This window comes from Lepidochelys kempii, chromosome 2 (assembly GCF_965140285.1).
Source record: "Lepidochelys kempii isolate rLepKem1 chromosome 2, rLepKem1.hap1, whole genome shotgun sequence".
Lineage (NCBI taxonomy): Eukaryota > Metazoa > Chordata > Testudines > Cheloniidae > Lepidochelys > Lepidochelys kempii.
The window spans coordinates 651254-937014 of NC_136381.1; the positions used below are offsets into that span (position 1 = coordinate 651254).

At 51.4% G+C, this 285761-nt stretch overlaps 3 protein-coding genes and 1 pseudogene across 17 annotated transcripts; all 4 read right to left on the reverse strand.

Annotated features, from left to right (window-relative positions):
- Nucleotides 1-24114: 24114 nt before the first annotated feature.
- PUF60 (poly(U) binding splicing factor 60) lies at nucleotides 24115-78951 on the reverse strand. 6 transcript variants are annotated; one of them, XM_073329751.2, is made up of 13 exons: nucleotides 78853-78942; nucleotides 67877-67982; nucleotides 41441-41536; nucleotides 40460-40544; nucleotides 39603-39692; nucleotides 38519-38569; nucleotides 33093-33254; nucleotides 32399-32491; nucleotides 31117-31330; nucleotides 30445-30635; nucleotides 29516-29651; nucleotides 28430-28665; nucleotides 24115-24549 (listed from the first exon to the last, which is right to left on the reverse strand). In XM_073329751.2, the coding sequence occupies exons 3-13, from the start codon at nucleotides 41509-41511 to the stop codon at nucleotides 24250-24252; spliced, it is 1629 nt and encodes a 542-aa protein (XP_073185852.1). In that variant the 5' UTR covers nucleotides 41512-41536; nucleotides 67877-67982; nucleotides 78853-78942; the 3' UTR covers nucleotides 24115-24249. The 6 variants fall into 6 exon arrangements, with proteins under 6 accessions (XP_073185852.1, XP_073185851.1, XP_073185853.1 ...); XM_073329750.2 differs by lacking the exon at nucleotides 67877-67982 and having other exon boundaries at nucleotides 78853-78951; XM_073329752.2 differs by lacking the exons at nucleotides 40460-40544; nucleotides 67877-67982 and having other exon boundaries at nucleotides 78853-78951.
- LOC140906221 (large ribosomal subunit protein uL2m pseudogene) lies at nucleotides 46605-52038 on the reverse strand (annotated as a pseudogene).
- Nucleotides 78952-82702: 3751 nt separating the features above from the next.
- Nucleotides 82703-146970, reverse strand: NRBP2 (nuclear receptor binding protein 2). Of its 10 annotated transcripts, none has more exons than XM_073329757.2 (18): nucleotides 146516-146969; nucleotides 119702-119824; nucleotides 119146-119247; nucleotides 118798-118887; nucleotides 117663-117703; nucleotides 117475-117569; nucleotides 114526-114549; nucleotides 101630-101713; nucleotides 101300-101355; nucleotides 98233-98328; nucleotides 92793-92925; nucleotides 92452-92554; nucleotides 92200-92250; nucleotides 91498-91633; nucleotides 87157-87210; nucleotides 86430-86493; nucleotides 85351-85406; nucleotides 82703-83988 (listed from the first exon to the last, which is right to left on the reverse strand). In XM_073329757.2, exons 1-18 carry the CDS (start codon nucleotides 146624-146626, stop codon nucleotides 83920-83922), a joined length of 1488 nt encoding a protein of 495 aa, XP_073185858.1. In that variant the 5' UTR covers nucleotides 146627-146969; the 3' UTR covers nucleotides 82703-83919. The 10 variants fall into 10 exon arrangements, with proteins under 10 accessions (XP_073185858.1, XP_073185857.1, XP_073185859.1 ...); XM_073329756.2 differs by having other exon boundaries at nucleotides 85351-85424; XM_073329759.2 differs by lacking the exon at nucleotides 82703-83988 and adding an exon at nucleotides 84066-84197 and having other exon boundaries at nucleotides 85351-85424; nucleotides 146516-146970.
- Nucleotides 146971-242950: 95980 nt separating this feature from the next.
- EPPK1 (epiplakin 1) lies at nucleotides 242951-254980 on the reverse strand. The gene has a single exon (XM_078851918.1). The coding sequence runs from the start codon at nucleotides 254978-254980 to the stop codon at nucleotides 243782-243784; it is 11199 nt and encodes a 3732-aa protein (XP_078708044.1). The 3' UTR covers nucleotides 242951-243781.
- Between the last annotated feature and the right edge of the window lie 30781 nt (nucleotides 254981-285761).

Genomic DNA, 285761 nt, shown 5'->3' on the forward strand with positions numbered 1-285761 from the left:
CTGCCTCCCAGGTTCCCATCCACTTTTGCTTCCCCTACTAATTCTTCCCGGTTTGTGAGCAGCAGGTCAAGAAGAGCTCTGCCCCTAGTTGGTTCCTCCAGTACTTGCACCAGGAAATTGTCCCCTACATTTTCCAAAAACTTCCTGGATTGTCTGTGCACCGCTGTATTGCTCTCCCAGCAGATATCTGGGTGATTGAAGTCGCTCATGAGAACCAGGGCGTGTGATCTAGTAACTTCTGCGAGTTGCCGGAAGAAAGCCTCGTCCACCTCATCCCCCTGGTCCGGTGGTCTATAGTAGACTCCCACCACGACATCACCCTTGTCGCTCACGCTTCTAAACTTAATCCAGAGACTCTCAGGTTTTTCTGCAGTTTCATACTTGAGCTCTGAGCAGTCATACTGCTCTCTTACATACAGTGCAACTCCCCCACCTTTTCTGCCCTGCCTGTCCTTCCTGAACAGCTTATATCCATCCATGACAGTGCTCCAGTCATGTGAGTTATCCCACCAAGTGTCTGTTATTCCAATCGCATCATAATTCCTTGACTTTGCCAGGACTTCCAGTTCTCCCTGCTTGTTTCCCAGGCTTCGTGCATTTGTGTATAGGCACTTAAGATAACCCGCTGATCGCCCCTCTTTCTCAGTATGAGGCAGGAGCCCTCCCCTCTCATGCACTCCTGCTCATGCTTCCTCCCGGTATCCCACTTCCCCACTTACCTCAGGGCTTTGGTCTCCTTCCCCCGGTGAACCTAGTTTAAAGCCCTCCTCACTAGGTTAGCCAGCCTGCTTGCGAAGATGCTCTTCCCTCTCTTCGTTAGGTGGAGCCCGTCTCTGCCTAGCACTCCTTCTTCAAACGTGAGTGTGCATGCATGCATGCCATGTGCCAGAGATGGACGGTTTTCCCTATCAGCATCCACTGACCCACACGTGTTCCCTCGTGCTCACAGCCAAGGGTATAATAGGCCTTGCAGGTCAGTGCCTCTCCAGTGACCCTCTTTCTGCTGAGTAGACATAAGAACGGCCATTGGGGGGATCAGACCAATGGTCCATCTAACCAGTGTCCTGTCTTCCGATGGTGGCCAATGCCAGGTACCTCGGAGGGAATGAACAGAACAGGGAATCATCAAGTGATCCATCCCCTGTCGCTCATTCCCAGCTTCTGGCAAACAGAGGCTAGGGATGCTTCAGAGCATAGGCGTCAATTTTTACTTGTCCCCAAGGGAGTGCTTCACCCCCGCTCCACCCCAAGGCCCTGCCCCCCTCTACTCCTTCCCCCAAGGCCCCACCTTTGCTCCGCCTCTTCCAGCCCCTGCTCTGCCCCCTCTCTCAGGCTCCACCGTTGCTTCACCGCCTTCTCCAAGACCCCGCCCTCGCTCCACCTATTCCCGCCCCAAGGCCCCCACCCACCACTTGCTTATCTCCGCCCTCCCCCAAGCCACCAAACAGCTGATCAGCTGTGCTGCTGAGCAGCTGTCACTGGTGGGTGCTGAGCACCCACTGTTTTTTCCCAGGGGTGTTCCAGCCCCGGAGCACCCACCGAGTCAGCGCCTATGCTTCAGAGCATGGTTTTTCATCCCTGCCCATCCTGGCTAATAGCCACTGATGGACCTGTCCTCCATAATTTACCAAGTTCTTTTCTGAACCCAGTTGTACTTTTGACCTTCACAGGTTGACTGCGTGTTGTGTGAAGCACACTACTTCTTCGAGCATATACGCCGGGTGCCTCCTCATCCTGGGGGGACACAATCTAACAGGGAGAACAAGTGACCGCCCCACGCGTCTCTTCCCCTAGCCCAGGACTGCTATGGTCTCCCTGCCCCCACCCCACCCCACGTTACCTGTGGGCCAGGGGCTCTGTCCTTCTCCTGCTGCGCCAGCTCCCTGCCAGCACATTGGGCTGCTCTCCTGGCAGCCAGGCCCGGGCGGGGAACAGGACGGAACCGCTCCTGGCCACTGTTCTGCGCGGCATGGCAGCTACCTGCAAGAGAGCCTGGCTGGGGAGGGGCAGTGGCTGGGATGCTGCTCTGTGAAGCGGCGGCAGCAGGCTGACCCCTGCCCAGGCTCAGCTTCTGGGGACAGGGGCTGCGCATACCGGGGGGGGGCAGCCCATACTGGCTCGCTCGGCCCCTGTCCCTGGAAGCCGAGCCTGGGTGGGGGTCACCCTGCTGCCGCCGCAGCCAGACTCTCTCGCAGGAAACTGCAGAGCTGCAGCGGCTTCACAGAGCAGCGTCCCAGCAGCCAGCGTGAGAAGAGGCTCGGGTCTCGCCCCTTCCGCTCCCTGCCCGGGCTGGCTGCTGGGGGGCGCTTGACCCCACATGTCCCCCCTCCATATCGCCTCTGTCTTTGGGTGATGGTCTCTAAATGTATTCCAAACATGGGTGCGCCATGTGCTGGAACCGGAAGGTTTTCCCTAGCAGTGGCTGCTATCTCACTGTTGCATCGTGTCCCCTCATGCTTGCAGCTGAGGGTATAATAGACTGGGTGGGTCAACACCTCTCCAGTTCCCTCTAAACGCCGCATGGCCTGAGTTGGAACCCCTCTTCCTTCGCAAAGTGGTTTTGTCCATTGTGAATAATTCGTACAGTCATTTCTCAGTGTAGATCGTTTAACCTTAGTAGTAAGTTAGTGGTAAGTTTAGTAAGTTACTTAGTTCTCCGCATCCAGGGACTGCCACCCCCACTTCACCCCAGGGACTGTGTCCCACGTCCCGAGCTTCAAGACCTGGGTATCCTGCCCCTGCTCCCTCTCTGTGAGCGACGAGCACCAGAGGGGTCTCTTGCCTCAGAGAGACTCATATCATGGCACATTGCTTGACTTGCAAGTCGTTCCCTCCTCAGACCCAGGAAGCTCGAGTGCTCTGCCTCTGCAAGTTCTTCACGGAGGAAGTAATGGGGCTGTGTAAGCAGTCAGATCCGGGACTATCGGAACCATCACTGGTACCGAGCACTCCTCTGACCACTTCCCATGCCCTGGATCTGGCCATTAAGGACAAGCCCCAACCTGAGAGCAAGAAGCACTCTCACAGGCACAAAAGCGGTCTCCAGAGTGGACTGCTAGTAAGCTCATTTCCTCCCCGAGCCATGCCAGGTCAGGTGAGATGTCGTGCACGGAGGGTAGGGATAGGATACAGAGGGACCTAAACAAATTAGAGGATTGGGCCAAAAGAAATCTGATGAGGTTCAACAAGGACAAATGCAGAGTCCTGCACTTAGGACGGAAGAATCCCATGCACCGCAACAGACTAGGGACCAAATGGCTCGGCAGCAGTTCTGCAGAAAAGGACCTAGGGGTTACAGTGGACGAGAAGCTGGATATGAGTCAGCAGTGTGCCCTTGTTGCCAAGAAGGCCAATGGCATTTTGGGATGTATAAGTAGGGGCATTGCCAGCAGATCGAGGGACGTGATCGTTCCCCTCTATTAGACATTGGTGAGGCCTCATCTGGAGTATTGTGTCCAGTTTTGGGCCCCACACTACAAGAAGGATGTGGAAAAATTGGAAAGAGTCCAGCGGAGGGCAACAAAAATGATTAGGGGACTGGAACACATGATTTATGAGGAGAGGCTGAGGGAACTGGGATTGTTTAGTCTGCGGAAGAGAAGAATGAGGGGGGATTTGATAGTTGCTTTCAACTACCTGAAGGGGGGGTTCCAAAGACGATGGATCTAGACTGTTCTCAGTGGTAGCGGATGACAGAACAAGGCGTAATGGTCTCAAGTTGAAGTGGGAGAGGTTTAGGTTGGATATTTGGAAAAACTTTTTCACTAGGAGGGTGGTGAAACACTGGAATGAGTTCCCTAGGGAGGTGGTGGAATCTCCTTCCTTAGAAGTTTTTAAGGTCAGGCTTGACAAAGCCCTGGCTGGGATGATTTAGTTGGGGATTGGTCCTGCTTTGAGCAGGGGGTTGGACTAGATGACCTCCTGAGGTCCCTTCCAACCCTGATATTCTATGACTCTATGTCTGCACCGGTGCCCAAGCTTCCCCAGGTTAAGGGGAAGGTTAAATATAAGAAGGATCTGGCAGTATCAGCGACCACCTCAGTACCCGCCCTCGCCATCTGTAGCGCCCTGTTGACGCTGCCTGTACCCTTGGGTGTTTCCACAGGCATCTTTCAGAGTCCTGGACATTTGGATCATCTTCTCTCTGCAGCAGAATTGCATAGAGAATAGGTCCATCAGTGGCTATTAGCCAAGATGGTCTGAGGGACAACCCCATGGTCTGGGTGTCCCTAAACCTCTGACTGCCAGAAGCTGGGACTGGATGACAGGGGATGGATCACTTGATCATTGTGCTGTTCTGTTCATTCTCTCTGAAGCATCTGGCACCAGCCACTGTCAGAAGACAGGACTCTGGGCTAGATGGAGCATTGGTCTAACCCATTCTGGCTCTAATTTGCCAAGCATCACAAAGGAACTCCATGGCAGAAGCAGGGATAGACTCCAGTTCTTCAGGGCAGTATTGAACTGCTTCAAATCACCCTCTCTTCCTGCAAATCCCAATCTCACTCACCACACACATTTCAACTTCTGCAATAAATGAGGCTGGCATCCTACCAACAACAGTCTCCTTCACGATGCAACACTTTCATTTCCAGAGCACCATCCATTCTGGGCACTGAATGAGGCAGGAAGTTTTTAAAAACAAATTGAAAAAAAATTCCATCATGTAGAATCATATTGACACCCACATGGTTCATCAGCAGAGCTGGAACCATTAGATACACAGTACAGGCCTCCAGCACTGGTGGTAACTGTGCAACCAATAACAGTAGTAGGTTGTCGTGTTATAGATCCAGAGCCCAGAAGGATCCCTTGTGGATTATCTGGCCTGTCGTCTTGTAAAACATGGATCACAGAACGTCCCCAAACTAATTCCTAGAGCAGATATTTCAGAAAAAACATCCAATCTTGATTTAAAAATGGTCAGTGATGGAGAATCCACCACCATCCTTGGTCAATTGTTCCAATGATTACTTACACTCACCATTAAAAATGTACACCTTATTTCCAGTCTGAATTTGTCTAGCTTCAAATTCTAGCCACTGGATCATGTTAGACCTTCCTCTGCTAGAGTGAACAGTCCATTGTTAAATATTTGTTCCCCATGTAGGTACTTACAGACTGATCAAGTCACCCCTTAACCTTCTCTTTGATAAGCAAAATAAATTGAGCTCTTTGAGACTCTCGCTATAAGGCAGGTTTTCTAATCCGTTAACAATGCTCATGGCTCTTCTCTGAATCCTCCCCAATATATCAACACAATTTGAATTGTGGGCACCAGAACTGGACACAGGATTCCAGCAGCACTCGCACCAGTGCCAAATAAAGAGGTAAAATAACCTCTCTACTCCTGCTCAGGATTCCCATTTATGCACCCCAGGATCGCATTAGCTCCTTTGGCCACAGCGTCACATTAGGAGCTCATGTTCAGCTAATTATCCACCAGAACCCCCAATTCTTTTTCAGTCACTGCTTCCCAGGCTAGAGTCCCCCCTCTGTAAGTAGGGCCTGCATTCTTTGTTCCTAGAGGTATACATTTACATTTAGCTGTATTCAAACACCACATTCTTTTGCTTGCTTCCAGTTTACTAAGCAGTCTAAATTGCTCTGAATTATTAACCTGTCCTTTTTATTAATTTCACTCCCCCAATTTGTGTGTCATCTGCAAGTTTTATCAGTGATAATTTTATGGTTTTTTTTCTAGATCATTGATAAAGATGTTAAATAGCATAGGGCCAAGAACCAATCCCCCCCGGGACCCCACTGGAAACAGACCCGCTCTGACAATTTCACATTTAGAGTTACATTTTGAGATCTAGTATTCAGCCCATTTTTAATCCACATAATGTGTGTCATGTTAATTTTACATCATTGTTTTTTTTATCAAAACATTGTGCCATAACTAGTCAAACCCCTTACAGAAGTATGTTACATCAACACTATTACCTTTATCAACCAAACCTGTGATCTCATTTAAAAAAAAGATCAAGTTAGTTTGACAGGATTGATTTTCTGTAAATGCATATTGATTTATATTAATTACATTATCTTCCTTTATTTCTTATTAATCAAGTCCCGTATTGGCCCTCCATTATCTTGCCTGAGATTGATGTTAGGCTGACAGGCCTGTAATTATCTGCATCATCCCATTTAACCTTTTTAAAAATTAGCACAACTTCAGGTTTTTTCCAGTCTTCTGGAATTTCTCCAAGACTTATTGAAAATCAACAATAACAGTCCAGCAAGCTCCTCGGTCAGCTTTTTTAAAACTCTTGGATGCAAGTTATCTGGGTCTGATTTTAAAATGTCTGATTTTGGTAACTTCTGTTTATCATCATCCAGAGATACTAGAATGGAAAATGTGTTATCACTATATGATGAGCCTGCATCACCTGTTCCTCTCCCCCTCGCCCCAAATAAAGAACAGAAATATTTATTGAACACTTCAGCCTTTTCTGCATTATTATTGATAATTCTACCATTTCCATCTAGTAATGGACCAATACCATTATCAGGATTTACTTTGTGCCTAGTTTATTTTTAAAAACTCCTTCTTATTGTCCTTAACTCTGCTGGCTTTAGATTTCTCCTTGTACCCTTGGCTCTCCTTATCAATGTTCTACAATTCCTAACTTCTGATTTATAATAATTACTTACCCTTTCTTCCACTTATGGGTGTGTGTGTGTATGTATATATATATATATATACACACACACACACTCCTTTTAACAGCTACTTTTGCTTTCTCTCTAAACCAGTATTTTTTTTCAAACCAAACAAAAAGTCCAAGTTGATACAACTCAAGGACTATGTTAAAATCATGCTTGGTAAAAACAGAAGATGTGGAACCAGAAATTAATGACCCAAAATGTTTGGATTGGCTATTAGGCCTAATTGGTGGACAAAATAATAAAGGGATGGGCTATCCACCCATCACTCCCTTTTTGGGTCTTAAAGAGATGGGGGAGGGGGGAAATGGGGACAGAGAAAGAGGAAAAACAGATGGAGGCTACTGAAGCAACTTCACCATCATTGCTGTCAGTGTCAACAGTTCCTTGCACTCCAGATCTTCCTTGTCCTAATCCTAGGAGATGATCTGACCAGACTGGGCCAGAGAGCGGGACCCAGATAACATCGCCACCTCTACTGGCTCCAGCTAACCCCAGCCACCACCTGTGACGAAATGGGATCGGACTTTAACAGCAGCAGCTATAACAAGAGCGCCTGCTCATCTCAACTCACGTCTCGTCTTTTCCCCAAAAGGACAGTTACCCTCTTTAATGACATCTAAGAGCCTGTAAAACAGGGTAGGGGTGGGGGTGTTCCCTTCTAAAATCTCTCTCCAGCTCAAGAGAAAGGCAACAGGAAATGTTAAAATGAAGGCCTTACTTAATACTTTACATTTCAAAGCCTTTAATTGCTTTTCCTTCTTTTCTGTATCTTCATGAAAATGTTAGCCTTTTATTAGTGTGCTAAGCAAGTTGTGGTGTCTGTATACCAAACCCCAAACCTTGTTGTAACAGTTTAATGTTGGACAGGGACTGGGTTAACACCTTTGGCCCATTTATTCCATGTAAATTAATACAACACCCCTTCCGCCTTTGCCACTTCCAGCTTGATCCTGTGCCAACCTTGTCTCCCCCCTACACTTCTCATTCTGTCTTCCCTTTCCCCCGGATCTTCTTCCCAATCTCCACCCCCTTCATCCTATTTCCAGTCTCCTTTGAGCCTCTCAGTCTCCCTTCTGCGATTACCATCTGCGTCCTAGCCAGTCTTAATACCTCCCCAGCTTCCAAACGGTCTTCCCCTCCCACCCAGGTTTCTTATCCCAGTCTTTCCCCCCAGTTCAGCTCTTGTCCACTCTGCATTTCAGTGTTCTTCCTCCTCCATGCTGCCTGGGCACAGCAGCGGGTACACTGAGGGCACAGAAGAGTTTCCCTGCTTTCAGTTCTCATGCCCAGTGGCTGCTGGAACCTGGAGCAGCAATTGCAGAAAAGTCCTTATCAGCCCCGCTATCTCTGTTGGAGCAAAATCTTCAGAGAATTTAGCTGCAAAACTCTAACAAGACTATTGGGCATATGCAAACTCAGATTTTTTTCATAGGCTTGGCCAAATGTGGGCTGTTTTTCCCACAGGGAAGGAAAAGGCACATCCCTATCTCTAAGGCAAACCCTCCCTCAAATTTCAAGTTCCTGCTTCAAAACATGGAGGTGCTAGAGCTTCCCAACAAATCAACTACAAGGATTTGTTGTAACATGGACAAAACAGCAATTTTTTCCTCCTGAGAAATGTGTGAACCACTTTTGCCATAATTTTCCAGTAAAATTTAGCTGAGGCAGACACCTGGCATGGAGAAATTCAGCCGAAATGGTTAACATTTGGCAAAGTTAGAAGCAACAGAAAACAAGATCTTATAATAGGAAGTATGCTGGGCAACCTTAACTCTAGGCATCACCATCAGCTCTGCCTAAAATGTATTCTAAAACAACAAGAGTCAGCACCTCTGCATCTGTGCATCCATCGACGCCAGCCTGTGACAACATAGCCATTATAAGAACAGTGAGAGATAGCACTACGTGCCCCATAGGTACGTAGACACTTACATGGAGTGCCGTTGTAGCACAAGGGCTCGTTTCAGCCTACACGTGTCTCTTGTGAGGTTCTGTGATCTAGAGAATGTTACAGCATCAATCACTGTATTCATTACTTCTCATTAGCCATAGCAACAGCTGATCCGTGTCTGAAATCAGATAAACTCTTGGCCTTTGTATCCAGTGGCAGTGAGTTCCACAGACTGACATAAGAAAAAACATTTCCTCTTACTAGTCTTAAATTGGCTGCCTTTCAATGGCACGGAATGTCCCCATTTCCTTGAATTACGAGCCAGGGTTAATGCAAGTGCCCGATCTCTCTTTTTTATCCCATTCATTATTTTGTTTCCTATATATGCCCTATCTCATCTCTAACCTAAAACAGTCCTAATCACGCTCTCCAGGCTTCTAAGTAGTATCAATTCCTTTCTCTGGGCCCCCTTTCTATATCTGCTAGATCCTGTCAGATGGGGGGCCAGAACTGAGCAATGGAAACATCCCACTGGCTTATATGATGACGTACCCACTATTTCACTATTGTGCATCTATCCCTTTCTTGGTGCAAGCACTATTAGCAATAGCAGGAAATGAAATGCAGCTGGGGCTCCCCCCACAGCCATCCTGGACCCACAGGGAGGCCCCCTCTCACCCCCAGGCCTGGGGAAGACAAGTCCAGCCAAGAGACTCCTTTCCACAACTGCAGCTGGAGGTCAACAATAGGGCCTCTGGGACTTTTGGACAGACCATTTTCTTAGCTTCTGGCAAAGAGAGGCTAGGGACACTTCAGAGCATGGTTTTGCATCCCTGCCCATCCTGGCTAATAGTTAACCTATATCCTCCATGAATTGATCTAGTTCTTTTTTGAACCCTGTTACAATCTTGCCTTCACAGCTTCCTTTGGCAAAGAGCTCTGCAGGTTGACTGTGCCCTGTTCCCTTTATAGGCTCCCAGTGGGACTTTGTCAATGGCTTTTTTGGAAGTCTAATAAATGGTCAGACAATTCTTTAGCCACTATTTTGTCAACACACTCAAATACTTCCAGTCGACTAGAGAGGCACAGTTTTCCCTTGCAGAAGCCATGCTGGTTAGTCTCTATCAAGTCATGGTCATCAAGGGGATTTACAACTCTATTTTTCATGATCATTTCAACCAAATTAGCTGGGGCTGAAGTCATCCCTTCTGGTCTGCAATGGCCTGAAGCACTTCTGGACTCTAAGGTAAGAACATTTGCTATTTGCAGTACAGGAGTTTATTTTAATGTGAGATTTTTGTTGTGTTCACTCACCTACTTCGTTCTTACATTTCTTCATAATTCAGGGTTATTTTTCTCATGAGAGACGTATTACAGGCCCTACAACCTGTGAGCTTTATTTGTTCATGTGCATAGACAAAGCCTCGACCCTTGGGGTGCTCTCAGAACATAAACAAACGTTCTAGGCACAGCATAAGGCCTCACGAACAAACCCCACGTTGCCCCCCTACCACGGTTGGTGGAGTGAGCAAACGAGACAAGGGCGAGGAGCGGGCATTCACTTCTACTGCGGCATTCTTCAGGGCTGCCGCTTGCGGGAGCAGTATGAGCAGCAACCATGTTCTCTGTCCGGCAGCCTGCTGCACAAGGAGTCTTAGCACCATCCTCCAGTTCGCACCCAGAAACAGGATATGACACGTACAGGTAGAAATGCCAAACAGTTCCACTTAAAATAAGGATCTCACAGTGGCACAAGCAGGACAAGTTCTTCTACATATTCTCTTTTAAGAAAGTGGCCTAATCCAGGGTGTGCTTGATGGGGAACTGAGGCAGAGAAATAAGGCTCAAAACCACAAAGGCACTTAGGTGTTGCAACACTGTGCATCACGGTGCCTAATGTTTAGGCTCCTAGAAAATCACAGAAACACCACCATGATTCATAAAGCCTGAGTTAGGCACCTAGGCTCCCTGCACAATGAATGGGGAGAGACAGGTGAGTCCAAGAGGAGTTATCAATGCTTCCCTGTCAAAGGGGGAGGGCGTATCTAAGTGGGACCCTGCAGTTGTCAGCCCTGGGTCCAATATTATTAAAATTTTCATTAATGACTGGATAATGACATGGAGAGTACACTTATAAAATCTGCGGATGACACCAAGCTGGGAGGGGTTGCAAGCAGGAGGACAGGATTAGAATTCAAAATGACCTTGAAAAATTAAGAGAACTGGTCTGAAATCAAGAAGTTGACATTCAAAAAAAGACAAGTGTAAAGTACTACACTTAGGAAAGAAAAATCAAATGTATGACTACAAATGGAAGAAATTGGCTAGATGATAGTGCTGCTGAAAAGGATTTGAGGGTTATAGTGGATCAGAAATTTAATCTGAGTCAACAAAGTGATGCAGTTGCGCAAAAGGCTAATATTCTGGGGTGTACTGACAGGAGTGTCATCTGTAAGACATGGGAGGCAATTGTCCTGCTCTACTCGCCTTGCTGAGGCCTCAGCTGGAGTACTAGGTTCCGTTCTGGGCGTCACACTTTAAGAAGGATGTGGGTAAGCTGCAGAGAGACCAGAGGGGAGCAACAAAAATGATAAAAGATTTAGAAAACCTGACCTATAAGGAAAAACTGGGCTTGAAAAAACACTGGGTAGCTGGGGGGACTTGAAAACTGTTTCCAACTCTGTGAAGGGCTGTTACAAACAGGACAGTGATCCCTCGTTCTCCAGGTCCACTGAAGATGGGGGCAAGAAGCAATGGGCTTAATTTGCAGCAAGGGAGATTTAGGTTAGATATTAGGAAAAAACTTTCTACGGGTCGTTAAGCTCTGAAACAGACTTCCAAAGGCAGTTGTGGAAACCCCACCACTGGAGGTTTTTAAGAACAGATTGGACAAGCACCAGTCAGGGACGATCTAGGTTTAGTTGATCCTGCCTCAGCACAAGCAGCTGGACTTGATGACCTCTCAAGCTCCGTTTCAGCCCTTTATTTCTATAATCGTCTGAGTCACAAGGTCCAGAGAACTTCATCAAGTGGTTTCTACATCATGCCCGTAACTTCTGATTGGTCTTTTAAAAAGATCCAGTCTTGATTTAAAGACTTAAATGGAGAAGATTTCCAGAAAGCCTTTGACAAGGTCCCTCACCAAAGGCTCTTACGTAAATTAAGTTGTCATGGGATAAGAGGGATTGAGAAAGGGTAGGAATAAATGGTAAATTTTCAGAATGGAGAGGAGTAACTAGTGGTGTTCCCCAAGGGTCAGTCCTAGGACCAATCCTATTCAACTTATTCATAAATGATCCGGAGAAAGGGGTAAACAGGGAGGCGGCAAAGTTTGCAGACGATACTAAACTGCTCAAGATAGTTAAGACCAAAGCAGACTGTGAGGAACTTCAAAAAGATCTCACAAAACTAAGTGATTGGGCAACAAAATGGCAAATGAAATTTAATGTGGATAAATGTAAAGTAATGCACATTGGAAAAAATAACCCCAACTATACATACAATAGGATGGGGACTAATTTAGCTACAACTAATCAGGAAAGAGATCTTGGCATCATCGTGAATAGTTCTCTGAAGATGTCCACGCAGTGTGCAGCAGCAGTCAAAAAAGCAAACAGGATGTTAGGAATCATTAAAAAAGGGATAGAGAATGAGATGGAGAATATCTTATTGCCCTTATATAAATCCGTGGTACGCCCACATCTTGAATACTGCGCACAGATGTGGTCCCCTCATCTCAAAAAAGATATATTGGCATTAGTAAAGGAACAGAGAAGGGCAACTAAAATGATGAGGGGTTTGGAACAGGTCCCATATGAGGAGAGATTAAAGAGGTCAGGACTTTTCCGCTTGGAAAAGAGGAGACGAAGGGTGGGGATGTGATAGAGGTCTATAAAATCATGAGTGGTGTGGAGAAAGTGAATAAGGGAAAGTTATTTACAGTAACTCCTCACTTAAAGTTGTCCAGGGTTACCATGTTTGAACATTCAAAAAAGAGGACACTCCACCGGAGGGGGGGGAGGGGGAGTTGCTCGCACACACCCCCCCGGCCCTGTCCCAACTCCACCCCTTGCCCGCCCCCATTCCAACCCCTTCCCCAAAGTCCCTGCCCCAACTCTACCCCCTCCTTGCCCACTGGACCCCTTCCCCAAAGTCCCTGCCCCAGTCCCGCTTCCTCCCCTGAGTGCTCGCGTTCTCCCTCTTACCCCTCCCTCCCAGCCACACGAAACAGCTGTTTCGCGGTGCAAGCGCTGGGAGCTAGGGGGAAAAAGAGGGCACTCTCTCAAGTGATCAATATTCACACTCTTTCTTGAATGATCAGCTCTTCTTTGGGGAAAAATAATGGCAAAATCCTGGATGTTTTTAGATATTTAAAAATTCCTCCCCGGTGGTGATTTAAGAACCAAAAAGCCAGACATGTCTGGGAAAATACAGACGTATGGTAATCCTAAAGTTGTCCCAGTTAACGTTGTTTCGTTGCTGATCAATTAGGGAACATGTTCATTTAAAGTTGTGCAATGCTCCACTATTACGTTTTTTGGCTGCCTGCTTTCTCCACAGCTGGCAGCCTCCCTACGCCCCATGCCCCCCCCCCCAGGGTCTCCCACCCACCAGCAGACCCTGTGGATCAGCGCCTTCCCCCTGATTCCCCCCTCCTCCTGCCCGCGGCAATCAGCTGGCTTGTGGCATTTAGGAGGCAGGAGGGAGGGGGCAGAAGCAAGGACTCAGCACACAGACTCTCCCTCCCTCCTGAACACCACAAACCTGATTTCCCCAGCAGGATTCGGGAGGGGGGGGGCAGGAGGAGGGAGGGGGAGCCTGTGCGCCAAGTCCTCACTCCTCCCCTCTCCCTCCTAAATGCCGCAAGCCAGCTGATTGCCCCGGGCAGGAGGGAGGTGAGAGGAGTGAGGACTTGGTGTACCTCCCCCTTCCCTCCCCTGCCTCCTTCCCGCAGCAATCAGCTGGCTTGCTGCGTTCAGAAGGGGAGGGGAGGAGCGAGGATGCAGCATGCAAAGTAAAGGGGGAGAAGGTAGCGGGGGAGAAGAAGCAGGTCAAGGGTGGGGGCCTGGGGGAACGGGTGGAGTGGGCGGGCTGAGGGTTGACAGGGAACGCAGCTCCAAAGTGATTAGGGGAGTTGGTCATCTAATGACTTGCTATAAAGAAATTTTACCAAGAAAAAAAAAAAAAGGAAAGCAAAACAATCTCTAGCTGTGTTTTTTCGAGTTCAGAAAGTTCAGCAAGAAGAGCAGCCAGACAATCCACCCTCTTCCACGCTCTGACTCCACCACCTCAGCCGAGCTTCATACTCAGCAGTGATGATTGTAGTATTAAATTGCTTGTTTAAAATGTATATAATGCCTTTTGTCTGGCAAAAAAAAAAATTCCCTGGAACCTAACCCCCTCATTTACATTAATTCTTATGGGGAAACTGGATTCCCTTAACATCGTTTCACTTAAAGTCACATTTTTCAGGAACATAACTACAACATTTATCTTTGAAAATTCGTGGCGAACGGGGGAAGTCCCGCATGACTGGAAAAAGGCTAATGTTAAAAAAGGGAAGAAGGAGGATCCTGGGAACTACAGGCCAGTCAGCCTCACCTCAGTCCCCGGAAAAATCATGGAGCAGGTCCTCAAAGAATCAATCCTGAAGCACTTACATGAGAGGAAAGTGATCAGGAACAGTCAGCATGGATTCACCAAGGGAAGGTCATGCCTGACTAATCTAATCGCCTTCTATGATGAGATTCCTGGTTCTGTGGATGAAGGGAAAGCAGTGGATGTATTGTATCTTGACTTTAGCAAAGCTTTTGACACTGTCTCCCACAGTATTCTTGTCAGCAAGTTAAAGAAGTAGGGGCTGGATGAATGCACTATAAGGTGGGTAGAAGGTTGGCTAGATTGTCGGGCTCAACGGGTAGTGATCAATGACTCCACGTCTAGTTGGCAGCCGGTGTCAAGTGGAGTGCCCCAGGGGTCGGTCCTGGGGCCGGTTTTGTTCAGTATCTTCATAAATGATCTGGAGGATGGTGTGGATTGCACTCTCAGCAAATTTGCGGATGATACTAAACTGGGAGGAGTGGTAGATATGCTGGAGGGCAGGGATAGGATACAGAGGGACCTAGACAAATTGGAGGATTGGGCCAAAAGAAATCTGATGAGGTTCAGTAAGGATAAGTGCAGGGTCCTGCACTTAGGACAGAAGAACCCAATGCACAGCTACAGACTAGGGACCGAATGGCTAGGCAGCAGTTCTGCGGAAAAGGACCTGGGGTAACAGTGGACGAGAAGCTGGATATGAGTCAGCAGTGTGCCCTTGTTGCCAAGAAGGCCAATGGCATTTTGTGATGTATAAGTAGGGGCATTGCCAGCAGATCGAGGGACGTGATCGTCCCCCTCTATTCGACATTGGTGAGGCCTCATCTGGAGTAGTGTGTCCAGTTTTGGGCCCCACACTACAAGAAGGATGTGGATAAACTGGAAAGAGTCCAGCAAAAGGGCAACAAAAATGATTAGGGGTCTGGAACACATGGCTTATGAGGAGAGGCTGAGGGAACTGGGATTGTTTAGTCTGCGGAAGAGAAGAATGAGGGGGGATTTGATAGCTGCTTTCAACTACCTGAGAGGTGGTTCCAGAGAGGATGGTTCTAGACTATTCTCAGTGGTGGAAGAGGACAGGACAAGGAGTAATGGTCTCAAGTTGCAGTGAGGGAGGTTTAAGTTGGATATTAGGAAAAACTTTTTCACTAGGAGGGTGGTGAAACACTGGAATGCGTTGCCTAGGGAGGTGGTGGAATCTCCTTCCTTAGAAGTTTTTAAGGTCAGGCTTGACAAAGCCCTGGCTGGGACGATTTAATTGGGGATGGGTCCTGCTTTTGAGCAGGGGGTTGGACTAGATGACCTCCTGAGGTCCCTTCCAACCCTGATATTCTATGATTCTATGAACGTTAAGTGAGGAGTTACTGTACTTGTTCCCATAATATATGAACTAGGGGCCACCAAATGAAATTAAGGGCAGCAGGTTTAAAACAAATAAAAGGAAGTAGTTCTTCACTCAGCACACAGTCAACCTGTGGAACTCCTTGCCTGAGGAGGTTGTGAAGGCTAGGACTATATTGGGGTTTAAAAGAGAACTGGATAAATTCATGGAGGTTAAGTCCATTAATGGCTATTAGCCAGGATGGGTAAGGAATGGTATCCCTAGCCTCTGTTTGTCAGAGGGTGGAGATGGATGGCAGGAGAGAGATCACTAGATCATTACCTGTTAGGTTCACTCCCTCTGGGGCACCTGGCATTGGCCGCTGTCGGCAGACAGGAGACTGGGCTGGATGGACCCTTGGTCTGACCCCGTCTGGCCTTTCTTATGGTCTTAATCCACCCTGTCTCTAGGCAAATTTTTCCAGTGGTTAATTAATTTACCTTCACTGTTTAAAACCCTGTGCCTTATTTCCAGTCTGAATTTGTCTAGCTTCAACTTGCAGCCACTGCATCTCATTCTGTCCTTGCTAGATCAGAGCCATACCACCATCAGAAATCGAATGCTTTGTAGGTACTTTTAGACTGACGAAAAATACACAATGTAAAGGTGATAAACTAACAGACAGAGCTTCTTTACTCTCTCTCACTGTAAAGACAGGTTTTCAAGACCTCAAAGCATGCCTGTGGCTCTTTTCTGAGTCCTTTCCAATTTTTCAATATCCTTCAATGTCCTTTTTGAAGTGTGGAGACCCAGTATTCCAGTAACAGTCTCACAAATAATGGATCCAGAGGCAACACCACCCTACAAGAATTGCATCAGCCCTCTTAGTCAAAGCATTACACTAAGTACACATTCAGTTTCTACCACGAACCCCAACTCTAAAACAGAGTCTCTACTTTCCAGTCCCCCATCTTATAGGCATGACAGACACATTCTTGATTACTAGATGTATGATCTTCCTTTTAGCTGTATTAAAGCAAATTATGTTAGAGTCCAGCTTGCTGTATGATCCAGATCCCTTAGTCAAACCTGTCCCCATTATTTATAGATTCATAGCTTTATCCATGGATTTTGAAGGCCAGAGGGGATCATTAACTCTAGTCTGACATCCTGTATAATACAGGCCAGAGAATTTCATATAATTACTGCTCTATTGAGCCCAACAACTTCTGAGTAAGCGTCTTTCCGGAAAGGAATCTGGTCTTGATCTGAAGACCAGATGTGGAGAATCCATTACTTCCCTTGTAGTTTAACCATAGGAACTATAACCGTCACTGTTAAAAATGGGTGCCTTATTTTAACTGGAATTTGTCCAGCTCTACCTTCCAGCCATTGGTTCTTGTTATGCCTGTCTCCGCTACGTTAAAAAGCCCTTTAATACCCACTATTGTCAAGCAACCTCTCAATCTTCTTAAGTCAAACGGGTTGATCTCTTTGAGCCTCTCATTGTACAGCATTTTCTTCAGTACTCAAATTATTTTTGTGGCTCTTCCTTGCTCCTTACTCTCCACTCCCTACTTGGTGTATATGTATTGGTGTATACATCCCAGGATCGCATTAGACCTTTTAGCCACAGCATCGCCCTGGGAGCTTATGTTCAGTTCCTTGTCCACTAGGACCCCATAATACTTTTCAGCTGTTGCCTTTCGTGATCCAGTCCCCACTCCGTAGGTATGGCCTGCATTCTTTGTTCCTAGATGTGTAACTTTGCATTTGATTGCATTAAACCACATTTTGTTTGAACGGGCTCAGCTTACCCCATGATAGAGATTGTTCTGTACGACTGCTCTGTCTGCATTATTATTTCTCACTCCACTCACTGTCACTGTGAGTCAGAAGCGACTACTGTGATTGTCTCCCTCCTGTATAACACAGGACTTCCCTGAAATAATGCCAGAACACTGCTCCTGGAAAAACATCCAAACTTGATTTTTAAAAATCGTTTGTGATGGAGAATCCATTACAATACTTGGTGAGTTGTTCCAGTGGTTAATTACTTAGATCTTATTACTAATCTGAATTTGTTTAGCTTCAACTTCCAGCCATTGGATCTCATTATAGCTTTATAGATCTGCATTATAGCTCATTATACCAGACAGAAGAGCCAATTGTCAAATATTTGTTCTTCATGTAGCTACTTATAGACTGTGATCAACTCAATCCTTAATTGTTTCCTTGTTAAGCTAGATAGACTGAGCTGCCAGAGCCTACCAAGACATGTTTTTTTACTAATCCTTTAATAATTCTTTTGGCTCTTCAAGAAAGATGTTGATAAATTAGAGAGGTTTCATAGAACTGTGGACACCAGTCTCACCAGGGCCAAGTACAGAAGTTAAATAACCTCTCTGCTCCTGCTTCTCCTGTTCATTGCAGTGTTGTTGGATATGGTCTCAGGATATGAGAAACATAGACCAACTTCATTTGGTGGAAGTGACAAGCTTTCGAGCTACATAGAGCTCCTCTTCAGATCTGGAACAAGTTACCAGAGCGTCACAGCTACATATAAGGTGGGACAGATTGTTAAGCATAAGCACATGTGGCAAGAAACCACTTGAAATGAAGTGGGAAATAAACAGCTCTGAAGTCCCTGGACAAAGGAAGGCTAGTAGATTACAAATTGTTGTAATGAGCCATAAAACCAGTGTCTCTGAGCACGATTTTTACTGTCTAGCAGAGTTATGAATTTAAGTTCCCAGGCTTGTCTTTTGAAGGTGTTGTGTGGGTTAACTTTGCGGATGAGGACCAGTAAGGATATGTAGTGATCCCTTTGTGAAAGGTGTTCGCCCATGGGTGATGGGGTGTTTGTCTTATTTTTCTGTGTAAGTTCATTCGAGGCTGTAGTGATTATCTGGTTTTAGCCACATAGTTGTTTTAGGGCATCTGATGCACTAGATGAGGTACACCACATTGTGGTAAAAATCTGTAGGGTCCATGGATCTTGAATGGTGTGTTTGGGTTTTTGATCACTGTGGCAATGGAGATATGTTTGGAACCTGGCCAAGCTCCCCATCAGAAGCAAGCTCCCCATAGACCAGGACACACCAATTCAAAGTGGCACCAAACCCTGCCAGAACAGATGCAAAGTCTGAAGATATCTCTCCACTGCTATGACGATCAATACTCCCCACAACACACCTTTCATAATCCACGGGTCCTACACAGCCTATCACAACATGTGATGTACCCCATCCAGTGCAAATGCAGGATCTGACCAATCAGTCCCCATCCTCAAAGGAAACCTGCACAGCACCTTCAAAAGACGAACCTGGGAACTTAAATTCATAGTTCTCCTAGACACTAAAAATCATGGGTCAGTCACTGGTTTTATAGCTCATTACAACCATTAGTAATCTACTAACCCTAATCTAATCATCCACCTTGTCTCACTCTATGACTCCCTTTATGGATTCAAGGATCCCTTTAGCCCTTTTGGCCACAGCATCACACTGGGAGCTCATGTTCAGCTGATTATCCACCATCACCCCCAAGTCCTTTTTAGAGTCCGTGCTTCCCAGGTTAGAGTCCCCCATCCTCTAATTATGGCTAACATTGTTTGTTCCTAGATGTACACAGTTACAGTTAGCCATGTTACAATTCATATGGTTTGCTTGCACCAGTTTACCAAGCAATCCAGATCACTCTGTATCAGTGACCTGTCCTCTTCCTTATTTACCACTCCCTCAAGGTCTATGTCATCTGCGAATATTTACTTCTGGATGATTAGCACTGGGTTAGAACCAATCACTAAAAACACATCTGCTCCATGATTCCCCACTGACAACTACTTGTAGAGATCCGTCAGCCAGTTTTTAATCCATTTAATGCAGTGGTTTTCAAACGGGTTTTTCAAGGGCAGGGGTGGGCAAACTTTTTAGCCCGAGGGCCACATCGGGGTTGTGAAACGGTATGGAGGGCTGGGTAGGGAAGGCTGTACACCTCCGGAAACAGCCTGGCCCCAGCCCCCAATCCACCCTCTCCCACTTCCCACCCCCAACCCATCCAACTCCCCCTGCTCCTTGTCCCCTGACCGCCCCCTCCTGGGACCCCCTGCCTCTAACTGCCCCCCTCCGGGACCCCACCCCCTATCCAACCCCCCTGCTCCCTGTCTCCTGACTGCCCCCCCCAAACCTCTGCCCCATCCAACTGCCTTCTGACTACCCCAGGAACCTCCTGCCCCCTATCCAATCCCCTCTCCCCCCGCCCTCTAACCATGCCGCTCAGAGCGGCAGGACAGGCTTATTAGAAAGCGTGAGAGGTGGGCGGACACAAGCCGCGCTGCCCACACAGCTGCGGAAGAGGGGGGACGGCAGGGAAGAGGCCAGGGGCTAGCCTCCCCGGCTGGGAGCTCAGGGGCTGGGCAGGACGGGCCCACAGGCCACAGTTTGCCCACCTCTGCCTTAGGGACACACAAACTCTCATAGAATATCAGGGTTGGAAGGGACCTCAGGAGGTCATCTAGTCCAACCCCCTGCTCAAAGCAGGACCAATCCCCAATTAAATCATCCCAGCCAGGGCTTTGTCAAGCCTGACCTTAAAAAACTCTAAGGAAGGAGATTCCACCACCTCCCTAGGGAACCCATTCCAGTGTTTCACCACCCTCCTAGTGAAAAAGTTTTTCCTAATATCCAACCTAAACCTCCCCCACTGCAACTTGAGACCATTACTCCTTGTTCTGTCATCTGCTACCATTGAGAACAGTCTAGATCCATCCTCTTTGGAACCCCCTTTCAAGTAGTTGAAAGCAGCTATCAAATCCCCCCTCACTCTTCTCTTGCACAGATTAAACAATCCCAGTTCCCTCAGCCTCTCCTCATAAGTCATGTGTCCCAGTCTCCTAATCATTTTTGTTGCCCTCCGCTGGACTCTTTCCAATTTTTCCACATCCTTCTTGTAGTGTGGGGCCCAAAACTGGACACAGTACTCCAGATGAGGCCTCACCAATGTCGAATAGAGGGGAACGATCACATCTCTCGATCTGCTGGCAATGCCCCTACGTATACAACCCAAAATGCCATTGGCCTTCTTGGCAACAAGGGCACATTGTTGACTCGTATCCAACTTCTCATCCACTGTAACCCCTAGGTCCTTTTCTGCAGAACTGCTGCCCAGCCGTTCGGTCCCTAGTCTGTAGCAGTGCATGGGATTCTTCCGTCCTAAGTGCAGGACTCTGCGCTTGTCCTTGTTGAACCTCATCAGATTTCTTTTGGCCCAATCCTCCAATTTGTCTAGGTCCCTCTGTATCCCATCCCTACCCTCCAGCGTATCTACCTCTCCTCCCAGTTTAGTGTCCTCTGCAAACTTGCTGAGAGTGCAATCCACACCATCCTCCAGATCATTTATGAAGATATTGAACAAAACTGGCCCCAGGACCGACCCTTGGGGCACTCCACTTGATACCGGCTGCCAACTAGATATGGAGCCATTGATCACTACCCGTTGAGCCCGACAATCTAGCCAACTTTCTACCCACCTTATCATCCATTCATCCAGCCCATACTTCCTTAACTTGCTGACAAGAATACTGTGGGAGACCGTGTCAAAAGCTTTGCTAAAGTCAAGGAACAACACGTCCACTGCTTTCCCCTCCTTTTTCCTCACTGGGGGGAAAAAAAGGAAAAAAACCCTGTAACGGCAGAGAAGTTTCCATAAGCGCAGTTTGACTTCTACCCATGGAGGGGCAGGGCCCTTGGCCAGCCGTCGCCACTCTCCGGCTGCCCCGCTCTGAAAGCGGTGCTGCCACCAGCAGCAGCACAGAACATCAGAGCCGGGTGGCTGGAGAGCGGCGGCTGCTGGCCAGGGCGCTCACCTTTGTGGTGGGGGAGGACTATTTTTTAATCCCGCTCCCACCCGCTCCCCCAGCGTTTCTAGAACTTTTATCCCGCTCCTGCTATTATGGCAGCTGGTTCCGCGGGATCCCAGTCCCGCTGAAGGGCTCTAAAATTGTCCCAGCTATGACTGGACATGCTGTTCTCAGCAGATGTCTTCCCCACCAGCACCCACCCACTCCCTGCACCCCTGTGCAATGGGATGGGAACCCCCCAACCCTCCCAACTCACCCATCCAGAGGTGTCTGAGTCCTCATGCACCCTTACAAGGGGATGAGCAGCCCCTGTGTCTCCTCTTCCCCACCTTTAATCCTCCATGCAAACGGCTGGAGAACCCCTGCATCGTCATGCAAGGGGGGTGGGAAGCCCCACCATCCCCAGGCACAAGCTGGGAGAACCCTCACTGCCACCCTCACTTCTGTGCTGCTGCCAATGGTGCCTTCAGAGTAGAGCCCTGCAGTGGGACTGGGATCCTGTGGGTCCCGGAGGACCCGCTGCCAGAACAGCTGGTGCGGGATTTAAAAAAAAAAAATATATATATATATATATATCTCAAGAAACAATGTGGGAGTGGGACAGGATTTTTTTAAAAATGATTTTTCTGCAGCACAACCACCACCACATTAGCAGTCTTCCGGCCTTCTGGAACGTCTCCAGCATTCCAAGAGGTATTTAAAATTACCTTTAGCAGGCCAGAGATCTCCTCAGCCAACGCTTTCAGGACTCTCAGGCCTTCTGATTTACCACTCTAGTTTTTGTGTCATCTGCAAACATTACCAGCAATGATTTTTATATTTTCTTCCAGCTCACTGACAGACATACTAAACAGCACTGGGCCAGACAGATCCCTCAAGGACATCACTAGAAACACCCTCATTTACAATTACTTTTCGAGACCCAGTTAGCAACTTTTTGATCCATTTAATATGTTACTATCCATCATGTGCTGCACTGATTTAGTATAGTGCTAATTTTTAATCAAAAGTAAGTCAAATGCCGTACAGATGTCTATTATGTTAACCAAACATGTAATCTTGTAAAAAAAAAAACAAAAAAAAAAACAAAAAAAAAAACATTATCTAGTTGATCTGAAAAGACCTGTTTTTCATAAACCATGTTGACTGGTATTAGTCAGCCATTCTTAATTCATACCTGCTTTACCCCTGCATTTCCCCCGATAGTTCCAAGAGACTATATGAGAACCCTCTGAAATACTCTTTTGGGTTCCTGAATCCAGCAGATGGAGGAAGAACAAGTCTAATGGCTGGATGTAGAAGCTAAACAAATTTGAATGGAAATAAGATGCCAATTTTTAGCAATCAGGGTAATTAAGCGCTGGAACAACTCACTTAGGATGTGAAAATCTGTATCTTACCTCAGGAGCTATGGCCTGCACTGTATGCAGGTCAGCCAGATTATATTACCATCTGACCTTGGAATTTATGAACCTTAAATCATTAGAGAGCGATTGTAGTAGATCAGAGGGGTAGCTCAGTGGTTTGAGAATTGGCCTGCTAAACCCAGGGTTGTGAGTTCAATTCTTGAGGAGACCATTTAAGGATCTGGGACAAAAACTGGGGACTGGTCCTGCTTTGAGCAAGGGGTTGGACTAGATGACCTCCTGAGGTCCCTTCCAACCCTGATCTTCTATGATTAAATCCCTGCCTCACACACTAGTTAGACAGAGGCCAACTCTAGAGGACATATATGCACTGGCTTTCAAATTCTGCCCTCTGTACAGGACACGCTCAGTGGCTGTCCTTTCACTTAAGGAATGGGTGCCTCAATACAGTGCCTAGGGGCAGAAAGAAACTGAAAGAGAGCACCACAGGGACAGATTTCTAAGGTCCAATTTACCACATGTACATTGGAGGCTGCATGAACAAAGCAGTCGTACGAACACTGCACCTGTGAGAACCCAGGCCGCAGTCACGCCTCTCAAGTCAGCTGTGAACCTTCCCACACGTACTGCTTCTCATACCCCTCTTACCTTTGGGAGCAGTGTGCATAAGGGGCCTTTGTCATGGTGCAGCTATATGATCTCCATAGTATTAGAGCAGCCGACAGATCAGCCTGCCCTGAACCACACCGGATCACAAGTAACAGGACTGTACATTCAAATCCCAACTGACTTGTTACTGGGCTATAGCCTGGCTTCACAAGCTTGATATTTCCATTAACCTGAACTCACGAGGCCTGTGTAAAATGCAAGTTCCCAGGTGGGACAGTCCCCCCCACCATTGTTCACGTGGACAGCTGCAGCCGTGGATCTCAGCCTTGTGAGTGTGTCTGAGCACGTGCTCCGGAATGGATCGACTCATGCAGGCCGAGGCGATGACCAGAGCATCTGCAGACTGCAAGCCGCTGATGTGGTGGCACTTACCCACATCAAGGGCTTGGAGCCTGAGCTCAGCCTGCAGCTGCTCAGCCTTCTCTGGAAGGACCTCCTAGCGTTCCCCATGCCACTGCCCATTCCTGGCTCCACTGCAAGAATGCCTGAGGGCTCCAACCAGGGATCAATGTACTGGGCAAACACTTATTAAAAAGATGGTGCCTGCTCCATTCAAACAAGCAGAGCCCACCTCTAAAGAAAACTGCAGCTCCTGGCCCCAGAGGGTGACATGGGATTCTGACCTCGGGCCCTTACTCGCTAAGGCCTGACAAGCTGCTGGCTGAGGAGACTGGGCCTGTTCCAGACCCAACCAAGGTGGTACTGGCCCTTTTAACACACACTCACGCACGCTAGCTTTTCTTCGCACTTTTATCCAAACTACACGTACATCACAGTAGAGAGCTGCACCCACCCAGCAGCGTTCCTTACACATGGCTAAAAAAACAGATGGGACACAGGGGGCAGGGGAGAAGTCTCTCTCAGGCAGAGTTCATGCTGACAGGTCACTGTTATCAAATCTCTCCTGGTCATACACCTCTGCCACCACCTTCCTCCCAGCAAACCAGCGCCCATTCAGGGCCTGAATGGCTTTGTGAGTCTCTGAGGCCATAGAGAACTCTACAAAGATCTTGACAATGATCTCAGCGTCCTCCTCCTCGCCCTGCTTCTCTTGGTAGATGATGACCCTATTCACTGCCCCAAACTTTCCGCATTCTTCTGTCACTTCTCCCTCCAGATCATCATCAATGTCCTTTGGATCCACCATGTTGCGCAGCACCATCACAGTTGACTGCAGGAAGAGGAAGGAAAGAGAGAAGTGACTGAGCCAGTTCATGGGACCGCTGGGGTTAACCCTGCAAAGCCATGGCACCTGCACATCACAGCAGCCATTGCAGTGCCATGCCTGAGCAGCAAAAATTAACATCCCCGGGCTTTCTGGAACCAATGTGTAATGGCACCGCCCAGGGGCACCAGAAACATGCTCAACCCATGTTCCATACAGCCCAGAAATTATGGCTCTTCCACAGGCATCTCCAGCTCAACTGCTTAGGCGAGCAGCATACCAGGAATTTGCCACTTGTTTTGTGCCCTGAAGAGGTGGCTGGAGAGATGCTATTTTTCAGACTGTGTTTAAACCTTACAGAGATGGATTTATCAAACTGATTTCCCTCCTCTTACCTTCAACAGCATGACACATTTTGGTGGCAATTATTCTTCAAGTTAGTTTTATCTTGGAACTTAGTGGCTGGTGTAAGTAGTTGGCCTCACAGGCCTAGAGACTGAAGACTTCTCATCATTCCCAGAACAAGTACATTACAGGGGATACCCATACCCCAACCCATCAGTGTGGCTCACGCTCCAGAATTCTCCCAAGCCTTTACCCCATTCCATCCTCCTGTCCTATCACACCCTTCTGTAACAGGAAGTCCATTACCATCCTATCATTGCCTGTGGGGCCCCCCCAACACCTGTCCCTCTCCATCCCCCCATGTCTCTGGCTCAGACCAGCAGCGTAGTCAGCAGCAGGTGAGATTAAATAATTTTAAAAATTGCTCTGTATGCATGTGAAACCAGCTCTTATCTCTTTGTAATGCACACCTTCTCAAAGCCTCTCCTCACTCAGGCCAACACAACAAACTCAAGGATTTAAAGGAAGCCATCCTGCAGCAAAAAAACTTCAGGACCAGACTTCAAAGAGAAACTGCCGGGCTTCAGAGCTTCATTTGCAAATTTGACCCCATCAGCTCAGGATTAAACAAAGACTGTGACTGGCTCGTCAACTACACAAGCAGTTTCTCCTCCCTTGGTGTTCACACCTCAGCTGCTAGCAGAGGGCCTCATCCTCCCTGATTGAACTAACCTCATTATCCCTAGCCTGATTCTTGCTTGCATATTTATACCTGCCTCTGGAAACTTCCACTACATGCATCCGATGAAGTGGGTATTCACCCACGAAAGCTTATGCTCCAATATGTCTGTTAGTCTATAATGACAGGTTTCAGAGTAGCAGCCATGTTAGTCTGTAGCCGCAAAAAGAACAGGAGGACTTGTAGCACCTAAGAGACTAACAAATTTATTAGAGCATAAGCTTTCGTGGGCTACAGCCCACTTCATCGGATGCACTGAATGGAACATATAGTAAGTATATATATATATATATATATACACACACACACACACACACGGTGGAATTTGCCATACAAACTGTAAGAGGCTAATAAATAAAGACGAGCTATTATTAGCAGGAGAAAAAAAAACTTTTGCAGTGATAATCAAGATGGAACATTTAGACATTTGACAAGGTGCGAGGATACTTAACATGGGGAAATAGAGTCAATATGTGTAATGACCCAGCCACTCCCAGTCTCTATTCAAACCCAAGTTAATGGTATCTAATTTGCATATTAATTCAAGCTCAGCAGTTTCTCGTTGGAGTCTGTTTTTGAAACTTTTCTGTTGCAGAATTGCCACCTTTAAGTCTTTTACTGAGTGGCCAGAGCGGCTGAAGTGTTCTCCTACCAGTTTTTGAATGTTATGATTCCTGATGTCAGATTTGTCCCCATTTATTCTTTTGCGTAGAGACTGTCTGGTTTGGCCAATGTACATGGCAGTGGGGCAGTGCTGGCATATATCACATTGGTAGATGTGCAGGTGAATGAGCCCCTGATGGGCTAATGTGATTAGGTCCTACGATGGTGTCGCTTGAATAAATATGTGGACAGAGTTGGCAATGGGCTTTGTTGCAAGGATAGGTTCCTGGATTAGTGTTTTTGTTGTGTGGTTGCCGGAGAGTATTTGCTTCAGGTTGGAGGGCTGTCTGTAAGCGAGGACTGGTCTGTCTCCCAAGATCTGTGAGAGTGAGGGATCATTTTTCAGGATAGGTTGTAGATCTTTGATGATGTGTTGCAGAGGTTTTAGCTGGGGGCTGAAGGTGACGGCGAGTGGCGTTCTGTTATTTTCTTTGTTGGGCCTGTACTGTAGTAGGCGACTTCTGGGTACTCTTCTGGCTCTATCAATCTGTTTTTTTCACTTCAGCAGGTGGGTATTGTAGTCTATTGAATCTATTTCCACATGTTAAGTATCCTCACACCTTCTTGTCAACTGTCTAAATGGGCCATCTTGATTATCACTACAAAAGTTTTTTTTCTCCTGCTAATAGCAGCTCATCTTAATTAGCCTCTTACAGTTTGTATGGCAAATTCCACCTTCTCTGTATGTATGTATGTATGTATGTATATGTCTATCTTCTTACTATATGTTCCATTCAGTGCATCCGATGAAGTGGGCTGTAACCCAGGAAAGCTTATGCTCTAATAAATTTATTAGTCTCTACGGTGCCACAAGTACTCCTGTTTTTTTTTTTGTTAGTCTATAAGGTGCCACAGGACTCTTTGCTGCCACAACAAACTCAGAATTTGCAGGTCAAGCCATTTTGGAAAAAGGAGTTAGGGAAACTTTTGGTGTAGCTTTAAAATGCATTTTCTGATTTATCTAAATTCCCCCCTTGAGATGTGATGTAACAGTTCTTGGGGAAATTAAGGTGTGGGTCGTGTAGATCGGGTTTTTATGGCTTCAACCTTAACTAGGGGACAGCCAGTGTCTCAACAATACCACCGTTGGGCCTTTATATTTTCAAAGTATAGGACACATGAGCTAATTCTCACAGCCCCTCAAGAGGTGCAGGTCATTATTATCCCTATTTGGCAGAGGAAAAAGAGGGGAAGGGCCTTGTCCAATCCCAGAGGGAGTCAGTGTCCAAGCTGAGATCAGACCTTCAGAGTTCTGTGCCATCACTAAGGTATCTGAGAATCACTGGGTGGGAGTCTCTGCCTGTGTTCTGCAGGAGGTCAGACTGGTCACAATGGTCCCTTGTGACTCTACTGAGCAGAGTCTCATGATGTCACCTGTGCTTCCCGAATGAATCAGCCCTGTCTCGTCATCCTTACCCTTGCAGCATGTCTAAAATTAGCTGTAAGCTCCTCAGTGCTTAGTACTGCATTGACTGGTGGGAAGGAGGGGGACTCAGAAGGATCAGACAAGGATCACATCTCTGTTTTGTGAGGAGATAGCTATGGTTCACACCCACAGAAACGGAACTGTGAGCCCTCTCTATACCTACACTGAGATACTCAGCATGCTTTTGGCTGCAGTAAAACAGCTAGCAATAGTGCAGATGATCATCAAATGACAGATTCCTTAACACCACAGATCCGGTTTTATTTCCTCCCACTTCATCAGTTGCAGCCAATGACAAACCATGGTGACATGTGAATGACGGAGAGGAAGGAGAAATCTGGGGACCAGGACATCAGTGACTATAATGTCCTAATAGACTATCAGCATCTTTGGTCTAATGGCTGGACAACACAGCACAGCAAAGAGTGAGGTCTCTCTGAGCGAGGCACCTCACTACAGAGTTCCTCCTTTACAAGGCAGAGAGGGAAAAGCCATGACCATAGCCTGCAGCAGGTGATGACTGGTTATGATACAGGCATTTGTATTCCAGCATTAACTCAGTAAGACATCTAGGGACACACCTTTTGTGAACTTGTACCATACTCTGTACTGCTGAACTACACAGAACTGAAAGACAGACCCAAGCCAGTCTTGTGGCCTGTAGGCAACACTGTATCTCTGGGAATCTAGAATTAACTCAGAGTCATGCTCACCTCCTGTTTGCGAAGCAGTTTCTGCATCACCATGTGACGGGCACTGCTGCCTGATATGCTCATGTGCTCCTGTTCACTCAGCATTTCAGGCCTCTCCGACTCCTGGAATATCTCCTCCTCCTCCTTCTCCTTCTTAACCTCCAACAGAGCCAATGTTGGGGGACTTGCTAGGATAGGATTCACTACTCCCACCTGTGGAATAGTGACTGGAATGGGAGGTCGAGCGGGGGTCACACCTGCAGGTGAATACACAGACTGAAGGAAGAGATAAAGGAGCCTACCTCTAGGATTGGCACTCTGCCACATCAGGAAGAAAGCCAGCCAGTGACACCCAGCCTCATGGAATTAGGAGAAAGATTTTAGTAACTGAAACATGAACCACTGAGAGAGCCTGACGACAGGGCCAACAGCGACTCAGGACAATAGAGAGGCCAGGCTCTACCACCAGGTATGATGCACAGACGAGGTGAACCTGCCCATTCAAAGGGGAGACAGCAAGATGTGGCTGCATCTGCTTTGCATGTGGTAAGTGACCAACCTGGTGCTTTTGCTCAGGCACTATGCATCCCTGCCAGCTGTGGGAGGCTTAGTGCCCTTACAGCACTCACCACACACTCACGGAGAGGCCTGCGAGGCAATGCAAGGAGAAATCAGAATTCTCTGCAAACAATTCAGTTTCAGTACGATTCAGTTTCAAACCCTTTAGTGGGGCTGGTGGCCTGTCTTCCCAGCGCAGGAAGGACTGAGACCACGTCTTAAAGTCTGCTCATGCCCCTCCTTCAGGGACGGTTTCATTTTTCCATGTACAAAACTCACCAAGTAACAAAGTTATTCCCCTGATCAAAGCAGCTGCAAGGATCTCTCCCCACTGCTGTAGCGTCAGCCACAGAGCCCACCTGCTTCCCACAGCTCTTCTCGTCAGCTGAGTTCTCTGAGCTCTTTACAGGAATCACATGGGTCTGTAACCGAAGAGGGGTAGCTGGCCCCAGGCTCCCTGGCTACACTTTCCAAGAAGTGACCCCAGCTGTGGGGACTGGTGCTATCTCAGAATAGTTGTGGAAATGACAGAATGAAGAGCAGACGCACCCGTAATGACTCCTGGTGCCTGTGCTGCCATTACGGCCTGCGGCAGTGCCCCCAGAGGCTGAGCCAGTGTCAGCGCTGGTGACACCAGCCCAGGTGTTGCTAAAGTGCCAAGGACTGCAGCTCCGGCCACTGCTTCCTACAAGAGAAAAGCCAGAGAGCGTTAATTCTGCTTCAGAGAGTCATGCTCAGGTGTGCTCTGCTCAGGTTCTTTCTTTTCACCTTTGTAGAGACTTACCAAATAGCCAGGACATGGGGGCAAACGAACTGTAAAATTACTAGGGCCAGCTCAGCCACCAGAAAGAGTGGAGAAATGTATGCAACTCAGCTTAATCACACAGACACATGCCGAGGATTGCCCTGAACTCACCTTTCCTGTAGGCGGCCACCACATGCCAAACCCCTGAAGAGCAGGCACTTTCCCCACACTTCATAGTTATCACCCAACGCCAATCAGCTCATGTGCAGGGCCCTGAATGATAGACATGCCAAGGGATCCCCAACTCAAAGTCTCCAGGATGGTTTTAGCAGGACGGAGTCAATTCCAGAGCAAAAAGCTTCCCCACTTCCAAACCACCTCTTGCTCTCTTAGGTGGCCCTCATTAGGCAATACTGTTTCAGAACAATCAAACTAAATCAAAACAAATAAGCCTGTCCGTGCTGTAAATCAGGCCTCTTTCTACACTTTGGCATGCCAGACCCAAGACTGGAGGGTGTAGCACAGACAGCTACTCATTGGCCAGTCTCCACATGAGACCGGGAGAACTACTCTGTAGTGTACAACAAAGGCCACCTAGTCAGGAGTTCCCATAAGTACTGCTGACTCAGTGCATTGTACGAATCGGTATCCCTGTGTTCAATAGGACTGCTGGACTCTAAATAACGCACGCACTCACCCACCTCATTTCAAATCCTGCTGCTCTGTTTCTTACCTGAGCTGTTATCTTTGCTGTGGCAGCTGCTGCAGCCACAGCTGCTGCAGGGGGTAATCCTCCAGGCGTTGCAGGTGTTAGGAGAGGCATTGGGGGAGTGACAGCTTTGCCAACCCGGAGATATTGGCCTCCCAGGTCAAAGAGATTCATAGATGAGACAGCATCTTGTGACGACTGTGCCTTCTCATACTCTGTAATGATAATTGGAACCCTGACAGAGCGCTCCTTAAAGATGGACATTTCAGGCTCCCAGGGATAATGCCCCACCTGCCTGCCTCCTAAACGTAGAACACTTTCCCTCCAAAATTTTGGTTTGTACTTCTAAGAACACAATGGTCTTGAGCGGCAGTCATCAGTGTCCCTACCAACCACTCCCACACCTCCTAGATCACACACCCAACCTCTCTGGTTGTCCAGGATCTTCTCAAACATTCAGCGTAAAGGGAGATGGTTCGCATCACATCCTAGGTGCTAGCTGAACAAGAACACAGAATCCAGTTTCCAGTTGAGAGCCAGGCAGCCCTCTGACATCAGGCCAGGGGTCGCTCTGAATCCCACTCTAACCCATAACTGAAAGCAGAAGCTTATTGCCACTGCTGGGAGCAGACACGGATCCAAATCCAATGACATCCCCACCCCACTCCATGACAGGTATCAGAGCAGCCAATTTACCAATGAAGCCATAGCCTTTGTGCTTCCCTGTTGTGGGGTCCCTGGCTAGCGTGCAGGACTTAATCTTCCCAAAGGCCTCAAACACACTCTTAATGTCGTCATCTGAAAGGTCCTGGTGAACAGATGCCACGTAGATGCGGTTGAAAGCCCGTGCCTCCTCAGCTAGCTGGTCTATGATTGGCTGTGCCTGTCCAATATTACTAGGCCTACCAACCTGTAGAGAGCAAAGCAAACACAAACACCTCTTTGAGTGCTCCAAGAGGCAGCACTGTGACTCACCCAAGACACAAGGACTGCAAATGCTAACAGAGAGCAGTTTAACCCCACATAATACTTTCCATGGCACGGCAATTAGCACCACAGAGCCACAATTCATTATGATGTCTGGGTTGTAGTCTCCAGTGACTCCACAGGCCACCATGGGATATCAGGGTTACAGAGACAAGCCAGATACAGGACGTTTTCTGTGGCACTTGTTCCTGAAGCAAGCATATTTCAGACTTGTATCTTCCCTCCTTCTCTAGTGACTAGCTTCCAATGCTACAATGACTAGCTGTCAATACTACAGGCAGGGCACAATGCCTCCATACCATTCTCCGGAGCTCCCAAAAACCCATATCGATCAGGCACTGCAATTGCCTGAAAAGGGAACTAAGAGGAAATGACTTTGGTGAAATATGTAAGGACACTGGGTTTTCACCGATACTGCAAAAGGAACGTCCCCAAAAGTCTCCCACTCCTGTCAGGGAATCTCTTACTTGATGCCTGGGAATACAAAGCTCAAGTCCCTTGTTCCTTTCAGTTTGTACTAAACCTTTCCCCCTCTTCATGCAGAGGACTAGGTTACCCCAGAGCCTCATTTCCCTCATAATACACATACAAACAAGCCCCCTTTCTGCAGAGCCCAACAGGCACCACCAGGGTCAGCAGTCACTCACCTGCCTGCTGCCCACAAGACTCCATATCTAGGCCACAAAGGGCTCCCATTCTGTGGATGGGGCAGAACAGAATAGCGCCAAGCGCCCCTCCCTCCTCCTAGTGTATATTAACACTTTATGGGCTCTTCCCAGAGGGTCAGAGGCAGGTGCCAAGAACCAGCCAGTTCTCAGTGAGTGGACTCAGGTGGCGCATTGAAAAGAGGCCCACTGAGGAACAGATCTCCTAGAAACATAGATTTTCTTCTTTAGGCTCTTCTGACCATCTGAAAAGCCCCATCCCTGCAACACAAACAGCAGCATGAGCCAGACTCGCCTCCCATGTAACGCAACCCACTGTCACTCACCTTTATGTTTCTCCCACCCAGCATGACCGAGTTCATCTGCTCCAAGGCCAACTGAGCAGCTTCAGGCACCTCGTATTCCACGAAAGCAAAGCCCTAGGATAGAGGGGAAACCCTATTAAATTGTACCCATTTCTTCTTGTTGAACCCATAGTGCTCGCATTCCCCACTCTGCCAACTAATGCACCCTGTCTGTATCACATTGTGCCAGATCCCAACCGTTCAGCCAGAGCTTCCCACCCTCAAAGCCTTTCCCAATAGCATGCTAATGCAGAGAGCAACAAGCTGAAGCACGAAAGTGCCTGAACACACTCGTGGCCACTTGCTTCCTGAGCTGCTTATCACAGAATAGGCCTTTTAGCTAGGGAGACAGACTAGTGCATGCGCACAAGGCAAGCTAACTGCTCAGCATTCCCCAAGCTCCATACCCCACATGCAGCTGTTAGGTCATTGCTATGGCTTCCGGGGACACTAAAACCTAGGCAGCACAGCAGGTGAATACATTCAATCCTAAAAGCTCCGGCTCCAGGCACACGCCCAGAACTCTCAGTGGAATACAAAAGGGATCACTTGAAGAACCACCTCCTAGACAGCTTGCTCTATACTGCAGACTAGGAGGGTGCATGCCCCTCCTTCCCTAGATGCATGCAGGGTGACCTTAGAGAAAAAGAAACCACTCCTAGGGCTGTTAACCAACCTTGTGTTTCATTGTAACAGAGTCCCAGGACATGTCAATGCTTTTGATAGGTCCAAATGGGGCAAAGGCCTGGCGGATGGTGTCCTCTCCCAGTTCGTAGTATATGGAGCCCACGTACACACGACACATGATGGCCAGCGCCCGCTGCCTCTGAGCTGCCATCTGTATTGGAAAGAAGAACTGGCTGGTTAGCTTAGGGGGTCGTCACAGATACCAGGACAGCTCTCTCCCCTGTCCCGCCCGCCCCAGGAGCTGTGACCCAACAGCAAGCAGCTCCTCATTGGCTGCAGCACAGCCTGGAACACTCTTAGTGGTAAAGAAGTATTTTCGCTCAGTGCATGGACTGTTGGGGAGTGCAGGGCAGTAAGGCTCACTCCCAGGGGCACAGTCAAGTCTCTTATTTGCTCTGCCACTTAAGCAGCCCTAACTCCAACCCACCCTGACAAGATCACATCTCTGGCAATGCCTGCAGCAGGGGGAAATACCTTCATTCTAAAACAGCTTCCCCTCCAGGCAGCAAGGGATCCAACATCAGGCACTAACAGCAATCCCTCCTGTCCTGCATGGCGCAGCAAAAGATCCAGTATTGGGTACCACATGCTCTCATTTTCCCCTGCCCTGGGCATCAAGGGATCTAGCACTGGGAACCACCTCCTCCCCACTCCCTGGGCAGCAAGGGGTTTGGAAACGGGCTCTACCTCCTCCCCTCTCCCTCCCTTGGCATTAAAGGAGCTGACACTGAGCAGCAGCTGCACTGTACAGTTCAATAAAAACAAACAAAATCTAACAATTAAACAAAACCCTTCTCTTGAGGAAGTCTGTGGTGCTCAGAGTTAGCATCTTCCACTGGTATTGGCACCTACAGTGGTACAGCTCCACAGACTCAGCCATTGTCTGTCCCAGTGCAGAGAAAGCCTCTGCACTCTTTTCCTGAACCTGTCTGAAAGTCTGTTTGCAAGAGAAACCTGGTTGCTCCCCAGATGGTATCCCTAAAACCAGCTTCCTCCAAGCCACATGGCAGTTCTAAGAACTTCACCTAGGAAGGTGCTGCCTGCTAGGACACACTGGCCAAATCTGTGATCTTATCAGCATGCATTGGGACCAAGGCAGAAAGAAAAGCCCTGCAGAGGCAGCTCCCTATAATCAGCAATAGTGTATTTATTATCGCACACTGGAGACTTGTACAGGGCTACATTCTTATTCTGCATGGAACAGCTGGAACGAATGCAAAATGGTGAGGGCCCTACAAAGAGGGAAAAAGCAGCACTAATCTTAGTGCCTTCCTCCCCAACCCAATTCTACAGTACTCCACAGCCAAGTAGGGAGCTCTGTGAACACTTACCCCCCCCAAGAAGGGCCTTGCTATAAGGCCATTGCATGAAGGTCTAACTCAGGTGGAGAGCTCTGGCATAAGGGTGAGCACAATGAGCTCAGAGTTGTTCTGTGTCCTGTCTAGGGATGCCACAACTCATATGGTAACAAAAGGGTGGCCAGGGGGTCTCTCCTGCAACACAGTAACAGACAGAGCAGGCAGGGACTGTGTCTGATGAGACAACCGCACAAAATAAATACCAAATGCATCTGAGCCTGTCACCATGACCAGGGAAGTAACTGTTTGTAGCTGAAAATACAGCCTCAGTCAGGATTGATTCCTAGCACTTTAGGGGAGGGAGCGCTACCATCGAACCAGGTTCTCACACCACACTACTGTGCTTGCAGTTATATTAGATAACTTGAACCTGGACTCATCAAACAAAGGAAACAAAGGTTTTGTTTTACCTCTAAACTGGGGCTGTGTTTTATGCTTTTAAAATGAGATTTTATGATAGCTCCAAAACCCGGTGAGCCAGGTGAAAAGTGAGGCACAGTCACACTGTAGAGCAGCTAGGCAAGAATATCTCTAGTGTAGTCTCCCAATCCTCCCACCCTTGGGAAGCCAACATTCATTACTATCAGCCCCTTTCTTCCACTGGTTGCATCAGGGGTTCCCAAACTGCATGCAGGCACAACCCCATTTTAATGTATTATTTTCTGCAGAGATCACAGACAGCATGGAGGATGCAACAGCTCTACAAAACGGCATCCTCCATGTGGCGTAACCTTGTACATAGGGTGCTGTGCTGAGGCCGCCAATTTGTACATACACCGTACATATGAGGTCACGCTGTGCTGAGCGAACTGGCATCCTCTGCACACAAAGGATCATCACAACGCCATCTGCTGATGGGGTCACGGCCCACAGTCAGGAACCTCTGTTTTTATATATTGACTTTTTATTTTTTACAGCTGCCTTCATTTCCCCTCTAAAATTGGCCTTCTTCCTCGATTGTGGGACAGTGGTGTTTTGGGGATCTAGTAAGATGTTCTTAAATTATTCCTAATCATCATTCACATTTTTCTGATTAAATTCTTCCTCTCAACTGATCTGGCTCATAACTGTTTTCAGCTTTGTGAAATGGGCCCTAGTAAATGCATCAAGCATCTATATTACTGGTCTGGACTTTATTCTGCGTGCACATTATAAATGTGATCAAGTTATGATCACCTGTACTTAAGCTACCATTAATTTTTAGAGCTGTGACCAGTTCCTCTCTCTCTCTGTTAGAACAAGGTCTCATACACCACCCTGGATAGGCTGCAATATGTTCTGAGTTAGGGAATTGTCATCTATGCTTAGAAATTCCAAGGATGTTTCTGTACTGGCAGCACAAGACCTCCGCCATACGTCACTCAAACTGAAGTCCCCCATGATCACACAGCTTTTATTTTTACACACTGTAATTACGTGCATAAAAGGAAGCAGTCATCCTATTCCTTAGTGGGCTTTGGTGGTCTGTAGCAGACACCAACTAGTACCCCACTTGTGTTTTATCTGTCTTCTTCAGAGTTTTCAGCGACTTGCAAACAGCTAATGTCATTTTTGAGATAGAATGCCCCTCCCCCTTCCCATTGATCTTAACATTCCAGTTGGGCGAACCAACCCACCAGGTTTCAGTAATACTAACTAGATCAAGTTTATGCTCATAAATGAGCAATTCCAGTTCCTCTTGTTTGTTACCCAGGTTCCTAGCATTGGTGTTCAGGCAATTAGATAATTTCTTCTCTTCATGTTCTTTGGTTCCTTGATTAATTTTGTTCTCAACATCTTGATTTTGTGCTGAGTGCTCAGATTTTCCCTCATTCTACCTTCCCCTTTTGCTATTAGTTTAATCCTCTTCTTACTACTCTAGCCAGCCTGAGGCCCGTGCCCCAGGCATAGGGATTTTCCACACCTTTAAAGATGTGTACATGAAGGGGGCATTCTCTTCTCCTCCAATGATACCTGCCACAGAGACAAGACTGATAGTATTAGCCCTTCTCCGATATTGGGCAGCAACCCTCACAGTGGGAAATCCACATTCTAAACCTTCTGCACAAGCAGGAGACTCCAGCAGCAGCAGGAGGAGGAGTGAAGTTCTGAGGAACCCATTCACGCTCCTTTACATTAGATATCTGGGCCACCAAGCTAGGGTTGAGCTGAACTATGATGGTAACAGGCACATGTGAGTACTAGTAGGAACCTGCAGTGCAGTGAGTTAAGGGAAAAGGCAGCATATTTTTGTGAACTTTGCGCAGGACCAGGTGCCAAGAACATGCATGTGAATCCTGGTCCTGTCATTGACTCTCCTCTGTAGCTCTGGGTTGGGCACTTGACCTTTCCGCTTCCCCATCTGTAAACAGAGGCTAAGGATTCCTCCCTCACCTCCAGGTGGGCAGTCAGTGTTTGTATGTATAGACAGTGCTGTTAATTAGGAGCTAAGGAGGATTATTATTAAGGACAAGTTAACATGCACCTTTTCAGGATGGAGCTCAAAACGAGGGAGGCAACATGCAAAGCACCACTGTTTTCATCTGCACTTTTGATGCAGTTATGTAAGGAAACTGCTTGTCTTGGTGAAGTGACAAGGTGAAACCCTGCTCGGTAACACTCCTGCAGGTAGAGGTCTGCTGGATAGGAAGCTTTGACTATGGTCAATAAGATGCTATAACAGGAAGCTCAGGCTGCACTTCCCTCACAAATGAGCCTTGTGGGTCCTGCCAGTGGAGACGGTCCCATTCTTAAGGTATACTTGCTCTCCACACTCCCGCTCTTGAGATAAAGCATTTGGTGGGAAAACGGGGATCTTAATAATACCGAGTTCACAACACACCATGATGGCTGATCCAGGGCAAAGCCTTGACTTCTAGCCTTTCTGTCCCTCCAACAGCAGGTGCTGGCTCCTGGCAAAGGGAGGCTTTTTTTTTTTTGGTAAGTGATTTACAATACTAAGCCAGTGGTTAATCTATCATTATTACATGTTTTCATCTCTGTTACCCAATGGTGCATGATGTGGCTGCAAAACACAGTTTAGCAGAATTAGTGATATGGGAGATCAATAATATCTAAATTAATTGATAAAGCGGGTTCTTGGGCAACATGGCTCAGGAACTGGCCATGCTGCCTTCAGGCAGAGATGGCTCTTCCTGTCCCAGTCCAAGCTTACCTCCCCCCCACAAATGCTATTTTGGCTCCCCAGCTGACAAGCTACCTACCGTGGCAGTGTTACAGAAGGAAAGCCAGGCATGTCTAGTTTTAATGCTTCTTTCCCCTTGGAGCACTGGCCTCCAGGTTGCATTTTACACCAACCAAAGAAATTACATTTCAGCTAGACAAGGAAACATTTACAAGTGACCCTTTGCACAAGGAGAGGGGGGTTATAGCCCACATATGCCAGTGCCCCATGTGTCCAGAAGGGGTGGGGACAGATAATCCCAAGTAAATCAGACTCTCTGTGGGAGTAATTAGAAACTTCCAGCACTACGGGACTGCACTGCTTTTCTCTGAATAACTCTATTGTTCTTTTTGCTTCAGCCCTCACTGCTTTACTTGAAACACATGCCAAATTCTCCTAGCCTACAAGTATGCACATAGCAACAGAAGTCTCACATTTGGTCTAGGATATGCTCTGAAAGCCTGTAATGCCCCAGTGCTCCCCAGCACCCTAGCTGCTAGGTCTCTGTTCTGTGTGCTGGTTTCTTAACAGCTTGCCCATTTGTGAGTTACCTTGGCAGTTACTTTTAGGTCAGGACCTCAGAACTGTAGCATCCCTAGAAAGGTGGCTCCCACAATTTCACAGGTGTTCAGAACTGCTTGAAATCTAAAGCTCTCTTTGCAATTGACTCCAGGGCCCAGGGGGCCAGTGTCACAGCAGACTGTACCCAGCCCAAGGTCTTCCTTTGGGGAGTTTACACTTTGTCTCAGTTTTTTGTGCTTGTCCACAGCAGGTGGGTATGTGGGAGGGTTGTACTGGGTTTAGTTAAGAGCATTGTATTACCACTACATACTTCCCCACTCTAGGCCCTGACTAAGACAAAGTGCCCAAGAAGAAGTGAATATGTCTATTGACCGATTGTAAAGGTGAGAGAGGATCTCCAAAGCCCATTGTCACTGCTGCCATCTGAAAGACAGTAAAGACAGAGTTCAGTCTGTTGGAGCTGAGCATACTACGGCTGTTCGTAAAAACTCAAGCAGAGAGCGACGGCACAGGGAACCTGTGGGAGAGGCCTCTCCTTCCTTGCCCCTCACTGCCCGCTCCCAAGGACTGTCCAGCGCTGGGACCCTGCAGATGCCAGGCCCACCAACTCTGGGGAGGGGTGTGCTGCTGCCAGTGCCTCAGGAAGCAGGGTTTCTCCCAGGGGGGACTCAAGGCAATAGTAACCTCTGTAACCACTGTCCTTGATTCACCCCCAGCAATTACAAGGAGCCCCTCATCTAGAGCAGCTGCCCAGGAACATACAGAGCCCTGAAAGGCCAGAGCTACCTAATGCAGCTGGCATATCCCCACTTCAACATTTTTTAAAACATACACAACCCCCCAAATCATTATGCTGGGCTCTTTAACCTCAAACAGGAGGCAGTGAGCTGTATGTAAGGATTCTCAGAAGGAAGGGGGTTTAAACAGCAGCAGAGGGGTCTCCTAGGACTTGGACAATCCTGCATTAGCAGGAATAACCAGCTGGAGTTCTGAGAAAAATCTACAGAGTCCATGGTAGTGGTGGCACTGCCAGCAAGGCCAGAGAGACGGGCACCTTCTCTTCATGGGGGACAGGATGGTGAAAGGATACTGCTCCCAGTAACCCCAGACACCACCTTAGCTTCAGGTTGACAGTGGAACTCACAGCAGATGCTTTGATTTTCTGGCAACTGAAAAAATTGTCTAGCCAGCCAACAGGAGAGGAAGCATCAGCTTCTCTTCCCAGGGCAGTCTGCTTTCCTGGGGGGAAAGGGAGGGTGAACGTATGTATGAGGGCAGGAGAGGGATTTCCTTGACAGGGCCGAAGACAACATACTTCAATTTCACTGTGGAAACAGAAGTGCAAGTACCTGGCTCCAGGCAGACCTCAGGGCTGTGCTCTGGTTCTAAGTGCATAAAAGGCTCCACCTTGTGGGGAGAGTAAAGGCAAGGGGATGAGCCCAGAGGGATCTCTCACCTGCAGGTTAGTGAGTTGCTGTTGCTGGTGGGCGATGGTTTGCTTCACCAGCACACTCTTGATACTCTGCTCCATCGCATACTTCTTTGCCTGGAAGGAAATACAGACTCCATAATCACAGGGCACAGGACTCTGCAAGGTGCCAGGGAAGGACATTTAACTTCATACAACATTCCCCAGAACCCCACAACTGGTTGCCACTGGTGCTTTCCAGTGCTCCGGCCCCAAGCACTAAGGCACTTTACATTAGTCAAGGGCCGACAGCTTACTATGATCTTGATCAGCATCTTGGAGTTGTTCACCCTGAAATACAGCACAATGCTTGAGCAAGGACGGGGTGGACTCAGAGTCTGCAGCAGGCGCAATGTTAGGAAAGCATCATGCACTACACACTCAGCATTTCCCTCTTCCTCCCTCTGCCCCTCAGCTCCCACCACTGCACCTTACCTGCTGAGATGAGGGCAGGACAGATAGCCTCCTTCAAGTCCTTTCCACTCAGAGAGCATCTGGACAAAAGGTTCTACAAAGAGCGAGGCGGCTCCTATTCCCCATGCCCAGACTCTGCACCGAGCGTATCCCTTCCCTTCCTTTACAGAGTATGTCTACACTATATTGGTAAGCAGGAGCTGTGGGTCCTTCTATATACTCCAGCTCCCTCCGCCAGTCCCCTGAGCTGTGGCTACAAGGCTGAACTGTTTTTCCTTTACCCAGCCTTCTACCACTCTGGAAAACACTGAGCCTTGCACATCCAATGATGCTGAGATGGAGGCTCCTAATCAAGGGGTCACTAATATCCATGGATGTGCCATGCCCAGGTGACAGAACGGACAGATTCAGCCAACCCCACTCAAAGGCACCTGCTTTCCATTGCTGTACGTGTTTGGGAGGTGCCGGGGAACGGCAGGCTCTAAACCGTGGATTTGAGGCGGGTGCTTCGGAAACCTGGAAACGGACAATGGGATTTACATCTGTCAGCTATGGAGCAGCCAGAGGAAACGAGGCCGTTTCACACTGCGAGCCAAACACAGACACACAAGCAGCTTCAGCATTATGGGAACATTCACACCAAGCCTACAGAGAACAAGGCATACCTGCCTCACCAGAATCTGGGAGACACCTAGCCCACAGCTCCCACCTTCCCCTCCATTGCAAACTCTGCTCTCCTCTCCTCTCAGCACTTCAGACATCACTGGTTCCCACTCGGAGCGGAAGCCAGAAGTCGGCAATAATGTCCTAACCGGATGCACACATAGAATTGAGAACCAGAGATCAGAGTTGGGATGGACTTGGTTCTACAATTAAAATAGCTTGGCTCCAAAGGGATGAAATAATCTTTGCAGTATATTAAAGGTCCCCTTATAACAAAGGGGCAGGTAATAGTTGCCCAGAGAGCACAGGAAAGGTAGAGAGAGTTTGCAATGTGTTCTAGCATGAATCCTGCAGAGGATTCAGCTGGAGCATTTCTGGAATCTGTTATCTGTTGAGTCCAGGCTGCACCTGACAGGGACTTTGGGGCAGCAGCATCTCATCATCATTGGGATCAGAGAAACCTCTTAACAACTTAAGATCAAACTGTTATCTACTTGGATCTCGGCAAGTTTTTTGTTTTTTACAAATACATCCCATAATGTTCCCATGCAGCTACCAGGAATTCCCAGCCAAGAAAAAACATTTCTTGTGCATGATTCTAAGAGCTCAGGTGCAGGGACAGCGCAGTCAGTATCCCCTCTGTATTCCTGGCAGGCGGGTTCCCCACCTGGTATGCTCCCCTCTGTGGCAGCAAGCCTGACACTAACGATGAGGAAGAGCTAAAGAAAGGCCACACGAGGGCCACTCACCTTTTGAAGAGCTTCCTGCTGTTCCGGGGTGAGAGGAGGAAGCCCCAGCTTAGCTGCTGTGCTTTGTCCATTTTCCAACTTTATGGACTCAGTGCCCTGGAACAGAAAAAGCACCATGAAATCTGCCCGTTAAAATGGCCAGTTTCCTTTCACAGACACACACAGCCAGCTCCGCTCCAGCAGTCCAGAGCATTCAGGTTCAGAAATCGAAAAGTCAGAAAAGCCCCTGCAGGGCTCAGACCAGGGGTGGCCAACCTGTCGCTCCAGTGCTACGCGCAGCTCTTCAGAAGTTAATATGTGGCTCCTTGTGTAGGCACCAACTCTACAGCTGGAGCCATAGGCACCAACTTTCCAATGTGCCGGGGGGGGGGGGGTGCTCACTGCTCAACCCCTGGCTCTGCCACAGGCCCTGCCCCCACTCCACCCCTTCCTGCCCTCTCCCCTGAGCCTGCAGTGCCCTTGCTCCTCCCCCCCCACCACAGGGCCTCCTGCACAACACGAAACAGCTGCGGGAGGTACAGGGAGAGGCTGGGGGGGGGGGTGGATCAGCAGGGCTGCCGGTGGGTGGGAGGCCCTGGGAGCAGGAAGGGGGAGCTGAAGGGTGGGCTGCTGACGTATTACTGGTTTCAGAGTAGCAGCCTACTCTGTATTCGCAAAAAGAAAAGGAGTACTAGTGGCTCTTTGGCAAGGTCCATTGGTAAATTCTGGCTTCTTCTCAGGCTCAGGTTGGCCACCCCTGGCTCAGACCTACTAACATGTAACCTTGTTCTCAAAGAGCTGAGCCACCTCCTCCGAGGAGTCTATCCCATCACCCAGGCACCCTGCTAAGCATTCCAGATACCCAGCCTAAAATTTTTCTTTTGCATCTCATGCCACTAATCCTCAACTTATTTTTGAGAGGGGGAACGATTCCTTATCTTAACTCACACGGTCATCTCCTAGGTTAGCAGCCCTGCTCCCCATCCCCAAAGTCATATTAAGAACATAAGAATGGCCGTACTGGCTCAGACCAATGGTCCATCTAGCCCAGTATCTTGTCTTCCGACAGTGGTGGGTGCCAGATGTTTCAGAGGGAATGAACAGAACAGGGCAACTTATCAAGTGATCCATCCCCTGTTATCCAGGCCCAGCTTTTGGCAGTCAGAGATTTAGGAACGCCCAGGGCAGGGGACTACTTCCTGGACCACTTTGACTAATAGCCACTGATGGACCTATCCTTCATGAACTTACCGAATTCTTTTTTAAGCCCAGTTATAACTTTCCACTTTCACAACATCCCCTAGAATCATAGAAGATTAGGGTTGGAAGAGACCTCAGTAGGTCATCTAGTCCAATCCCCTGCTCAAAGCAGGACCAACACCAACTAAATCATCCCAGACAGGGCTTTGTCAAGCCTGACCTTAAAAACCTCAAAGGATGGAGATTCCACCACCTCCCTAGGTAACCCATTCCAGTGCTTCACCACCCTCCTAGTGAAATAGTGTTTCTGAATATCCAGCCTCAACCTCCCCCACTGCCACTTGAGACCATTACTCCTTTTTCTGTCATCTGCCACCACTGAGAACATCCCCTGGCAGCAAGTTCCACAGGTGGACTGTGTGTTGTGTGAAGCAGTACTTCTTAAGTTTCTTTTAAACCAGATGCCTATTAATTTAATTGTGTGACCACATAACAAAGGAACCAGGAAAGGGGGAAAATAACACTTCCTTAGACTGCTGTCATATCCCCCGTTAGTCGTCTCTTTTCTAAACAGACACATCCCAGACTTTTAATCTCTCCTCATATGGAATCTGTTTCATACTCTTAATTTTTTGTTGCCCTTCTCTGTACTTTTTTCAATTCTAATATATCTTTTTTGAGATGTGGCAACGAGAACCACATGCAGTATTCAAGGTGTGGGAGTACCATGTATTTTTATATAGTGGCATGATGATATTTTCTGTCTTATCTATCCCTTTCCTAATGGTTCCTAACATTTTCTTAGCTTTTTTGACTGCCATCTCACTCTGAGCAGATGTTTTCAGAGAACTATCCACAATGACCCCAACAACTCTTTCTTGAAAGCTAACAGCTAATTTAAACCCCAATCGTTTTGTATGTATATAGTTGGGGTTATGTTTTCCAATGTCCATTACTTTGCATTTACCAAATGAATTTCATCTGCCATTTTGTTGCCCACCCAGCTTTGTGAAATCCCTTTGTAACTCTTTGCAATTATCTTTGGATTCAACTATCCTGAGTAATTTTGTATCATCTTCAAACTTTGACACCTGACCATTTACCCCTTTTTCCATATCATTTATGAATATGCTGAACAGAACTAGTGCCAGTACAGAATCTTGGGGGACCCTGATATATACCTCTCTCCACTGTGAAAATTGACCATTTATTCCTACCTCTGTTTCTTATCTTTTCACCAGTTACGGATCCATAAGTGGATCTCCCTTCTTATTTCATGACTGCCCACTTTCCTTAAGAGCCTTTGGTGAGGAACCTAGTCAAAGGCTTTCTGAAAGTCCAAGTACACCATATCCACTGGATGGCCTTTGTAGTCCACATTTGTTGACACCCTCAAAAATTCCAGTAGATTGGTGAGGCATGATTTCCCTTTAAAAAGCATGTTGGCTCTTCCCAAATATATCATGTTCATCTCTGTGTCTGACCACTCTTTTTGCTACTATACTTTCTACAAATTTTCCTGGTACTGAAGTTAGGCTTACTGGCCTGTAATTGCTAGGATTACTTCTGGAGCCTTTTTTAAAGAATTGGAGTTACATTAGCTACCCTCCAGTTACCTGGTACAGAGGCCGTTTTAAGTGATAGGTTATACCCCACAGTTAGTAGTTCTGCAATTTTGTATTGTAATTCCTTCAGAACTTCTGGGTGTATCCCATTTGGTCCTGGTAATTTATTACTGTTTATTTTAATCAGTTTGTTCCAAATGTCCTCGGACACCTCAATCTAGAACAGTTCCTCAGATTGGTCCCCTAAAAAGAATGGCTCAGGTGTGGTGGTAATCTCTCTCTCTCATCCTCTACAGTGAAGACTAACGCAAAGAATTTAACTTCTCCACAACAGCCTTGTTTTTTCTTTAGTGCTCCTTTAGCATCTCAGTCATCCAGTGGCCCCACTGATTGTTTCGTAAGCTTCCTGCTTCTGGTGTACTTAAAAAAAAATTGCTGTTAGTTTTTGTGTCTTTTGTTAGTTGCTCTTCAAATTCCTTTTTGGCCTGCCTAAACAGACTTTTACACGTGACTTGCCGGAGTTTATGCTCCTTTCTCTCTTCCTCAGTAGGATTTGACTTCCTATATTTAAAAGCTGCCTTTCTGTCTCTATTCAGAGTAACAGCGGTGTTAGTCTGTATTCGCAAAAAGAAAAGGGGTACTTGGGGCACCTTAGAGACTAACCAATTTATTTGAGCATAAGCTTTCGTGAGCTACAGCTCACTTCATCGGATGCATACTGTGGAAAGTACAGAAGATCTTTTTATACACACAAAGCATAAAAAAATGGGTGTTTACCACTACAAAAGGTTTTCTCCCCCCCGCCCCACCCCACTCTCCTGCTGGTAATAGCTTATCTAAAGTGATCACTCTCCTTACAATGTGTATGATAATCAAGGCGGGCCATTTCCAGCACAAATCCAGGGTTTAACAAGAACGTGGGGGGGGGGGGAGGAAAAAGCAAGGGGCAATAGGTTACCTTGCATAATGACTTCGCCACTCCCAGTCTCTATTTAAGCCTAAGTTAATTGCATCTAATTTGCAAATTAATTCCAATTCAACAGTCTCTCGCTGGAGTCTGGTTTTGAAGTTTTTTTGTTGTAATATCGCAACTTTCATGTCTGTAATCGCGTGACCAGAGAGATTGAAGTGTTCTCTGACTGGTTTATGAATGTTATAATTCTTGACATCTGATTTGTGTCCATTTATTCTTTTACGTAGAGACTGTCCAGTTTGACCAATGTACATGGCAGAGGGGCACTGCTGGCACATGATGGCATATATCACATTGGTGGATGTGCAGGTGAACGAGCCTCTGATAGTGTGGCTGATGTTATTAGGCCCTGTGATGGTGTCCCCTGAATAGATATGTGGGCACAGTTGGCAACGGGCTTTGTTGCAAGGATAGGTTCCTGGGTTAGTGTTTCTGTTGTGTGGTATGTGGTTGCTGGTAAGTATCTGCTTCAGGTTGGGGGGCTGTCTGTAGGCAAGGACTGGCCTGTCTCCCAAGATTTGTGAGAGTGTTGGGTCATCCTTCAGGATAGGTTGTAGATCCTTAATGCGTTGGAGGGGTTTTAGTTGGGGGCTGAAGGTGACGGCTAGTGGCGTTCTGTTATTTTCTTTGTTAGGCCTGTCCTGTAGTAGGTGACTCCTGGGAACTCTTCTGGCTCTATCAATCTGTTTCTTCACTTCCGCAGGTGGGTATCGTAGTTGTAAGAATGCTTCATAGAGATCTTGTAGCTGTTTGTCTCTGTCTGAGGAGTTGGAGCAAATGCGGTTGTATCGCAGAGCTTGGCTGTAAACAATGCGGAAAAGGACCTAGGGGTGACAGTGGACGAGAAGCTGGATATGAGTCAGCAGTGTGCCCTTGTTGCCAAGAAGGCCAATGGCATTTTGGGATGTATAAGTAGGGGCATAGCGAGCAGATCGAGGGACGTGATCGTTCCCCTCTATTCGACATTGGTGAGGCCTCATCTGGAGTACTGTGTCCAGTTTTGGGCCCCACACTTCAAGAAGGATGTGGATAAATTGGAGAGAGTCCAGCGAAGGGCAACAAAAATGATTAGGGGACTGGAACACATGAGTTATGAGGAGAGGCTGAGGGAGCTGGGATTGTTTAGCCTGCAGAAGAGAAGAATGAGGGGGGATTTGATAGCTGCTTTCAACTACCTGAAAGGGGGTTCCAAAGAGGATGGCTCTAGACTGTTCTCAATGGTAGCAGATGACAGAACGAGGAGTAATGGTCTCAAGTTGCAGTGGGGGAGGTTTAGATTGGATATTAGGAAAAACTTTTTCACTAAGAGGGTGGTGAAACACTGGAATGCGTTACCTAGGGAGGTGGTAGAATCTCCTTCCTTAGAGGTTTTTAAGGTCAGGCTTGACAAAGCCCTGGCTGGGATGATTTAACTGGGAATTGGTCCTGCTTTGAGCAGGGGGTTGGACTAGATGACCTTCTGGGGTCCCTTCCAACCCTGATATTCTATGATTCTATGATTCAATGGATCGTGTGGTGTGGTCAGGGTGAAAGCTGGAGGCATATAGGTAGGAATAGCGGTCAGTAGGTTTCTGGTATAGGGTGGTGTTTATGTGACCATCGCTTATTAGCACAGTAGTGTCCAGGAAGTGGATCTCTTGTGTGGACTGGACCAGGATGAGGTTGATGATTGGATAGAAATTGTTGAAATCATGGTGGAATTCCTCAAGGGCTTCTTTTCCATGGGTCCAGATAACGAAGATGTCATCGATATAGCGCAAGTAGAGTAGGGGCGTTAGGGGACGAGAGCTGAGGAAGCGTTGTTCTAAGTCAGCCATAAAAATGCTGGCTTACTGCGGGGCCCTGTGGGTACCCATAACAGTGCCGCTAATTTGAAGGTATACATTGTCCCCAAATGTAAAATAGTTATGGGTAAGGACAAAGTCACAAAGTTCAGCCACCAGGTTTGCCGTGACATTATCAGGGATGATGTTCTTGAAGGCTTGTAGTCCATCTTTGTGTGGAATGTTGGTGCAGAGGGCTTCTACATCCATAGTGGCCAGGATGGTGTTATCAGGAAGATCACCAATGGACTGTAGTTTCCTCAGGAAGTCAGTGGTGTCTCGAAGGTATCTGGGAGTGCTGGTAGCATAGGGCCTGAGGAGGGAGTCTACATAGCCAGACAATCCTGCTGTCAGGGTGCCAATGCCTGAGATGATGGGGCGCCCAGGATTTCCAGGTTTATGGATCTTGGGTAGCAGATAGAATACCCCAGGTTGGGGTTCCAGGGGTGTGTCTGTGCGGATTTGATCTTGTGCTTTTTCAGAGAGTTTCTTGAGCAAATGCTGTAGTTTCTTTTGGTAACTCTCAGTGGGATCAGAGGGTAATGGCTTGTAGAAAGTGGTGTTGGAGAGCTACCGAGCAGCCTCTTGTTCATATTCCGACCTATTCATGACGACAACAGCACCTCCTTTGTCAGCCTTTTTGATTATGATGTCAGAGTTGTTTCTGAGGCTGTTGTTCTGCATGGCTGAGGTTGTGGGGTAAGTGATGCTGCTTTTCCACAATTTCAGCCTGTGCACGTCGGCGGAAGCACTCTATGTAGAAGTCCAGTCTGCTGTCTTGACCTTCAGAAGGAGTCCACCTGGATTTGTGCTGGAAATGGCTCAACTTGATTATCATACACATTGTAAGGAGAGTGATCACTTTAGATAAGCTATTACCAGCAGGAGAGTGGGGTGGGGGGAGAGAAAACCTTTTGTAGTGGTAAACACCCATTTTTTCATGCTTTGTGTGTATAAAAAGATCTTCTGTACTTTCCACAGTATGCATCCGATGAAGTGAGCTGTAGTTCATGAAAGCTTATGCTCAAATAAATTGGTTAGTCTCTAAGGTGCCACAAGTACTCCTTTTCTTTTTTCTGTCTCTAGCCACCTCTTTTATTCTGTTGCTCATCCATTGTGGATCATCCATTTTGTTGGTCCTCTTCCCTTTTTTTTTAAATTGGGGGTTTATACATGAATTATGGTGTTTTTTAAATGTTTCTATGCAACTTCCAGGCATTTCACTCTTGTGACTGTTCTTTTTAAATATCCATTTAACTAGCCTCCTCCTTTTAGTGTAGTTCCCCTTTTTTAAGTTAAATGCTACTATGGTAGGTTTCTTTCATATTTTTCATCCTGCAAAGATGTTAAATCTAATGACATTATGATTGCTATCACGTGGTTCAGCTATATTCACCTCTTGGACCAGATCTTGTGCTCCACTTAGGACTAAATCAAGAATTGTCTCTCCCTTTGTGGGTTCCAGGACTAGCTGCTCGAAGAAGCAGTCATTAAAGGTGTCTAGAAATTTTATTTCTGCATCCCATCCTGAGGTGACATTTTCTTAGTCAATATGGGGATCATTGGAATCCTCCACTATTACTGGGTTTTCTGATTCTGTAGCCTAAATTACCCTGAGCATTTCACAATCACTGCCACCATCCTGGTCAGGTGGTTGGTAGCATATTCCTAGTGCTCTACTCATTTTCAAGCATGGAATTTCTATCCATAGAGAAATCATGACGTTGTCTGATTCATTTCAGATTTACACTGTATTTGACTCCATGCTCTCTTTCACATATTGTGCCACTCCCCCACCAACACAACCTAATCTTTCATTCAGAAATCTAGAAAGTCTATATATTTTTAGACTCTCCTCATTTAGCTCCCTCAGTCTCTTCCCAGATCTTCGTCTCTTTTTGTTGCCCTTTTATGAATTTTCTCAAGATTTTTTACATCTTTCATAGTTTCCTAAACTCCACATGCTGTTCTAGATGCCATCCCAACAGGATGCACTATCTCCCCTATGGTATATATTACACACATTAAATTCCATCCCATCCCCAACAGACTTGGATTTTCCATTGCCTCTTGATCTGTTTCAGACCCTCTGCTTTCCACAGAATTCCCTGTCCTGTTAATAATGGGTTAATTATTCCTTTTGAGTGTGTGTGTGTGTGTGTGTGTGTGTGTAGGAGCTGATTTTATTGAGAGCCATTGAGGGGCAGGCACCGGGGCCAGGTGTCAAGCCCGAGCTGCTGCTGTGGGCAGGTTGACATCTCTTCATGGGTGGGAGTGGTCTGATCTTGCGTCCTGCCCAACTGCCCTTGCAGTGCCATAATCCGCTGCGCAGGCGCTCCCCCAGCCAGCGGTTCCGGCCAGCTTTCCCAATGATCCGCTTGTTGTGGTCAATGTTCGAAACTCGCCCCACGGTGGCTATGCTGGTCTCCAGCACCTGCATGTGTCTCTTAGAGGGCAGCTGCATGATGGCCGTTCCATTCACCTTCCACAGTAACACCCCACAGGTCCCTGCTGCTCAGATGTACTGCTCTCCTTTCCCAGGGTGGCTTTTCAGGTTATTGATCAGGGTCTCCACAGGCAGAGCTCCCAAAGGGTATGCATCCCCTTCATTGGCAGAGACTGCCATCCTGCCTATATGCCCCGAGGTTTTGAGGAGGTCGCCAGGCTGCATGTTTTCTGTTGCAGTGATCCAGCGTTTCTGCTTGCTGCTGGCCACCAGGGCGATATCAGCCGACCTGCAGGAGTTGTACTGGACCTGGATCACCTTCTCCTCATAGGGGCCTGACTCAGCTCCAGGTCCGTAGCGCAGCCGCTGGAAGTCAATCATGAGGTAGCGCTGCTTGTGTCCCCCGCTGATCCCATCCACAGTGGTAGGCAGACAAGGCTGCCCAGAGGAACCTGCTAGTGATCTTGTTGGTTTGGGAGAGGGGATTCAGCAGCCTTCATGTGCTTTACCTGGGCTTCTGTTGACCTCTGTACCACAGGTTCTTATTACCAGACACTGCTCAATACGGGTATTTATTTATATTTACTGCCACTCAAAATCGGATCATCCTGAAGAGTATGGTAATATGAAAGCTCCTTTTGTAGACAGAGCCTCCAATCTGGACAGCTACCAACAAATTGAAAAGGGCCAATATAAATACTGTATGGGATGATTAACTGAATTGCATCACACAATGGAAGACTACAACCCCACACATACGTTGCATGTCCCACTGGCAGCAAGGCCCTGGCTATTGTCCTGACGGCTTCCTGGTTAATACACTGTGCCACTATGCAAGGAATGGGGTTCAGGGAGACCACACAAGTATTAGCTAGGGGTGCTTCAAGAAACTAAGCTTGCAGCAAGCAAACTGTGGTGGGGGTGAAGAGAATAGACAGCAACTACCTCTTCCACTCTGACCTTGACAGAAGAATTAGAGAAACACTTCAGGTTTGGAGGCTGCTGGTAGTGTGGTACCAACCGTGAGAAACACACCCAGAGGAATGGATATAATGGCAGTGACTTAGGGCTTGTCTTTGTGACTGTGGCGGGATGGTCCCCTCCACCATGCCTTGAAGGGTTTAAAACAGCCCTGGGAGAGAGCTGAGATGGAAAAAGCTGGGCTGTTTGGGAAAACAGCCACAGCTGTAGCCTGTGTAATTAGGGCCCAGCTGGCCCTTATAAGAGGGCAGTGGGCCAGAAAGAGAGAGAGACACTAGCTACATTGAGAGAGGAGGACCCAAACTGAGGGGGTACTGCCAGGGGGCAGAATCCTAATCTAGAAGGGCACCGGGGTCCGGGACAGGCACAGGGCCAGCAGCAGGCGAGACACTGAACAGCAGAAGGCGCTCCTGGCTGAAAAGAGCTAATTCCCTGGACAACCAGCAGGAGGTGCCGCAGCAGTGAGTCGTCGCCCTGCGATAGTGACAGATAGGGCAATTTCCTGAAGTATCCTTGGGAGACCTTATTGAATTAAGATTAAATATCTTTGTGGTCCACTGTGTTAAAAGAATGGTTTACGTATTATTGTGGGCTGGGATTGTATGTAACCTCTCGAAGGGGGAGATGTGACATATGAGAGATCTGGGGGAAGATGAACGTAAATCCCCACTTCTGATTATGCAAAATCTCAGCCCTTCCTGCCTTGAGGAGCAAGTCATTCTCCGCTGATCACCTGTTACATGGGGACAAGATCAAAATCCCAAACTGTATAAAGAAAAAACTGAAGTATTCATGTTTGTTCTGAATCTGAGACAATTATGAACTTGTAACCACAGGGTAAACCCAGTTGTGGGTTTTAAAAGACTGACACCTACTCGAGTCTGAGGCTGGAACTGGGATGACCTCTGGTAAGCTTTTCAGCATGTGTGTAGGTTATTTTATTGTTTTTAACATACCTTCTCTGTAATGCTTTCACCTCAAGAATAAATGTGCTTGCTTATAAAGAGCTGTGTAGTAACTTGTAACTGCCGGCAATTTCACTGTTTTTAGCCTTTGGAAAGAAAGTAAAGAATAAATGCTGACCTATTTAAACAATCTAGCTGGCTGGGGATGATCATAATGTAAGCAGGGAAATGTGCAGCCTTAAAGATCCCCCATTCAGGAGGGAGATATACACGGGTCTCTGCCCAAGAGAGGCGATGGCTAAGGAGCCTGGAGCCTAGATGGGTGTCAGACTGCAGGACTGCAAGAAGGGAATACTGGTGCAGTTGCCCTGAACTGTGGCAGTCTTCACTAGCAAGTTAGCATGAGGTATAGCTCTTGTGTTCCCATTAATTCGACTGCTGTTCTCACACAAAAACCTATCATCTGTTTATGGTGCTAGTAGCAATGCAAACTGGCTGGCATGACTGAGGTTTTAGGGCAGAACTCAAGAATCATTAAAAAGCTTCTGAGGTCTTGTCTACATGGGAAAATTTTACTGGGTATAAGTGGTGAAGTCATACCACTATAACCTCTTCTGTGGATGTGCCTATTTCAGTGTAAGAAATAGGCATGTCACTTTGGTTTAGCCCCTTTCCAACACACATACGCTAAACAGAAAAAAAAATCCACTATTATACTGCAATGGGGGGGGGGGGGGAAGCTCAGTGGTTTGAGGGGGCCATTTAGGGATCTGGGGCAAAAATAAGGGATGGTACTTGGTCCTGCTGTGAAGGCTGGGGACTGGATTCGACCTTTCAAGGTCCCTTCCAGTTCTATGAGATAGGTATATCTCCATTTTGAAGAATGGGGGCTATACCAGAATAATTATATTGTTTTAATTTCACACATTAGTTTACATTTGTACACCTTTCCTATACAGACAATCCCTCAAACCGATCTAACATTTCCTGAGTCATTACCTCAGACATCCTGGGATCCTACTTGTATGTGGCATTGGCTGCCAGGGAAGCCGCTGAGCTGGAGTGGCCCACAATGAGATGAATGGTATGGAGAACATGAATAAGGAAGTGTTATTTACCCCTACACAAGAACCAGGGGTCACCCAAAGAAATTAACAAGCAGCAGGTTTAAAACAAAGGGAAGTATTTCTTCACACAATGCACAGTCCATGTGTAGAGGAACTCTCTGCCAGAGGATGTTGTGAAGGCCAAAAATACAACTGGGTTCAAAAAAGAATTAGGTAAATTCATGAAGGATAGGTCCATCATGGAGGATAGGTCTATAAGCCAAGATGGTTAGGGATGCAAATTCATGCTCTGGGTGTCCCTAGACCGGGGGAGTTGGAGGGGGGGGTGGTAAACATTTTGCCAGAGGGTGACATTGGGAAATAGAAATGGCGGGCCATGAATGCTCACAAAATTGGGGTGGGGATGCGGGCTCAGGGGTAGGGATGAGGGATTTGGGGTACAGGAGAGTGCTCCGGGCTGGGATTGAGGGGTTTAGAGAGCGGGAGGGTGGTCAGGGCTACGGTGTGGGAAAAGACTCAGGGGTGCAGGCTCCAAGCGGCGCTTACCTCAAACGGCTCCCGGAAGCAGTGGCATGTCCCTTTTCCGGTTCCTATGCGGAGGCACAGTCAGGCGGCTCTGCACGCTGCCCCATCTGCAGGCACTGCCCCTGCAGCTCCCATTGGAGTGTGTAGGAGCCAGAGCAGGGCCATGCAGCGGCTTCCGGGAGCCGCGTGGTGCGGCTCCCGACCCAGCACCCCAGCCGGAGCGGGGCCGAGCTGCATGGTGCAGCTTGCGGGCCAGCTTAAAACAGCTCACGGGCCACAGTTTGCCCACCCCTACCCTAGACCTCCAATTCCCAGAAACGGGACTAGACAACAGAGGATGAACCTCTCAAAATTGTCCTGTTCAGTTCATTACCTCTGAAGCATTTGATACTGGCCACTGTCAGAGACAGAATACTGGACTAGATGGACCATTGGTCTCATTCAGTGTGGCCATTCTTATGAGACTGGGGCAACATTGTCAAAGATGGGAATTTATGCTTGCAGACAGAAAACCCTATACCATATATTTGAATGTTCAGAGGGACACATGCCACACAGGACTTATTCTATACCAGAAGCTCTACAAAGGCACCTTTTTACTTCTTTCACAGTCGAGAAGGAACCACCTTAACTTCTGCGGGCCTCTGTTCTCTGCATCCTCCAGAGTAAGAAATTAAACAGATGAACTCTATGATAAGCCTGCAGCACCAGTTCAATATGTCAGAAAGCAACACATCCCAAGCAACCTTTCACTATTTCACATTTGGGGACAATATATACCTTCAAGTCAACGGCACTGATATGGGTACCCGCATGGCCCCACAGTATGCCAACATTTTTATGGCTGACTTAGAACAACACTTCCTTAGCTCTCGTCCCCTAACGCTCCTACTCTACTTGCGCTACACTGATGACATCATCATCATCATCTGCACCCATGGAAAAGAAGCCCTTGAGGAATTCCACCATGATTTCAACAATTTCCATCCCACCATCAACCTCAGCCTAGACCAATCCACACAATCCTGGACACTACTGTGCTAATAAACGATGGTCACATAACCACCACCCTATACCGGAAACCTACTGACCGCTATACTTACCTACATGCCTCCAGCTTCCATCCAGGACACACCACATGATCCACTGTCTACAGCCAAGATCTAAGATACAACCACATTTGCTCCAATCCCTCAGACAGAGAGGAACACCTACAAGATCTCTATCAAGCATTCTTAAAACTACAATACCCACTACTGAAGTGAAAAAACAGATTGACAGAGTCAGAAGAGTACCCAGAAGTCACCTACTACAGGACAGGTCTAACAAAGAAAATTACAGAACGCCACTAGCCGTCACCTTCAGCCCCCAACTAAAACCTCTCCAGCACACCATCAAAGATCTTCAACCTATCCTGAAGGATGACCCATCACTCTCACAGATCTTGGGAGACAGACCAGTCCTTGCTTACAGACAGCCCTCCAACCTGAAGCAAATACTCTCCGGCAACCACGCAACAAAAACACTAATCCAGGAACCTATCCTTGCAACAAAGCCCAATGCCAACTCTGTCCACATATTTATTCAAGTGACACCATCATAGAACCTAATCACATTAGCCACATGATTTAATTGGGGATTGGTCCTGCTTTGAGCAGGGGGTTGGACTAGATGACCTCCTGAGGTCCCTTCCAACCCTGATATTCTATAATTCTATGATTCACGCCATCAGGGGCTCATTCACCTGCACATCTACCAATGTGATAGATGCCATCATGTGCCAGCAATGCCCCTCTGCTATGTACACTGGCCAAACCGGACAGTCTCTACGCAAAAGAATAAATGGACATAAATCTGACATCAGGAACCATAACATTCAAAAACCGGTAGGAGAACACTTCAACCTCTCTGGCCACTCAGTAAAAGACTTAAAGGTGGCAATTTTGCAACAGAAAAGCTTAAAAAACAGACTCCAATGAGAAACTGCTGAGCTTGAATTAATATGCAAACTAGATACCATTAACCTGGGTTTGAATAGAGACTGGGAGTGGCTGGGTCATTACACATATTGACTATTTCCCCATGTTAAGTATCCTCACACCTTCTCGTCAACTGTCTAGATGGGCCATCTTGATTATCAGTACAAAAGTTTTTTTCTCCTGCTGATAATAGCTCATCTTAACTAATTAGCCTCCTACAGTTTGTATGGAAACTTCCCCCTTCTCTGTATATGTGTGTGTATATACATTTTTCTTACTATATGTTCCATTCAGTGCATCCGATGAAGTGGGCTGTAGCCCATGAAAGCTTATGCTCAAATAAATTTGTTAGTCTCTAAGGTGCCGCAAGTACTCCTGTTCTTTTTGTGGATACAGACTAACATGACTGCTACTCTGAAACCTTTCACTAGAGTATTTCCTAGATTAAGGCATAAATCATTTGTAACCAGAAAAGTCACTTTTAAAATAGCAGGATGTATCAATCAAACTCAAAGGGAGAAAGCAGCATCTTCCGGAGAACTCTGCCTAAACAACTAAGAATCCTTCTCAGAGGGGAATGTGTGTCTTGGTCCTTCACAGTTGAATAAGAAACCAAAGGCTTATAAAAGATAATGGCAGTAAACGTTTTTAAAGAGTCCTCCTAATTAACTGCAGCAAACATGAGAGTCTCAGAGCATTCCATAACAGCCAGAAAAGGTCTGCATGCCAGGAAAGATGCACTGAAACAAGAGATATCACAGAGGCACCAACTGACAAAGAGGATAGAAAGAGGCAGATAATTATGTCCCACCCCAAAACCTCTCCCTTCTACAGCAACGAACAGAAAACAGTCTGTTGCTACTCTGCAGCAAGTAACTGAGAGTCTCTGTACTGGAGACAAGCACACTTCTACTGCATGCCACCAGCACTGAGGAATCTGATCCATTTCACACAGCCCTGAGCTGTACCTCATGACCCCTCCTCCCAAGTTCACTTTGCTGTAACCAAGGAAATTGCAAGCAAGACCCTGAAACAGACATGTTAATGAATCAATAGGAGGTTGTCTGCAGCCTTTGCTGTACCCATTGGTACAACTTGAACCACTGTCTAAACTTTATCTTGGTGCTACAGCTTTCACATTACAGAACTCCTCCATACTGGAGTTGTGACAGGCTGACAATATCCTGCAACATCCTGCACAAAGATTACGGAACTAAAATAAGCTTTACTGAAGTAAGTATTGAATTAGAGTTAATATCTGTGGGGTACATTGCATTAAAATTGCAGTTGGTATATGGCACTGTAACTTTTCTAGTAGTGAGGGGGATGCTAATGTACTTCCTCCATTATCAACATTTGAACACAATCCTCCTCTCCTCTTCCCCCCCACAGGTACACATATACTAGTTCAAACTGGATTTCCAGAGACTGACAGACAAAGAAAGGATTTTTAGATAAATAACCTGGTTTTTAAACTGGCTCACGGCCTTCTTCCTGATCCAGCAAACGGACAGGATTTCTAGTCCACAGAAGGTTCCAATCCCTTGAAGGGTTGGAAAGGCTTGGACTACTGAGGCCCCGTAAGACCGTGTGCTTGTTCTGAGCTTAAGTTATGATGTAACTTGTAACCCTTGGGTGGAAGGTCTGAAGGACTGTTCCTGTCAGAATCCATGTTAGAGTGGGGTGGACTCTGGTCAACTTACTACCATGCAAGTAGGTAGGTTCCTTTATTATTCTGAACAAGTTTTTTCTGTAATGCTTTTTTACTGTAAGAATAGAGTAGGCTCACATAGGAAGTGCTGTGTGGTAATGTTATAATTGCAGCAATGACACCTGTTCTTGTCCCTGGAGAGAAAGCGGACAGGCCTGTTTAGGCAGACTGTCTTTGCTGGGAATAATAGTGAAGGCAGGGAACTGGACAGCCTGGAAATACCCCACTCAAAAGGGACACACACACGGGTCTCCACTCAAAAAGGCAACAGCTGGGGAGCTGAAGCCTGAGAGTGGATGCCCTTGCTGAACCTTTGAGGGGAAATACAGGTGCAGTTTCCCTGAACCGTGATAGGAGGTTTAACATCTGAACCATTTCAAGACATATTTGACTAAACACTGGTCACAACTTCTTAACCTAGACTAGGGGCTGCCACTCATCCTGACTCTGGTGGACTTGGCTTTCGCATACTTGCTTAGGCTGAATTTAGAACATTTTCATCACCAATCAATTTCCCTCTATGAATTGACTCACTGCGAACAGATCCTTTCATCTCCATGAGCTTCCCCCTTTCCTGAGGTTTCCTCAACCCAGCCCCCTCCCCTTGCTGTGGAATATCAAAATTCAATATAATCTTGCTAAACACATGGATTTAAGAGCATTTTGAAAATTAAAAGCTCATAGCTTGTGGTGTTGGCACGCATGCAATATATTGGGAACCCAGCGACCAAATGACCCCAGTTTTGCACAAATTCTACCTGTAGCCCTAATGTAGCACAGCAATATTTTGGTGATGGTGTAGTAACTGAATTTTCATTTTGACGGGGGTGAAAAAGGTTGCCAAAAATTCTGCTTTTTGGGTTAGTCTCATTTTCAAAGGTCTTGTAGTTTGTGCACTGCTTGATTTTTCTATAGCAGTTTGGGGGGGGGGGGGGGGAAGAAGAGTAGAGGGTCATACATTTGGTTCCTCATTTAGTCAGAGTTGTTTCTTATCCGACTTTTCAAGTGCAAATAGCACCTGGCGGGGGAGGCTTGCTCCAGTTGAAGTGAGGGGCCTGGCTAGATATACAGCTCAGCCATAGTAAGCAACGAAGTACACAATCATTGAGTAAGATGCTGCCTGTACAATGTGTAGGCAGCAGCAAAGAGTGCCAAAGCTTCTGGGCCTGATGTTCGTGGAAATCCAGCATTTCCATTTTTCATCAAAATCAGCAAATTTGCAGGTGACACTAAGCTGGGGGGAGAGGTAGATAGGCTGTAGGGTAGGGATAGGGTCCAGAGTGACCTAGACAAATTGGAGGATTGGGCCAAAAGAAATCTGAGGAGATTCAACAAAGGCAAGTGCAGAGTCCTGCATTTAGGAAGGAAGAATCCCATGCACTGCAACAGGCTGGGGACTGACTGGCTAAGCGGCAGTTCTGCGGAAAAGGACCTGGGGGATTAGTGGACGAGATGCTGGATATGAGTCAGCAGTGTGCCCTTGTTGCCAAGAAGGCTAATGGCATATTGGGCTGTATTAGTAGGAGCATTGCCAGCAGATCGAGGAAAGTGATTATTCCCCTGTATTCGGCACCGGTGAGGCCACACCTGGAGTACTGTGTCCAGTTTTGGTCCCCCCATTACAGAAGGGATGTGGACAAATTGGAGAGAGTCCAGCAGAGGGCAACAAAAATGATTAGGGGGCTGGGGCACATGACTTACGAGGAGAGGCTGAGGGAACTGGGCTTGTTTAGTTTGCAGAAAAGAAGAGTGAGGGGGGATTTGACAGCAGCCTTCAACTACCTGAAGTGGGGTTCCAAAGAGGATGGAGCTCGGCTGTTCTCAGTGGTGGCAGAAGACAGAACAAGAAGCAATGGTTTCAAGTTGCAGTGGATGAGGTCTAGGTTGGATATTAGGAAACACTATTTTACTTGGAGGGTAGTGAAGCACTGGAATGGGTTACCTAGGGAGGTGGTGGAATCTCCATCCTTAGAGGTTTTTAAGGCCCAGCTTGACAAAGCCTTGGCTGGGATGATTTAGTTGGTGTTGGTCCTGCTTTGAGCAGAGAATTGGACTAGATGACCTCCTGAGGTCTCTTCCAACCCTAATATTCTATTATTCTAAACAGAACTATGCCCACTGTGATACCTAAAACATTCCCCAAAATTTTGCAGTTGGTCAGCTGCAGTTTTCAGAAGTTATTGTGTTATGTACGTGTAGACAAAGAAAAGCAGTGATTTGACTCTAAGGCCTCATTTCACTTGGTCAATAATTTGAGGCTTGCTATGACTATTTTAAAAGGGCAGGATGACTAAAAATGTTCTAGTATCTGACATTTCCTTCAGCCTTCTTTTTCCAAGGAACTACAATACTTTCTTTGTGTAGACTGGATGAATTATGGTGGAAAGTTTAAATATTTTCTGCAATTCTCATAACCCTATGTTACTGCTGATTGACAACATCTTGTCACCACATTAGTCAAAGTGGATCTTTCACCAGCTTTGGAATGGGGCTCTTTATTATGGGTGCCTTTCCTGATACTCAGCAACCTTTCTGATCAAAATATAATTGTGGTAGCCCATGCTGTGGAGAAAGACCACTGGTTCATTCTGTAATAGCTATAATTTTCTGAGGGACAACGGTATCATGCCCAAGTAAATTTCACTGTTGTCATCAGTCCAATCAGCTTTTCCTAGTATTGCCGTGAACCTGGGTAACTCATAAGGGAATGCCAGGGTAACATTTATCTGCAGCTTATCCCTTTAAGGACTGGAGCTATGCTGAAGAGGTCAAAAGGGATCACAGCTCTGGGGAACAGAGCATAGCTGCAGCAGCAGCACATAGTATGCTCCAGAAAGACGCACAGGCCCACTGTGGCTGAAAGAACTATGAAAGTGTTTGGGCTTTTTATTTTGTTAATTCTTTAATAAAATGCTCCTGTTTTAAGCCATCCCTGGTCTGGGGATGTCAGTTGGGCAAGCAGGCAGGAGAGGCTGAAGTACAAGAATCTAACCTCTTCAAGAGAGGCAAACCTACATAGAAGCTGCTAGAACAGCCATTCCAGAAAATGCTGCCACAAGGCAGTGCAAACAGAAGAGGGATTTTGTAAGAAAGTTTTCTCTGGTAACAGAGAAGGCAGACAGTAGAGGACAGAACTGAGTGATCAAGGGGTATAGCTGAATATCTTCAGTGCCTCATTTCCAAAAACTTTGGGGAATATAAGTGGAGAAGAATAGTTTGCAAACACTATGGCTGGCAGAGAGTTAAAGGACCTTCATTATGGAGATAGGGGGACTCTTATACCAGCTTAAGGATGAGCATTAGAGAAGTAAGTGATTCTCTGGACATTTCTGGGACAGATGGCAGTAAAAAGCCATTTTGCTTTAATCAAACATAAATCACATAAATAGTGAACAGCATGAAGAGTTAGCAGATCAGGGATTGTCTATACCAGCGGTTCTCAAACTTTAGCAACCCGAGGATCCCCCCGCTCAGCCTTGCCCCATCCTCTTCCATAAGGCCCTGCCCCGCCCACTCCATCCCCCCTCCCTCCCTTGCTCGCTATCCTGCACTTTCACTCACTTTCACCAGGCTGGGGCAGGGGGTTAAGGTACAGGAGGGGGTCAGGTGCAGGCTCAGGGAGGGCATTTTGGTGCAGGCTCTGGGCAGAGGTGCGGGGGGGGGGGGGGCGCGCTTACCTTGAACAGCTCCCAAAAATGACCAGCACATCCCTCTGGCAGCGGCTCTTAGGTGGGGGGGGGTGGGGGGGAGGAGTTGGCGCTCGGAGCAGAGGTAGCACGTGGAGACCCCCTCCTCCCCCAGGGGTTGCAGGGACGTGCTGGCTGCTTCCGGGAGCAGTGCGAAGCCAGGGCAGGTAGAAACCGTGTTCCCCAGAGTGCTGGGAGGGAGGGGGAGGAGTTTCTCAGCAGGGCTCTTGGACCCCCCCTGGAGTGCCCTTGGACCTCAGTGTCACTGACACCAGTGTCAACACTGGCTCTCCACTTGTGAGGTAACTCCCTCCTCTTCATGTGTCAGTATAATAATGCCTGCATCTGTAATTTTCACTCCATGCATCTGAAGAAGTAGGTTTTTTACCCACGAAAGCTTATGCCCAAATAAATCTGTTAGTCTTTACGGTGCCACCTTTCAGGCTCCTTGTTTTTGGGGATACAGACTAATACGGCTACCCCCGATACTCTATTGATCTAGTGCCGTCAACACTGGAGGTTAGAGTGCTTTAACTGCATCATTCAGAGGTGAAAATTTTTCACAGCCATGAGACACTTAGGATGTGTCTACGCTGCCACTTTCAGCACTTCGGGGTGGGTTTTTTTTTAAAGTCACCAGGAGAGCTCTCCCCCCCCGTGATAAAGTGTAACTACACTGCCCAAGTCACAGCGCTGCCGGAGCCACACTCTAAGGTGGGCAGTGTAGACATACCCTTAGTTATGCCAACCTAAATTTCCTAGTGCAGACCAGACCTCAGTTAGAAAGATGTGTAGGGTGCAGTGTTGCCTTAAAAACTCAGGTCTTATATGACATGGAAGCACAGATCTGCATGGTCTTGACTCTGTGGATGGAAAATAACCCAACAATAATGGGGGACTTCAACAACCCACACAGTCACTTAGAACATGTCGCCTAAGGATAAGATGCAGAGATAAAATTTCTAGACACCATTAATGACTACTTCTTGGAGCAGCTAGTTCTGGAACCCCCAAGGGGAGAGAGAATTCTTGGTTTAGTCTTAACTGGCAAACAGGATCTGGTCCCAGAGGTGAATTTGGCTGATCCGCTGGATAAAAGTGACCGTAATGTATTTAAATTTAACATGATTGTAGGGGGAAAATATGAAAGAAACCCACCACAGTAGCATTTAACTTCAAAAGGGGAACTACACAAAAAGGAGGTGGCTAGTTAAACAGAAACTAAAAACAAACAGCAACAAGAATGAAATGCCTACAAGCTGCACGGAAACTTTTTAAAGACACCATAGTAGAGGCTCAAACTATATGTATACTCCAAATGAAAAAAATCAGTAAGAGGAGCAAAAAAATGCCACCCTGGCTAAACAACAGATTAAAAGAGGTGGTTAGAGACAGAAAGGCAGCTTTTAAAAATAGGAAGTCAAATCCTACTGAGAAAGATAGAATGGAACACAAACTCTGGCAAGTCACGTGTAAAAGTACACTTAGGCAGGCCAAAAAGGAATTTGAAGAGCCACTAACAAAAAATACAAAAACTAACAGCAATTTCTTAAAGAACATCAGATGCAGGAAGCCTGTCAATCAATGGAGCCACTGGACGATCCAGGTGCTAAAGGAGCACTGAAGGAAGACAAGATGGTTGCAGAGAAGCTAAATGAACTCTCTGTATTAGTCTTCACTGCAGAGGATGTGAGGGAATTTCCCACACCTCAGTAATTCTTTTTAGATGACAAATCTGAGGAACTATTCCAGCTTGAGGTATAAACAGAAGTAGTTTTGGAACAACTGATAAAATAAACAGTAATAAGTCACCAGGACCAGATGGGATTCATCCAGGAGTTCTGAAGGAATTCAAATACGAAATTGCAGAATTACTAACTGTGACATGGATAATGGACAACCGAATCTAGACAGCTTCACGATTGATGGAATCAAAAGCTTTAGTTAGGTCAATAATGACAAACAATGGCTTGTGTTCTTCTCTACACTTCTCCTGGATCTGTGGTGCATCAAAAATCATCGTCAGTGGTGAGGTCCCTTCCAACCCTGATATTCTGTGATCTCCCACTGAGCCGCCCACACACAGACTGGCCCACACAGAAACCTCTCACCCCACACTAAGCCCCTCCACACTTGGATCCTGCCGGGCTGAGTCTGCTCACCCACACCTGGCACAGAGGGGCATGGCCCTGGGGTGTTTCTGGGTCAGGGTCAGCCCCTGCACTGTGTCCGGATCAGGTGCAGTCTCACCGCCAAGTCCTTGTACCGGGGTAGGTGGGGGCTTCAGGGTGATCTCCCACCTCAATGCAGCCAGTGCCCTGTGCTCCCCACTGCCATGCTGAAGCCACATTTATTTATTGACAAATACAATTTGCAGAATTTTAAAATACTGTGCGCATAATTTTTTGGTGCAGAATTCCCTCAGGAGTAAGAGTTACAAAGGGATCTCACAAAGCTGGGTGACTGGGCAACAAAATGGCTGACAACATTCAATGTTGATAAATGTAAAGTAATGCAGATTGGAAAACATAATCCCAACTATACATACAAAACGATGGGTTTTAAATTAGCTGTTACCACTCAAGAAAGAGATCTTGGAGTCATCATGGATAGTTCCCCGAAAACATCCAGTCAGTGTGCAGGGACAGTCAAAAAAGTGAAAAGAGCATTAGGCACCATTAGGAAAGGGACAGATAATGAAAGAGAAAATATCCTATTGCCACTATAACAATCCCTGGTTCGCCCACAGCTTGGACACTGCGTGCAGTTCTGGTCACCCCATCTCAAAAAAGATATATTGGAATTGGGAGAAGTACAGAGAAGGGATACAAAATGATTGGGGGGATGGAACAGCTTCCATATGAGAAGAGATTAAAAAGACTGGAACGTTTCATCTTAGAAAAGAGACGACTAAGGGGTGATATGATAGAAGTCTATAAAATCATGAATAGCGCGGAGAAAGTGAGTAAGGAAGTGTTATTTACCCCTTCACATAACACAAGGGCCGGGGTCACCCAATGAAATTAATAGGCAGCTGGTTTAAAACGAACATAAGGAAGTACTTCACACAACGCAGAGTCAACCTGTGGAACCTATTGACAGGGGACGTAGTAAAGGCCAAAAGCACAACTGGGTTTTAGAATTACTTGAATAGAACTGGTCATCTGTTGGGGTGATCTTCCAAGAATCAGCCAGTCACTGAAGTAAGGATACAACCTGGATTCTGTGTCTCCTTAGAGGAGCCGCTATACCCACGCCAAGCATTGGATTAATCCCCTGGGTGCTGTAGAAAGACCAAACGGCAGGACCCTGTACTGGCAGGGGGCTGTTCCTACCAGGACTCTGAGGTATTTCCTGTGGGCTGGAAAGAGGAACATATGGAAATAGGCATTTTGGAGGTGAAGAGCTGCAAATCAGTCCTGAAGATCTAACTTAGGGAATTAGAGAGGCCAGAATCACTCTCCTGAACTGAAAAAGCAGCAGAAGATGTAAATGATGCTGGATATGAATAAAAACAGTCAAATCCCTTAGCAGGGACCTGGGTACCTCCTATCAGTTCTTTTTGACATGGCCACAACTGATCATAGAATCATAGACTTTAAGGTCAGAAGGGACCATTATGATCTTCTAGTCTGACCTCCTGCACAACGCAGGCCATGGAATCTCACCCACCAACTCCTGTAACAAACCCCTAACTTATGTCTGAGCTACTGAAGTCCTCAAATCGTGGTTTAAAGACTTTGAGGTGCAGAGAATCCTCCAGCAAGTGATCATGCTGCAGAGGAAGGTGAAAAACCCCCAGGGCCTCTGCCAATCTGCTCTCGGGGAAAATTCCTTCCTGATCCCAAATATGGCGATCAGCTAAACCCGGAGCATGTGGGCAAGACTCACCAGCCAGACACCCAGGAAAGAATTCTCTATAGTAACTCCAATCCCACCCCATCTAACATCCCATCACAGGCCATTGGGCATATCTACCGCTAATAGTCGAAGATCAATTAATTGCCAAAATTAGGCTATCCCATCATACCATCTCTTCCATAAACTTATCAAGCTTACTCTTGAAGCCAGACACATCTGATACAGGTATGGGCCACATTTTTTGCATGCTCCACTAGACATTTATTAATGAGCCCGGTGAGCCGCCCTGGTAAAGAAGGATATAGAATAGCCAAGAGTTTGTACTGCTTTTCTTGGACTACTTCCAAGGATATAGCCAAAGTTTCCATCATGCTCTTCATCAAGTCCTAGAATACCTTGAAATTCAACAACTGAGACAGACGTGGATGGATTCACTGCCTCATTTGGCGACGATGCGGAGATTGCAGCAGGGATCAGTTGCTCTCTCTCTAGCAGCTGATGTTCTTCCTCACTCTCCTCCTCCTGCCTCACACATCTGCGGCTGTACCCAACTGTCTTGCCTGAGATAATGGTCTCTTTGTGGATGGCTGTAAATTCTAGAGTATCCAGTAAGGCCACAGATGGTGTAGGAAAGGGTCTTGAGATGAAGGACATATGAGGGGGTACCAGGTAGGATCTCTATGAGCCACAGGTATCTTTCTTCTATCCCTCAAAGACTCTTTCTTAAGAGTCCGTCCCTAAGTCCCAAAGTGGTACCTGGTACCTCAGCAGAGGAGGAAAAGGACTACAACTCCTCCAAGGGAAGGGCTGTTCTGTGAGGTATGCCCTGCTTCAGTAAAGGAGACGTCAGTAAAGGGATACCCCTTTAACTTGACACATCAGTGACTCCAAAAGGCTGGTGGCTTGGATAGGACCACCCTAAGTGTTTCAAGAAAAGATGACTGACTCTGGTATTGAGTCCACCAAATAGTCCCTTGATGGCGGGAAGGGAGGGAGGGGTGGGAAGAGGGTGTCCTAGGCTAACAAATTATTTAATGAAGAAAATATATAAATAAAACTAAATAGATTTTCCCCAATAGTCATAAAAGGAGAAAAACTATCCTAACTGCACTCCCAAAATAACACATACAAAGCTAAGGAAAACTGTACCATTAGTGGAGAAAGCCGACACTGCAGGGTTTTTGTCTCAGTGGCACAGGCAGTAAGAAGGAACTGAGAAACAATTAGACACACTCTGCTCTTTATGCCCTCAGGTGTGTGAAAGAAAGGAGGGGGGCTCCAAGGGCACCTCAGACACAGGCCAAAATAGACACCTGTCACCAAAAGAAATTGATCTTATGCACGTAGGGCGCATGCACACCAAGAGTGGAATCCATATGGTCAATCAAATACTTCTGCCATTTCCTTAACAGCAGCAATTTTACTATCCCGATCTCGTAGCAGACTTACAGCATTGCTAGGATGTCTTTTGTTTGGGGTATATATATTCATATGAACTTACCCAGTTTTCCATTTGTGATTAGCGGGGATATTGTCCCTTTCCATTAATGCTGCTTTCACTTTCCCTCTTAACCAGATCATTTTAAAATGAAGTCCTCTTTTGTGATTGCGGAACTGTAGTATTTGGGCATCTAGTAAAATTGTCTTTAAAAACTCCCAATTATAATTGATCTTTTAAAATTTTTTCCTCTCACTCAGTTTTGCTTGGTGACAGGTTTCAGAGTGGCAGCCGTGTTAGTCAGTATCAGCAAAAAGAACGAGTAATTGTGGCAACTTAGAGACTAACAAATTTATTTGAGCATAAGCTTTCGTGGGCTAAAACCCACTTCATCAGATGCACAAAAGCTTATGCTCAAATAAGTTTTAGTCTCTTAGGTGCCACAAGTACTCCTCATTCAGTTTTGCTTGTGATTGTTTTCCTCTTAAGCTTCAAAACCCTTTTAAAGCCAAGTATAAATAATTATTGTTTGGGACTATATTCTGTTTGCGCATAACAAATATAATTCATTGACAGCATCCATGTAATATCAGAAAACAGAAATCTCAGTCTCATGATCATGTCAGAATTATGCTTTCTAGAATATCCTCAAGTGAATGTCGAAGTGCCAGAAGGATTCAGAACAAAATGGAAGGAAGAAACAGCTTTTAAAGTGTTCAACTAAAACTTATTTTGTGTAGAATGCTACCCACAACTTAGTTACAAGGTGGGATTCAGCAGATCAGCACGGGATTAACTAAGTTTTCACATTAATTTAAAGGTGAACTGCAAAGCTATTATTCATAAAAATAATAGTGAGCACTTATCTAGCTTTGTACAGCTTCAAAACACCTTACATTGTTAATGTGTTAAAACTTTCAACCTCCAAAGTAAACCCAAATTATCCAGTTTTCTTTTCTTTTTTGGGGGGGGGAGAGGTGGGGGGCGAGGAGGGGGCCAAGAACCAAAGCTCAGAGTAAAGTGACCTGCCAAAGGCCATGCAGCAAATCAGTGTCAGAGCAGACACAAACTCAGGAGTTCCTGGTTCCCAGCCCTATACTAGTTCCACCTTTCTCTAAAGAGAGATCGAAAAAATGTCAAACATACAACACTGCTGCAGCTAACAGAAATACTCTGTACACAGGCACTTACAAGAAAACGTGCTTCATATGGGAACATCAAGGGCCCTGTGTGAGAACGCTAATGGCTTTTGGCCAAGTGACTTTGTTCAGGAAAACCTAGTTTTTTCTTCTCCTCTTCTTCTCCTGCAGACTGTGGAGGGTGCACTGGGTCTAGTACTTCCCTATCTCCTGGCAGAGCACAAAAGGAGTATTATCTCTTACCAAGTCCTCAGTGATAAGATAATCCAATTGGTTAAGAATGACAAGGTAACAATTACCCCTGAAAAAAGAAAAGGAGTACTTGTGGCACCTTAGAGACTAACCAATTTATTTGAGCATAAGCTTTCGTGAGCTACAGCTCACTTCATCGGATGCATACTGTGGAAACTGTAGAAGATCTTTTTATATGCACACAAAGCATGAAAAAATACCTCCTCCCACCCCACTCTCCTGCTGGTAATAGCTTATCTAAAGTGATCACTCTCCTTACAATGTGTATGATAATCAAGGTGGGCCATTTCCAGCACAAATCCAGGGTTTAACAAGAACGTCTGGGGGGGCGGGGGGGAAAGGGGAAATAGGTTACCTTGCATAATGACTTAGTCACTCCCAGTCTCTATTCAAGCCTAAGTTAATTGTATCCAATTTGCAAATGAATTCCAATTCAACAGTCTCTCCCTGGAGTCTGGATTTGAAGTTTTTTTGTTGTAATATAGCAACTTTCATGTCTGTAATCGCGTGACCAGAGAGATTGAAGTGTTCTCCGACTGGTTTATGAATGTTATAACTCTTGACATTCTTCTATAATTCTTCTACACTTTCCACAGTATGCATCCGATGAAGTGAGCTGTAGCTCACGAAAGCTTATGCTCAAATAAATTGGTTAGTCTCTAAGATGCCACAAGTACTCCTTTTCTTTTTGCAAATACAGACTAACACGGCTGTTACTCTGAAACCTATAATTACCCCTGAAAGGCAGCTAGTCCCTATTTCTATTATGGCTATGATGGAATCTGGCCTAGTTAACACACCAGGAAAAGGTTGGAAGAGGAGGAGAGAAATGGAAGGAAGAGGGAAAAAACAGGAACGGGAGGCGGATAACTGTCTTTATAAAAGTAATAAATAGAAACTGGATACCTGTTGCTATGAACACTGCTTCTGTAAGGTGGTCAGCCTTTTACGGTGGTTTGAACTCCAAGAGTTCAGGCACACTTGTTGCAAAATTATATGGATGGGAATTTCTCTAAAGTATAAAAACACACAAGAGAAAAAAGAAAAATACAGAATCTAGTTCATTTTAGGAAATGTGAGTGACAAACAAAAATACAAAGATTAAAAAGACTTGAAGAAACAAGCAGAATGAAGCTGTAAATAAACAAGCACTCTCCCGTACACACATTTTAACTGGCTACAGCAGAAGGAAGGGGTGAGGGTGGAATGTCACACTCCCTCTCCTGCATCAAGGCTTGGGAACCTGTTATTAACACATGCTGGAGTACCACAGCCCAGTATAGAGTTAACAGAATGCCTTGTGGGAGGTGCCATCATTTTCATCTCTTTTTTTTTTTTAAAAGGACTCCTACAGCTCTCTCTCTGAATAACTCCCTGGCTGTAGTTTCTATCACCGGAAATAAGGCACAAGTCTGGAAATAATGCATAAATTTTTAACAGAGGGTAATTAACTATTGGAACTATTTACCAAGGGTCATGGTGGATTCTCCTTCACAGCCAATTCTTAAATCAAACACTGGATGTTTATCTAAGGCTAGTCTACACTCACATATGTAGAGCGCTGGGAGTTAAATCAGCCCTGAGAGACAGCAGCAGAGAAAGCGCTGCTGCCGTGTGTTCACATTGTTAGCTATAAGTGCAGTGGTGTGGCCACATTAGCAGCTCTTGCAACGCCACAGAGAGAAGTGCATTGTGATAGCTGTCCCAGTGTGCAAGTGGCTGCAGCATGCTTTGGAAAGGGTTTGCAATGCCTAATGAGGCAGGCCCAGCATCACATGATGCAGGTTTCCCAATCCCATTGTTCCAGGGCATCCAACTAGATTGCCAGCTGCTTTTCAAATGGGGGGGATGGAGTGTGTCAGGGAGTGTGTTGTGTGTATGTGGGGGGAGGCAACAGTGTGTTTTGGGGGGCTGAGAGTGCATCAGCATGCGGTCTTGTAAGTTCAGACAGCAGCAGGGGAAACCACAGGTTTCAGAGTAGCAGCTGTGTTAGTCTGTATCCGCAAAAAGAAAAGGAGCACTCCTTTTTTAGGGGAAACCACATCAGACCCCACCCCCCGTGCCCCTCTCTCTCACACACAAATACCCGCGGGCCCTGCCTCTGCAGCAGGAGCATTCCACAGTAATGGTTTGCTTTGTGTCCCGGAGCAGAGAAGCATGCCAGCTGTCAGAAAACAGAGCTTTGAAAGGGGATATCCGCATGCCTGCAGCTGAGTTCAAAACAACGAGAGTAGCCATTTGACTTCAAGGGATTATGGGATGTTTCCGGAGGCCAATCACAGCACAGTAATGCAACACCTCGTCCACACTGACACCCCAGCACTCCAGGCGGGTGCAGAAAGCTCTATGCTTCTCGTGGAGGTGGATTACCAGGGGTGCTCCAGCTGTGGAGTCCAGGCGCTCTAAGTGCCTTGCCAGTGTGAACACCTCAGGAATTAGGGCACCCGGGACTGATTTAATGCGCTCTAACTTGCAAGTGTAGACAAGGCCTAAGAGATGTGCTCTAGGAACATTTTCAGGGAAGTTCTATGGCCTGTGTTTTACAGGAGGTCAGAGCAGATGATCAGAATGGTTCCTTCTGGCCTTGGAATCTATGAATCTATGTCACCGAGCTGAGTTACATCAGGACACTTGCTCTCTTTACATATATCAAGAGGCCTGGCATTGACAAGTGCAGATTTTACAACACACTTTGTACGGTTCATAGAAAATTAGAAATAATTCTAGCAGAGAAACATCATCATTAGCAACACCACATCCCTCATAACCTGACAGTGTCGGTCCCGCCTTGCCCACACAGCTCAGTATCCCTCAGGAAATTATTGCAAGGAAGGGAAGATCCATTTCACCCAGTGAATGCAGGTGGGTTGCAACAAGCTGCAAAAATCTCTCACACAGATTGCTAGTCATTTTTCACTTACAGAAAACTCCCATTTATATGTTTAAAAAAACCTAATGAATTTAAACCTACTAGCCTCCCACAGCATAGAATCTGCGTTCCCAGTTTCAGCACAGAATTTTGATCCAGAATTTAAAAGCCCCTGGAAATAGAAATTCTACCCAAAAATTCTCACACGTGAAAGACGTTCATTATACTTTTAATGGGTGTACTGAATACAAAACTCCTGTTAACTGGAGAGTAGATCCTCATAGAAATTACCTATGTTATATTGCTGCTATTATTCTCCCCAACTAAGATGATAGTCACACGGTTATCTTTTGGAAATATTTGGATACTATAGTGATAGGCACCAACTCTTTAGATGGAATTTCATTGCTGGGGGTACTGTGCTGTTGGAGTAAGACGTAAGACAGCTTTGAGCAGGTAAGGTCTTTAGAAATAGAATATACTTTTCCTCAAGAGTCAGGGTGTTAATCCTAGCATTCTAATGAAGCTCTTGTGCTTCCCTAGATTTCACCAGCACTACTGAGTAGAAAAGCTGTTCTTAACAATCCTTCACAAAAGTCTACTGTGTAGTGATACTGGCAGGAATGGACAACGGTACTCCAGCTAGTAGAAGCCAGCAACTTCCCAGCTCTAATCTATACTCCAGCCACTCAAGCCCTGTGCTGACAAGTGTGACAGATTGGTGGTGGTCTGTGTCAAACTGTGAACTCCATTTTGTGACTGTAACCGCCATATCAGGTTAAGATGTTCAGGTGATGTTGAACACCAGTCTAATCTTTGAGGGTGCCCTACTCTAGACACCAGGGCCTGGTCTACACTACAAATTTAGGTCAATGTAAGTCATTTTTGACTCAAAGACTTCATATCTGGTCCTGCTTTGAGCAGGCGATTGGACTAGATGACCTCCTGAGGTCTCTTCCAACCCTAATCTTCTATGATTCCATGATCTTTCGTTGACCTATTTGTGCATCTCTATATTCAAATTTCTCTAGCTGATGTAAGCACCCCATTACTGTGACAGAGTAAGACCATCACGCTACAAGGCATGGAGACATGGTCAACCTACTGAGGTTGATGTTGTGCAAATAGAGGCACTTTGTGACCCCTGTTGACCCTAGTAGTCCTCCAGCAGTTGTCCCACAATGCCCCAGTTCCTGTGACAGTGACCACTATGATCACAATTGTAAACTCCTTTGCCCAAAGGTCACAAAGACCGGAAGCTGCTGCCACCCCCCTTAAAACCTCCTGCTTATTTCTGAAATGCCTTTTTCTGATTGCCCTCCTCAGCAAGCACACCTAGCTTGCCCTGATGGTGTTCAACTGCCCAACCAACCATTCTGGCTCTGTGCACTTGACACGCTCCTGCCTGGAGTAAAAAGGCGGTATTGGATCTCCTGGATCTGTGGGGAGAAGAGCTGTGCAAGCACAGTTAAAAATCAGCTGCAGAAACATGGACATGTACAAAAAGATTGCATGGGGGATGCAAGCAAAAGGGTGAAACTTGGATCAGCAACAGCCATTGGCCATTATCTTTGAAAACTCGTGGTGATCGGAGGTGGTCCCGGACTATCGGAAAAAGGCAAATATAGTGCACCCCCAATCTTTAAAAAAGGGAAGAAGGAGAATCCGGGGAACTACAGACCGGTCAGCCTCACCTCAGTCCCCGGAAAAATCATGGAGTAGGTCCTCAAGGAATCTATTTTGAAGCACTTGGAGGAGAGGAAGGTGATCAGGAACAGCCAGCATGGATTTACCAAGGGCAAGTCATGCCTGACCAACCTGATTGCCTTTTATGATGAGATAACTGGCTCTGTGGATATGGAGAAAGTGGAGGATGTGATATATCTGGACATAAGCAGTGCTTTTGATACGATCTCCTACAGTATTCTTGCCAGCAAGCTAAAGAAGTATGAGCTAGATGAATGGACTATAAGGTGGATAGAAAGCTGGCTAGATGGCTGGGCTCAATGAGTAGTGATCAACAGCTCAATGTCTAGCTGGCAGCTGGTATCAAGCGGCGTGCCCCAGGGGTCGGTCCTAGGGCCGGTTTTGTTCAACATCTTCATTAATGATCTGGATGATGGGATAGATTGCACCCTCAGCAAGTTCACGGATTACACTAAGCTGGAGAAACACGTAGATAGGCTGGAGGGAATAGGGTACAGAGTGACCTAGACAAATTAGAGGACTGGCCCAGAAGAAATCTGATGAGGTTCAACAAGGACAAGTGCGGAGTCCTGCACTTAGTACGGAAGAATCCCATGCACTGCTACAGGCTGGGGACCGACTGGCTAAGAGGCAGTTCTGCAGAAAAGGACCTGGGGAATCACAGTGGATGAGAAGCTGGATATGAGTCAACAGTGTGCCCTTGTTGCCAAGAAGGCTAATGGCATATCAGGTTGCATTAGAAGGAACATTGCCAGCAGATTGAGGGAAGTGACTATTCCCCTGTATTCGGAACTGGTAAGGCCACATCTGGAGTATTACGTCCAGTTTCGGGCCCCCCACTACAGAAGGGATGTGGACAAATTGGAGAGAGTCCAGCAGAGGGCAACAAAAATGATTAGGGGGCTGGGGCACATGACTTAAGAGGAGAGGCTGAGGGAACTGGGCTTGTTTAGTTTGCAGAAAAGAAGAGTGAGGGGGGGATTTGACAGCAGCCTTCAACTACCCGAAGGGGGGTTCCAAAAAGGATGGATCTAGACTGTTCTCAGTGGCGGCAGATGACAGAACAAGGAGCAATGGTCTCAAGTTGCAGCGGAGGTGGTTTAGGTTGGATATCAGGTAACACTATTTCACTAGGAGGGTGGTGAAGCACTGGAATGCGTTACCTAGGGAGGTGGTGGAATCTCCTTCCTTACAGATTTTTAAGGTCCAGCTTGACAAAGCCCTGGCTGGGATGATTTAGTTGGTGTTGGTCTTGCTTTGAGCAGGGGGTTGGACTAGATGACCTCCTGAGGTCTCTTCCAACCCTAATCGTCTATGAAAACAAAGGACCTGTGCCAGACATAGCACAAGGCTGTGGAGGCAAACAATCTGATGCTGAGCTGCAGACTGCTTCTTTTGCAAGGAGCTGCATGCTGTATTTGACAGGGACCCAACCAGCACTTTGGAACCACCATGGATGTCTCAGAGGAGCCCAAGACAGAGACCCTTTCATGAACAGGGAGGAAGAGGGGGGGAATATACAGCATAGGGTCCAGCTATGCCACAAGCCAGGACCGGTTCAGCACTCCACCAGTCTTACTAGTCCTACCAGCCAAGCACAGATGAGCCTGGTGAAGGTGTATGTGTGTGAAACAGCATCTATTAGGAATAAACATTTTTAAATCAGAAGGGCCAGATAACTTGCACCAAGAATACTAAGAGAGTTGGATGAGGAGATCTCTGGCCAGCTATTAATTTTCAAACAAATCCTGGCACACCAGGGAAATTCCAGAAGAACAGAAGAGTGCTAATGTTGCACCAACACTCAAAAAGGGCCAGCGGGGTGACCCAGGCTGGGCTGCTAACCTGACATCAATCCACAGCAAAACAATGGAAATGCTAATGTGGGATTCAATCAATAAAGAATATTTTCATCTCTTTGCTCTTTGAACTCTCACAGGGCCAGGGACACTAAACTAAAGCAGAGGACCCCAGGGTCAACCTGGGTCCTCCCTGAAAGACATTTTGTATGGACAGAGATAACTACATCTCTGTCAGATTTAGGAACCATAGATGGTAATTCATTTGTGTGCATGTTTGCTTGTTTTAACTTGTAAACTACTTTCTCTTAGACTTTGTCTACACTAGGCTTTTTCTACACTACACTGTGAAAAAACATCCCCCTGACTGCCGTAAGTTCCACCGACAAAAGCGCCGGTGTGGACAACGCTATGTCGGTGGGAGATGCTGTCCTGCCAACATAGCTACTGCCATTCATTGGGGGTAGTTTAATTGTGCAGGTGGGAGAGCTCTCTCCCGTTGGTATAGAGCTGCACGGGAGACCTTACAGCAGTGCGGTTGCTGAGATACAGCTGTGCCACTGTAAAGTCTGTAGTGTAGACCTAGCCTGTGTTGGCATAATTAAATCACCCCCAACGAGCGAGAGTGTCTCCTGCCAACAGAGCACTGTCCACGCTCGCACTTATGGTGGTGAAACTTATGTCGGTCGGGGGGGGGGGGGGGGGGTGTTTTCTTTCACACCCCGGACCAACAAAAGTTTTACTGACCAAAAGTGCTAGCGTAGACATAGCCTTTGTTAATAAACTTTATCTAGTTTATTACAGGATTGGCTACAGACGTTATCTTTAGTGTAAGTTCTAGGGTATGTGACTGGTCTCTTTGTACTGGAACCAACCTGCATGTTTTGGCATAAATGACCATCTATCACTAAGCCCAGCTTGCCTGGGTGACAAAATAGACTGGAGAGCATAAGGGGACCATTTGTGACTCCATGATGAGACCAATATCGTGATCCAGAAGTTCACACTTGTTACTGAGTTGGTGAAATCAACCTATAAAACATACCACCAGCTTGGAATGTCTGTCTTGTTCTACCCTGTGGTAAGCACTCATGGTCATGAGCCACTCCAAATGGTGTAACAATCAGGTTCCCCTCTTGGTCCAAAATACAGCCTAAGTGCTCACCTTTGAGGCACACAATTACTAAATGAGACTTCTGCAAAGGAAGAGGTTTGACTGGAGTGAGCTCTGTGTGGGGATGAGTTTTGTTGGCAGTTATGAGGTTAGCTGCTAGTTATTAATTTTGTTTTTGTAATTTATGTCAAGGTTGCCATTTGTTGACCCAAAAAGTAGTGCTTTGAAAGCAAAGAACAATTACTATCAAACATATGAGCAGAAGAATGGCCATACTAGGTCAGACCAAAGGTCCATCCAGCCCAGTATCCTGTCTGCCAACAGTGGCCAATGCCAGGTGCCCCAGAAGGAGTGAACCTAACAGGCAATGATCAAGTGATCTCTCTCCTGCCATCAATCTCCACCCTCTGACAAACAGAGGCTAGGACACCATTCCTTACTCATCCTTGCTAATAGCACTATCAATATCAATTCACTAATGTCTAAAAAAATTGTAAAAGTTTAGTCAGTGCATTAGGATCACTTGTATATCATATGATTGGTTGGCACCCACAGCTCTGGACACAGATAATATGAATCTATAGAGAAGGTACAGAGGAATCAACAGGGTAAAAGATTTCCAGAGTAAGAACTATAAAGAAAGGTAAAGGGAAAAAAGGTTTGTATTACTAGAAAGGAGACCATCAGGACCAGAGGCATAGATAGTGGGAGCACCACTGAAGTACTCAGGAAGAGGATAAGCTCAAAAGCAGAGAAACAAACTAATAAGGCTACAAATGTTCAGGGGAAACAAGTATATAGAAAAAGAAAAGGAGAACTTGTGGCACCTTAGAGACTAACAAATTTATCTGAGCATATGGAGGACTATTTGTGTATGCAATGGACTGCCAAAGACAGCAACAGAAACTACAACCAGATACATATTCACAGAAGGAAGGGGCATTTCAGAGAACAGATCACACAAAGATAAGCTTAAAATGGAGCTATGACCTGACCCTCTGTCCCACTTTAGTACTGTGTAGCAGTCTGAACCATGCAAGCCTCCTGGCACTTGACCTAAACGTTAAGCTCCAGACATGAAAGTCTTTATTTTCAAATTCAGGCACACAATTACACCTGAAAAGTACACATGAAATTATGCACTTAATTTGTGCTCACAGCTGTTATGTACCAGATACTTCAGAAGGAGTGAAAATAGGACAAGTTACCAAGTGATTCATCTCTTATTGTCCAGTCCCAGCTCTAACAGTCAAGAGGCTTAGGGACACCCAGATCATGGCATTGCGTCCCTGACCATCTTGGCTAACAGCCATTGAGGGACTGATCCCCCATTAACTTATCTAATTCTTTTTTAACCCAGTTATATTTCTGGCCTTCAAACCACCTCGTGGCAATAAGTTCCACAGGTTTACTGTGCGCTGTGTGAAGAAGTACTTCCTTATGTGTGTTTTAAACCTGCTGCCTATTAATTTCATTGGGTGGCCCCTGGGTCTTGTGTTAATGTGAAGAGGTAAACTCTAGATAAAGATAACATGAACAGCGCCATCATAAAGGATATGCAAAGATAACATCTACAGAGATACATTATTAACATGCCTACAGCCCTTTAAAAATGTAAAAAACTATATAAACACTAAATACCAGTACTAGTGGGATGCTCTGAGGAGTGAATGAGAGCAGAAAAAAAAACAAAAAAAAACACCACACTAAATGATAGTCAAGCATCAAAGCCACTAGTACATACTCAAAATTAAGCGATTTAGGTCTGCACTGCTATGGTCCCAAAGCTGTTCTTCAGTCAACCAAAACAGCCTATGGTGCAGTTCTATCAGACTCCTTGAAGTCTTTCCCCGACAATGGCCCAAGCACTGGCAGAATGCTCTTGTCCCATTATCATGGTCCACTTCAAAGAAAAGAAAGCAAAATAAAGAGCAAATATGTAAGGCTTCTATTTGATTTTGGTCTCGCTGGAAGAGCTCATACACTTTCACAGTGACAGTGTGGTGCAGAATTCTAAATATTTTATTTCAGAATTTCTTTTGGATGCCATTCACTATTCACAAAAAGCTCAAAACAGCCACCATAAAACTGAGCAGTACACTTCCATCTTTGCTTCTCTCACTCCTCTTATATATACAGGATCATGCCAGTACTCCTTGCAAATAGCACAAGTTACTAAGAACTTAGCCACTAACTTTGCCGCACCTTTTGGTGACAGAAGGAGGAAAGACAATCAAGTAATTTGTCTCTTCTCCCACATAACACCTGCAGAAAATGGAAGAACAGCAGAGTAAAACTACTATTGCCTGGAAACTACCAAGTCATTAATTACTTCTCTACTACTCAACATGCCAAGGACATCTGGCCACACATGCCTCCAGTGTTGCCCAATGTTCCAGGCATGTTGCCTTGTTCTATTGAAATCAGAATGGAACACCACTGCTCAGCTCCCAAGATGAAGAATCTGCAGAAAGTGAATTAAACAGCAAAGAGAAAATTAAGAGGCCACCACATGTAAGGGAAGGTATCTCTGTGGAATACTGACACAGACAATGTGACAACTATGAAAACAATAGTGAAAAGGGTGAATACTGATGCTTAGTACCTCATGTATATTGAAGAAAATTAAGACTTATGCAGCAGTGTAAAATTAATTCAGAAAAAAAGTTCAATTAAGGGAAAACTCCAAGGAAATGGCAACCACATGGATTAGGAATTATATTTAGACGCCAATTTTTCTTCTCTCTTTCCAGGAGCAGAGCCAGAAAAAGGAAGCACAGTTTCCTCCATATTAATTATCCCAACAGCATACACTTCTTCCCTGCTATGTTTACATTTCACAAACTCTGCAGCTTTCCTCCTGACATTTCACAATGGAGAGCACACCTCAGAAGCTCCAATCTCTACGGACACAGAGCCTCTGACCTACTGTACACTCTAGGGATGACTGCACTGGTACGCTTCTCTACTATCTATTATCACTAGGCAGTAGTCTTGTCATCTTCGGCAGTTGCTGGAGAAAAGGATATAAGAATGACCAGACTGGGTCAGACCAAAGGTCCATCCAGCGCAGTATCCTGTCTACTAACAGCGGCCAATGCCAAGTTCACTCCCCCTAGGACACCTAACAGAGAATGATCAAGTGATCTCTTTCCTGCCATCCATCTCCACCCTCTGACAAACAGAGGCTAGGGACACCATTCCTTACCCATCCTGGCTAATAGCCATTAATGGCCTTAACCTCCATAACTTAACCTCCAGAGGACCATGGAGTCTCCAAACTGAAACTCCTCTTTTGGCCAGGGGTGGAAAGGAACCTGGCAAGAACCTCCTCCTGAAGATAAACATGAAGCTAAACCTCTTCCAAGTGTGGCTGTGTGTGGCCCCAAAATGGAGGACAAAGGGCTGTGTGTAAATCCTTTAAGGGTAATGACAAGCCATCATTTTGGCACCATTCTCCAAAATACACTCAGATAATAAATAAGTCACTCACATTGAGACCTCAAGACAGAAACACTATGCAAATAACAGGCGTCAGAGTAGCAGCCACGTTGGTCTGTATCCGCAAAAAGAACGAGGAGGCCTTGTGGCAACTTAGAGACTAACGAATTTATTTGAGCATCAGCTTTCGTGGGCTAAACCCCACTTTATGCTCAAATAAATGTGCTAGTCTCTAAGGTGCCACAAGGCCTCCTCGTTCTTTCTAGCGGGGAACAGGAATCCCCTTCTTTGCCTTTAAGACAAGACAGTAACGCTGCCGCGGTTTTCACCCCCTCCACCCAAAGCCCCAGGCTGTGCTTCTGCTATGGCTTCATCTACCGCCAAATGCGGCCTGTGCGGTGCTGCCGACCCCGGGGCCGGCTGGACACTTCTGGCCGCGACCCTGGCCCCGGCACGGCAGCGCCGCTGCCCGCAACCCTGAGGCACGCGGCGCAGCTCGCGAGCGCTCGGGCCCGAACAAACGGGTTCGTCCCCGCGGGGCCACGAGCCCGCCCGCACGGCGGCTCGCACGGCGGCGGCCCTGCAGCCCGGGGGCAGCGGGAGCCCCCCTCCCCCCAGCCCGTGGCGCGGAGACTCGCCGCCCCCTCCCCCCCGGGCCCGGGCCCGTTCCCGGCGCCGCCCCCCGCGGCCCAGGAGCCAAGGCGAACCAAGGGGCCCAGCCCGCGCTGGTCTCCGCGCCCCGTTTCGCGCCCGAGCGCCGCAGGCCCGGCCGGAGCGAGACCACGGCGGCGCTGCGGGGCCCGGCCCGGGGGGCTCAAACGGCCCCTCAGGCTGCGCCCCCCCCGGGCCGGGCCCGCGGCGCCGCACGGACCCCAACGGGCTGGCGCCGCCGAGACCGGCAGGGCAGCGGCGGCGGGTCCCCGGCCACCCCGGCGCAGAAAGGCCCACTCACCAGGGTGATACTCGTCGTCGTCGCCATCTTCTCCAGCCGGCGCTGGTCCCCGCCGCCGCCTCCTCCTCCTCCTCCTCCTCGGCGGGAATCTCGCGACCGGTCAGCGCCTGCGCGGAGCGGAACTCTCGCGGGACCGTGCCATCTGCCGCTTTAGATGGGAACTCTCGCGAGAACTGCCTCGCTGCCCGAACGGGAGGTGCTGCGGAGCGTGGCTCGCTGGCTCCGCCCACTTGTGCCGGGGGAGGCGCGGGCAAAGCCAGTGAGAAGCCCCGCCTCCCCCAGCTCGGACGGGACCCGAGAGGGGCCAAGGCCAGGGCACGTCCCGCGCCTGCCCCGGGCGCTGAGGTGAACGTGGGGCGTTCTGCGGCGTAGGGCCGGGCGGCAGCGAGGCGCCTGGAGGGGCAGCTCAGGGGGCAGGCGGGGGGGTATCTAGGGTCAGGGGGCAGCTCAGGGGGCAGGCGGGGGGGTATCTAGGGTCAGGGGGCAGCTCAGGGGGCAGGCGGGGGGGTATCTAGGGTCAGGGGGCAGGCAGGGGGGGTATCTAGAGTCAGGGGGGCAGCTCAGGGGGCAGGCAGGGGGGTATCTAGGGTCAGGGTGCGGGCAGGGGGCAGCTAGGGGCTGTGTGCACTCGGGGTATCTAGGGGTTGGATGCAGGCAAGGGGGCAGGCAGGGGGTATCTAGGGCAGGGTGCGGGCAGGGGGCAGCTCAGGGGGCACCTAGGGGCTGTGTGCACTCGGGGCAGCTAGGGGTTGGATGCAGGCAAGGGGGGTATCTAGGCTCAGGGTGTGGGCAGGAGGTAGCTGGGTGGAGGCAGGGGGCAGCTCAGGGGGCAGCTAGGGGTTGGATGCAGGCAAGGGGGTAGCTGGGGCTGTGTGCACTCGGGGCAGCTCGGGGGGCAGACGGGGGGGTATCTAGAGTCAGGGGGCAGGCAGGGGGGCAGCTCAGGGGGCAGGCAGGGGGGGTATCTAGAGTCAGGGTGCGGGCAGGGGGCAGCTAGGGGCTGTGTGCACTCGGGGTATCTAGGGGTTGGATGCAGGCAAGGGGGAAGGCAGGGGGCTATCTAGGGTCAGGGTGCAGGCAGGGGGCAGCTCAGGGGGCAGCTAGGGGCTGTGTGCACTCAGGGGGCAGCTCAGGGGGCCGCTAGGGGTTGGATGCAGGCAAGGGGGCAGGCAGGGGGGTATCTAGGGCAGGGTGCGGGCAGGGGGCAGCTCAGGGGGCACCTAGGGGCTGTGTGCACTCGGGGCAGCTAGGGGTTGGATGCAGGCAGGGGGGTATCTAGGCTCAGGGTGTGGGCAGGAGGTAGCTGGGTGGAGGCAGGGGGCAGCTCATGGGGCAGCTAGGGGTTGGATGCCACCAAGGGGGTAGCTGGGGCTGTGTGCGGGCAGAGGGCAGCTAGGGGCTGGGTGGAGGTAAGGGGGTACCTCGGGGGCAGGCGGGGGGGTATCTAGGTTCAGGGTGCAGGCAGAGGTAGCTAGGGGTTGGATGCAGGCAAGGGGGTTGCTAGAGGCTGTGTTCAGGCAGGGGGTAGCTCAGGGGGCAGCTAGGGGCTGGGTGGAGGCAAGGGGGTAGCTCAGGGGGCAGACGGGGGTATCTACGGTCAGGGGGCAGGCAGGGGTTGCTAGGGGTTGGATGCAGGCAAGGGGGTTGCTAGGGGCTGTGTGCACGCAGGGGGCAGCTAGGGGTTGGATGCAGGCAAGGGGGCAGCTAGGGGCTGTGTGCACGCAGGGGGCAGCTAGGGGTTGGATGCAGGCAAGGGGGTTGCTAGGGCTGGATGCCAGGAGGGGTTGTGTCCGAGGGGGTGCTGCTGCTGTGAGACCCAGCTATGTGCTGAGCTACCCCCCCGCCTGTGCACTATCCCTAGCTACCCCTTCTAGGTGGCACAGTGAGAGTGGCTCTGCTCCTTGTGGCTGTGCGCATGCTGGGCCAGGCCAGGCCCGTCCTGCACGGTCACTGTGGCTATTAGCACCCAGTGGTTTGCCGCCACCGAGGACTACACCTACCTGAGCTTGGAGACTGAAGAAACTGACCTGGATGCGCAGAGCACTGGGCATTGCCGCTTGCCCTCCCCGAACATTCCTCTGTCGCCCCCACCCAACCCCCAGCCACCTGTGGGTTACAAGGCTGAGGGCAGGTGAGCGGCGACGCCAGGTGCTCTGTGCGTCCAGGTCCGTTTCCACACATGGGCTGTGCTGTGAGGCATCAGGAGCTGTTCTTCCACTCTCCCCTTACTCAGCCCACGTGGAGAAACTGACCTGGATGCACAAAGCACCTGGTGTTGCTGCTCGCCCCCTCCCCCACCCCACACTGATGCTCTGCCCATGATGGCGGAGCACCTGGGACTGTGTGCTGCAGCTCACAGTTTGGGAGCCGCTGGGCTGTATGATCACAGTGGGCCCATCTGACTTTATAATCTACAAATCTACCCAAAATCTATTTTTGCAGAAGAGGTTGGGTGGCAATTAATTGTGGCAAAATGGTAGAAGTAAAATCAAAATTCAGATTTGTCTTTTAATTTTGAAGAGACCAACCAGCTCAGCATCTCATGCATGAACATAAGAACGGCCACACTGGGTCAGACCAAAGGTCCATCCAGCCCAGTGTCCTGGCTCCCAACAGCGGCCAATGCCAGGTGCCCCAGAGGGAATGAACAGAACAGGGAATCACCAAGTGATCCATCCCCTGTCGCCCATTCACAGCTTCTGGCAAACAGCAGCTAGGGACACCATCCCTGCCCATCCTGGCTAATAGCCATCGATGGACCTATCCCCCTATAATTAATTAATTCTTTTTTGACCCCTGCTATAGTCTTGTGGACTCTGGTACGGTGCCACAACTGGAAAGCATGTTGGTGTCTAACAGCAGGTGCAAAAGATTGGCAGACCTAACTGATCCGTAGGCTGGGACTCAGTTCTCATATTCTCAGTGCAGAGTTGGAAGCTATCCCTTTTGGGCATGTGCCTTTTCACACTTACAGAATGAGATACAGGCTCAAGAGGTGGATCACATAGCGTTGTCTTTAAAGAGTGTGAGGCGCTCAGATATTGGGCTGATGGAGGCCATATAAGTACCCAAGATATCGATTACAAGCCCTTTGGGTTGTTTGCACTGTATTTTTTTAGTGAGTTCTTCTGCCAGGAAAAAATATTTTGGAGCAGGGGAGCGTGTTGAGGAAAAAATCACAACAATCCTTGGTGCTGAGCAGACAGACTGCTGTGTTTTGTTTTACCAGCTGGAGCTCTTTCAGGGTGTGGAGCTTCATTCCTCAACCTCAGATCATCCTTGCCTCATGCATCATGTACTCTAGGAAATGCGTCCGATGCAGTGAGCTGTAGCTCACAAAAGCTTATGCTCAAATAAATTTGTTAGTCTCTATAAGGTGCCACAAGTCCTCCTTTTCTTTCTAGGAATTGTGTAGAGATTAGCTAACAAAATACACCACTGCAGAGCACAGCAAAGTCATTGGGAGGAAAAATCTCTGGAGAAATCAAGCTGTGACGTGTTGGTTATACAAAGAAATCACCAAGGGGAAAACCTAGGGGCTGAACTAAAGCTAATTGCTCCATCAGGGATATGAAGTAGGCACCGCACAAAGAAAGCTTTCAGCATTTCCATAGACTCAAGCCCAGACTTGCCCTGGCTTAAGTGGAAAGAGTGAGAAGCCCAGCTGAACTAAGCGTCCAGAGAAAGTTTCTCCATCTAATTTGTTCAGCGTTTCAGTGTACCTGACGTTCTGGATAAGCCACTTGGAACATAGAGGAAGCTACCTTACCCCTTCTTTGTGTAATGGGGAGAGCAGACAATCCACAACGACTCTGAATGGGTCACTCAGTCATCATGTTTCGCAATGGAGTTTGTTCTTTTCAATCCATTTATTGAAACGTCAGTGTCCACAAAGTTAGCACAATATCAGCGCTTGGAAAACTCACGTAATTAAACAGCCAGGACAGCGTGGCAAAGCAGCTTAGCATGGCAAGCCCAGCACACCAGGGTACAGTCTGCACTGCGTGGCAAAGCATACGCAGCCAGTACTAGACAGGGAATCAGGCACGGTGTAAAAAAGTCAGCATGGCCCGTATGGCACAGTGTGAACTGTACACTCAGAGCAGCGAGGTGCAGGCAGAGCAGCATGGCACAGCTTTTGATACACAATTCCTATTTGCATAATATTCCAATCTTGAACCTGACAAAGCAGCAGCTATATTTGCCCCCATTCTCCCATCTAATGATGGAAATTCCACAGGAGAAATGGAAGGAAGAGACATCGAGGCTTTTCCCTACGACATAGCAAAATTTTGGAAGGCTAAGAGACAAACTCTGAAATGACAGAGGCTGTGCTCAGCACCAGGGGTTCTTCTGTTTTTCCATATTTTATGAACCACCTGATGGTTCTGGATTCCTGCAATTTCTTCCCATGCCATGTCAGTCAAGCTCACAATGTCCTCTCCTCAGCCTAGCAGAGGGAGTCCAGTTCTTATAAGGCATTGCAATGGCTCCTTTGCCCTGGGAGAACCCAGCAGAGCAGGAGGAATCAGGCCTGGAAAAGGGGTGGAATGTGGCAGACAAGAAACTACTCAAGATCCTCCCAAACCTGCACTCCCCCCAACCCGACTCACTCCCTGCTGTGACCATTTCCAGCTGAGGAAGCGAAGTGATGGCCCACAGTGAAGGTGCTTCTTGCTCCCAGAGGTAAATTTACCGATTGTGAGCTCTTGCAGCAGCTTTGCATCTTCAAAAACCCGCCAGCCAGAAGCTTCCTGCATGATCCTCCACTCCTTAAACCACCTCACTGCTCGCCCTGGCTCCTTCAGAAGTGGGGACTAAAGAGCACGTTCTTGGCGGGTTCCTGGTAACAATGACGCATGTCTAATGCCTCATGTTTGCTGGTTCTTTCTCTTCTTGCCATTGTCTTTCTGAATCACAGGCCAGATGGACAGTAGAGATACAGACAGGAACAAATGGCGAGGTCACCTCTGCAGCAGAAAGTCTGATCAAGAGCCCCTTCTGGCCTGGGACAGTTCCCATCCTCCTTTGGGGGGCACCTGTCTGCCCAGAACTCATCGGGGTGACTCACAAGGGAGGAGACCGGTGCTTATGGAAAGCATTTTCTAGGAAGTTGGCCAGCATTTCACAGTCATCCTAGGAGAAAGGAATCAGCAGGTTAATTAGGCTTGGTGTAGCTGAGAGCACTCCCCACGTCTAACCCTCACCATCACCTCTCATGTCTCTGTGTTAGCAAGGAGAAGAGCAGGGCTGTGGAGATCCAGAGAGGCAAAGGTCAGATAGGCAGAGCAGCTGATGCTGTAGAGGGGTCATCAGTTTGCCAGGAGCCGCATAGTAACATTCTCCTACCCAAGCGAAGGAAGGGTTGGTTAATTTCCCTGCCGCGGAGGGTCACACACACCTCGACACCCACAAAATCTCCAGCTTGTGAAAGACATTTCTCTCTGCTTCTTAACAGAAAATTGTTTGACTTTGGAATCAACAGATTGTACCAGGAGCCATGTATTTTCCAGAAATGCTCTATCGGCGGGGACTCTTGTTCTCTCCCAAGTCTTCCCTGTTCATTTTGGCAGATGACCTCTGTGCTATATGGTCCATGTGCTTAAGAGGCCGTCCAGGAACGAAGTATAAATGCATCATCTTGTAAGTGCCCGGCAGTGAAAGCTGTTTGCCAAAGGAGCTGACTAACTGCTCGGGTAGGGTCAGGATTCAGCTTGAGGAATTCTCCCAGACTTCACTTACGGTTTCCAAATTCCCAACTCATGGCCAAAACGCGACACCGTTTTTTGGCAAAAATAAGTGTGTCCGCTTCCTCCTAGCCAGGCTTCCTCCAGGATGCTCTGCTACTCGAAGCATCTGCATTCCCCTGGCTCTGGACTGCTGAACTAGCTGGACCCTTCCTAGCTCTGGGGCCACTGAAGAGAAATGTGCTGTGCACAAGTTTGGTGGTGCGGGAACTAATTCCATCTTCTGGCCAGGTAGAAAGCTGCAGTGTAGGCCAGTGACTGCTTTTTGGGGCAGCAGCAGGCTTGGATGCTTCTCTGGGGGAGGCAGGAGGTGGCAGAGAGTCTCATCTGGGCTCTTTGATCTAGGCAGCTTTTCTGGTTTCATACTTCAGAATCATTTTTAAATTTGGTCCCACTCAGTGTGTGACTTGTGCCATGACAGTATGGCTACTCCTGTCATTGCAGCAGCCTGGGGCCAGGCCTGAGCGAAGCAGATAGGCAAAGAATGGCACCATGGTAAAAAGCAGTGGGTTCATCATGCAGCCATAAACTGGCCCTGTCTGACCCTGGCCACAGTCATCAGAAAAAGCTTCTTTAAATGGGACAGTAAGTGAGTGGACTCCCCAGGCCTAGGTGCGCCCCCTCGGCAGCCCTCATGCCCCTGAGGCTTAGGGTGTTGTGGAGAATTAGAGAGCCCTGTGTTAATGTATTGGCAGCAGATCCCTGCCCGAGGGAGTCATGCAGATTCTAAAGGAGAGGGGAGGAGGCTCACCTCATGGATGAATCCGTAGTGCACCAACTCTGAGGCCAAGCCCTTGGAACTGTCAGCTGCAGAAACAGGGTTAACTGTGAGAAAAGGAAATTCGTGCAGCTCGCATTCCCTCCAGAGAGCGCTGCTCCTGGCACACAGCCCAGCTGGAAGCTTTTGCTGACGCATTTGGCTTTGGGAACATAGATGGAGTGAGCCTAGGGCTGGCTGAGCACTAGCCCATGTGATTATGGGGCAGACAGAGCATGTAGGTGAGCACTGAGTGGGCCTCACGCCAAGGGCCGGGTGGAATGAGCTTTGCAAGGTTCCACTCCCAAACCAGGCAAAGTGTAGTCATCTCAGCAGAACGCCCTTCTGACATTCTTGGCTCATTTCGCCTCAGAAACCAAAAAGGGCCTTTTATGATACCAAGCCCTGTGCAGGGAGATCCCTGGCCCTGGGCTTTTTGGCTGTCTGTGAGGCTGGGTAAAGACCTCTGACTGCAGGGTGCTAGATAAAGATGGCTGCACTTTCCTCCAGAGGGCTCCTGTCTTCCCCATGAGTTAGGCTGGGACTGGGCGTGCTCTGAAGAGAACCACCTCTGGGCTCTGCAGCAGAGCCAGGATGAATGGCCAGGAACTTCCACACCCTGCAAGGGCAGCTCACTCAGCCATGGACTTTCCTTTACTAAAGCTGCAGAAAAAGGCTGCTGTCTCAGGGGAGAAACGACCTACTGCTTCCCCTTCTCTTGACAGGTGTCACAGTATTGGGGTGCAGGGGTGAAATTCTAATCAGGATAACGTGAACCTTCCTAATGGCCATTCCACTATGCTCCCAGAGGCTGTGAGCTCTGGACACCCACTGCTCTGGGGGCTCAGGTGGGCAGGACCCTACACCTGGCTGGCAGGGTTCAATCTGCCTCTTCCAGTACAGAGAGGAAAGGAAACCAGGTTGTAAACAGACTGTGAGCTCTTTGGAGTAAGGACCTCGTCCTCCTGTAAGTCTGAGCGTGGCCTTGTGCCATGGGGGCCCAACCCTGCTCAGGGCCCTCAAGCACGACTACTAGATCAATCATAGGTAATGGTAATTATAAATAAACCTACTTGGCAGCAGGTCATAGCTTAACTGTCGGTGCAGCTTGTCCTCCAGGGTTAGCAAGAGCGTGAGCTGCAGCAGGAAGAGAGAGCGTATTAGAAAAGAGCATCAGCTCCTCCTTAGGAAACAAAGGTGCAGCTCGCTCAGCCAGCACCAGAGGCTGCTCGGAGGAGCGGGCAGCCAGTCAGACGTGCCCTTTGAAGGCCCTGCCTGGAATGAATGTGCCCTTTCCTCTATCACGGCTAAAATGGTACATTACACTGGGAGAAGGGTAGGGTCGGAGGCACCCCACCCAGTGCAACAATCCCAAGTCTTTCCCTCTCCAGCCTCGCTCCAGGCTGCAGCGAGTGCTCTGGGAGTTCCCTGCAGAGGATAAAGGGCTCAGGATCCCTCCAAGGATCCCCCAGGAGAATGTTAGTCGAATTTATATGCTGGGGTTCATTTATAGAGCTACAAAGCCAAAAGCAAACATCTCTGTTTGTGAAACATTGATCTGTGTGGCTGTCTCCCTCCCCTCACACCCCATGGCCCAGCTGTCTTCCTAAAAATAGGGAGCTCTTTGGGGCACCCTGCTGCAACTCACTAGCTGGGACTGTTTCTGCACCACCCCACACCGTGGACCCCTGCCTGCTGCTGTAACAAACGTCCTACCGACCTTTGTTCTAGGGACAAGGGGAAGGACAGACCAAGAGGGTCAAGCTCTGGTACTGGCCCAGTGCTGGGCTCATGGCTTACATGCCACTGGGCCTTCTCTTCATTCATCTCCATGCTGCACTGCATCTGCACTACCTAGGAGAGACCAAGACAAACATCAGCCTGGGAGCAGCACTGGGGCACATGCAGTCTCCCCTCCTTCAGCTCGGCCGTATCCCTGGCCAGGCAGCTTGACTCCCCCCCTCTGACTTACATCCCACAACCCCAGCTGCCTATCTGCCACCTAAAACCTTTTCCCTTCCCTCCCCCATTTCTGTCCCATAGGAACTGCCAGACTGGGCCAGCCCAGGGTCCATCTGAGCTGGGCCCTGCACAAACACACCCAGTCATGGTTGTGGGCCTGGCCAAGGAGCCCACAGTTCCAGTGGTCCCCAGAGGTTGAGGGGAGAGGCGAACAACGATACAATATCTGTCAACACAGAGACACCGGCACATTTGTCCCCTCCTGACTGTTATAAAGCAGCTATAGGTGCTGACTCCGTGGGTGCTGCATCCCTGGAGCACCCACGGGAGAAAATTAGTGGGTGCTTAGCACCCACCGGCAGCCACGTTCCCACCCCCCAGCGCCTCCTGCCCACCGGTGGCCCCACGCTGACCAGCTCCTCCTCCTCCCGCCCAGCGCCTTCTGCCTGCCACAGATCAGCTGTTCCGTGGCATGCAGGAGGGGGAGGAGCGGGGATGGGGCGCACTTGGGGGAGGGCGTGGAACCGGGCGGGAAGAGGCAGGGTGGGGGCAGAGTGGGGATGGGAAAAGGTGGGGGTGGGGACTTGGGGGAAGGGGTGGAGTGGGGGCAGGGCCAGGGGTGGGGAGAGGAGGGTTGGAGGTGGGGGCTAGGTAAGGCCTGGGGCAGAGCAGGGTTTGGGGAAGGGGTGGAGCGGAGGCAGGAAGAGGCAAGGCAGAGGTGGAGGCTTGGGGGAAGGGGTCGGGTGGGGCAGGACCTGGGGTGGAGCAGGGGGTTGAGCACCCCTGGGGCGCGGAGGAAACCAGCGCTTAGTGAAAGCAGCAATTATTTAGGCCCTAAAACTCCGATTGACTCACCACCCACAAATTGTTCCAAGCTCTTAATCGTTCCCCCCCATCCCCGCCTCTCCTGCCTCCTTTCTCAATCGCTGTGGACAACACTTCCATCCTCCCCGTCACTCATGTCTGTAAGATGGGTGTCACCTTCCACTCAGCCCTCCCTCAGATCCTCACATCCAGGCCGGGTTCTAATCCTGCCACTTCTTTCTGCAAAACACCATTATGATCTGGCCTTTCCAGCTGCCCGATGCCCCATTCTCAGACAGGAAACAACGTTCAGCACCAGCTTATACTTGGGGCGGACTCCCACTCCTGACTGGGGTGTGACATGATGGCTGATCTCTTTGACCCACTTTGCTGTGGCCGCTCGTGCACTCCGGGACAAAAGCGCTACTGGCCCTTTGGCATGCATGGATGGTCCATGCCGCCAAGGAGCTGAAAACTATGTTCTTACACAATGGAAGCATCTGTGGGAAAGAGTCTGACGCCCTAGGGGCTTGTCTACACATGCAACACAGCAGTGGTGCAGTTGCGCCGCTGTAGGGCTTCAGTGTAGACACGAGCTATGCCAAGGGAACTCTATCTCCCAGAGAGGCAGTAGCTAGGCTGACGGCAGAATTCTCCCGGTCACCTAGCGCTGTCCACACCAGGAGGTAGGTCGGTTTAATTGCATCGCTCAGGGGTAGATTTTTTCACATCCCTCAGCAACGGTTATACTTTCCTAGTGTAGGCCGGGCCTAAATAAATTCAGGAATCCATGAGTGAACCTGCCTCCTTGTCCATAGACACTAGAGCAGGCTCAGTAGACTACTCTCTGGGTCGTTCACAGGTGCCGCGGCCGTAAGAAGGGCCATACTGGGTCAGACCAAAGGTCCAGACCAGACCGTGCATCGGCTTGGCCTGGTTTCCTCCCCATGCCGTGTCCCTGGGGCAACATCGCAGACAATAACCTGTGGTAGAAGAGTGCCCAACCTGACAACTGGAGTCTGGTGTACAATGTCTGGCCTCCCTCAGGACAGAGGCTATCCCCTGGTGGCTGAACTCCACATAGAAGAGGAGGCGGAGGCCTCTAATCTCTGCCCACACAGCTAAATCTCTCATCCAGGCCCTCATCATCTCACTTACCTGCCACCTCCTCTTCTCTGGCCTTGACAGATGCCGTCTAGACTCACTTGTAGCCCTTAAAAACACGGCTACTTAGATTGTCAGCTCTTTGAGGCCAGGCCCTCTCTCTGGTCTGTGTTTGTCCCATGCCTAACGCTGTTCTCAGTGGCTCGTAGGCAGGACGGCTTTACAAACAATAAGCACAGAAGTCCTCTTCCCGGCTTCTCGTTTTGATTCCCCGCTTTGTGTCCCTCTGCTAGTGCCTCTTCCACTTCAAAGACATGCACTATCTGTGCCTTCACTGCAGAGCAGCGGTGGGCAAACTACGGCCTGGGGGCCGCATCCGGCTCTTCAGACATTCTAATCAGGCCCTCAAGCTCCTGCCAGGGAGCAGGGTTCGGGGCTTGTCCTGCTCCAGCGCTTCAGCCAGGGAGCGAGGTTGGGGGCTTTCCCCGCCCCACGCGTGCCATGCCTCTGCACGGCTCCCAGAAGCAACAGCACGTCCCCCCTCCAGCTCCTACGTGTAGGGGCAGGCAGGGGGCTCCACACACTGCCCACAGCCCTGCCCCAAGCACCACCCCCGCCGCTCTGCAGTGAAGGCACATATAGTGCATGTGGCCGGGAACCATGGCCAATGGGAGCTGCAGGGGTGGCACCTGCGGACGGAGCCGTGCACAGAGCTGCCTGGCTGCGCCTCCGCATAGGAGCTGGAGGGCGGATGTGCCGCTGCTTCTGGGAGCTGCTTGAGGTAAGCGCCGCCCAGAGCCTGCACCCCCTGACCCCTCCCATGCCCCAACCCCCTGCCCGTGCCCCAGCCCTGATCCCCCTCCTGCCCTCCAAACCCCTTGGTCCCAGCCCGGAGCACCCTCCTGCACCCCCAACCCCTCATCTCCAGCCCCATCCCAGAGCCCGCACCCCCAGCCAGAGCCCTCACCCCCACCCCTGCACCCCAACCCCTCATCCCCAGCCCCATCCCAGAGCCCTCACCCCCACCCCTGCACCCCAACCCCCTGCCCCAGCCCGAAGCCCCCTCCCACATCCTGAACTCTTCATTTCTGGCTCCACCCCAGAGCCTGCCCTCCCAGCCAGAGCCCTCACCCCCTCCCACACCCCAACCCCCAATTTCATGAGGGGGCCCGCAATATAATTTCCATAGCCAGATGTGGCCCACCCCTGCTGTAGAGTCTTTGATGGCCTATCCCCACTTGCCCCATCTTTTTCATGTGCCATAGACATGTCGACTCCTTCATTCATTCAGGAAATGATGCCAGTCTTGATTGCCCATTTTAGCAATTTCCCCACAAGCCATCTCTCATTACACCCACTGTGCATGAGAGAAGCTCCCCAAAACACCTCTGCAAAGCCACCTCATTGTCCTCTTTCAAATCTCTCCTTAGCACTCCCCCTGCTGCCAGGCCCACAAAAACCTTAGCACTGCTTAGGCAGCTGGTGCGCTGTGACCTCTGCTTTTCATCCTGACCCGTATAGTCTCACTGTTTCCTTGTGCCTGCTCTGCCTGTTATATCCACCTACTGTCTACAGTCTTACACTTGGCCTGTAAGTGTTCTGGGGCAGGGGCTGTCTCTGTTACACATTTCTACAGCACCCAGTACAGCAGGGTCCTGGATCCAGAGCTACCGTAATACAAAGAATAGAGAGGAGTAAGAAAGAGAGTGTCTGTAACCATGCATCCACTCATGCTTGCCCCACTCCCCTTCTCCCTTCAACTGTTTGCTCTGCCCAGTTGGCAAGACTGTACCTTCCACTGGAGCATAAGCCATGTGGGGCAGGGATTTTTCTCCCTTTCTGTGCAGCACCCTGCACAACAGGGGCCTGATCTCAGCTGGGGTCTCACTGTAAAGTCAGTATCAAACAATAATCAATCCCTACCTCCCATCATGCCCTGGGCTTTAGTGCTGTCTGTGGACCTCCTGGGAAATGTACCGGAGACCAGCCCCAGCCCCAGCCCCAGCCTGGCTGCTCTGATGGGTCAAGGCTGAGAACAAAGTGCATTAGCTCGATCCCAAGTGGGGAGCCCACAGCACTCACTGTGGGCACTGGAAACGTCTCTCCCTTGCCGGCTGGAGACCTTGCAGCTGGGCTGGGGGACCGCGCCAGACCAGTGGGAGGGGAGTCCACAGGGCAAGAGCGTAGCAGAAAAGGGCACTGTCTGCCTAGTTCCAGCAGGGGGTGCTGTCCCCAGGGTGGCATTTGAAATGGTCCCACTTTTGCCCTTACCTTCCTCGTCTCCACATCGAAGGGCTCCGGGGTGGGGGTCTTGGCTTTCTGGGGGTCCTCCTGAGGCTGGGAGAGCGCACGCGGGAGCAGCAGGGGCCTGGTGGCCGCGAAGTTCATCAGGGGATAGATCCCGTTCCTGCCACAGAGAGACAGGTCAGGCGGAACAAGCCATGCCCAGGCCCAGCTAGCAAGGGGCGAGGGAGGGGTCATGGCCCCGGGGGAGCTGTGCTCTGCAGGGGGAGGAGAAGCCGGGCCCTGTTGATGTGGGGGAGGCAGCAGGGCACAAGCCCTTCCCCCTCACTCCAGACATGGCTGCCCTACGGCAGCCCAGGGCTTTAGCCTTGGGGGCCCCCGCAGTCCAGGGGCCGTGGACAGAACAGCAGCCAGCTCGGGTCGACCATGGGGAGGGGGACAAATCAGGAACTGACCCAGAAACCACTCAGCAGAAAGGAAACATTTCTGCAAAAGCTTCCCTGCAGTGTTCGAGAGGCTGGCAGCTCCATGCAGCCCAGGGACGAGGCATTGTCTGGCATCCAGGGGTCAGGACTGAACGAAACCAGCCACCCCACTGGTGCTTGCACTAGGGAGCCTGAGCTGAGGCCCTGTCTGTCCAAGCCTCGCTGGCAGCATGTTATCCACACAAGGAGCGTCTGAACAGGCCTGGGTGGTGTCCCACGGATCCCTCAGCCAACCCCAGCTCACCTGACGTCCTCCAGGAACTTATCTAGCTCCAGGAAGGAGACTTCTGAGTATCTGGAAGAGAAACAGGAGTGGAGAGGTTACTGGGGACAGTGGGGCAAGGAGGGGCAGAAAGAGGGGCTGGGGGAGAGGTGGGGCAGTGACACTAGGAGCACCAAGCCATGGTTGCTGGGTGTGGAGGTTGCAGGGTTTCCTGCCCATCCACACTCCCCGCTGCTGCTGCTGCCCCAAGATCCCCCTCCCCAGGGGTCTCACCTCCACTGCACTGCAGGCAGCCCCTCTCGCCGGATCTCCGCCATCACCATGTTCAGGTCCAGCTCCTTCGTCTTCTCCTCCACCACGTTCTCCGGCATCAGGTCTACAGCAAAGGCAAGAGAAGAACCTGTCAGCTGGGAGCACGGCACAAACTCTCCCCGCAGGTAGGGGCCAGAGACTGCCCCTTCCCCAAGGAGGGGCCCAGAGAGCCTCTCCCATGCCCTCGGCTGCGCTGGGGCAGGGATTTGGGTGGCTGCATCTGGTACCGCTCTGCTCAAGACTCAGCTGAGTGCCAGGGTGCTGCGGCTGAGCGTCCCCGTTCCTCGTCCCCGCTCACTCACATTGGCCGTTGATGAAGCAGTGCGCTGCCAGCAGTTTGAGGGAGTGGACCTCAAAGAGCACCTGGTGGAAGAGCAGGTTATGGGCTGTTGGCCGCTTGTCCGGGTTGAGGAGCAGGCACCCCAGAATGAAGTCCTGAGGGGCAAAACGGGGGGGGCATGAGTCCGCGGCAATGCAGAGACCTCCCCCCGCTGCAGCCCCACCACAGCGGCCCAGGAGAGGCAATGCATGCCCGTCCTCTGAGGGCTCCAGGAGCCTCGTGCCAGTTGGCAGCGACACCAGAGGGCTGTAGAGTGCGCAGACTTTGGTGCAATGATCGTGGGATTCGTGGTACCACCTTAAGGTGACGATGTTCCTGGGGGCCCTATTGCAACAGGAGTCTGGGCTCCCAGGAGCGCTGGCTCCTGGTGCTGCTGCGCAATGTGCAGGTGGAGGATGCAGGGGAAATTCAGCAAGCAGACTGCGAAAAGAGTGGGCGGGGGGTGTCTAACAGCCCGTCAGAATCAGCACCTGAGAGCCCTTCCTCTGCGCTCACAGGCTGGGAGACATCCTGGGGTTGGGACGAGAGGAGGATTCAAGACACAGCTGGACGGGGGAGCTGGAAACGCTTAATGGTGGCCTGCAGAGGGGAAAGGCTGGACGCGCGCCCTTTCCTGCTCCTCGGTGGAAAAGAAAGGCTGCGGAGGCGCTCTGCTCGGCGGCACTCTATGACCTCCCTGCTCTGCCCCTCTCCAGCTCCCCTCTCCCCAGAAACTTCTCTGCTGCTTTATCACCATAGGGAAGTCAGGAATGGCAGGTCCTACCTCCCGTTTCTGCTGGAGACCTGCGGGGAAGAGCAGGAGCAGGAGCTCTCAGCCCTAGGTGGAGGAGCATCTGAATCGCTCACAAAGAGCTTTGTACTGAACAGGTGTCAATAAAAGCCGATCAAAAACACCACCTTGAACTGAGCTCCACGGGGTGGCTCGGCGCTGCGTGAAGCAATGCTTCTGTTGGTTTGTTTTAAACCTGCTGCCTGCTCATGTCGCTGGGTGACCCCTGGCTCTTGTGTTCTGTGAAGGGGTAAATCACACTGCCCTGGTCACTTTCTCACCAGCAGTCATGATTGATAGACCCTCTGTCACATCCCCTGTTAATTGTCTCCTTTTTAAAATTGAAGTCCCAGTCTTTCAACTCTCTCCTTCTGCAGAAGCTGTTTCATACCCCTGTCATTGTCTGCACTTTTTCCCATTCTAATATATCTTTCTTGAGATGGGGCAACCAGAATGCACGCAGTATTCAAGGTGTGGGTGTACCATGAATTTATATAGTGGCATTATCATAGAACCATAGAAGATCGGGGTTGGAAGGAACCTCAGGAGGTCATCTCGTCCAACCCCTGCTCAAAGCAGGACCAAGCCCCAGTTTTTGCCCCAGATCTCTAAATGGCCCCCTCAAGGATTGAACTCACAACCCTGGGTTTAGCAGGCCAATGCTCAAACCACTGAGCTATCCCTCCCCCAATTATGATATTTTCTGTCTTATTATCTATCCCTTTCCTAATGGTTCCTAATATTCTTTTCACTTTTTTGACTGCCGCTGCACTAGGGTGACCAGATGTCCCGATTTTATAGGGACAGTCCTGATAGTCTGGGCTTTTTCTTATATAGATGCCTATTACCCCCCAGCCCAGTCCGGATTTTTCACATATGCTATCTGGTCACCCTATGCTGCACATTGCGTGGATGTTTTCAGAGAACTATCCACAATGACTGCAAGATCTCTTTCTTGAGGGGTAACAGCTAATTTCGACCTCATCATTTTATACGTATAGTTGGGATGATGTTTTCCAATGTGCGTTACTTTGCACCTATCAACACTGAATTTCATCTGCCATTTTGTTGCCCAGTTCCTGAGTATCCCTTTTGTGAGATCCCTTTGTAATTCTTCACATTCAGCTTTGGACTTAACTATCTTGAGTCGTTCTGTATCATCTGCAAACTTTATCACCTCACTGTTCACCCCCTTTTTTCAGATCATTTATGAATATGTTGAACAGCACTGGTCCCAGTATAGATCCTTGGGGAACCCTGGTATTTACCTCTCTCCATTTTGAAAACTAACCATTCATTCCTACCCTGTTTCCTATCTTTCAACCCATTACTGATCCATGAGAGGACCTTCCCTCTTATCCCTTGCTTTGCTTAGGAGCCTTTGGTGAGGGACCTTGTCAGAGGCTTTCTGAAAGTCCAAATACACTATATCCACTTGTCCACATGTGTGTTGAAACCCCCAAAGAATTCTAATAAATTGGTGAGGCAGGATTTCCCTTTACAAAAGCCGGGAAAAGCTGGCTCTTTCCCAACATACTGTGTTTATCTACACCTCTAATAATTCTGTTCTTTACTATAGTTTCAAGCAGTTACCTGGTACTGAAGTCAGGCTTACTGGCCTCTAATTCCCAGGAGCCTTTTTTTAAAAATTGGCTTCACAGTAGCTGCCCTCCAGTCACCTGGTCCAGAGGCTGATTTAAGTGATCGGTTACACCCCACCGTTAGTAAGTTCTGCAGTTTCATATCAGAGTTCCTGCAGAACTCTTGGATGAATCCCATCTGGTTCTGATGATAAATTAAACAGTAATAAGTCAATTTGCTCCCAAACCTCTTCTATTGAGACCTCAATCTGGGATAGTTCCTCAGACTGGCCACCTAAAAAGAATGGCTCAGGTGTGGGGATTTCCCCCATATCCTCTGCAGTGAAGACCAATGAAAAAAATTCACTTAGCTTCTCCACAATGACCTTATCTTTTCTGAGTGCATTTTTAGCTCCTCAATTGTCCAGTGGCTCCACTGACTGCTAGGCATGCTTCCTGCTTCTGATGTATTTAAAAAAAATTGCTGTTAATTTTTGTGTCCTTAGCTAGTTGCTCTTCACATTCTTTCTTGGCCTGCTTTATATACTTTTATACTTGCCTTGACAGAGTTTCTGCTCCTTTCTATCTTCCTCACTAGGATTTGACTTACAATTTTTGAAGGATGCCCTTTTACCTCTAACTGCCTCTTTTACTCTGCTGTTTAGCCATGGTGGCATTTTTTGGTCCTCTTACTGTTTTTATTTGGGGTACACATTTAGTTTGAGCTTCTATTATGTGTTTTAAATAATCTCCATGCAGTTTGCAGGCATTTCACCCTTGTGACTCTTCCTTTTAATCTCCATGTAACTAGCCTCCTCACTTTTGTATGGTTCTCCTTTTTGAAGTTAATGCTACCGTAGTGGGTTTCTTTGGCATTTCCCCCACCCTCCAAGGATGTTCAATTTAATTATGTTATGGTTGCTATTACCAAGCACTTCAGCTATATTCACCTCTTGGACCACATCTTTGATCTATTTAGGATTAAATCAAGAATTGCCTCTCCCCTTGTGGGTTCCAGGACAAGCTGCTTCAAGAAGTAGTAATTTATGCTGTCTAGAAAATTTATTTTTGCATCCCATCCTGAGGTGACATGTACCCAATCAATTTGAGGATGATTTATTAATTAATTATTATTATTATTATTATTATTGCATTTTCTCCCTTTGTAGACTTTCTGATCTCCCTGAGCATTTCACAATCACCCTCACCATTCTGGCCACGTAGTCAGTAGTATATTCCTTCTGCTATACTCTTATTATTCAAACACGGAATTTCTATCCATTGAGATTCTATGGTATAGTTTGATTCACTAAAGATTTTTACTAATTTGACTCCATGCTTTCTCCACGCCCCCACCAGCACAACCTACTCTGTCATTCCTGTATATTTTGTACCCTGGTATTACCGTGCTCAACTGGAATATTGTGTCCAGTTCTGGGCACCATATTTCAGGAAAGATGTGGCCAAACTGGAAAAAATCCAGAGAAGAAACAAAAATGACCACAGGTCTAGAAAACATGACCTATGACGGAACACTGAAAAAATTGGGTTTGTTTAGTCTGGAGAAAAGAAGACCGAGAGGGGACATGAGAACAGTTTTCAAGTACATAAAAGGTTGATATACGGAGGAGGGAGAAAAAATTGTTCTCCTTAACCTCTGAGAATAGGACAAGAAACAATGAGCTTAAATGCAGCAAGGTTGGACATTATGAAAAACTTTCTAACTGTCAGGGAAGTTAAGCACTGGAATAAATTGCCCAGGGAGCTTAGGGAATCTCCATCATGGGAGGTTTTTAAAAGCAGGTTAGACAGACGCCTGTCAGGGATGGTCTAGATAATACTTAATCCTGCCATGACTGTGGGGGACTGGACTAGATGACCTCTCGAGGTCCCTTCCAGTCCTGCGATTCTATGTCCAATGAAGTGGGTTTTAGCCCATGAAAGCTTATGCTCAAATACATTTGTTAGTCTCTGAGGTGCCACAAGTCCTCCTGTTCTTTTTGCGGATACGGACTAACACGGCTGTTACTCTGAAATATGTTCCATTGATTATCCTCATTCCACCAAGTTTCTGTGATGGCTTTTGTATCAATATTCTCATTTAATACCAGGCACTTTAGTTCACCCATCTTAGTATTTAGACTTCTACCATTTATATATTTTGTCAATATTCATGTGTTACATTTAAATGTGATACTTGTATGTTTGACTGTTCCTCACTAGCTCCTGCCTGGACTTTACCAACTTCTTTCCTATACTCTTTTCTAGGATACAGAGTTTCCCCTTTGATAAACTCATCCCTAAGAGATGTCTCTGCTTGAACTGCATGCTCCTCTGCGCCTATCAGCTTTCCTCCTGTCCTTAATTTAAAACATCCTCTCCAACCTTTTTAATTTTACGTGCCAGCAATCTGGTTCCATTTTGGTTTACGTGGAGCCCATCCTTCCTGTATAAGCTCCTCCTTTCCCAAAACGTTCCCCAGTTCCTAATAAACCTAAAACCCTCCTCCCTGCACCAATGTCTCATCCGTGCATTGAGACCCTGCAGTTCTGCCTGCCTAATGGCCCTGTGCGTGGAACTGGAAGCATTTCAGGTCCTGGGCTTTAATCTCTTATCTAGCATCCTAAAGTTGGTCTCCAGCATCTCTCTCCTAGCCTTCAGGACCTGCCGCACCGAGCTTGGGGACTCTATATATAATCTCCCTCCATTCAGAGGGTTGGGCTGTAGGGAGATTGGGGCAATGGGGGGACCTGAGCCCCATGGACCCTTAGAAGGAGACTGCAGTGGGGATTGGGAGCCCCATAGTTCCTGAGAGGGAGATTTGGACTGCGAGGGCATGTGGGGGATTCCCAAGCTCTGCAGAGCCTGAGAAGGAAACTGAAGTGGGGGGAGCCCCAAGTCCTGTATGTGTAAGATGGAGGGTTGGGGAGCCCCAAGCCCCATAACAGGTGACTGGGGGGAGCCCTGAGCCCATCAGCGTGTGGGGCGTTGTGGCCAGGACTCTTTGCAATGTCCTTGGTGTTCCCTGGTGGGGCTCAGCCCGCCTTGCTCACCCGCATGTTGGGATCATCCAAGGAGTGCCTTGCCCGAGCAATCGCCTCCTCTGAGACTCGGCTGTCCCCATTGGGCTGGATCTCCAGCACCGCCATCTGCCGGGGAGATCAGAGCTTAGCCCCCGCCCCAACACGGATCCCCAGCCAGACTGGCCAAGCCGCAGCCCCTCTGCTCTCACAAGGGAGCTCCTACTCAAGACATTCTCAGGGCAGGAGGACGGTGCTCTGGTGCCCCTCTGGTGGGATGGGAACAGGTGTCAGGCCAGGTCAGTGACGGTCTCTCAGGCTGGAAGTCTGGGTTCCCCCTAGCTCCACACAAGCTGTAGTCATAATGAACAGGTCGGATTATGAACAGGAGGCTGCCAGGCAGCTCTCCAACACCACATTCTACAGGCCACTATCCTCCAATCTCACTGAGGAGTACCAAAAGAAACTACACCATCTGCTCAAGAAACTCCCTGCTACAGCACGGGAACAAATCTACACAGACACACTCCCAGAGCCCCGACCAGGTGTATTCTGTCTGCTACCCAGGATCCATAAACCTGGAAACCCTGGGCGCCCCATCGTCTCAGGCATTGGCACCCTGACAGCAGGATTATCTGGCTATTTGGACTCTCTCTTCAGACCCCACACTACCAGCACTCCCAGCTACCTTCGAGACACCACAGACTTCCTGAGGCAACTACAATGCATCGGTGATCTTCCTGAAAACACCATCCTGGCCACTATGGATGTAGAAGCCCTCTGCACCAACATTCCACACAAAGATGGACTACAAGCCGTCAGGAACAGCATCCCCGATAATGTCACGGCAAACCTGGTGGCTGAACTTTGTGACTTTGTCCTCACCCATAACTATTTCACATTTGGGGACAATGTATCCCTTCAGATCAGCGGCACTGCTATGGGTACCCGCATGGCCCCACAGTAAGCCAACATTTTTATGGCTGACTTAGAACAACGCTTCCTCAGCTCTCGTCCCCTAACGCCCCTATTCTACTTGCGCTACATTGATGACATCTTCATCATCTGGACCCATGGAAAAGAAGCCCTTGAGGAATTCCACCGGGATTTCAACAATTTCCACCACACCATCAACCTCAGACTGGACCACAGTGCAAATAAGTGATAGTCACATAAACACCACCCTATACCAGAAACCTACTGACCGCTCTACTTACCTACATGCCTCCAGCTTTCATCCAGGACACATCACATGATCCATTGTCTACAGCCAAGCTCTATGATACAACCGCATTTGCTCCAATCCCTCAGACAGAGATAAACACCTACAAGATCTCTATCAAGCATTCTTACAACTACAATACCTACCTGGGGAAGTGAGGAAACAGATTGACAGAACGAGATGGGCACCCAGAAGTAACCTACTACAAGTCAGGCCCAACAAGGAAAATAACAGAACACCACTGGCCATCACATACTGCCCCCAGCTAAAACCTCTCCAACACATTATCAACGATCTACAACCTATTCTGGAAAATGATCACTCACTCTCACAGTCCTTGGGAGACAGGCCAGTCCTCCCTTACAGGCAGCCCCCCAACCTGAAGCAAATACTCACCAGCAACCAAATACCACACCACAGAAACACTAACCCAGGAACAAATCCCTATAACAAACACCGTTGCCTACTCTGTCCCCATATCTACTCTAGTGACACCATCAGAGGACCCAACCACATCAGCCACACCAGCAGGGGCTCGTTCACCTGCACGTCTACTAATGTGAAGATGCCATCATGTGCCAGCAATGCCCCTCTGCCACGTACATTGGCCAAACCGGACAGTCTCTATGCAAAAGAATAAATGGGGACAAATCAGACATCAGGAATGGTAACATACAAAAGCCAGTCGGAGAACACTTCAATCTCCCTGGACATTCAATAGCAGATTGAAAAGTAGCCATCCTTCAACAAAAAAACTTCAAAAACAGACTTCAGAGAGAAACTGCAGAGCTACAATTCATTTGCAGACTTAACACCATCAATTTGGGCTTGACCAGGGACTGGGCGTGGCTGGCTCACTACAAACACAATTTTCCCTCTCTTGGTATTGACACCTCCTCATCAATTATTGGGAGTGGACCACATCCACCCTGACCGAATTGGCCCTGTCAATACTGGTTCTCCACTTGTAGGATAACTCCCTTCTCTTCATGTGTCCGTATATCTGTGCCTGCATCTGTAATTTTCACTCCATGCATCTGAAGAAGTGGGGTTTTACCCACGAAAGCTTATGCCCAAATAAATCTGTTAGTCTTAACGGTGCCACCGGACTCCTGGTTGTTTCTGTGGCTACAGACTAACACAGCGACCCCATAATACTATTTCCAGTCAGGGCTCCGGGTCCTCTCTCCACCCCATTGTGGGGAGGATGACGCGCTCGATCTGTTCCTGAAGCTGGTTTGTGGGGCCGGGGTCAGGGGGTGGGGCTGCAGTGGGAGGCATTTGCAGCCCTGCTCCCTGGGGCCCCGAGCTCACCAGTACAGGTTGCAGTGGACAGCCACTCCCTGGGTACATCCCCTGGTGGGTGCAGCAGTGCAAGTCCCCCTGGTGAGCAGCTTCTCCCACTGGCCAAGGGAAACCTCACACCCATGTGTGTAACAGGCCCTAAGGGGTAAGACCAGTATCAACCGTGCCCTCGGGCCAGGCAGGGCCTCAGTCTGGACAGAGATGGCTGAGGGAGGCGTCTCACTCTGAGAAGGGGAGTCACAAGTGGGTGGGGCCAGTTCTCCCACCGCTCCCCAGGGCGGGTAGCCGGGACAGCAGGAAATGGTCACCCCAGGAGCAGAGCCTCCATCACAGCCACGGGGGATGGCAGGTCCACAGAGCCTTCATCAGAGAAGAGAGGGCACAGAGCTGCCCTCACAGGGGCAAGTGGAGGGCACCCAGACTCCATTCGACAGGGAGCTCCTGGACTGAGCTGAGATCCCCTTCTTCCTGAAGGGTCAGGGGAATGAATTCACTCTGCCCCAAGCAAGGGAGGACTAGACAACCCTTCGGGGAGTTCCTGGGATCTGTAGGGGGGGTCTTCTGGCTCCTTACCTCCAGGGCGCACATTCCAAAGGAGAAAATGTCCACAGCTGTCCCATCAGCTACATCTGCAAAACCAAACCAGAAACAAACCAGACTGGTGTTCCAAGCCACCACCACTGCTGGGAACACCCCAATACACACCTGCCCTGTGCCCCACACACACACACATACCCCTGCCCCATGCATCAGCATGCCTCCCACATCTTCCCCATTTCCCCCTCCGCCATGAATCTGCCCCGTGGTCCCCTTTTTCACCCTACACACCTGTCCCATGCCCCTCCCCAATACCTACTCCATGCTACCCCTCTGCCCTCTGCTGCAGAGGGGATCTGAACTTACGGCCATACTCTGGGGGGAAGAAATGCAAGTTGCGCTGCTCCTCTCTCTCAATCCTGATGGGGCTTCGGAGGTCATCAGGGATGGCTGCATGAGGAGGACAGAGTGTTCGGCGTAAGAAACCCCTAGCCCACAGCTTGTCCCCCAAGCTGTATTCAAAGATCTAGATACAGGGAAAGAACAGGAGACTGCAGGGGTCTCTGCATTTGCTCCTCACTGCAGCCTGCCCAGCTCCCAGGCAGCCAGAGCCCCCATGGCTCCTGCTCCCTTGGAGAGATTCCTCTCCCGTATCTGCAGGGGCAGAAAGGTCCATGACAGAAAAACCAACTCTCACAAGGAAGAAGATCTTCCCCAAAGGCCTTCAGAGACGTCCCTCCACACACAGTATCAGTACAGGCCCCTCTTGTCTATTGTGCTTAATGGACCTAAATACTTAACCCCAATTGTAAGATCAAATGCAAAAGATACGTGCCAGTTCATAAAATGTCACAATAACCCACTGTGACATTCTATATCTTGGGGGAGCGTGCTGTAACCCCCATAGTCCTCATTTTCAAATAATCATGATCTTATGTATAAAGCAGGCCTTGTAAGGTCTCAGAGGAAAGGTTATGATCTGCTGGAAGTCATTTCTCTGTCCATAGATGTGTGTCATTCATGCATATTGTGACAGGGTCGGGCCGGGTGGCTACAGGAGAGTAATAGAAGGCAGATATATTAGCCCCAGGTTAAGTAGGTCCCTTTTCCCTTGGTAAGGTAACAGGGAAGGTTCCAGAACAATCAGGAACCTTCTGGAGACAAGACAGACAGGCTGATTAGAACACCTGCAGACAATCAAGAAGCTGCTAGAATCAATTAAGGCAGGCTAATCAGGGCACCTGGGTTTAGAAAGGAGCTCACTTCAGTTTGTGGTGCGCGTGTAAGGAGCTGGTAGCAAGAGGCACTAGGACCTAGAGTGAGAATGCGGACTGTTGGAGGACTGAGGTGTACAAGCATTATCAGACACCAGGAGGAAGGTCCTGTGGTGAGGATAAAGAAGGGGTTGGGAGGAGGCCATGGGGGAGGCCAGGGAGTTGTAGCTGTCACACAGCTGTTCCAGGAGGCACTCTAGACAGCTGCATTCCACAGGGCCCTGGGCTGGAACCCGGAGTAGAGAGCGGGCCCGGGTTCCCCCCAAACCTCCCAACTCCTGGTCAGACAGAGGAGGAGTCGACCTGGACTGTGGGTTCATGAAAACAGCCAAGCTGAGGGCTGCTGAGAATCTCCAAGGTGAGCAAATCCGCCAGTAAGTGCAAGACCCACCAAGGTAGAGGAGGAACTTTGTCACAATATGAAGTTATGAGATTGTGTTGTATGGTGGTCACTAAAACATGCTGTAAATTGGGGAATCAGGCAGATATTAGCTTCCCAGGGGCAACAGCAAGAAAAGTCACCAATACCTGGGCAGGGTGTCAATCAACCCACCAAGAGCCATTGTTCAGCAAGGGAGTGACAATGCAGTGACTCACCTGCGTAAGGTCACACCAGGGGAATTGCTCAACCTTGCTGGGAGAGACTCAGGCTACGTCTACACTAGAAACTTCAAAGCACAGTCACGGGAGCGCTCCCACAGCAGTGTTTTGAAGTATGAGTGTGGTCACACGCAAGCACTGGGAGAGAGCTCTCCCAGCGTGCCTGGTAATACACCTCCACGAGGGGAATAGCTCCCAGTACTCAGAGCTTATCCACACTAGCAATTTAAAGCGTTCCAACTTGCTGCACTCGGGCAGGGTGATTTTTCACACCCCTGAGCCAGCAAGTTAGAGCACTATAAAATTTAAGTGTAGACAAGTCCTAAGTAATGCTCACCTGACACTCAAGGGGCGGGGGTGGGCAAAGCCAAGAGGGAAGAAAGGACCTGATAAAAGGGAGAGACATTTGGCATCTTCTCTCTCTCTTCCACCTACATCTACAGATACCACATCAAGTGACTGAAGTGCTGATCAAAGGGGAGAATTGGAGTTGCAACTAGCAAGGGATGTAGATGTAGGTGGAAGAGAGAGAGAGAGGATGGCAAATGTCTCTCCCTTTTATCAGGTCCTTTCTTCCCTCTTGGCTTTGCCCACCCCCACATCAGTGTCAGGTGAGCATTACTTAGGACTTGTCTACACTTACATTTTATAGTGCTCTAACTTACTGGCCCTCAGCAAGTTTGCAGATGACAATAAACTGGGAGGAGTGGTAGATACACTGGAGGGTAAGGATAGGGGCCAAAGGGACTGAGACAAATTAGAGGATTGGGCCAAAAGAAATCTGATGAGGTTCAACAAGGACAAGTGCAGAGTCCTGCACTTAGGAACGGAAGAATCCCATGCACCGCTACAGACTAGGGACCGAGTGGCTCGGCAGCAGTTCTGCAAAAAAGGACCTAGGGGTTACAGTGGACGAGAAGCTGGATAGGAGTCAACAGTGTGCCCTTGTTGCCAAGAAGGCCAATGGCATTTTGAGCTGTATAAATAGGGGCATTGCCAGCAGATTGAGGGACGTGATTGTTCCCCTCTATTCGACATTGGTGAGGCCTCACCTGGAGTACTGTGTCCAGTTTTGGGCCCCACACTACAAGAAGGATGTGAAAAAATTGTAAAGCGTCCAGCGGAGGGCAACAAAAATGATTAGGGGACTGGAACACATGATTTAAGAGGAGAGGCTGAGGGAACTGGGATTATTTAGTCTGCAGAAGAGAAGAATGAGGGGGGATTTGATAGCTGCTTTCAACTACCTGAAAGGGGGTTCCAAAGAGGATGGATCTAGGCTGTTCTCAGTGGTAGCACATGACAGAACAAGAAGCAATTGTCTCAAGTTGCAGTGGGGGAGGTTTAGGTTGGATATTAGGAAAAACTTTTTCACTAGGAGGGTGGTGAAGCACTGGACTGGGTTACCTAGGGAGGTGGTAGAATCTCCTTCCTTTGAGGTTTTTAAGGTCAGGCTTGACAAAGCCCTGGCTGGGATGATTTAGTTGGGGATTGGTCCTGCTTTGAGCAGGGGGTTGGACTAGATGACCTCCTAAGGTCCCTTCCAACCCTGATATTCTATGATTCTATGATTCTAAGAGCAACCAGCCAGCCTGTGGTGGGAAGCATCGGAGTTTGTAAGGGCACTGAAAGTGTTACCATCAGCTTAGAATGCGTTTTGCTTTTATTTCAATTGACCAAATCTGACTTGTTGTGCTTTGACTTATAATCACTTAAAATCTATCTTTATAGTTAATAAATGTGTTTGTTTATTCTACCTGAAGCAGGGCATTTGGTTTGAAGTGTATCAGAGGTTCCCCTTGGGACAACAAGCCTGGTACATATCAATTTCTTTGTTAAATTGATTAACTCATATAAGCTTGCAGCATTCAGTGGGCATAACTGGACACTGCAAGATGGAGGTTCCTAGGGTTGTGTCTGGGACTGGAGATATTGGCTAGTGTCATTCGCTTGCAAGTAGCTGGGAGCAGCTTACATGACAGAGGCTGTGCGTGAACAGCCCAGGAGTGGAGGTTCTCACAGCAGTGCATGGTAAGGCTGGCTCCCAGAGTCAATGATTGGAGTGGCCTAGCAGATCACCGGTCCAGATAACACCAGAGGGGAACGTCACAGTGGCGCAGCGAGCAGGGTATATGTATGGCTTGTTACTCCAAGTGAAGTTCACACTTTAAGCACTGATATTTGTGATTGTAAGTGAGTCTTAAGTGCAGTGGCTAAGAACAGTCAGGAGGAGGTCACAGTTTTGTTATTTTCTGTTTGTGTATTTCGGGTGAGGGAAATAAGCATAAGAAAGCAGAAAAATGACTACCAGTGAGGCAGCTACAAAACTAGAGCTGGCCAGACTGGAAGCAGAAGAGAACGCAAAGGACCGCGAGTTTCAAATGTGGCAGGCAGAAATGAGGCTCAAAGAAGAGGAGGCTGCACACAGAAGAGCCATGGAAGAAAAAGAGCATGAAGAAAGAGTAAGAGAGCGGGAAGAAAGAAAGAGAGAGAGTGAAAACACCAACTGGACCTGCTAGACAAGCAGAACCAGAGCTCCCTGACCCCAATGACTCCCATCACTGCAAAAATCCACAAATGGGAACACTTATGTAGGGGCAAGGTTGCGGAAGATTGGCGAGGAGCTAAGTGGTGGACTGAGTATGTGACTGGATGTAAGCGGAGGATGCAGGCAGTTTCACTTAACTTTGTCCGACAGATCCTGCCAAAAGACATTGTAGCATAGCTCAGCATATTTTTGCCTGTAAACGAGTCAGTTTATGTAATAAGCATAAATCGTACATATAAGAATGTAGCCAGCTGTTGACCCCATGTAGCCCTGAGATAAGAGCAGAGAATATAGTGCTGCAGAGGACTCCCCCCCCGGCGGAGTCCTGCCTGGTCAGCTGTCCCGAACAGCCAGAGTCCCCTGCAGCCCCTCTGCGCATCCTAGGGGCTCCCCGCGCAGATTGGAGCGTAAGTTCTTCCTTCCTTCAATAAAGCATAGTTTACTATTCTTAGGCCTGAGTGTCCTCCTTTCACTGGTATCTTCCCCCCTAGCCCTTGCGGGCACAACTTATGTCCTGCATACAGTGAAGAGGATGTTGTTGCTGAATATCTGACCACCATCGAAAGGCTGTGTGTAATACATGAAATCCCTGATGATGAGAGAGTTCCTACCCTGATTGCGAAATTAACTGGTAAAGCTCAAAACGTATTCAATGGAATGCCTACTGAAGATGCTTTAGACTGTTGTAAATTTAAAGATACTGTTTTGCGAAGTTTTCAGTTTACCCGTTAATCATATCAAGTTAAATTTAGGAATCTTAAGCATATTGGTATCAGTAATGGGGAGTATGTAAACAAAATGAAAGATTTGTTGGGAAAACGGGTGAGGGGTAAAGAGGTGGCAGGTTTGAGGGAATGCTGGATCTTGTTGCTCAAGAGCATTTCCTAGGTGTGTGTCAGGTGGATGTGAAGCAGTGTCTGTGGGACAAAGATGTAAAGTCTGGGGATGAGCTGGCCCTTTTAGCTGACGCCTTTGAACAGAATCAGGCATCTATTGAGGGCAGGCCACGGAAAAAGGGGTTTAAAACTGGTGGGAAGGGAGAATCCCATTTTATCCCTGGGAAGAGAGAAGGGGGCTAGAAGCCTAAACATTCCCTTCCCAAAAACACTTTTCTACTGGTAACTCCTATCCCAAATCTCCTGTAAAAGCAGAAGAGCCCAACAGGTGCTATCAGTGTAATTCCATTGATCACTTGAGAATAAATGCCCTGTTCTAGGAGGAAGCAGGCAACCAATAGCTCATCTGAGTTCTGCTGCCCTCACCACAGAACCCCCCAGGCAATTGGAACCGATCATATTGGTTCGGTGAGGTTAGCCTTTGCAGAACCAGATATGGAGCATGTTAAGGCTGTCCAAATTAATGGCAGGGAGTACTTGGGGCAGAAGGGGCCCAGATCTCTCTGGTTAAGCAGAGTGTGGTCCCAAAGGCCAGTAAGTTGCCTGGCCAAATGGCAGAGATTGTGAGGCTGGGCGAAAGCAGATTCCTCATACCACTAGCTAAAATCCATGTGGTGTGGGAAGGTTTGGAAAGTGTTCTGACTGTGGGGGTAATGGAACATCTCCTATTCAACCTGCTCCTTGATTACGATTTTTTCCGTGTAGCTCAGGTTAAAGTATTTGCCTGCAGCAGGAGGGAGTTTTATGCTGGGACCCCCGAGGGAAAGGGGAAGGTCTCAGGAACTGCTAAGAGAATGGGAGGGAGTCTCCTTGATTCTTCTGCAGCTGGGCGAAGCCACACGCTTACAGGCGGGAGGGTGAGACCAACTCCTGCATTGCAGCTGGAGGCAACACCACATCAGGAAGGGACGGGGTGTGATGCCTGCCAGGGAGAGAACTACCCAGGTTAACTGCCAGCAGGTTGCAGCTGAACCAGAATTCTGCAGCTGAACAAAGGATAGAACCCTTCCCAGGGAGCACAGAGAAATGTGTCTTCGGAGGGAGCCCAGAGGAGGAAACTGTGGAAGGAATAGTGGGGGTACAGGAACGTCTCCTCCCTAGTCACTCGGGGCAGGATGCCCAGGACACTCGGAGGATGGCTGGCTCAGCGTCTGTGCACCCAGGCACTCAGCCTGTGACCCAGATTTTGAGAGGGAACTGTGTAACTGACCTCGTGGAGGGGAGCAGTCACACCGCTGACTTCTGAGGGACAGAGAAAGGGTGGCGGAGGGCGCCCCAATCCAGGTCCCATTTTTCAGGATGCTATTTCTGATAAGTTTTTGGAAAGTAACTGTGTCTCCTTACATCAAGATGCAGCTCCAATGCCTGTGATAACAGAGGAGTTGGGACCAGGAAGTTGCCAGGGGGTCGTTTGTGAGAATACAAATAGCCCAACTGAGGGGGGGGGGGTGTTTTCCCACAGGCTGGTGAGAGGCAGGGAGCAGTTATGGGAAAGCTGCTGGGAAAAGGTGAATCTGATCAAAGGTTAAACACTCCTAGCCCAGAGAGCACAGATCACAGCTCTCTAGGGGGCGGGGAGGACTCAGTGCTGGGAGGCGGAAACACAGGGTAACCCCTAAAGGGGAGCTGGATTTCTACATTTGTACAGTCCTGGGGTTGGGAGACCACTCCCCAAAGGGCCAGACAATGTGCAAGATCCCCTGAACACCTACATTGCCGGACCCAGAGGCACCAAAATTCCAGAAACATGATTAAATTAAGAGCCCACACAGAGGGGAACACTCGGGGGAAGGAAAAGCCAGTGACTGATTAAATGGGAGAGAGTCAAAGGACACCATGGGTAATGAACAAACTAAACTCAAACTACACTATCTGAACAGAGGGCGTGGTATCATAAAGATACTTGTAAATGCACATCTGAGATAGACATTTTAGTATTAATGTTAAGTTTTGGGGATAAGAATTTTGACACGGATGTTCAACCTTATGATAATACTACTAGATCGCATGCCCTGATTCTCATGGGTGACTTTAATTTTCCTGATATCTGCTGGGAGAGCAATACAGCGGTGCATAGACAATCCAGGAAGTTTTTGGAAAGCGTAGGGGACAATTTCCTGGTGCAAGTGCTGGAGGAACCAACTGGGGGGGGGGCGCTTTTCTTGACCTGCTGCTCACAAACCGGGTAGAATTAGTGGGGGAAGCAAAAGTGGATGGGAATCTGGGAGGCAGTGACCATGAGTTGGTTGAGTTCAGGATCCTGACGCAGGGAAGAAAGGTAAGCAGCAGGATACGGACCCTGGACTTCAGGAAAGCAGACTTCGACTCCCTCAGGGAACGGATGGCCAGGATCCCCTGGGGACTAACTTGAAGGGGAAAGGAGTCCAGGAGAGCTGGCTGTATTTCAAGGAATCCCTGTTGAGGTTACAGGGACAAACCATCCCAATGAGTCGAAAGAATAGTAAATATGACAGGTGACCAGCTTGGCTTAATGGTGAAATCCTAGCGGATCTTAAGCATAAAAAAGAAGCTTACAAGAAGTGTAAGGTTGGACATATGACCAGGGAAGAGTATAAAAATATTGCTCGGGCATGTAGGAATGATATCAGGAGGGCCAAATCGCACCTGGAGCTGCAGCTAGCAAGAGATGTCAAGAGTAACAAGAAGGGTTTCTTCAGGTATGTTGGCAACAAGAAGAAAGCCAAGGAAAGTGTGGGCCCCTTACTGAATGAGGGAGGCAACCTAGTGACAGAGGATGTGGAAAAAGCTAATGTACTCAATGCTTTTTTTGCCTCTGTTTTCACTAACAAGGTCAGCTCCCAGACTGCTGCGCTGGGCATCACAAAATGGGGAAGAGATGGCCAGCCCTCTGTGGAGATAGAGGTGGTTAGGGACTATTTAGAAAAGCTGGACGTGCACAAGTCCATGGGGCCGGACGAGTTGCATCCGAGAGTGCTGAAGGAATTGGCGGCTGTGATTGCAGAGCCATTGGCCATTATCTTTGAAAACTCGTGGCGAACGGGGGAAGTCCCGGATGACTGGAAAAAGGCTAATGTAGTGCCAATCTTTAAAAAAGGGAAGAAGGAGGATCCTGGGAACTACAGGCCAGTCAGCCTCACCTCAGTCCCTGGAAAAATCATGGAGCAGGTCCTCAAAGAATCAATCCTGAAGCACTTGCATGAGAGGAAAGTGATCAGGAACAGCCAGCATGGATTCACCAAGGGAAGGTCATGCCTGACTAATCTAATCGCCTTTTATGATGAGATTACTGGTTCTGTGGATGAAGGGAAAGCAGTGGATGTATTGTTTCTTGACTTTAGCAAAGCTTTTGACACGGTCTCCCACAGTATTCTTGTCAGCAAGTTAAGGAAGTATGGGCTGGATGAATGCACTATAAGGTGGGTAAAAAGCTGGCTAGATTGTCGGGCTCAACGGGTAGTGATCAATGGCTCCATGTCTAGTTGGCAGCCGGTATCAAGTGGAGTGCCCCAAGGGTCGGTCCTGGGGCCGCTTTTGTTCAATATCTTCATAAATGATCTGGAGGATGGTGTGGATTGCACTCTCAGCAAATTTGCGGATGATACTAAACTGGGAGGAGTGGTAGATACGCTGGAGGGCAGGGATAGGATACAGAAGGACCTAGACAAATTGGAGGATTGGGCCAAAATAAATCTGATGAGGTTCAATAAGGATAAGTGCAGGGTCCTGCACTTAGGATGGAAGAATCCAATGCACCGCTACAGACTAGGGACCGAATGGCTAGGCAGCAGTTCTGCGGAAAAGGACCTAGGGGTGACAGTGGACGAGAAGCTGGATATGAGTCAGCAGTGTGCCCTTGTTGCCAAGAAGGCCAATGGCATTTTGGGATGTATAAGTAGGGGCATAGCGAGCAGATCGAGGGACGTGATCGTTCCCCTCTATTCGACATTGGTGAGGCCTCATCTGGAGTACTGTGTCCAGTTTTGGGCCCCACACTACAAGAAGGATGTGGATAAATTGGAGAGAGTCCAGCGAAGGGCAACAAAAATGATTAGGGGTCTAGAACACATGACTTATGAGGAGAGGCTGAGGGAGCTGGGATGTTTAGCCTGCAGAAGAGAAGAATGAGGGGGGATTTGATAGCTGCTTTCAACTACCTGAAAGGGGGTTCCAAAGAGGATGGCTCTAGACTGTTCTCAATGGTAGCAGATGACAGAACGAGGAGTAATCGTCTCAAGTTGCAGTGGGGGAGGTTTAGATTGGATATTAGGAAAAACTTTTTCACTAAGAGGGTGGTGAAACACTGGAATGCGTTACCTAGGGAGGTGGTAGAATCTCCTTCCTTAGAGTTTTTTAAGGTCAGGCTTGACAAAGCCCTGGCTGGGATGATTTAACTGGGAATTGGTCCTGCTTCGAGCAGGGGGTTGGACTAGATGACCTTCAGGGGTCCCTTCCAACCCTGATATTCTATGATTCTATGATTCTACTTTTCAATTAATAGCTGTAAACAGGTTTAAAACTTATCATAGCAGAAAAACCTGGTTTGCTGTGTGTGAATGGGGAAACTGAGACATGCTGCCTCATGGCTTGATGGCTGGGTGCCTAGAGAACTATAACACAAACTGCCTTTGAGCTAGTCAGTGAGTAACCTGCTTCCAGTAAACTAAGGGGGGAGGTGTGACATTATATACCTTGGGGGAGCGTGCTGTAACCCCCATAGTGCTCATTTTCATATAATCATGATCTTACATATAAAGCATGCCTTGTAAGGGATCAGGGGAAAGGTTATGATCTGCTGGAAGTGATTTCTCTGTCCATAGATGTGTATATCTTTAGTGCATATGAAGTTACTAAAACATGCTGTAAGTTGGGGAAATCAGCCAGATATTAGCTCCCCAGAGGCAACAGCAAGGAAAGTAACCAACGCCCGGACAGGGTGTGAAACAACCCATCCACAGCCCTTGTCCAGCAATGGAGCGACAATGCAATGACTCACCTGCATGAGGCCACACCAGGGGAATTGCTCAACCTTGCTTGGAGAGACTCAGTAATGCTCACCTGACTCTGAAAGGGGGGGAGGGGCAAAGCCAAGAGGGAAGAAAAGACCTGATAAAAGGGAGAGACATTTGCCATCCTCTCTCTCTCTTCCACCTACATCTACAGCCACCACCACCAAGCGACTGAAGCGCTGATCAAAGGGAAGAGCCTGGCTGAAGAGCAACCAGCCAGCCTGTGGTGGGAAGCATCGGAGTTTGTAAGGGCACTGAAAGTGTTACCATCAGCTTAGAATGCGTTTTGCTTTTATTTCATTTGACCAAATCTGACTTGTTGTGCTTTGACTTATAATCACTTAAAATCTATCTTTATAGTTAATAAATGTGTTTGTTTATTCTACCTGAAGCAGGGCGTTTGGTTTGAAGTGTATCAGAGGTTCCCCTTGGGACAACAAGCCTGGTACATATCAATTTCTTTGTTAAATTGATTAACTCATATAAGCTTGCAGCATTCAGTGGGCATAACTGGACACTGCAAGATGGAGGTTCCTAGGGTTGTGTCTGGGACTGGAGATATTGGCTAGTGTCATTTACTTGCAAGTAGCTGGGAACAGCTTACATGCCAGAGGCTGTGCGTGAACAGCCCAGGAGTGGAGGTTCTCACAGCAGAGCAGGTTAAGGCTGGCCCCAGAGTCAAGGATTGGAGTTGCCTAGCAGATCATCTGTCCAGATAACACCAGAGGGGAACGTGACATCCATCACTTTTTATCTACTTGGAAATTAACCATGGAAAACAAGTCGAATTGTTTTCAACAAATGAATGATATGAACAAGTGCAAGAGAATCAGACAGAAATTGGATTAGTCCAAACAAAAAGGACCCACTGATATGATTCAAGAACTGCTGAAATCATGCTTGCTAACAATAGAGGATGTGGAGCCAGAAATTAGCCTGCAGAAGAGAAGAATGAGGGGGGATTTGATAGCTGCTTTCAACTCCCTGAAAGGGGGTTCCAAAGAGGATGGCTCTAGACTGTTCTCAGTGGTAGCAGATGACAGAACGAGGAGTAATGGTCTCAAGTTGCAGTGGGGGAGGTTTAGATTGGATATTAGGAAAAACTTTTTCACTAGGAGGGTGGTGAAACACTGGAATGCGTTACCTAGGGAGGTGGTAGAATCTCCTTCCTTAGAGGTTTTTAAGGTCAGGCTTGACAAAGCCCTGGCTGGGATGATTTAACTGGGAATGGGTCCTGCTTTGAGCAGGGGGTTGGACTAGATGACCTTCTGGGGTCCCTTCCAACCCTGAGATTCTATGATTCTATTCTATGATTCTATGAAATTAATGAACCAGAATTGGTGTGGTGGATATTAGGCCTAATTGGTGAACAAAATAATGAGGGGGTGGGCTATGCCACCCCCTTTTTCCCTTTGTGGGGTTCTTAAAAGGAGATTTTGAAAAAAAACCCAAAAACCTCATCGCCCATCCCACCTAGTATCCCAGCTCATCTTGTCTCACCTAGGGTTTCTATATTTCAGGTCCCCAAGGGTAAAACGGCCGCCCCCATTCCACCTCTTCCCCCAGTGACCCCGCACTCACCAGCAGCAGCGGGAATCGGAGCAACGCGGCCCCAGCCTGCTCCACTCCGCCAGCTCCCAGCCACGTCACTCCGCTTCCCGCCACCGGTGAGTGCAGGGAGGTTGGGGAAAGGATGCCCCCGGCACTCACCGGCGGCGGGAAGTGGAGCGCCGCAGCTGGGAGCTGGCGGAGTGGAGCGGGCTGGGGCCGGGCTGCTTTGCTTCCCGCCGCTGCTGGTGGGTGGGGGAGGGATCCCTTCCCCAAGCCCCCTCCCCCGAGCAACACAGCTGGGGCCAGGGCGAGGGAGGCGGAGCAGGCTGCTCCCGGTGCCCCGCTAATCCCCCGGGCCATTCTGGGCCTGTGGGGCCCCCAAAAGTGCCCCCTCACAGCTCCTGCCTCCCAGACCCTGGGCAGAGGGGAGGCCTTGGGCCCCACATAGCCCCCCAGCGAGGGAGGGGGCTGCATAGGGCACCCAAATGGCTAGGAACGGCCCTGGCCACAGCACTGTGTTGGCACCAAGCAATGACCTGTCCACCAGCCTGCCCTGGATCAGGAGAAAAGACCCAGCCAAATTACATTTCTGACTGGTGGGAACCAGGGTCCAAGCACCAGACTCTGTGGGCCACCCATGGCTGACCAGCCATCCCGAGTTAGTTCCACAGACATCAACAAAAGCCGGATTCCCCCCCTTTGCTATCATAGAATCATATCGAACCACAGGGTTAAAAGGGACTGCAGGGGTCACCCAGTCTAACCCCCTGCCACAGTGCAGCATTCGTTGGGTCTAAGCTATCCCAGACAGACGGCTCTCCAGCCTCCTTTTGAAAACCTCCAGCGAAAGAGCTTCCACAACCTCCCTTTCCTACTTCTCCTCCAACTTGTATCAGTCTGTCTGTTAGAAGCAGGAGAAGTGCATACCCTTCCCACATCAGGGCAGAGTAAAGTTAGCCCTTCCTTTTCATCAAGGAAAGATTATTCTGGAAATAAGACGCTCTGATATTTTACTTCCAAAAGGAGAGAGACATTTGATTGTTTTGCATAATCACTCAATTTCAGCTTCAATATGAAATGCTTGTTTAAATTTCTTGTTCTTTCTTGTGTTTGACCAAATAAATGTTCAACTTTAGAATGAACACTTTTGGGTGTTTGGCAAGCAGCCGAGTAAAACCAAAGCCTCCGTAGAACTCCTCCCCCAAACCTGAATATCACTATTTTCATGTTGGACAGTGAAAAAGTTCATAAACACCTCTAACTCTTCTGGCCCTTGAGATTAATACAACATGTCCCACCTGTGGGGTCATGCCCCATCGGGGGGTCAGATTTGAGAAGAGGGACACTCAGGATCTAAAGCTGAAGGGATGGACAGGCTAGGAGAGATGACAGGGGAGATACTCACCATTTGCAAATACCCTGTGCCAGACTGCAGGGTGGGAGCAGGTCCAGACCAGGAAGAGCAGAGAGATGGCAGGAGGGGAGACAGGCGGAAGGGAGATGTTAACTCCAAATAATATCATTCAGTGATGCACCCAGGTCACCCCCCTCACCCACCCAGGGTAGAGCCAGCCACCCACCCACCCTGCCTGCAGGTCACTCCCCTCACCCACCCGGGCCAGAGCCACCCACCCACCCTGCCTACAGGTCACTGCCTTCACCTGCCCAGGCCAGAGCCACCCACCCACCTGCCTGCAGGTCACTGCCTTCACCTGCCCAGGCCAGAGCCAGCCAGCCAGCCACCCAGCTGCCTATGGGTCACTCCCCCACCACCACCTGGGGCAGAGCCATCTAACACACCTGCCTACAGAACACCCCATGCACCCACCTACCCGGCTTCCTGCTGGTCACACACCCCCACTCCTACCCGGGCCAGAGGTCCCCCCCCGACCTGGCTCCCTGTGGGTCACCTGTGACGGGGTCGTCACCTCACACAAGCCAGAAAAGACCAATTTACCTCACATGCTGGAGATGAAGCCCAGGATTATTAAGCTGATGTGAAAGCGGTAGGCAGCTGCAGAAAGGGAGCTGGTCAGGAGGAAGGGGGAAGTCCAGGGGAGAGATAGCCCTGGCCTCATGCCTTGAACTAGAGCAGTGTTTCTCCACCGGGAGGCCTGGGGGTGGTGGGAGAGGTTTGAGGAGCGGAGTCGCAAGCAGGGCTGGCATTAGGGGGTAGGAAGCAGGGCAATTGCCAGGGGCCCCATGCCACAGGGGGCCCTGCAAAGCTAACTTACAGGTTTCAGCCCGAAGCCCCAAGCTTAAGGTAGGGGTAGCAATTTTTTTCTAGTAGGGGGTCACGAGTTTTTTTAAGTCCTCAGGGGGTCGCCAGCACAAAATGATGAGAAACACTGGACTAGAGAATCTGGCAAGAGGTTGAGAGGGGAGAAGTAGCCGCAGGGAGCAAGGGAAGCTGCAGTGGCAAACCCCGAGATAGACCAGGAGATAGAGAGGTGGGGTAGGAAGGAGCTCAGGGAAACAGCAAGAAGGACTGAGACTGAGCAGACCTGGATTGCTAGTCAAAGAGTCCTGGGGCTGGAACCTGGAGTTGTGGGTGGGCCCAGGTTCCCCTACCAGCCAATGGGATACAACTGAGGTCTGTAAAATCACAAACAGTATATGGAGAAAGTGAACAAGGAAGTCTTATTCACCCTTTCGCATAACACAAGAACCTGGGGTCACCCAGTAAAACTAACAGGTTTAAAAGAAACAAAGTGTTTCTTCACACACCACACAGTCAAGCTGTGGAATTCGCTGCCAGGGGATATTGTGAAGGCCAAAAGTATAACTGGGTTCAAAAGAGAATTAGATAAATTCATAGAGGACAGGTCCATCAATGGTTATTAGCCAAGATGGGCAGGGATGCAACCCCATGCTCTGGGGTCTCTAAACCTCTGACTCCTAGAACTTGGGACTGTACCACAGGGAACGGATCACGTGGTACATTGTTCTCTTCACTCCCTCTGAAGCATCTGGCACTGGGCACTGTCAAAAGAGAAGATACTGGGCTAGATGGACCATTTGTCTGACTCACTGTGGCTATTCTTATGTTCTTGCCCAATATTTGCAGATGGATCATCCGCTACACTGCAGAAAAAGCAGGAAGAGTAGAGACAGCGTATTGAGTACCAGAATTAGGAACTGGTGTATTTAAAAGAATATCTGACTTTATAGCTGCCACGGCAGCGGAACCAGTAGCAATAATGTTGGCATTAATTTGTACGTCCAGCAGCAGCAGCCGTTTTTCTGAGTAAGGGAATAAAAAGGATCAGAGGGGCAGCCGTGTTAGTCTGGGTCTGTAAAAGCGGCAAGAAGGGGGTGTTCACCCACGAAAGCTCCTGCTCCAATACGTCTGTTGGTCTAGAAGGTGCCACAGGACTCTCTGCCGGAATAAAAAGGGTGTCTCCGTATGTAGAAGTGATGTAATCAATTAAATGATATGCACCATGTAGCACTAGCCTGGATCCCAGTGTATGTCGAGGGAACGGGATGAAATGGCAGACAAAAGAGCTAGGCAAGCATGGTAAAAAATGGAAGGATTGCCATAGAAATATCCTTGAATAAACAGGAATTTGAAAACTTAGGACAGGAAAAGTTAAAAGAGGAATGGCCAAAAATTTGGATCAATGGGAAAAAAAGGCATAAGACTTTCTGAGTTGTGCCCTAGAGTTGAGGATAACAACACGCCTCAGGGTCTGGGCAGGAAAAATGAAGTAATTTTGTTTAGGGCACTACCTGGCCATTCTGGTTTAAACAAAAAATTTTTTTGAATACATGAAACACAAAGATGGACTATGGGAGCACGGGAAGGGAGAGGAAACATCTGATCACCTGTTATGGTACGTCAGGGCTTTGAGAAAGAAAAGGAAAAGCTTTCTGAGAAATGTCAATGTCTTACAGAAAGAAGTTACATGAGGTTATTAAGTACAAATATCAGGAAATGGGGGGTAGCATGAGAAAGGCAGCGGACGGGGCGGAATGAGAGAATACAAACAGCTAGGTATTTAGTAACTGGAGTTGGTGGCAGCCAGTGACCACACAGCTAAGTCTGTTTCGCTGGCTGGGAAGCAGGGGCAGAGAAAGGAGGAAGCTGCAGAGAAGGGGCCTACAGGCACTTGCTAGGGAGAACAGGAGCTGTACAGGTACCAGGAGGAAGTCCAGGGTGAGTAAGCCATGGGGCCATGCCCTGGACTAGGGAGTCTGGCAAGAGGCCAGAGGGGTGAAGTAGCCACGGGGGCAAAGGTGCCTCAGAGCCACCCACTCAACCCCCTGAGTTCACATCTCTTAGCTGGGGGAAGCCTCTTCACAGTGACCATTCACCCTGGCAGCAGAGGGGAAGGGGCCCTCTGCCCGGTACCTGAGCCAATCTTTATGAGGCCATTGTGCTGGATGAAGATAGTGTCACTCGTCAGGTTGCCGTGGATGATGGGCGGATCACAGGAATGCAGGAAGCTGTAGAAAGAGCAGAGCCCCCCTGAAGTGTTACCAGTCTGCTGAGCACGAAGTGGCAAGCCAGGCAACAGCACGGGTGGGGAGGAGGCTCACCTGAGAGCAGAGAGGATCTGTGTGCACCAGCGCTTCCAGGCCTAGAGGAGAGATCAGAGCGCCCTGTCAGATAGGGAAGCCCCATCACAGCCTGCCTAGTACCCAGAGAGGAGAGCAGGATCATTCCCTACAATCTGCTCCACAGGGCTTTGTGTGAACATCCCCTGTGCAAGGCCCCCAGGCCCCTTCTCCCCCAGGGAGGGACCACTCACTAGCAGCAGGGTCCCAGATACGGTCCCTTTGGAGAAGGCCTGTTTCAATCAGGAGACCAGAGCACACAGATGGGCCACCTTAATCTCCCCTACAGCAGCTACCTGAAAAAATCCTAGCTAGGTTGAGAACCTAGCAGGCGTGATTCTTACCTGTAGGAACTGGGGGGCCTGGGACAGCACTCAGAGAAAACAAGGGGCTCAAAACCCATGTGACTTGGTTCTTCTTTGGCCCCATTGCCGGAGCATCACAGACCCCAGTGGATTTATCCTCACCCCTAGGGAGGTATTACCCCCATGTCGCAGGTTGGGAACTGAGGCACCGAGACAAGAGACTTGCCCATGCTCATGCAACAAGTCATTGCCACAGACGGAAACAGAACCCAGGGCTCCTGTGTCCCAGGCCAGTGCCATAACCACAAGCCGTTTTTCAGATTTGAAGGATTGGGGGTGGCCTCTTCCCTTTCCTGAAGTCTAAGGCTGTCTCCACGGGAAGGCTCCTGATTGAGAGTCCCCTCCCTATGGCATGACTCTGGGGTTGCTGAGTTCTGCTCTAGGAGGTGCCAGAGTTAGCAGTGGGTTGTCAGAGTCCTGGCTTTTATGGCTAGATCTTGCTCAGGTTGGACGATAATGCCCCTGGCTAAGGGTCCAAAGACTTCACACTGATGAGAGCCACAGGTTCTGCTTAGGGACCCTGGATGTTCCTATCCCCAGATGCCCCTAGGGAAGCTCTGCTTTTAGTCCCCAGTTCTGATCAAGCTGCCACCCCCAGCAGCAAGCAGAGGGTTTGTGCTGCTCACAGGTTATCCCTACATGCCCATCTGTACCTGACGCCTGTTCCACAGAGGGGGTCTTCGCGTCAGGGGCCTGGGGCACTAAGCAACCCGCCCATTACAGACCCTCCCAGACAGGGTGAGGAATCCTACCCGAGCGTTCATGGCCTTGTGGTTTTTCTTGGTTTTCTTCAGGAACTGTTTCAGGCTCCCTGAGGACACGTATTCTGTGATGAAGATCACCTGGTGCAGGGGGAGGGAGGTGTCAGCTCAGCCACTGCCCCAGAGGGTCAGAACAGCCATTAGGTCCCAGGGCTTAAAAGCCGCACCCCTTGGCGCAGCGCTGCCCAGGGAAGAGAGCAGGAACCAGACCTGGATTTCCGTGCACCGCTGGGAAGGGGGAGGAGGAGAAGCACCTGAGCCAGGATCCCCGTCCGGCAGGGCACTGGCATCCCCGCCCTCGGGAAGCTCCCCTGCCCCCTCGCCCCGGTACCCCCTTACCCGGGCCTTGGAGTCCTTCACATCCAGCCAGTATTTATGCAACTTCACAATATTGGGATGATCCACAACCACCAGCTGCTCAAACATGGTATTGATCTTCTCCTGTGGACAGGGGGCAAGGTGAGCAAGGGGGCATCGGCTGGCATGTCGGGGTGGGGCAGAGGCCATGATGGGGAGTGAGCTTCAGGGCAGCAGTCTGGGGGTGCAGGGCACACCAGGACCTACCTGAGGGTGCACAGGGTACTATGGGGCTGTCTGCAAAGGATAAGGGGAGGAGGTACAGGGCACTGTCTCAGAGACAAGGGCAGGAGCGACAGGAGAGCTGTCTCTGAGCATGCAGGAGGCAAGGGGAGTGATCGCTGATGTTATGGAGGGACTGTCTTTTAGGGGAGGAGATGAGCAACATTTCAAGGAGAATGTACAGGCAGAAGGAACGTGAGCTGTAGCCAGCGGGGAGCTGCAGGTCTGGGGTTTCAGGGAACTGGTGAGTGGAGGAAGGGGCTTTTCCAGCCAGCTGTGTCCCCACAGGGCACGGGAGCAGGAAGGAGCCACTCACCTCGTGGGCCTTGAAGGCCTTCTTGTCTGTGAAGTGCAGCTCATTCCACACCACCTCTACGCCCTCCTCCGTGTCCATGGCCAGGAAGGTGCTCTGGATCCCCGGCATGTTCCCCTGGTTCACCTGCAAGGCACGCACAGGGGATGAGACAGCAAGAGGCACTAGCCAGGCCTTCAGGCCCCCAGCGTCTCGCCAGCACACAGAGCGAGCCGGGGAGAGGGGACGGGGGAGCTCGCAGGTCATGTGCAGGCCAGGGGAAGGATGCAGCCGGCCAAGCCCGGCAGTACAGAAAGCTTGTGCATCCCCAGCCAGCCTCCCGCTCCCTTTCCCGCACATGGCAGCCGCCGTGGTGCAGCTGCTCTGGCTCCCAGCTTTAAAACGGAACTGTTCTGCTGCCTCCGGTGGCTGGAACGCAGTGTCCATGGCACTAGGCCTCTATGGCCACAGCCCGAGCGGGGGCTACAGCCACAGCCCGGGGGCTACAGCCACACCCTGGGGCTACAGCCACAGCCCGAGGGGGCTACAGCCACAGCCCGGGGGCTACAGCCACACCCTGGGGCCACAGCCACAGCCCAGGGGGCCACAGCCACAGCCTGGGGGCTACAGCCACAGCCCGAGGGGGCTACAGCCACAGCCCGAGGGGGCTACAGCCACACCCTGGGGCTACAGCCACACCCTGGGTGCCACAGCCACAGCCCGGGGGCTACAGCCACAGCCCAGAGGCTACAGCCACACCCTGGGGCTACAGCCACAGCCCGGGGGCTACAGCCACACCCTGGGGCTACAGCCACACCCTGGGGCTACAGCCACAGCCCGGGGGCTACAGCCACAGCCCGAGGGGGCTACAGCCACAGCCCGGGGGCTACAGCCACAGCCCAGAGGCTACAGCCACACCCTGGGGCTACAGCCACAGCCCAGGGGGCCACAGCCACAGCCTGGGGCTACAGCCACAGCCCGGGGGCTACAGCCACAGCCCAGGGGCTACAGCCACAGCCCGAGGGGGCTACAGCCACAGCCCGGGGGCCACAGCCACAGCCCGAGGGGGCCACAGCCACAGCCTGGGTGCCACAGCCACAGCCCGGGGGGCTACAGCCACAGCCCGGGGGCTACAGACACAGCCCGAGGGGGCCACAGCCACAGCCCGAGGGGGCCACAGCCACAGCCTGGGTGCCACAGCCACAGCCCGAGGGGGCCACAGCCACAGCCCAGGGGGCCACAGCCACAGCCCAAGGGGGGGCTACAGCCACAGCCCGAGGGGGGGCTACAGCCGCAGCCCGAGGGGGCTACAGCCACAGCCCAGGGGGCTACAGCCACACCCTGGGGCTACAGCCACAGCCTGGGGGCTACAGCCACAGCCCGAGGGGGCTACAGCCACAGCCCAGGGGGCCACAGCCACAGCCCAAGGGGGGGCTACAGCCACAGCCCGAGGGGGCTACAGCCACAGCCCGGGGGCTACAGCCACACCCTGGGGCTACAGCCACAGCCCGAGGGGGCTACAGCCACACCCTGGGGCTACAGCCACAGCCCAGGGGGCCACAGCCACAGCCCGGGGGCAACAGCCACACCCTGGGGCTACAGCCACACCCTGGGTGCCACAGCCACAGCCCGGGGGCTACAGCCACAGCCCAGAGGCTACAGCCACACCCTGGGGCTACAGCCACAGCCCGAGGGGGCTACAGCCACAGCCCGGGGGCTACAGCCACAGCCCAGGGGGCCACAGCCACACCCTGGGGCTACAGCCACACCCTGGGTGCCACAGCCACAGCCCGGGGGCTACAGCCACAGCCCAGAGGCTACAGCCACACCCTGGGGCTACAGCCACAGCCCGAGGGGGCTACAGCCACACCCTGGGGCTACAGCCACAGCCCAGGGGGCCACAGCCACACCCTGGGGCTACAGCCACACCCTGGGTGCCACAGCCACAGCCCGGGGGCTACAGCCACAGCCCAGAGGCTACAGCCACACCCTGGGGCTACAGCCACAGCCCGGGGGGCACCCTGGGGCTACAGCCACAGCCCGGGGGCTACAGCCACAGCCCAGAGGCTACAGCCACACCCTGGGGCTACAGCCACAGCCCGGGGGGCACCCTGGGGCTACAGCCACAGCCCAGGGGGCCACAGCCACACCCTGGGGCTACAGCCACACCCTGGGTGCCACAGCCACAGCCCAGAGGCTACAGCCACACCCTGGGGCTACAGCCACAGCCCGGGGGCTACAGCCACAGCCCGAGGGGGCTACAGCCACACCCAGGGGGCCACAGCCACAGCCCAGGGGCTACAGCCACAGCCCGGGGGCTACAGCCACAGCCCGGGGGGGGCAACAGCCACACCCTGGGGCTACAGCCACAGCCCGGGGGCTACTGCCACAGCCCGAGGGGGCTACAGCCACAGCCCGAGGGGGCTACAGCCACAGCCCGGGGGGCCACAGCCACAGCCCAGGGGGCCACAGCCACAGCCTGGGTGCCACAGACACAGCCCGGGGGGCTACAGCCACAGCCCGGGGGCTACAGACACAGCCCGAGGGGGCCACAGCCACAGCCCAGGGGGCCACAGCCACAGCCCGAGGGGGGGCTACAGCCACAGCCCGAGGGGGCTACAGCCACAGCCCAAGGGGGCTACAGCCACAGCCCAGGGCTACAGCCACAGCCCGGGGGGCTACAGCCACAGCCCGAGGGGGCTACAGCCACACCCTGGGGCTACAGCCACAGCCCAGGGGGCCACAGCCACAGCCTGGGTGCCACAGACACAGCCCGGGGGGCTACAGCCACAGCCCGAGGGGGCTACAGCCACAGCCCGGGGGCTACAGCCACACCCTGGGTGCCACAGCCACAACCCGAGGGGGCTACAGCCACACCCTGGGGCTACAGCCACAGCCCGGGTGCAGCCTCTGGCCAGCCTGTCCCCTGCAGAGGGAGATGCAGGCGCAGAAGGGAGGAATGACACAGCAGTCCTAGGAACTCATTAAGAAGGAACCATGGAGCTGGGCAGGCAGCCGATTGCCCCGCTCCCGCTACAGGCAGACAAAGCGCCTCTGTTATCCCCTAGGGTCTCACAGGCTCCATGTGCTTTACACAAAGACCAGCACAGAAACCCAGGAATGCCGCCAGTCAGCCTGGTCCCAGGGTCAGCTTCCTCCTCAGCCCACAGGCAGCAGGCAGAAGGGCACTGGAGAGCACAGCATGGAGGCTCCAAAACCTGGCAGGGGAAGGGTGGAGGATGCATGGACAGACACTGCCCTCTGGGCCTGAGCTGCTTGATCTAATCTCACGTCCTCCAACAGCAGCCAGAGCTCACTTGGAGGCTCAACCCCTGCTCTCCGCTGGGTGCTCTGGGTGATCGCAGAGGGTCAGCTCCCAGGGGAGTCACAGGGGTTCGGCTGGGAGCACTAGGGGGAATGGGCAGGATGCCCTGTCTAGGGAAAGGCGGCGGGGTGCTCTACATCATCAGCACCTCCCCTGACTCATTCGAGGTGCCACGTTCATTCATACATTTGAACCTGGGATGAATAAACACAGAGCAAGCGACTCCCAGAAAATGGGGACGATGCCGGGAAGTAACAAAGGGAGATGGATGGAGGTGGTGAGGAGCTGTTCAACAGGAGCCATGCAGACTCGTACCAGGCAGCTTCCATCTGCGGGGGCAGGAATCTCCCAGTATCCCCCCCCCCCACACACACACACCCCTTCCCAGCCAGTGCAGCTTGAGCAGCTTTGGGGATCCTAACAGAGGCTGTTCACAACTTGGGCTCAGAAAGTAAATGTGGGCCTGGCTCTGCCTGCATCCTAGCAGACAGCCCTCCCTCGGTGACGGGGCCTGTCACACCAGAGCTGGCTCTGCCCTCGTCCCAGTGTAAGCAGGGTCTGAAGGCGTTCTCCCCTGACAGCTAGCTGGGAGGGGGAGAGACTTCAGGAGCAAACGGTATTTACATGAACACACCTACTCTGCTTAGATATCCAACAGACATAGCGGTGTTGGGTGTTGGGGCACAGATCACTTTAGTACCGAATGCAGGGGTAGTGACATGATGTTATCAATGTTGTTGTCTTTATTGTATGAATAAAGGGGAGCAGAACTGTGCTTAACATGGCCCAAATGAGGGGGTCACCCTCAGCTGGAAGGACCTTGTTAGGCCTGGGGCTCAAATGCCAGAGCCCAGAGAAAGTAAAAGGGGAGGGGACAGGTATCTCAGCTAGGTGGTATGGACTCTCCCTAGGGGTCCCTAGTCTGGTTCCTCTGCGCTGTCCAAAGATAGAGCTAAATGGAGCCTCATTAGGAGCCTTTTGTTATGTTAAGTGTTTAATAACAGCTGAAAACACTTGTGGTGGGGCAGGGTTTCTACCCAGCCTGCTGAGAGCTAAGAAATCACTGAGAGACTGATCTACAGCGGTAGCAGCAGAAGGTGACTGACGGGTGGCCAGCAGGAGCAGCCAGCAAAAGTGGTGAGCAGCAGCTGACAGGGCAGCCAGGTAGCAAGGAGCAGCGGCTGGCGGGGCGGCCGGGCGGCGAGGAGCAGCGGCTGGCGGGGCGGCCGGGCGGCGAGGAGCAGCGGCTGGCGGGGCGGCCGGGCGGCGAGGAGCAGCGGCTGGCGGGGCGGCCGGGCGGCGAGGAGCAGCGGCTGGCGGGGCGGCCGGGCGGCGAGGAGCAGCGGCTGGCGGGGCGGCCGGGCGGCGAGGAGCAGTGGCTGGCGGGGCGGCCGGGCGGCGAGGAGCAGCGGCCGGCCAGGTGGCGGGGCGGCCGGGCGGCGAGGAGCAGCGGCTGGCCAGGTGGCCAGGCGGCCGGGCGGCGAGGAGCAGCGGCTGGCGAGGAGCAGCGGCTGGCGGGGCGGCCGGGCAGCGAGGAGCAGCGGCTGGCGAGGAGCAGCGGCTGGCGGGGCGGCCGGGCAGCGAGGAGCAGCGGCTGGCGAGGAGCAGCGGCTGGCGGGGCGGCCGGGCGGCGAGGAGCAGCGGCTGGCGGGGCGGCCGGGCGGCGAGGAGCAGCGGCTGGCGGGGCGGCCGGGCGGCGAGGAGCAGCGGCTGGCGGGGCGGCCGGGCGGCGAGGAGCAGCGGCTGGCGAGGAGCAGTGGCTGGCGGGGCACCGAACCAGAGCAAGTGCTCAGATGGTGGAGCAAGTCAGGTGCCTTCTTCCCCGTGTGGGAGGTGAACTCACACAGATGCACCTCTGCACCCTGGGTCCTCACTGACCAAGGACAGATACTGCGAGTGGGGTATGGTGAGAGAGCAGAGAGGGGCATGGTAAGGGAACTCAAGAACGTGAGGCAGAAGAAGACTCTGCCTCATGCTGTGACGAAGTGGGCCTGTTCTTAATGTTTCCTCCGAATAGTGTGGGGGTGCCTCAGTTTCCCCTAGGCAGTTCTTAAGTATCTAGGTGGTGGGGTAAGGGTGTATGATCATTGCAGAGCCCTAGAGGGCCGGTGTGTGCAGGAGTCTGGACACAGAGAATGGCCGACACCCTGTTTCCTGGTAACTGATGGCCTGGGCCCTTCCCCCCTGCGAGGTGAGAGCTAAAGGGTTGGAGAACAAAGGAATCAGGTGACCACCTGGCCCAGGAAAGGAACAAAGCCCAGAGGAGGAGGGGCTGGAGGGAGTTTCAGTTTGGGGCTGGCTGGGACATGGAGTGAAGTGCAGACGTGGTTGTCTGGCTCACTGCCCCCCAAAATGGACCCAGCTGAGGGGTCCCGTTCTCTGCACCTACAAGCTCTGTGTTAGACCATGTTCCTGTCGTCTAATAAACTTTCTGTTTTACTGGCTAGCTGAGAGTCACGTGTGACTGCGAAGTTGGGGTGCAGGACCCTCTGGCTTCCCCAGGAGCCCCACCTGAGTGGACTCGCTGGGGGGAAGCGCACGGAGGGGCAGAGGACGCTGAATGCTCCGAGGTCAGACGCAGGAAGGTGGAAGCTGTGTGAGCTGTGTGTCCTGAAGACAGGCTGCTCACAGAAAGGCGACTACCCCAGAGTCCTGACTGGCTTCATGGGGAGCAGTTCCAGAGCATCGCCCAGGGACTCCGTGACAACTGGTGGGAGCGGTGGGATGTACTGCACCCCGTGGATGGCACTTCCTGCAGTAAGTGACTGGGGAGCAGTAACACGAAGGGGGATTGCCGAGGACCAGGCCTGCTGAAGGCTCGGAGAGGAGCGGTTTCGGGGGGCGGTTAACCCCTGGGAGTGTGTGACCAGCGAGAAGGACTGTGCAGTAACAGGGTTCCCCTGGGGATTGCAGCGAGCGGTCCAAGGGGCGGAGGAGTCTGCAGCTCGACCCTGGCAAAGAGGTAGTGACCTCGAGAAGGGCTGGCACACGAGGGGTTCTCCCTGGAATCCGTGGGGAGCTGAGAGCACACAGGCCTGTGAGTCCACAACAACTTGGGAGGAGCGGAGTGATGGTCTGTCACCGTCTCCTTAAGAAGGACATTGTAACCCTGTGCAAAAAGAGAGGGTTGAGCATTGGGAAGTTCACCAAAGCAGAGTTCATCGTGCAGCTGGAGGAGGATGACCGCTCTAAGGGACAGATTCCTGACCCCCAATGGGGCTATAGCAGGATCTGGGAGCAGCTGGAGTGGGAGCCAGGCATCCCCAAGACTCCTGTCCCTGACCAGACGAGGTTCTTCACGATCGGGTTCCCCATCGGGGAATCGGAGACGGACGGGATTGGAGCTGAGTCCGAGAGAGCAAGAGGACTGTGAGAGACAGCGAGAGCCCGAGAAAGAGCTGCAGAAGCAGCAGCAGCATGAACTGGCGGTGGGGGAGTGGAGAGGCCTAGGGGACCTCCCCGGGGTGAGTGGGGATAGACCCCGGGGGGCCAGTTCCGCAGGGAACCTCGAGAGTAAATTGCTGCCCCTGGTTAAGGAGTGGGGGGGGTGGATGCCACCTCACTGCCTTTGAGCAGGCTGGCAATTTGAACCAAGGGGACCCTGCGGAAAAGCCCCGGTGTCTAGCTCCCTTGCTGGGTCCCAAGTCCATAGACTCCGTCAGCCAGATGGGTGGGGAGGTGGACAGGCTCCCACTCCTGACCCCAACCTATATGTCTGTGTGGAGTTTCCTGGGGCCAGGCCCCTCGGACCCCCAGTGGGAGCGGAAGGTGATGGTTAATGGGGAGACATTCCTGGGGTGGCGAGATCCTGGGACAGAGAGAACTGGTGTCAGACCCTGGGTGGTGCAGCCTCAGATGCTGAGGGGCTGTGTGAGCTGGGTGAGGGTCCCAGGGACGAAGCCCCTCGCCTTCCCTATGGTCCAGATCCCTGTGCAGACCCAGGAGGAGTGGGTCTGGCTGGTCGTTGGGGTGCCCCAGGACACCAGCTGCGAGACCCTGTTGTGGGGTGACTGTGTCTCTTTGGGACAGGATCCAGGCCCTGTTCCTGTAACTGCCAAGGGTTTGAATTTGAATCCAGGGAACCAATCGGCGGAGAGGGAAATGGTCAGTGAAAATGCAGATGACCTGGCTGGCAGCAGGGAGGAGCCGCTAGGCTCAGGATACCTGCCTGCCTGTAACCAGACCCCTGGGGTTGGGTGGGACAGAGAGATGCTCCCTGCCCCCTTGCACACAAGAGTGGGGACTCTCCCTGGCTCTGATGCATTGAGGAAAGCAGTGGCCTGCCCCACTGGGACAGCAAGGGCAGCGCTGAGCACAGGGGGAGCTGAGACCCCAGCAGAGTGGGGGGAGACACAGGCAGGGCAGGGCATCTGTGGGGAGTGGCAAGGTGCTTGGTAAGGAAAGTTTGGATGAGCCTAGGCAGCCTTGTGATCTGATGGCTGTGTCCAGTCAGCAGGGTGGGAAGGCGAGGAGAGCGGAAGATGAGAGTCCCTGGACCTTACCTGTTAGCTGGGTGGAGAATTGGGACAGTGAAGGAAATGGGTCTCTGTCTGTCAGGGGTATTGACTTGCCTATGGAGGGAGCTACCCTGATCTCCAAGCAGTTGTCTGTGACCAGCCTTGTGTGCTGGGACAAAGGGAAAGAGATCCCAACCTGGGTGTCTGGTAAAGGAGAAAGTGTGTCCGGCTCTTCTTGGTCTGTGGAGCAGAGAGAAGGGGCCTTTCAGCCTGTGATGGTTGAGGGTCGTGCAGTTGTCTCAGAGCTGGTTCTGGATTCAGCTAAAGCCCAGGAAGGGAAGGGTCCTAAGTTTCTGTCTGCTCGGGAGAATGGCCCTGTAACTAGGTCGCATCCAGTTAGGGTCTATGTAAAATCCCCGAGACCAGACAATTCTGGTGCTTGTATTTTGCCTGTTGCTAGTGTGTTGTTGGAAAGGGTGGAGCAACTCTGTCTAATCAGGGTGAGATCCTAGCTAGGGCACAAGGAGAGCATGAAGGTGTGTGATTGTGTTACCTACTGAGGGTGTGGAAACCTGTAGCAAGAAGGAAAAGATTCCTGAACTTGTGTGTGGCAAAGGGAAGGAGAATGCTTCTAACCTTTTATCTAGGAAGTCTGTAAGTTTGCCTCAAAGGGGATTATGTAGGAATCCGCCTGATGGGCCAGAAATGATTCTGGATGTAAGGGAGACCCAGAAAGAGTCTGTTGTTGCTCAGGAAAGTGTTCCCCTAGAGCAAGCCCTAGGTAAAGAGGGTAAGAGCAGAATTTCTGGGAGGGGTGAATTGTTGCATAGAGAAGCCCTAGGGAAAGGAATCCTCATGGAGTCTTTGCAAGCAGTTTACTGCAACTGAAGGGTGTGAAAATGATTTAATCAAGAAAGTTTCAGTTCCTAACAGCCAGAAATTTTCTGTTGTGAATGGATCCACTGACTGTCCTGTTGAAAGATCCAGCGTGGATAGCTTTGAGAAGGTCTCAGATGGAATGAAAGCTGTTAAGAAAGGTACACCGTCCTATAACCAAGTGGCTGTGTTTGGCCAGCTTGTTGGGAGACAAGGTTGTGGAGAAAGGGATGTCTCCATTCTAGTTCTGTAAGTGAACAGTATGTGGCCCAGGTCAAGATGGGGGCCCTTAACCAAGAGAGCCCGAATTGCAGCCCTCCAGACTGGAGCACTCGGAGAAAACCCAATCCCAGTTTGACCCCCTGGGGTTTTGGGGTGGCCAAAGGGCACGGGCTGCAGAAACCTTCCCACATGCAGCCTGCTAGTGCTATCGACCACCCCCGACCTAAGGGAGGGCGTGAAACGGGAAGGGCCTGGTGTAACTCCTACCAAGGAATGGGAGAGATGCTGGGGCATCCATGAGAACATTGGTGGCTTCGAACTTCCCCAGGTCACCGGGTAAAGTGACCCCGCTCAGTTCGATCTCGAAGGCGGGAGAGATGTGACGAAGTGGGCCTGTTCTTAATGTTTCCTCCGAATAGTGTGGGGGTGCCTCAGTTTCCCCTAGGCAGTTCTTAAGTATCTAGGTGGTGGGGTAAGGGTGTATGATCATTGCAGAGCCCTAGAGGGCCGGTGTGTGCAGGAGTCTGGACACAGAGAATGGCCGACACCCTGTTTCCTGGCAACTGATGGCCTGGGCCCTTCCCCCCTGCGAGGTGAGAGCTAAAGGGTTGGAGAACAAAGGAATCAGGTGACCTCCTGGCCCAGGAAAGGAACAAAGCCCAGAGGAGGAGGGGCTGGAGGGAGTTTCAGTTTGGGGCTGGCTGGGACATGGAGTGAAGTGCAGACGTGGTTGTCTGGCTCACTGCCCCCCAAAATGGACCCAGCTGAGGGGTCCCGTTCTCTGCACCTACAAGCTCTGTGTTAGACCATGTTCCTGTCGTCTAATAAACCTTCTGTTTTCCTGGCTGGCTGAGAGTCACGTCTGACTGCGAAGTTGGGGTGCAGGACCCTCTGGCTTCCCCAGGAGCCCCACCTGAGTGGACTCGCTGGGGGGAAGCACACGGAGGGGCAGAGGATGCTGAATGCTTCGAGGTCAGACGCAGGAAGGTGGAAGCTGTGTGAGCTGTGTGTCCTGAAGACAGGCTGCTCACAGAAAGGCGACTACCCCAGAGTCCTGACTGGCTTCATGGGGAGCAGTTCCAGAGCATCGCCCAGGGACTCCATGACACATGCACTCTGCGGTGGTCGTCCTGCTCACAGTTTATGTTTATGAGTCCTGCTTAATGTTGGGTGACATCTCTCCTTTCATGAATGTTTCTTTTGTATGCTCAGACTCTGCGCTTGCAAGTGGGGACGTACTGCCTCTCAGAGGCACCCAGGGGTGGTGTGTAATTTTCCCAGGTTCCTGGGTGGGGGCTCGAGCCAGTTCTGTGTTTTATCGATGGAAAGGAACCCCTAGTTACTGAACCCGGGCCTGGTTGCTGCTGGCTCCACCGGCAGAAGGGTTACACCAGCCTTCTGCCTCCCTCAGTGATGTGGAGGATGTGGAAGGATTGGAGAGAGTCCAGTGGAGGGCAACAAAAATGATTAGGGGACTGGAACACATGAGTTATGAGGAGAGGCTGAGGGAACTGGGATTGTTTAGTCTACGGAAGAGAAGAATGAGGGGGGATTTGATAGCTGCTTTCAACTACCTGAAAGGGGGTTCCACAGAGGATGGCTCTAGACTGTTCTCAATGGTAGCAGATGACAGAACGAGGAGTAATGGTCTCAAGTTGCAGTGGGGGAAGTTTAGGCTGGATATTAGGAAAAACTTTTTCACTAGGAGGGTGGTGAAACACTGGAATGCGTTGCCTAGGGAGGTGGTGGAATCTCCTTCCTTAGAAGTTTTTGAGGTCAGGCTTGATAAAGCCCTGGCTGGGATGATTTAATTGGGGATTGGTCCTGCTGTGAGCAGGGGGTTGGACTAAATGACCTGAGGTCCCTTCCAACCCTGATATTCTATGATTCTATGGGGCCTGTCACATCAGGGCTGGCTGTGCCCTCATCCCAGCCAGCCACTCTCCCCCTGCGACGGGGTCTGTCACTGTGGGGCTGGCTCTGCCCTCGTCCCAGCCAGCCGCCCTCCTTCGGCGACGGGACCTGTCGCACCAGGGCTGGATCTGCCCTCGTCCCAGCCAGCCACCCTCACTCAGCGATGGGGTCTGTCACGGTGGGGCTGTTGCTGCCCTCATCCCAGCCAGTCAGCCACCCTCCCTCAGTGACGGGGCCTGTCACTCTGGGGCTCACCTCAATGATCCGAGTGAACATTGGCAGAGCCAGGGATTTGTTATTGTCAGCAGCACGGAGCATTTCCAGCTCCCACAGGCTTCAGCTTTAGCTCTGGGGAATACTGTGACAAAGCTTGGCTGAGGGAGCTGGACCTGGGGCTCAGTAAAGTGACTCACAATATCTTAACTGGAAAATTAATTCTAAATGGCCTAGAGACAAGCAACGCCATCGGACGGAGAACTGGATACAAGGCTGTAAACAAGGGGCCTGGGTACACAGCAATACTGGCTCTGTGGGAGGTGTCAAGGGGTGCCCACAGGGATGGAGGCTAGAGCTGCTCTTATATAGCAGCCTCATTAATGGCATCATAGGTCATGTTTTCTAGACCTTTGGTCATTTTTGTTGATCTCCTTTGGACTTCTCCAATTTGTCACACTTTGGGAAAGAAGTGAGTGCCCAGAACGGACACAGTACTGCAGCTGAGGCCTCTCACCAGTGCTGCGTAGAGTGGAAGCAGCCGGGGAGCTACACACAGAGTAAGGATAAAACAAAATATTGAACAGCTGTCTCCTTCCAGGAGCACAGCCCGCCCTGTGCCCTGCTCCCAGAAACACTCAGTCTGTGACCATGAAGGGGGAAAAAATCGGTCTGTAATTTAAATACTGCGTCATGGCGCAGAAAGAAGGTTACAATGGTCATCTTTTTAATCTCATTTCCCAACATTTCAGGGCCTCACTTTGTAAGTTCACTGTTCTGCTAATATGCATTTTTATCTGGAATTAGAGATGCAGCCAGATTAATAGGCTTCACATTCCAGAGCAGGAGGTGGCGGGAGAGTCCCCTTGTTTACAGCTCTGGAAAGATCCTGGTTGGGAACTTGCATTCAGGTGTGAGCCTCTAATGCTGAGCAACTCCCTCGAGTCAAAAAGGGGTTTAAGAGCTCCTGTGGGCTCAGCCAGCCCTGACCCACTGCAACTGCAAGGCTTGTCAATGCTGGAGAAGGGCAGGTCCTCAGAAGGGGGATCTCAGCTCAAGCTGGGAGGCCTTCAGGAGCAAACAGCTAATTTGGAGCTCCCTGGCCCCAGGGACCAGGGGCTGCCTCCTGGGGAAGTGGCTTGAGAACACCAGCTAATTTGGAGCTCCCTGGCCCCAGGGACCAGGGGCTGCCTCCTGGGGAAGTGGCTTGAGAACACCAGCCAGCCAAGCTCTCTGAGGAAATGAAGGGACCTGCTTTTCTTTATTTTTCTTTTTGGAACGCTGGACTCAGGCTATGTCTACGCTACCGCGTAAGTCAACCTACGCTATGCAGCTCCAGCTGCATGAATTACGTAGCTGGAGTCGTCGTACCTTAGGTCGAGTTACTGCGGGGGGCGACGGGAGAGTCGTCTTACCTTACTCTTCTCATCGGGGGTAGAGTACAGGGGTCGACTGGAGAGCGATCTGCACTAGACCCACTAAATCTCACAGCCTCAATCCCTGCCATTGTGTAGACCTGCCCTGCCTTGGTAGTTTGGACACAAAAGTGATGAGGACCTCCACCCACTCCCACGGCCCTTACTCTGCGTGAGACTGCAGAGTCAAGGCCCTGGAGGTATTTTTCCTTTTTCTGTTGGATTACTCTAACCACCCCCCCTCCCCCGCGACAGGTGCAGTCGTCATCCAGGGAGTAGGGTGGCCACTTGTATGTTCCCGGAATGCTGGTTCTGGGACTTCTGGAATTGGCGTGACTCTGCCCCTCTCAGTGTGACCTCACATACAGCATGCGGGCGAGGTGCACGGAGGGCACCATTTCGGAGATCACGCCGCTCTGTCCCCACCGGCGTGATCTCACGCTCCATCCAACACTACATAACACCATGTCTGCTTCTGTCTCAGGACCAGACAAGGGAGAAACCTCCCAAAAGGCAGGCTGTCCAGTTTATAACCAGACAAATGGCCTCCCTATTAGGGAGGGCGGCTGGCCGGGACGAGGGCAGAGCCAGCCCTGGTGTGACGGGCCCTGTCGCTGAGGGAGGGCAGCTGGCGGGGACGAGGGCAGAGCCAGCCCCGGTGTGACGGGCCCCGTCGCTGAGGGAGGGCTGCCTGTTAGGATGCAGGCAGAGCCAGGCCCATATTTAGTTTGTGCCTGTTTGCTGGTTGCAAACAGCCTCTGTTAGGATCCCCAAAGCTGCTCAAGCTGTGCTGGCCGGGACGGTGTGTGGGGGGGTGCGGGAGGAGAGGGCAATACTGGGAGTGGGAGCTGCCTGGTACGAGTCTGCATGGCTCCTGTTGAACAGCTCCTCACCACCTCCATCCATCTCCCTTTGTTACTTCCCGGCATCGTCCCCATTTTCTGGGAGTCGCTTGCTCTGTGTTTATTCATCCCAGGTTCAAATGTATGAATGAACGTGGCACCTCGAATGAGTCAGGGGAGGTGCTGATGATGTAGAGCACCCCTGCCGCCTTTCCCTAGACAGGGCATCCTGCCCATTCCCCGTAGTGCTCCCAGCCGCACCCCTGTGGCTCTCACTATTGCAACCCTCGGCTATTCTGCAGCAGCTTCAGCTGAGTGCAGCTGTGAGCCATCCAGGCAACCAGAGACCTAGAGGCCAGGACCATAAGCCAGGGACCCACACTCCTATCTGTGCTAGTGAAACTGACGAAGATGGGGCCAGGGAATGATCCCAAAGCCTTCTTCACCACCTCTGATCTGAGTCCCCTAGCCTGCAGGCAGGACCAGGAAAAGCCACTAAAATTTAAAGTGACGGCCTACAATTTTAACACCATTTTCAGTACACCACGAAAGGAGCCCGGCATAACATCAGCATAGAAGCATTACAGCCTGGGAAAGGCAAGACCTGAAGGCACATGACCGTGGGGGAAAGGGTCCGTCAGTAACCTGGCTGCTGCAGGGTCAGCCTCTTGTGGATGTTGGGGGAGACAACAGGAGTACAGGGTATTAACGGGCCTTGGAGATACCGTGAACAGCTTTGAGGGAAAGCGAGAAAGTGTGAATGAGGAGTGGGAAGGTAGATCAAAAGTTTGGGAGAGTTTGACCCTGAACCTGTGTGTCCCCAGGCAGGGCAGGGAGGAGCAGGGCTGGAGAAGGGGGCCAAAGACCCACTGTGGCCCCAAAGCAGGTGCTGAGCTGGGAGAGAGGGAGTGCTGGAAAGCCCCCAGGCAAGCCTGAGAGCATGGTGGCTCTGATAAGCCTACAGAGCAACTCCACCCCAATCTTAGGCGAGACAAGAGGCAGTTCTCTGTACTGTCACATGAGCCCAGAAGCAGCCTGGTCTCTGCGATAACCCCCAGCTCCTGCCTCAGCCCATGGATGTGATGCTCCTTGACAGCTGTCTCCTGCCTCCCCCTCTGGCCGTGCTGCCAGGACTTGCTCCACCCCTCTGCAGTGAGCTCCGCTTCTATCAATGGCTCTGCAATAACCCCAGGACCTAGGTGCCTCTCTGTGAGGCTGCACAGCCCAGAGATAGGGCAGCCACTGCCAAATCCTAGAAACAGCCTCCAGGGGAGGGACTCTAGAGGGCCCAGCATGCCCTCCGGAGTAGCATGGAGGAAAAGGGGGTTTCACAGACATTCCACGCTGGAGCCCAAGGGAGAAAGCTAATCCATCAACCAGGAGAAGATGGAATTAATCCCTCCAGATGCCTCCCTGAGCAGCCTGTTGCTATGACATACGGGACCTTGACCTCAAACTGTTTCAGGAGACACTTCTGAGGCCTCATCAGCCTAGGCATGCAGCATGGTAAAGTCCCGTCAACACTACACATTACCAAGGTGTAAATGAGCAAATGAGGCACCCATTTTCCAAAAAAAAAAAGCATACGGGGACTGCCACACTAGGTCATATGCTGAGGTAATTCCCAACCTGCGCCTGCCCCGGCAACCAACAGTTCCAGCTGCTTCAAAGGAAGATGAAAATAACTCTGAAGTGGGCAGTTATGGAATAATCCTTTTCTGAATCCTGCCCAGCTCTGGGTCACAATTATACCTTGAGGCATAGAGTTCCACAGGCTAGCTAGAGACTGTTTAAAAAGATTGAGATTGATCTTGGTAATTACCACACGGTACGGCTACCTCCACCCCCTAGCAAAGCAACAGACCAAATCTGTAATGGCCATTGAGAAAGCAGAAACAAGCAGCAATATTAGCCAGGCTGGCCTGCTCTGTGTGGTCACATTACACAGTCAGCAGGCGAAGAGACAACACAAGAAGGAAAATATTTTGATTTCAGTGACGCATTTGATCCTGCATCTCATGAAAACATTCTCAGCAATAATTCAGATTGGCTTGGATACAGCATGGTCATGCAAGTGCAAGGTCCCAAATAAAGGGTAATAAAAACCAGCATAAAGAAAAGGAGGACTTGTGGCACCTTAGAGACTAACCAATTTATTTGAGCATGAGCTTTCGTGAGCTACAGCCCACTTCATCACATGCATAAAGTGGAAAATACAGTGAGGAGATTTATATACACACAGAGACCATGAAAAAATGGGTGTTTATCATACACATTGTAAGGAGAGGTTTCAGAGTAACAGCCGTGTTAGTCTGTATTCTCAAAAAGAAAAGGAGTACTTGTGGCACCTTAGAGACTAACCAATTTATTAGAGCATAAGCTTTCGTGAGCTACAGCTCACTTCCTCAGATGTGATCACTTAAGATGAGCTATTATCAGCAGGAGAGTGGGGTGGGAGGAGAGAAAACCTTTTGAAGTGATAATCAAGGTGGGCCGTTTCCAGCACATTTCCAGGAGTTAACAAGAACCTCTGAGGAACAGTGGGGGGAGGAGGAGGGGGAGGAATAAACAAGGGGAAATAGTTTCACTTTGTATAATGACTCAACCACTCCCAGTCTCTATTCAAGCCTAAGTTAACTGTACCCAATTTGCAAATTAATTCCAATTCAGCAGTCTCTTGTTGGAGTCTGTTTTCAAAGTTTTTTTGTTGAAGAATAGTCACTTTCAGATCAGAAATTGAGTGACCAGAGAGATTGAAGTGTTCTCCGACTGGTTTTTGAATGTCTGACGTCTGATTTGGGTCCATTTATTCTTTTACGTAGAGACTGTCCAGTTTGGCCAATGTACATGGCAGAGAGGCATTGCTGGCACATGATGGCATATATCACATTGGTGGATGTGCAGGTGAACGAGCCTCTGATAGTGTGGCTGATGTTATTAGGTCCAGTGATGGTGTCCCCTGAATAGATATGTGGACACAGTTGGCAACGGGCTTTGTTGCAAGGATAGGTTCCTGGGTTAGTGGTTCTGTTGTGTGGTTGCTGGTGAGTATTTGCTTCAGGTTGGGGGGCTGTCTGTAGGCAAAAAACCAGCACGGTATTGAGCTGAGGGGAGGTGTCTAATGGGGACCAGCAGGGATCGGAGTTAGCTCTGTTGTGATTTAACATCTCCACTAATGATCAGGAAGAAGAGGGGTAAACAGCCTGTTGGTGACATTCACACACAGGCAGTACAGAACTGGGAGGAGCAGCGAATCCAGTGAGGCCACCGAAATAGCAGAGTTAGAGCCAAGGCCAGGAAATAACAGGATGGGATTCAACCTTCAGCAACGCATCCCAAACACCAAGCACCCAAACTCCAGTGGGACAGAGACGCTGGAGAGCAGGAGAGTCCGAGAGAGGGAGCAGGGTGGGCCTATGCTGCAGTTAGACCCCCGTTGGCTCTGGCTCCCGGGGTTCAGGCTCAGTTGAACTGCAGTGTAGCGGGTTTGGGCTGCAGCCCGATCCTGGAACACTCCCCCTCAAAGGGTCTTTGAGCCTGGCCTCCAGCCCGAGTCTGAACAGCTACACTGCAATGAAACAGCCCCTTCGCCTGAGCTAGCAGGCACGGGCCAGCCGTGGGTGTCTAACTGCAGTGCAGACGTACCCCCGAAGGCCTTCCCTCTTGGGGCAGGGAGGAGTGCGTATCTGTCCGGCTCTGAGGAAACACCCCCACCCTAAAGCTCAGCTCCAGGCTATCAATTCGGAGCAGGGGGGCAGAGTCCCTCACTATCCAGTTTTGGGGAGCCCCCAAACCCCTCAATTTCCAGATGGGAAAGTAACATCCAGAGGCTGATGGGAAAGAGGAGCCATCTTCCAGTGGGGCTGGGGCAGCTCCCAGTGATAACCCCACTGCTCACCTCCATCCTTCCCCTTGGTGCAGAGTGGGAGGGCTGGGACCTTCCCTCTTTATATCCTTTCTCCCTGTGCCCCCAGCTGCTGCAGGAGACCTCTCTATTGCCTGGTGGCTGCTGGAGAAGGGGACTGCGCCTCACTCTCTCCCTTACTGGTGAAACACAGGGGGCATGGATTTGCCTGCTCTCCTCCCTTTCGCCTGCTGGTAAGGACCCATGAAGTGGAGGTGGTGTGAGGGGAAATGTTCCCCGTGCAGTGCAGTACAGCACAGCAGCCCCGGCTTTGGGACAAGGACTGGCCAGGGAGCCCCCAGCAGAGGCAACTGGGGTGGCTCCGGGGGCACTGCGAGGGATCTGGCATTGTGGAGACAGCTCTGGGATGGGTGTTGGGAGATGTGGTTAAACAGGGTCTGGGCCCAGCTAAGCACCGTCAGAATCCCAGCTCCCACCATAGAGCCAGGCCCAAGCGAGGAGCCTGCCAAGGGCCAAATCCTAGGGTGACCAGATGTCCCATTTTTAAAGGGACAATCCTGTTTTTTGGGACTTTTTCTTGTATAGGAGCCTATTACCCCCCATCCCCTGTCCCGTTTTTTCACAGTTGCTGTCTAACCACCCTACCAAATCCCCTGGTGGGGAAGGATGATCCCACCTTGGGATGTCATAGAATCATAGAATATCAGGGTTGGAAGGGACCCCAGAAGGTCACCTAGTCCAACCCCCTGCTCGAAGCAGGACCAATTCCCAGTTAAATCATCCCAGCCAGGGCTTTGTCAAGCCTGACCTTAAAAACCTCTAAGGAAGGAGATTCTACCACCTCCCTAGGTAACGCATTCCAGTGTTTCACCACCCTCTTAGTGAAAAAGTTTTTCCTAATATCCAATCTAAACCTCCCCCACTGCAACTTGAGACCATTCCTCCTCGTTCTGTCATCTGCTACCATTGAAAACAGTCTAGAGCCATCCTCTTTGGAACCCCCATTCAGGTAGTTGAAAGCAGCTATCAAATCCCCCCTCATTCTTCTCTTCTGCAGGCTAAACAATCCCAGCTCCCTCAGCCTCTCCTCATAAGTCATGTGTTCCAGACCCCTAATCATTTTTGTTGCCCTTCGCTGGACTCTCTCCAATTTATCCACATCCTTCTTGTAGTGTGGGGCCCAAAACTGGACACAGTACTCCAGATGAGGCCTCACCAATGTCGAATAGAGGGGAACGATCACGTCCCTCGATCTGCTCGCTATGCCCCTACTTATACATCCCAAAATGCCATTGGCCTTCTTGGCAACAAGGGCACACTGCTGACTCATATCCAGCTTCTCGTCCACTGTCACCCCTAGGTCCTTTTCCGCAGAACTGCTGCCTAGCCATTTGGTCCCTAGTCTGTAGCTGTGCATTGGGTTCTTCCGTCCTAAGTGCAGGACCCTGCACTTATCCTTATTGAACCTCCATCAGATTTCTTTTGGCCCAATCCTCCAATTTGTCTAGGTCCCTCTGTATCCTATCCCTGCCCTCCAGCGTATCTACCACTCCTCCCAGTTTAGTATCATCCGCAAATTTGCTGAGAGTGCAATCCACACCATCCTCCAGATCATTTATGAAGATATTGAACAAAAGCGGCCCCAGGACCGACCCTTGGGGCACTCCACTTGATACCGGCTGCCAACTAGACATGGAGCCATTGATCACTACCCGTTGAGCCCGACAATCTAGCCAGCTTTCTACCCACCTTATAGTGCATTCATCCAGCCCATACTTCCTTAACTTGCTGACAAGAATACTGTGGGAGACCGTGTCAAAAGCTTTGCTAAAGTCAAGAAACAATACATCCACTGCTTTCCCTTCATCCACAGAACCAGTAATCTCATCATAAAAGGCGATTAGATTAGTCAGGCATGACCTTCCCTTGGTGAATCCATGCTGGCTGTTCCTGATCACTTTCCTCTCATGCAAGTGCTTCAGGATTGATTCTTTGAGGACCTGCTCCATGATTTTTCCAGGGACTGAGGTGAGGCTGACTGGCCTGTAGTTCCCAGGATCCTCCTTCTTCCCTTTTTTAAAGATTGGCACTACATTAGCCTTTTTCCAGTCATCTGGGACTTCCCCCGTTCGTCACGAGTTTTCAAAGATAAAACTGGACTTTGGCTGCCTAGAGCCGACCACGTCTTGTGTGGCATGGAGCCCCTTTGAGCCTGTCCCTTACGCTCTAACTTTCCCTGGCTGTGTCAGCCAGGCTCCAAACATCCCGATCACACCCCAGTGTCGCAGGCCCCTTCTTCCACAGGGTCCCATCTCCCCTTTTCCTGCTGCTGCCCTGCAGGACTCCTGGCTTCCCCCCAGCTCAGAACTCTGCTGACAGGAGTTAGGGTGGCTGAGAGCTTCCCCGGCACGCTACAGCTGGGGAGCCTGTGCTGAAACCCATGCTGGCGAGGCACCCAGGATACAGGACGCAGGCCTGGGCACCAGGCACCAGAGGTGAGGACCTCCTGACCTGGCTCTGGGAAGGACAGCAACAAAGATTGGCCCAAGAGGTTAAGCGCTAATGGTATTTGGCAAACCAGAGGGGACCTGGGGGATTAGTGAGGCTGACACACAGGGGTAGGACGACTGTGGGGAGCCCTGCCAGAGCCTGAAGGATACACTGCTGGGAACGCTTCTGCCCATAGGCACCATCTCCATGGGTGCTCTGGGGCTGAAGCACCCATGGGGAAAAAATGGTGGGTCTGGAGCACCCACTGGCAGTCACAGAGCCAGAGACGACCAGGGTGGGCAGGGACCTCAGGAGGCATCTAGTTCAGCCCCCTGCTCAAAGCAGGACCAATCCCCAGTTTTTGCCCCAGATCCCTAAATGGCCCCCTCAAGGATTGAACTCGCAACCCTGGGTTTAGCAGGCCAATGCTCAAACCACTGAGCTATCCCCCCTCATCAGCTACCCCCAGCGCCTCCTACCCGCCAGCGGGCCCTGCGGATCAGTGCCTCCCCGTCCCTCCCCGTGCCGCCCACCCGCCACGATCAGCTGTTTCATGGCATGCAGGAAGCTGGGGGGGAGGGGGGAGAAGGGAGGACATGGCGCCCTCGGGGGAGGGGGCAGGAAGAGGCGGGGTGGGGCCTTGGGGCAGAGCCAGGGGTCGAGCACCCCCCAGCAGTTTGAAAACTTGGCGCCTGTGTTTCTGCCCTGACCCCGGGGCTGAGGAGATAGACCAGGCAGATCCTTATCCTCTCCTTTGAGAGGGGCCGTGCAGGGAGCCTGGGGCTGGCCAGACCCAGGATGGTGGGCGCTTTCCTGCTTTGCTGGAATGCGAGGTGTTTTCGTCTGAGGGAAAATCATAGTTTTAATCCCAGGTGTGGTTTATGTGGGCACCTGTGGCTCCCGCAGGAGCTGCCAGCCAGCCCCGCGATCAGGGGCAGTCTGAACAGCGCACAGCAGGGAGGTAAAGCCTGCAGAGAAACTGGGGAAGAACCAGGGCAGGGCTCAGTGCCTGGGAGAGGGGCAGGGCTCCAGGACGGTGCCTAGGGGAGGGTCAAAGTCCTTGCAACAGTGCCCAGCTGGGGAGAGCAGGCTCCTATGGTGCCCAGGGTGAGGTAGGCCCAGTGCCCAGGGAACAGCGCCCCTAGGACCATGCCCTGGGAAGCTGGGAATGAACCTGGATTCATTCTGTCCTCACTTTGGTACCAAAGCCTGTGTTTCACACCCTGGCAGAGTCTGCTGCGTTAACAGACAGACAGACAGCAGCAGGCTCAGTCTGTCTGCCCCGGTACACAGACCTGCCCGAAACAGACTTTGCCAACGTGCTGATTAAAAGGCCACGCTGGCTAGAGCGTACTACTGCTCCACCGCTCCCCTCGGAGAGCAGCACCCACACTAGCAAAAGCAGCAAAGTCTGAGATAATCTGCCCATGTCTGCCCGGCCTCGGGATGAACACCCCTCTCAGGGACTGATAACGCCAGCCAAGGTCCTGCGGCATGACTACGCAGAGCACAAGGCAAACACCCCCTGCAGCCCCCTTATCGGAGCTGGAGCCAGCTGGGCTGGACAGGAGAGATCACAGGGCCAGCCGCAGGTACTGAGGGAGGGGACTCTGGAAGCCAGGCGAGCAGATCAGAGGGTGGCCAGGGTCAAGGAAACCCCAGGTGCTATTAGGGCATCTCACGGAACCCGCAGAACAGCTACCTCGCTTTGGGGTGAGCACTGGCTTACGGGCCTGCGTAAGGGAGGGGCACCACTTTCAGGGGGGAGCTGCCATTTTGCGTTCCGTTTGCAGGCACGATGTTGGAGTCAGTCGCTGGGCACACCTGCTCACACGCACTCCTTTGGCGTCGTCGGTGCTGAGCGTGTTCAGGCCCCTCTATTAACCCCTTATGCTCCCTTTCATCCAACTCCTGTGCCAAACAACAGGCTTTATACATGCCCCCTTCCCCCACCACTGTTAGGGAAAGCTTCCCTTGTCCCGCACTCCAGTGCCATTTGCCTCTGCACAAACACGCCTCCTTCACTACACTGAAACCCTTACGTAAGGGGCCATGAAAGCAGACGCTCCCTTGTGAGGAGTTCTCTGGAAACACCTACTCAGTGTGCCATGGCAGTCAAAAAAAAAAAAAGCTAAGAGAATGTTAGGAACCATTAGGAAAGGAATGGATAATAAGACAGAACATATCGTAATGCCACTATATCAATCCATGGTACGCCCACACCTTGAATACTGTATGCTGTTCTGGTTGCCACATCTCAAAAAAAAAAAAAAAAAGATTAGAATTGGAACAGGTATAAATAATGGCAACAACAATGATTAGGGTATGGAACAGCTTCATAGAATATCAGGGTTGGAAGGGACCTCAGGAGGTATCTAGTCCAACCCCCTGCTCAAAGCAGGACCAAACCCCAACTAAATCATCCCAGCCAGGGCTTTGTCAAGCAGGGCCTTAAAATCCTCTAAGGATGGAGATTCCACCACCTCCCTAGGAAACCCATTCCAGTGCTTCCATATGAGGAGAAATTAAAAGAGACAACTAACAGGGGGATATGATAGAGGGGTTGGCTCGCTTGATAATTGCCCTGTTCTGTTCACTTCCTCTAGGGCACCTGGCATTGGCCACTGTCGGCAGACAGGATACTGGGCTAGGTGGACCACTTGTCTGACCCACTATGGCCGTTCTTATATTCCCATCCTGTACCATAGAATCTCTATGGACAGAAAGTCCATGCTTGAATAATAAGAGTACAGCAGTGGGAATATGCTACTGACCACCTGCCCAGGATCATGACAGTGATTGTGAAATATAAGGGAGATTCCAGAGACTAATCCTGCATCTTGGCAGGGGTTAGAACAGATGACCCTGGTAGTCCCTTCTGACCCTATGGTTCCATGATTCTGTGACTACTAAACCAGCCAATGCAATAATAATGGGGGATTTCAACTACCCTCCTATTGACTGGGTACATGGCACCTCAGAGCACAAGGCAGACATACAATTTCTAGACACCATTCATGGCTGCTTCTTGGAGCAGCAAGTCCTGGAGCCCACAAGAAAAAGAGGCAATTCTTGGTTTAATCCTAAATGAAGCACAGGATCTGAGCCAAGAGATAACTACAGCTGAACTGCTCAGTAATAGTGACCATAATTAATTAAATCTGGCATCTTTTTTGGTGGGGGGATACCAAAAAAACTCACCACAATAACATTTAACTTTAAAAAGAGGAATTAACTCAAGAACGAGGATGCTAGTTAGACAGTAATTAACAAGAGCAGTCAAAGGTACAATGCCTGCAAACTGCCTGGAGACCGCTTAAAAACACCTCATAGAGGCTCAGACTAAACGTACATCCCAAATCAAAAAAAGAGGACCAAAAATGCCACCACGGCTAAACGGCGGAGTAATGGAGGCTGTTAGAGGCAAATAGGCATGCCTTAAAATTTGGAAGTCAAATCCTAATGACGAAAATAGAAAGGAGCAGAATCTCCGGTAAGTAAAATGTAAAAGTATAAGGTAGGCTAAAAAAGAGTTTGAAAAGCAACTTGCTAAAGATAACAATAGTAAAAAAAATTGTATTTAAGTCCATCAGAAGCAGGAAGCCTGCCAAACAGCCAGTGGGGCCATTGGACGAGAAAGGTGGCAAGGGGGCACTCAAGGAAGTTAAGGCCATTGTAGGGCAGCTACCTGAACTCTTTGCATTGATACCCACATCTGAGCCATTCTTTTTCGGTGACCGATCTGAAGTACTGTCCCAAATTGCTGTCTCACTAGAAGAGGTTTTGAAACAACTTGATAAACTAAACAGTAATAAGTGACCAGGACCAGATGGGATTCACCCAAGAGTTCCAAAGGAACTCAGATATGAAATTGCAGAACTTCTAACTGTGGTATGTTACAAATCACTGGAAACAGCCTCAGTACCAGATGACTGGAAGGTAGCTACTGTGACACCAATTTTTCAAAAGGGCTCCAAACGCGATCCTGGCAATTACAGGCTAGTAAGCCTAATGTCAGTTCTGGGCAAATTGGTAGAAACTATAATAAAGACCAGAATTATCAGACACATAGATAAACATGATTTATAGGGGAAAAGTCGACATGGCTTTTGGAAAGGGAAATCATGCCTCACCAATCTCCTAGAATTCTTTGAAGGAGTCAACAAGCATGTGAATAAGAGGGATTCAGCTTATACAGTCTACTTGGATTTTCAGAAAATCTTTGACAAGGTCCCTCACCAAAGGCTCTTAAGCAAAGTAAGCTGTCATGGGATAAGAGGGAAGGTCCTTTCATGGATCAGGAACTGGTTGGAAGATAGGAAACAATGAGTAGGAATAAATTATCAGTTTTCACAATGGAGAGAGGGGAACAGGTGGGTCCCCCAAGAATCTGTACTGGGACCAGTGCTTTTCAACATAGTCATAGAATCATAGAATCTCAGGGTTGGAAGGGACCTCAGGAGGTCATCTAGTCCAACCCCCTGCTCAAAAGCAGGACCCATACCCAATTAAATCATCCCAGCCAAAGCTTTGTCAGGCCTGAACTTAAAAACCTCTAAGGAAGGAGATTCCACCACCTCCCTAGGTAACCCACTCCAGTGTTTCACCACCCTCCTAGTGAAAAAGTTTTTCCTAATATCCAAACTGAACCTCCCCCACTGCAACTTGAGACCATTACTCCTTGTCCTGTCCTCTTCCACCACTGAGAACAGTCTAGAACCATCCTCTCTGGAACTACCTCTCAGGTAGTTGAAAGCAGCTATCAAATCCCCCCTCATTCTTCTCTTCTGCAGGCTAAACAATCCCAGCTCCCTCAGCCTCTCCTCATAAGTCATGTGTTCCAGACCCCTAATCATTTTTGTTGCCCTTCGCTGGACTCTCTCCAATTTATCCACATCCTTCTTGTAGTGTGGGGCCCAAAACTGGACACAGTACTCCAGATGAGGCCTCACCAATGTCAAATAGAGGGGGACGATCACGTCCCTCGATCTGCTCGCTATGCCCCTACTTATACATCCCAAAATGCCATTGGCCTTCTTGGCAACAAGGGCACACTGCTGGCTCATATCCAGCTTCTCGTCCACTGTCACTCCTAGGTCCTTTTCCGCAGAACTGCTGCCTAGCCATTCGGTCCCTAGTCTGTAGCTGTGCATTGGGTTCTTCCGTCCTACGTGCAGGACCCTGCACTTATCCTTATTGAACCTCATCAGATTTCTTTTGGCCCAATCCTCCAATTTGTCTAGGTCCCTCTGTATCCTATCCCTGCCCTCCAGCGTATCTACCACTCCTCCCAGTTTAGTATCATCCGCAAATTTGCTGAGAGTTCAATCCACACCATCCTCCAGATTATTTATGAAGATATTGAACAAAACCGGCCCCAGGACCGACCCTTGGGGCACTCCACTTGATACCGGCTGCCAACTAGACATGGAGCCATTGATCACTACCCGTTGAGCCCGACAATCTAGCCAGCTTTCTATCCACTATAGTCCATTCATCCAGCTCATACTTCTTTAACTTACTGCCAAGAATACTGTGGGAGACCGTGTCAAAAGCTTTGCTAAAGTCAAGGAATAACACGTCCACTGCTAGTTATCCCTAGCCTGATTCTTGCTTGCATATTTATACCTGCCTCTGGAAATTTCCACTACACACATCCGATGAAGTGGGTATTCACCCACGAAAGCTTATGCTCCAATATGTCTGTTAGTTTAGAAGGTGCCACAGGACTCTTTGCCGCTTTTACAGATGCCGACTAACACGGCTACCGCTCTGATACTTGAAAATGGCAGATGAAATTCAATGTTGATAAATACAACGTAATGCACTTTGGAAAACATAATCCCAACTATACATATAAAATGATGGGGTCTGAATTAGGCGTTACCACTCAAGGAAGAGATCTTGGTATCACAGTTTAGAGTTCTCTGAAAACTTCCACTGCGTGTGCAGAAGCAGTCAGAAAGGCTAACTGTATATCAGGAACTATTAAAAAGGGATAAAAATGAGAACAAATATAATGCCACTGTATAAAGTCATGGTGTGTCCACATGAATCACCACATGGTATGTCGGGTCACCCCATCTCAAAAAGGATATAGTGGAGCTGGAAAAGGTTCAGCGAAGGGCAACAAAGATGATCAAGGTCATGGAACAACTTCCACATGAGGAGAGACTAAAAAGATTAGGGCTGTTCATCTTAGAGGAGAGACAACTCAGGGGAATATGACAGAAGTCTACAAACTGGTGAATGATGTGGGAGAAGGGTTGTTTACAGAGGCCTGCAAATCCGCAAATATCCGCTTTATATCCGCGGACCATTTTTGCAGATCATGATCAGTTGCAGATTCAGATTCTGGACCCATGAAGGGCTCTAGTTATTTACCTCTTCACAAATACAAAAGCCAAGAGTCACTCAATGAAATTAACAAGCAGCCGGTTTAATATAAACAAAAGGAAATATTTTTTCCGCTGAATGCACAACTAACCTGTGGATCTCATTCCCAGGGGATGCTGTCATCGCCAAAAGTATAACTGGTTCAAAAAAGAACTGGCTAACTTAAGGGAGGCTAGGGCCATCAATGGACATTAGCCAGGATGGGCAGGGATGCAGCCCCATGCTCTGGGTGTCCCTAAATCTCTGACTGCCAGAAGCTGGGAGTGGAAAACAGGGGTGGGCCACTCCATAATTGCTCTGTTCTGTTCACTCATCCTGAAGCTCTAGGTACCAGCCACTGTCAAAGGCAGGATACTGGGCCACATGGACCAGGGTCTGACCCAGGACAACAGCTCTTACGATCTTATCCTCCTGGCTCTCCCGTTTTCACAGCCAGCCCTCCTCACCAGACGGCTTATTCTCCCCCGGCCGCTCCCGGACCCCAGACCTGCCCCTTTGGCCTAGATGAATGCATGCGACTGGGGGAGGGCAAGAAGGAGCCAAGTCTCCCTGGGCAGAGCGCGCAGCGCCCCGGCCGAGTGGCAGAGCAGGAGGCCCGGCGCAGCGGGAAGGAGCCGCGCCCCGGCCATCTCCATCAGCGGGGGCAGCAGCCGGGCCAGCCCGTAACCCCGCGTGCTGGGGCCCCGCGCTCCCCAGCCCGGCTCGGTGCGGGATGCGCCCCGCGCTCCCCAGCCCGGCTCGGTGCGGGATGGGCCCCGCGCTCCCCAGCCCGGCTCCCGGCTCAGCCCCGCGCCCCGGCCGGCCCCGCAGCCCCCGCGCCCACCTGCTCCCGCCGCTTCTGCCAGCGCCCGCAGGGGCTCTCCTCCAGCACCTCGCTCTCCTCCTCGCTCTCCTCCTCCTTCTCCGCCGGCAGCGCAGCCTCCAGCCCCGACATGCCCGGCTGCGGCTCCCTCCCCAAGCCCGCCCGCGGACGGCCCGCAGCGCCGAGCGCCCCAGTCCCGCTTCCCCGGCTCCAGGGCCGGCGGCGCTGGGCAGAGCCCGGGCGTACCTGGCACGCCCCGGGGGCCGGCCCGGGCCGCCCCCCGGCCGCCTCCGGGGGCCCCGCACCGCTCGGGAGGCTGGACTCGGAGCCGCCTTCGCGGGCTCCCGGGGCCCTCCCGCCGCAGCCCGAGCCCCCGGGGCGCTCGCACGCGGCGCCAGGCGGCTTCCCGGGGAGCTGGGCTCCAGCCGCCGCCTTCCCAGCCGCCCGGAGTCCTGCGTGTGGCTCTCAGCCGCCTGCTCTCAGGCCTGCCCTGCAGCAGCGCTGGGCGTGTGAACACACACGCTGCCCCTTGGCGGGTGAGGGATCCCCTGCCCCTGCCCCCAGGCCCGGGGCTGCGGGGAAGTGGGCACCGCGCTCCTGTCTTCTCGGGCCCCCAGTCTGCGAAGGGCCGGGCGGAGGCGAGAGCAAGGGAGGGCACGGGGTACCGGAGACTCCCGGCCAAGGAGGGAGAGAGCCTGCCCCGGAGGGACCCAACGGTGTCAGCAGGGAACAGGACAAAGATCCGGTGTCCCTTTCTCTCCCTGGCAGGCAGCACCCACCGTGAAGTCACAGACCACCCCTAAGGCTAGAATGAGGATTTTACTGTTCGTTAAGGAAGGGATTTGCAGGGGAGAGGTGGTGTATTGGAACCAGCGCTCAAGGTGCAGAGCTATCCATTTAAATGTCAGGGGTTCTCCTGTCTGGCTTGCAGCCGAGGCACCTCTGTTGGGAAAGATGCCCTCTGGGCCCAGAAGCAGGCTGCCTGGAAAGAGCCGGCCGGGAACAAGGTGGGGTGAGCTGGGCATCGCTGCCTTTAGGGAGCCGCCTTCTCTGTCTGTTCACCCTCATTGAAACAAAATCTTAAGAACAAAACCCCAAAGTTACAGTCACGGTTGGTTTCGGATCAGCAGCCGTGTGAGTCTGTATCCGCAAAAAGAACAGGAGGACTTGTGGCCCCTTAGAGACGAACCAATTTATTTGAGCATCAGCTTTTGTGAGCTACAGCTCACTGCATCGGATTATTCACAGATACAAACCAAAACCATCCGAACCCTCCTGCCCTGGACTCTTTGTCCTGAAAACTAGGAGGTCAGCCCGGTATGGGGAGCCCCGCTAGGGCCCACCGCTCCCCCGAACTCATTCATGTTCCTCTGCCATCGCCAGCAGCTGAACAACTGCACAACCTGTGCGGCCCTCATTGTCTCTCTCGGTGTCTTTGGGTCCCTGTGTGGTAAGGGTCTGGATTTTAAGAAATAAAGTAGCGTTACATTGTAACCATCCAGAAAGAGTCATTCAGGGCATCTCCACTTGACCAAATTAAATCCGACTAATTTCCATCCGCACCCAGCCGCCGTAGCAACTACGTCACTGCTGCACGCCCCTACCTCGCTCCTTGTGTTCGTGGTGCGCTCCCGCACCAGGAACATTGCACCGAACATACCATCAGTGAGGAGCATTGCATGAAGCCTTCCTGACACTTTTCCTCAATGGCCTCTGAAGCCTCTTTCCTCTTTGCAGCTGGTAAATGGCGAGCTGGCTGCATAATGGGCCACATTCCCCCAGTGTCAGTCTTATGCTGGACCAGTGCAGGACAGCCAATGTATTTAGTGGATCAAGTGCCACTCTCGATTCCTAACCAGAAAAGTCTTAGCCTATCCTGCTGTTCCTCACTTAAATATACAGCACTGTGCTGGGGCAGCTCCAGCTGAAACTCGGGAAGCTCACTTTCACTCTCTTGCTTAGGCCTTGTCTATATGAGCACTTCCTGCATAGCAGGCGGGGGTGTAAATCTGCCTTGGACTAGCCTGCCACCCACTGACTGCCAGTGTCCCTGCATTAGAAGTTCCCTTGGCCCTTTGATCCGCTCCCATTTCAAAGTGCAGTAGATCAAAGCTCACAAGGAACTTTCAGTGGGGGGCAGGAGGAAGCACACAGATAGTAAGCGCGCTTCAGGCTAGCGGGAGGTGGGCTGTTCGGCTAAACTAGCCCCTGTAGTTTTCTCCTTTACCAACATGTGCAAAATGGGAACTACTGGATCTAGTAACTGTGATTGCTCTTTGTCCTCTCTGCAGTCTGTAAGAAACATTCAGCAAACGAACAAAGTCTATCCCTACTTCAGATCCACAAGCACTTTAACAGATTTAATAATTTTATTAAGATGATGTTAAAATTAAAAAAAAATGGTACAGATTTTAAGCGTAGAAGTTTCTGGTAGCTAATTCCCCCGAGACCCTGAGTCTCAAAGTAGGTCTCAGCCTCTCCCCACCTTTCCCTTGCTGGAGAGCAATCGCAGCCTGTTGCTGTTCTGGTTTTTGCCCCTGGAGGCAAGTGCTGCAAACCAATTGACAAGAAATAATTTGTTTCACCTGGGCCATGTCTTTAAATTGAATTTCTACAGACTGAATTTGTAAGACACCTTCATTACTTAGTTGTTAGCCTTAAAGAAATCCAGACTGGTTATTAGCTCATCCACTTTCTCGGTTAGCCGGACCTTCCTGCCTGAAATCCAGAGGCCCAATTTCCAAACCCCGTTTTTCCAATTTGGAGGCATTTGCATATTCTCCAGAGTGTCTCCATTTGAGACTAATTAGGGGATTCCTTTTTCAGTCCCTTATTCCCCAGCAGCATCAGCATGGCCGGGCTAATCACTGTTGTTTGAGCCCGAGTCCACTGTTCTTGTGCAGCTCCCCTTACACATTCAATAGCCAACTCCTGTGTTTGCTGATTAACTGCCCAGGTCTGAACTAAACCTGTCAGGCTGCTCCTTGTGCTTCCAGGCTGTGCCCCTGCTGCGCTGTGCCCCTCTCCTGTTTCCTGAACTTGATGAGGGACTTTTATAGATTCCAAGGCCAGAGGGGACCATTGTGATCATCTGCTCTGACCTCCTGTGTCACACAGGCCAGAGAACTCCCCCAAAATAATTCCTAGAGTAGAGCTTTTAGAAAGACATTCAATCTTGATCTGACAATTGTCAGTGATGGAGAATCCACCATGACCCTGGGTAAATTGTGCCAATTGTTGATTACTTTCACCATTAAAATTTAGCATTATTTCCTGTCCGAATCTGTGTAGCTCCAACTTCCAGCCATTGGATTATGTTAGACCTTCCTCTGCTACATTGAAGAGCCCTTTATTAAATATTTGTTCCCCACATAGATACTGACAGACTGTGATCAAGCCACCCCTTAACCTTCTCTTTGTTAAGCTAAGTAGATACAGCTCCTTGAGTCTACCACTGTACGGTAGATTTTAACAATCTGTTCCAGTCACTCAAACAGGTCGTGAACCAGATTAGATTTCCCTTTTGCATCATGCATATTACCACAGAGCTCAGAGTAACAGCCGTGTTAGTCTGTATTCGCAAAAAGAAAAGGAGGACTTGTGGCACCTTAGAGACTAACCAATTTATTTGAGCATGAGCTTTCGTGAGCTACAGCTCACTTCATCGGATGCATTCAGTGGAAAGTACAGAAGATCTTTTTATATACACACAAAGCATGAAAAAATACCTCCTCCCACCCCACTCTCCTGCTGGTAATAGCTTATCTAAAGTGATCACTCTCCTTACAATGTGTATGATAATCAAGTTGGGCCATTTCCAGCACAAATCCAGGGTTTAACAAGAACGTCTGGGGGGATGGGGGGGGGGGTAGGAAAAAACAAGGGGAAATAGGTTACCTTGCATAATGACTTAGCCACTCCCAGTCTCTATTCAAGCCTAAGTTAATTGTATCAAATTTGCAAATGAATTCCAATTCAACAGTTTCTCGCTGGAGTCTGGATTTGTCTCTCTCAAACCAGAGAGATTGAATGTACATTGGTCAAACTGGACAGTCTCTACGTAAAAGAATAAATGGACACAAATCAGATGTCAAGAATGATAACATTCACAAACCAGTTGGAGAACTGGTTCTCCCTCAGGGAACGGATGGGTAGGATCCCCTGGGGGACTAACATGAAGGGGAAAGGAGTCCAGGAGAGCTGGCTGTATTTCAAGGAATCCCTGTTGAGGTTACAGGGACAAACTGATGTGTCGAAAGAATAGTAAATATGGCTGGCGACCAGCTTGGCTTAATGGTGAAATCCTAGCGGATCTTAAGCATAAAAAAGAAGCTTACAAGAAGTGGAAGGTTGGACATATGACCAGGGAAGAGTATAAAAATATTGCTCGGGCATGTAGGAATGAAATTAGGAGGGCCAAATCGCACCTGGAGCTGCAGCTAGTGAGAGATGTTAAGAGTAACAAGAAGGGTTTCTTCAGGTATGTTGGCAACAAGAAGAAAGCCAAGGAAAGTGTGGGCCCCTTAATGAATGAGGGAGGCAACCTAGTGACAGAGGATGTGGAAAAAGCTAATGTACTCAATGCTTTTTTTGCCTCTGTCTTCACGAACAAGGTCAGCTCCCAGACTGCTGTGCTGGGCATCACAACATTAAGTTGTGATGTTGTGCTGGGCATCACAACTTAATGGTCTCAAGTTGCAGTGGGGGAGGTTCAGTTTGGATATTAGGAAAAACTTTTTCACTAGGAGGATGGTGAAACACTGGAATGCGTTGCCTAGGGAGGTGGTGGAATCTCCTTCCTTAGAAGTTTTTAAGGTCAGGCTTGACAAAGCCCTGGCTGGGATGATTTAATTGGATATGGGTCCTGCTTTTGAGCAGGGGGTTGGCCAGCCCTCTGTGGAGAAAGAGGTGGTTAGGGACTATTTAGAAAAGCTGGACGTGCACAAGTCCATGGGGCCGGACGAGTTGCACCCGAGAGTGCTGAAGGAATTGGCGGCTGTGATTGCAGAGCCATTGGCCATTATCTTTGAAAACTCGTGGCAAACGGGGGAAGTCCCGGATGACTGGAAAAAGGCTAATGTAGTGCCAATCTTTAAAAAAGGGAAGAAGGAGGATCCTGGGAACTACAGGCCAGTCAGCCTAACTTCAGTCCCCGGAAAAATCATGGAGCAGGTCTTCAAAGAATCAATCCTGAAGCACTTACATGAGAGGAAAGTGATCAGGAATAGTCAGCATGGATTCACCAAGGGAAGGTCATGCCTGACTAATCTAATCGCCTTCTATGATGAGATTACTGGTTCTGTGGATGAAAGGAAAGCAGTGGATGTATTGTATCTTGACTTTAGCAAAGCTTTTGACACGGTCTCCCACAGTATTCTTGTCAGCAAGTTAAGGAAGTATGGGCTGGATGAATGCACCATAAGGTGGGTAGAAAGTTGGCTAGATTGTCGGGCTCAACGGGTAGTGATCAATGGCTCCATGTCTAGTTGGTAGCCGGTGTCAAGTGGAGTGCCCCAGGGGTCGGTCCTGGGGCCGGTTTTGTTCAATATCTTCATAAATGATCTGGAGGATGGTGTGGATTGAACTCTCAGCAAATTTGCGGATGATACTAAACTGGGAGGAGTGGTAGATACGCTGGAGGGCAGGGATAGGATACAGAGGGACCTAGACAAATTGGAGGATTGGGCCAAAAGAAATCTGATGAGGTTCAATAAGGATAAGTGCAGGGTCCTGCACGTAGGACGGAAGAACCCAATGCACAGCTACAGACTAGGGACCGAATGGCTAGGCAGCAGTTCTGCGGAAAAGGACCTAGGAGTGACAGTGGACGAGAAGCTGGATATGAGCCAGCAGTGTGCCCTTGTTGCCAAGAAGGCCAATGGCATTTTGGGATGTATAAGTAGGGGCATAGCGAGCAGATCGAGGGACGTGATCGTTCCCCTCTATTCGACATTGGTGAGGCCTCATCTGGAGTACTGTGTCCAGTTTTGGGCCCCACACTACAAGAAGGATGTGGATAAATTGGAGAGAGTCCAGCGAAGGGCAACAAAAATGATTAGGGGTCTGGAACACATGACTTATGAGGAGAGGCTGAGGGAGCTGGGATTGTTTAGTCTGCAGAAGAGAAGAATGAGGGGGGATTTGATAGCTGCTTTCAACTACCTGAGAGGTAGTTCCAGAGAGGATGGTTCTAGACTGTTCTCAGTGGTGGAAGAGGACAGGACAAGGAGTAATGGTCTCAAGTTGCAGTGGGGGAGGTTCAGTTTGGATATTAGGAAAAACTTTTTCACTAGGAGGGTGGTGAAACACTGGAATGCGTTGCCTAGGGAGGTGGTGGAATCTCCTTCCTTAGAATTTTTTAAGGTCAGGCTTGACAAAGCCCTGGCTGGGATGATTTAATTGGATATGGGTCCTGCTTTTGAGCAGGGGGTTGGACTAGATGACCTCCTGAGGACCCTTCCAACCCTGATATTCTATGATTCTATGATTCTAACACTTCAATCTCTCTGGTCAAGCGATTACAGACATGAAAGTTGTGATATTACAACAAAAAAACTTCAAATCCAGACTCCAGAGAGAAACTGTTGAATTGGAATTCATTTGCAAATTGGATACAATTAACTTAGGCTTGAATAGAGACTGGGAGTGGCTAAGTCATTATGCAAGGTAACCTATTTCCCCTTGTTTTTTCCTAACCCCCCCCCACCCCCAGACGTTCTTGTTAAACCCTGGATTTGTGCTGGAAATGGCCCACCTTGATTATCATACACATTGTAAGGAGAGTGATCACTTTAAATAAGCTATTACCAGCAGGAGAGTGGGGTGGGAGGAGGTATTTTTTCATGCTTTGTGTGTATATAAAAAGATCTTCTGTACTTTCCACAGTATGCATCCGATGAAGTGAGCTGTAGCTCAGGAAAGCTTATGCTCAAATAAATTGGTTAGTCTCTAAGGTAGCACAGAGTTGTATTTACAAGGTATTGCAGGGACCTCTGCTCATGGCTAGGGCCGCCTCCTCCTTGCCACTTGGGGGGGATTAGCTCTTTCAGCCTGACACCCTCTTCTTGTTGTTCGTTGGCCCATTGTCCTGCTCTGCCACCCCTCTCTTACTCCTCAGGAGCTGCAGCACCTTGTCTTCATGGCTTAGCCCTCTGGCCAAGTCATGGCATCCCTCCCCTTCCAGGGCACTATCAAAGTCCTCCACGCTCTCCCAGACATTTCTTAAATCCACTGCCCTGGCTAAGCCAGTCCCTCAGTGACTGGAGCAAACCGTCCCAGACAGTCTTCAAGTTCACTGCCCAGATTGTGCCACTCACTCAGTGGCTGGAAGGGGAACATACTTCTCAGTCTCAATTCATATGGGAAGATCCCCTAAAACACACGCACAGGCCAGCCCTATGTAACACCTCTATCTCAACAATCACTACCCCCACATTTAACCAAGGAGACTCTATCTATCTATCTATCTATCTATCTATCTATCTATCTATCTATCTATCTATCTATCTATCTATCTATCTATCTATCTATCTATCTATCTATCTATCTATCTATCTATCTATCCCCAGACACCCCCCCACTATCTCTCTACCTTCCTTTGGCACACGTATGTCCCCCTTACTGTAGTATCCACCCACCTGACAATCTTTAATGTATTTATCCTCTCACATGCCTGAGAGGCGGGGCTGTTACCCCTATTTTACAGGAGGGGATGGAGGAGCAGAGAGACTCAGACTTTGCCTTCACTGCAAAAAGGTAGGTTTTTCCATGGGGATAGGTGTCTCCAGGTAAAATCCTCCTGGAGAAAAGACACAGATAGCTTTTGCCTTGATGTAGTTAGTCAATGGCGACTCTGTACCCCACACCTGGTGTTTACCCAGGAGACAGCTGCATTCAGTTCAAAATACGCCTTTTTTGCAGCAGTATCCTGCCCAAACCGCACAGAGAGTGCTGCAGCAGGGGATTGAATCTGCATCACCTAAGTCCTAGACTCACAACCACATCACGGGGCCATCCTTCCTCCCGGATCGCCAGCCACTGCTAAAGCGTAGCAGGGAGACGCAGCCCTCAGGTCCCTGTCAAATGGACAGGGCTGCGCTCCCTGTGCAGGGTTTGGTTGCTGGGTGCGCTCCTGCTCCCTGCGCAGGCCGCTCACCCTGTGAGGCCGTCTCTCCCCAAACGCAGGCTGAGCAAAGCTTCCCTCATCACTTTTCCATGGAAAGTCTCTTATTCTGACTTCTTCTCCCCTGGCTCTCTGCAGTAACAAATGACCCTCTGTCACCATCGCTGCTCCTTCCCGTAGGCCACACAGTGGTTCCTTTCAGGGTCTGTGCTTGGCTTTGTGTCTTGCCTTTTCCACCACTAATTGGTGGTCACAGATTCTGTGTTTGGGGACCGTGTGCCCTGGCTTTGCCCAGGTTGCTGTGGTGAGGGCTCTGTGAGCGGGGCAGGTCTGGAGCCATCCAGCCAGTTGCTAGCTTTGATCTCTTCTCCCCAGGGACTTGTGGAGTGGTGCTTTAAGCGTTGCAACATCTCGGGTTGTTTGCTGCCCTGTCTGGGAGGTTGCAGGGACTGAGCCCAGGCAGTACTGCTGTAGGTGTGGCTCATGCTTTCTTTTGGACTTGATTTTTGATCCCCTAGTGTCTGTGGTGCAGGGAGCTTTGATGGAGGAAGCACTAGGCACTGAATGTTCTTTTCTGCCTGTTGATGAACAGAGGACATGCCAGCTCTGCTCGCTCCCTGTCAGCGCCGTGGTTCATGGGCACACAGGGACCTGTCTGTGAGGGGCTGGGTTTCCTACCTCGGTCAGTGTAATCAGTTAAAGATGGGCCCGGACTTCACCCCCACTAGCAGACTGGGCTGGATTATACCATCAGAGGGTTGGCAATAGCTTGATTGGAGTGGGGGTTGTATCTCTCTCAGGATTTCTTTGTGGTGTAGAGATTCTTAGCCAGCCTGCCGTGGCCCATGGGCAGCCCCTGGCACTTATCACAGAATCACAGAATCTCAGGGTTGGAAGGGACCTCAGGAGGTATCTAGTCCAACCCCCTGCTCAAAGTAAGACCAACCCCCAACTTGCCGCAGGACCCCAGTTGCACATCTGGCGGGGGAAGTGTTTGATTTATCACGCCCCATGCAGGCTCCGGGGCGGCCGAGGAGGCCGTATGTGCTACTCAGCTTCCCGACTCTCTGGACTCCCGGGAGATGACTGATGAACCCAGGAAGCTGAGTAGCAGAATCTGCCTCCGCAACTGCCCGCAACCTGCATGGGGCAGAGCAAAAGCAGGTTCCTCTTCAGGAAGAGTCGCTCTCACACTGCGGCTTTTCCCGGGTGGCTTGGGGTCTTGGGAGGCGCAGCGGCTGGCCTGGGGCTCCTCCGAGCAGGTGTGTGGGGGGGGGGGTCTCAGGGCTCCTCCCAGCAGGGGGGGGGGCTCTGTGTCCGGGGCTTTGGCCAGCCTGTGGCTTCTCTGGGTGGGGATCACAGGGCTCCAGGAGTGGGGGGACTCGTTGCTCCAGCTGTGGGGGAGAGCAGGGGGGCTCACGGCTCCTGCTATGGGGGGGCCTGGGGGCTCATTGCTCTGGCCAAGGGGGGATGGTTTGAGGCTCCAGCAGCGGGGGGGCTTGGGGCTCCAGCAGTGGGGGGCTCAGGGCTCCGGCTGTGGGGGGGCAGGGGGACTCAGGGCTCCTGCTCTGGGGAGGCCTGGGGGCTCAGGGGGAGGTGGGGCTCCAGGGGTGGGGGGACTCATTGCTCTGGCCACTGGGGGGGGTGGCTTGGGGCTCCAGCAGTGGGGGGCTCAGGGCTCTGGCTGAGGGAGGAGGTGTGGGGCCTTGGGGCTCTAGCTGCTGGGGGAGGGATAAGGGGGCTCGGGGCTCCATCTGGGGTGGGTGTAGGCGGAAGGGGCAGAGCTGCGGGCTAGCCTCCCCAAAGGGGGGCTCCACCCTCCACCCATGTGCAGTGCCTTGCTGTGTTTGGTACAAAGTCTGTATATTTACAGTGGGATTGATCTCCATGCCTCTAGAATGAAAGCGAGTGTCTTGTGGTTGGTCTGTGGCTCTTTCTGCAACCTCTTGTTCAGGCCCTTTCCAGGGCGCCTGTTGCAGCAGGGCTCTCCGCCGTGAGCAGGACACCAGCAGAATCAGGGCCTTGTTTTCAGTCTGGGGATTGCTGCGGGGGCTGGAAGTCACTTATGTTTATGGCACAGAGGCTTGGGCTGAGTCTCCTTTTGGCCTGTAGTTTATTTGTTTTCTGCATCTGAGGGGTAGGAGCAGGGATTTAGTGACGTCATATGTTTTGACACCAAGCTGCGTGCACTTTGTCACAGTTTGTGTCAGCACGGCTGGGTGCCAGACTGTGTCAAATGCTCTGAAACTCTACAAACCAGGCAAACACCCTCCCCTGTGGGTTTGTTAGTGAGCGTCTGCAGGGTAAACACGTGATCGGGGCAGTTTCTCGTGAGTCTGTTTCAGTCTCATGGGTATGGTCTGAGTCTCCATCCTGCAAACACGTATGCATGTGCCCCACCTTCCACCATGAATAAGCGTGTGTGTGTGTGTCTAGGGGCAGGATGGGGCCTTACTGAGGATGGTACAGTACACTCTGCTCAAGCTGCTAACATAGATACCTCTGGAGTTCTAGAACTAAGGGGATGTTGTTAGGGGGCTTATTTCTTTGAGTAATGGTGTCTCAAAGGCAAAGTAATGCAGCTTTGACTTGAAGTAATCCCAGGCCTCCTCTGCCTTTAGATCCACAAGATTTTCAGTCCAATCCACTTCCCTAACCAATTTCCTTAATTTTTTAAAGTCAGCCCTTTTGAAATCAAAAACCCTAGTCACAGATCTGTTTTTGTTTATCCTTCCATTTAGTTTGAACTGAATTACCTCATGATCACTTGAACCAAGGTTGTCCCCTACAACCATTTTTTCTATGAGGTTCTCACTGCTCACCAAAACCAAATCTTAAATGGTTGGTCATGGGTTCTGAGCAGAAGGGATGAGTGCTGGGTGGGTGAACTGAAGGCAGTGGGGGTCGATGGGGTAGGGGGGCTGAAATGATGGGGGCTGGGGGCTGAGCTGCTGGGGGGTTGAACTGAGGGGGATTGGGTGGGAACAGAATTGATGGGGGACTGGAGAACAGGATTAATTGCTGGTCAGGTGATGGGCAGATGTGGGGGTGAGAGCTCCTGCTGCGGGGGCCAGTACATGTGAGGAGCGGGACCACAAATTGTCACACGCACACATCCAATTAAAACACACCGAGCGGATTTCAGCTATGAACATGCCCTGCCATCGCGTTGGCATGCCAACAGCCCGAAGCCGTCCAGTCCGTACCAGGCCATTGGTGCCACCTTGCCTGGTTTTATGAAGAATTTTATGTAACAGGCTGAGCGGGACTTTTGCTGCTTTGGACAACTTAGAGCCCAGGCCTCTGCCCAGTGGCCCCTGGGGCTGGTGTCGGCCTGGGTGGGGAGGGAGGGCCGGCTGCACCCGCAGGTGCTTCGCGGGGAGCAGTGTGTAGCCATGTCACGGGGCAAGCGCGCCCCATCACATGCCAACACACAGGTTGCCCCCAGGCTTCGCCCCGACACGCTGCTGTGTGCTGTGGCCACCGTCACCGGTAAGAACACGTCTCTCCGGCGAGGGGGAGCCGCAGAGGGGAGGAGTGGCTCTGGGGAGGTGTGGCTGCTGTGGGAAGGGCAGGCAGGCGCTGTGTGGGATTGAAGGGGTGGCTGTTTCTGGAGGGGGGTGTTGTGGTTACTGGGAGGGGGATTGGCTTCTGTGGAGAGCAGACATGGAATGGCTGGCCCTGGGGTGGCCGCGGGCTGTGCCAGATGTTGCTAGGGGGAGGGAGGTGTTACTGGGGCCGGGGAGGGGTGTAGTTGCTGCTGTTGGGTGTTGTTCTGCAGGGGTGGGTGAGGGTTGTTACCAGAGGGGTGGATGCGGGTTGTTCCTGGGGGGATGGCGGTTGTTATGGAGGTTGTTACAGGGGGGGTTGTTCCTGGGGGGACATGGGGGTTGTTCCTGGGGGGGTGGATGAGGATTGTTACTGGGGGGGATTGGGGTTGTTATGGGGGTGTGGATAGAGGTTGTGACTGGGGGGTGGATGAGGGTTGTTACCAGAGGGGTGGATGAGAGTTTTTCCTGGGGGGTGGATGGGGGTTGTTCCTGGTGGGGTGTGTTGGGGACACTGGGGCATGGCCACTAGGTAACTCGAGGGGATAAAAGACCACGAGTGTCGATGAAGCCCCCTCGCACTAGGCCCAGGTGTCCTTGGCCCCCCCTCCCGCCTGGAGGCACTCGCAGCAGCTCTGCGTACTAGGCCCAAGTGTCCTTGGCCCCCCCACCCGGAGGCACACACAGCAGTTATGCTGAGGATCTGCAACAATATGCTGCGAAGTCAGACTGCCTAAAACTAAGCAAAGCCAAACAAAGCAAATATAAAAAAACAATGCTAAGTAAAGCAGTGTTGGGAACACTGGGGCATGGCCACTAGGTAACTCGAGGGGATGGAAGACCACGAGTGTCGATGAAGCCCCCTCGCACTAGGCCCCTGTGTCCTTGGGCCCCCCCCTCCTGCCTGGAGGCACTCGCAGCAGCTCTGTGTGCTAGGCCCAAGTGTCCTTGGCCCCCCCGCCTGGAGGCACACACAGCAGTTATGCTGAGAATCTGCAACAGTATGCTGCAGAGTCAGACTGCCTGAAACTAAGCAAGGCCAAACAGGGGAGATATGGAAGAACAATGCTGAATAAAGCAGCTTTATGTATAGTTTAACAAATGATACAGAGAATCAGGGAACTAGCTGGGAACTGGATTGGCTGGCTATATGGATACTTGGAGCAGCTTGCTATTGGATAAGTATGCTGGGAAAAAGGATGTATAAAAGCCTGTGTAACTTCCTGCTCTGTGTACAGGATTTGAGATTCAAATCTCCCTGTACCTTTTTGAAGCTTCAAATAAACTTTTCTGCTTCTCCACCCCGTTGTGATTATTGGGTGCAGCACACCGGGTAACGAACCAACTCAAGCTGTTGTTCAGCCTCTCGGCACTGGGTGCCGGCAACAGCTTTTGGCGTCCCTGGGTGGGCTCGAGGCTGCAATTTAGCCTTGTCCGGACCCCTCCTGGAGGTCGAGGATTGCGGCGAGAACCGACGCCCAGCGCGTACCGGTGAGTTCATCGGGGGCCTCGGAGGAGACGCGATTTGATCGACCCCAGAGGGCACAACGGTGCAACGCACTCATATAGTGGAGAAGCTGTTGTGGACCACGGTGAAGAACCGGTCCCTTAGACGTGGGGGAGGAGCAGCTGCAGGCCACGGTGAAGAACTGGTCCCTTGGATCAGGTAGGATCCTTTTAAAATCCGGATTATATGCTCTGTTGGAACCTGGGGATGCCCAGAGTTACCCTGTAGGTATGGGACAGGGACAGAGCTCAGAGGTTAGGGCACGGTGTACGCCCCTAGAGTGCATTCTAGCAAACTGGAAGGTATTTGGTGCGGATCCGATGACTAAGAGCCAATTAAAACGATTCTGTACAGTTGACTGGCCTTAATATCAACTAGAGGACCAGGAGTGGTGGCCACCAGGAGGGTCAATTAATTACAACACGATCCTTCAGTTACTCCTGTTCTGTCAGAGAACAAGGAAATGGAATGAACATATGTATGCGCATTTGTTTCTGACTTTATGTACTCGACCAGATATTTTACAGCGCTGTAATCTGACTCCGACTGGTTCGGTAGCAGCTAATGTTAGTTCCCAGACCCCCACCCCCACTGTAATGGCAGAGCCAGTGTCCCCTTCGGCCCCCACACTCCCACCTTATAAGGGTAGGATGCCTCGGGTTACAGAGATTGCCCCCTCGGTGGTACTCTATCCTTTGCTTACCGAGACGGTTGTGGCTTGCCCAGGGGCAGACGGACGTCAGGCTACCACTATGCAAGTTTATACCCATGTGCCATTCAATCCAATAGACTTAGCAGCTTTTAAAACACAGGCTGGGGAATTCTCAACAAACGCAAGCAGGTTTATTTCAGTCTTTAAGGGGTGCCTCAGTAGTCACAAGCCGATTGAGACGACTGTAATATCCTCCTGAAAACCCTGTTGTCTGAGGTGGAGAGGGATCAGGTTACAGCTAAGGCAAGGGGAGCGTCAGCTTTCAAGCGAAAGAAAGGAAGCTATCTGTCAAGTTCCTACCCCAAGTAACCGTAAGCGGCTCAGGGCATTTCTGGGTATGGCAGGCTTTTGCAGGATATGGATCCCAGAGTTTGGACTGTGGGCTAAACCCCTGTACGACTGTGTAAAAGGAGCAGATCATGACCCCTTCTATTGAATCCCAGAGGCTGACAGGGCATTTAAAATCCTGAAAAAAAAATTGATGGAAGCCCCGGCTCTGGGCCTGCCAGATCTCTCTAAGCCGTTTCAGTTGTATGTACATGAACGAAGCGGGGTGGCCCTAGGAGTGCTTACACAGCTGTTAGGAGCATGGAAGCGTCCTGTGGCTTATTTTTCTAAGCAATTGGATCAGGTTGCAAAGGGTTGGCCGGCATGTTTACAGGCGGTCGCAGCTACTGCCCTAGTGCTTAAAAAAGCCAAGAAGCTAACATTGGAAGGGGTTATGCAAATCTATACTCCCCATATGGTCCGAGCCTTATTGGCTGCAAAGGGAGGGCTTTGGCTCACCCAGGCTCGGATTGCTCGGTACCAGGCTAAGCTGTTAGAGAACTCTGAAGTCACCCTACAGCCTTGCCCCTCCCTTAACCCAGCCACTCTCTTGCCAGAAACAGAGGAACAGAAACATAACTGTTTAGAGATTATAAATGTCCAGTACTCCAGCCGTCCGGATTTAAAGAATGTAACCCTCCCAAATGCAGATTATGAGTGGTACACTGATGGTAGCAGTACTGTAATAGATGGGCAAAGGAGGGCGGGTTATGCTGTTGTGACCCTCCATGACACTGTGGAAGCTGAAGGTTTGCCTGCTGGGACCTCTGCCCAGCTTGCCGAACTAATAGCCCTGACCCGTGCACTTGAACTGTCAAAAGGAAAGCGGGTCAACATTTTTACTGATTCAAAGTATGCTTTTGGTGTGCTGCATGCTCATGCTGGCCTATGGAAGCAAAGGGGAATGCTGACAGCCCAAGGCTCCCCAGTCAAGTATGGGCCCCAAATCCTCCGGCTCCTAGAAGCCGTACAACTCCCCTCGGAAGTGGCGGTGGTACACTGTACAGCCCATCAAAGGGAGGATCAAGATGTGGCCAGAGGTAACGCCCGGGCAGATAGAGAGGCTAAGCATGCTGCCACCCTGCCATCCCCTCAGGCTGAGAACGCCCATATGCATGCCCTTATCCCATCAGGAGGGGAGCTTCCAACCCCTCAGTACTCTGGGGAGGAGAGACAGCTAACCGACAAACTCAGTCTCCGGGAAAAGGAGGGATGGCTCCATTCCCCAGAAGGGAAGGTCCTCTTACCAAAGGGCCTGATCCGGCCAGTGCTGCAGAAACTACATCAAACCATTCATGCTGGCAGGGAAGCACTTATCCAGCTAATGGGAAAATACTTTATCACTTCCGGACTCCGACCCCTGGCTGCCCAGGTACAGGCGAACTGCTTAGTCTGCCCGGGGACATCCGACCGGGACATCCTGTGCCACCAGCTGCCCTAGAACCCACTCCGGGCCCCGGACAAGTGAGGCGAATAGACTTTACTGAGTTTCCCCGGACCCAAGGGTTCAAATATCTCCTTGTTATAGTGGATCGGTTCAGCGGATGGCCAGAAGCCTTCCCATGCCGTAACTGCACTGCCAGGACAGTGGCCCTCAAGTTTGTTAAGGAGATCATTCCTCGCTTTGGACTCCCCCTGTGGATGGAATCTGACAACGGGACACACTTCACGTCAAAAATCATTCAAAGCATCTCACATGCCTTACAGATCCCCTGGAAACTCCGTACGCCCTGGAGACCGCAAGCCAGTGGGGTCGTGGAGCGTATCAATCAGACCCTTAAACGGCATCTCTCAAAAGTGTGCCAAGAAGCCTCACTGCGATGGCCTGATGCTTTGCCCCTCGTCCTACTCCGTATCCGCGTTCTCCCAAAGGGTAGATTAGGGCTCAGTCCCTTTGAAATTATGTTTGGAAGGGCATGGCCCATGAATGGCACCCCGGTTCTGTCAGGGAAATGGGAGTTGGGTAATGGTTTTTTGTCACAGTATATGTGTTCCCTGTCTGCTGTTCTCTTGTCTCTTCACAGGTATACCAAGGATTCCCAGCCTCTCCCCTTGGACTCTCCCGTTCACTCCTTACAGCCCGGTGACTCTGTGCTTGTTCGCACCTGGAAAGACGAGCCTCTCCAGAAAAAGTAAAAAGGACCCTATACCGTCCTGCTGATCTCCCATACAGCGGCAAAAATCGAGGGACACAAGAACTGGATCCATCACTCTCGTCTGAAGGCAGTACCTGCCCCCTCGTCAGCAGAACCATGGACCATCCAACCTGCTGACTCCTCATCCAGTGAGATCTTGGGCTAAAGCTACTGTTTAAAAGACACAAATAGCGGGCACCTTAATGCTAAAATGGGCCCACCCAGGTACTGGAGACCCTGGGTTGGAAAAACTCTGGTAATAATTAATTGGGTAACATTATTATTCTTTGTATTGGTATTTCCAAATTGTGCATATCAGGAGCATAACTCCTTTGTTTTGCTTGCGCACCATGTTGCTACTTTAACAAACCAGACTGATTGCTGGGTGTGTGCTCCAACTCCACTGTCCCCCAAAACGGGAATGCCCCTTGACATGCTGCCCTTGACCCTAGCAGAATTAGCCACCACCAAAGAGCAAAAAAGAACGAACTCACCGTTCTGAAACAAGACCTCTTTACAGCAAGCCACCTATCAGGACCAGAAGTATTCAGTTGCAGTACTCACTAAGAAAGTGTTATGTTTTACCCAAAACCAATCTGATCCCTATGGGCATCCTGTGAAAAAAAGCTCCTGTGTTATTACACAGTGGGCTAATGGGTATTGGATAAAAACCAACAGGGGAGGCCAACGGTGTGGGTGTAATGGTTCCTCCCCTTTTAGGGAAACACTTACAAATAATCTTACCACAAAAAAGGGGTTTGAAAATGTAACTTGCCGTCCAGTTAATATCTCCAATGTAGCAAGCCCAAGTAATAAACTCAGAGCCAAGGCTGTTGAGTGTTCTCAAAGGGGGGAGTTGTTGGGAACACTGGGGCATGGCCACTAGGTAACTCGAGGGGATGGAAGACCACGAGTGTCGATGAAGCCCCCTCGCACTAGGCCCCTGTGTCCTTGGGCCCCCACCCTCCTGCCTGGAGGCACTCGCAGCAGCTCTGTGTGCTAGGCCCCTGTGTCCTTGGCCCCCCCGCCTGGAGGCACACACAGCAGTTATGCTGAGAATCTGCAACAGTATACTGCAGAGTCAGACGCCTGAAACTAAGCAAGGCCAAACAGGGGAGATATGGAAGAACAATGCTGAATAAAGCAGCTTTATGTATAGTTTAACAAATGATACAAAGAATCATGGAACTAGCTGGGAACTGGATTGGCTGGCTATATGGATACTTGGAGCAGCTTGCTATTGAATAAGTATGCTGGGAAAAAGGATGTATAAAAGCCTGTGTAACTTCCTGCTCTGTTGTACAGGATTTGAGATTCAAATCTCCCTGTACCTTTTTGAAGCTTCAAATAAACTTTTCTGCTTCTCCACCCCGTTGTGATTATTGGGTGTAGCACACCGGGTAACGAACCAACTCAAGCTGTTGTTCAGCCTCTCGGCACTGGGTGCCGGCAACAGCAGCTTTATGTATAATTTAACAAATAATACAAAGAATCAAGGAACTAGCTAAAAACTAGATTGGCTGGCTATATAAATACTTGAAGCAGCTTGCTATTAAATAAATATGCTAAAAAAAATATATATATATATAAAAGCCTGTGTAACTTCCTGCTCTGTGTGCAAAATTTAAGATTTTATTCTCCCTGTACCTTTTTGCAGCTGCAAATAAACTTTTCTGCTTCTCCATCCCGTTGTAATTATTGGGTGTAGCACACCGAGTAACAAACCAACTCAAGCTGTTGTTCAGCCTCTCGGCACTGGGTGCCAGCAACAGCTTTTGGCGTCCCTGGGTGGGCGACGAGGCTGCAATTTAGCCTTGCCCGGACCCTTCCTGGAGGTTGAGGATTGCGGCAAGAACCGACGCCCAGCGCGCACCGGTGAGTTCATCGGGGGCTCGGAGGAGACGCGATTTGATCGACCCCAGAGGGCACAACGGTGCAACGCACTCATATAGTGGAGAAGCAGTTGTGGACGGCGGTGAAGAACCGGTCCCTTGGATAAGGTAGGAACCTTTTAAAATCCGGATTATATGCTCTGTTGGAACCTGGGGACGCCCAGAGTTACCCTGTAGGTATGGGACAGGGACAGAGCTCAGGGGTTAGGTCATGGTGTACGGCCCTAGAGTGCATTCTAGCAAACTGGAAGGTATTTGGTGCGGATCCAATAACTAAAAGCCAATTAAAACAATTCTGTACAGTTGACTGGCCTCAATATCAACTAGAGGACCAGGAGTGGTGGTCACCAGGAGGGTCAATTAATTACAACACAATCCTTCAGTTACTCCTGTTCTGTCAGAAAACAAGAAAATGAAATAAACATATGTATGCACATTTGTTTCTGACTTTATGTACTCGACCAGACATTTTACAGCGCTGTAATCTGACTCCGACTGCTTCGGTAGCAGCTAATGTTAGTCCCCAGACCCCCACCCCCACTATAATGGCAGAGCTGGTGTCCCCTTCGGCCCCTATACCCACACCTTGTAAGTCTCCAATGGTTGGCCTATACCCCTTAATCACCGAAACTAAAGTCGCCCGGTCTGGATCAGACAGGCGTCCAGCCACAACTATGCAGGTTTATACTCATGTGCCCTTTAATCCTGTGGATTTGGCTGCTTTCAAACCACAGGCAGGAAAGTTTTCCACCAACCCAAGCAGGTTTATTTCAGTCTTTGAGGGGTGCCTCAGTAGTCACAAGCCGAATTAAAATGACTGTAATATCCTCCTGAGAACCCTGTTGTCTAAAATAAAAAAAATCAGGTTACAGCTAAGGCAAGGGGAGCGTCAACATTCAAGCAAAAAAAAAAAAAAAAATCTATCTGTCAAGTTCCTCTCCAAGTAATTGTAAGCGGCTCAGGGAATTTCTGGGTATGGCAGGCTTTTGCAAAATATGAATCCCAAAGTTTGGACTGTGGGCTAAACCCCTGTACAACTGTGTAAAAAAAGCAGATCATGACCCCTTCTGTTGGACCCCAAAGGCTGACAGGGCATTTAAAATCCTAAAAAAGAAATTAATGAAAGCCCCGGCTCTGGGCCTGCTGGATCTCTCTAAGCCGTTTCAGTTGTATGTACATGAACGAAGGGGGGTGGCGCTAGGAGTGCTCACACAGCTGTTAGGAGCATGGAGACGTCCCGTGGCTAATTTTTCTAAGCAATTGAATCAGGTTGCAAAGGGTTGGCCGGCATGGGCGGTCGCAGCTACTGCCCTATTGCTTAAGAAAGCCAAGAAGCTAACATTGGGAGGGGTTATGCAAATCTATACTCCCCATATGGTCCGAGCCTTATTAGATGCAAAGGGAGGGCTTTGGCTCACCCAGGCTCGGATTGCTCGGTACCAGGCTAAGCTGTTAGAGAACTTTGAAGTCACCCTACAGCCTTGCCCCTCCCTTAACCCCGGACCCAAGGGTTCAAATATCTCCTTGTCTTAGTGGATCGGTTCAGCGGATGGCCAGAAGCCTTCCCATGCCGTAATTGCACTGCCAGGACAGTGGCCCTCAAGTTTGTTAAGGAGATCATTCCTCGCTTTGGACTCCCCCTGTGGATGGAATCTGACAACGGGACACACTTCACGTCAAAAATCATTCAAAGCATCTCACATGCCTTACAGATCCCCTGGAAACTCCATACGCCCTGGAGACCGCAAGCCAGTGGGGTAGTGAAGCGGACCAATCAGACCCTTGAACGGCATCTCTCAAAAGTGTGCCAAGAAGCCTCACTGCGATGGCCTGATGCTTTGCCCCTCGTCCTACTCCGTATCCGCGTTCTTCCAAAGGGTAGATTAGGGCTCAGTCCCTTTAAAATTATGTTTAAAAGGGCATGGCCTATGAATGGCACCCCGGTTCTGTCAAAAAAATGGAAGTTGGGTAATGGTTTTTTGTCACAGTATATGTGTTCCCTGTCTGCTGTTCTCTTGTCTCTTCACAGGTATACCAAGGATTCACAGCCTCTCCCCTTGGACACTCCCGTCCACTCCTTACAGCCTGGTGACTCTGTGCTTGTTCACACCTGGAAAGACGAGCCTCTCCAAAAAAAGTGAAAAGGACCCTATACCGTCCTGCTAATCTCCCATACAGCGGCAAAAATCAAGAGACACAAGAACTGGATCCATCACTCTCGTCCGAAGGCAGTACCCGCCCCCTCGTCAGCAGAACAGTGGACCATCCAACCTGCTGACTCCTCATCTAGTGACGATCTCAGGCTAAAGCTACTGTTTAAAAAACACAAATAGCGGGCACCTTAATGCTAAAATGGGCCCACCCTGGTACTGGAGACCCTGGATTAAAAAAACTCTGGTAATAATTAATTGGGTAACATTGTTATTCTCTGTATTGGTATTTCCAAACTGTGCATATCGGGAGCATAACTCCTTTGTTTCGCTTGCACACCATGTTGCTACTTTAACAAACCAGACTGATTGCTGGGTGTGTGCTCCGACTCCCCTGTCCCCCAAAAACGGGAATGCCCCTTGACATGCTGCCCCTAACCCTAGCAGAATTAGCCACCACCAAAGAGCAGGAAGGAACGGACTCGCCATTCTGGAATAAAACCTCTTTACAGCAAGCCACCTATCAGGACCAGGAGTATTCAGTTGCAGTACTCACTAAAAAAGTATTATGTTTTACCCGAAACCAATCTAATCACTATGGGTGTCCTGTAAAAAAAAAAGCTCCTATGTTATTACACAGTGGGCTAATAAATATTAAATAAAAACCAAAAAAAAAAGCCAGCAGTGTGGGTATAATGGTTCCTCCCCTTTTAGGGAAACTCTTACAAATAATCTTGCCACAAGAAAGGGGTTTAAAAATGTAACTTGCCGTCCAGTTAATATCTCCAACATAGCAAGCCAATGGTAGGTTTGTAGTGGTCCCTATAGCAAGTGTAATTTAAACGGCACAATTAGAAATGCCCCCACTTGTACCCAATCAAAAAAATAAAATGCCCCCCTAGGGGCATATAAACTGTTTAAAAAAGCAGCCTTAAATATCCCAAAAATCCCCTTAAAAAACAGTCCTTACTGGGCCCTACAGGGTCACTATTTTGAATGTGGCCGAAAGGCTTACAAGGTGCTACCAGCCAACTGGACAGGTAGCTGTTATATAGCTCATAAAGTTCCTCATCTTTCCATAACTGCCACACTGCCCAAAAATAAAAAATTAAAAATGCCCAAGACACCTCTGTTAAGTCACAAAAAAAACCCCTGCAGCAACTGACTAAGGCATTAAAGGGCAATATAAAAAATCCCCTCACAACCAAGAAGCTTGTAAGATGCTCTGTACTGAAAATAGCGCCACTAATTTCCAGACCAGCCATGGCATGCATAGGCCGTTATACTATAAAGCTGCAAATAGTACTTAAAAAGGTATCCTTAAAATTAAAAAACTCAGTAATTTAAAATCAGCAATAAAAACATTAAATAAAAAGGTACAGCAGCTCAAAATGTTTTCCCTCCAAAACAGGTTGGCTTTAAACTATCTCTTGGCATCCCAAAAAGGGGTTTGTGCCCTCATCGGGCCCCAATGTTATATATATGTAAATGATAGCAGTTATAAAATCTATAAAAAGATGGTACAGGCTAAGGCCCATGCCCGAGCTGAAGCACAGGTTGCCTATACTGCCCCAAAAAACAATTAGTTGCAAACCTTGTTTTCAGGCTGGGGTTTGTCGTCTTGGCTTGGTGGTTTATTTAGCCTGCTATTAAAAATTCTCTTTCCTGTATTGCTTGTATTACTGGTATTGTGCTGTGCAGTCTCATGTGTTAGGGCCCTTTTGCAAAAATTAATAAGTCACTCTCTTCAGGGTTATCACAAAGTGCTTATGCAAAGTCCTATTGTAAAAAAATAAATAGCCCAAATAAAAAAACTCAAAGCCAAGGTTGTTAAATGTTCTCAAAGGGGGGAGTTGTTGGGGACACTGCGGCATGGCCACTAGGTAACTCGAGGGAATAAAAGACCACGAGTGTCGATGAAGCCCCCTCGCACTAGGCCCAGGTGTCCTTGGCCCCCCCTCCCGCCTGGAGGCACTCGCAGCAGCTCTGCATACTAGGCCCAAGTGTCCTTGGCCCCCCCGCCTGGAGGCACACACAGCAGTTATACTGAGGATCTGCAACAATATGCTGCGAAGTCAGACTGCCTAAAACTAAGCAAAGCCAAACAAAGCAAATATAAAAAAACAATGCTAAATAAAGCAGCTTTATGTATAATTTAACAAATAATACAAAGAATCAAGGAACTAGCTAAAAACTAGATTGACTGGCTATATAAATACTTGAAGCAGCTTGCTATTAAATAAATATGCTAAAAAATATATATATATATATATATATATAAAAGCCTGTGTAACTTCCTGCTCTGTGTGCAAAATTTAAGATTTTATTCTCTCTGTACCTTTTTGCAGCTGCAAATAAACTTTTCTGCTTCTCCACCCCGTTGTAATTATTGGGTGTAGCACACCGAGTAACAAACCAACTTAAGCTGTTGTTCAGTCTCTCGGCACTGGGTGCCGGCAACAGGTGGATGGAGGTTGTTACGGGGGGGTTGTGATTGGGGAGATGGGGGTTGTGACTGGGGGGGGTGGATGAGCATTGTTACTGGGGGGGATGGGAGTTGTTATGGGGGTGGATGGAGGTTGTTACAGGGGGGGTTATGACTGGGGGGGACATGGGGGCTGTGACTGGGGGGGTGGATGAGGATTGTTACTGGGGGGGATGGGGGTTGTTATGGGGGGTGGATGGAGGTTGCTACACGGGGGGTTGTGACTGGGGGAACATGGGGGTTGTGCCTGGGAGGGTGGATGAAGATTGTTACTGGGGGGATGGGGATTGTTATGGGGGGTGAATGGAGGTTGTTACGGGGGGGTTGTGACTGGGGGATGGGGGTTGTGACTGGGGGGGTGGATGAGGATTGTTACTGGGGGGATGGGGATTGTTACGGGGGGTTGTAACTGGGGGGAATGGGGGTTGTGACTGGGGGGTGGATGAGGATTGTTACTGGGGGGGATGGGGGTTGTTGTGGGGGGGGTGGATGGAGGTTGTTACAGGGGGGGTTATGACTGGGGGGGACATGGGGGCTGTGACTGGGGGGATGGGGGTTGTGACTGGGGGGTGGATGAGGATTGTGACTGGGGGGGATGGGGATTGTGACTGGGGAGGTGGATGGGGGTTGTGACTGGGGGGTGGATGGAGGTTGTGATTGGGGGGAATGGGGGTTGTGACTGGGGGGTGGATGAGGATTGTGACTGGGGGGGTGGATGAGGATTGTGACTGGGGGGTGGATGGGGGTTGTGATTGGGGAGGTGGATGGGGGTTGTGACTGCGGGGTGGATGAGGATTGTGACTGGGGGGTGGATGAGGATTGTTACTGGGGGGGATGGGGGTTGTGACTGGGGGGTGGATGGGGGTTGTGACTGGGGGGGATGGGGATTGTGACTGGGGGGTGGATGGGGGTTGTGACTGGGGGGTGGATGGGGGTTGTGACGGGGGGGTGGATGAGGATTGTGACTGGGGGGTGGATGGGGGTTGTGACTGGGGGGGGGTGGATGAGGATTGTGACTGGGGGGATGGGGATTGTGACTGGGGGGGATGGGGATTGTGACTGGGGGGTGGATGGGGGTTGTGACTGGGGGGGATGGGGATTGTGACTGGGGGGTGGATGGGGGTTGTGACTGGGGGGATGGGGGTTGTGACTGGGGGGTGGATGGGGATTGTGACTGGGGGGGATGGGGGTTGTGACTGGGGGGTGGATGGGGGTTGTGACTGGGGGGGGATGGGGGTTGTGACTGGGGGGGATGGGGGTTGTGACTGGGGGGTGGATGGGGGTTGTGAGTGGGGGGGATGGGGGTTGTGACTGGGGGGTGGATGGGGGTTGTGAGTGGGGGGGATGGGGGTTGTGACTGGGGGGGGGTGGACAGGGGCTGTCTGCTGCTCCAGGGTGTTCGGGTCAGCCTCTTGCTGCTGCTCTCCAGCTGCGGTTGCCTTCAGGGGGGTCTCTCCCAGCTCCCCCAGGGCTGGCGCCCCAGCTCTGGTCGTCGGGCATTGTTCACCCTGTGCCTGCTGCCCAGCAAGCCCCAGCCATTGCGGGGCTGCCACCTGACGTCCTGGCTGGGCTCCGCTTGCAGGCCTCAGGGCTCTCCCTGGGCGCGCCCAGCCTCTGCCCTGAGCTGGTACCTTCTCTCTCCTACCCCACCCCGCTGGCGCTCTCCGGCGGGGAGCAACCAGGCAGAGATCCCGGAGTGGCAGCCAGACCTGTTAAAATCATGCCCGGAGAACAAACACAGTGTGGAACCAAGAATCAATGAACCCAAACTGATGTGTCAGAAATACAGTCCAATCGCTGGAGAAAGTAACGAGGAGCTGGACTGTTCCGCCCATCACTCCCTTTTGGGGTCTGTGGCAGGGTGAACTCGGCTCAGAGGTCTTGCAGTCCTACCACACCCCGCCCCCAAAAAGAACAGTAGAGATGGGTCCCCCCCCCAGTTGCCTAGGGAGGCTGTGGGGGAAGCTGCCCATCAGAGCCCGGCAGGCTCCTGTTAAAGGAGTTGCTGGACAGAGCCGTTCGGTTGCTGGTGGAGCCAGGGGAGCAAGGCTGGTGCTCCTGGCTGGCTGCTGGGACTCGAGCAGGACATCAGCCCGAGGGAAGGGTGAAGCTGAACCTGCTGGGGCCAGGAAACAGCAGCAGCAACAAGTTAGTGGAAAGGAGGCAGCAAGTGGCTACTTATAGGGTCCCTGGGTTGGGACCAGAGCAGTGGGTGGGCCTGGGTCCCCCACACCAGCCACTGTTGGGGGCAGAGGGGCTTAAGCCCCGAGCAAGGAAGCAGTGCTGGGAAGGGGCTGACGTCCCGGAAGAGGGCCAGCATTTGCTGAACTTTGCTATCGCCCCTGGAAGGGGAGCGAACTGAATGGTGACAGTGACTCAATGGGCACAGTGTCCAGGGAGGAAGCCCTGAGTGCACCGCTCCTTTCCAGAGCAGGGACGATGAGAGAGAGCCCAGTAGGAGCTGAGAGACTGCTGAGGAAGCAAGTCCAGGAGGGGCTAGAATCAGGGTACTGTAATCGGACCTGCTGGGCTGTTTAAGGACTGAGCTCCAGATAGAGACCAACATGGGTCCTGAGACAGGCCCTGCTGGATGGTTTCCCCCAGAAACCTGTGTGAGAGTCGGCCGGAGGGCTCAGTCACTGAAGACCCACCTGAAAAGACAAATTGCCAGAGTGAGCAGGCACCCGGGAGGGGTGCTCACGTGCGGTGAGTGGCCACCCATTACAGGGGCTTTAAAAGGAAAAGAAAACTCTGGGAGGTAAAAATTATCGGAGGAAAAATGCTGCTGACCAGAACAAGAAAGGGAGACCGGCTGCCACCCCTGCTGTCTCCTGGCCCCCCAAATGTTCTTCAGCTGGAAGCTGTCCTGGCCAGACTGGGCCAGAGCGAGGAACCCAGAGATACCACCTCCACTGGCTCTGGCTGAATCCCAACCCGGCATGAGAGACTTTGTCAGCTCAGCTCCCCGCGTGGCCTTTTCCTTTCCTCCCTTACTTCTTTTCTCTCCTCTCCTTTTTCCTCTGTCTCGGTCTGGCTGCGACCCTCTGTTTGGCAGCACTGCTATGAGCCTGTAACCAAAATGGCAGTGAAATGCAGTGCCCTAAACTGCTCGCTGCTGGTGTGAATTTGCCAGGTCTCAAATTGGCTAACAAGGCCATGTGCTGGGCCTGTGTTTTTCCAGCAGTGTAAAAGTAAAACACCAAAACCAAGAGCTGCATTTTCTACCTTTGTTCTTTTCTCTTCCCTCTTATGTGTCTTTAGTCTTTAAAAAAGATAAAATTAAACTGCAATGACAGCAGCTCCAGCCCATGTCAGCGAACCTCTTTTCATCCCCCCAGTACATACCATCTTTAATACTGCCTCAAACCACTGTCCGACAAGGGGCTTTTTTCTTCTAAAAACTCTCTTCAGCTTAAAAAAAGAGTGAGACACCAGTATGTTGTTCGAATAAAACCCTTCCTTAATTTCAATACTGTTGGGGACACTGGGGCATGGCCACTAGGTAACTCGAGGGGATGGAAGACCACGAGTGTCGATGAAGCCCCCTCGCACTAGGCCCCGTGTCCTTGCCCCCCCCCCCTGCCTGGAGGCACTCGCAGCAGCTCTGCGTACTAGGCCCAAGTGTCCTTGGCCCCCCCGCCTGGAGGCACACACAGCAGTTATGCTGAGAATCTGCAACAATATGCTGCAGAGTCAGACTGCCTGAAACTAAGCAAGGCCAAACAGGGGAGATATGGAAGAACAATGCTGAATAAAGCAGCTTTATGTATAGTTTAACAAATGATACAGAGAATCAGGAAACTAGCTGGGAACTGGATTGGCTGGCTATATGGATACTTGGGGCAGCTTGCTATTGGATAAGTATGCTGGGAAAAAGGATGTATAAAAGCCTGTGTAACTTCCTGCTCTGTGTGCAGGATTTGAGATTTTATTCTCCCTGTACCTTTTTGCAGCTGCAAATAAACTTTTCTGCTTCTCCACCCCGTTGTGATTATTGGGTGTAGCACACCGGGTAACGAACCACTCAAGCTGTTGTTCAGCCTCTCGGCACTGGGTGCCGGCAACAATACCCTCATTTCAAATGTTTAACTATTTTTCTGGTTTCAGAGTAGCAGCCGTGTTAGTCTGTATTCGCAAAAAGAACAGGAGTACTTGTGGCACCTTAGAGACTAACCAATTTATCTGACCATAAGCTTTCGTGAGCTACAGCTCACTTCATCACATGCATAAAGTGGAAAATACAGTGAGGAGATTTTATATACACAGAGAACATGAAACAATGGGTGTTACCTTACACACTAAAAAGAAAAGGAGTACTTGTGGCACCTTAGAGACTAACCAATTTAACCAGAGTGATCACTTAAGGTGAGCTATTACCAGCAGGAGAGTGGGGGTGAGGGGCTGGGAGGGGAACCTTTTGTAGTGATAATCAAGGGGGGCCATTTCCAGCAGTTGACAAGAATGTCTGAGGAACAGTGGGGGTGGGGGGGGATAAACATGGGGAAATAGTTTTACTTTTTGCAATGACCCATCCACTCCCAGTCTCTATTCAAGCCTAAGTTAATTGTATCCAGTTTGCAAATTAATTCCAATTCAGCAGTCTCTCGTTGGAGTCTGTTTCTGAAGTTGTTTTTGTTGAAGAATTGCCACTTTTAGGTCTGTAATCGAGTGACCACAGAGGCTGAAGTGTTCTGTTCTCCTACCAGTTTTTGAATGTTATGATTCCTGCTGTCAGATTTGTCCCCATTTATTCTTTTGCGTAGAGACTGTCCGGTTTGGCCAATGTACATGGCAGAGGGGCATTGCTGGCACATGATGGCATCTATCACATTGGTGGATGTGCAGGTGAACGAGCCTCTGACAGTGTGACTGCTGTGATTAGGCTGATGTGATTAGCCTCTGACAGTGTGGCTGCTGTGATTAGGCCCTGTGACGGTGTCCCCTGAATAGATATGTGAGCACAGTTGGTGCTTTGGAAAACAGGCTGCAGGGGCCCATCCTGCACTGGGGCTGGACTCAAGAGCATTTTCCTCTCAATGTCTATAAAACCTTCAGCCACCCATTCTGCAATTCAGATTGAAACCAGAGCGATCTGGTTCAACAGGGTTCAAAAAAGAGCTCAATAAGTTCATGGAGCATAGGTCCATTAATGGCTATTACCTGGGAATGGGTGACAGGGGATGGATCACTTGATTCCCTGTTCTGTTCATCCCTCTGGGGCACCTGGGATTGGCCACTGTTGGACGACAGGATACTGGGCTAGATGGACCTTTGGTCTGACTTAGTATGTCTGTTCTTATGATCTCTTCTGGGAAGCCTGGTGTGTTTTTCTTTTGTGGGGAGCGGGGGAGAATCGCCTTTTCCCCTCCCCACACTGTTTATTGCTCTGACCCCACTGCCTTGTAGCCACTTTGAATTTCAGGGACCTGAATGCGGCGCCATGGTGCATGCACGTCGGGCAGATTTGCTCCTGGCCCCCAGCGGGTCACGCAGCAGAGCAGCCACTCGCAGAGTGACTCCCCTCGAGGCCCTTGCACACGTCACATGCACAGAGGTTAAGGCAGGAAGTGACCATTAGATTGTGACTTCCTGTGTCGCAGAGGCTGGAGAATTGAAGCCAGTGACTCCTGTACTGAGTGAGCCCAGTAACTTGTGTCTAGCTAAAGCCTCAGCCAGAAAGGCATTTTCAGCCCTGAATGTTTGTGACCTCTCTGCTCTGCCCCAGCTCTCAAGTGGTGCCCGTAACTAGTATCTAGCAGCTGCTGCGAGCCCTTGGCCAGCAGTAAAAGCTGAGCGGCAGCTCAAAGGGTCTGACCAGCCTGGGAGGCTCCACCCTGCAGCGGGCTCTGGGTGTGAATCCCTGGGGCTCCTCGGCGGGAGCAGCAGCCTGGGGTCTAGGGGCAGCATCCTCACCGCATGGTGCTTCCGTGGAGTGTGCCGCCATCTAGTGGAGGAAACACCACGTGGGCTGCCCGGGCCAAGGTCATTCCCTGGCTGCAAGATGTCAGCCCAGCTCCCCACTCTTGCTATCTGTATGTGCTTGGCTGGCCAGCCCCCTGTCTCCCCTGCCACCATAGTACTGAGCAGCTGAGCTCCAGGTGGCTGGTCTTTGCACCTGGGTGTATTACTGCAGGGCCCCTGCATGCTGGGTCATGCATGGATTCCGTGAGAGACAGGCCCTCTCCTGAAGAGCTCACAGGGCCGTCCTTACCCATACGCAAAGTACGCAGCTGTGTCGGCCTGTAGGGCACCAGGAAATTTGGGGCACCATATTTCCTGGTGCCCAACGCAACTGCGTGCTGCTCCAGCCCATGCTCCGGCTCTTCCCCAGGGCCCCATCCCGCCCCCACTCCCCTGAGGACTCCAGAAGCTGTCGGCCTGCACTCACCAGAAAGAAGAGCGACCCGGCCCCAGCCTGCTCTGCTCCCCTGGTTCCCAGCCGGGCCACCGGCGAGTGCTGGGGGGTGGTTCCCTCCTCCCCCCCAGCCTGGGAGCCAGGGGAGCAGAGCAGGCTGGGTCCGGGTCACCCCACTTCCTGCAGGAAAGGCCCTGAAAGAACCAGCCACACACAGGGACTCAGCCAGGCTAGCCACTCCTGTGTATCCTCTTCCATGCCCCCGGGGCCCACCGCTTGCTCATGGCCTGCTGCAGAGATGGCAGGAAGCTGAGCTCCAGGGATCAGGCCCCACGCTGCGCTGCGAATGGCAGGAGTTCCTGGGATGCTGGAACAAGCGCTGGTAACCCCACAGGCAGGAAAGGGGACCAAGTCAGGGATTTCCCTAGACTACCCCCCAGGGGGAGTATATAACCCGCCCTGAATTTCCACAACCCTTCTCCCCCCCCTTCCCCTAGTTACATGCAGCCTTGCCAGTTTAGTCATTGGTTGGAAATTTGAATTGAAACATTAATACACAATTTAAAAGCATATACAGTATATGAGAAAATACTTGTACCTGAGAAAGCATAATGGGTTTGAAAAGTATGAACAAAGACTAGCTTCCTCATACAGCTATTATTTATGACAATGTCGGCACATTTGTTTCGGCTATATTGGCCGACCTAATCATTTCAAATGATTACTTTATAAGCAAGATCTGAATGAGCTCTCCCTTGACAGCTAGTGATGAGCCAGGGGTGGGTGGAAAGGCTTCAGGACCAGACTGTATTTACATGAACACGCCCACTCTGCCTAGGTATCCGACAGATAAAGCTGTGCTGCCCATGTGATCAATTTTGGCTGGTGTTGGGTTACAAATCCCTGTAGTATTCAATGTGGGGGTCATGAAATGTTGTTATCCTGATTGTAACCCTTCTGCCCATCAGAGTTGGCAGCAACAAGGGCCGGGTTCAGTATCTAGGGGATCCATTCCAATAACACAATGCGAACCGGCTCGAGCCCCCACCCAGTGACGTGGGACAAATATATACCACCCCCGCTGGGCGCCTCCAAGAGGCGATACTTCCCCTCTCGCAAGCACATAGTCTGAGTGTAGCAAAAAGCCTTTTAATAACAGAGAGAAACAATGTGGCATTATGTTGGGGAAACAACACGAACAGGATTCATAACGCAACCCATGAGCAAAAAAACCCACCCCAAGCAAATTGGGGCGTGCCCTTTCCCTTTGGTTCTTGAGTCCAGCAACCCAAAATCACCCAAAGTCCCAAAAGTCCAATGCCCCAAAAGTCTCTGTCCCTGGTCAGGGCAGCCCCCGAGTTCAAAAGTTTATCTGCAGAGTTTTACCGCCCAACCTGGGTGGAGATGGGGGGTGAGGGCGGGGTTAAGGGGCACCTTATGTGGTCCAAAGCTGATGGCCCCACTTCTTTATGGGGCTCCGCTCTGCCAGCCACCCCATGAGCTGCTCTAGGCATCCGACAAGCAACTCTGCTCTGTGTCCCGCAAACTGCTCCACCATATATCTTCAGGCTCCCCCACTACTTAACACAACGCTCAGTGATTTCAGCTCTGCATCCGATGCAGTGAGCTACTGCAGCTCACGAAAGCTTATGCTCTAATAAATTGGTTAGTCTCTAAGGTGCCACAAGTCCTCCTTTTCTTTTTGCGAACATTAGCTCTGACATTCCACAGTGGAGAGAGGAGGAAGTGCAATTAGCATGTAAGGCCCTCACAAGTGGGCCCACACCACCAAGTATTAATACCTGTCCCCAGCCTCTCTCAATTCACAGAGTTTTGGAACCCATGTCCCTTGCCTAGCGAGTGCTACTGAGTTGATGGCGAGTCCCTCCATCATAACAAAAGGCCAAGTGCAGTTCCACTGTCCTTGATTCCCATAATCAGGGTAATAACAATTTATTCTTCCTGCCCCAATAACAGAGAAACTGGGGATCCCACAGCAGCCAAAGTGACCATTTGGGCAGCTATGGGCTCATTCTAGGCGGGTGGGTGTGCCTATGCAAATGAGATCAGCCCCTGAAGTTCTTTTCCACAACTTGCCACACCTCACCACCAGGTGTCAGGGTGGAGCTCATCCTGACTCTACTTACATCATTGTAGGAGTAAAGGGCAGCAGAACTGTATTTAGCCTGACTGAATGAGGGGGTCTCCCTCATTAATTCATGTCAGAGCTTGCCAGAGTTGAGCCCCAGCACCTCTAGGCTTGGCAGTTCAGAGCCTGGGGACCTCTGAGCTTGTCACATCAGTTATGAAAGTAACAAACTTGCTTGAGCCCCGGCACCTCTTTCAATACAAATTAAGCACTGGTCACTCTCAGCTGAACAGCACTCTCGAAGCAGGAGGTTTGGATGCCAGAGCCACCCTCTCTCTTTTCACTAGGGGCATGGGTGTTTTGCTGGGTGCTGTGGGCTCTGCCTAAGTCACAGGCACTATTGGACCTGCCCCTCTCTCCTGTTTAGGAGGAGGAGATGATTCGGCTTCACAGAGTCTTTTGGTTTGTTAAATGACCTCTAGAGCTGATGTCACTGATAATCAGGTCTAAGTGCTTAGACTGGCTGTGGGATGATGTTTCTGTGGAGGAGACAGCCCAGCCTACACTAGCAGTGAGGTTCCTGCCCTGAGAGTTGAAATTGCTGAGAGCCCGTGGAACTGCAAGAGACCGACTCACAGAGGTCACAGTGGCAGGTGGCAGCACAGGGCTATTGGGGACGGAGCATTGGACTATGATTTAGTGACTTTGCTCCAGGTGCTAGATTTGTGACTGGCAAACTTATACAAATATACATTTCCTAGTAGGCCAAGATTTTTAAAATGCATTATTTGCCAAGGTCATTATCTCACATCATCGTTATCTCAAGAGGTCATTATCTTGGAGTTTCTGTACTAAACTTTATTATAATTTTTTTATGTAAGAACGGCCATTTTGGGTGAGACCAATGGTCCATCTATCCCAGTGTCCTGTCTTCCGACAGTGACTATTCCAGGTGCTTCAGAGGGAATGAACAGAACAGGGAATCATCGAGTGATCCACCCCCTGTCGTCCCTTCCCAGCTTCCGGCAAACAGAGGCTAGGGACACTCAGAGCATGGTGTTGCATCCCTGCCCATCCTGGCTAATAGCCATTGATGGACCTAACCTCCATGAACTTGCCTACTTTTTTTTTTAACCCTGTTATAATTTTGGCCTTCACAACATCCCTGGCAAAGTTCCATGGGTGACTGTGCATTGTGGGAAGAAATACTTCCTTTTGTTTTAAACTTGCTGCCTATTAATTTCATTGGGTGACCCCTGGTTCTTGTGTTAAGTGAAGGGGTAAATAACACTTCCTTCTTCACTTTCTCCACACCAGTCAAGTTTTATAGGCCTTTATTATATCCCCTCTTAGTTGTCTCTTTTCCAATCTGGAAAGTCCCAGTCTTATTAATCTCTCCTCATATGGAATCTGTTCCACACCCCTAATAATTTTTGTTGCCCCTCTCTGAACCTGTTCCAATTCCAGTATATCTTTTTTGAGATGGGGTGACCAGAACTGCATGCAGTATTCAAGATGTGGGCATATCATGGCTTTATAAGAGATATCCATTGAAAATGTACTGGAAGAAACAAAAGCTTCAGTCCAGATGTTGACTAATGAAGGTACTTATATTGACTCCTTTAGTGAAGAGGGCAAGAAGAGTTTGTTAAGCCAGCTGAAAAAGTACACAGACTTGATTCTTACAAATCTACAATAGCAATTTCTGGATTCTACTCAACCCCCATGTAGCTTTTACAGATGCCTGTCTTATAAAACACGGACAGTTGAGTGGAGTGAGGTACGACCAGCAATAGGGCTGCTATGTGATCAGGACAGACTAGACAATTTTGAACACAGACTGGAATATCATACGACAAACAAATGAAGATTTAATTTCAACTTCTTTATCATCACGAGTGATTCGACCCGATCTTTGTGTTGTTTCCTGGGATGAAAGAAGTAGGAATTCACCTCTTGCTACTCCCAGTCACAACAGCTACAGTTGAGCGTTTTCCCCCCTCATTGACTAGAATTTTGTGTTCTGAAAGAAGTTAGTTGCCTTCTGCCTGATCATGAGCATGAGCATATCAGGAAGGACTGGACGTCACAGACACACAAGAAGACACCAAAGAGTGCAAAATTACACCAAGAAACCAAGAAGGAGGTAGACATAGTGCTTGATAGTAGGCTTGATAGCCAACTTTAATTTCTGTGATTTTAAAGCATGAGTTAAATCTAATAAAATGGTTGTGAAACATTTTTCAGTTTTTTACTATGGTGCCATACAGCCCACCTTCACCCTCACAGTCTCAACCCTCATTGGCCTACCCCCCATCCCCCCACATATTAGACTAATAGACTTTAAGGTCAGAAGGGACCATTATGATTGTCTAGTCTGACCTCTTGCACAACGCAGGCCACAGAATCTCATCCACCCACTCCTGTGAAAAACCTCTCACCTATGTCTGAGCTATTGAAGTCCTCAAATCGTGGTTTAAAGACTTTGAGGTGCAGAGAATCCTCCAGCAAGTGACCTGTGTCCCATGCTACAGAGGAAGGCGAAAAATCCCTAGGGCCTCTGCCAATCTGCCCTGGAGGAAAATTCCTTCCTGACCCCAAATATGGCGGTCAGCTAAACCCGGAGCATGTGGGCAAGACTCACCAGCCAGACACCCAGGAAAGAATTCGCTGTAGTAACTCAGATCCTACCCCATCTAACGTCCCATCACAGGCCATTGGGCATATCTACCGCTAATAGTTGAGGATCAATTAATTGCCAAAATTAGGCTATTCCATCATATTATCCCTTCCATAAACTTATCAAGCTTAGTCTTGAAGCCAGATATGTCTTTTTGCCCCCACTGCTTCCCTTGGAAGGCTGTTCCAGAACTTCACTCCTCTGATGGTTAGAAACCTTCATCTAATTTCAAGGCTAAACTTCCTGATGGCCAGTTTATATCCATTTGTTCTTGTGTCCACATTGGTACTGAGCTTAAATAGTTCCTCTCCCTCCGTGGTATTTACCCCTCTGGTATATTTATAGATATCAATCCTATCTCCCCTGAACCTTCTTTTGATTAGGCTAAACAAACTAAACTCTTTGAGTCTCCTTTCATAAGACAGGTTTTCCATTCCTTGATCATCCTAGTAACCCTTCTCTGTACCTGTTCCAGTTTGAATTCATCCTTCTTAAACATGGGAGACCAGAACTGCACACAATGTTCCAAATGAGGTCTCACCAGTGCCTTGTATAACGGTACTAAAACCTCCTTATCCCTACTGGAAATACCTCGCCTGATGCATCCCAAGACCGCATTAGCTTTTTTCACAGCCATATCACATTGGCGGCTCATAGTCATCCTGTGGTCAACCAATACTCCGAGGTCCTTCTCCTCCTCTGTTACTTCCAAGTGATGCGTCCCCAGTTTATAACAGAAATTCTCGTTATTAATCCCTAAATGCATGACCTTGCACTTTTCACTATTAAATTTCATCCTATTACGATTACTCTAGTTTACAAAGTCATCCAGATCTTCCTGTATGATATCCTGGTCCTTCTCTGCATTGGCAATACCTCCCAGCTTCGTGTCATCCACAAACTTTATTAGCACATTCCTGCTTTTTGTGCCAAGGTCAGTAATAAGATTGGTGCCAAAACCGATCCCTGAGGAACTCCTCTAGTAACCTCCTTCCAGCCTGACAGTTCACCTTTCAGTGTGACCCACTGTAGTCTACCCTTTAACCAGTTCCTTATCCACCTTTCAATTTTCATATTGATCCCCATCTTATCCAATTTAGCTAATAATTCCCCATGTGGAACCATATCAAACGCCTTATTGAAATCGAGGTAAATTAGATCCACTGCGTTCCCTTTGTCTAAAAAATCTGTTACCTTCTCAAAGAAGGAGATCAGCTTGGTTTGACATGATCTACCTTTTGTAAAACCATGTTGTATTTTGTCCCAATTACCATTGACCTCAGTGTCCTTCACTACTTTCTCCTTCAAAATGTTTTCCAAGTCCTTGCATACTACAGATGTCAAACTAACAGGCCTGTAGTTACCCGGATCACCTTTTTTCCCTTTCTTAAAAATAGGAACTATGTTAGCAATTCTCCAGTCATACGGTACAACCCCTGAGTTTACAGATTGATTAACATTTTTTGCTAACGGGCTTGCAATTTCATGTTCCAGTTGCTTTAATATTCTTGGATGAAGATTATCTGGGCCCCCCGATTTAGTCCCATTAAGCTGTTCGAGTTTGGCTTCTACCTTGGATGTGGTAATATCTACCTCCATCTCCTCATTCCCATTTGTCGTTCTACCATTATCCCTCCGCTCCTCATTAAAGACTGAGGCAAAGTATTTGTTTAGATATTGGGCCATGACTAGATTATCTTTAACCTCCACTCCATCCTCAGTGTTTAGCGGTCCCACTTCTTCTTTCTAACACACCTCCGACTTTCAATTCCTGGGGAAAAGACTGGACCAAGGGAAAGCAAGCACATGTCTGTACCTCTCCCCTCAGTGCAGGGCCTGAGCTCCCGCAGCACTGAAGCGTTGGAATCTGGTGGGGGGAACAGGGGCAAGCACAGCAGGGCCAAAGGAGAGAGAAGAGGGAACAAAGAATGGAAAGCTAATGCACATCTTAGATGTTGCTAATGCAAGAATTACAGGGAATAGACAGAACCAGAAATGCCAGTGAATAACCACAATTACAAGATCCCTGGTGTCATGGAGTGTGGGGGAGTCCAGGCCCTGCACCCCTCTTCCTGGGATTCACTGAGACTCTCAGCCAGCCAGTAAAACAGAAGCTTTATTGGACAACAGGAACACAGTCCAAAACAGAGCTTGTGGGTACAACCAGGACCCCTCAGTCAATTCCTTCTGGGGGAGCAGGGAGCTTAGACCCCAGCCCTGGGGTTCCCTGCGTTCCTCCATCCAGCCCCAAACTGAAACTAAACCCCCCACAGCAGGCTCTATCCTGCCGCCTCTGTTCCCATTCCTGGGAGAGGTGTTACCTCCCCCTCCCCCTCCTGGCTCAGGTGACAGGCTCTCAGGTCTCTCAACCCCAGGGCACATTCCCAGGTCAACACTCCCCTCTCCCTGCTGCGTCACATCCTCACATCTCTCCCCCCTTTGAGACTGAACTGAGCGGGGTCACGCTGACCAGTGACCTGGGGAAGTTCAGGGCCCCCTCTCCGGGACATGGGCTGGATGAATGGTATGGGCTGGATGAATGCACTATAAGGTGGGTAGAAAGTTGGCTAGATTGTTGGGCTCAACGGGTAGTGATCAATGGCTCCATGTCTAGTTGGCTGCCCGTGTCAAGTGGAGTGCCGCAGGGGTCGGTCCTGGGGCCGGTTTTGTTCAATATCTTCATAAATGATCTGGAGGATGGTGTGGATTGCACTCTCAGCAAATTTGCGGATGATACTAAACTAGGAGGAGTGGTAGATACGGTGGCAGGTAGGGTTAGGATACAGAGAGACCTAGACAAATTGGAGGATTGGGCCAAAAGAAATCTGATGAGGTTCAATAAGGATAAGTGCAGGGTCCTGCACTTAGGACGGAAGAACCCAATGCACCGCTACAGACTAGGGACCGAATGGCTCGGCAGCAGTTCTGCGGAAAAGGACCTAGGGGTGACAGTGGACGAGAAGCTGGATATGAGTCAGCAGTGTGCCCTTGTTGCCAAGAAGGCCAATGGCATTTTGGGATGTATAAGTAGGGGTATAGCGAGCAGATCGAGGGACGTGATCGTTCCCCTCTATTCGACATTGGTGAGGCCTCATCTGGAGTACTGAGTCCAGTTTTGGGCCCCACACTACAAGAAGGATGTGGATAAATTGGAGAGAGTCCAGCGAAGGGCAACAAAAATGATTAGTGGTTTGGAACCCATGACTTATGAGGAGAGGCTGAGGGAACTGGGATTGTTTAGTCTGCAGAAGAGAAGAATAAGGGGGGATTTGATAGCTGCTTTCAACTACCTGAGAGGTGGTTCCAGAGAGGATGGTTCTAGACTATTCTCAGTGGTAGAAGAGGACAGGACAAGGAGTAATGGTCTCAAGTTGCAGTGGGGGACGTTTAGGTTGGATATTAGGAAAAACTTTTTCACTAGGAGGGTGGTGAAACACTGGAATGCGTTACCTAGGGAGGTGGTAGAATCTCCTTCCTTAGAAGTTTTTAAGGTCAGGCTTGACAAAGCCCTGGCTGGGATGATTTAATTGGGGATTGGTCCTGCTTTGAGCAGGGGGTTGGACTAGATGACATCCTGAGGTCCCTTCCAACCCTGATATTCTATGAGTCTATGATTCTATGACAGCGCATCTGCTATCATGTTGACACTTCCCTTCACGTGGACCATGTCCATGTCGTAATCCTGCAGGAGCAGGCTCCACCTCAGGAGTTTGGCGTTGGCTCCTTTCATCTGGTGCAGCCAGGTCAGGGGAGAGTGGTCGGTGGAGACGGTGAAGTGTCGCCCGAAGAGATAGGGCTCTAGTTTCTTAAGGGCCCACACCATGGCCAGGCACTCCTTCTCGATGGCCACGTAGTTCTGCTCCCGGGGTAGCAACTTCTTGCTCAGGTACACGATGGGGTGTCTCTCCCCCTTTTCATCCTCCTGCATTAACACCACCTCCAGCCCCGTGTCTGAGGCATTGGTGAACACCACAAAGGGCTTGTCAAAGTCTGGGTTTGCCAGAACTGGGCCTGACCAGAGCCTCCTTCAGCGCCCGGAAAGCCTCCTGGCACTGCTCGGTCCAGACCACCTTGTCTGGCTTCCCCTTCTTGCATAGCTCGGTGATGGAGGCGGCTAGGGTGCTAAAGCGGGGCACAAAGCTTCGGTAGTATCCTGCCATCCCAATAAAGGCTTGGACCTGCTTTTTGGTGTGGGGAGCGGGCCAGTCTCTGATCACCTCCACCTTGGCTGGTTCCAGCTTTAGGCAGCCACTCCCCACCCGATGGCCCAGGTAAGATACTTCCGCCATCCCCACCTTGCACTTCTCCGCTTTTACAGTCAGCCCAGCCCCCTGGAGTCGGTCCAGCACTTGTCTAACCTGGGACACGTGGTCCTCCCAGGTCTGGCTAAAGACCCAGATGTCATCAATATACGCCACGGCAAAACTCTCCATCCCCCTCAGGAGCTGGTCCACTAGGCGCTGGAAGGTGCCCGGCGCTCCCTTGAGGCCGAAAGGCAGGGTCAGGAACTCATAGAGCCCCAGAGGGGTGATAAAGGCCGATTTCAGTCGGGCATCTGCATCCAGCGGCACTTGCCAGTAGCCCTTTGTAAGGTCCATGGTGGTAAGGTACCGAGCTCCTCCCAGCTTGTCTAGGAGCTCGTCAGGCCTGGGCATGGGGTAGGCATCAGATACAGTGATGGCATTGAGCTTCCGATAGTCCACACAGAACCGGACTGACCCATCCTTTTTGGGGACCAGCACCACGGGCGAGGCCCAAGGGCTGGCAGATGGCTGGATCACCCCCAAAGCCAGCATGTCCCGGACCTCTCTTTCCAGGTCCTGAGCAGTTTTCCCTGTGACTCGGAAGGGGGAGCATCTTATCGGCAGATGTGACCCTGTCTGCACCCGGTGGACAGTCAGATTAGTGCGTCCAGGCTGGCTGGAAAACAGCTGTCGGTACGGATGCGGCACCCCCCTGACCTCAGCTTGCTGGGCAGGGGTTAGCTGATCCGAGAGGGGAATTGTTTCCAGGTAGGAACCAGCTCTGGTCCCAGGGAATAGATCTACTAAAGGGTCATCTCCCTGCTCCTTCCACTGTTCACACACGGCCAACACCACATTCCCCCTGGCATAATATGGCTTCATCATATTCACATGGTACACCCGGCGGTCGTGCGCCCGGTTCGACAGCTCCACCACGTAGTTTACCTCATTGAGCTGCTTGACAACCTTGAAAGGGCCCTCCCAGGCGGCCTGTAGTTTGTTATTTCTCACGGGGATGAGAACCATCACCTGATCTCCGGTGGTGTAGGCACGGGCCCGCGCCGTGCGGTCATACCAGACCTTCTGCTTCCTCTGGGCTCTGGCCAGATTCTCCCTGGCCAGGCCCATGAGTTCAGCCAGTCTCTCTCGGAAGATCAGGACATACTCCACCACTGACTCTCCATCGGGAGTGGCCTTCCCCTCCCACTCGTCTCTCATCAGGTCCAGGGGGCCCCTCACCCTCCTGCCATATAACAGTTCGCCAGGCGAAAATCCGGTCGACTCCTGGGGCACCTCCCTGTACGCAAACAGCAGGTGAGGTAAGTACTTGTCCCAATCCTGCGGGTGCTGGTTCATAAAGGTTTTCAGCATCATCTTTAGCGTCCCATTGAACCTCTCCACCAGCCCATTGGACTGGGGGTGATAAGCTGAGGCCCAGTCGTGCCGGACCCCACATTTCTCCCACAAGCACCAGAGCAGGGCCGACATGAAGTTGGAGCCTTGGTCTGTCAAGACTTCCTTGGGGAGCCCCACTCAGCTGAAAATGGTCAGGAGCGCATCGGCCACGGTGTCTGCTTCAATGGAAGCTAAGGGCACTGCCTCGGGGTAGCGGGTGGCAAAATCTACCACCACCAGAATGTATTTCTTCCCCGACCGGGTCGTCCTGCTGAGAGGCCCCACGATGTCCATGGCCACCTTCTGGAAAGGCTCCTCTATGATGGGCAAAGGTCTCAAAGCCGCTTTCCCCTTGTCCCGGGCCTTCCCCACCCTCTGACAGGGGTCACAGGATCGGCAATACTGCCGGACCGTGGTAAAGACCCCGGGCCAGTAAAAGTTCTGTAGCAACCTCTGCCGGGTGCGCCGGATTCCCTGGTGCCCTGCGAGGGGGATGTCATGGGCCAGGTACAGGAGCCTGCGGTGATACTTCTGGGGGACCACCAGCTGCCTCCTGATCCCACAGGACTCTACTTCCCTTGTGGGAGCCCATTCTCGGTACAGGAACCCCTTCTCCCACAGGAACCTCTCCTGGCAGCCTCTCCTCATGGTCCGTACCACACTGAGGTCGGCCAGGTCCCTGAGCTTCCGCAAGGAGGGATCTTTCCTCAACTCGGCCTGGAACTCAGCGGCTGGGGAAGGGACGGGGCCCGGTTCCCTCTCGCTGGCCAGGTCTGAGGCCTCCGCCTCTCTGAGCCGTGCCCCTCGGCCCTCCCTCCCCACCAGGGTAGGGTCCTGCACCTCCGGTGTGGTACCCTCCCAAAGGTCAGGGCGTAATGCCCCTCGCCGGCTCTGGCTACGGGTCACAACCAGGGCGGTCTGGGGCTTGCTTGGCCAGTCCTCTAGGTCTCCCCCCATCAAAACTTCAGTGGGCAAATGGTGGTGTACCCCCACATCCTTGGGGCCCTCCTTGGCCCCCCATTTCAGGTGTACCCTTGCCACGGGCACCTTAAATGGGGTCCCGCCCACCCCCGTCAGGGTCAGGTAGGTGTTGGGCACCATCCGATCTGGGGCCACCACCTTGGGCCGGGCCAGCGTCACCTCCGCGCCCATATCCCAGTATCCATTGACCTTCCTCCCATCCACCTCCAGGGGAACAAGGCACTCTCTCCGGAGGGACAGCCCCGCGCCCACCCTGTAAACCGAGCACCCTGAGTCCAGAGCCTCCAGCCCTCTGGCGGAGCTGGCCTGGGGTACTCTTCCCTCCTGAGCAGGTGGTAAGCTGGCAGCCCCCCTTGCCTGGGCCGTCTGCCCCTCGTCCAGCTGGGTCCCTACCCAGTTAACCCTGGGTAGGTTGGGTCTGCTCAGTTTGTCCCTGAGCCCGGTGCACTGGGTCCGTACGTGGCCTCTCTGGCCACAGTGATAGCAGCTCAGGTCACGTTGGTCCCCTCGAGCGGGTCAGAGGGGCCCGATGCCAGGCGTTCCCCTTGGGAGGGGGTTCTCCCTATTTCCCCGCTGGGAGGCCCCCTGGTGACTCTCTCTCTGCATCGGGGGGGGTCTCTCTCTGCATCGGGGGGGGGTCTGCAAGCACATCACGTACCAAGGAAGGAAGGATCCTTCAGGGTGGGCAGCTGGACAGTTTCAAGAAAAGAAACAAACCTGGTGTGACAAAGTGGGACTGTTCTTAATGTTTCCTCTGAATAGTGTGGGGGTGCCTCAGTTTCCTCTAGGCAGTTCTTAAGTATCTAGGGGGTGGGATAAGGGTGCATGATCATTGCAGAGCCCTAGAGGGCAGGTGTGTGCAGGGGTCTGGACACAGAGAACGGCCGACACCCTGTTTCCTGGCAACTGATGGCCTGGGCCCTTCCCTTCTGCAAGGTGAGAGCTAAAGGATTGGAGAACAAAGGAATCAGGTGGCCTCCTGGCCTGGGAAAGGGACAAAGCCCAGAGGAGGAGAGGCTGGAGGGAGTTTCAGTTTGGGGCTGGCTGGGACATGGAGTGAAGGGCAGACGTGGTTGTCTGGCTCACTGCCCCCCAAAATGGACCCAGCTGAGGGGTCCTGTTCTCTGCACCTACAAGCTCTGTTTTAGACCATGTTCCTGTCATTTAATAAACCTCTGTTTTACTGGCTGGCTGAGAGTCCCGTCTGACTGCGGAGTTGGGGGGCAGGACCCTCTGGCTTCCCCAGGACCCTGCCTAGGCAGACTGGCTGTGGGAAGCGCACGGAGGGGCAGAGGATGCTGAATGCTCCGAGGTCAGACCCAGGAAGGTGGAAGCTGTGTGAGCTGTGTGTCCTGCAGACAGGCTGCTCACAGAAAGGATACTGCCCCAGAGTCCTGACTGGCTTCATGGGGAGCAGTTCCAGAGCATCGCCTGGGGACTCCGTGACACCTGGAGACAGGGACCAGCCGACATGACTGAAACAGTTGCCACTTCAGCGTTTTTGCAGGGGGAAGGTGGCTGCAGGGGCTTGGCGATCGAGAAGGAGAAGGCCTGTTTAGTGCCCCCCGAGGCGCACAGGCAGGGTGCTTTGCCCACCGTGTATAATCTGTGTGTCGCCTGTAATCAGGGTACCGTTCTGCTTAACAGAGTGGTACCACGCTCGAGCGGAATAAACCTACAAACTTTGAGACACGCTGCAGTTTGTCTTTATTTGGTTGCCTCAGCCTAGAAACGAACTGTACGTGTCCTAACTGGAATAATTTGTAACGTGGATTGGTAACTGGTTAAAAGACAGGAAACAAAGGGTGGGAATAAATGGTCAGTTTTCAGAATGGAGAGAGGTAGGTAAATAGTGGTGTCCCCCAGGGGTCTGTACTATTTTAACATATTCATAAATGATCTGGGAAAAGGGGTGAACAGTGAGGTGGCAAAATTTGCAGATGATACAAAACTACTCAAGATAGTTAACTCCCAAGCAGACTGCAAAGAGCTAAAAAGGATCTCTCAAAACTGGGTGACTGGGCAACAAAATGGCAGATGAAATTCAATGTTGATAAATGCAAAGTAATGCACTTTGGAAAACATCATCCCAACTATACATACAAAATAGTGGGGTCTATATTAACTATTACCACTCAAGAAAGCGAACAGAATGCTGGGAATCTTCAAGAAAGGGATAGATAATAAGACAGAAAATATCCTATTGCCTCTATATAAATCCATGGTACGCCCACAGCTTGAATACTGCGTGCACATCTGGTTGCCCCATCTCAAAAAAGATATATTGGAATAGGAAAAGGTACAGGAAAGGGCAACAAAAAGGATGAGGGGTATGAAACAGCTTCCATGTGAGGAGAGATTAATAAGACTGGGACTTTTCAGCTTGGAAAAGAGACGACTAAGGGGGGATAAGATAGAGGTCTATACAATCATGACTGGTGCGGAGAAGGTAAATAAGGAAGTGTTCTTTACTCCTTCCCATAACACAAGAACCAGGGGTCACCCAATGAAATGAACAGGCAGCAGGTTTATAACAAACCAAAGGACGTATTTTTTTCACACAACGCACAGTCAACCTGTGGAGCTCTTTGCCAGAGCCACCAAACGGGGTCACTGCTTAGCGTTGTGTTCCTGGCTGGCGCTGCAGCTTGTCGACTCTTTGGGGCACAGACAGTGGCTTTTGGGGGTGTCTGTACAGGGCCAGGCGAAGAGCTGTAGCTGTAGATATGTTTAGTAAACAAGAAGAGTGGAACCCCTGTGCTGCTCCTGTTAAACCACAGACTGTAACTATAATGCTCAGTACGGTAACCACCCACGGGGACCAGGACGGGACACTGACTCCCATTCTCTGCACACCTCATTGCTGGGTTAAGACTTCCTGCTCTCCTATTCCCTGCTGCGAACTGTAGAAAATGGGAAGAGCCAGCTGAGCTCTTTGCAGGTGTCCATCTTGTGTCCTTCTGGGAAGGGGCAGTCCCAGCCTTATGCCACCTCCTGGCTAGGGCTATTCACCGTTCCTGGCAGCCCCTTTCTTACCCTCTGATCCTGTAATGACGGTGGTGGTGATTGTAATGTCATTAACAGCTAACCTCCCTGCATTGTATGTATCCAAGTGCACCTCTCGATTGTACTGGGAGACACATTTAGAGGAGAGAAGCTCCCAGACAGAAACCCTTTGGTCCTGGAACTGACCAACTGTCACATAGGATACCTCCGATTGTAGGAGATTCAATATTTGTTGGTTATCTGGAGAGAGACCCTCCTCCAGAGTGTGTGAGATGATGGTGGTGAGGCTGGTTATCATTTTCTCAGTGGTGAGCATCCCTGCTCTGTGTTTCTCTAGAAGCTCTTGTCTTGTTTCCTTAGGGACGTATTTGGAGAAGAGCAGATCCCACACAGAGACCTTTGGCCCTTGGAACTTGCCCACCGGCCCAACTGTTGTGGACTTTAAAGCCATTTCCTGATTTTCATTTCTCTCTGAATAGGCAGTGTCAGCTTCCCTCTCTGCACTTGGACTGTGCACATTTGTTGCTAGTTTTCTCCTTGTTACTCCTATTTTGGTTACAATACTGGTGATGACAGTTATCACCTGGTCCATGGTTAATATCCCAGCCCTGTACAGCTCCAGGAGCTCCTGTCTCTTCTCTTCAGGGATGTAGTTAGAGAAGAGCAGGTCCCACATCGAGATCTTTTGCTCATGGAACTCACCAGTCGGCACATCAACCATGGTAGACTTTAAGGCCTTTTCCAGTTTTTTATCTTCATGTAATTCAACGTCCTCAGCTTCCTCTAAGGTCATCTTGTCTTTGCTGGGAGTTTTCACATTAATCACAAATTTCCTGCTTGTAGCTTCTTTTTTCTTAATGAGGGTGGTGACCACTGTTATCACCTGGTCCATGGTTAATATCCCAGCTCTGTACAGCTCCAGGAGCTCCTGTCTCTTCTCTTCAGGGATGTAGTTAGAGAAGAGCAGGTCCCACACCGAGACCTTTTGCTCATGGAACTCACCAGTCGGCACATCAACCATGGTAGACTTTAAGGCCTTTTCCAGTTTTTTATCTTCATGTAATTCAACATCCTCAGCTTCCTCTAAGGTCATCGTGTCTTTGCTGGGAGTTTTCACATTAATCACAAATTTCCTGCTTGTAGCTTCTTTTTTCTTAATGAGGGTGGTGACCACTGTTATCACCTGGTCCATGGTTAATATCCCAGCTCTGTACAGCTCCAGGAGCTCCTGCCTCTTCTCTTCAGGGATGTAGTTAGAGAAGAGCAGGTCCCACACCGAGACCTTTTGCTCATGGAACTCACCAGTCGGCACATCAACCATGGTAGACTTTAAGGCCTTTTCCAGTTTTTTATCTTCATGTAATTCAACGTCCTCAGCTTCCTCTAAGGTCATCGTGTCTTTGCTGGGAGTATTCACATTAATTACAAATTTCCTGCTTGTAGCTTCTTTTTTCTTAATGAGGGTGGTGACCACTGTTATCACCTGGTCCATGCTTAATATCCCAGCTCTGTACAGCTCCAGGAGCTCCTGTCTCTTCTCTTCAGGGATGTAGTTAGAGAAGAGCAGGTCCCACACCGAGACCTTTTGCTCATGGAACTCGCTGACAGGTCCATCTATGGTTGTAGCTTTTAAGATGTTGTCCAGTTGTGTATCTTGTGGAGAATGGGCAGCTACGGCTTCCTGCAAAGTTATCTCCTCTCTGTTTGGACTTTTGACACTTGTCATGGGTTGCCTACTTGTAGCTTCTGTTTTTGTTATGATGCTAGTGATGATGGGTATCATCTGTTCAATGGATAAAACTCTTGCTCTATACAAGGCCAGGAGCTCCTGCCTCTTCTCTTGAAGGATGTATTTGGAGAAGAGAAGATCTAACAAGGAGATATTTTGCCCTTGGAATTCACCAGCAGTCACATAGATGGTCACACGCTTTAAGGACTTTCTCATGTGTTGCTCTTGTGAATGGGCATCCTCAGCCTTGTCTGATATTACCCCCCCTTCACTGGCAGCTTTTGTGTTTATACATAGATTCCTGCTCCCCGTTTCCACCTCAGTGATGCTGGTGGTGAGGATGGTTATCATTTCCTGAGTGGTTAGCATCCCTGCTCTGTACTTCTTCAGGAGCTCCTGTCTTTTGGTATCAGAGATGTAGCTAGAGAAGAGAAGCTCCCACAGGGAAACTTCCTGCCATTTGAATTCTCCGACAGGAATGTCAACAGTCTCTGACCGCAAAGCTTTTTCCAAATGTTTGTCACGGGGTGAGGGGGGAGTCTCAGCTTTCTCTGATGTTGTTGTCTCCGCACTGGGACTTTCCCTATGTCCTGGTAGATGGTGACTTTCCTCCTCTGTTTTGCTTACGATGGTGGTGACGATGGTTTTCATTTGGTCCGTGGTTAATATCCCAGCTCTGTGCAACTCCAGGAGCTCCTTCCTCTTCTCTTTGGGGATGTATTTGGAGAAGAGCAGATCCCACACAGAGACTTTTTGCCCATGGAACTCACCCGCCGGCACCTCCACAAGGGTAGACTTCAAGGCCTTTTCTGTTTCTTGTTCTTCATGGGAGGGGGCATCTTTGTCTTTCTCAGATGGCTTCCTCGTCTCTTTGCTGGGGGGTTTCCTAGTTGTGGGGAGTTTTCTGCTTTTCTCTTCGGCCTCAGTAATGCTGGTGGTGAGGATGGTTATCATTTCTTGAATGGTTAGCGTCCCTGCTCTGTACTTCTTCAGAAGTGCCTGTCTTTTGGTATCAGAGATGTAGCTAGAGAAGAGAAGCTCCCACAGGGAAACTTCCTGCCATTTGAATTCTCCGACAGGAATGTCGACAGTCTCCGACCGCAAAGCTTTTTCCAAATGTTTGTCACGGGGTGAGGGGGGAGTCTCAGCTTCCTCTGATGTTGTTGTCTCCGCACTGGGACTTTCCCCATGTCCTGGTAGATGGTGACTTTCCTCCTCTGTTTTGCTTATGATGGTGGTGACGATGGTTTTCATTTGGTCCGTGGTTAATATCCCAGCTCTGTGCAACTCCAGGAGTTCCTTCCTCTTCTCTTTGGGGATGTATTTGGAGAAGAGCAGATCCCACACAGAGACTTTTTGCCTGTGGAACTCTCCTGCCGGCACCTCCACAAGGGTAGACTTTAAGACCTTTTCTGATTCTTGCTCTTCATGGGAGGAGGCATCTTTGTCTTTCTCAGATGGCGTCCTCATCTCTTTGCTGGGGGTTTTCCTAGTTGTGGGGAGTTTTCTGCTTTTCCCTTCAGCCTCAGTAATGCTGGTGGTGAGGATGGTTATCATTTCTTGAATGGCAAGTGTCCCTGCTTTGTACTTCTTTAGAAGCTCTTGTCTTTTCTCTTCAAGGACATATTTGGAGAAGAGCAGATCCCTCACAGAGACCTTTCGCCCTTGGAACTCGCCCACTGGCCCATCGACTGTCATAGTCTTTAAGGCCTTTTCCCATTTCTCATCTCTCTGCGAATGGGCAACCTCGGCTTTCTGTGACGTTACCCTTTGTGTGCTCAGACTTTTCATGTTCCTGGGCTCCCTGTTGCTCTTTTGCTCTGCCTCGGTGATGAGGGAGGTGATGATGGTTGTCATTTCCTGAATGGTTAGCATCCCCGCTTTGTACTTCTTCAGAAGCTCCTGCCTTTTTTGGTCAGGGACATATCTGGAGAAGAGAAGCTCCCACACGGTCACGTTCTGCCCCTGGAAGAGTCCCACGCTGACAGTGGCAGGGGCAGACTGTAAGGAGATTCGTGTTTGTTCATCTAGCTGGAAGAGCACGGAGCCTTTGTGCATCAGCTGAAGCATAAGGAGCCCCGTGTCTGGGTCTGGGACGCATCTGCTGAGGAGCTGCATGTAGGTGAGGTTCTCGTGAGTGTTGGGGTCGAAACAGCTTCTGCTGTGTTTTTGGGGGTCAGAGAGGATCCGGTTCATCTCTTCGTCGAAGTAGCCCCGCTTGTAAGCCACCTCCACGGGGAGGCGGTGACTGTGCACGGGGTCGATGATGCCGCCGGTGGCGATCTGGGCCTCCAGCAGGCGGATGCCGTGGTCTTTGACGAGCAGGTCTTTCTTCATGGCCTGGAAGAGGGAGATCTTGTTGCCTGTGTAGGGGTCAGTGTATCCGGTCACTGCTCTCTCTGCAGAGAGCAGCTTCCCGTAATAATCTCCACCAGTCAGCCCAGCAGCGAGTGCGTCTCTCACCGGCACCTTCTTGTTCTTCACTGGGTCAATGATGAACCCTATGGCAGCCTGCGCCTCCAGCAACACCAGTGCGGTGCCCTGTGTCAGGACGCCTCTCATCATGGCCCGGTAGATGCTCATCTTCTCCTTGCTGGACTGAACAAGGACTCCAGCGATGGCATTAACCCCTCCCAGACCCATTTCTCCAGAGGCAGTCGCTGCCTGCCAGCTCTCCATCCGTCTGTCTAGTTGCACAGGATTAACCGTTTGGGAAGCTGTCTCCTCACGCTTTGCTGCTTCGGTAGTGGGCAGATCCTCTCCTATCTCCTGGGGCAGTGCGTGGCTCTGCAGGGAGAGAGAGGGCTCCGTGAGACACAGGCATTGGTACAAAGTGGAAAAGAGAACTATCTGCCCAGAGAAAACAGCAAACGTTCAGATAGAGACAGGGAGCCGCGCACTGCTGCCCCTGCTGTGATCAGCTTTCTCTGAAGAACATGCACCAGCCAAGCACTCCCCCTCTTCCCCACCGCCCCCCCATGCCAGTGCCTTCTGCAGGAGTGTCTCCTGGGAACACTTGCCCCTGGGCTCCTCGGACAACAGGACACAGCCAGGCTCAGGCAGGTTTATTACACCGCCCTGTGGCCGACATCATCTGTGGGGTTCCTGTCAAAAGCTAAGAATTGGCTGATTGTCGTGGTTATTGCAAGATGTTTGTAGGGGAAACAGTTTTAGAGCTCCGTAAAGTGTAGAGTATCATGTTCTAAATGTGTTGGGAGAGACGCCTATATCACCTGAGGAGGGAAAGTCTGAGAGCTGACCCAATCAGACTGAGAACAATGGATGTCCCTTGACTGAGCCGGTTTGTGTTTCCAGCCTGGGCCACATGCAGCCTTCACTATTTACAAACCCAAAGACCTGCAATAAACGTCTCTGCCCTGGGGACCTCTGGGTTGTCGTGGGACAATAGTCTGTAAGCAAGAGAACTGGATACTCCTGGGGGAATTCTGCGCACCAAAATTAAAAATTCTGTGCACAATATTTTAAAATTATGCAAATGTTATTTGTCAGAATAGCACTGTATAATCACACCAGTTTCAATTATTTTGCTAATTTTATTTCAAAATACCTATCAGCAAGTATGTCTGTAACAATACAGAGACAAACATTTCCCCAGGAATAGAGAGTTACAGAAATTCATATGACAACCCAGTTCCTGCTTCTCCGCCCCCTCCCCCCAGAGCCCAGCCATGTCCCCCCCAGCCCAGACATTCATACCGCCTCCCCACCAGACCCCAGCCGTGGCACCTCCCAGCCCAGACACTCACAGCCCCTCCCCCAGAGCCCAGCTATGCCCCGCCCCGCTCAGACAATCTCACCTCCTCCCTCACAGAGGCAAGACAGGGGGCCAGACACTCCCCCGCCCGAGACCAGCCACGCCTCCCCACCTGGACACTCACACCCCTACCCCCCAGAGCCCAGCTGCACCCCCCGCCCAGCCCAGGCACTCACAGACCCTAACATGCCAGAGTCCAGGGATCCAGAGGGAGAAACAGCCTGATGCTGGGTCCCGGGCTTGCATGAAGTTTCCTGCGCGCTGCCACCTCCTTCAGGGCATGCGGGAAACTGCAGCTGCTGGGAACCCTCCAATTGTCTTTCCCTCCCCCTGGCCTTGTCGTCTATTTGCGAGCTGGGCTCTGCCAGGTCCAGCGACCCCTAGTGGCAGCCAACATCTCTGCAGTCTATTTCTATGGAGGGGAAAGGAAATTCTGCATGGCCAACATTAATTTCTGCAAAATTCTGCATTGCGCAGTGGTGCAGAATTCCCCCAGGAGTAAACTAGGAGGCATCCATTACAAAAGAGTAACTCTGCCAGCAGGAGCTGTCTCATGATGGGGGGAGCCCAACTTGCCAGACGGGGCCAGCTATGTAGAACTGATTTACATAAGAACATAAGAACGGCCATACTGGGTCAGACCAAAGGTTCATCTAGCCCAATATCCTGTCTTCCGACAGTGGCCAATGCCAGGTGCCCCAGAGGGAATGAACAGAACAGGAATCATCAAATCATCCATGCCCTGTCACCCATTCCCAGCTTCTGGCAAACAGAGGCTAGGGACACCATCCCTGCCCATCCTGGCTAATAGCCATTGATAGACCTATCCTCCATGAACTTATCTAGTTCTTTTTTGAACCCTGTTATGGTCTTGGCCTTCACAACATCCTCTGGCAAGGAGTTCCACAGGTTGACTGTGCATTGTGTGAAGAAATACTTTCTTTTTTTTGTTTTAAACCTGATACCTATTCATTTCATTTGGTGACTGCTTGCTCTTGTGTTATGAGAAGTAGTAAACATCCTTATCAACTTTCCTTATCAACTTTCTCTACACCGGTCATGATTTTATAGACCTCAATCATATCCGCCCTTAGCCATCTCTTTTCCAAGCTGAAAAGTCCCAGTCTTATTAATCTCTCCTCATATGGAAGCCGTTCTATAACCCTAATCATTTTTGTTGCCCTTTTCTGAACCTTTTCCAATTCCAATATATCTTTTTTGAGATGGGGTGACCACATCTGCACACAGTATTCAAGGCGTGGGCGTACCATGGACTTCCATAGAGGCAACGTGATATTTTCTGTCTTATTCTCTATCCCTTTCTTAATGATTCCCAGCATTCTGCTCGCTTTTTTGGCTGCCGCTGCACATTGAGTGGATGTTTTCAGGGAACTATCCACAATGACTCCAAGATCTCTTTCTTGAATGGTAACAGCTAATTTAGACCCCATCATTTTGTATGTATAGTTGGGATTATGTTTTCCAATATACATTACTTTGAATTTATCAACATTGAATTTCATCTGCCATTTTGTTGCCCAGCCACCCAGTTTTGAGAGATCCCTTTGTAGCTCTTTGCAGTCTGCCTGGGACTTAACTGTCTTGAGTAGTTTTGTATCATCTGGAAATTTTGCCACCTCACTGTTTACCCCTTTTTCCAGATCGTTTATGAATATGTTGAATAGGCCTGGTCCCAATACAGATCCCTGGGGGACACCACTATTTACCTCTCTCCATTCTGAAAATGGACCATTTGTGCCTACCCTTTGTTTCCTGTCTTTTAACCAGTTACCAAGCCATAAGAGCACCAGTCCATGAGAGCATTTGGGGTAGATATAGCGAATGAGACAGGAAAGGAACTTGTTAATGAGTAGAGGCCATCGAGTGCGTCTTCGGTTTGTCTTTCACCTCCAATATTATGTTTCCAAATCCTTTTACTTGTCCTTAGTTTGAGTCCTTATCTCAAGCGCTGTTAAATCAACTTCAGGTTGCTTTTTCTAGAGACATGTCTAAGTGCCTTGGAGCTTATGACACTGAGGTGCAGCCACGGACCGGGGGTGCCCTGCCTCCACAGAGGCAGCAGATCGATGTGCGCTGCAGGTGTCCAGAAGGAAGGGACTGGGGACTTGAATGTAACAAAGTGGGGTGTATAAATCACTAGCCTGCAGGGGGAAAGAGCAGGGCTCGGGGGTCAGAGCACAGCACCTGTGTTGGCAGCACCTGGTGGCTGAGGAGAGCGTCCCCTGCTGGGCACAGCCAGGGCTCCCTTTCACTGCGGGCAGGTGGAAGCGATGCAGCCCAGACACCTCTGTAACCCCCAAGGCAGTAGCAGAGGGAGGCTGGGAGGGCACTTGGCTCCCTCCTAGTGGCAGAGCGGGTTCCTGACATTCCCATAGGGCTGTAGCTTTGCAAAGAAGGACCTAAGGACCTAGGGGTGACAGTGGACGAGAAGCTGGATATGAGCCAGCAGTGTGCCCTTGTTGCCAAGAAGGCCAATGGCATTTTGGGATGTATAAGTAGGGGCATAGCGAGCAGATCGAGGGACGTGATCGTTCCCCTCTATTCGACATTGGTGAGGCCTCATCTGGAGTACTGTGTCCAGTTTTGGGCCCCACACTACAAGAAGGATGTGGATAAATTGGAGAGAGTCCAGCGAAGGGCAACAAAAATGATTAGGGGACTGGAACACATGACTTATGAGGAGAGGCTGAGGGAGCTGGGATTGTTTAGCCTGCAGAAGAGAAGAATGAGGGGGGATTTGATAGCTGCTTTCAACTACCTGAGAGGTGGTTCCAGAGAGGATGGTTCTAGACTATTCTCAGTGGTAGAAGAGGACAGAACGAGGAGTAATGGTCTCAAGTTGCAGTGGGGGAGGTTTAGGTTGGATATTAGGAAAAACTTTTTCACTAGGAGGGTGGTGAAACACTGGAATGCGTTACCTAGGGAGGTGGTAGAATCTCCTTCCTTAGAAGTTTTTAAGGTCTGGCTTGACAAAGCCCTGGCTGGGATGATTTAGTTGGGGATTGGTCCTGCTTTTGAGCAGGGGGTTGGACTAGATGACCTCCTGAGGTCCCTTCCAACCCTGATATTCTATGATTCTATGATAAGAAATGTCCAAAGGTGTCATAGCATCGCCAGTGGCAGAGTTATTATGTGTTTGTTCCTGGTAGTGCAGGGGGCACTTTTCCAATAGATGAGAAGACCTGAGGCCTGCCCTGACGAGCTGAAGACAGAGAAGCAGAGAGCTGGACTGTGGCCAGGGAGGGAGTGGCAAACCAGTGAGGCGGCCCTGCGGGACTCCCCACCTCATGCACTTGCAGTCAGGCAGAGGCATGGATGGCAGCTGCTCCACATCCCAGGCAGTGAGCAGTGTCATTCATGTGCGTGTGTGCATGCTGTTTATGAGATGATCGCACTGTCACATTCCAGGGTGCAACCCAGACAGGTGAGGGGCTGTGTCACCTCCTGCCCCATAACCCTGGGGGCCTCCCAGGGCTTTGCTATTGTAGCTCCCAGCCTGGGCAGCTCACAGCCAGCCAGCCAGCCAGTCACAGCCAGCCAGCCTGAGTGTGTAGCCACAGCCCTGGGCCAGCAGCTCTGATCCCAAAGTCCATTGGCAAACACCAGCCACACGCTGGCTCCCACCAGCCTCGGTTACTGCCTGCAGGGTGATCCCAGCACACTCCCCATCCCAACTTTCCCCAGCCCATCTCTGCAGCCTCCTCCCTAATTCCTCCCCCAACCCTGCCGCCTCCTCCCCAGCTCCTTCCCCGCCCCCATCTCTGCAACCTGCTCCCTAGGTTTTTTGCCTCTGTCTTCATGAACAAGGTCAGCTGCCAGACTGCTGCACTGGGCAGCACAGCATGGGGAGGAGGTGACCAGCCCTCTATGGAGAAAGAAGTGGTTTGAGACTATTTAGAAAAGCTGGACGAGCACAAGTCCATGGGGCTGGATGTGCTGCATCCGAGAGTGCTAAAGGAGTTGGTGGATGTGATTGCAGAGCCATTGGCCATTATCTTTGAAAACTCATGGCGATCCGGGGAAGTCCAGGACAACTGGAAAAAGGCTAATGTAGTGCCCATCTTTAAACAAGGGAAGGAGGAGGATCCAGGGAACTACAGGCCAGTCAGCCTCACCTCAATCCCTAGAAAAATCATGGAGCAGGTCCTCAAGGAATCAATTCTGAAACACTTCGAGGAGAGGAAAGTGATCAGGAACAGATAGTATGGATTCACCAAGGGCAAGTCATGCCTGACTAATTTAATTGCCTTCTAGGATGAGATAACTGGCTCTGTGGATGAGGGGAAAGCAGTGGGCGTGTTGTTCCTTGACTTTAGCAAAGCCTTGGACATGGTCTCCCACAGTGTTCTTCCCAGCAAGTTAAAGAAGTATGGGCTGAATGAATGGACTATAATGTGGATAGAAAGCTGGCTAGATTGTCAGGCTCAACGGGTAGTGATCAATTGCTCCATGTCTAGTTGGCAGCCGGTATCAAGCGTAGTGCCCCAAGGGTTGGTCCTGGGGCCGGTTTTGTTCAATATCTTCATTAATGATCTGGAGGATGGCGTAGATTGCACCCTCAGCTAGTTTGCGGATGACACTAAACTGGGAGGAGAGGTAGATACGCTGGAGGGTAGGGATAGGATACAGAGGGCCCTAGACAAATTAAAGGATTGGGCCAAAAGAAATCTGATGAGGTTCAACAAGGACAAGTGCAGAGTCCTGCACTTAGGATGGAAGAATCCCATGCACCGCTACAGACTAGGGACCGAATGGCTTGGCAGCAGTTCTGCAGAAAAGGACCTAGGGGTGACAGTGGACGAGAAGCTGGATAGGAGTCAACAGTGTGCCCTTGTTGCCAAGAAGGCCAATGGCATTTTGGGATGTATAAGTAGGGGCATAGCCAGCAGATCGAGGGACGTGATCGTTCCCCTCTATTCGACATTGGTGAGGCCTCATCTGGAGAACTGTGTCCAGTTTTGGGCCCCACACTACAAGAAGGATGTGGAAAAATTGGAAAACGTCCAGCGGAGGGCAACAAAAATGATTAGGGGACTGGAACACATGACTTATGAGAAGAGGTTGAGGGAACTGGGATTGTTTAGTTTGCGGAAGAGAAGAATGAGGGGGGATTTGATAGCTGCTTTCAACTACCTGAAAGGGGGTTCCAAAGAGGATGGCTCTAGACTGTTCTCAGTGGTAGCAGATGACAGAACGAGGAGTAATGGTCTCAAATTGCAGTGGGGGAGGTTTAGGTTGGATATTCGGAAAAAGCTTTTTCACTAGGAGGGTGGTGAAGCACTGGAATGCGTTACCTAGGGAGGTGGTGGAATCTCCTTCCTTTGAGATTTTTAAGGCCCGGCTTGACAAAGCCCTGGCTGGGATGATTTAGTTGGGGATTGGTCCTGCTTTGAGCAGGGGGTTGGACTAGATGACCTCCTGAGGTCCCTTCCAACCCTGATCTTCTATGATTCTATGATCACTGCAGCATTCTCTCCTTTCACTTCCGTCTGCCTGTCACTGCAGGCTCCCCGCCTCTCACCTCAGCACTGAACCAGTGAGTGTATCTGGAACAGTCCTGCCCAAAGCCCTGATGTGAGTGTTGCTCAAAACCTCTGCCCACAGGACCAACTAGAAAAAGAACTGGTGGTACTAGCCTGGTTGCACCCACTCCCGGCTCTACCAGGAGCCGCCGCTCCCAGACGATTGTGCCAATCATCACAGTATGACCCTCCCTCTTGTTTGGAAATTGTTACGTGGCCATTTAATTTGTCCCACTTAGGAGTCAGAGCTAACGTCCCCCAGAGACGGTCTCCCTGAGCTGTTGTTTCAGGCTCCCTACAGACTCAGGCAGACACCAGACATCACAACATCGGTTACACTTGGGGTGAACAGTCTGAAGGTTTCTTCACTTCCATAAGGACTAGAGATGTAACTTTTTAATGAAAGTTGAGATTCCAGAGCACAAGATAGCATCTCCCAAGGAAAGGTACCGTCTCATGAAGTAGCTCCCCTCATCCCCGCCCTGGGGGCTGGTGTATGTGAGACCCCATGGCACAATGGGAAAATGGCAGACGCTCTGTTCTCCCAATCCCCTTGGCCTTGTCAGTCTTCTCCCTCCCACTGCAAGGTTCAGGGGAAGAGGCAGCAGGGCGAGGTCAATGCCAGCTTCTTCACCTGCCCCCATAACTACGCAAACACCCTTCACCAGGCACAGTGCTGTCCCCAGCCCCTTGTCCCCACTCTGCTGGGTGCTGTCCTACCTGCGAGTGTGTGGAGATGCTCTCAGTCCTGCTGCTGCTGTGTCTCTGCCAGGCTGAGCCACGGGGACAGAGCCTAATTTAAACCCATCCCTTCCCCGCCCCGGGGATGACACGTCAGCCCAGCCCGAGCCCTGAACACAATTCTAAATCCAGATGACCTGACAAGCTGCGCGGCTGGGCTAATGAGCGGGGTTGTGCCAGGAGCCAGTGTGTGCCGGGCTCTTTGCAAAGCAAACAGCCAGGTACAGCCCGTGCCCAGGGAGCTCCCAGCCTGGTCCGCTGGGAGGGGCCAGGCTCGGTAGAGGATGGGGCTGGCAGGGTGGGGGTGCTAAGCCTACAAAAGATGGGGGTCAGGTGAGGCCTGTGCACAGCCTGGTGGATCTTTGGCTAATGAGGACGTGGAGGTGGAGAACCGTGAGGGGGTTTCCAGAAGCCCCCCCCACGGTGGGTACTCAATGTCTCTTCCCTGGCCGATGCATGATGTTGCTGTCACTGACACTTGTGTCCTGCCTGTGGCCCCCTCCCTGGTCCTCTCTCTGACTCTCATCCTCCCCACTGACTCCTGCCGCTCAGTGCAAGCTGGCCTGGGTCTCCATGGGACCTCACCCACTCCTCCCGTCGCCTCCCAGCTCACTGCACACGCCCTCTCCAAGCATTGCCTCCCGGGCAGGGCCGGCTCTAGGGGCTTTGCTGCCCCAAGCTGAGGTGGGGCTGGGGCTCGCGGATGGCGCTGGAACGGGAGGGAGTGACGTCACCTTCCCCCCTGCCCGGCCGCGCAGAGAAGCCCCGAGATAAGGGGTGGCACAAGGCAGCGCATCAGCCAGGGCGCAGGTGAGATGGCAGGACTCACCCTCTCCTCCCCAGGGAGCGGCTGGGCCCTGGCAGCTCCGCACCCCGAGGCTGGGGCTTCCCCTTCCTGTTGCGGCCGGGGGCGCGGTGCCCTCGCCCCGTCTAAGTGGTGCAGCTCTGAGAGCGCCACTGTCCCGAAAAAATAGGCCGGCCGGAACGCCGCCCCTGGAAACGCGCCACCCCCAGCACGTGCCCGCTTTGCTCGTGCCTCGAGTCAGTCCTGCTCCCGCGCCTGAATCCCTGCACTCTGCCCCCACTCCACTGGCATGATGCTCGCTAAAGGCCCTGCTGGCCTCTTCCCAGCCAGCCTCAGGGCCTTTCCCCCATGACTGACTAATCTAATCGCCTTCTATGATGAGATTACTGGTTCTGTGGATGAAGGGAAAGCAGTGGATGTATTGTTTCTTGACTTTAGCAAAGCTTTTGACACGGTCTCCCACAGTATTCTTGTCAGCAAGTTAAGGAAGTATGGGCTGGATGAATGGACTATAAGGTGGGTAGAAAGCTGGCTAGATTGTCGGGCTCAACGGGTAGTGATCAATGGCTCCATGTCTAGTTGGCAGCCGGTGTCAAGTGGAGTGCCCCAAGGGTCGGTCCTGGGGCCGCTTTTGTTCAATATCTTCATAAATGATCTGGAGGATGGTGTGGATTGCACTCTCAGCAAATTTGCGGATGATACTAAACTGGGAGGAGAGGTAGATACGCTGGAGGGGAGGGATAGGATACAGAAGGACCTAGACAAATTGGAGGATTGGGCCAAAAGAAATCTGATGAGGTTCAATAAGGATAAGTGCAGGGTCCTGCACTTAGGACGGAAGAACCCAATGCACAGCTACAGACTAGGGACCGAATGGCTAGGCAGCAGTTCTGCGGAAAAGGACCTAGGGGTGACAGTGGACGAGAAGCTCCATATGAGTCAGCAGTGTGCCCTTGTTGCCAAGAAGGCCAATGGCATTTTGGGATGTATAAGTAGGGGCATTGCCAGCAGATCGAGGGACGTGATCGTTCCCCTCTATTCGACATTGGTGAGGCCTCATCTGGAGTACTGTGTCCAGTTTTGGGCCCCACACTTCAAGAAGGATGTGGATAAATTGGAGAGAGTCCAGCGAAGGGCAACAAAAATGATTAGGGGTCTAGAACACATGACTTATGAGGAGAGGCTGAGGGAGCTGGGATTGTTTAGCCTGCAGAAGAGAAGACTGAGGGGGGATTTGATAGCTGCTTTCAACTACCTGAAAGGGGGTTCCAAAGAGGATGGCTCTAGACTGTTCTCAATGGTAGCAGATGACAGAACGAGGAGTAATGGTCTCAAGTTGCAGTGGGGGAGGTTTAGATTGGATATTAGGAAAAACTTTTTCACTAAGAGGGTGGTGAAACACTGGAATGCGTTACCTAGGGAGGTGGTAGAATCTCCTTCCTTAGAGGTTTTTAAGGTCAGGCTTGACAAAGCCCTGGTTGGGATGATTTAACTGGGAATTGGTCCTGCTTCGAGCAGGGGGTTGGACTAGATGAGCTTCAGGGGTCCCTTCCAACCCTGATATTCTATGATTCTATGACTGGATGTGTTGCTCCAAATCGCTTCCTTCCCCTGTGTGGGGTGAGCAGCCTCCGTCTGACACTCGCCGGCCCCGAGTGTCTGGCACAGCTCTGCCTTGCTCTGGGTTTGTGGCTCCTCCTTTCCACATGGGATCTGTGCCCGAGGAAGACGCAGCTGTGCAAATGTCACCGCGGTGAGAGCTCTGCCTGTGGGCTGGTTCTGGGCGGGTAGCTGGAGCCAGCCAGCTTGCTGTTGTCTTTGATCGGCCGTCCCAGTGACTCGTCTGTTGACCCTGTAGGTGTTGGTCTCCCGTCTTTGGTTGGGGGTGGGGTTGTTGGCCCCGCTGCTCAGGAGGCTGGAGGAGTCATTGTGACCAAAGTGGGATGCTACATAGGAGTGAAGTGTGCTTTCATTTGGCTGCGATGTTTGATCCCCTAGGAGGTGTTTGCTGCTTCCATTGAAGTGGCACCAGGAGTTAAATGGTCTTCTCTAGCTGTTGCTCACTGCGGAGAACTGGCCCAGTCCAGCTGCCATGTGGGAGTTCCTGGGTGCGTAGGGAATTTGCTTGCAAAGTGCTAGCAGTGTGGGATTTGTACGGGGGCTTTGTCCCAGGTCGGGTAACAGAGCCCCTGGCTTTGCTCCTGGGTGGCAGAAAGGGCTGGATTGGATTGGTGAATAGTTTTATTGCTAGGGAATGGGAATTTAGTGTTCTACGGCCTGGAAAGCCAGCTGAGCCAGTCTCTGCTTTTCAGAGCAGGCTCCATTGCCTTGCTTCCAGAACAAAAGGTGACTTTGTTTTGGTGTCCAAGGCTCTGTGTGTGGCTCTGTGTATCTGCGTAATTGTGTGTGCTTGTCGAAGATCATATGCAGTGTTGTTGTCGCCATGGTGGTCCCAGGATATTAGAGAGACCAGGTGGGTGAGATATGTCTATTATTGGACCAACTTCTGTTGCTTACAGACCTACAGAAATTGGTCCAATAAAAGCTATTACCTGCCGCACCTTGTCTCTCCTGATGTTTGTCTTTTCCAAGGTGACCTATAGGACGCACCCATGCAGGAGCTTTTCTAGCAGGTGAACACGCCACCCTGCGAGGGTGACAGCATGACCCGATCCCAGTACATGGCAGGCACGTCAACGGATTGCTTAGCAGTTGGGACTGCAGGGTTGGAAGGTCACTAATGTTTCTGGTGCAGAGGACAGGCTGAGGCTCATCACAACGGCCACTTTGGGTCAGACCCATGGTCTAGGCCAGTGTCCTGACAGTGGCCAGTGCCCGATGCTCCAAAGGGAATGAACAGAAGAGGTTTCAGAGTAGCAGCCGTGTTAGTCTGTATCCATAAAAAGAACAGGAGGACTTGTGGCACCTTAGAGACTAACATTTATTTGAGCATAAGCTTTTGTGAGCTACAGCTCACTTCATCGGATGCATTCAGTGGAAAATACAGTGGGGAGATTTATATACACAGAGAACATGAAACAATGGGTGTTACCTTACACACTGTAACGAGAGTGATCAGGTAAGGTGAGCTATTAAAATCATAGAATCATAGAATCTCAGGGTTGGAAGGGACCCCAGAAGGTCATCTAGTCCAACCCCCTGCTCGAAGCAGGACCAATTCCCAGTTAAATCATCCCAGCCAGGGCTTTGTCAAGCCTGACCTTAAAAACCTCTAAGGAAGGAGATTCTACCACCTCCCTAGGTAACGCATTCCAGTGTTTCACCACCCTCTTAGTGAAAAAGTTTTTCCTAATATCCAACCTAAACCTCCCCCACTGCAACTTGAGACCATTACTCCTCGTTCTGTCATCTGCTACCACTGAGAACAGTCTAGAGCCATCCTCTTTGGAACCCCCTTTCAGGTAGTTGAAAGCAGCTATCAAATCCCCCCTCAGTCTTCTCTTCTGCAGGTTAAACAATCCCAGCTCCCTCAGCCTCTCCTCATAAGTCATGTGTTCTAGACCCCTAATCATTTTTGTTGCCCTTCGCTGGACTCTCTCCAATTTATCCACATCCTTCTTGAAGTGTGGGGCCCAAAACTGGACACAGTACTCCAGATGAGGCCTCACCAATGTCGAATAGAGGGGAACGATCACGTCCCTCGATCTGCTGGCAATGCCCCTACTTATACATCCCAAAATGCCATTGGCCTTCTTGGCAACAAGGGCACACTGCTGACTCATATGGAGCTTCTCGTCCACTGTCACCCCTAGGTCCTTTTCCGCAGAACTGCTGCCTAGCCATTCGGTCCCTAGTCTGTAGCTGTGCATTGGGTTCTTCCGTCCTAAGTGCAGGACCCTGCACTTATCCTTATTGAACCTCATCAGATTTCTTTTGGCCCAATCCTCCAATTTGTCTAGGTCCCTCTGTATCCTATCCCTGCCCTCCAGCGTATCTACCACTCCTCCCAGTTTAGTATCATCCGCAAATTTGCTGAGAGTGCAATCCACACCATCCTCCAGATCATTTATGAAGATATTGAACAAAAGCGGCCCCAGGACCGACCCCTGGGGCACTCCACTTGATACCGGCTGCCAACTAGATATGGAGCCATTGATCACTACCCGTTGAGCCTGACAATCTAGCCAGCTTTCTACCCACCTTATAGTGCATTCATCCAGCCCATACTTCTTTAACTTGCTGACAAGAATACTGTGGGAGACCGTGTCAAAAGCTTTGCTAAAGTCAAGAAACAATACATCCACTGCTTTCCCTTCATCCACAGAACCAGTAATCTCATCATAAAAGGCGATTAGATTAGTCAGGCATGACCTTCCCTTGGTGAATCCATGCTGACTGTTCCTGATCACTTTCCTCTCATGCAAGTGCTTCAGGATTGATTCTTTGAGGACCTGCTCCATGATTTTTCCGGGGACTGAGGTGAGGCTGACTGGCCTGTAGTTCCCAGGATCCTCCTTCTTCCCTTTTTTAAAGATTGGCACTACATTAGCCTTTTTCCAGTCATCCGGGACTTCCCCGGTTCGCCACGAGTTTTCAAAGATAATGGCCAATGGCTCTGCACTCACAGCTGCCAATTCCTTCAGCACTCTCGGATGCAACTCGTCCGGCCCCATGGACTTGTGCACGTCCAGCTTTTTTAAATAGTCCCTAACCACCTCTATCTCCACAGAGGTAATCTCCATTACCAGCAGGAGAGCGGGGGGAGGGGGGAACCTTTCGTAGTGATGATCAAGGGGGGCCATTTCCAGCAGTTGACAAGAACGTCTGAGGAACAGTGGGGGGTGGAGGTGGGGAAATAAACATGGGGAAATAGTTTTACTTTGTGTAATGACCCATCCACTCCCAGTCTCTATTCTAGCCTAAGTTAATTGTGTCCAGGTGATTTCAAGTGATCCATCCCCAATCATCCAGTCCCAGCCTCTCTTTGCCTGCAGTTTATTTGTGTCCTGCAGTTGATGGGTTGGGGCAGGGGTTTAATGACCTCATACGTTGTTCTACTAAGCGCACTTTGTTGCATTTAAGGTTCAGTCCTGGACTCGGGCAGAGTCAAATGCTGGCCGAGGGCCAGACCCTGAGGCCTGGAGACAGAAGCTTGATGCAGGACTTGCTGGGCAAGGTCCTCTGGCTTGTGGCACATGGGAAGCCAGACTAGTTGGTTGTGATGACCCTGTCTATTACTATGATCTTTAGTACTCTGCATTCTGGTCCTTACCCAGGCCAGGCCTTTGTGGCTGGAGGCCCAGAAAAGCAGCTCGTAGGAACATAGGAAGGGCCGGACTGGATCAGAGCAGCTCACCCTCCTCTTTCTTTCCAGTGCCAGGTGCTTCAGAGCACAGGGTGAAGAGCCCTGCAGCAACGGCGGTGCCATGATCTGCATCCCACGCTAGATCTCACGCCATCACCTTTTGTTAGAGACAGGCTCGCGCTGTGAAGCAGGAGGTTGGAGAGCCCTTCCAAAATCTGGGCCAGCAGTAACCATTCTAACTCTTGCTGTCCACAAAGATGTCCAATCCCTTGCTAAAGTCTTGGCCTCACCGACTCTCTGTGGCAGCGAGTTCCATAGACCAATCACGGACTGTGTGAAGTGTTTCCTGGCATTGGTTCTGAATTGCCCACCTTTAATGTGATAGATTCTCCCCTTGTTCTTGTGTTATGAGACAAAGAGAACCAAAGTTCTTCAGCCAGACCATTCATCCTTCTCTAGGCCAGTCATTACTCTGTAGACTTTTATCATGTCTCCTCTTATTGGTCTCTCTCTGTAAGGGAACAATCCCAGTCTTTACAATCTCTTCAGATGAGAGCTTTTCCAGCGACGGATCTTCCCTGTTGTCCTGTTTTGACCTCCTCTAGTTAAGCGATGCCCTTCCTGGATGACCAGTACTGCACAGGGTCCTGATGAGGCTGCACCAGTGATGATAAGAGGCATTGCACTGTGCTCTGCAGTGTTCACCGTCCCATTCCTTATGCTGGCTCACTTCTTGTTACCGTTCTGGCTGCACACTGAGCCGAGGTCTCCATAGAGCTTCTGCAGTGTTGCCCACGTCCCTTCTTGAGTTGATGCAGTTTATTTAGAACCTTAAACGGGTTGAGTAATTCATCTGTCCCCCACCATGGGGCATTACTTTGTATGTATCAACACTGAATTTAATTTCTGAGCCTGTGCCCATTCACCTAGCTTGGGTAGGGCTCTCTGAAGGGCCTAGCAGCCCTCTCTGGTCCTGCCTGAGACCTGGTCTACACCAGGCATTTACATTAGCACAGCTGTGTCTCTCTGGTGTGAAAAACCTGAGTCATGGCCACTGACCTAGCCCCTGGTGTAGACAGCGCTAGATCGATGGGAGAATTCTTCCATCCACCTAGCTACCGCCTGCCGGGGAGGTGGAGCGCCCGTGCCGACAGGGGAATTCCTCCCCCGGCACAGGCGGTGTCTGCACTGAAGCACCGCAGCAATGCGTCTGCAGGGCCGGAGCGCTTGAAGCGTGGACACACCCTAACTTACACAGTGGTGTGTCTCCTGCGGAGTTTTGCTATCTCCGTGCACCTCCCGGTCCCAGCTCCTTCCTACACCGAGACCAAGGGGGGATCCTGCGGCTCCCCTGTTAGCATCTGGCCATGAGAAAAGTGGCCCATTCGTCCCAACTCTGTGTTTTCTATCTCCTAGCCAGACACTTCGCCTCTCACCCCATGACAACTTAGCTTTTCTAGTAGCCTCTTGTGCAGGACCCTGTCAGGGACCTTTAGAAAGGCTGAATAACGTGTATTATTTGCAGTGATGTTGTAGCCATGTTGGTCCCAGGATATTAGAACGACAAGGTGGGGGTGGTAATATCTGGTACTGAACCAGCATCTGTTGGTGAGAGACAGGAGCTTTCGAGCTACACAGAGCTCTGCTTCATGCTCGGAAAGGTACTCAGAGGGTCCCAGCTCAGTACATGGTGGAACAGATTGTTTGCATAAGTAGTTAAAATGCATTGTAAGAGACAATTGAAGGTGAAGTGGCCCATTAACACCCCTGGAGTCAGATGGCAAAAAAAGGGGGGGTTAATGGGTTAGTGGATTATTGTAATGAGACATGAAGCCAGTATCTTTATTAAGACCATGATTTTTGGTGCCTAGGAAAGTCTGAATTTAAGTTCCCTGGCTCGTCTTTGGAAGGTGTGCGGTTTCCCTTTGAGGATAAGGACAGAGAGGTCAGATGCGGAGTGATCACTTTGTGAAGTGTGTTCACCCCCGGGTGAGAGGGTGTTTTTGTCTTTTGTCATTTTTCTGTATAGGTTCATTCAAGAGCATAGTGATTATCTGGTTTCACTCGCTTGGTTGTTGTTGGGGTATTAAGTGCACTGGATGAGGTACACTACATGTGAGAGGTATGTGTAGGATCCATGGATCTTGAAAGCATGTTGCGTGTGAGGGGATTAATCATTGTATCACTAGAAATATGTCTGTAGGTTTTGCATCTGTTGTTCTGGCAGGATCTGGTGCCGCTTTGAGTTTGTCTGTGGGTCTGTGGGGAGCTTGCTTCTGATGATGAGCTTGATGAGATTGGGGCATTGTGTGAAGGCCAGAAGAAGGGGTTGGGAAAGATTTCTTTCAGGCTGTGGTCTCCATCGAGTATGGGTTGTAATTGTTTGATGATTCCCTGTCTGAGTTCCAGTGTGGGGTGGTGGGTAACTACTAGGGGTGTGCGGTCGGAGGGTTTTTGTTTGTTTTCCTCTACTGAAGCAGGTTCTCTCATGGGTGGCCCCATGTGGATCACATCATGGCTGAGTTTTCTTGTTTGGTGAAGGCAGTTTTAAGTGTTTTTAAAGAGTGTATCCTGGACTTTCTCCTCCTCTGTGGTGTCTCAGAGCCAGGAGGTAGATGACAGATTTTTTTGGTGTGGTTACCAGATCTGTGGAGGTAAGTGTGGTGATCTGCAGGTTCCTGTATATGGTTGTATGTAGGGTCCCACTGTTGTAGCTGATCATGGTGCCCGGGAAGTCCATGCTGGTGTGGGATGGTTCTAGAGAGAGTTTGGTGGACGGGTGGTGGTTGCTGAAGTTGTGGTGGAAGTCGGTGAGGGAGTTTAGGCCATCTGTCGAGAGGATGAACATATCCTCGATGTATCATCATTTCTGTGCTGCATTTGTCCAGAAATTCTTCTTCCAGTGGCCCATGAAGAGGCTGGCACATTGGGGAGCCGTCCTAGTGCCCAGGGCTGTTCCCGTGGTTTGGGGAAGGTGTTTGTTGAATGTAAAATTCTTATGGGTCTGAATACAATGATGTCAGCCATGCTCTGCTTCAGCCGCTGCTAATGCCATGGGCTCCAAAGGCCTGTGTGGATGGGGCCGCCAGGTGGACGCACCTCTGTGGCTCCTGACCCCGCTGGCTCCTCCAGCAGGAGCTGCAGCAGCCGGCAGTGCTCAAGCTCCAGAGCCGCGGTAGCCTTCCCCCTTTGGGCATGCTCCTCCAGAGGGCCAGCTGTGGCCGCTGCGGGCCAGGGCATCTTCACCTAGCTCCTGCCCAGCCCCACAACGGGCCCAGGGCTACAGGGACAAGCCTCCAGACTCCACCCAGTGCCTGCCATGATAACACCTGTCCCTCCCTACCAGCAACTCTCCTTGTGAGCTGTTGGGTAGGTCGCAAAAGCCCCTCATCCAAAAGCACGTCCTGCCCCCTCTGCCTGCCTTCCAGGGCTCTGCCACTGGTAACTGACGGCATCACCACTCTCCACAGGTGGGCTGGCCCTTTAACAGGGCTGGGACCCAGCGGTACCCTGGGCCAGACTCAGCCCACCTCCCCAGGGGAAGGGGCAAGGCCTGGGGTCAAATGGTAGAAGACCGGTGACTCAGACCCAGGCCTGCTGGGATGTAAAGGGCAGGGCAGAGGAGGGAAACAAAGAAATCTCTGGCAGGTGGTGAGGTAGGACAGGCCTGCAGGGAGCCAGTCTGCAGAGAGACTCTTGGTAATGCCTCGGGGTGCCATTTCGGATTGGGGTGGGGGGACTTTAACTGTGATTCCCGGGGCTACTGGGACACCTGAAAACTCTTGGGGTTTTTTTGTTTTTTATTTTTATTTTGAAGATAAAAACTTAGCAATTAGCTGGCAGGAGCATTGCATCTAATTCCTGTAGAAAGAAAATTAAATAAATAATAGACCCTCTCAGCTCCAATACTAACATGTTCTGACATCTTCTGTCAAGTCAGTTTAGGGACACTGGTTAGGTTTAAAATTTTAATGGATGTTCTTACTAACTCTTGAATACAACAATTGAAACAACTGTAGAAAAATCTAGACGACTTCCGGTCACTTTTTTGCAGTTCCCCAAGCCTGGACTAGATCCTTCAGCCTTTGGAAACATCCTACTAGGACAAGGCCCCGTGAGTTTATGCTGCACCTGCCTGGGCGCTCTAGGGGTGTTGCCCCACTGCAAATTATAGAGCAGAAACCGGCTTTCAACAGGAGTGAAACTGGCACTTTCAGGTCACTGTCACAGCACGGCCAACCCCAAATGATCAAAAATCCTGAGTCAGGGTCACCAGAAATCATGAGATGGGCTTCAAAATCACGAGATTATGTACTGTGAGGGGTTCGCTCACATTGCCCCCCCCCGTGGGGCTGCCCCCTCTGAGCCCGTTTTCCCGGCCAGCCTGGGCCGCCGGACCCCTGCCTTGTCCAGCCAGACACGCCAGCCTGCTGCAACCCGGACCCAGGGTCTGAACCATGCTCCCAAAGCCGCAGACTAAACCACAAACAGCTCAGAAAGTGCTCCTGTCTCCAGCACCCAGACCCCCAGCTCCCAATGGGATCCAAACCCCAAGTCAATCCGGTTTACTCTGTATGAAGCTTATACAGGGTAAACTCATAGATTGTCCACCCTCTTGAACACTGATAGAGAGAGATGCACAGCTGTTTGCTCCCCCAGGTATTAATTACTTACTCTGGGTTTACTAATAAACAAAAGTGATATTATAAAGTGTAAAAAGTAGGATTTAAGTGGTTTCAAGTAATAACAGACCAAACAAAGTAAGTTACCAAGCAAAATAAAACAAAACATGCAAGTCTAAGCCTAATACATTTAAGAAACTGAATACAGGTCAATCTCACCCTTAGAGATGTTCCAATAAGCTTTTCTCACAGACTAGACTCCTTCCTAGTCTGGGCCCAATCCTTTCGCCTGGTACCAACCTTGTTAGTTCCAGCAGGTATCTTAGGTGAAAAGCAGGGGATTCCACATGACTGGGACCATCTTTGTTCTGTTCCACCCCCTTTAATAGCTTTGGCACAAGGTGAGAATCTCTCTGGGTTCCCACCCCTCCTTCTAAATGGAAAAGCACCAGGTTAAAGATGGATTCCAGTTCAGGTTACATGATCACATGTCCTTTGAGACTTCATTATCCATTACCCACTTGCTGGGACACATGTATACAGGAAGTCTTACAAGTAAACAGCCATTTACAACCAATTGTCCTGGATAATGGGAGCCATCAAGATTCCAAACCACCATTTATGGCCCACACTTTGCATAATTACAATAGGACCTCAGAGTTATATTTTGTATTCCTAGTTTAAGATACAAGAACGATACATTCATAAATTAGGATGACCACACGCAGTTGATTATAAGCTTTGTAATGATACCTTACAAGAGACCTTTTTCATTAAGCATATTCCAGTTACATGATATCCACTTATAAACATATTTTTATATGAGCCTTTTTGAGCCTTTCAGGTGCACTGGGGTCACATTTTGAAGCTTTCTCCACAGCCACAAGGGCTAGAAACTTACTTTTTCTTTAAGAATGAAGGTTGAAATCATCACATATCACTTGCCTCCAGGAGCTGGGGCTTTAAGCAAAACAATAGTTACCATGAGACTCATGACAAAATCATGAAAGTTGGCAACATGGCTTTCACTTCTGTGTAAAGGCGAATGACTCCCCGGAAGGCTCTTAAACACAACACTCCAGTGACTTGCAGTTCTCACAGGAGAATATTTAAAACCAAACACCAAGAAAATTCCACAATTTAAAGTTGAGAAAAAAATTGAGACTTCTGAGGTACCTCAGGGCCACTGCAGGCAGGAGAGAAAACAAACAGGCACAGGAGCTTGGGGCACCTCTTCCTCTTGAAAGGAAGTTGGAGGGTTAAATCTTCTAGTCTTTAATCAGGTAAAACGTCTATTGCCATCAGCACCTCCACTCACACATATTAACATGTGCTCAATAACTAAACACCGCACAGAGGGATTCCTGTTTTACAGGCTCATCTAATGACAGGTTTCAGAGTAACAGCCGTGTTAGTCTGTATTCGCAAAAAGAAAAGGAGTACTTGTGGCACCTTAGAGACTAACCAATTTATTTGAGCATAAGCTTTCATGCATGCATCCGATGAAGTGAGCTGTAGCTCATGAAAGCTTATGCTCAAATAAATTGGTTAGTCTCTAAGGTGCCAGAAGTACTCCTTTTCTTTAGGCTCATCTAAGGACATCGAGATCCTTAATTTAATTAGAAGCTCTTTCTTATCTTAATCACCCTGCCTCTGTTTGTAAACAAAATACTGACTCCCTGCCCCAGAGCACAAGCTGGGAGGAGGACCTCTCCTCTACAGACCTCTCATTCCACACTCATACTGTGCAGTTAAGACTCCACTTGGGAGCACACCTCCTGTATGATACTCCAGGGGGAGAGGGCAGAGCCCCCACTTCTTCCCCCTAAATGGCGCCCCTGGTAATGCCCAGGCAGAGGGCCAGGGGAGCTAGATGCACAGGGAGTCGCTAGGTTCCTGCAGGAGACCCCAGGGCAGGGGAGAGGCCCTGGTTCAGGGCCTGCCTACAGTTCATGTGTCCACATTTTAAAAGGATGTTGGAAAATTGGAGAGGGGCAGAGAAGAGCCACAGAAATGATTGGCAAAAAGTAAAGGAGGACTTGTGGCACCTTAGAGACTAACCAATTTATTTGAGCATAAGCTTTCGTGAGCTACAGCTCACTGCATCGGACGATGCATCCGATGAAGTGAGCTGTAGCTCACGAAAGCTTCTGCTCAAATAAATTGTTAGTCTCTAAGGTGCCACAAGTCCTCCTTTTCTTTTTGCGAATACAGACTAACACGGCTGCTACTCTGAAACCAGAAATGATTGGAGGGCTGGAGAAAATGGCTGACAGTGAGCGGCGTAAGCTGCTCCCGCTGTTAGCTTGTCGGAACGCAGACCGAGGGGAGCTGTCACTGCAGTGTCTAGGTACCGTCCCGGGGAGCACACACTGCTTACCAAAGGCTCTGTGATCTAGCCAAGTCAAGCAGAGCAAGAACCAGTGGCTGGAAGCTGAAGCCAGACCCATTCAAATCAGAAGTAAATTTCCAGAAGGGAGGGTGATTAACCATTGGCACAAACGTCCAAGGAGCAGGGTTGATTTCAGCTCCAGGCTGGCTGCTGGCTGGAAGACACTTTGGCCAAGCAGAAGTGACTGGGCTCTGTTCAGTGTTGGGGTGAGTCTTTAGTGTGTGCCATACAGGGGGTCTGACCAGGTGATCTAACGGTCGCCTCGGGCCTGTGACACCTTGGTTCACACGTGGAAACAGTTGAGCTGTTTTATTCTGGAAGATGAAAGCTCAGCCCTGAAGACAAGGGGCTGAAAGCAGCTGTTCTGGGTGTGGGTTTTATACACAGGCTGATACATTGGTCCACGAGCATCTTTCAACTCACTGTGTGTCCCTATAGGGCTCCACGGCCCACCCTCCTCCCCTTTACTTCGGAGTTCGAATAGTTGACTCTGCAGTAGGGAAGGAACTGAGGAGGGATTGCATGCTGGTTAGCCTTGTGGCAGGCGGGGAGCAGCCAGGGGTGAAATTAACTTAAAGGACTTACTGGAACCCTGGAGTCCTGAGCGGGGGGGGGTTTGCCTCAACTGGAAGGGGCGTGGCCTCAACCGGAAGAGGCGGGGCCTTTAGTGTCTCGGATATTTAAAGGGCCCGGGGCAGTATCGGTGGCTGGAGCCCTGGGCCCTTTAAATCATCCCTGGAGCCCTGCTGCCAGTGCCCTGGGGAGGCAGCGGTGGGGCTCCAGCGGCGATTTAAAGGGCCGGAGCGGTAGCAGCAGGGTGAACCCTTATTGTTCACCCTTCTAGGAAAATGACTTTATTACAGAGCTTTGGAGCAACAAGCCAGGACAATCACACCCACTTTTGAGGAGTCCACTTGGTACAACCTCTGGTGTCCAATAGCTTTCCTCCCTCCCCAGCCCTCTGGCTAGAAATGTGAGGTAGCCAGAAGGATCTCTTGTATAATATGGGGAGTGGGTTAACCTTTCATGTCATTGCTTCCAAAGACTGTTGGTGTGCAAATTTTAACAACAATTTTTTTCAATTAAAAGATCTGGCCAATGAAATTTTTTTTTTTTACTTAAGCAAATGTATTAAACTTTAGTATATCACATTTTTCTGATATTATCCAAACACTTTGTATTCCAAGTTGAATAAAACAAGTATCTGCATTTTGATTTAACCCTTCTATTTAGTTTTAAACTAAACTGTCCTATGAAAAATTAAACACAGCAATTCTGGCCACAAGACAAACACCACAAGACAGGACACATAGAACACAGAACAGAATTCCTATTGTGCAAGTAAATTCATGAGATGTTGAATTGCTTTTTAGCTGGTATCAGTTTTCTCTGATTTTCTGAAAGACAAAAAGAACATGGATCTACCCCTTCTGGGCAGTCAGTCATTGCTTAAAATATTTTCTTTTTATACAAATACACTTGTTAATTGCAGGCAAAACAGAGGAATTACACATATTTTCTTATTTATTTGAGCATAAGCTTTCGTGAGCTACACGAAAGCTTATCCTCAAATAAATTGGTTAGTCTCTAAGGTGCCACAAGTCCTCCTTTTCTTTTTGCGAATACAGACTAACATGGTTGTTACTCTGAAACATATTTTCTTGTATTTGTTTCATAGGCAGCCCAGGTTTTAGTGGCTTCTACCTTATTAGTTAGGTAATTTACATTAAAACAAATGCTTTCCAGCTTGCTTTTGGATCCACAGCTTAAAAATTCTTACTTTAAAAAGTGCACAATAAACTTTACAAGACTTTTGATTGCCTTTTACTTTTAACTCCTGCTGTCAAACACACAGCAACCTGAAAAGGAAGATACCACCTATTTTAGCCCCTTGGAGCCTAATAAGATATTAATTAAGTAGCACTGTATAATTGCATTCCTTTGGAAAAGGGCCCATTTTCCTCAAAATGGCTGCAAAGAAACCAAGAATTCTTTTTTTTTCCCAGTATTTTACAAAGTTCAACTGCTTAATTCTTTCCAGCAACTACAGAGTTAACTTCTCACTTTTCTTTCTTAAATCACTTGCTTATCTCCCAAAACGACACCCAATTAACTTAGATTTTACTATTCCAAGTATTATTCCGGGATTTACGTTTCCCATTCCGGTAATTATTTACTCCTCTTTTTTCACTATGACCTCCAAGTTTTCAACCTGTTTTCCAATCTCTCTATCTGTTGCCTGCCCGCTTGGGCCCGATCCTGTTTTTTTTCTCTGAACTGTCCCTTCCATGAGCACCAGCTTTGTTTCACTACCAATCTAACAAGGAGGATGGGCTTCTTAACTAGCACCCAGCCCTCCTGGTCTCTTCTCTTAAATATTCTCACTCACAAAGGCTACCCGAGTCCTCCCCCGTGAGGCTTGTCACCTGGACAGAACGCACGGCCAATTGGCAAGCAAGGAGGTGACAGGCATAAGTCAGAAAGCCGAGGGTAAGCCGGAGGAGGGGCAGAAGCAGGCATAGCACAGAGCGGGGCTGGAGACCCCTGAGATGAATAAGAAAAGAAGGAGGAAAGAGGACGTCCTTTCGCATGCGCATAAGCCCAGTTGTCCCATACATACCAATAATCCATCTGGGCTGGTGCTTTGTTCTCCAGCCTTTTTCTAAGCGCTGTTAATTTTTCCCCAGCAAAGAAACCATCCAGTGGCCATTCGAAAGGTGTTTGAGTTGTTAATGCTGGCCACTCAACCTTGAACAAGATTACAGCTTTTTTTTTTTTTTTAACCTAACCCATAGGTACCAGAAAGATTCCCTCAATTCTCGAGAATTTCAGCCAAAGGGGTCTCCTTACTTACACGCTGCCCAGACCCATAATGGGCTACCAAAAGGACACCAAATGTGCCACCTTATCGCCTAAGCGACGGTTCACACCCCCCCTCCTCGGAGTTCTCAAAGGTGAACTCACCCTGTGCTGGCTGGAGCTGTCCGAGAGGAGGAGTGTAGTCTCGCTTGTTGGGGCGAGCCTAGAGTCCCTTCGTGGTCGCCAAAATTGTTACGAATTACACCTGAGAGGACACGCACACAACTGCTGCGAATTACACCTGGTAGGACACGCACACAAATGCTGCGAATTACACCTGATAGGTCACACACAGTTCGAATCTAGGCTGAGGCACATAAACAAAGTCCACAACTGCAGAGTTCCCAAAAAACACCAAGTTTATTATGCTCGAGTGTGGTGCCCCCCTGCTAGCCAGGAGGGGACCCCGAACACAGATTATACAAAGGTTATATACCTCTTAGCAAAGCATGTTGCCCTCATGCATCGGAAACCTTAGCCAATAAACAAACCCTTTTCTTATCTACCACCTATCCCTGCTTGGTGCATTCCTCGTGCTAAAGTAGTATGTTAATGACACAGCATGGTCCTAAAGCCATGCATCAGTAACTTTTATTATCAGGATGGGAGGCCTCACATCAAAGGCCAGGAGATAGGGAGTTAGAGACAGACAAAGAACAGATACCGGGAGTCAAGGCAGGCTGGAGACAAGGAGGAGGATTTTCACAGGAATGCAGTATCTAAGGAACACTCCTCCTGGTGCATGATGTGCTTGCTTTTAGACAATGGTGGGCCCCAAACCAAAATGGAGTCACATGTGCTAACTTTTCCTTAACACTAGCTAGTGGATCTGAACATTCAGACTTGAGGATATATGCACTGTGGCCTTGACCCCACCCAGTTTTTGTTAATCTACTGTGATAAAGAACTTCAAAGGTTGGGTCGTCTGTATTTACCTTGAGGAGCTTTTTGCCTGTTTTGTTTCATGGTGTTAACAGTTAAAAGACAACTCCTGTGGTACACCTCGTCCTGAGCAGTGCCTGCCGTCCTGGTTCATCCCACACCCTTCAGCGGCTGGGCCCTGGTGGCACTGAAGCACCTGGATTCCTCCAATGCCTCTTGGAAGGCTGCTTGTCTCTGTACACCTTGCTCAAGTGCCTTTGAGAGGGACCTTCCCTCCCCTCCCTGGGCCTGCTCTATTTGGACGCACTTATGTGCAAATCAAGGAAAGGATGAGAACCAGCTGAAGACTTTTCTATTGGAATTGGTCTTACATATTCAGTATTCAGTTTCTCATGTCCCTAGGCAAAGCACCTGCTTGACACAAACTCTGTTTTGAAGTTCCTGAGGCAGAAGTGCACAGCCACTTTGAGATGCCAATCTGACTGAAGGCTGGCTTCAATCTACATTCCTCTCCACCCCATACCCCTGACTATAGACTCTCCAGATTTGAGTAATAGGAGACACCATGGATCCATCTGGTCATTTACTGATCCAGAGGGGCACAGGGTCGTTTTGGGCTAGGTCTGCACTGCACAGCTTTTAGCAACATGGCTGTCTCGCCACTACCATGCCAGTAAAGGTCACGCAGCGTAGCTGCTGTTTGTCGGCTCTCCTGCCGACAAAAAACGTCCACCCACAATGAGCGATGCGCTGTTCACACTGGCACTTGTCGTGGCAGGGCTTTTGTATTTCAGGGTGTTTTTTTTTTAACACCTCTGAGGGACGGGAGTTTTGTCGTTCAATTGCCAGAGTAGACACGGCCTTAGTGACTAGTGACTCTCTGTTTAGTAATTCTTCTCCACCTGCCAGCAGCAGCAGCTCTTGGCAGATTCTGCTCTCCCCTGTGACATCCACTTTTCTGATTCTTCCTCTTTGTTGAATCTCAGTGGAACTTGCACTATCTCTTGGGGTTCATCTGCTTGTAAGATCTGAGATCTGGATTCAGGGTTTGGACTCTGCACCAGCTGGGATTTTGGTAAGATGCCCTTTTCAGAGCTCAAAGTGGTAGCCGTATCAGCAAAAACAATGAGGAGTCCTTGTGGCATCTTAGAGACTAACAAATTTATTTGGGCATAAGCTTTCATGGGCTAGAATGCACTTCATCAGATGCATGGAGTGGAAAATACAGGAGCAGGTATAAATACATAAAAAGATATGAGTTGCCTTACCAAGTGTGAGGTCAGTCTAACAAGACAATTCAATTGACAGCAGGATACCAAGGCAGGAAAAATAACTTTTGAAGTGGGAATGAGAGTGGCCCATTTCAGACAGTTGACAAGAAGGTGTGAGTAACAGTAGGGGAAATTAGTATGGGGGAAATTAGGTTTTGTAAAGACCCAACCACTCCCAGTCTCTATTCAGGCCTAATCTGATGGTGTCCAGTTTGCAAATTAATTCCAGTTCTGTAGTTTCACGTTGGAGTCTGGTTTTGAAGTTTTTTTGTTGAAGAATTGCCACTTTTAGGTCTGTTATTGAGTGACCAAGGAGATTGAAGTGTTCTCCAACTGGTTTTTGAATGTTATGATTCCTGATGTCAGATTTGTGTCCATTTATTCTTTTGCATAGAGACTGTCTGGTTTGGCCAATGTACATGGCAGAGGGGCATTGCTGGCACATGATGGCATATATTACATTGGTAGAGACAGTACTCCAGCTGAGCCCTTATCAGTGCAGAGTAGAGCAGCAAAATTACTTCTCGTGTCTTGCTTACAACACTTGTACTAATACATCCCAGAATGATGTCCACTTTTTTTTGCACCAGGATTACATTGTTGATGCATATAAGTTTGTGATCCACTATGACCCAACATCCTCTGGTAAGGAGTTCCACAGGTTGACTGTACGTTGTGTGAAGAAATACTTCCTTTGGTTTGTTTTAAACCTGCTGCCTATTCATTTCATTGGGTGACCCCTAATTCTTGTGTTATGAGAAGGAGTAAATAACACTTCCTTGTTTACAGGTTTCAGAGTAGCTGCCGTGTTAGCCTGTATTCGCAAAAAGAACAGGAGTATTTGTGGCACCTTAGAGACTAACAAATTTATTTGAGCATAAGCTTTCATGAGCTACATTTATAGACCTCAGTCATATCCCAGCTTAGTCATCTCTTTTCCAAGGTGAAAAGTCCCAGTCTTATTAATCTCTCCTCATATGGCAGCCGTTCCATACCCCTAATCATTTTTGTTGCCCTTTTCTGTACCTTTTCCAATTCTAATATATCTTTTTTGAGATGCGGCGATGACATCTGCATGCAGTATTCCCGATATGGGCATACCATGGATTTCTATAGAGGCAACGTGATATTTTCTGTCTTATTATCTATCCCTTTCTTAACGATTTCCAACATTCTGTTAGCTTTCTTGAATGGTAATAGCTAATATAGACCCCCACTATGTTGTATGTATAGTTGGGATTATGTTTTCCAATGTGCATTACTTTATATTTATCAACAATTGAATTTCATCAGCCATTTTGTTGCCCAGTCACCCAGTTTTCAGAGATCCTTTTTAGCTCTTCGCAGTCTGCCTGGGAGTTAACTATCTTGAGTAGTTTTGTATCATCTGCAAATTTTGCCACCTCACTGTTTACCCCTTTTTCCAGATCATTTATGAATATGTTGAATAGGACTGGGCCCAGAACAGATCCCTGGGGGACACCACTATTTACCTCTCTCCATTCTGAAAACTGACCATTTATTCCCACCCTTTGTTTCCTATCTTTTAACCAGTTACCAATCCATGAAAGGACCTTCCCTCTTAGCCCATGACAGCTTACTTTCCTTAAGAGCCTTTGGTGAGGGACCTTGTCAAAGGCCTTCTGAAAATCTACAAAACCATTTGGAGAACACTTCAATCTCTCTGGTCACTCGATTACAGACCTAAAAGTGGCAATTCTTTAACAGAAAAACTTCAAAAACAGACTCCAACGAGTCTCCAACATGTCTAGTTGGCAGCCGGTGTCAAGTGGAGTGCCCCAGGGGTCGGTCCTGGGGCCGGTTTTGTTCAATATCTTCATAAATGATCTGGAGGATGGTGTGGATTGCACTCTCAGCAAATTTGCGGATGATACTAAACTGGGAGGAGTGGTAGATACGCTGGAGGGGAGGGATAGGATACAGAAGGACCTAGACAAATTGGAGGATTGGGCCAAAAGAAATCTGATGAGGTTCAGTAAGGATAAGTGCAGGGTCCTGCACTTAGGACGGAAGAATCCAATGCACCGCTACAGACTAGGGACCGAATGGCTAGGCAGCAGTTCTGCGGAAAAGGACCTAGGGGTGACAGTAGATGAGAAGCTGGATATGAGTCAGCAGTGTGCCCTTGTTGCCAAGAAGGCCAATGGCATTTTGGGATGTATAAGTAGGGGCATAGCGAGCAGATCGAGGGACGTGATCGTTCCCCTCTATTCGACATTGGTGAGGCCTCATCTGGAGTACTGTGTCCAGTTTTGGGCCCCACACTACAAGAAGGATGTGGATAAATTGGAGAGAGTCCAGCGAAGGGCAACAAAAATGAGGAGGGGACTGGAACACATGAGTTATGAGGAGAGGCTGAGGGAACTGGGATTGTTTAGTGTGCAGAAGAGAAGAATGAGGGGGGATTTGATAGCTGCTTTCAACTACCTGAAAGGGGGTTCCAAAGAGGATGGCTCTAGACTGTTCTCAATGGTAGCAGATGACAGAACGAGGAGTAATGGTCTCAAGTTGCAGTGGGGGAGGTTTAGATTGGATATTAGGAAAAACTTTTTCACTATGAGGGTGGTGAAACCCTGGAATGCGTTACCTAGGGAGGTGGTAGAATCTTCTTCCTTAGAGGTTTTTAAGGTCAGGCTTGACAAAGCCCTGGCTGGGATGATTTAACTGGGAATTGGTCCTGCTTTGAGCAGGGGGTTGGACTAGATGACCTTCTGGGGTCCCTTCCAACCCTGATATTCTATGATTCTATGACTGCTGAATTGGAATTAATTTGCAAACTGGATACAATTAACTTAGGCTTGAATAGAGACTGGGAGTGGATGGGTCATTACACAAAGTAAAACTATTTCCCTTTGTTTATCCCCACCCCACCCCCCGACTGTTCCTCAGACGTTCTTGTCAACTGCTGGAAATGGCCCACCTTGATTATCACTACAAAAGGTCGTTGTGTCTGACCCCCCCGCCCCCGTCCCTCCCTGCTCTCCGGCTGGTAATAGCTCACCTTACCTGATCATTCTGGTTACAGTCTGTATGGTAACACCCATTGTTTCATGTTCTCTGTGTATATAAATCTCCCCACTGTATTTTCCACTGCATGCATCTGATGAAGTGAGCTGTAGCTCACGAAAGCTTATGCTCAAATAAATTTGTTAGTCTCTAAGGTGCCACAAGTCCTCCTGTTCTTTTTGCGGATACAGACTAACACGGCTGTTACTCTGAGACCTGAAAATCTAAGTACACTATATCCACTGGATCCTTTTGGTCCACATGCTTGTTGACCCCCTCTGTTAGGATATAGATATTCAGGCCTGTCTGTAAAGGCCTATACTCTAAGAATTTAGGTGTATTCTTATCACTTGGCTAGTCATAGAGGTATAAAAGAAAGAATCAAAATCACTGTCTGCCAATGTAAGGTCCTTCTCTTACTGTGACAGTCTGAGGCCCTGTTCTTAGGCTAAGGCCTTTGGCTAAGCAACAGAGGCAGCCATAAGCTGGGAAGCGACCGGTCACCTCCTCACATCCCAAACTAGTCACATTGAAAGAAGGTGCTATTGGGCTGTTAGGCACTATCAGGACAGGATTGTATTCCTATCACCTCCAGAGAAAGGGAAGTGCCTAGAAAATGTAAAAGGAAACTTAGTTTGATAGCATCCTGTCTGGCAAGAACTCACTTATCAATAGCTGGGATGTGAAATCCTCACTTCTGTATTGTTTTGTCATTATAGTTCCCACTTTGCTGTTGTTTGTCTGTATAATCTCTGTCTGGTTCTGTGATTGTTCCTGTCTGCTGTATAATTAATTTTGCTGGGTGTAAACTAATTGAGGTGGTGGGATATAATTGGTTACATAATCATGTTACAATATGTTAGGATTGGTTAGTTAAATTTCAGGAAAATGATTGGTTAAGGTATAGCTAAGCAGAACTCAAGTTTTACTATATAATCTGTAGTCAATGAGGAAGTGACTGGGTGTGGGTGGGGGTGGGTGTGTGAGATGGGAACAGGGAATGGGGGTAAGAAAATTGGAATCATGTTTTGCTAAAGGGGGAAATGGGAACAGGGAATGGGAGTAAGGAAGTTGGAATCATGTTTGGCTAAGGGTAGGAATGGGAACAGGGACACAGGTGTAAGGCTCTGTGGTGTCAGAGCTGGGAAGGAGGATACTAAGGAAGGAAACTGGAATCATGCTTGCTGGAAGTTCACCCCAATAAACATCGAATTGTTTGCACCTTTGGACTTCGGGTAGTGTTGCTCTCTGTTCATGCGAGAAGGACCAGGGAAGTAAGTGGGTGAAGGAATAAGCCCCCTAACATCTTGGTGCCGTGACTCGGACATCATTGAAGCCTTCTTTTGCTCAGTGCTTGATGGGGGTCTCAGTCTGGAACCACATCCCTGATCAACCTCCTGGTTGCTGTTTGCAGTGTTGTAGCCTTGTTGGTCCCAGGATATTAGAGAGACCAGGTGGGCGAGGGAATATCTTTTGTTGGACCCATTTGCGTTGGTGAGAGAGACAAGCTTTCAAGCTACACAGAGTTCTTCTCCAGGCCCCGTGTGTCACCAGTAAATACAAGGGGCAACAGATTGTTTAGCATAAACCGGTAGACCCTGCGTTAACTGTGTATGCTAAGCAATCCGTCCCCTTGTATTTGGTGGTGACACACTGGGCACCGTTCCCAGCCGTGAAGGAGAATTCTGTGTAGCGCGAAAGCTTGAATACTCCTAACTGACACTGGCTTCTCCAGGGCAAGTGTTGGCGCTCTGCAGACACTGCCCTATAACACAGAACACAGAGAGACTAGGCAGAGCGTAGCCATGTCAAGTGAACCACGGGGCAGTTCTCTGCAGAGGGTTGTTGTATGGGAGCAGCTAGCCCAGTGGCCTCGTCTGTTGTCAGCTGCAGCCCATGGGGGGTGCTGGGGCTAGTGCTTTGGCTCTCCTGTGTGGTTGCAGGACTGGGGGGCCCTGTGCTCTGTACTTAGCAGTTCTGGAGGCAAGTTTGCTCTCAGAGGTCACGTTCAAGTAGAGAAAGTTGAAGCAGGTTGAAGCTCAAGGATGCAGTAGGTTTAACATTGCAGTGAAAGGTGGATACGAGGAGGGGGGGAGTGCCTGCGGCTGGTGCATGGGTCCTCCGGGAGCATGGCCAAAGTGCACTTTACATCTCAATATGGTGTAGCCGGACTCTGCCTTGTAGGCACATTCATCCAGACCAGGCCTCTTCACCGTGCTCAGTAAATCTCCCATGTCAGCTGCTGGCTCCCTTTCAAGGCCTCAGCAAGCAGGCCAGGGGAGGCCCTGTATGCAGCATGTATGCAGTGGGATGGGTGAGTCACGTGGGACAGGAGGTGCTGCTGAGAACGCCCCAGGCTGCAGGAGCCTGGAACAACATGAGCGAGAACTATGCAGAGACTCTGGTTTCTCAAGCGCTCTGTGGCATGGGGCTGTCTTGGGTGTGTCCTTCTTGGGTATTTGAGTTGGGAAAACCTCCTTCCCTAGAGCTGAGGTCATAGAATCATAGAATATCAGGGTTGGAAGGGACCTCAGGAGGTCAGCTAGTCCAACCCCCTGCTCAAAGCAGGACCAATCCCCAATGAAATCATCCCAGCAAGGGCTTTGTCAAGCCAGGCCTTAAAAACCTCGAAGGATGGAGATTCCACCACCTCCCTAGGTAACCCATTCCAGTGCTTCACCACCCTCCTAGTGAAACAGTGTTTCCTAATATCCAACCTCGACCTCCCCCACTGCAACTTGAGACCATTACTCCTTGTTCTGTCATCTGCCACCACTGAGAACAGCCTAGCTCCATCCTCTTTGGAACCCCCTTTCAGGTAGTTGAAAGCAGCTATCAAATCTCCCCTCACTCTTCTCTTCTGCAGACTAAATAACCCCAGTTCCCTCAGCCTCCCCTCATAAGTCATGTGCCCCAGCCCCCTAATAATTTTCGTTGTCTTTCGCTGGACTCTCTCCAATTTATCCACATCCTACTTGAAGTGTGGGCCCCAAAACTGGACACACTACTCCAGATGAGACCTCACCAATGTCGAATAGAGGGGAACGATCACATCCCTCGATCTGCTGGCAATGCTCCTACTAATGCAGCCCAATATGCAGTTGGCCTTCTTGGCAACAAGGGCACACTGCTGACTCATATCCAGCTTCTCGTCCACCGTAATTCCCAGGTCCTTTTCTGCAGAACTGCTGCTTAGCCAGTCCGTCCCCATGTAGCAGTGCATGGGATTCTTCCGTCCTAAGTGCAGGACTCTGCACTTGTCCTTGTTGAACCGCATCAGATTTCTTTTGGCCCAATCCTACAATTTCTCTAGGTTACTCTGGACCCTATCCGTACCCTCCAGCATATCTACCTCTCCCCCCAGCTTAGTGTCATCCACGAACTTGCTGAGGGTGCAGTTCATCAAGGGGTAAGGTGGTGACATACGTCCTTTATCTCTGTGCCTCTCTGGGTGCCTGGTGCAGCTTCCTTGCCAGTAGGCAAAGCTCCGTGCATTGGGCAGCTGTATCAGACTGGGCAGCCCAGCCATGTCTGCCGGGTGTGAAACCTTCAATAACTATCTGTCTCACTGCAAGGGTGCTGAGAAAGCAGCAGAAAGTAGAATCCATGCCCGAGCTGGCAGGAAGCCCCAGGGCAGGCGAAAAGCAGGGCTGGGAGGCTGATGAGAGCAATGGAAAGCCTGCCCTGGGGGCTTCCTGCCAGCCCCAGGAAGCGTGGTTTGTGTGATGGACTCACAGGACTCGTGCTCTCTCTCGGCTCTTTACGGTCCCTGGGAGGAACCCCCTTCAGTGGGACAGCCCTTCTTGGAGGTTCACTCTCTCTCAGGGTTAAACCGTAGGCCCCTCCGCCTCCTGGAACCGCACCTCTCCGAGCCTCCATCTCTGCCATGGGCCCCCTTGTAGGGGGAAAACGCGGTGCTTAACATCATAGGTGCCCCTTCTTGGAATGCCCAAACAACAACCAGGAATCCTTCTTGGTTGCCCTTCTTCCCCCCTGTCACGGAGTCCCTGGGCGATGCTCTGGAACTGCTCCCCATGAAGCCAGTCAGGACTCTGGGGCAGTCGCCTTTCTGTGAGCAGCCTGTCTTCAGGACACACAGCTCACACAGCTTCCACCTTCCTGGGTCTGACCTCGGAGCATTCAGCCTCCTCTGCCCCTCCATGCGCTTCCCACAGCGAGTCCACCCAAGTGGGGTCCTGGGGAAGCCAGAGGGTCCTGCCCCCCAACTCCGCAGTCAGACGGGACTCTCAGCCAGCCAGTAAAACAGAAGGTTTATTAGACGACAGGAACATGGTCTAAAACAAAGCTTGCAGGTGCAGAGAACGGGACCCCTCAGCTGGGTCCATTTTGGGGGGCAGTGAGCCAGACAACCCCGTCTGCCCTTCACTCCATGTCCCAGCCAGCCCCAAACTGAAATTCCCTCCAGCCCCTCCTCCTCTGGGCTTTGTTCCTTTCCTGGGCCAGGTGGTCACCTGATTCCTTTGTTCTCCAACCCTTCAGCTTTCACCTTGCAGGGGGGGAAGGGCCCAGGCCATCAGTTGCCAGGAAACAGGGTGTCGGCCATTCTCTGTGTCCAGACCCCTGCACACACCTGCCCTCTAGGGCTCTGCAATGATCATACACCCCTATCCCATCACCTAGATACTTAAGAACTGCATAGGGGAAACTGAGGCACCCCCACAATATTCGGAGGAAACATTAAGAACAGGCCCACTTCGTCACACCCCCTCTCAGCTGTAGTTTCCTGCCCTTTCTGCTGAAAGGCGGGACCATGGGACCTGTGATCTGCCAGTAACAGCCGGGCCTGTAAGGGCCAGCACAGTGGAGGGAAGGGGCAGAGTCTGGAGGTGCTGTGGCTCCTGCGGCCATTGGCGAGCACAGCAGACATCTCAGCGCCCTAGGTGGCTTCAGAGAAGTATGCTGAGCACCGCGCTCGTTCGCCCGGGTGCGGGAGGGTGAGTCTCACTTGCATGCAGGGAGTGTCACCAGCTGCAACTCGTTCACCGAGGACAAACACCCCCCACGACGGTGCAAGGGGAGCACAAGCCGAGTCATCGCTGGGGCAGAGCCGTCAGCGCCTGACCCTGAGGTCCCTCCTCACCTGGGGGTTCCACCTTCCTGGCCGAGGCCGGAGCTGTCCTGGCGTCGCGAGGGGCCTCGGAACTGCAGGACAGGGGTGTGGTCCATTGATCCTCCATCCTCTTACCTGGGTCCCGTCCTAGGGGAGGGAACTTACCCTTAGTCACAGCACACTGCCGGGCCTTTACTTACCGTATATCACCTGTTGTGCGGGTCCTTGCTTCACCTGTGTTCCTAGTCATTTGGTTCACCTCAGCTTCACCTTGTTTGGAACTGTTGATGGTCTAATAAATCATAGAATCATAGAATATCAGGGTTGGAAGGGACCTCAGGAGGTCATCTAGTCCAACCCCCTGCTCAAAGCAGGACCAATCCCCAATTAAATCATCCCAGCCAGGGCTTTGTCAAGCCTGACCTTAAAAACTTCTAAGGAAGGAGATTCTACCACCTCCCTAGGTAACGCATTCCAGTGTTTCACCACCCTCCTAGTGAAAAAGTTTTTCCTAATATCCAACCTAATACCTTGGTTGTCTACACCCACACAGCCTAGTTGATTTATTTGTTTTTTTAGGGGCTGACAGCAAACCCCGATGATCGATGCAGTTGGAGGATGTTCCTTTAGACTGGTTCTCTGTTGGCCTTACTAGCTAGTCAACACCCTCAGGGAGTCCACTCGCTCTAGGCCCTTGGGGCCTCCACCCCCAGAGGGAGCAACACAACCCGGTCTCTAGACTGGAGCAACCCTCAGCCAGCGTAAAACAGGAGGGTTTATTGAACGTCTGAACCCAGCATAGGAGGTTATCAGGACCCTTGGGCCTAGAATCCCTCAGCACAGGACATCTAGGTCTCTCCTGCATCCAGATGGGCTTCGGCCGCTATCTCTCCCCATTCCAGAAGCCCCCTCCTTCCAGCCGATCACCCTATATCACCTTCCCCCAAGCCCCTCCTCTGTCCTTTGTCTTCTGTCCCACGTAAACAGGCTGCTGGGGCCATCTCTCCTCCGCCCTTTGTTCCCTCACTGGCAGGAACCGGCTGACTTCCAAGCTGGGCTGGGCTGGGCCTCTTGGTCACCAGGTCACTGGTCACTAGGGTCCCCCATCTCCAGGCCGTTGTCTGGGGTCCCAACTGCTAGGCGAAGTCACCGCTGGTCCTCTGCAACAACAAACTCCCTCTCGCACCACCTCGTTACACAAGCAGCACGCAGGGAGACCGACTCCCACACACTCTGCATGCAAAGCACTGAAAAAACAAGACCCCCCGGCCCCACTTAGTCACAGCTTGTTTAGCCTAAAATGCAGGGGCCTGGGGATTGGATTGCTCCCCATAAAGACATTGGGGGTGGGCGTAAACAGCAGGGAGAGGGAGGAGCCACTGAAGTTAAAGGAGGAGGCTGGTGCAAGAACAAAGGGGCCAGGAGGAGGCTGGAAATTCGTATCTCTCACCATTGGAGGAGTGAGGTGCTGGAGCAGCCTCCCCTTCGGCGTCGCAGCAAACAACTCAACTGGCTTCGAGCTGGAGCTTGATGAGCGTACAAAGGGGATGATCTGGTGGGGCTGCCCGGGAGGGCTGAGACTGGCCTCTGCCCCACGAGGTCCCTGCCAGCCCTATATTCTTCTGACTCAGAAACTGGATGACGTACACGAACCCTCCATTTATTAATATTTAAAACCTCTTCATTGTTAAGCCAATTTAATGAATTTTGGGGCCAGACTCGGAGTTCTGGAATGCTTGGGGTGATGCTCAACGCATTTCCATTATGTGGTGTTTAAAAACCTGTTACCTCCTGGACCTAGATTTGCCAAGGTGCCCAGGGCCAGATGGACAGGCGGACGTTTATGGCCAGATGTTCAGCACTACCTCTCCCCCCATTGGGACATGCATGGCCAGATGTTCTGCACCCCCATTGGGACGTGTCTAGCCAGATGTTCAGCATCCCCCCCTTGGGACATGCCTGGCCAGATGTTCAGCGCCCCCACATTGGGACATGGCTGGACAGGTGTTCAGGAGAGTTCAGTGCCGCGCGTGCTGATGCTTTGGGAAGTCAGGGCTCTCGTGCAGCGTGGGGTTGACACGGTTAGGCTTGTCTACACGATGCAGCTTTTAGCAACACAGCCGTGCTGCTACAAGGGGCGCAGGGCAGCTGCTGTCTGTCCCCCGAGAAAGCTCTCCCACCCCCCGTGAGTGGCAGGAGCGACAAAGCGCTATTCACACCGCTGCTCTTTGTCGGCCAAACACCCCTGAACGACAAAAGTGTTGCCGACGAAGCTCCAGTGCAGACAAAGCCTTAGAAAGGTGAGCTGGTGGCAGGCAGCTTTAGCAGGTAAAGCTGTTAAAGCTTGTGTGTACTTGCTGTTTTCCAGTTTGAACCCCACTTAATTAAGTGCAACCCTCCCCCCAAAATAACCCACCCCCTTTTTCCTCCTCCAGCAGGGTCTAGGGCTCAGCTGAGGGGCTTGGGAGAGGCGTGGGCAGACAGAGAACAAACTCCTGTCACTCCCTGGCTCCAAGAAACAAGATTTCACAACTCTGAACGCTCAGGGAAACAGAACACCCACCCCCTGCATGGGTTTCCTGAGAACTGGGGCCTGGCTGCCTCTCTCACGCATGGATCTGGGCAGTGCCGGCCTGGGAGGGGAGGGACCCAACCAACCTGTCCCTATCCTGTTCTGCAGGGACTCCAGCACCCTGCCCAGCCAGGCTGCTCCATTTAACCCTTTCCAGGCTGTTCGGAAAATGCTCTGAATTTGCTTTCCCAGGTTCCCGGCAGGAGACTGTTCCTCTTTGCAGCTCCCCAGACCTGAGCCAGCAGCAGCAGTGGCCACGGAGCTGCGCAGACAGAGACTCTAGGTATTGGGAAAGTAGCCTCTGCCTTTCATACAGGTGGGTGGGCGCCCAGCACAGCAGGGCCTGTCCTGACGAGCTGCACACCGGGACTGCAGACAAGAAGCAATCATAGGAACGCGAGGGTCCCTTCCATTGTTGACCGGGTTGGCCGCCGCCCCCCGTCCTTTCTGTGTCCCTGTCACTCCCGCCAGGCCTGCTTCCCACAGCTGGATACAGAGTCCAGCTGTCCCTGTCGCAAATTCAGATGCAAACGTGTCCCCCCATTTCCAGGCAGTGGGGCCTGGGCCTCATGCAGTTAATCATGGGCGGCAAGCTCATGAGCGACCAGGACAAATTCCAGCTCCAAGGGCAATTTCTGCAGCTTAAGAGCTGGCACACCCAGCTCATGGGCATGGGGGGGCCCTCCCGTCCCAAGGCTCAGATGCCAGCTGTCAGAGGTAAGAGCACACCTTTCAGGGGAACGATATGTGGATCAGCACAGTGGGGATCCAGTATGTGATAACCCCAATCCTAGCGTTCCCCGCGCCGACCCCGCACCGGGCGCCGATCCCAGCGTTCCCCGCGCCGGCCCCGCCCCGGGCACCGATCCCAGCGTTCCCCGCGCCGACCCCGCACCGGGCGCCGATCCCAGCGTTTCCCGCGCCGGCCCCGCCCCGGGCACCGATCCCAGCGTTCCCCGCGCCGGCCCCGCCCCGGGCACCGATCCCAGCGTTCCCCGCGCCGACCCCGCACCGGGCACCGATCCCAGCGTTTCCCGCGCCGGCCCCGCCCCGGGCACCGATCCCAGCGTTCCCCGCGCCGGCCCCGCCCCGGGCACCGATCCCAGCGTTCCCCGCGCCGGCCCCGCCCCGGGCACCGATCCCAGCGTTCCCCGCGCCGGCCCCGCCCCGGGCACCGATCCCAGCGTTCCCCGCGCCGGCCCCGCCCCGGGCGCCGATCCCAGCGTTCCCTGCGCCGGCCCCGCCCCGGGCGCCGATCCCAGCGTTCCCCGCGCCGGCCCCGCCCCGGGCGCCAATCCCAGCGTTCCCCGCGCCGGCCCCGCCCCGGGCGCCAATCCCAGCGTTCCCCACTCCGGCCCAACATAATTTGCTTCAACGTGACCAAGCAGTGAGCACATGGATGCTGTTAAGCTTCGTGGCAAAGTGCTCCAAGGTTTTAGGGACAGGGGTGCAGAGATCTCTGTGGTCAGGAGGGAGCTGATCTGGGAGAAGGATTTGTTACCAGGGAAAATGGCAGAACTAGAACTGGGGGGAGGTTACAAAGTCCTTGCACCTTGAGCTACGGTGCAGGTGGCAACTGGTGATTTGCAGGCTGCGCTGAGTACTGCAGCAGTGGCCCACAATTTTGCACTGTTTCTACTGGGGAATGACTTTTTCGATGTGGCAGAATCTGTCCCAGGGTTTGTGAGCAGCAAGAAGGAATCTTGTGCTGAATGCCCCGGGGGCGGGGGTAAAGTCACAAGTGTTGCTGGAGAAATAGGGGAGTGTCTCTTTAATTCCTTGGTCGCAGCAGGGATGGTCGTAACCAGTTCCTGTAGCCCCATTACGCTAGGCAAGTTCCTGGGGGAAGAGATGGATAAAGCCAGCTCCTGTCCTGTGATCATCTCCCTGGGGGAGGGGGATGCTCCACCTTGTAACAGGGAGGCCTTCCCAGCTTCTCACTGCCAGGAAGTTGCAGGTCAGCAGGGGACAGGTCCTGCCCTGGGGTGCACAGGGACATGTATCCTGGAGATCACAGAATCATATTATATCAGGGTTGGAAGGGACCTCAGAAGGTCATCTAGTCCAACCCCCTGCTCAAAGCAGGACCAATCCCCAACTAAATCATCCCAGCCAGGGCTTTGTCAAGCCTGACCTTAAACACCTCAAAGGAAGGAGATTCCGCCACTGTGAGGCAGCAGGGAGGAGGAAGTGTTGACCTGGGAATGTGGCAGGGGAGTTTCACTGGGGATGGGAGACCTGAGAGCCTGTCACCTGAGCCAGGAGGGGGAGGAGGAGGTGACACCTCGGCCAGGAATGTGAACAGAGGCTGCAGCAGGGAACCTGCTGGGTGGGTTTAGTTTCAGTTTGGGGCTGGGTGGCGGAACGTAGGGAACCCCAGGGCTGGGGTCTAAGCTCCCTGCTCCCCTAGAAGGACTCGACTGAGCGGTCCTGGTTGTACCCACAAGCTCTGTTGTGGACTGTGTTCCTGTGGTCCAATAAACCTTCTGTTTTACTGGCTGGCTGAGAGTCTCAGTGAATCCCAGGAAGAGGGGTGCAGGGCCTGGACTCCCCCACACTCCGTGACAACCACCTCCCCAGGTAACCCATTCCAGCGCTTCACCACCCTCCTAGTGAAAAGGTTTTTCCTAATATCCAACCTAAACCTCCCCCACTGGAAGTTGGGTTCCTGATGACTGCTGGGGTGGGAGCAGACCCCAAGGACTCTGTAGCTGGAAGCAAGCCCAATCTGAATGAAAGGGCTGGGGGGGATTTTGCTGGCCAGTGAAGGGTCTGTCACAGCTGGTAGCTGTGAGCCCACAGCTGGATCGGGATCACCTTCCCTTTTGGGGGACACAGGAATGTCCCACAAGCATGTTGCTTTTCAGTTTCTACCTGTAAACAGGCTTAGAGCTTGGCACAGCCTCAAAAGCATAACAGGCCAACACTGCCGTGTAGAAGGGAAAACTGAGGCACACCGCCTCATAGCATTGGTGGCTAAATGCCAAGACTCCTACACTTTAACAGACGTTGCTGTCTGCGTTCTGTTAGCAATACTACACCCCAACTTGTTTTCAGGCACCAGGGGACCAGGAACCCTGCACCTTGCTAGGACACCTGTGAGTGACATTGTAGGGTTTAGAGGGGCTGGGAGGATGTGTAACCAGAGACAAACCGGGATTTTACATGTACTGCCGCCACCATGGACAGGGTCCAAGGCTCTGGCAGTAAGTTCAGGAGGAGGGTGTGACACTGCACTCCATATGCACTTCCATATTTTATGGAAATATGCTAATGAGTGTGAATATGAGGTAACTGGAATATGCTTCATGCAAAAGGTCTCTTGTAAGGTATCATTACAAAGCCTAAAACCTACTGAGTGTGGTCATCCCATTTGTTTAAATGTATCATTCTTGTATCTGAAACTAGAAATATGAAGTATTACTCTGAGGGCCTATTGTAACTATGCAAAGAGTGGGCCATCAATAATGGCTTGGAATCTTGATGGCTCCCATTAACCAGGACAATTGTTTGTAACTGGCTCTGTTTACTCGCAAACCTTCCTGGTAACCTGCAGGCCAACCCTGAAAGAATGGAGAATGAGGTCTTACAGTGGCATGTGACCATGTCACCTGGAACTGGAATCCATCTTAAACCTGGTGCTTTTCCATTTAGAGGGAAGGGTGGGAACCCAGAGAGAGAGAGAGACAAAGGATTCCCACCTTGTGCCAAAGCTATAAAAGGGGGTGGAACAGAACAAGGGGGCTGCCAGTTATGAGAAATCCCCAAGTTACCACCTGAGTTGGAACTAACAAGGACTGTACCAGGGGAAAGGATTGAGACCAGACTAGGAAGACTCTAGTCTGTGAAAGAAGCTTATTGGAACATCTCGGAGGGTGAGATTTACCTGTATTCAGTTTCTTAAATGTATTAGGCTTAGACTTGCATGGTTTTGCTTTATTTTACTTGGTGACTTACTTTGTTCTGTCTGGTTTCAGAGTAGCAGCCGTGTCAGTCTGTATCCACAAAAAGAAAAGAAGGACTTGTGGCACCTTAGAGACTAACAAATTTATTTGAGCATCAGCTTTTGTGAGCATCCGATGAAGTGAGCTGTAGCTCACGAAAGCTTATACTCAGATAAATTTGTTAGTCTCTAAGGTGCCACAAGAACTCCTTTTCTTTTTGTTCTGTCTGTTATCACTTGGAACCACTTAAATCCTGCTTTTTATTCTTAATAAATCACTTTTGTTTATTAATTAATCCAGAGTAAGTGATTAATACCTGGGGGGAGCAAACAGCTGTGCATATCTCTCTATCAGTGTTATCGACGACAGACAATTTATGAGTTTACCCTGTATAAGCTTTATACAGAGTAAAATGGATTTATTTGGGGTTTGGATCCCATTGGGAGCTGGGTGTCTGGGTGCTGGGGACAGGAGTACCTTCTGAGTGGTTTTCAGTTAAACCCTGCAGCTTTGGGGACATGGTTCAGACCCTGGGTCTGTGTTTGCAGCAGGCTGGCGTGTCTGGCTCAACAAGGCAGGGGTCTGGAGTCCCAAGCTGGCAGGGATCAGGGAGGCCAGAAAAGGTGGGGGAGTTGCACTGTATGTAAGGGAGCAGTATGACTGCTCAGAGCTCAAGTTTGAAACTGCAGAAAAACCTGAGAGTCTCTGGATTAAGTTTAGAAGCGTGAGCAACAAGGGTGATGTCGTGGTGGGAGTCTGCTATAGACCACCGGACCAGGGGGATGAGGTGGACGAGGCTTTCTTCCAGCAACTCGCAGAAGCTACTAGATCGCATGCCCTGGTTCTCATGGGCAATTTTAATCATCCTGATATCTGCTGGGAGAGCAATACAGCAGTGCACAGACAATCCAGGAAGTTTTTGGAAACTGTAAGGGACAATTTCCTGGTGCAAGTGCTGGAGGAACCAACTAGGGGCCGAGCTCTTCTTGACCTGCTGCTCACAAACCGGGAAGAATTAGTAGGGGAAGCAAAAGTGGATGGGAACCTGGGAGGCAGTGACCATGAGATGGTCGAGTTCAGGATCCTGACACAAGGAAGAAAGGAAAGCAGCAGAATACGGACCCTGCACTTCAGAAAAGCAGACTTTGACTCCCTCAGGGAACTGATGGGCAAGATCCCCTGGGAGAATAACATGAGGGGGAAAGGAGTCCAGGAGAGCTGGCTGTATTTTAAAGAATCCTTATTGAGGTTACAGGGACAAACCATCACGATGTGTAGAAAGAATAGTAAATATGGCAGGCGACCAGCTTGGCTTAACAGTGAAATCCTTGCTGATCTTAAACACAAAAAAGAGGCTTACAAGAAGTGGAAGATTGGACAAATGACCAGGGATGAGTATACAAATATTGCTCAGGCATGCAGGAGTGAAATCAGGAAGGCCAAATCACACCTGGAGTTGCAGCTAGCGAGGGATGTTAAGAGTAACAAGAAGGGTTTCTTCAGGTATGTTGGCAATAAGAAGAAAGCCAAGGAAAGTGTGGGCCCCTTACTGAATGAGGGAGGCAACCTAGTGGCAGAAGATGTGGAAAAAGCTAATGTACTCAATGCTTTTTTTGCCTCTGTCTTCACTAACAAGGTCAGCTCCCAGACTACTGCAGTGGGCAGCACAGCATGGGGAGGAGGTGGCCAGCCCTCTGTGAAGGAAGAAGTGGTTTGGGACTATTTAGAAAAACTGGACGTGCACAAGTCCATGGGGCCGGACGAGTTGCATCCGAGAGTGCTAAAGGAATTGGCGGATGTGATTGCAGAGCCATTGGCCATTATCTTTGAAAACTCATGGCGATCGGGGGAAGTCCCGGACGACTGGAAAAAGGCTAATGTAGTGCAAATCTTTAAAAAAGGGAAGAAGAAGGATCCTGAGAACTACAGGCCGGTCAGCCTCACCTCAATCCCCGGAAAAATCATGGAGCAGGTCCTCAAGGAATCAATTCTGAAGCACTTAGACGAGAGGAAAGTGATCAGGAACAGTCAGCATGGATTCACCAAGGGAAAGTCATGCCTGACTAATCTAATTGCCTTCTATGATGAGATAACTGGTTCTGTGGATGAAGGGAAAGCAGTGGACGTGTTATTCCTCGACTTTAGCAAAGCTTTTGGCACGGTCTCCCACAGTATTCTTGTCAGCAAGTTAAAGAAGTATGGGCTGGATGGATGCACTACAAGGTGGGTAGAAAGTTGGCTAGATTGTCGGGCTCAACGGGTAGTGATCAATGGCTCCATGTCTAGTTGGCAGCCGGTATCTAGCGGAGTGCCCCAAGGGTCGGTCCTGGGGCCGGTTTTGTTCAATATCTTCATTAATGATCTGGAGGATGGCGTGGATTGCACCCTCAGCAAGTTTGCGGATGACACTAAACTGGCAGGAGTGGTAGATACGCTGGAAGGTAGGGATAGGATACAGAGGGACCTAGACAAATTGGAGGATTGGGCCAAAAGGAATCTGATGAGGTTCAACAAGGACAAGTGCAGAGTCCTGCACTTAGGACGGAAGAATCCCATGCACCACTACAGACTAGGGCCCGAATGGCTCGGCAGCAGTTCTGCGGAGAAGAACCTAGGGGTGACAGTGGACGAGAAGCTGGATATGAGTCAGCAGTGTGCCCTTGTTGCCAAGAAGGCCAATGGCATTTTGGGATGTATAAGTAGGGGCATAGCGAGCAGATCGAGGGACGTGATCGTTCCCCTCTATTCGACATTGGTGAGGCCTCATCTGGAGTACTGTGTCCAGTTTTGGGCCCCACACTACAAGAAGGATGTGGAGAAATTGGAGAGAGTCCAGCAAAGGGCAACAAAAATGATTAGGGGTCTGGAACACATGACTTACGAGGAGAGGCTGAGGGAATTGGGATTGTTTAGTCTGCGGAAGAGAAGAATGAGGGGGGATTTGATAGCTGCTTTCAACTACCTGAGAGGTGGTTCCAGAGAGGATGGTTCTAGACTATTCTCAGTGGTAGAAGAGGACAGGACAAGGAGTTATTGGTCTCAAGTTGCAGTGGGGGAGGTTTAGGTTGGATATTAGGAAAAACTTTTTCACTAGGAGGGTGGTGAAACACTGGAATGCGTTGCCTAGGGAGGTGGTGGAATCTCCTTCCTTAGAAGTTTTTAAGGTCAGGCTTGACAAAGCCCTGGCTGGGATGATTTAGTTGGGGATCGGTCCTGCTCTGGGCAGGGGGTTGGACTAGATGACCTCCTGAGGTCCCTTCTGACCCTGATAGTCTGTGATTCCATGATTCCATGACAGGGAAAACCGGCTCAGAGGTAGTTTCAGCACATCAGGTGACAGTCCCAAGGGGGTCTCTGTGACCGAACCCATCATGGTGCCTGAAGCTGCTTCCCCGCCTTGGCCTGGAACAGAGCTGCCTCCTCACCTTCAACCTTTCCTTAAAACCCTGCTCTCGTTCCCTGCTCGGCCTGGCTGGGGCGCACCCAGGAAGAACCAGGCAGCAGAGGGCAATGGGCATCCCTGGCATGCTCACACCACAGGCCGGGCGCTCAGAGCTGCAGTCTGCAGAAAGGCCGGTGCTCAGCTATTCTGGAGGTTGCACCCACCCTGGGCAAGGGGGCGGTGCCCCAAGAGAAAAGACGCCCCTGGGGGCCCCATGAGAGCTGTTGCCTGGCCAGCGCGGGGGAAGGGGAGGGTGTGACGAGCAGGGAGTGGGGAGGATTGATCTGGGGATGTTGCAGTGGAGTTTCATTGGAGATGGGAGACTTCACCTGAGGGAAGATACCTGAGCCTGTAACCTGAGCCAGGAGGGGGGCTGGGGCGAGGTGACACCTTCTGCCCGGGAAACTGGACAAAGGCTGGGTGGGGGGGAGCTGCGGGGAGGCTGGGGGAGACGGCTGGAGGGGTTTCCAGTTTTGGGGGAGTTGGCTGGCCAAGAGGAGGGAACCCCAAGCCCCCATCTCTGAGGCCCCACCCCACTCACTCCATTCTCCCTCGCTTGCTCTCCCCCATCCTCCCTCACTTTCACCTGGCTGAGGCAGGGGGTTGGGGTGCAGGAGGGGATGGGGGCTCTGGGCTGGGGCCAAGGGGTTCAGAGTGTGGGAGGGGGCTGCAGGCTGAGCCTGGGGCAGAGGGCTGGGTTGCAGGAAGGGATGCAGGGTGCAAACTCTGGGAGGGAGGGTGTGTGCAGGAGGGGGCTCCAGGCTGGGGCAGGGGGTTGGGGTGTGGGAGGGGCTGTGGGCTCTGGGAGGGAGTTTGGGTGCAGGAAGGGGCTCCAGGCTGGGGCAGGGGGTTGGGGTGCAGGAGGGAGTGCAGCCTCCGGCCGGGCAGTGCTTACCTCGGGCGGTGTCTGGGTGGTGGCACAGTGGAGCTAAGGCAGGCTCCCTGCCTGCCCTGGCCCCGCACCACTCCTGGAAGTGGCCGCTATGTCCCTGTCGGGGGGTAGGGGGGGGCGCCGAGGGGTCTCCGTGTGCTGCCTGAGCCTGCAAGTGCCACCCCCGCAGCTCCCATTGGCCGCAGTTCCCAGCCAATGGGAGCTGCGGAGTTGGTGCTCGGGGTGCGGGCAGCATGTGGAGATACCTACCCCCACCCCTCAGGGGTCGCAGGGACGTGCCAGCCGCTTCCAGGAGTGGCGCGGAGCCAAGGCAGGTAAGGAGCCTGCCCAATTCTGGGAGACTCCCAGCGAAATCAGGAGGGTTGGCAACCCTACCAGAGCCCCCTGTTCAAGCCGTTTCGTGGCATGTTGTGACGGTCCCAAGTCCAGCCCTGTCACTCCCACGGGGACACAGCCGTGCGTGGGAGAATTTCACAGGTGTGGCCGTGCCCCTAGGAGCCCCAGGGACGGCTCGAGGCCTCCGCACACAGCCTGTTCGATGGGAACAGGGCAAAGAAGAGGCCAGGCTGCCCATGCTGCTCACCGTGGGCTGTGCTTTCGAGGCCCCCAGAAGCCAGCCAAAAGAGCAGTGTAGGCAGCCAGGTGTGGTGTCTTTGCAGATCACCAGTAAGCCACCGACCTGTTCCCAGCCGGGCTCTGGGGTTTCAGAGAGAAAGACCCAAGAGTAGCGACAGCGGCAACGAACCCGCTGAGCAGAAGCCTATGAGTCCCATCAGCCCCCTCCCCACTGCACAGCCCCGCCGCCCGGCCCAGGGCCTGTCCAGCACTTCTGGCCAGGGCACTAAGGTGCCCAGCAGCCTCCTCCCTAGGGCACTTTCCGTTGCCCTGGCCAGGCAGGAGGAAAGACCTTGAGCCAGGCAGTGACGGGGCCTGTGGGAAGCAGCAGCCACACCCCGGCTGGCCAGGAGCTGCAGAGGGGCTCCTGGGACTGCACAGAGTCATGCCTGGGATGGGCCGGGAGCGCCGGCCAGGGCAGCTGGGGCAGGTCTGCCTGTAGGGCTCCCATATTTCTGGTCGGGGGGTTGGGTGCAGTTGGGGGAGCTGGAGGGGTGCCTGCGGTGGGGTACTCGCTGGAGGCGGGGGGCAGTGTTGCTCTCTCCCACGGTGGCAGGGTGGCTGGCACAAGCCCAGGATGCAGAGACAGTGCCACCCCTCAGCAGAGACCCTCGCCGGGGCTGGGAGCTGGGGCTTGGGAGGGCAGGGTCCGGCAGCTGGGGCTTGCAGGGGAATGGGCCCGTCAGCTGCGGATGCAGGGGAGGGACCAATCGGGAAGCGGACCAATCGGGGCTCTCTCTGAGCTGCAGCTTCTCTGGTCTGCCTGTTGTTTGAAAACTGCGCGGACAGAGGGCGGAGGCTCAAAGACGAGGCTGGCCCGGGAAAGCCCAGCCGTGGCCCTGGGTGCATGGGACCTAGGGGGAGCAGCCGCGGCTGGGCAGGGAGCGTTACAGAGGCCCCCAGTGAGAGACACGAGCTGAGCCTGGCCTGGAACCTGCCAGCTCCTGCAGGCCTGGACAGACACAGGCCTGGGAAGGGCAGCCCAGACGCTAGACCTGAGAAGCCCTGACTCTCAGCTGGACCGGCCCCAAACAGGCCCCACCGCTGCTCACCATGCACTGTAACTGTCTACACTTCTGCAGGATTTCCCCTGTCCTGCCAGCCCTAGTACAAACCTTTCCCTGAGCCTTGGCTTTGAGTGGTTATTGGCACCCACCAGGGCTAGGACCCACAAGCCCGAGCTGCTGAAGTGCCTGCAGTGCTGGCCTCAGTCCGGATGCACCTGGCGTGCTGCTGGCACCTTGGGGTATGGTGCGCTCCAGCCCGGAGCATCTGCAATAATTTCACATGTGGGCTCACTCCCGAGGAAAGCCTGGTCACCTCTTGCAGCTTAGAGGCTCTCAGGCTCTCAGCACAGGCTGTAAGGGCATCTTCCGGGTTATCTGCATCCCCAGGGAGGGGAGGAGCGCCGAGTTCCCAGCAATCTGGACAGGTTTCAGAGTAACAGCCGTGTTAGTCTGTATTCGCAAGAAGAAAAGGAGGACTTGTGGCACCTTAGAGACTAACCCATTTATTTGAGCAGAAGCTTTCGTGAGCTACAGCTCACTTCATCGGATGCATACTGTGGAAAGTACAGAAGATCTTTTTATACACACAAAGCATGAAACAATGGGTGTTTACCACTACAAAAGGTTTTTTCTCCCCCCACCCCACTCTCCTGCTGGTAATAGCTTATTATGATAATCAAGGTGGGCCATTTCCAGCACAAATCCAGGGTTTAATAATCAAGGTGGGCCATTTCCAGCACAAATCCAGGGTTTAAAGTACGGAAAATAGATCTTCTGTACTTTAAACACTGGATTTGTGCTGGAAATGGCCCACCTTGATTATCATAATAAGCTATTACCAGCAGGAGCGTGGGGTGGGGGGAGAAAAAACCTTTTGTAGTGGTAAACACCCATTTTTTCAAACTGGACAGTCTCTACGTAAAAGAATAAATGGACACAAATCAGATGTCAAGAATTATAACATTCATAAACCAGTCGGAGAACACTTCAATCTCTCTGGTCACGCGATTACAGACATGAAAGTTGTGATATTACAACAAAAAAACTTCAAAACCAGACTCCAGCGAGAGACTGTTGAATTGAAATTCATATGCAAATTGGATACAATTAACTTAGGCTTGAATAGAGACTGGGAGTGGCTAAGTCATTATGCAAGGTAACCTATTTCCCCTTGTTTTTTCCTACCCCCCCACCCCCCCAGACATTCTTGTTAAACCCTGGATTTGTGCTGGAAATGGCCCAACTTGATTTCATACACATTGTAAGGAGAGTGATCACTTTAGATAAGCTATTACCAGCAGGAGAGTGGGTTTGTGGGAGGAGAGAAAACCTTTTGTAGTGGTAAACACCCATTTTTTCATGCTTTGTGTGTATAAAAAGTGTATATTTTATACACTTTCCACAGTATGCATCCGATGAAGTGAGCTGTAGCTCACGAAAGCTCATGCTCAGATAAATTGGTTAGTCTCTAAGGTGCAGCAGTCTGCAGGGGTGGTTTCAAAGCTGTCAGTTTGCACGAGCTCAGGAATTACGGCTTCCTGCAGATGGCACTGCACTGCCACAGACTAGGGCTGCGAAGACTGGCCGGCCTAATCCCAGCACAGACAGGTGTGGTTTAGCCTCCTGGATGGGGATGGGGACAGGGACTGACCGGCCTCCTGTGGAGGGAGGGCCCAGGGACTAATCAGGTCGTTAACCCGTAAAGTGCCTTCCACACTGATAGTGCTGCATCCTGCCGCTGTCACGGTAACAGGGCAACTCTGGGCCTGTTTCCTGCTCCCCAAATCTCTTGGGGTTTGTCCACGGCCAATGCACAGCGTTGGCTTCTGAGGGTCCCAGGGTCTGTAATAGGGAGACACAGGTTTCCTACTGGAACAAAGCTGCCTCCCCTTCCGCTAAGATCTCTGCTCTCTGCCTGGCTCAGGGCTTGATCTGGATCTGACCACTGACGCGCTGCCCTTTATCCAGTGGCAGCTTTAGAAGTCCTGGGGTTGAATCCATATTCCATCACACAGCTGCAGAGGCCACTTTGGCGGGGTTAGTTAAGACAAAGATCCATTCTGCTCACGTCATCCTCTGCAGGTGATTAAAGATTCCCTTTATTGAGAGAGGAGAGCTGGTCAGCACCTGGGAACCCCCGAGGCTTCAAGCAGGCGTAGAACGTTGGCAAAGCGAGCTCAGGAGTTGGAAGGAGAAGAGGAGCTGAGCCTGGGATAGACCTGTCTGGAAATGCCCTGTCAGACGGGAAAGGCCCCTTTATTTCTGGCTGCTCCACTGAAAAGTCCATGTTGCAAACCCAATTTTGAATAAACAAACCCTTCTGAAAATATGCCTCATGATTCCTCAGCTCCTGGCTAGAGTTCACAGACCTCAGCTCCAGGGCAGCTGTCAGGCGGGAAGGAGGACTTTGAAAACAACATACCACTGTGTTTCTGAGTGAGTCTAGTGCTCGAAAGGGGAGGGAAACAGTATCCCCCGCTACAGACTAACATGGCATTGGATCACTCAGGGAGGGGTGCACTTGGAGAAACTAAATCAAATCGACGAGAATCATGCAGGCCAATGCTGTGCAACCCTCTGCCGCTCAACTCTGCCAATGCAACCCACTCCCCTGACAAGTCTTCCACTTCTGGCCTCCACCCAGCTCTGCTGATACTCCTCGATCCAGACCTGCAGTCTCCCCCCGCCACTCAGCCTCAACTCTGACTTGAAAAACGTTGGAATTCCGATTCTGGAACTATCCTGAGCAGAACCTGGAAAGAGAAGACCCAGCCACTTCCTCCCTTACCCTGGCCTACGCTGAGCACCTTTCCTTCCCACAGCGGCTGCAATGCATTCTTTGGTCCAGGAGAACACGGGGATTGCACGTTACCCTGAGATTCCCTGAGGTAATTCAGTACAATTGCCGCATGACCCAGAGGGTTGTGCAATATCAGGGACCCAATATCCCTGACAACCTGGGAGACATTTTACATGGCATTCCACGGCAAGCAGTAAGCAGACAGGCCTGAGTAAAAGAGGATGATAACAAAGAGAAGCATCACTGAGACCTTTGTCCTGCAAAGCACGCTGAGAATTTCACCAAACAAACAGAGGAACAGAACACCAGTGCTCACAGAGACAGAATGACTTCAGACAAAGAGATAAAAACTGCTATTTGCAAAATAAAACAAAACTGGGTCACAGTCATAAAATGAAATATAATTAGTTCATCCCCACCTTCAGCAAACAGAGCCCCGTGTCTGGGTCTGGGACGCATCTGCTGAGGAGCTGCATGTAGGTGAGGTTCTCGTGAGTGTTGGGGTCGAAGAAGCCCTTGGTGTCGTCGCTGGGGTCACAGAGGATCCGGTTCATCTCTTCGTCGAAGTAGCCCCGCTTGTAAGCCACCTCCACGGGGAGGCGGTGACTGTGCACGGGGTCGATGATGCCGCCGGTGGCAATCTGGGCCTCCAGCAGGCGGATGCCGTGGTCTTTGACGAGCAGGTCTTTCTTCATGGCCTGGAAGAGGGAGATCTTGTTGCCTGTGTAGGGGTCGGTGTATCCGGTCACTGCTCTCTCTGCAGAGAGCAGCTTCTCGTGAACCTCACTGCCCACCAGGCCGGCGGAGACGGCTTCATCGACAGACAGCTTCTCGTTCTTCAGCGGGTCAGTGATAAAGCCGGTGGCAGCCTGCGCCTCCAGCAGCACCAGTGCGGTGCCCGGCCTCAGAATCCCCTTCCACATGGCCTGGTAGATGCTCATCTTCTCTGTCCTGGACGGGTCTGTGTTGGACGGCACAAGGACTCCGGCAATGCAGCTCGTGCCTTGGAGGTATCTCTTTACGGAATCCATTTCCGTGATCTCCTGCACCGTCTTGGTGCCCTGGGTGAGTTCAGTCAGCGTGTTCTGGTCAATAATGTCAGAGCTGAACAGCTCTGAGGCAGTCACCTGCCTCCTGAGGCCGGAGAACTTCAGTTTGCTGCTTCTCTCTTCTTTCTCCTCAACGATGGTGGTGAGGATTCTGACCAGCTCCTCCAGGGTCACGGTCCCTGCTCTGTACTTCTCCAGCACCTCCTGCCTTTTCTCTTCCGAGAGGTATTTGGAGAAGAGAAGTTCCCACACGGAGACCTTTCGCCCTTGGAACTCGCCGACCGATACATCGACGGTGGCGAGCCGGAGAGTCTTTTCCGCTTGTTCGTCCTGCGGAGAAGGGGCGCTGGCAGCTCTCCCGGATGTTCTCTCCTCTCGGCAGGGGCCTTCCACTCCTCTGGGCTCTTTGCCGCTCTTTTTCTCGGTCTCGGTGATGAGGGTGGTGATGATGGTTGTCATTTCCTGAATGGTTAGCGTCCCCGCTTTGTACTTCTTCAGAAGCTCCTGCCTTTTTTGGTCAGGGACGTACCTGGAGAAGAGAAGCTCCCACACGGTCACGTTCTGCCCCTGGAAGAGTCCCTCGCTGACGGTGGCAGGGGCAGACTGTAAGGAGATTCGTGTTTGTTCACCTAGCTGGAAGAGCACGGAGCCTTTGTGCATCAGCTGAAGCATAAGGAGCCCCGTGTCTGGGTCTGGGACGCATCTGCTGAGGAGCTGCATGTAGGTGAGGTTCTCGTGAGTGTTGGGGTCGAAGAAGCCCTTGGTGTCGTCGCTGGGGTCACAGAGGATCCGGTTCATCTCTTCGTCGAAGTAGCCCCGCTTGTAAGCCACCTCCACGGGGAGGCGGTGACTGTGCACGGGGTCGATGATGCCGCCGGTGGCGATCTGGGCCTCCAGCAGGCGGATGCCGTGGTCTTTGACGAGCAGGTCTTTCTTCATGGCCTGGAAGAGGGAGATCTTGTTGCCTGTGTAGGGGTCGGTGTATCCGGTCACTGCTCTCTCTGCAGAGAGCAGCTTCTCGTGAACCTCACTGCCCACCAGGCCGGCGGAGACGGCTTCATCGACGGACAGCTTCTCGTTCTTCAGCGGGTCAGTGATAAAGCCGGTGGCAGCCTGCGCCTCCAGCAGCACCAGCGCGGTGCCCGGCCTCAGAATCCCCTTCCACATGGCCTGGTAGATGCTCATCTTCTCTGTCCTGGACGGGTCTGTGTTGGACGGCACAAGGACTCCGGCAATGCAGCTCGTGCCTTGGAGGTATCTCTTTACGGAATCCATTTCCGTGATCTCCTGCACCGTCTTGGTGCCCTGGGTGAGTTCAGTCAGCGTGTTCTGGTCAATAATGTCAGAGCTGAACAGCTCTGAGGCAGTCACCTGCCTCCTGAGGCCGGAGAACTTCAGTTTGCTGCTTCTCTCTTCTTTCTCCTCAACGATGGTGGTGAGGATTCTGACCAGCTCCTCCAGGGTCACGGTCCCTGCTCTGTACTTCTCCAGCACCTCCTGCCTTTTCTCTTCCGAGAGGTATTTGGAGAAGAGAAGTTCCCACACGGAGACCTTTCGCCCTTGGAACTCGCCGACCGATACATCGACGGTGGCGAGCCGGAGAGTCTTTTCCGCTTGTTCGTCCTGCGGAGAAGGGGCGCTGGCAGCTCTCCCGGATGTTCTCTCCTCTCGGCAGGGGCCTTCCACTCCTCTGGGCTCTTTGCCGCTCTTTTTCTCGGTCTCGGTGATGAGGCTGGTGATGATGGTTGTCATTTCCTGAATGGTTAGCGTCCCCGCTTTGTACTTCTTCAGAAGCTCCTGCCTTTTTTGGTCAGGGACGTACCTGGAGAAGAGAAGCTCCCACACGGTCACGTTCTGCCCCTGGAAGAGTCCCACGCTGACGGTGGCAGGGGCAGACTGTAAGGAGATTCGTGTTTGTTCATCTAGCTGGAAGAGCACGGAGCCTTTGTGCATCAGCTGAAGCATAAGGAGCCCCGTGTCTGGGTCTGGGACGCATCTGCTGAGGAGCTGCATGTAGGTGAGGTTCTCGTGAGTGTTGGGGTCGAAGAAGCCCTTGGTGTCGTCGCTGGGGTCACAGAGGATCCGGTTCATCTCTTCGTCGAAGTAGCCCCGCTTGTAAGCCACCTCCACGGGGAGGCGGTGACTGTGCACGGGGTCGATGATGCCGCCGGTGGCAATCTGGGCCTCCAGCAGGCGGATGCCGTGGTCTTTGACGAGCAGGTCTTTCTTCATGGCCTGGAAGAGGGAGATCTTGTTGCCTGTGTAGGGGTCGGTGTATCCGGTCACTGCTCTCTCTGCAGAGAGCAGCTTCTCGTGAACCTCACTGCCCACCAGGCCGGCGGAGACGGCTTCATCGACGGACAGCTTCTCGTTCTTCAGCGGGTCAGTGATAAAGCCGGTGGCAGCCTGTGCCTCCAGCAGCACCAGCGCGGTGCCCGGCCTCAGAATCCCCTTCCACATGGCCTGGTAGATGCTCATCTTCTCTGTCCTGGACGGGTCTGTGTTGGACGGCACAAGGACTCCGGCAATGCAGCTCGTGCCTTGGAGGTATCTCTTTACGGAATCCATTTCCGTGATCTCCTGCACCGTCTTGGTGCCCTGGGTGAGTTCAGTCAGCGTGTTCTGGTCAATAATGTCAGAGCTGAACAGCTCTGAGGCAGTCACCTGCCTCCTGAGGCCGGAGAACTTCAGTTTGCTGCTTCTCTCTTCTTTCTCCTCAACGATGGTGGTGAGGATTCTGACCAGCTCCTCCAGGGTCACGGTCCCTGCTCTGTACTTCTCCAGCACCTCCTGCCTTTTCTCTTCCGAGAGGTATTTGGAGAAGAGAAGTTCCCACACGGAGACCTTTCGCCCTTGGAACTCGCCGACCGATACATCGACGGTGGCGAGCCGGAGAGTCTTTTCCGCTTGTTCGTCCTGCGGAGAAGGGGCGCTGGCAGCTCTCCCGGATGTTCTCTCCTCTCGGCAGGGGCCTTCCACTCCTCTGGGCTCTTTGCCGCTCTTTTTCTCGGTCTCGGTGATGAGGCTGGTGATGATGGTTGTCATTTCCTGAATGGTTAGCGTCCCCGCTTTGTACTTCTTCAGAAGCTCCTGCCTTTTTTGGTCAGGGACGTACCTGGAGAAGAGAAGCTCCCACACGGTCACGTTCTGCCCCTGGAAGAGTCCCACGCTGACGGTGGCAGGGGCAGACTGTAAGGAGATTCGTGTTTGTTCATCTAGCTGGAAGAGCACGGAGCCTTTGTGCATCAGCTGAAGCATAAGGAGCCCCGTGTCTGGGTCTGGGACGCATCTGCTGAGGAGCTGCATGTAGGTGAGGTTCTCGTGAGTGTTGGGGTCGAAGAAGCCCTTGGTGTCATCGCTGGGGTCACAGAGGATCCGGTTCATCTCTTCGTCGAAGTAGCCCCGCTTGTAAGCCACCTCCACGGGGAGGCGGTGACTGTGCACGGGGTCGATGATGCCGCCGGTGGCGATCTGGGCCTCCAGCAGGCGGATGCCGTGGTCTTTGACGAGCAGGTCTTTCTTCATGGCCTGGAAGAGGGAGATCTTGTTGCCTGTGTAGGGGTCGGTGTATCCGGTCACTGCTCTCTCTGCAGAGAGCAGCTTCTTGTGAACCTCACTGCCCACCAGGCCAGCGGAGACGGCTTCATCGACGGACAGCTTCTCGTTCTTCAGCGGGTCAGTGATAAAGCCGGTGGCAGCCTGCGCCTCCAGCAGCACCAGCGCGGTGCCCGGCCTCAGAATCCCCTTCCACATGGCCTGATAGATGTTCATCTTCTCTGTCCTGGACGGGTCTGTGTTGGACGGCACAAGGACTCCGGCAATGCAGCTAGTTCCTTCAAGGTATCTCTTTATGGCATCCATCTTTGCTATATCTTTTGCAGTCTGTTTTCCTTCCTCTAGCTTTTCCATTGTGTCCTTGGTAATTATCTGTGCATTGAGTAGTTCTGATGCAGTGATTTTTTGTCTGATTCCCTGGAACCATATATCTTTTCTGCTCCTCTCTTTTTCATGTATAATGGTTAAGATGATATCAATGATCTTTTGTAGAATAGCTGTGGATTCCTTTTTGTATCGTTTTACCAATTCTTTTCTCTTTTCCTCAGTGATATATTCGGAACAGAGGAGTTCCCATAGAGATAAATTATGTCCTTTGTATTTCCCTACCTGTACTTGAACCATGGTGGATAACATTGTATTTTTTGTTTGCTCATCAGTGTAGAAATAGTCTTCCTTCTTTTCTATTATCTGAAGCAGGCACAGTCCTGTTTCTGGGTCTTTGCTACATCTGTGCAGAAGCTGCGCATAACTGAGTTTTTCCTTGGTGTTAGGATCCATAAATCGTTTGTTGCCATGTTGTGGATCAGAAAGAAGGAGAAATGTGTCATCGTCCAAATATCCCCGCTTGTAAGCCATCTCCACGGGGAGGCGGTGACTGTGCACGGGGTCGATGATGCCGCCAGTGGCGATCTGGGCCTCCAGCAGGGGGATGCCGTAGTCTTTGATGAGCAGGTCTTTCTTCATGGCCTGGAAGAGGGAGATCTTGTTGCCTGTGTAGGGGTCAGTGTATCCGGTCACTGCTCTCTCTGCAGAGAGCAGCTTCTCCTGAATCTCACTGCCCACCAGGCCGGCGGAGACGGCTTCATCGACGGACAGCTTCTCGTTCTTCAGCGGGTCAATGATAAAGCCCGTGGCAGCCTGCGCCTCCAGCAGCACCAGCGCTGATTCTGGTGTTAGGAGACCTCTCTCTCGGGCCTGGTAGATGCTCATTCTCTCTTTCTTGGCTGGCAGCAGAACTCCAGCAATGCAGCCAGTTCCATCCAGATACCTCTTGACAGAATCCATTTGGGTGAGTTTATGGACTGTGAGAGTTCCTTTTTGCAGATTGTCCAGTGTTGTTTTGTCAATTATCTCAGCATTGAATAACTCTGACACTGATACATCTCCTCTGAGTCCTTTTACCTTAAGGGCTTGGGTTCTGAGTTCCATTTCCTGAATGATGGTGGTGATGACTGTGATGAGCTGTTCTATTGTCAGGGTTTCACATTTATATTGCTTCACTAGTTCTTTTCTTTTCTGTTCTGAGATGTACTGAGAGCAGAGCAGGTCCCAGAGGGACACTGTTTGGCCTTTGAACTTCCCAACATGCATTTTAATGGGTTTTGAGCATAAAAATTGTTTCATTGACTCATCGATATAGAAGTATCTCCCCCCATGCTTTACTATTTGGAGCATGTACAGCCCAGTCTCAGGGTCTTGGACACATCTCTCCAGGAGTTGTATGTAGGTGAGGTTCTCATGAGTGTTGGGGTCGAAGAAGCCCTTGGTGTCGTCGCTGGGGTCACAGAGGATCCGGTTCATCTCTTCGTCAAAGTAGCCCCGCTTGTAAGCCACCTCCACGGGGAGGCGGTGACTGTGCACGGGGTCGATGATGCCTCCAGTGGCAACCTGGGCCTCGAGCAGGCGGATGCCATGGCTCTTGAGGATCAGTCCCTGGTTCATGGCTTCGAAGAGGGAGATTTGGCCTTTTGTGTAGGGATCAGTGTATCCGGTCACTGCTCTCTCTGCAGACAGCAGCTTTTCATAGACCTCTTGTCCAATGAGCCCAGCAGCAAGTGCCTCCTCCACTGACAGCCTCTTGTTCTTCACCGGGTCAATAACAAACCCGGTGGCAGCCTGCGCCTCCAGCAACACCAGCGCGGTGCCCGGCCTCAGCATGCGTCTCGTCATAGCCTGGTAGATGCTCATCTTCTCATTGGCTGGCTGTATTAGCACTCCAGCTATGAAGTTACCCCCCTCCAGGTATCTCCGGACGGAGTCCATCTCTGTGACTTCTTTGACAGTTTTCTGTCCCTGCTTGAGTTCATCCAGGGTTTTCTTGTCTATCAGCTGAGACTCGAAGAGGTCGCTGGCAGACACCTGCTTCCGCAGGCCCTTGAACGTGAACCTCTTGCCTTGCTTCTCAGATTCTTCAATGATTGTGGTAATGGTGGTGATGATTTCTTGCAGGGCCACAGTGTTCTCCCCTTTGTATAGTTTCACCAGCTCTCTCTGCTTGCAGTCTGTGATATACTCGGAATTGAGAAGGTCCCAGAGGGAAACTGTTTGCCCTTTGAACCGACCTACTGCGACACAGACTGTCACAGATTTCAGCACCTCCATGGTTTGTTTGTCCACATAGAATGCTGCAGTTTCAGACAGAGGTAGTAGCCAGAGGCCTGTCTCAGCATCAGGGACACACTTGTCTTTCAGCTGCTGGTAGGTCAAGTTTTCCTTTGTGTTTGGATCAAAGAAGACTTTGGTGTTGTCAGTGGGCTGGGATAGGGCCTGGTTCATTTCTTCATCATAAAAGCCATGCATGTAGGCAGCAGGAAGAGGAAGATGATGATGGTGGATGGGATCGATGACCCCTCCTGTAGCCAGCTGGGCCTCTATTAAGGGAACAGCATCACTCATGGGAATGAGGCCTTTCCTGACTGCTTGACAGACTGAGATTGAGTTCCCCGTGTATGGGTCTGTGTAACCAGTCACTGCTCTCTCTGCTAGAAGCAGCTTCTCCATGAGTTCCTCACCGACAATGGCTGCTTTGACGGCATCCTCCACACCAAGTTTCTGGTTTGTTACTGGGTCTATAACAGCTCCTGTGGCTGCTTGAGCCTCTAGCAACAACACCCCTGTCCCGGGCAGGAGGAGATTGTTTTTCATTGCTTGGTAAATGCTCATCCTCTTCTTGGAGGCCTGTATGAAAATCCCAGCAATGCTCCCTGTGCCCTGTAAGTATCTCTTCACGCTCTCCATCTTGGCTACCTCTCCAGCTGTTTGTTTTCCCTTAGCCAGCTCCACGAACGTCTTCTCAGTAATGATGCCAGCATCGAACAGCCAGACAGCAGGCACGCTGCCCCGCAGGCCTTCAAAGGTGATGTGGGTATGGGCTTTCATCTCTATTTCCTCAACAAGCTTCAGGACAAGAGTGACCAGCTGCCAGACAGACACGTCCTCAGACCGGTACTTCTCCACAAAGTCATTTCTCTGCTCCTCAGTGAAGTAGCCAGAGTGGATCAGCTCCCAGAGGGAGACCCCTTTTGCCTTCACCATGGTGTCCTTGAATAGCTTCTGGATCTGCTCATCTGTGCAGACAGGCACAGCTGTCTGTGGCAAAGGCAGCAAGTGGAGGCCAGAGTTTTCATCCTTCTGGCAGTGAGCGATGAGCTGAGCGTAGGTCACAGGCTCCTTGCTGTTGGGGATGCAGTAGACCCTGGTATTATCAGAGGCACTAGAGAGGGTTTTGCTCATGTCCTCGTCCAAGTAGCCTTGTTTCTGGGCAAATTCCACAGGGACATAGTGGCCATGGTGAGGGTCGATGATGCCTCCTGTGGCAATCTGGGCTTCCATGAGCTGAATAGCCTGTTTGTCAGCGATGAGGCCCTTCTTCATGGCTTGGAAGAGGGAGATCTTTTCTCCGGTGAAAGGGTCTTTATAGCCCATTACAGCTCCTTCTGCGTGCTGCAGTTTCTCATGGAGTTCTGGCCCGATAACCCCTTCCCTTACGGCTTCATCAACGCACAGCTTCTGGTTGTTCACTGGGTTGATGACGAAGCCAGTAGCAGCCTGGGCCTCGAGCAGTGGGAGAGCCACCCCTGGCATCACAATCTTCTGCTTCATGGCTTCATAGATGCTCATTCTCTGGTTTGATGGCTGGAGCACAATCCCCCCAATGCTGCCAGAGCCGTAGAGGTATTTGCAGACAGAGTCCATGCACAGGACATCCTCCGGGCTCACGGCTCCCTCCAGCACCCTCTCGAACAGGGCCTTGTCTATGATGCCAGTTTCTAGCAGGTGGTAGGCCGTGACGCTGCCTCTCATGGCTGGGAATTTGATGTGGGCCCATTTTTTCATCTCTTCCTCCAACATGAGTCTGATCTGCTCCAGGGTGAGCTTCCGCAGCTGGTAGTGATTAAATATCTCCCGCCGCTTTCCCTCGCTGAAATACTCAGAGTTCAACAGGTCCCACACAGAGACCCTTTCTCCTTGGAACCTCCCATACTTCACGAGGAGCCAGGTGCTCCTGAAGGCTTGTTTGGTGGTGTCATTGATGAACTGACGCTTCTTGCTGTTCAGAGGCAGGAGGCAGAGTCCAGTGGAGGGCTCTGTGATGCACTTCTCCTTCAGCTGCAAGTACGTGAGGTTCTCGTGCGTGTTGGGGTCGAAGAAGCCCTTGGTGTCAACGCTGGGGTCAGAGAGGATCCGGTTCATCTTCTTGTCAAAGTAGCCCCGCTTGTAAGCCACCTCCACAGGGAGACGGTGACTGTGCAAGGGGTCGATGATGCCGCCGGTGGCGATCTGGGCCTCCAGCAGGCGGATGCCGTGGTCTCTGATGATGTGGCCTTTGCTCATGGCCTGGAAGAGGGAGATCTTGTTGCCGGTGTAGGGGTCTTTGTAGCCAGTGACTGCTTTCTCTGCTGCCAGAAGCTTGTTGTAAATATCTGGGCCGATGACATTGGCTCGCAGAGCCTCCTCCACAGAATATTTCTTGTTTGCAGCTGGGTCGATGATGAATCCAGTGGCAGCCTGTGCCTCGAGGAGGATGAGGGATGTCCCTGGCATTAGAAGGCCTTTCCTCTTTGCCTGGTAGATGCTGATTTTCTCCTGGGAATCGGGCAGCAGCAACCCACTGATACTGCCTGTCCCTTCCAGGTACTTCCTGACTGTGTCCATGCAGACAACTTCTCTGGCTGATGTCTCCCCTTGGCTGAGTTTCTCAAACAAATCCCTGTTGATGATGTCAGCGCTCAGGAGCTGGCTAGGGGTCACTTTGTGCCTCAGGCCTTCAAAGGTGATATTGGCGGTGGAAGCCATTTGCTGAACTGTGGTGCTGATGGTCTTAGCCAGTTCCTTCATGGAGAGAGTTGCGGTGCGGCACTGCTGGGTAAATGTGGCCCTTTGCACGTTTGTGAAGTAGTCTGAGAAGAGGAGTTTCCAGAGCGACACTGACTTCCCCTTGAATTTGCCACAGGCCACGGGTACTGTTGTGTCTTCCAAAGCCATTCGGGTCCTGTGGTCTATGAAGGAATGCATGCCCTGAGACCCTTCCCCATTTTCTCCGAAGAGCGGCAGCAGACGGAGACCGGTGTCTGGGTCAGTGACACACCTCTCCAATAACTCTGCGTACATGAGGGTCTCCTTCGTGTTGGGGTCGAAGAACCCTTTCATGTCATGGGTGGGATGGAAGAGGAGCCGCTTCATCTCTTCATCGAGGTAGCCCCGTTGGCAGGCCACCTCCACTGGGACACGGTGATTGTGGACTGGATCGATGAGGCCACCGGTGGCCAGCTGGGCCTCCAGTAGGTAAGTCCCCTGGTCCCTGGCAATAAGCCCCTTATTCATGGCTTGAAACAGAGAGAGCAGCTCCCCAGTGTAGGGGTCTCGGTACCCGGTGGCAGCTCTCTCAGCGGATGACAGCTTCTCATAGAGCTCCGGCCCAACCACACCAGCCTTGACACCATCATCAACTGAGAGTCTCTGGCTCTTGGTGGGCTCTGTCAGGCAGGCAGTGGCAGCCTGGGCCTGCAGGAGGGCCAGTGCTGTGCCTGGCATGAGGAGATGCTCTGTCAGCGCCTGGTACAGACTCTTCCTCTCACCGGTCGGCAGTATGGCAACACCTGCAATGCTTCCCGTGCCCTCCAGGTACTGCTGAACATGGTCCATCTCTGCTACCTCCTGGACAGAGACCCGGCCTTCCTCGAGGGCCCTGAACGTGTCCATGTCAATGATGCTGGAGCTGAGCAGCTCACTGCTGCTCACTCTCCCTCTCAGCCCTGGGAAGGTGATTTTCAGAGGCAAGAGGAGGAGCCCTGTGGAGGGATCGATCATGCACCGTTTCTTAAGCTCCAGATAGGTGACCGTCTCGCTGGTGTTTGGGTCAAGAAACCCTCTGGCAGCAGCAGAGCTGGGGTCAGAGAGGAGCTGGCTCATCTCGTCACCGAAGTGTCCCTGCTCGTAGGTAACGTCCATGGGGAGGCGGTGGCTGGTGGCTGGATCCACGAGGCCCCCTGTGGCGATCTGGACCTCCAGCAGGCGGGCGCCCCGATCCCGCCCGAGCAGCTCTTTTTGGATGGCTTGATAGAGTGAGATCTTCTCATCTGTGTAGGGGTCCATGAAGCCAATCGCTGCTCTCTCTGCAGACAGCAGCTTTTCTTTCAGCTCCAGGCCTACCAGCCCCAGTCTCACGGCCTCTGCCACAGAGAGCTGCTTGTTCCCCACCGGATCAATGAGGGAGCCTGTGGCTGCCTGAGCCTCCAGAAGAGCAAGTGCTGGCTCAGACATCAGGAAATGCTCTCTGGTGGCATCATAAAAGCTCATTGTCTTCTTGGAAGCCTCCACGTACACCCCAGCAATGGTCCCAGTCCCCGCCAGGGGCTCTCCCACACCGTGTGACTCCACACCCGTCTGTCGCCGCTTGCCAGGCTGCATGCCCTGATGGAAGTGACTTCCTCCTGGGGTGTCTTTTGGGTGAGCTGTGGGGGTGGCATGTCCATTCACTGCCGGCTGGTGCTCCATGCCGTCTGCCTTCTTGCGCTGCGCTCGCCTCGCTCACCTCCCGGGGCAGCGCCCGTGTCTCTGCAGAGAGAGAAGAGGCTCCATGAGACACAGCCACGTGCAGTTTTCATGGGACATGTGGACAAGAGAAGTATCTCTGCAGACACAATGCCAGGAACGGACGAGAGGCAGGGAGTGGAGCCAGTGCAGCCCCCTGGCTGGAGGCATCCAGACAACAGTGAGAGCAAGACGAGAAATGCCAGAGGCAAGACTCTCCCTCCTCCTGTGGGCTGGATGAGCAGCAGGAGTGGCAGAAGGCCCGCAAACATGGCAGGGCCACCAGGGCCCGAACTGTGGCCGAGCCACCCTTTCCCCCTGAAGGCCTGCTCCTTGAAGCCCTGCCCCTTCCCCTGAGGCCCCGCCCCTTCCCCTGAGGCCCTTACCTTGTGCCACCCCTTCCCCCTGAAGCCCCGCTCTGCGAAGCCCCGCCCCTTCCCCCTGAGGCCCCGCCCCTTCCCCTGAGGCCCTTCCCTTGTGCCACCCCTTCCCCCTGAAGCCCCGCTCCTTGAAGCCCCGCCCCTTCCCCTTGAGGCCCTGCCCCTTCCCCTGAGGCCCTTCCCTTGTGCCACCCCTTCCCCTGAAACACCGCCCCTTCCTCTGAGGCCCTTCCCTTGTGCCGCCCCTTCCCCCTGAAGCCCCGCCCCTTCTCCTGAGGCCCCGCCCCTTCCCTTGTGCCACCCCTGCCCCCTGAAGTCCCGCCCCCACCCAGCCCCTTCTCTCCGAGTCTCTGCCTTTGCACTGCCCCTTCTCCCTGAGCCCCTGCCCTTGCACCGTCCTCGCACGGCAAATGCTGGCCCAGCGCAATGACGTGTGCCTGCTGCCCCCTCGGCTGCCATGTGAGGAGCTGTTGGGGGTGTCCGTGCAGCCGCAAGGCCATTGCCCTGTGTGGAGGTGCCGGTTCCCCACAAGCCCTGCTCCTGTGTATCCACCAGTGTGACCAGAGAAGTGACACGGAGCGGCCTAGAGGTGTCAGAGATGAGCGGGAAGGGGCTCGCTGACCCCCTTTGCCACGTATAAGCAGCAGACTCCAGCTGTCTCTTCCTGATGGGAGGGTGGGGATGGAGAGTTCAGCAGCAGCCGGAGGTGGGAGCGGGGGGAAGCAAAGCCAGCCGGTGTCCCGGCGTCCCCGGGCGATGCTCTGGAACTGCTCCCCACGAAGCCAGGCGGGACTCTGGGGAAGTCTCCTTTCTGTGAGCAGCCTGTCTCCAGGACACACAGCTCACACAGCTTCCACCTTCCTGGGCCTGACCTCGGAGCATTCAGCATCCTCTGCCCCTCCGTGTGCTTCCCCAGTGAGTCTGCCCAGGCGGGGCTCCTGGGGAAGCCAGAGGGTTCTGCCCCCCAACTCCACAGTCAGACGGGACTCTCAGCCAGCCAGTAACACAGAGGTTTATTAGACGACAGGAACATGGTCTAACATAGAGCTTGCAGGTGCAGAGAACAGGACCCCTCAGCTGGGTCCATTTTGGGGGCAGTGAGCCAGACAACCACGTCTGCACTTCACTCCATGTCCCAGCCAGCCCCAAACTGAAACTCCCTCCAGCCCCTCCTCCCCGGGCTTTGTTCCTTTCCCGGGCCAGGAGGTCACCGGATCCCTTTGTTCTCCAACCCTTTAGCTCTCACCTTGCGGGGGGGGGGGGGGGGGGGGGGGGGGGGGGGGGGGGGGAAGGCCCCAGGCCATCAGTTGCCAGGAATCAGGGTGTCGGCCATTCTCTGTGTCCAGACCCCTGCACACACCTGCCCTCTAGGGCTCTGCAATGATCATACACCCTTACCCCACCCCCTAGATACTTAAGAACTGCCTAGGGGAAACTGAGGCACCCCCACAATATTCAGAGGAAACATTAAGAACAGTCCCACTTCGTCACAGCTGGAAACCCCATGGAGCGGGGCGCGCCGGAGGCTGTGTGATTTGAGGTGGGTGGGGGAGGGTTCCTGGTGAGTGAGCCGAGGGGGACAGGTGGCTGGGGAGGGGTTCCTGGCTGAGCGATCTGTGGGCAGGGAATGGGCCAGGGCAGGCTGGGGCGGGTTCTCCATGAGCGTACGGAATCAGGCAGGGCCAGATGCTGGCGGCTCAGTGACATTCCAGCCAGGACTGTACCTGAGGGCCCAGGTCGATGCACTGGGGATTTCCGCTGTCCCCGGCGGCCCTCGTGCAATGGCTGCCTTGTTTGCAGGAGCCAGTGCAGAGGCTGGGGGATTCGCAGCTGAGCATCCAGCAGGTGGCCCAGGGTTAGCATGGGGCTGTCTGGTACAGAAAGCTGGGCTTTGAAAGGGGGCATCCTTGGGAGGCTGGCGTCCTGGCCAGTGTCCCAGGGACAGCGCTGGGGCAGCAGCAGCTGCTTGTCCCAGCAGCAGCCCCTGCTACCTCTCCTCTGTGCCCAGCACAGCCAGCTCCGGCTCTGCCTCCTGGCAGCCGCTGCTCAGGGCAAGCACATTGGAAAGTTCACCAAAGCTCAGTTAATCGTGCAGCTGGAGGGAGGATGACCGCGTGCATTTGGAGGAGGATGACCGCTCGAAGGAACAGATTCCTGATCCCAAATGGGGCTATAGCAGGATCTGGGAGCAGCTGGAGTAGTAGCCAGGCATCCCCAAGACTCCTGTCCCCGACCTGACGGGGGTCTTCACGATCGGGTTCCCCATCCGGGGATCGGAGACGGACGAGATTGGAGCTGAGTCTGAGAGAGCAAGAGGACTGTGAGAGACAGCGAGAGCCCGAGAAAGAGCTGCAGAAGCAGCAGCAGCATGAACTGGCGGTGGGGGAGCGGAGAGGCCTAGGGGACCTCCCCGGGGTGAGTGGGAATAGACCCCGGGGGGGCCAGTTCCGCAGGGAACCTTGAAACTAAATTGCTGCCCCTGGTTAAGGAGGAGGGGGGATGTGGATGCCACCTCACTGCCTTTGAGCAGGCTGGCGATTTGAACCAAGGGGACCCTGCGGAAAAGCCCCAGTGTCTAGCTCCCTTGCTGGGTCCCAAGGCCATAGACTCCGTCAGCCAGATGTCCCGGGTGGGGAGGTGGACAGGCTCCCACTCCTGACCCCAACCTATATGTCTGTGTGGAGTTTCCTGGGGCCAGGCCCCCTCGGACCTCCAGTGGGTGGAAGCTGATGGTCAATAGGGAGACATTCCTGGGGTGGCGAGATCCTGGGACAGAGAGAACTGGTGTCAGGCCCTGGGTGGTGCAGCCTCAGATGCTGAGGGGCTGTGTGAGCTGGGTGAGGGTCCCAGGGACGAAACCCCTCGCCCTGCCTATGGCCCAGATCCCTGTGCAGACCCAGGAGGGATGGGGCTGGCTGGCCGTTGGGGTTCTCCAGGATACCAGCTGCGACACCCTGTTGTGGGATGACTGTGTCCCTTTGGGACACAATCCAGGCCCTGCTCCTGTAACTGCTGAGGGTTTGAATTTGGATCCAGGGAACCAATCGATGGAGAGGGAAATGGTCAGTGAAAATGCAGATGACCTGGCTGGGAGCAGGGAGGAGCGGCTAGGCTCAGGCTACCTGCCTGCCTGTAACCAGACCCCTGAGCTTGGGTGGGACAGCGAGATGCTCCCCGCCCCCTTGCACACCGGAGAGGGGGCTCACACTGCCTCTGATGCAGTGAGGAAAGCAGTGAGCTCGCTGTCTACCCCCACTGGGACAGCAAGGGCAGCGCTGAACACAGTGGGAGCTGAGACCCCAGCTGAGTGGGGGGAGACACGGGCAGGGCAGGGGATCTGTGGGGAGTGGCAAGGTGCTGGGTAAGGAAAGTCTGGATGAGCCCAGGCAGCCTTGTGAGCTGATGGCTTTGTCTAGTCAGCAGGGTGGGAAGGCCAGGAGAGTGGAAGATGAGTGTCCCTGGACCTTACCTGTTAGCTGGGTGGAGAATTGGGACAGTGAAGGAAATGGGTCTCTGTCTGTCAGGGGTATTGACTTGCCTATGGAGGGAGCTACCCCAGTCTCCAAGCAGTTGTCTGTGACCAGCCTTGTGTGCTGGGACCAGGGGAATGAGATCCCAAGCTGGGTGTCTGGGAAAGGAGAAAGTGTGTCCAGCTCTTCTTTGTCTGTGGAGCAGAGAGAAGGGGCCTTTCAGCCTGTGATGGTTGAGGGTCCTGCAGTTGTCTCAGAGTTGGTTCTGGATTCAGCTAAAGCCCAGGAAGGGAACGGTCCTAATTTGCATCTGCTCGGGAGAATTGTCCTGTAACTAAGTCACATCCAGTTAGTGTCTATGCAAAATCCCAGAGCCCAGACAATTCTGGTGCTTGTATTTTGCCTGTTGCTAGTGTGTTGTTGGAAAGGGTGGAGCAACTCTGTCTAATCAGGGTGAGATCCTAGCCAGGGCACAAGGAGAGCATGAAGATGATGTGATTGTGTTACCTACTGAGGGTGTGGAAACCTGTAGCAAGAAGGAAAAGATTCCTGAACTTGTGTGTGGCAAAGGGAAGGAGAATGCTTCTAACCTTTTATCCAGGAAGTCTGTAAGTTTGCTTGAAAGGGGCTTGTGTAGGAATCCGCCGGATGGGCCAGAGGTGATTCTGGATGTAAGGGAGACCCAGAAAGAGTCTATTATTGCTCAGGAAAACTCTGAGATAGCGCGTAGCAAGCCCTACGTAAAGAGGGTAAGGGCAGAATTTCTCTGAAGGGTGAATTGTTGCATAGAAAAAGCCCCTTGGGAAAGAAAATCCTCATGGAGTCTTTGCAAGCAGTTTTACTGCCACTGAAGGGTGGGAAAGTGATTTAATCAAGAAAGTTTCAGTTCCTAACAGCCAGAAATTTTCTGTTGTGAATGGATCCACGACTTTCCTGTTGAAGGATTCAGTGTGGATAGCTTTGAGAAGGTCTCAGATAAGTGGAAGTTGTTAAGAAAGTTAAACAGTCCTATAACCAAGTGGCTGTGTTTGGCCAGCTTGTTGGGGAGACAAGGTTGTTGAGAGAGGAATGTCTCCCAAGCTAGTTCTGTAAGTGACCAGTATGTGGCCCAGGTCAAGATGGGGGCTCTTAACGAATAGAGCCCAAATTGCAGCCCTCCAGACTGGAGCGCTGGGAGAAGACCCGATCCCAGTTTGACCCCCGGGGATTTTGGGGTGGCCAAAGGGCACAGGCCGCATAAACCTTCCCACATGCAGCCTGTGAGTGCTATCGACCACCCCCAACCTAAAGGAGGGCGTGAAACTGGAAGGGCCTGGTGTAACGCCCACCAAGGAATGGGAGAGATGCTGGGAGCATCCACAGGAATGTTGGTGGCTTCGAACTTCCCCAGGTCACCGGCTAAAGTGACCCTGCTCAGTTCGGTCTCGAAGGGGGGAGAGATGTGACGAAGTGGACAGTTCTTAATGTTTCCTCTGAATAGTGTGGGGGTGCCTCAGTTTCCCCTGTGTAGTTCTTAAGTATCTAGGGGGTGGGGTAAGGGTGTATGATCATTGCAGAGCTCTAGAGGGCAGGTGTACGCAGGGGTCTGGACACAGAGAATGGCCGACACCCTGTTTCCTGGCAACTCATGACCCTGGGCCCTTCCCCCTGCAAGGTGAGAGCTAAAGGGTTGGAGAACAAAGGAATCAGGTGCCCTCCTGTCCCGGGAAAGGGACAAAGCCCAGAGGAGGAGGGGCTGGAGAGAGTTTCAGTTTGGGGCTGGCTGGGGACATGGAGTGAAGTGCAGATGTGGTTGTCTGGCTCACTGCCCCCCAAAATGGACCCAGCTGAGGGGTCCTGTTCTCTGCAGCTACAAGCTCTGTGTTAGACATGTTCCTGTCGTCTAATAAACCTTCTGTTTTCTGGCTGGCTGAGAGTCTCGTCTGACTGCGGAGTTTGGGGGGCAGGACCCTCTGGCTTCCCCAGGACCCCGCCTGAGCGGACTCGCTGTGGGAAGCGCACCGGAGGGGCAGAGGATGCTGAATGCTCCGAGGTCAGGCCCAGGAAGGTGGAAGCTGTGTGAGCTTTGTGTCCTGAAGACAGGCTGCTCCCAGAAAGGAGACTGTCCAGAGTCCTGCCTGGCTTCATGGGAGCAGTTCCAGAGCATCGCGCGGGGGATGCCGTGACAAGGGGTCCAGTCACTGAGCTGGGGGTCTGAATGACCTCTCCTCTGCCATCTAGCGATGAATTGCAGGAAGAGACCTCAGGAGCCCCCATATTTTCATGGGTTGCCCTACTGTAGCTAGGTGACCAGCAGCCCAAAGTGACCAGTTTGGGTTTAAGCTTCCCTTTAGCCCAGGAGCAATGCACTGTTATTCTCCTGGGTGGGTGAGTTCGGGCAGCAGAAAACTGTACTGAGCGGGCCCCCGCTGGGGCTCACGCTGATTAACCGCACGCACTAAGCGGGAAGCGACGCTGAAGCGAGGGACAGACAGAGCGGTTGGGTCGGTTCCTGGCTGGTGCCGTGCCCCATGGTATACTCCCCAGTTGACAGGTAGCGCTGACCCGCCCCCAGCTGAGACTCCTGGTGCTTTCTCGGCTGGCCAGAGCCGTAACTACCCACCAGACGGCCAGGGGCGCGGGGGGGCGGGGGGGGGCTGACCCGAGACCTGGGCCGGGGGGAAAGCCAGCCCGAGGCACCGCAGTTAGACGCCGCGGCAGTGCTGGGGCCAGAGCCCGGAGCCACAACCGCAGGCACCGCTCAACCACCAGCGACCTCGGGGGCAAGAGGTGACCCCCAGGACCACCCCCCTTGGATTCTGGGGTGCTGCACAGGGAACGGGGAGCGGTGTGTCGAAGGGACATTTGGCTGTGGACTGTCACCCAGCAGGGTGGGAAACTGAGGCAAAAGACACTGCCTGTCATACCATGGGGCAGTCGTTTACTTAGGGTTTCCACACTTGGGAACTGTTGGTGTTTTCCCAAACTAAAGCTGGGTTCCCTCTCCCTTTGAGTAACAGTTATTCTGTTACACGCAGACCCAGCGCTGCCTCTGAGAGACGCCCGGGGCTTGGTCCCTAGGTCTCTGGCCCGGGGCTTGGTCCCTAGGTCTCTGGCTCGGGGCTCGAGCCGGTTCTGTTCTGTAATCTTAAGAGGAACCCCTAGATATTGAACCCAGCGCTTGATGCTGCCCCTCGCCCAGCCCAGCCTGGGCAGGGTTTTATCTGAGCACTTCACGGGGTCAGTGTGTCTCAGCTCTCCTGAAATTCACCCACCTGCAGCCAGGAGTCTGCAGCCGCCCCTGGCCATCCTGCCCCCCACCCCAAGCACTTGGCCCGGCTCCCAGGGCCCTGCCTTCTGGGGAGAAATGTTTCACTCTGGGCCCTCGCACAGGCCCCCCAGCCCTGAGAGCTACCCCCGGGGGGGCAGGAGCAGGATGCTGCCTGGGCCAGGTCTCTGGGGCAGCAGCGAGGGTCCCTGCTGCTGCACTCACAGGTGACGACAGCCCCTGGCCAGAGAGCCGCGGGCTCAGCACAGGCTGAGAGGTGGGTCCAGCTGGCTGCTCCCCTCCCCTCTGGAGGGGCGGAGCGGGGGGGGGAATCAGGCTTCTCCCAGCCCCACGCTGTCTGCCCCACAAGGGTCAGGAGTGGTTGGGAGAGCTCAGCCGCCCACTTTGAGGATCTACCCCTCTCCTGGCAGACACGGAGGAAACTGAACGATTCCCCCCCCCGACAGGGAACCCAGCGATCGCCCCCGCCCCCCGTGCAAGGAACCTGGCGATCCCCCCCTCACCGTGCAGGGAACCTGGCGATCTCCACCCCTCACTGCGCGGGGAACCCGTCAATCCCTCCTCCCACCGCGCAGGGAACCCAGCGATCCCCCCCACTGCGCGGGGAACCTGGCGATCCCCCCCACGCAGGCAGTGCCGGGTTTACAGTGGGTGCCACGGAGCCAGGCCCATGCTCAGAAGGGGCCCCGGCCTGCTCCACTTGCCTGCGCCCCGAGACCCCGCTGGCTCCCCCCGCCCACCACTTGCTCCTCTCAGCCTGCCTGCCGGCCGGCCGAGGCCACCTCTCTCCATCCCTGTCCCCCAGCCCACTGCTGCTCTCTGCCCCCTGGCCGGACCCCAGGGCACCTCCTGGCTCCGGGCAGTCTCTGCTTCCCACCACCCGTGGGGCCCCGCCTGTCTCCCCGGAGCCGAGCCGCCTGGGACTGGGGAAGAAGCCTGGCCAGTCTCAGGTCTCAGCCGCTGGGGGGGCTTGGCTGGGCCGCTCCAGGGAAAGTGGGTCCCCCGGGAGCCCTGGTGGGGCAGGGCCTGGCCTGGCTGATTGCGCCACTCCCGCGGGGATGGACCGATTCCCGGCCCGGGACCAGCCCGGCAGACACAGTCACCTCCAAGCAGGGCTGGTGAGTGCGGCTGGGAGGCAGGGCGTGGGGCAGGGGGTCTCTTAGAGGCCTGGGGGGGTGCTGGGCTCTGAGGGGGCAGGGAAGATGTGTGTGTTGGGGCACTAGGGAGTGGGGCTCTGTGGGGGGTGCTGGGCAGTTGTGGGCAGGGGTGGTGGTGTGCAGGGTGCTGTACATTTGTGGAGGGGTCTGGGCGGGGTGCTGGGCAGAGTGGGTCCGGGGGGGCTCCGGCTATAGGGAATTGGTGGGGTGTTGTGGTGTTGGGTGGGGGGCTGTCTGGGGCAGCATGGGCCTGCCCTCCAAGGGGAAGGGGCAGGCTGGCAGCACAGGGCTGGGCAGGCAGTGTGCGTCTGGCAACTGCCAGTTTGCAAATAGTGCCCTCCCACTGGGCCTGGACGGAGTGGGGCTGGCCCCTGCCATGCATGGCCCATTGCCCCCCCACTCCAACCCCCTGCCCCAGCGCAGAGCCCCCTCCTGCAACCTGAACCCCTCATTTCTGGCCCCCACCCTGGAACCCTCCCCCCCAGCCCAGAGCCCATACCTCCACCCACACCCCAACCCCCAGCCTCAGCCTGGAGCCCCCTCCCATATTCTGAACCCCTCGGCTCCACCACCCAGCCTGGAGCCCCTCCTGCACCCCAAACCCCACCCCCCACAGCCAGAGCCCTCACCCCCTCCCACGCCCCAACCCCCTGCCCCAGCCCGGTGAAAATGAGGCGAGTGAGCGAGGATGGGGGAGAGCGAGCGATGAAGAGAGGGCGTGGGAGGGAGTGGGGGGCGGGGCCTCAGATAAGGGGTGGGGCAAGGGTGTTTGGTTTTGTGCGAGTAGAAAGTTGGCAGCCCTCCGCTGCCCCTGCCAGGAGCCCTGTTACTCTCTCGCTCTCGCTCCTTTCCCCTCTGACTCCCCACCTCCGGCGCACAGTAAATGGGAAGCCCTGGCTCTCTCTGGGGAGCTCCCTGGGGGGTGGCTCCGGCAGACCCCAAGGATATGAGCCCTACAATCCTGCTCATGCCCCATTCGTGGCAGGAACTTGCCTGGCCAGAACGTGCCTGGGTTTGCCCCGTGCAGATCACAGAGAATAGCTACGAGCCGTCTCCCTGCGCGCGCCCGGCTTGGAGGCTGCAAGGGTGCAGCCGGTAGGCCCCATAGGGGGCTGGAGCCAGGACTCTGGGTTCTATCCCGAGCTCTGGGGGGGAGTGGGGTCTAGTAGGTAGTGCAGTGGGGCTGGGAGCCAGGACTGGTTCCGTCTGTGGTGCTGGGAAAGTCCCTTGTCTCTGTGCGGCAGGACTCCGGGCTGTGCTACGGGGGTCCCCGGGGTGGGAATGGCCACGCTTGCGCGGGGCTGTGGGGGTTCTGGGTCTGAGGGGCGGTGCCGTCGGTTGCTGTGTAAAACAGCCCTGTGCAGACACGGCTGGCTCTGGTGCAAGCGGCGAGTGGCACGAGGCCATGAACGAGTCCCGGGAGCCCTAGGCCTGTCGGCAGCACGCCGTGTCACCAGCCAAGCGTGCCATCTCAGTGTGAGGCCAGCTCCCCTGTGTGGCTCGGCCTCTGCCCGACCCCAGGCAGGGATGGGACAAATGCTGGGCAGGGAGGGGGGCAGGCTTGGAATTGGTCAGGGGCCTCCCTCTGCCCCATGGACTGCGGCTTGAAAGACTTGAAGCTTCCTCTGCCGGACCCAGGACCAGGCTCGACCACGCACCTGGCCTGCCAGCTCTGGGCTGGGGACCACACTGCCTCTGCACGGCACCCGTCCCAGTCACCAGGGCTGGATGCCACGAGGGCCGTGCTGGGCCGGGGGCGCTTTGCCAGGGGCTGCTCGGGGCAGGACCAGCGACGGGCTCTCTGCAGGTTGGGGGGCGGGGGCTTCTGTGAGCTAACCCAGCCCCCTGCTCCTAGCCAAAGTTCTGACCTCACAGAGAGGTGGGGTCAGGCAGTGACAGTGTGAGACCTCAGAACCAGCAGAGGGCGCTGTGGGGAGCGGGGCAACAGTATGGGTGGAGGGGGGCTCCCAGCAGGGGGCGCTGTGGGAGCAGGGCAGAGGGGCAGCTCCTGGTTACTCCAGCCCTGGCCTCTCCCTGCAGAGGGACCTGTCTGCAGGGATTCCCAGCTAGTCCCGGGAGGGGGCACTGTGGGGGGTCAGGGCAGGAGCATGGGCAGGGGGGGAGCTCCAGCAGTGGGCGCTGTGGGGGGTCAGGGCAGGAGTGGGGCAGGGCAGGCAGCTTCCAGTTACTCCAGCCCCGGCCTTTTCCTGCAGAGGGACCTGGCTAGTCCCGGCAGGGCACCCAGGGTGCAGCAGCGAGGGCTGGGAACGGTGCGTGGGTTCAGGCTGCGTGCCCAGTCCCAGGCGATGGGGTGGGGGAATAGGGAGGAGCTGGATGGGGGCGGATGCTTCTCAGGGCACTCGAAGGGCGTAGGCCCTGTGGAAACTTTTAATAATTGACTTTTCCTAAGACATGAGGGGAATTTCCTGGCTGGGTTTCAAAGGCTGCCGGCACCTGCCACTCCCTCAGGTGCATGGCTCGGAACAGGGGTGCATGTGGGCCCGGACTCTTCCCAGGTCCAGGCCAGACGGGCCCGTTGGGGGATCTACTGTGGCGGCCAGTGCAGCACCCACCACAGCCCTGCCCCTGTAACGCTGAGAGCACCTGGGGCTGCTGCCATAGAGAAGCATAGAACCGTAGGGACTGGCAGGGACTCGAGAGGTCGTCTAGTCCAGGCCCTGCACTCCATGGCAGACGAAGTACTATCTAGCCATCCCGACAGGGGTCTGTCCAACCTGCTCTTAAACAATCCCCAAGGACGGAGACTCCACAACCCCCCTGGGCAATTTATTCCAGAGCTGCATTGTCCAACCTAACCCTCCCTTGCTGCAATGTAAGCCCATTAATGGGAAGGGGTGGGGGGCAGGGAGCTTAGCAGAGGGGGCTGATGCTGGATTGGGGGGGCAGGGGAGATGTGAGGTGGGGGGAGCTCGGAGAAGGGGGTGATGCTGGGTGGGGGGGGGCGTGTTTCTCGTGGGCCCTGACCCCTGGCTGGCTGTGCCTGGTGATGTGTTTAGTCTCAGGCTCCTGCCCTGACCTGCGGCCCCGTGGTCTGTGCAGGGTCTCACATGGGTGGGGGTGTGGCAGAATCCGAGCAGACAGCAGACTGGGCTGGCTGCTGTCACCATGGGAAAGGGCCCCCTCAGCCTGGGACAGCCACCCCCGCCCCCTCCTCCCAGCTTCACACTGTCTGTGCAACTGCTGCGGGGGGAGCTCGCAGCCAGGGCTGGTCCCTGTTGGGGCGGGGGGAGCTCACAGCCAGGGCTGGTCCCTGCTTGGGGGGAGTTCACAGCCAGGGCTCGTCCCTGCTGCGGGGCCGGGGGGAGCTCGCAGCCAGGGCTGGTCCCTGCTTGGGGGAGCTCACAGCCAGGGCTGGTCCCTGCTGCGGGGCCGGGGGGAGCTCACAGCCAGGGCTGGTCCCTGCTTGGGGGGAGTTCACAGCCAGGGCTGGTCCCTGCTGCGGGGCCGGGGGGAACTCGCAGCCAGGGCTGATCCCTGCTGAGGGGGAGCTCGCAGCCAGGGCTGGTCCCTGCTGAGGGGGAGCTCGCAGCCAGGGCTGGTCCCTGCTGAGGGGGAGCTCGCAGCCAGGGCTGGTCCCTGCTGAGGGGGAGCTCACAACCAGGGCTGGTCCCTGCTTGGGGGAGCTCACAGCCAGGGCTGGTCCCTGCTTGGGGGAGCTCACAACCAGGGCTGGTCCCTGCTTGGGGGAGCTCACAGCCAGGGCTGGTCCCTGCTTGGGGGAGCTCGCAGCCAGGGCTGGTCCCTGCTGGGGGGGAGCTCGCAGCCAGGGCTGGTCCCTGTTGGGGGGAGCTCGCAGCCAGGGCTGGTCCCTGCTGGGGAGGAGCTCGCAGCCATGGCTGGTCCCTGCTGGGGGGAGCTCGCACCCTGACACATCCACAGAGGTGTAGTAGGGAGAGAGAGCCTGGAGCCCTGGGCCTGGTGCAAGACCTGAGGCCGAACCAGAGGTTGTGACCCAAAGTCAGGCCATGGATTAAAGCAGACGCTCACAGGTTCACTGCCCAGTACATGAAGTTGGCCAATATCTAGGCACCAGATCTTTCCATAAAGCTATTCCCGTGAGTACAGACACATCCCAGTCAGGTGCAAGAGACAATGGTTTAACAGAGCAATGAACAGGAATGCAGAAATTCCCGCTGCTGACTGAGCCACTCCTTGCTGCTAAGCACCCCTGTGTCAGTGTGCCTGTAACCACGGAGACAGGCCGCTGGGACCGTGCCCAGGGGGCAACAAACATGGCCGGATGCCTTTGTCACTAAACCGTGCCTGAGGTCTATCTTGATGAGTAGCCGCGCGGGCTGCCGACTGAGCCGGCTGGCAAGAGTGACAGCGTCAGAGCTCCAAGCACAGGCTCGGGGCGGCGGTTACTCAGACACCATTCCAGCCTTCAGCACTTTACCGTCGAGGTCTGCGGCACCCGCTCCCTGCACAGCGCCCGCCGACAGCGCGCACACGCCAGCCAGCGGGCAGCCCGCTGGCATTCTGTTTGGAGAGACATTTTTCAGTCAGCTCCACTAGAAAAATAAGTACGGGGGTCCAGGCAGAGGGGGAGCGAGCAGCAGGGGCGCAGGGCACATAAGAACGGCCAGACGGGGTCAGACCGAAGGTCCATCCAGCCCAGCGTCCTGTCTACCGACAGTGGCCAATGCCAGGTGCCCCAGAGGGAGTGAACCGAACACGTAATAATCTAATGATCTCTCTCCTGCCATCCATCTCCACCCTCTGACAAACAGAGGCTAGGGACACCATTCCTTCCCCATCCTGGCCAATAGCCATTAATGGACTTAACCTCCATGAATTTATCCAGTTCTCTTTTAAACCCTGTTATAGTCCTAGGCATCACAACCTCCTCCGGCAAGGAGTTCCACAGGTTGACTGCGTGCTGAGTGAAGAAGAACATCCTTTTATTTGTTTTAAACCTGCTGCCTACTGTTAGGATAGAGATATTCAGGCCTGTCTGTAAAGGCCCATACTCTAAGGATTTAGGTGTGTTCTTATCACTTGGCTAGTTCTAGAGGTGTAAATGAAAGAATCAAAATCACAGTCTGCCGGTGTAAGGGCCTTCTCTCCCTGTGACAGTCTGAGCCCCTGTTCTTAGGCTAAGGCCTCTGGCTAAGCAGCAGAGGTGAAAGTAAGCCGGTTCGCCCTGGTACAGCGTACTGGTAAGAGCCGGTGCGCCGTACCAGGACCGGCTTTCCGAGAGGGCAATTTAAAGTCCCGGGGTAGCGGTGGCGGGGCTGCGGCAGGGATTTAAAGGGCCCCAGAGCTCCAGCCGCTGCTACTGCCCCGGGGCCCTTTAAATCCCGGCCTGAGCCCTGCGGCCGGAGTCCTGGGGTAGCGGGAGCGGTGGGGCTCCGGCGGGGATTTAAAGGGCCGGGGCAGTAGCGGTGGCTGGAGCCCCAAGCTCTTTAAATCCCCACCTGAGCCCTGCTGCCGGAGCCCTGAGGTAGGGGTGGGGGGCTCTGGCGGGGATTTAAAAGGCCCCGGAGCTCCAGCCATCGCTACTGCCCCGGGGCCCTTTAAATCCCTGCCGGAGCCCTGCTGCCGAAGCCCTGGGGTGGTGGCAGTGGGGCTCCGACGGGCATTTAAAGGGCCAGGGCGGTAGCGGCGGCTGGAGCCCCGGGGCCCTTTAAATCCCCGATGGAGCCCGGCCGCCGCTACCCCAGGGCTCAGGCAGCAGGGCTCCGGCGGGGATTAAAGGGCCCGGGGCTCTGGCCGCTGCTACCCCAGGGCTCGGGCAGCAGGGCTCCGGCGGGGATTAAAGGGCTCGGGGCTCTGGCCACTGCTACCCCAGGGCTCGGGCAGCAGGGCTCAGGCGGGGATTAAAGGGCTCGGGGCTCTGGCCGCTGCTACCCCAGGGCTCAGGCAGCAGGGCTCCGGCGGGGATTAAAGGGCCCGGGGCTCTGGCCGCTGCTACCCCAGGGCTCGGGCAGCAGGGCTCAGGCGGGGATTAAAGGGCCTGGGGCTCTGGCCGCTGCTACCCCAGGGCTCGGGCAGCAGGGCTCCGGCGGGGATTAAAGGGCTCGGGGCTCTGGCCACTGCTACCCCAGGGCTCGGGCAGCAGGGCTCAGGCGGGGATTAAAGGGCTCGGGGCTCTGGCCGCTGCTACCCCAGGGCTCGGGCAGCAGGGCTCCGGCGGGGATTAAAGGGCCCGGGGCTCTGGCCGCCGCTACCCCAGGGCTCGGGCAGCAGGGCTCAGGCGGGGATTAAAGGGCCCGGGGCTCTGGCAGCCGCTACCCCAGGGCTCGGGCAGCAGGGCTCCGGCGGGGATTAAAGGGCCCGGGGCTCTGGCAGCCGCTACCCCAGGGCTCGGGCAGCAGGGCTCAGGCGGGGATTAAAGGGCCCGGGGCTCTGGCAGCCGCTACCCCAGGGCTCGGGCAGCAGGGCTCAGGCGGGGATTAAAGGGCTCGGGGCTCTGGCAGCCGCTACCCCAGGGCTCGGGCAGCAGGGCTCAGGCGGGGATTAAAGGGCCCGGGGCTCTGGCAGCCGCTACCCCAGGGCTCGGGCAGCAGGGCTCAGGCGGGGATTAAAGGGCCCGGGGCTCTGGCAGCCGCTACCCCAGCAGAGCCTCAGGCCCTTTAAAGCTCTGCCAGAGCTTTGGGGTAGCGGTGGTAAGTGGGTGGGGGAATAAGCCCCCTAACACCCATTCATTTCACTTGGTGGCCCCTAGTTCTTATATTATGGGAACCAGTAAATGACTTTTCCTTATTCGCTTTCTCCGCACCACTCATGGTTTTATAGACCTCTTTCATATCCCCCCTTCGTCTCCTCTTTTCCAAGCTGAAAAGTCCTAGCCTCTTTAATCTCTCCTCCTATAGGACCCGTTCCAACCCCCTCATCATTTTAGTTGTCCTTCTCTGAACCTTTTCTAATGCCAGTCTACCTTTTTGAGATGAGGGGACCACATCTGTGCGCAGTATTCAAGATGTGGGCACACCATGGATTTATATAAGGGCAATAAGATATTCTCCGTCTTATTCTCTATCCCTTTTTTAATGATTCCTAACATCCCGTTTGCTTTTTTGACTGCCACTGCACACTGCGTGGACATCTTCAGAGAACTATTCACGATGACTCCAAGATCTTTCTCCTGATCAGTTGTCGCTAAATTAGCCCCCATCCTATTGTATGTACAGTTGGGGTTATTTTCTCCAATGTGCATTACTTTACATTTATCCACATTAAATTTCATTTGCCATTTTGTTGCCCAATCACTTAGTTTTGTGAGATCTTTTCGAAGTTCTTCACGGTCTGCTTTGGTCGTAACTGTCTTGAGCAGTTTAGTAGCATCTGCAAACTTTGCCACCTCATGGGGGAGCGAGCAGCAGGCACATAGGGCAGAGGGGGGAGCGAGCAGCAGGGGCACCGGAGAGCGAGCAGCAGGGGCACGGGAGGCGGGTGAGCAGCATGCGCACAGGGCAGGAGGGAGCGAGCAGCAGGGGCACAGGGAAGGGGGGAGCAGGGGCACGGGGGAGCGAGCAGCAGGGGCACGGGGGAGCGAGCAGCAGGGGCACGGGGCAGGAGGGAGCGAGCAGCAGGGGCACAGGGAAGGGGGGAACAGGGGCATGGGGGAGCGAGCAGCAGGGGCACCGGAGAGCGAGCAGCAGGGGCACGGGGGAGCGAGCAGCAGGCGCACGGGGGAGCGAGCAGCAGGCGCACGGGGGAGCGAGCAGCAGGCGCACGGGACACGGGGGAGCGAGCAGCAGGGGCACGGGGGAGCGAGCAGTAGGAGCACAGGGGAGTGGGGAGCAGGGGCACAGGGGAGTGGGGAGCAGGGGCACGGGGGAGCGAGCAGCAGGGGCACGGGGAGCGAGCAGCAGGGGCACAGGGAAGGGGGGAGCAGGGACACGGGGGAGCGAGCAGCAGGGGCACGGGGGAGCGAGCAGTAGGAGCACAGGGAAGGGGGGAGCAGGGGCACGGGACACGGGGGAGCGAGCAGCAGGGGCACAGGGGAGCGAGCAGCAGGGGCACGGGGGAGCGAGCAGCAGGGGCACGGGGGAGCGAGCAGCAGGCGCACGGGGGAGCGAGCAGCAGGCGCACGGGGGAGCGAGCAGCAGGCGCACGGGGGAGTGGGGAGCAGGGGCACAGGGAAGGGGGGAGCAGGGGCACCGGAGAGCAAGCAGCAGGCGCACGGGGCAGTCAGTAGGAGCAGTATGTGGCCCCAGGTCTGTTGGCGGGAGCAGCCGGTGACAAAGTTCGCTGCTAAGGGAACAGCAGCAGGCCTGTGACCCCGTCAGTGGGAGCGGAGCAGCCTGGGCACAGGAGTTACACGTTCAGCCAGCCGTGCTAAGCAGATGGGCCTGTTCCCTATGGGGAAATGCAAAGCACCTGCCTGACCTCCCAAGAGCATGGGGGACCCTGGGACCTCATGGACACGCACGTCTCTAGCCTCTCCACTGTCCCCTGGAGCCTGCCCTCCGGCTCTGAGCCCCGGCTCCCTGGATCGGACCCTGCCTGTGGGTCTGAGCCCCAGCTGCCCCGGCCCCGACCCTGCCTGTGGGTCTGAGCCCCAGCTGCCCCGGCCCCGACCCTGCCTGTGGGTCTGAGCCCCAGCTGCCCCGGCCCGGACCCTGCCTGTGGGTCTGAGCCCCAGCTGCCCCGGCCCGGACCCTGCCTGTGGGTCTGAGCCCCAGCTGCCCCGGCCCGGACCCTGCCTGTGGGTCTGAGCCCCACTGCCCAGACGTCCGTTGTTTTACAGGGTTTTGCTGAGCATTTCGTACAGCCATGGCTAGACCGCCTCCCTCTGCCCCAGGCCTGAGGCCTCCCCCGGGTTGCGGGCCGATGAGAGGTGTTGGAGCAGGGTGAAATGACGGGGCTGCCAGCGATAGCAGGGCGGGACGTGAGGACCCCCCAGGGCCCTTCCAGACCCATGGCCTAGGAGTGTCCACCTCAGGCCCCTTTGGGGTCAGATCCCAGCACTGCCCCAGCTGGTTCCTCCTGAGCATTTGGCCCAGCAGGAGCCAGCCCCAGGTGTCTGTGGCTCCCCGGTGCAGCCCTGCCAGAGGCAGCAGCCAGGCTCCGACTGCGGGGCTGCAGCTGCCCAGGCAGCCTGGTGCCCTCCTCCCCCGGCCCGGCTCTGTCCTACCTGTGGGGCTGGGCTGGGCCTCTGAGACGCTGGCAGGTGCTCTCCGTCCTGCCGCTGCGCCGGGCTGAGCCCTGGGCCGGGAGCCGGCGTTAAACCCTTGCCTTCCCCGCCCCTGGGGATGACACACCGGCCCAGCCCCATTGCTAGCGAGGCACACAGCTTCCCCTGCTCCCCCGCCCCCCAGCCGGCCCAGCCCAGGGGCCTCCTGCTGCCGGCACCAAACCCCCTCTGCACCTGGCACACCTGGGCTGCTTCCCCCGGCCCCAAGCCCGGCGTCTCTGCCGCCTCGGCGATCTCCCCACCTCCCCGGGGGCAGTCCCCAGCTCGGCCCCAGCTGCCCCGCGGGGCATCCCCGGGGACGAGTGAGGGGCACACGTGGATGGGGTCTGCTGGCCCGCCCAGCCCTGGGGAGCGCACCGTCGGGGGTGCTCAGCGCAGCTCAAACACTTCCCTGGTGACCCAGCCAAACCCAAGGGCCCCCCTCGCGGGCCAGGGACCAGCAGCAGCTGACCCAGGTGGCCCCCCGCTCCCCGCCGGGCTGGCCTGAGAGCGCTCCCCTGTGGCGAGCAGGCCTCAGTGCCCCCTGTGAACCCAGCCGGGGCGCAGCCTCGCTCCGTCCGGTCCCGTCGCCCCGCTTCCTCTGCCTCGGTGGGTGCCACACGCCCTTCCAGCGGACAGCCGCTGGCCCACCCAGCTTCCCAGCAAAGCAGAGCGCCAAGGGGGTGTGCAGCGGGCACGGGGGGAGGGAGGAGGGCCGGGGTGTGGGGGAGGGAGGTGTGTAGGGGGCGTGGGGGAGGGAGGAGGGCCGGGGTGTGGGCGAGGGAGGTGTGTAGGGGGCGTGGGGGAGGGAGGAGGGCAGGAGGTGGGCGAGGGGGGAGGGCCGGGGTGTGGGGGAGGGAGGTGTGTAGGGGGCGTGGGGGAGGGAGGAGGGCAGGAGGTGGGGGAGGGGGGAGGGCAGGAGGTGGGCGAGGGGGGAGGGCAGGGCATGTGGGGGAGGGGGGAGGACAGGGCATGCGGGGGAGGGAGGTGGGGGAGGGAGGAGGGCCGGGGTGTGGGGGAGGGAGGAGGGCAGGAGGTGGGCGAGGGGGGAGGGCAGGGCATGTGGGGGAGGGGGGAGGGCAGGGCATGCGGGGGAGGGAGGTGTGTAGGGGGCGTGGGGGAGGGAGGAGGGCCGGGGTGTGGGGGAGGGAGGTGTGTAGGGGGCGTGGGGGAGGGAGGAGGGCAGGAGATGGGGGAGGGAGGAGGGCAGGAGGTGGGCGAGGGGGGAGGGCAGGGCATGTGGGGGAGGGGGGAGGGCAGGGCATGTGGGGGAGGGAGGAGGGCAGGAGGTGGGGGAGGGAGGAGGGCAGGAGGTGGGCGAGGGGGGAGGGCAGGGCATGTGGGGGAGGGAGGAGGGCAGAGGGTGTTGTCGGTAGCTACCGGTGCGGTGCTCTGCTCGGGTTCGGTGATGATAACCGTCGGCTGCGTGCGTGTTCCCTCTGTGTGCTGCCCCGGCTCTGCGCGGAAGGCTGGCACAGCAGACCCCGAGAGAAGCCCGAATGACCACAGACTCTGGTAAGGTACGAAGGCACCTGGCCCGGTTTATTGTCCAATGAAGAACAGTGATAGCTCCCTGTAGACTCTACAGGACGTACTATGAATATGTGCCCCCTGCAATGGACACAGCTCAGTCAGGGGCAGGACACTCCACTGCCCCCTCGGCTGGACGACGATGTGCCCTTCCAGACCTAGTCTTCTACAGGTGCAGAACAGGTTACTCATCCCTCCTGACGCACTGGGGTGCAGCCCCTGGACTCGCCAGGGTGCTGCTTCTCCCGTTACATGTTGGTTCAAACGAATCTATCCATGACACCGATAAAGAAAAGAACCAGAAAACAACCCTATAGTCATGTACAGCTAGGCTTCTGTCTTTTTTCTATGCTTATCTGACCTTTCCCTATGTTTATGGGTAGAAAGAATTTGAACTATGTGTAACCTGTACTCCCTGTCTGGGGAAAGAATTCCTTATACAGAGGGGCCTCCATGTTCATACCTCAGGACTCAGACCAACAGGGGTTGACCGGTTTGAACTGGAAGAGATATCACAAAGTATGTTAAACCAAGCTATAAAAGCTCTACCTTGTGTGAGGATGGGACGCAGCAGGGAGAGGGGAGCGTTGACCTGGGGATGTGCCCTGGGGATGGGAGACCTGAGAGCCTGTCACCTGAGCCAGGAGGGGGAGGGGGAGGTAACACCTCTCCCAGGAATGGGAACAGAGGCGGCAGGATAGAGCCTGCTGTGGGGGGTTTAGTTTCAGTTTGGGGCTGGATGGAGGAACGCAGGGAACCCCAGGGCTGGGGTCTAAGCTCCCTGCTCCCCCAGAAGGACGTGATTGAGGGGTCCTGGTTGTACCCACAAGCTCTGTTGTGGACTGTGTTCCTGTTGTCCAATAAACCTTCGGTTTTACTGGCTGGCTGAGAGTCTCAGTGGATCCCAGGAAGAGGGGTGCAGGGCCTGGACTCCCCCACACTCCGTGACACCTTGTTCTTTGTTCTGGGCTTCGCCATATTCCTCTGTGTAGGAATTGGTGAGCCCTTCAGCTGTCGTACTTGCTAGCATTAAAGTGCCTCATTTTATCTAAGAGTCCTGACTCTGGGTTTGTTTGGCTAATACAGAAGTCCAGGGAAGGCCACCCTCCTAACCCTAGACGGGAGGGAATCCCTTTTTCCCTAACAACGCTGTCCTTTTGATCCTGTCTTTACGATGCACCTGCCTGTTCCTTGTTATCTCTGGGGAGTGGTCTGATGCCATCTTGGCCCAAGTTCCTCTTATTGGCACTTATGTGTGGATGCACCTGCTTCTAGCCACCCTCTTCTTGCCAATGTCTGTGAGTGGGGCCTGCCTCTGGCTCACAGCCCAGCCTTTGCTTAGCAATGCCGGGAAGTACTTTGGTTCAGGCTTCAGGCCTCAGACTGGGCCTCTGATACAAGAGTTTATGTTTCAGGGCCTCATCTTATTACATTCCCCCACTTTTTGTCTTTTTAAGGGGAGGATGTTTACCCATCGTCCCGGAAAAGCATAATGTATGGACTGAGGACAACCTAGTGGGCTAAACACTGTCATGTGGTTATCCCATTTCACCATCCATACACTCATGCCCCATCCGTCATTCAGTCTGCACCTTCCCTCGTACGACTGATAGACAGATTTTATTATCCAATTAATTTTAGTCCCTTATCTTGGGCCTGGAAATGTTAGGCCCGGGACCTGATACAGATGTGCGGGGTTTGTGTGTGGTCAGCGTTGGTAAAAGACATGCGATGCCCTGTTGGCCACCTGAGGGCTTTGCAAGGATAGGATAAATATCCAAAGCATATAGATATCGAAGTCTGTGGATATGATTACGTGGCTATATCAGTATATATGATTCCCCAAGCCATCCAAATCGCGAAGGTTGACACCCTGAGGATGTTTTCCTTTTGGTGCTTTCCTTCAGTTTCACACACTACTTTTAAAACAGTTCCGGTAGGGTGCTCCTGCCTTACTGCATCCCATCCTGTGGTGTTGTTAACTGTTTCTGTCCAAAAGGTTCTGATCACCGAATGTGTTGATCTTTGTCACATCGACCAATCCCTTTGCGCTGTGGGTCCCCACCAGGACACCCAACAAGATCCACGTCCAGATTGGCATCATAACCTTAAAAAATAAAAAGCCACACTCGCCTCTCTCTCCCACAGGTAAGTGTGTAGTTAATTACTTTTATTTTTTTAAAAAATAGCAGCGATATCAGCCTGGCATGGTTGTGAGGCTGGGGGTATCTCTATTGCTCCCATTTTGGTTTCTTATTGGGCTGCTCCCTGATAATGTAATCCTGCTTCAATAATTCCAGAATCAGTTGGTCACTTTGGGGATTCAGGAACAGAAATCTCGTTCCCAAAGGAATGGTGGGTGTGTTACTGGCCCAAGAGATTCCTGGCCCCAACATCCACAAAGGCTGTTTTCCAACTTGTTCCAATATCCACACTGAAGTATCTTTGTCATTCCACCAAACGGTGATCACATTTCCAATACCCTATGTACATTGTCCTTTTGCCCTCCATTGTCTGACGGGGTAAGGCCTGGACACTTCAAATTGCTTTAACGGACCCCAAGCAAAGTACAGCAATAAGCGAGGAGCAGAAGAGGCTCGAAGATTAAAGCTTGTAAAACTTCCATTGTTCATCTGGAAGGTTTCCACTGTGCTTACCTTAATCGCTTGTTCTGTATGGTTTTCTGTAAAATAAGCACAAACACGTCATATGCAGCTTAGCCCTTATATTCCTTCAACGGCATGGCATGCTTCCACTGAGGTTGTTCCTTGGTTTGGACCAAGTACAGGGAAGGCCCTAATTTATCTCTGATTGGCCAGGGGCCTGACCATTCTCCTTTTGTGAATGTTTTCTTAGGAGCAGGTTCACCTTGAACCATAACATGGCTTCCAATTGGCCACTGTTCGACATCACCGCTTCCGTCAAATGCCTCCTTCATTTTGCTGTCCTGCAGCGTCTTGTGCTGCAGCTGCTCCCTGGATGGCGCCCAGCCGGTATTTAAAGCTGTTCATCCAGGTGGTGGTTGCCAGCGCTGTCAGTGTCTCCCCATCGGGGGGGGGGGGGGGTGGAATACAGCAAGGGTTCCCAGCCGGGCAGGGGTCTGCCAAAAAGGATTTCCTAAGGGCTAACTCCTGTCATGGGTTTGGTCGGCTTTGGATTCGCATCAGAACCCATGGGAGTACCATGTCCCCATTCGCTCCTAGCTCATTACACACTTTAGACAGTTCAATTTTTAGAGATTTATTCATCCTTTCCACCTGCCCCCCAGCTTGAGGGAGGTAGGGGATGTGTAACGGGAGGGGAATACCGGCCCAGGTACCCATACTTCGGTACACCTGTCCAAGAAAAGTGGGGCCATTATCAGAATCTATACTATGTGGCAGCCCTCATCTTGGAGAAATTTCAGTTACTAACATTTTTGCTGCAGCCCAGCTGGTCTCTTTTCCAGTTGGAAATGCTTCCACCCACTTACTGAAGTTATCCACAATCACAAACAAGAATCTGCTTTTCCTAGGGGGGATCGGCAAGGGCCCTACAAACTCCACCTGTAAGCGCTCGAGGGGTCCCTTGAACACTTGGTGCATTAACTCTCCACGTCTTTTCCTTCTAGCAGGGTCTTGCTTAGCACATGTCAAACAGCTATGGACATGCAGGTTTAAATCCTCTTTCATTCCTGGCCACCATCCTTGTTTTGAAAGTTTTTCCAATGCCTCCTCCTCTTTTGGGTGACCTCCCATAGAATCATAGAATCATAGAATATCAGGGTTGGAAGGGACCCCAGAAGGTCATCTAGTCCAACCCCCTGCTCAAAGCAGGACCAATTCCCAGTTAAATCATCCCAGCCAGGGCTTTGTCAAGCCTGACCTTAAAAACCTCTAAGGAAGGAGATTCTACCACCTCCCTAGGTAACGCATTCCAGTGTTTCACCACCCTCTTAGTGAAAAAGTTTTTCCTAATATCCAATCTAAACCTCCCCCACTGCAACTTGAGACCATTACTCCTCGTTCTGTCATCTGCTACCATTGAGAACAGTCTAGAGCCATCCTCTTTGGAACCCCCTTTCAGGTAGTTGAAAGCAGCTATCAAATCCCCCCTCATTCTTCTCTTCTGCAGGCTAAACAATCCCAGCTCCCTCAGCCTCTCCTCATAACTCATGTGTTCCAGTCCCCTAATCATTTTTGTTGCCCTTCGCTGGACTCTCTCCAATTTATCCACATCCTTCTTGAAGTGTGGGGCCCAAAACTGGACACAGTACTCCAGATGAGGCCTCACCAATGTCGAATAGAGGGGAACGATCACGTCCCTCGATCTGCTCGCTATGCCCCTACTTATACATCCCAAAATGCCATTGGCCTTCTTGGCAACAAGGGCACACTGCTGACTCATATCCAGCTTCTCGTCCACTGTCACCCCTAGGTCCTTTTCCGCAGAACTGCTGCCTAGCCATTCGGTCCCTAGTCTGTAGCTGTGCATTGGGTTCTTCCGTCCCAAGTGCAGGACCCTGAACTTATCCTTATTGAACCTCATCAGATTTCTTTTGGCCCAATCCTCCAATTTGTCTAGGTCCTTCTGTATCCTATCCCTCCCCTCCAGCGTATCTACCACTCCTCCCAGTTTAGTATCATCCGCAAATTTGCTGAGAGTGCAATCCACACCATCCTCCAGATCATTTATGAAGATATTGAATAAAACCGGCCCCAGGACCGACCCTTGGGGCACTCCACTTGATACCGGCTGCCAACTAGACATGGAGCCATTGATCACTACCCGTTGAGCCCGACAATCTAGCCAGCTTTCTACCCACCTTGTAGTGCATTCATCCAGCCCATACTTCCTTAACTTGCTGACAAGAATACTGTGGGAGACCATGTCAAAAGCTTTGCTAAAGTCAAGAAACAATACATCCACTGCTTTCCCTTCATCCACAGAACCAGTAATCTCATCATAAAAGGCGATTAGATTAGTCAGGCATGACCTTCCCTTGGTGAATCCATGCTGGCTGTTCCTGATCACTTTCCTCTCATGCAAGTGCTCCAGGATTGATTCTTTGAGGACCTGCTCCATGATTTTTCCAGGGACTGAAGTGAGGCTGACTGGCCTGTAGTTCCCAGGATCCTCCTTCTTCCCTTTTTTAAAGATTGGCACTACAGTAGCCTTTTTCCAGTCATCTGGGACTTCCCCGGTTCGCCACGAGTTTTCAAAGATAATGGCCAATGGCTCTGCAATCACAGCCGCCAATTCCTTCAGCACTCTCGGATGCAACTCGTCCGGCCCCATGGACTTGTGCACGTCCAGCTTTTCTAAATAGTCCCTAACCACCTCTATCTCCACAGAGGGCTGGCCATCTCTTCCCCATTTTGTGATGCCCAGCGCAGCAGTCTGGGAGCTGACCTTGTTAGTGAAAACAGAGTTTTCCCACAGTTGAACCATGGACCCATCCGAACAGGAGGTACTGCGTTTGCAGAGGGGTTACTAAAACCCACTCGTTTTCTGTTTTGCCAGAATCAGATCTCCCTCCTTTCTCAGTGGGACACCCTGCCACTGTGAGGGACGTTCCCCTATCCACTGCTGAATAATGTCATCTTTTGCCTGCAGGTCCTGTAATAGCTGAAGGTCTTTCTGGTTGTTTCCTTCAATATCTTGTTTTGGCTTTGCCTGAGCCCAGGTGGTTACGGCTACAGGCGTCGGCTCCCACAATGTTCAGATAAGGGCTGCTTCTTTAGCCAATGTATCTGCTTGTTCATTTCCCCACTGTAAGGGACCCTTTCCTCTATGGGCTTTTATTTTAACCATCTGGATCCTCTGGTACTGCCTTGCCAATTTTTCCATTTGCTGCCACAAAGGTTTGTGTTTAATTTCGGATCCATCGGTTCCTGTAAAACCTATACTATTCCACCATGGCAGATAGATAGTGGTTCCCTTGTACACATAATCCGAATCAATTCCTATTATTATCTCTATTTGTCTATTTTGCATTCTAGCTAAGACTTCTAAACCTGCTGACACTTCTGCAGACTGTGTTACTCCTTTAGTCCATTTGTACTGGTGTGACGCAGCAGGGAGCGAGGTGGATTGACCAGGAATGTCGCCTACTTTTACTGGGACTGTCTGCATTGGGGATGGGAGAGCAGGGGATGAGCCTGTAACCTGAGCCAGAAAGGGGGTTGGGGCCAGATGACACCTTGGCCCAGGAAACTGGACAAAGGCTGGGGGAGGAGCTGACGGGAGGGGAGAGAGCCTGCTGGAGGGGTTTTGGTTTCTGTTTTGGGCTGGCTGGGAGGAGGCAGGGAACCCCAAGCCTGGGGTCTAAGTTCCTTGCCTCCCCAGAGGGACCTGGCTGAGGGGTCCTGGTTGTACTTACAAGCCCTGCTTGGAACTGTGTTCCTGTCGTCTAATAAACCTTCTGTGTTCCTGGCTGGCTGAGAGTCACGGTGAGTCGCAGGAAGAGAGGGTGCAGGACTCCCACACAGTTCTGTGACAACTGGAAAGAGTTAACTGTCTGCAGGTCTCCAGTTAAACAAATCCCTGCAAAACCAGTGACTCGCTTTCCTTCGGTATAAGAACTACCGTCCAAAAACCAGATCGTTTTCCCAATCACCTGTTCAACTGGGGTTGCTTTAAAGATAGGGTGTGTTTTGGATTCCTGCTGGGGTTCACAGACATGTTCTCCACCGTTTACAGTCAGTCCCCATACAGATATTTCAGGTTCTTTTAGCGGGACTAATTGCAGATTCTCGGACATGAGAGCAAAGACCCATTGAATGGCTTTATCTACTCTCACATGTCCTTAAGACAGATTTTCCTGACTGAGTAATTTTCCCAGTGCATGGTGACTCTTTACAATCACCTTGCTTGCTCCCATGATGGCCTGAGCTTTTTGCAGTGTCCAGTATGCAGCTAGGGCAGTTTGCTCACAGATTCCCAGTTTGTTTTCTGGAGCTGTTAATGCTCTGTTATAATAAACCACAGGTCTTTTCCCCAGCATCAGTATCCTGTGTAAGCATGCTAACAATACAGAAATTCTTAACACTGGGGTACAAAACAAAGGGGAATTCGTTATTAGGGGCGGCTAAGGTAGGTGCTTCCATTAACCCTTTTTTCAGGCTTTCCCATGTGTTAGTTGCCTCCTCTGTCCAAGTCCACTGTGGTCTTTTAAGTACCTCATACAGAAGACCTGCTTTCTCTGCATAACCAACCATAAATTCTCTGCAAAAATTAGTGAGTCCCAAGAAAGACTGCAAAGATTTATTTCAGAGTAACAGCCGTGTTAGTCTGTATTTGCAAAAAGAAAAGGAGGACTTGTGGCACCTTAGAGACTAACCAATTTATTTGAGCATGAGCTTTCCTGAGCTACAGCTCACTTCATCGGATGCATACTCTGGAAACATACTGTGGATGCATCCGATGAAGTAAGCTGTAGCTCACGAAAGCTTCTGCTCAAATAAATTGGTTAGTCTCTAAGGTGCCACAAGTACTCCTTTTCTTTTTGCAAAGATTTAGTATCCACCAGCATAGGAAGGTTAACGATACACTTCACCCTTTCCTTATCCACAGCTCTTCCCCCTGTACAGAGCCGAATTCCAGGATATTGCACTTCTCTCTGTTTGATCTGGGATTTAGAGGGGTTAAGTTTCAAGCCCTACTCTTGGCAGCTAGTCAGCAGCTGCTGCATTGACGCTTCGTGTTCTTGTTCTGTTCACTCACTATTAAAATGTCATCTACATACTGGACTATTCTTCCCATTTGTAATAATCCCTCCTTTTCTAGCATATTTCTCACTACAGTATGAAATACTGTGGGTGCGTCACAGTGCCTCATCGGCAGAACATTCCAACGGTATTGTACACCCTGGAACACAAAAGCTGTTCTGTATTGGGACTCTGGGTTTAGAGGTAAACTCCAAAAGCCATTTGCCACATGGCGTACTGAGAACCACTTCCTGTCAGGGGTTACCGCCTCCACTGGGGCTCCCCGTTTGCAGTTCTGTTAACCCCCGAGAGACAAGAGTTAATCTCCATGTTCCATCAGGATTTTTAACTGGCCAGATTGGTGCCGCATTAGGTGCTGAACACCTTCTAATTAATTCTCAGTTTTCCAATTCTTCTATTACTTGTCTTAAAGATTCTTTTGCTTCCTGAGGGACTGGGTATTGTTTTATGTATGGGGGGTATCCCCTTCTGAAGTGATGGAGGTCTGCATTGTTCCAGTATCTAGGGAGTCCGCTGCCCAGACGGCTTGAATCTCAGCCCACCAACCTTCCCAGCCTTTCGGTGAAGGAGGAGGTGGTTTAGATTTTCTTGCTTTTACAGTCTGCGTAGCAAGCCCCATAGGGATCAGGTTAGTGTCATTTGTACCTTCCGTTACAGTGAGACTTTGCCTGGTACACATATTTGGGAAATCTAGGATTAATCCCAGTCGCTTGATAGTTTCTGCCCCAATTAAGTTTTCTCTCCCTGCAATAGCACCCTTCTCCTGAATGGTATGTACACCAAACTGGAGAGGGCGGGTTTTAACATCATATCTTTGCTTAGTTCCTGATATGCCCTGGATCCGAATGGAATCCCCAATTGGATATACATTAAATTCATCTTTTACTCTCGGAATTCCAGCCCCCGTGTCCAATAGAAAATCTACAAGCCCATCCCCAACTCGGATGCTTAAGTGGGGGCGTCCCCAGATGTCTATTGTCATGGGTTGCTGGAAATGCATTCTGAGTTACAGGGAGGGCTGTCCTATTCCTTTGAATTAGTGACATTTGGGTCATTCAGTCCAGACGCCAAGACAGTCGCTTGAGCTAACTTCATCCCTGTCTTATCTTCCTCCTTTCGAGACTCCTTGCCAATCAGACATGCCTGCAACTGTGCCTGCAGCTTCTCAATCTCTCCCTTAAGATCTAAATTCTCCTGTTTCAAAACTCCAGGCTTTACCCATTCACTCTCTCTATTTCCTCCTCTGCCTTTATTCATTCCGCGACCTCTCCAACCCCGGCCACGGCTACAGGGAGAGTATCCAGGACCCTCTGTTTTCCACTGTCCTAACTGTGTTCGCAGCTCATTGACAGGAGTTCCTTCCTGTTGTTTAACTGCAGTTTCCACTTTTTCAATCCATTCATTCCAGGGTATATCTCCACCTCCGTTCTCGCACCAGGCATTCATCCAGTCTCACACCCCAGAAGGCATTGCCTCCCAAACAAGTTGCTTCAAATCCTCAAGATTAGTAACCCCCGCTGTTAACCTAGTATATGTTTGTATTCTGTCAGCCAGCTTAGCCGGAGCTTTCCCTGGCATTCTTGTAATTCTTTTGAACCACACGTTTAACCATTTGCATAACATCAAAACCAAGGGTATGACAGTTCAGTGGTCCCAAAGGTGTTTATACCAGAACTGGTTCCTGTAACATGTCAATTCCCACAGCTTTTAATAACTGCGAACACTTATGGAGCCACGCCATAAATTCATCGAATGTCTCGGAAGGCGGGGGGGTCGACAGCTCCCGCTAGCGCAGTTAGCTCATTAATTTTTAAAGCATCGCGTCTGGCAGTTAAGCTGCTCACTCGAGGTGGGTGAGATGTATATGTACTTTTAGGTGCCTGATATCTCTCCCTCTCTCTATACTTAGGTGCGTGATTTATTTCTCTTTCTGCATAATTGCCACGGGACCGTGGTTCTCTTAAATTGTCCGTTAGTCTTTCTGTTGCAGTTTCCACTGCGTTCCATAGCCTCAATGGCAGTGGACCCTCAGCGTGTGGGGTAGCATCAAGGGTAAATTGGGGTGTATGCGGAGTGTTGGGGTCAGGTTCTTTGGTAGGGGTCTCTCTCCCAATTTCTCCCATTTCTCCTGTTTTAACTGGAATTGATCTAGGTTTTGGGGAGGGTTTGCCCACAACATGGTTCTCATCATAAGATGGCGGGTGTAGTGCTGTAGCCGCTGCCCATGGGTCAGTAGAGGATGATTCAGCTGGGTCATTCCACATGTCCCCATTGCAGCATTCATTCCAGTTGTCCCATGTCCCATCTTTTAATTTAGCTAGGGGCTACCTGTTTCCATTTCTGTCCCCACACTTCAGGTACAGTAAAAGCTTGTGAAGCCTGCTGAGCGATGGGGGACGGTACCTTTTGCTTTGCTGCTTTTCTACAGCTGTCTCTAATTTCTTATTTTCCTGCTTTATTTGCTTGACCATATCATGGGTTTGAACTGCCTGTTGCCCTGTTAAAAGGGGTTGGGCTTTCCAGTGCTCGACTGGCTGGGTTGCTTCCTCCAGAGCTTAGTTACCTCTTCTACTTCCCGGGTCTTTTCCGTTACCTGTCTGGCCAGCATGTTCTTCATGCACATTGCAAATGTGATTGAGTCTTGATCACTTGTACGGAAGCTACCACTGCTTTTCAGTTCTGTGATCAGTGCCTCTCTGCCCCTTAGAGCAAGGTCTCGTACAGCATTCCTCCGGGTTGGCTGCAGCACTTTCCAAGCACATCTCTTATGTGTAGCAATTCCAGGGATGTTTTAGTACTGGCAGCATGAGCCCTCCAGCACATAGTCAAACTGACGTCCCCCATGGTCACACAGCTTTTATTCGTACACTTTGTAGTTAGGTGCGTAGGTGTAGTTAGGTTGGGTTCCCTAGTGGGGTGTCATGGGCTAAGGGGGAAGCTCCTCTCAGGGATCGGTAACTGGTTAAAAGACAGGAGACAAAGGGTGGGAATAAATGGTCCGTTTTCAGAATGGAGAGAGGTGAATAGTGGTGTCCCCCAGGGATCTGTATTGGGACCAGTCCTATTCAACATATTCATAAATGATCTAGGAAAAGGGGTAAACGGTGAGGTGGCAAAATTTGCAGATGATATAAAACTACTCAAGACAGTTAAGTCCCAGGCAGACTGCGAAGAGTTTCAAGGGGATCTCACAAAACTGGGTGTCTGGGCAACCAAATGGCAGATGAAATTCAATGTTGATAAATGCAAAGTAATGCACATTGGAAAACATCATCCCAACTATATATATAAATTGATGGGATCTAAATTAGCTGTCACCACTCAGGAAAGAGATCTTGGAGTCATTGTGGAGAGTTCCCTGGAAACATCCACTCAATGGGCAGCAGCAGCCAAAAAAGTGAACAGAACATTGGGCATCATTAAGAAAGGGACAGAAAATATCACACTGCCTCTATAGAAATCCATGGTACTCCCACATCTTGAATACTGTGTGCAGATGTGGTCGCCCCATCTCAAAAAAGATATATTGGAACTGGAACAGGTTTAGAAAAGGGCAACAAAAATGATGAGGGGTCTGGAACGGCTTCTGAGGAGAGATTGATAAGGCTGGGACTTTTCCCCTTGGAGAAGCGGCCACTAAGGGGTTATATGACTGAGGTCTATAAAATCATGACTGGTGTGGAGAAAGTAAATAAGGAAGTGTTATTTACTCCTTCTCATAACACAAGAATTAGGGGTCACCCAATGAAATGAATAGGCAGCAGGTTTAAAACAAACCAAAGGAAGTATTTCTTCCCACAGCGCCCAGTCAACCTGTGGAACTCCTTGCCAGAGGATGTTGTGAAGGCCAAGGCAATAGCAGGGTTCAAAAAAGAACTAGAGAAGTTCCTGAAGAATAGGTCCGTCAATGGCTATTAGCCAGGATGGGCAGGGATGGTGTCTTTAGCCTCCGTTTGCCAGAAGCTGGGAATGGGCGACAGGGGATGGATCATTTGATGATTCCCTGTTCTGTTCATTCCCTCTGGGGCCCCTGGCATTGGCCACTGTCAGAAGACAGGACACTGGGCTAGATGGACCTTTGGTCTGACC

Excerpts from the sequence above, each read along its gene's own strand:
- PUF60 (XM_073329750.2), bottom strand. The coding sequence starts at position 41,511 with ATGGACAAAGCACAGCAGCTAAGCTGGGGCTTCCTCCTCTCACCCCGG. Across the intron at positions 40,545-41,440 it reads AGCAGGAAGCTCTTCAAAAG|GTTTCCGAAGCACCCGCCTC; the intron begins GTGAGTGGCCCT and ends GTCCGTTTCCAG. Across the intron at positions 39,693-40,459 it reads CGTACAGCAATGGAAAGCAG|GCAAAGAAGTATGCGATGGA; the intron begins GTGCCTTTGAGT and ends ATTTCCTTCCAG.
- EPPK1 (XM_078851918.1), bottom strand. The coding sequence starts at position 254,980 with ATGGAGCACCAGCCGGCAGTGAATGGACATGCCACCCCCACAGCTCAC.
- NRBP2 (XM_073329756.2), bottom strand. The coding sequence starts at position 146,626 with ATGTCGGGGCTGGAGGCTGCGCTGCCGGCGGAGAAGGAGGAGGAGAGC. Across the intron at positions 101,356-101,629 it reads CTTCCCCCCAGAGTATGGCC|ATGTAGCTGATGGGACAGCT; the intron begins GTAAGTTCAGAT and ends TTGGTTTTGCAG. Across the intron at positions 91,634-92,199 it reads AAGTTCCTGGAGGACGTCAG|GAACGGGATCTATCCCCTGA; the intron begins GTGAGCTGGGGT and ends TCTCTGTGGCAG.